Source organism: Polyodon spathula, chromosome 13 (assembly GCF_017654505.1).
Source record: "Polyodon spathula isolate WHYD16114869_AA chromosome 13, ASM1765450v1, whole genome shotgun sequence".
Lineage (NCBI taxonomy): Eukaryota > Metazoa > Chordata > Actinopteri > Acipenseriformes > Polyodontidae > Polyodon > Polyodon spathula.
Window position 1 is genome coordinate 31,515,004 of NC_054546.1, and position 205,870 is coordinate 31,720,873.

Genomic DNA, 205,870 nt, shown 5'->3' on the forward strand with positions numbered 1-205,870 from the left:
GACAGGGAAGACAAATGAGCAGAGATTATCCAGATACTAAATAAGCCGCAGATTTTTATTTTTATTTTTTATTAACATTTTCAATCAAATGTATTTACATTTCCATGTAGTTTTACATGATGTTTACAGTCATGATATACTTTTTACCATAGTGAATTTGTAGATTGCAAACACCAAGTTATGAAAACATTTGCTTGTAAAGTATAACAACGTATTTTTAATGAGCAGACAGCTCAGCTGAATGGAGAGTCCCCCCATTTGTTTGACACTGTGTCCTGTCAGAATGGTTGGCCTTGCTAAAGGTTTAGAAAACCTACACACCAGCCAGGTACACAGGTGTAACTTGTAGTGTTAGGCCAAGACCTAGCCATTTTGTTTTTACTGTAATATAGTTGTCTCTAACTGTCTATATTCAATTCTGATAATCACAACTACCCGTGGTCTTTCCTCTCCAGAAATGTATGCAGGACTGTGCCATTTTGTTCTGCTCAGCTCTGTTCCAGAGGAGAGCAGAGTAGCGTTTAGTAGAGTACATTATAGTGCAGAGAAGATGGAAAGCAGGAGGGTTAAAATACCACATCTTTATACTGTTTTCTGGAAAGCCATTCAAGACAACAAACAAATACCACTGCACAGCAGCATTTGAAAGTTTGACAGTTATAAAGGAAAATGAACACCACTTAAGAACAAGACTCACAACAATTGCAAACATCAGAAAATGTAAAGGGGGGATATAATAATTAAAGGGAATTTGAAGTTAATAACATATAAGTTTATACATTCATTTTAACACAATTTGATGTTTATCATTAGTTCTACAAATTTATTGTGCCAAAAGGGCGTCCCTCACAATTACAGTTCCGGTAGTATAGAATACGAGTCCTTTCAGGTTTTTTTTTTTTTTTTTTAAATCAAGCTGATCTGCTTACCTTGCTGCTGACTTAAACAATAATGATCTGACCTGGCATATTTTGTCTAATAAAAAAAAAGGTACAGTAAACAATAAAGAAGTCAGAAAGCGGCAGAAAAGTTGTTTCCAAGTCATAACTTTTTTTTTCATTTTTCCTTTGATGACTTGCAGGAAAGCAAGACAAGGAAATCACCTGTTTTTAATCACCAACAATAAGAAACTTTGTGGAAATAATAATGACATTACCTTTAATCACTTCATGCTTGCGAATGGCACACAGACGTTGTCAAAACGTGTTAATTGAAATACAGTAAATGCAAAAAAAAAAAAAAAAAAAAAAAAAAAAAAAGCCAAAAAAACACACACTTAACTTAATTCAAAGTGTGAAACTCACAAATTCAGAAATAGCTGGTAAAATACCACTGTAATATAATACCACTGGAATAGCATTATAATATTGGTAACCCAGCATGACCAGCACTGGTAATGTATTATATTTTTGTTCCTAATTGCTTATCAGATACGTTAACTATTGCTACTTTCACAAACAGTAAGAATCCAATACTGTTTTCAAACAAGTTACACACTTACAAACTCTACATTTTAAAAATGAAATGCAAGTACAACAATGCCAATTAAGATTATTTAAAATATGAATTACTAATGATAATTTTTTCTGGATTTCAAATATGCTCGCGCACACCATAAACATTAAAGCATTAATAATACAAGGGAAAGAGACTTACAAGAACAGTTTTTTATTTTATATATCTGAAGTCACGTACCGTTTTAAAAATTAACTTTCAATATTTTTGAAAAATCCTCACCTAGGACATGTTGCCTTGAATGACAAATCCCTCCATCACTGAAGTATATCCCATTGTGAAACCACAAGGGCTGACAGAATATACATAACACTCTCTTTAACTTTAATGATAGGGTTTATAACCTTGTCCTGGTAAGTGAGGCACACAGACTATTATAACAAAGCATGTGTTACAATGACATTGGTTATGTATGGTTTAATGCAGACGGGCCCCATGATAGGACCCTACACTCAGCTGATACCATAGGCATCTGCATAGCAGAACGCTTTGAAATGAGAGATGCCTATATATCATACAGGATTTACAAAAGGAAGGCTTTCAGACATCTGTCCCTGTTGCACAGCATATTCTCAGAACATCTGCCAGCCGTTACCATATTTAAAAGATTATCAAAACAGCCCTTGTTCCAGATGCAATAATGCAGGGGTTCATGCAAATGTAAAGACTGCATCTGCGAAAGACTTTGCCCCCCCACCCCACTCACGTCTAATAAGCCTAGAGTCTAATAATGCTGATAATAATAATAATAATAATAATAATAATAATAATAATAATAATAATAATAATAATAATCTCCTTTATATGACCCTCTCGTGCATTTTACTTTTTTTTTTTTACAAACATAAATGCACTAAAGATACTCGCATGCACTGTCAGATTTTTTTAATTTCCAGAACCTTAAAACACAAAGGACTTCTATTAGTAATCTGAACAGTATTTAGATTTGCCGCTACATAGATCGAATGACCAGACCCCAACATGCTTTAAGTGGGGTCCAATAGAAAGGACTGGGGAAATGGGGGAATAGGTGACGACCATAACGGAGAAGAGGGAGTGAGAAAGGGAACAGTGGGGATTTTAAACCCTCTAGGCAACTTACTACTTGTGTTTATATACACTCATTCAGTCTGTCAGAGCACTTTCATCATCTTGTTTCACCACTACCTTGATGATGAGGTGTGCATGAGTCCCTCTGGAGTTATTTCATTACCAGCGTAAGTGTCAATGAATGAAATGACGTGTTCAAGAAAGAATGTTATGCATCTGACAGGCAATACTATTCCAGATCTGGCTGCTACATATCTAGCACTGTATGAGTTTGTCATGTGTTTATGACTAAAAACTTTTTTTTTTCTGACATCCACTGAAACAGAAAATTATAATCACAATACATTGATTCCATTTGATAATATACATTTGTTGCTCATTGCACAGAAATCACTCTCACTGATGTCATGTACAAAGGATTCAGATTTGTTATCACAGATAAAACGCAAAAATGATGGAAAAACTTAGGGAACCAGGAAAGGATCACGTCCAAGACTATAAAACTTATCATATGCTGCTGAGCTGAGCCAAGGAGAAATCTTTGGAGCAGATGAGGCTGGAGGCGCTGCTGGTGTCTCATGTGAGGAAAGAGTTAGATTTTAACACAACAAAAACACATTTCAATTATCTCAAAAAGCGTCAGATCTTTAGGCCTCCACCCTAAAATGTATAAGCCTGCTTTTTCACATGGCTGTCATCCCATAGTGTTCTTTATTGTCCTTAGTAATATAATAAGGAGCTGAATACAGTTCATCACCATGGAGTGTCCCTAATATTGTTGGAGAGAATTGTATTATATTAATGGACTGCACCAAACCAAAGCCCAGAACCTTAAACATACCGAAATAGAGCTTTTTTTAGTGGCTATATGAAGATAACATAGCTTGCTTCATATTGCCATAACAACTTTGCGTTCATGTTTTCCTCTAGGAACCTGGGTCTGGGTGAAGGCTCAGTGGGCTAAAAAGATCAGCAGAAGCAAGCTCCCTACTGGCAGACACTGATGACAGTATAATATAATCCACAGTTAATCACTAATGATGTTTTAACTAAGAGGTTTGGTCTAGTGTTACTTGTAATTTGTACCCTTTTAATGGGATACAGTACTTCACATCATCTACATGTTCATGTCATTATATTTCTTACCTGTTTAATATCTTATTATTTGTGTTCGCAATTACTCTCCATTGTTGTTTCAGCTTAGATCATTATTGACCAGGCTTTCTACTAAAACAAAAAGCTTCATTTCACCCTGGGTAAAACAGCAAGACTTCTACTACTTGTGGCACTGCATTGCATCCAGGTAGAGAACAGCAATTACACAATGCCAGGATATTAAGCACAAGTTTTGCAGCCCCTTTAAACTTATTCGATGAATGCCGATTTTTCTAGAGACAGGTTCTTTTTTTGCATTGGTGAATCTTTAATTTAGTCTGGACAAACAAGCAATGTCATGCCAAATGTATTTGGTTGTAAAAGAAACTGCAGTTATCACACGAGAAATACTCCAACATGTAGATGTGTTATTATATAACTTTCCACATTACACAGGACCTGGATAAAGTTCAGGGTCTTTAATGAATTCATCATCTTCAGACAATGGGAAAGGAATTATGTGCAGCTCTCCAAGAGTGTTGAGTGACATTACTCTCAGGCTCTCATGATCACATTCCCCTAGAAAATGGAAAAGAGTACAATACTGGGTTGAAATAAGAAACCCTGGCTCGTTACAGACAATGTTATTCTATTTTGTAGTCAATGTCAGTTCATCAAAGTACATATATGATTTGCAAAATAACATTAAGTAATCACTATACAGTGCTGTGTAAAGGGATCAAAGTGGCCAAATTAATTAGATGCACACTATTAGCGCAGTCAGCAAACCCTTGCTTTTGATCTGCAAACTTCATCTTTGCTTAAACATGTGCACCCTGATAAGGCTTAAGAGGAGCAGATGAAAAGATTTCTTTCTGACCTCTGATTAGATCATATTTTCCTACGCTCATTATTTTAGGTTTATTTTTTTATAATCATTTTAAAGCTGCACTCTGCCACTACTGTGTTCAATTTTACACTACATCATAATTCCACAGTATCTGCTTATGACATATTTTCTTAATATGACCCACAATGTGCAGCCAATTATTTTCCAGCAAGCAGTTTCCAAGTCCAGCTTTTCCAAAAGCAGGAATATAAGATTCCTTCCTTGTTGTGAATGTCTTGATTTTATAAACAGAGGAGATGTGATACCTTTTCTTTTTTTTTTTATTTAGAATTTCCAATTATTTTTACCCCCGGTTTTCTTCCAAGTATTATAAATTATAATGAGGTAGAAAATCGGTATCCCTATTGAGTCCTTGGTTTTTTGGGTCCAGGAATTTTATAAACTTAAGTGCCCAAGTTCTCCTGTCTTGTGTGTTTTTGAAATTGCCCTTCAAAACAAGAACCATCCGATTGCAGAGAATGGTTAGGAATTTTGAAATGGTTGCCAATAGGAATGCCGGTAATTTTGCTGCCGATTGTGTTCTGCAGATTTATCCTTGTCCGAAGATGTTATTTGATTTCTCCTATGTAAGTCCCATCAGAGCATTTGCTACATTTCATCATGTAGATTACGTTTTTGGATCTTCAGGGAAATTATCATTTTACCTCCAGTTTCCCTTGTGCTGTGAGCATGGTATTCTGCATAAATATGGGATCTGTTGGTATTGCAGGGTTTAGTTCCATTCTGTGCATTGTTTAGGTTAGTTGGTAGTTTGCTCCGAGTGATAAGCTGGGACAGGTTAGTTGGTTGTCTGTAGGATAGGAGAGATGTTTCCAAAAAAATATTGGAGAGGGTGAAATCTTCAGCTAAAATCAGGTGTAATTCTCAGATGATTTTGCGGAGAGGTTGTTTTCTCTGGCAATCTGTTTTGGAGAATATCCTTGTTGAATGAAAGCATCACAAAGTCTGCAAAGAAGTTTTCTTCTGTCAGTATTTTCAGAGCAGTTCCACTGATAACAATTAGCTTGACTGTAAATCACAGATTTCTTTGTGTGATGTGGATGGAAACTAGAGATGTGTAGATACTTTTGGCTATCAGTGGGTTTTCTGCAGATGGATGAAATGATATTGCTGTTTTTGATGGTTATTGTCATATCTAAGAATTGTATCATAAGGAGATGTGATATATTTTATTGGACTAACTAAAAAATAATTAATTACAAGCTTTCAAGACCAAGAAGAAAAATTATATTTTATAATTTATTAACTCAGAAATCTCAACAGGAATAAAAAGATGAGTAAAGAATTCATGTTTAAATGAGTGCAAACGAAGGATTAAAAAATAAATAGCCTTATCTTTTATTAGCATCGACATATTTATCACTAGTTCCCATTTTCTTGTGTTAAAGATATTCTGGTTCTCGGTTTGATTTTTATATTTTAATGCCGGATATACAGATTGTTCAAGTACAAACAGAGCTACAGCAGACAGTGAAACTGAAGTAATGTCGTACCATGAAGTAACTGATTACTACTCCTACAGTGCTTTCTTTGAAATATCTGCATTTTCAAAATGAAGGTATAAAATACGATAGATCATAGATCTTCAATAGAAGAAAAGGAGAGCCAATGACAATTCTGAAAATGCAATCAGACAATTGATTTTAAAGCCTTGGTTATCTACGGTATTAGTTCAAGCACAAACCTTTATAACAACTATATGGTGCACAACTAAACCTGTCATATATTTTTACCTAACACCATACAAAGAAAACTCTTTAGCAAACCATGAATAATGGTAGAGGCTGATAAACAAATTAAAATAAATGCCTGTAAGCTTACTCCTGGTATGTCTCGGCTCCATTACTCATTGCTCTAAGAAGAATGCAATTAATGTAAGTATCACGAAGGCCCACACATGCAACTTTTGAAACATAGGTATGTAATAAATAAGGTCTAGTACACACAATCCACATTTTTTGACTGGGACTAACTGTTCTGCTTTCTTTGCTGTACTCATAACTCACCCCAAGCATCGCAATCTGACGTAATGTATTGTAACATACGTTATATACTTACTGAATGACCTCTTAATTTACATTAATGTCGAAATGTCCCTATTAATATAGTTTGTTCTAATATATTTGTTCGGATTCAGAAGCATGTTCATTATTTTGTCAGCTTTCTTTGCGCTTGTTTGTTTTACATCGTTTCAACTGATTGAGGCTGAGCACTTGAATAAGGCTTATGACCAAATAATTGACTTACACCAAGGTCAAACTCTTTGATGAATGCACTGGTTGTCAGCATTGTTATATCCACGAGGATCATTCTCAAGTAATTGCTCCAAGATTAAACCCGCTTTAGGAAAACAAACAATGTTGGTATTGTGCGTGGAGCAGGTGTGCTCACCTGAGTCCTCATTTTCATTTTACTGGGGATTAGGGTCAGTGTGCATTTTAATGGAGGCTCAACAGCCACACTGAAACGTACAACACATTACCAATCAGAATGATTGCAAATACAATAGCAAGTGGAATGTACACAAAGCAATTTAAATGTCGTTTGTTGCCAGTTGTGCATAGCCATGCTCTGCTTTGCAATTCCTTCCAAATGAAGAATTACACAGTATAGTAATAGTGCTACAACAGCAACCATTTCAGAGGTTACAAAGAGATGATATTGCATCTATTATTTACTTTATGGTTGACTAAAACTATGTTCATAGTTTTTCTAATTCATCGCTGCACTGCTGCTGTCAAACAAATTATTTAAAAATTAAATCAACGAATGAACAAAAACACTTGTGGCTTTATTGACTTGAAGGTGAATTCATTTTTCTGTTTGAAAAAAAAAAAGGCAGGGAGACACCGACCTACACATTCAAAATGCAGCGTCCAATGTTACTCAGCCAAAAGGGCTCCCAAAATATGTGCAATGTTTTGGAAATCCAATAAAATGTGTGTTATATTACTTTATTGTAAGCTTGCTGCAGAGGCACTGTACTGCACAGTGTCACAAGAATGCACATGGCCTGCCTCCCTGTGGCACATATAAACATTACAGGAGCTCAGAATGAAATGTAAGAGTCAGCACTAAATACAATAACTGCGTTTTTATTTATTCATTACTTTAATTTGATTTTGTGATGTATGCGTGATATATGGGTGATTTATCAGCCTTAAGGCCACATTTATGAATTAACCAATTTAACTGAGATATCAAAACTATTATAGCTGTGGCTATAGTCCCCTAGTTATTCAAAATTACATGTATAGACAAATCAAAACATACAAAGGGAAGCAAAACTGAAGGCATCCACACAATCTTTTCTTTTTTTTCACACATTATACATTTAAACAATGATTTCGGCAGGCTTTTAAAAAGGTATAGCAACACTGCACGTGCTGCACAGAAAACAGAACGTGTAATTGGTCAGCAGCAAATCTCTTAATTCTGCACATTTGTAAGCCCTCAAGCAAGCATCTTACCAATTCCACAGGGAAAAACGAACTCTTTACCGCTGTTGCTTTGCTAAGAGGTCACTTTTATTAAGTAAGTGTTATAAAGCACTGATGTCAATTAGCCATCTGAATGCAAATTTGAGAATGATGGAGAATAGTGAAGAGGAAACACCTTTAAAAATTCCAGCACACACCTGTAGTATGTTGATGTTGACAAAGACTGTCAAGAATAAAACCAGGTTAAGATTTGCACTGCGGTTTTACTTAGCAGTGATTGTGTAAGGAAACAAGAGTAATTAACATCAGTGTTATGTAACACTTAATAAAAGAGATCTCCTACCAGTAGCAGTTTTCTTCTATGCCCTTTCTCCAGGGAAAATCTTATGAGACTGCAGTCACTTTTCACCTAACGTCATGCAAATGAATGAGAAAGGTGGGGGTTGATATGTAAATGAGCTGTGCGTAAAGTACTCATGCTGTTTTTGAAGATTACTAGTGAACTTTTGTGAAAATGTGATTTCCATGCGCAGAGAACTGGTACACAAGTGAATCTAAGCTTCTGTAATAAAGCAAAATACCTCATGCCTGGCTGGTTAATAATATGTTTTACTACTCTTGCCCAAATTGTTTTTCAAATGTCATTAGTAGTAAGTACTGTTTAAACTAATGTATCTTACAACTCATTTATTAAAAATAAATTCGGAAGTATAAAATGAAACTGACCAACAGGTTTTGCAGATCACCATAGCTGAAAACCAGTAGAGACTCACTCTCTCTCTCTCTCTCTCTCTCTCTCTCTCTCTCTCTCTCTCTCTCTCTCTCTCTCTCTCTCTCTATATATATATATATATATATATATATATATATATATATATATAGCTCAAGAGCCAACGTTTCGATAAGTTGTACATATCTTTCTCAAGGGAGCCTGTGTTTGAATCAAAACATTGGAGGTATTTATAGGAGTTTGACGGCATGACAACTAATTGTTATTGTTTATATTCAAATCCATGATTTATTCTTACATGATGTAATGGTATTCAATATATTGTGACATAATTTTTACTTATATCTTTAAATCTATATTAATTCTAATTAACATTATTTTATATAAACTTATATTTATATTATCATGCAATGCTGGCTCTGAGGGCATCCCCAGCACATCAGCATGCACAACTTTTGAATTAATTTTGTTTATTTCATTATTTTTAACTTTTATATATTTATTGGAATTAATTAGTCCATTCTTTTCTGTTGAGTCCCACTGGCATAATCGTGTTCAGTCTATGTATCCATGTACTTTCTTTTATTCTTCTATATGTTGCATGGTGAAGTGCTGTACCATTTTTTGGCTCATGTTTTTTTTTTTTTTTTTATTTCTAATTAATGAAAGGTGGTTCTGAATTCTTTTAATAAAGTTGTTCCAGCCTCTCCAACATATTTTATTTCATTACATTTTTCACAGGCTATTCCATAAACAACATTGCTACTTTTACAGTAGATATTAGTCTTTAGTGGATATGTGTTGTTCTTATGTTTAATTATATTTTTGCTTGTGCCTATGTATTTACACACTTTACATGTACTAGTGCAAGTATTTGTAGAACCTATTCTGTCAATTATTCTTTTATGTTTACTGTGAACTAAAATATCACCTAAATTAGCTTCTCTTTTGAATGTCATTTCACGTGTAAATTAACCCACATGGAAACACTATGAATCATGGGGTTTCCATGCAGGTCAATTTACACGTGAAATGGCAATGCACATGCTCCTTTGGGAGAATCACTCTTGTGAATCAGGTTTGTGGCTGAAAAAAAAAAGCGGGGGATAGGGTAAATCTAATTTACTCATGTAAATCATGAAACACACAGGAAAATCTACACCCAGTTTCGCATGGAAACCTGCATTTTAAGTGTAAATGTTAATGAGCGTGTTTATCCTTAACTGTAAATATTGCAAGTGGATTCCAAGATGGCAGAAAGTAGTGGCTGGTTTTTGCTGTGTCTGGTCTGTCATGTTGTATATGTCTTGTGGGTTTACAGTTCTGTATAAAATCAATTACCAGTTATGCCCTTGTTACAGTATTAAAGAAGCTGTTTGTGAATACCTTTCATGTAAAAACTAAGCTAAAGTTAAACATGAAGAGCAAGTGAGCTGCTTAAATGTAACTGAATTAATTTCCAGCCTTTTTTTTTGATCCCAGCTATGTCCAAACACAACGCGTGTCTGCCCTCCATGTTAATAAATATAGTTGGTGAACTGGATGTCATCAGCCAGCTCGATTGCCCAAAACAGCGGGTTGTAATTTGCATAAACACCCACTCTAACATGGGCAGCGCTTGTCTTGTGCTTGTTCTGAAAGGCAGTGCCGTGTTCTTTTTCTCGTGAGACTTGGCAACGCTGGTAACCTTCCCCGTCTGTCTCGCACAGGCAGTCTGATTCCTGAACACCTCATCTTGTTCTTGACAAGAGTTTGCACAGGATACAGCAGGCAGTGGCAATTTAGGGAATGAACTAATGCTGCACTTTAGCATGTTTCATTACTATCTGCCACCTCCCTTTAAGTGCCCACTACCCGTATTTGCCCAAGCGTGGTGTTGAATACTTGCTGTCAGCCGTCCGAACAGGTAGGGTTTCTAAGCAAGGGTAGTATACATAGCATCACCTGATCCCCTATATGCTGTATTGCCTGAATGAAAGGAGAAAGAAAAAAAACATAGCTAATATATATATAGATATATATCCACCGGTTTTCAGCCATGGTGATCTGCAATACCTGTTGGTCACTTTCATTTTATACCTCAGAGTTAATTTTTAATTAATGAGTCGTAAGATAAATTAGTTGAAACAGTATTCACTGCTAATGACAAGACACCCCACTAATGACATTTGTAAAACTATTTGGGCAAGAGCAGTGAAACACATTATTAACCAGCCAGGCACAATGTATTTTGCTTTATTACAGAAGCTTAGATTCACTTGTGTACCAGTTCTCTGCGCATGGAAATCACATTTTCACAAAAGTTCACTAGTAATCTTCAAAAACAGCATGAGTACTTTACGCACAGCTCATTTACATATCAACCCCCACCTTTCCCATTAATTGGGTGAAAAGCCCGGTTTACTTGAGTAAACTAAACGGAGTGAACAGAAACACAAAAAAAGCATTTTACACAAGACATGTTTCTCATGTAAATGTCTCGAGTAAAAAAAAAGATCTCGCATGGAAACCCCATGAATGGCTCAGTCAAACGTTTGTGCCCTTTGTCTAAAAAAGATCCAGTCTGAGTTGCCAATGCTTTTATCAATGCTAAAAGCAGTTCAGCAAACAAGCCTTTTCATTGTCTAAATCACTGTTGGTTTGATAAGAGTGTTAAGTAGCTGCAAGGATGAGCAGCAGAAAGGAGTAAACCCATTAACTATTTTATTATAACATTGAATGCTTTGAATGCTTTCGTAAGCCACGAGAGTAAAATATAATCATCATAATTTTAAAAAAAAAACTTAGCATGATATGATTTGGAGCAGCTGCATGAAAAGTGTAAACTCTTTGTTCACTCATATTAACCTTGACATCAATTTATGAGAAACTATTTATTCATCTAACAGCTGCATACAGCACAGCACAGTCATATCCTACAATAAGCTACAGCTATGGCCAAAGGTTTTGCAGCACCTAGAATTTTTCATTTAAAAAAGAAAAACTAGAGTAAAATAATTTAGATCTTTTATTCAACATCATGTAAACTACAAAATGATATTGCAAAGGTCTGCCTGAAGCCACAATAGTAGTACAGCATTTCAAGTTTGATGTAAAATGCTTACACCCCTACTAAGTCCATTTTTGTCAGTTTTTTGTTAATTATGGAAAACTACAAAGCGGTACGGAATCCAATACGTTAACGTAACATCATTTAACAGGTTTCACTCGACTTTATGAAGCAGATTAATTCTATGGGGGATGCAAAACGTTTGGACAGAGCTGTACACTTCTTCAGGCTAACATTCCAAACAAACTCTCCGTTGTGTTTTTGTTCTGCTCTCTGTAGTGATACTTGTCATTTGTCTGGGTGTTGTATATACTTAAAGGTTGTTTTTATTTACATACGTGCATAATGCATGTGAAGATATTTATACACACAAAACGTATTTAAATGTTGACAAAGTCCATCTGTTACATGTTGGGAATAGCACTGCTGTTGGCACAGAAGTTCCAGCATTTGGACTACTTTGCTTTTAATGTATTCAAAGATGGCCATCTGGTCTATTTTAATGATGTAAACAGCTGCAGGTCTTACAGTCACCACCTTTTAAAAAAATGTACAGTATCCCAGGGGGAAACAAGCAGTTAAGAGTGATAAAACCACAGCCTAGCATGGTGAATCAGAGATACGTATGGGAATTCATTGCACCCAGCAATGAAAAGCTTACAGTTGTAAACGACCCTTTTTCTTAGCTTAATAAAAATTAATGAATATTTGTGCATTCACTATATCATTATTAATATTCCACCACTAGACACCTTAGAACTGCAGTATGTTGGTACCTGACAAGCAATGTTAAATAAAATAAAATAAAAAAAGAACTCTCATGGAAATTAATGTACAGTAGTAAACTACTTTAAATAGATTTTGCAGCGAAAGCTGGCAAAGCACAATTCTCACCCCTTTCAACGTGGTCTATATTACTGTGTCTTCCCCAGAGCAGAGGAAGATTGATCTCACAGGCTTGGTGTGTTAGTTGAGACTAGCAAACATTTCTTCAAGTTTACGTTACCTTTCCTGCAGCAAAATCCCCACGTTCTACTATCCCTGCCACATCCAAGGAGTTTTACAGGCTGCTGGGTCAGTGAAATAGGCTTTTCAATTATCTGAGGCATCCACTTGGTTTTGACACCTGCTTACCTAGTTGCATAGTTGCTATCAATGTTTCCACTATACTGTAAGTACATATAAACGCAGAAAGCCACAGACAACTGTTCTAGTCACTGCTGTGTACCTTGCTTGCATATTCAAAATGGCTTGCAATTCAGTGGTCCTATGATGTCAACACAATAGTTATTTACTAGAAGCTATAAGACCACCAGGGAAAATACAGTAGTAAGAATCATCAGTTGAATGTACAAGGTATGAACCAATACAGACTGGTAATCCAATGCAGTGCTATGGGAGACAGTGGCACAGGACCTGAATCAACACAGTGTTAAGAGCGCATGCAGTAATGCATCTGTTAGCACTGTTATATTTTAAAAGCAGGTGCTGAAGCAGATAAACCTCTCCATGAAACTCATTGTGTCTGAGCGTGACTCGTACCTGTTGATTGAATGATCATGCTCCATCAGCAAGCCGACAGAGGCTGCTCCTTATAGTCACAAAAAAGGATCACAGAAATTAAGTCTTGCAGATACTGTATATAAATCAAACAGGACGTGTTATGATAATAGCGAAGCAAGAACTAGCAGACTTTTGAAATCCACTATAAAAATTAAACTGGCCTTTAAGAAAAGTTCACACATTCAAAATCTGACCTCTGAGTTAAAAAAGAATGTTTCCTTTTTGGGCTTGTCAACTACATTGCACCCATTAACAAAATCCTATAAAAAGTAAAGTTGCACAGCAATTTTACAACTTGCCAAGCTTTTCCTATGCATTTATCATAGGCTTTGTGTTTACCATTCCTTTGCATACTTATTGCTACATTTTTGGCTAGATTCTCAAAGCTTGTTGCTCCAAAATCTTTAGCACGACTTTCTCAAAAAAGAAAAAAACAACCTCATAAAATATCCCAGAAATCAGAAACGTCAGTGTGAGTCTGGTGCTTTTTATCTTTACAGACTCGTATCAACTTTACAGCTCTGCCACTTCCCCTCCACCTATAGCTGTCAGTTTAGACGATTTGCTGTAAATGTCAGTAACAAGAGAAGGGCTTCATCAAGGTCATCCCGAGGAAGTGGACATCTCCTTTGCTTGTTTTAACTGTCTGACTCTAGCCCCCTCTTTTTTTTCCGCAAATCCTTTTTGCGATTCAATATAGATGTTGCGTTGGAAAAAATAGGTTTGCCAGTTGTTCTCTCGCAAGTGCTTTCCCCTCAAATTTCACTACCACAAGCTAATTTACTCACAAATCACTATGTACCATGGAAATCACTTCAGACTGGTTACACTCCTCTAATTAATTGCCTTATCTACTGAAGAAGTCCTTAGTCGATTAATACTTTGATTAATCATAACAACATTTTGGTTTATTTCTAACTCAAACATTTAATTTAATTGTGGTTTATTTTAAACTATACTAATTACCAGTGGTTAATTTGTAAGAAAGAGGTGCCGGACACAAGCAATGGCAATAATACCATTCTTAAGAAGCGCACATTCAAAATCATAACAAGTTTATTTGAAAGAGTATTGTACGTACTAGTGTTAGATTTTACAATCACGTATCCTTTAAACGGTTTAAAATTAAATAAAAAAGTGAAAAGGCATTCAGATGACTCCAGAAGGTCGACATTGATTAAAAATAAAATAAATACACACACCATGCACAAGCCTTGTCTGACCCATGGTCCGTGCTGTAGTAATCTAACATTATCAGCACAGTGAATGCAACAGAAGCCAGTTTTCGCTTTAGTGAAGTAGGCTACAATATTTGTTTTCATTACAAACTTGTTGTTTACTGAAATTAATGTTCAGCTTTTATATTGAAGCTTGTTGTGTGCTACTCATTGAATCAAACCAAGTAGTGTAGGAATTTGCTTGTATCGTTTGATTTTTCAAATCAAGTAAGCTTATTTCATTTGTGTATAAAAAAACAGCAATAGAGTCGCAGTCCTTCTTTCGCAGCCAACGTCATCTTTACGGCACATAAGTGGTAAAGTACTTAAATATCCCTGGCAGTGGACTGTCTCTGTTTAGCGCATGCAAGAATTTGCAGCATGGATAAAACTGTGATGAGAATTAAAAGAAAACACATTTGAAAGCAAAACTTTTAATGACATTTTTAACTTTCATAGCTGAAGAGGTGCTGGGGCTATGCCTTGTCAAGCCCAAATTTATATATATATATATATATATATATATATATATATATATATATATATATATATATATATATATATATATATATATATATATACACACACATATATATATATATATATTATATATATATATATATATATATATATATATGACACACATACACACACACTACTTACTTAACATTAAGTTAACATTCAGCTCCCACGCAATTCTTAATATAATTGGAAATAAGTTTTTATTTTCGCTAGCTACATTGCTGATACACTGAGACAGACTGCCTGCATTAAGCACACCATAATTAATCCTTGCAGAGAAGATCTGAACGCTGACATTACCTTAACCTCAGTTTCCAACTTGGAAAAGACATAAAATAGGAGAATCAATGCTATCTCTGCCAGGAATGTATACATACAGAACTGAATATACAAACTCAGAGGTGTTGAATAACAGCTCCCTAAAAGCCAATAATATAACACTGGCTTTGAAGGAATTATATGTCTTGCTACACATCTTTTTCACAAAAGCTGTTTCTGGATCAGGAATCTGGAGCTACACTTAACCAGGAACCATTAAATCAATAAAAGAATCATTTGAAATGCAATGATCAACTGCTTGCACCGAAGACATCTATTAATTGGATGCAGACAGGATGCTGTTTGCCAGACGGCAGAATGTCCATAAAATGGAGGATACTCCCCTCACCAGTGAACCCAGGGAGCTGAAAGATTAAGCCATGAGACCCTAAAGAATTTGAACAGTAGCCCTTATAAAAGGGGCTTTTGCACAACAAATGTTTATTTTACCACTTCTATCACTCACAGTGCCTTACCAATAATGTGATCACTATGCCTTGAGTTGCCAATCGTAAATCCCCTCTCGTATCTCTACCTGTCTGTCTGCTATCTCCTCCTGGATGCACTCGCATCACCTCAAACTCAACCTCTCTAAATCTGATTTCTTCCCCTCCTCATCTTCCCCCACCTCTGATCTCTCTCCTCTCCATTCCTCTGGAATCTATCATGCTCGATCCTCATCCTCCTCAGTCAAGAACCTCGGAGTAACCCTGGACCCCTGCCTCTCCTACTCCCAGCACATCTCCACTCTCGCACGCACCTGCCGTTTCTTCCTGAGCAACATACAAAGAATCCGACCCTTCCTCACCAACTACTCCATGCAACTCCTCGTCCAGGCCCTGGAACTCTCTCGTCTAGACAACTGCAACTGCATCCTGGCCGGCATCCCTGAGTACGCCCCTGTCCAGCTCATCCAGAGCTCACCTGTCGTCCTCTCTGCTTCTCTTCTCCCACACTACTCCACTGCTCCGCTCACTCCACTGGCTCGATCACCGCTCGCATCCAGTTCATAACTCTTGTACTCAACTACCAATGCCTTGACCAGACTGCACCAAGCTACATCCAGACCCTCATCTCTCTCTCCACCCCCACCCGACCTCTCAGCTCTGCCTGCACTAGAAGACTGGCTGTACCTCCTCTACGCTCTACTGCCTCCAGACCCCGCTCCTTCTTCACCCTCGCCCCGTAGTGGTGGAACAACCTTCCTACGGATGTCAGGACTGCCCAGTCCCTGACCACCTTCCGACACTTCCTCAAGACACACCTCTTCAGACAAAACCTGTAAAACTCAACTCTTCCCTTCTGGGCTATATAGCACTCTGCCTTTAAGGCACTTTAACTTACACTTATCTGCTCCCTATTGTACTGTATTTAATCCTGCACTTAACCCAATCTGTAGTATTTTGTATTTCACCTGCACTTGTATCTAACCCTGATGTAACTATCAACACTGTTATCTGTTCCTGAAGTTCCCCGATATCAAATCGTACTGTGTTTTGTATTTGCTCTTATTAGGACTCAAGCCAACGTATTGTGTATCTTGCTCTTAATTGTGCTGTAATTCTTGATATGTATTTTTTGTATACAACTGTAAGTCATCCTGAGCAAGGGCGACTGCTAATAATAATAATAATAATAATAATAATAATAATAATAATGTGTCAGTCAATCAGGTTCTGATTAGAGGTAGCAATTAACCATAGGTGCCCTCTAGAAGCTAACAGGATTTTAAAATCATGAAACTTTTTTATTATGTGTCTTTGCCTTTGGTTCGGGACACCAATCTGTCAGGTAACGAGTACTTACGTCACAATATGATAAGTATCACAATATGCAGGTGGTGAAACCATATGTATCACGATAATTGTGAAGGTCCTGATGGGCTACTTGTAGATACAGCAAATGGTAATTTAATGGTAATATAAAGATACAAAATAAATGGGATAGGGAGAGTATGTATTCATGCCAAAACCCAATTATTCTTCTATTAAGAACGTTTTGGTGAACAACAATGAGTTATGTTGTGCTTTTGGTCCTGTATCCCCCAGTCCCCAGTGCTTTTGTTTCAGCTACGCCTTCTGTTTATAGCAAGTGGACTATGGGGTGGGGAGAAGCCTTGGAGTTATTGTAACACCCATTTACTCATGTGTGGTCTCAGTAATCAGCAGCTGATAACCACACACTAACAAGCCTGCATTGTGTTCTTGTTAATACAAGTGCAGGGTATATCATACACAATGTTTTTGTTTGTTTTGTTTTTTAAAGTGTCCTGAAAAGTTTGAATAAATCTAATATTCCCAATGATATTTCACTCCACCTAAATACCATCCTTTGCACAGCATCTGTAAAGTAAATACAGACTTAGGAACCATTTTTAAGTACCAGGGTATTTATGATGCTTCAGAACAGCATTTGATGGAAATCTTTAGGTCAAAAACTGCTCAGTATAATATTGTTCCCAAGGGTCAGGAACTAGCTTGGGGTTGGACCAGAGCAGTGCTGGAAAAGGGGTTATAACATTTTATTTTGTTTCTGGCTAGACAGTATTTTGCAGTTTAACAAGCTTTTCCCATGCTATGAATTTACAATGTTTTATCATATCATTGCAATTTAACATGTAATTGTGTGTGATGTGCCTTTCTTTTAACTATGCTTTAATATTACAGTGTTATACCCCAGTGCCTTTTGTTTCTTTTATTGGCACAGTGTGCAAAAGAAAACTAAAATATTAAGCAAACATTTTCATGGGAAGTCTTTATCAATCTCTTCCTGTCTGGTGGGCTTTAGCCAAGTCGCTGTGAAAATAAAATTTTGAAAACAAAATGATCGACATCAAAAATAAATGGGAATTGTGACAATGTTATGCTAGGATTAGGGAGGAAATGTGTATCAAAAGCCTATAAAAAGTTTTGTAAATGTTTTTATTCCATGAAGTGGGAGTTAATGTATTGTACTGTTTTGTGAGAATGAAGACAGAAGGAGATAGGGATTGCAGTTCTCAAATTCAGTTTATTATTTACAGGTATTTAGTCACTGTCAGCCATGACCCACACCTCTTAAATAATAAAACTCGCTGGCTAATGATGCCCCTCTTAATTGTACTACTGGATTTCCTAGGTACCTTCTTTCCTTAAACTCTTTTGGCTCCTCTCTCTCTTTCTCTCCTCAACCAAACCCTTCCCGTTTTTTCCGTTGCCATCTTGAGCTCTCTTCTTTAACATTTAAGACTGGAGTGTTCGACTCCCCCGTGCTGCTCAAGACTCCTTCCGAACAGCAAAACAAGTCCTCTTAGTTAACTGAGAGACTGCCAGGTCATGAAAGTATTGTGAATATTGCTCACTAGAATAATAAGCATTAAAAACAGACTCCGTGTCCTCCTAATATATCACACTGTCACTAACCATGAAAGAACACTGACATTAGGAATCATGTGTTTGTATGCCAGACAGACGGCTAGGGTTGTGGAGAGTAAAAAAAAAAAAAACACGCACATACACAATAAAAACCCCAATGATACATAGCTCAGGAAATGATAATCTAAATGCCAAGCCTCAGATTTATTTGAAGAGCCTTATCCCCATGTATACACTTAAAAGTCTTTCAAAATAAAATGTAATTCCTGCAAAAGGTCACCATATGTGTTCCAAATCAACGGAGCTAACAGACAGAAGCTGCCCTAAGTATAAGGCTGAGCAATCTGTCCTACTATACAAGCGTCAACTCCTCAGCTGTATTGCCGGATGCTTACTGCTTATGCACTGTTAACGTGCAATTATATCCTTTTTTTTTTTAAATAGCACATTGGGCTAATTTGTTGTCATCACAATAGAAGTTCATATGATACAACCTAACACACAGGCGTCTATAACCATGTAAGAACAAGAAGGTATTGTTAATCTTCTATAGAATATAGAAGACATTTTTTACCTATGTGTGTAATGATTTGTGGAATCACTGCAGCCGTGTTCCTAAGCTTATGCATATAGGACACTGGTTTTGCAAAAGACTGCCCTTACAGTATTATTTTGTACAAAGTAAAAATTCTTCTGGATAGTAACCTCCCCTTTGATCATCAAATCTACTCTGTAGTCAAATCTTCCTTCTGCCATCTCCGAAACATCTCAAAGGTCCACCCCTAAATTTCCTTCCTGGATGCAGAGATACTCTGTCATGCATTCATCTCCTCTTGACTAGACTACTGCAACTCTCTTTATGGTGGACTTCCATCACGCACCTTAAACCAATTGCAGCTGGTTCAAAATGCCACTGCTAGGATCCTTCTAGATGTAAAGAACATGATCACATAACCCCCTGTCTTGCCCAGGTGCACTGGCTACCTGTAAAGTTCAGGACTACCTTTCAAAATTCTCCTGCTTGTTTACAAGGCCCTTCATCACGTAGGTCCAGGGTATCTCTTCAACCTGCCGACCCACTATATCCCTACACGCACTGAGGTCCTCTGACTCAGGCTTGCTTGTTATACCCACACCACACGCTGAGAGTGCTCTTTTAGCTTTATGGCTCCGACTCTCTGGAACTCACACCTAACCTTAGTGAGTGTAGCTCCCACAATCGCTCGCTTCAAATCAACTCTCAAGACCCACTTGTTCTCACTTGCTTTCAATGCTCTTTAAGCCTGATGCCTGTTATTAGGTGTTGTCTAAATAGCTATTTCAGGTTTTTCGCTTATCTTATTCGTATGATTCTGTATGACGCATGCATCCGCAAAGTTTAGATTTCGCATCCTAACCTTTTTATTTAATGTATTCTGCCTGTATGTAATGTATTTAATGGATTATGCATGGATTGATTGATTTGTTGTTACATTATGTACACGCTAACTACTTTTTTGTATTACTGTCCCCTTGCCTTTTTATGTTTGCAGTCATGTTGAGGGGTTCCTATTGCAATTACTTAAATATGTCCTGGGCTGCTCTGCTATTCTAGTTGCCTGCTACAGACATAACGTGTGCAATACAAAAATAATCTTTAACACTTTTTCACCAGATGGTTCTTATTCTTCAAATGGGATTCACATTTCAGAATTATAAGAGGTGTTTCAAAAACTTTCAGTATAAACTAATGGATTCAAAACGTGTGGTAGTGTGGCTTTTCTGTCAGTATCATGAAGCATAAAGCCTAAAATGTTTTAACACTTTAAGGTCAATGGTCACATGGTTTGGTGACCATACTGGATTTTTCGTGAATTTGGCCAATTAAAAAATAATCTTCTCTGTAACTGCTTATGGTAGAGATGTGAAACTTGGGGCACAGACTGCAATCATGCCCTAGATATCGATTTGTTCAAGAGCAGTTGATTGGTTACATGGTTCGATGGCCATTGGATTTGTTAAAAACATTAAAAAGTCTTTTTCTCTGAAACCGTTATGCTGATTTAAGTGAAGCTTTGAATACATAGATTTGGAAAGGTTGTCTATCAAGTTTGTTCTAAGCAAGTTTAATAAAAAAAAAAAAAAAATGGCTGCTGCGAGCCAATCAAATATGAGCTATAGCTAATTTCCCTTGCTAATTATATATGAGAGAGAGAGAATATATATTATATATATATGACACACACACACACTATTAAGTCAAATGCAAAACTAGCTTGTAACTCCTTACAGAGTGCAGATAGTGTAATGGTTACTAAGAAACACATACATAAACCCATATATACTCCTATGGTATAATATATTACAAACATTAGTAGAGGCTAATGGGCTACTATGCCACATGTGAAATACAGTCATAGGTCGCATGGTCTGGACCCCGGTCATTGCTGCTTGCTGCTCTATTTATTATTATTATTATTATTATTATTATTATTATTATTATTATTATTATTATTATTATTATTATTATTATTATTAATACTGTCTTAGTATGTTTTTTATAGATTTTTTTTTTTAAACAGTCTTCATGCATACAAAGCTTTGTCTATTCCATCAAAAGAGACTTTAAAGAGATGAACAGTTACAGTCAACAGAAGTTGTTCTTTTTGCAGTAGTAAAACAGCTTTTTTCACATGAAGAAAAACAGCACACCAACCCTTTACCTTGTTTTGTAAAGCACACATTCATATACTCTGCACATGCAAGACAGGTTTATAATAACACACTAAAACCAGCTGAGGACTAAACACAGCATAAATCCACAGGGTAAGTATGGGAAAGAGAGATCCCAAAAACAATAACATTATGGATATCATTGTCTCATTTGTCTCAACTGGACTCTCATTTTCTTTTCAACCTCTGTAATGGAGCTGGTTCCTGGCCTGTGTAATGAGCTTGGTGTTTATGCAATTGCACATGAAGGCACTGTCAGAGTTGAGCCATTTCCAGGAATGCTGTGTCTACTGTGCAGAGAGATCAAATGGACAGATGTGTTCCGTTAGGGCTTTACTTTCTAATAAGGATGATTTAATACTGACTCCGTACCAATAAGTATTGACATCCTGTGGTTTCAAATGCTTAAATCAATCATATAGCTGACTGAATGGATTCTTACCAGCTAATTACATACTTCATTAACTTTAATTGGCATCATTTCCCATAGCAAGACATAGTTTTGTTTGCAATTAGCCGACTATACAGTTAGTAAAAACTGTTTTGTTCAGAAGTATTGACACCCATTTTGCTGTGGCAAATTAAATCTAATGCGTCCATAGATGGGCCAAATCACTTAATCTTACCTGTAAATCATTAACAAAAATAGGCTTCCTGGGTTTACCACAGCTTCCATACAATCTTTCACAAGTCTGAGTGACAGTTTCACTTGGTCCATGCTATATTGTAATGCAGAAATGATTTCCCCATCATATCTTGTGAGAATATTAATTGTACACTGTGTGTTATAGATTATTCTGGCTCCTGTTCTTGTGTTTGTTTGTTTTTTGTATTTATATTTATTTAAAAACATTGTAGCTATAGCAGAAAAAACGCAGCATGTTCCCATTCACCAACCACAAACAACAGCCAAACTTTATCTTTTTTTTATATTTGATTTGGTTCCCAGACATAAAAGTAATTAAAAGGAAAACGCTAAAAAAAAACACCTATTTACAAATCCTGTGTGCATATACAAAACTTTGAATTGTTTACTTTGTTTAATTGCTAATTGGCTAGATCATTAAAATAACCTATTAACGTCTTTGTAAAGTGCTAAATGTGAGAATGGCTTGGTTTGAAAATGTTTGGAAACTGATTTTGTATTGCTTGTAGCTTATTTTGAGTTTTAGATTACATGAACTGTTGATTGACAAATTGTGTTTCGCTGATTACAGAGAATGAGAAATGCTTGTTTATCATGAGTTAATCATAAGTGTGTATGACGAGAGACATCTGTTTGTTACCTCTGATGAGGACAGTTTGACTGTCGAAACGTTAGGCTGTTTTTCAGTGTTTTCTTTTTAATTACTTTTAGGTCTGTGAACCAAATAAAATATTAAAAAAAAGATATATGAAGATATATGAAGTCTGGCCTTTGTTTGGGGATGATGATGGGAAAGTGCTGCATTTTCTCTGTTATATATGATGTTCTACATCTGCACCCCGCAGTTCGATGTTCGAGTGATGACTGGATGATGTGCACCTTACTCTTGTACGTCAGTCTTAATATATAAAATAAGAAAGTTAATCTGTCTATATCTTTCTTTATGCATTCAGACCCCACAGGAGCCAGTGCAACTAAACTTTGCATGGCCTCCTCTTTCAACCAGGGGAAGGTCGAGGGCTGTGTTTGGTTCCAGAATTTTGACCCCGAGCGCATTGTGAGACACCCAAGATCAGTAAGTTATAGGAAAGGCTACCGTTCCCCAATTTGTCATGCTTGAAATATTGAAATATTGAACCTCCCCGGGCAACGGCGGGTACTTCAGCTAGTTCACTATATATGTCTTAAAACATGTGGCATTATAGACAATCGCAAACCTGTATTTTTATTTTAAAACATGATATTTGACTGCACATCTAGTGAATGGGTGTGGATGACATGAAAAATCTATGGAATTATTTTATTAGCTACAGTGCAAATCACTTTAAGGTAAAAATAAAGGGTCTTTTTTGGGAAAGTGACGTCTCTGTGCAGTCTAGTGCGGTTACCATGCATTCCACAGCTGGGCCACATTTGAAAGACAAATACAGCCTGTTCCATATTTAAGTTCAAAGCCTCTTTGGTGGAACTCAGTTCTGAATGAAGACCCTTTATTTGGACATGTGCAGCACCTGACGAGAGACAATGTGTTTTTCAGCCAGCAGACTCCATTCACTCCATTGGTAATATTAATAATCATCTGGATAGCATCAGCTTATTACAACAGCTACACAATTTAATAAAAAAAAAAAAAAAAAAAAAAAAAAAAAAAAAACATAGCGCACTCCCATTTACTTTAAACAGACAGCAAAGCCTTCTTAAAATAAAAGTGACTAGACATGGAGAAGTGTGCATTCTAAACTAATGGATCCACTATAATCGCCCTAGACAACTTAAATCCTCCAAAAAGGTTAGCAATTCATTTTTAAAACCTTTTTTTTACAATATGGAAAGTGATAGCATTGTGATATTTTGTTTAAAGAATATTTTTATCTTTCACAGCTGCTGTACAAAGTATGACATTTTATGATCAGAAGCATTCAGCATACAGTACAGATATACTGTACATGTAGATTACATATACTGTACCGTACAGGGTTATTCATATACAACGCAGTATTTCATTTCTTTTCAGGTTGGCGGACAGGAACAAACGCAATGCTGTGGAGTTAGTGGTCATGCCAAGGACTAAGTGCCTGCAGGGCAGCAGAGGAATTCTATGAAAAGTACCCAGAAAGCCAAAGCCATGTCCACTGTCTAGTTGTAAACCTACACCAAGCAGGCTAAAACAAGAGTTTCCTCTATATCTTGGGTTTTTAAAAAGGACTCTTGTGCAACAGTGCTGTCATCTGGCAACTTGAATGAAGATGTTATTCTGTGACTAACATTTTCTGGCGTTAATAAAAAGAATCAGAAAAAAAGGATGAGGGTTCAAACTGGTGACCTTGTGGTTGCTCAGTGAGCACATCAACTATCAGGCAATAAGAAAATTAGCTTCTGATTTTCGGTCAGTTTGGAGAGTTTGTATCAGCGAGCATCTAGTCGTTTTAAATTCTTTTTACTTGAATTTGGTTTCTTTTATAACGTCATCCACCAGAGCTTTTAACAAAGGGCCCACTGAGAATTCACTTTGAAAAGAATCTGAAACGCATCCAGTCTAAAATGAAGTTCCCCCTAAGCTTTCTGGCTCTAGCCATTTCAAAATGAGTACGTCACAAAAAAATAATACGGGGGAGGTCTGTGTGAAAAAGTGAAATCTTCTAAACACACTGCGCATGGAACGAGGTCTGTGAGCAGGTTTAGAAGTTTTAAAGAATTGGGTTCTAGCTCATGAAACAATTGCATCTATCTCACTTGTGCCGTTCAATTCCAGTCGCTGTGTCGGTCTCTTTTGTATTTTCTTTAAATACTGTTAGCTGTTACCAGCACACCTTACGTTCAGGTAGTTTGTTATACTCGCACTTCCTCGATCACTTCTAATCAGCGATGTCAGACGAGGGAGTGACGTTATTGCCAAAGTAAAAAGACTGTACAAGTGTAACAGAAAACCAGAAACTAGGACATGCAAACTAGAGGCATTTTTAATACTGGTAAGGTAAATGATATACATTAAAATGTACCATGTGTTTGCTTTAAAACTGCACAACAAGTAATATTTAGGGAAGTATTGAGTTAGCTATAAACCTGTAATGTCGGCCACAATAAAACAGTGTAGTCTAGTAGACCTTGACCTGCTTTGTCTAACGGACCCGGATTTATCTGAGATAGTCTGTATAATGCTTTCGGTAACACCTTGTATATAGCCCTCTAGTGAAGTGAATCTTCTAATATATGAGGTATACATCAGTTACACTTTTTAAATATGCTATTCATATGATTTGATGTATTTGGTCATTCACATAGATATAAATATTTATCCTGGTTTATTTGCGCAGTAATTTTGCAGTTTTGCCAGGCATATACTATGCCTTTACTATAGCTTACCATACACTACTGCAGTATACAATGTTTTCACACCTTCTTTTCTTTCCTGTCAAGTTAAATTCAACAGTTCCAATTCAACAGTTCCAATGTGTTACCCTGTTTGTAAACCAGACCTTTGATTTAATATTTCTTTGTGAAAATATTGAGAAATTCTGTAAAATCATTTTGGGCTGTATAAACACAATCATAATTGGTCATAAAAGGGATCTGCCTTTTATATCAGTCAGTTACAATGTCTGAAACATTTTACTGAACAGCTTGACGTTTCTTGGATTTCCCAGTTGAGGAGCAATGGGTATAAGCAAGGCTTTTTCATGGATTTCCATTAATATTCTTTTGAAAAGGCATCTGTCCGATGCCACAAACATGCACGCACATATTTTGGGAACTGCCATTCAGATGTGGGAAGAGAAAGTTCAATGGTATCGTTGAACAATATGTATTGCAAATTGTTTTCTGAGTCCAATATAAACCATAGAAACCACAATAACGATATGACATACAGCATAGTAATAATTTGATTATCTTCAATGGGTACCAGCAGATACCATTATAGATCAACCGCCACACTAACCCAAGCCTCTTATTTAACACCAGTGTAATGTGCCAGTGCCGATACGCTTGGATTGACAATGATGTATTTGAAGAGCACAAAATAATACGTGATAGTGTACACAGCAATAGAGCTGATGCAGTTTTGCGCCCTACACAGAAGATACACATTTGTTGTAATCCTAACTTCTTGCATCTTGGTAGTATAATTTGCACTTAGTCTAAACTATAGTGTAACTCTGTACTGCCCTGTAACACCTGTAAATCACCTTGGCTAAAGGTGTCTGCCAAAGAAATCAATAAATAATAATAAAGGACTATGAGACAGTCTAGATTACGTGGTAGGGTCACATTTCACCTATAGAGGGCCTGAATGTGGCTCAGAGTTCAGTGGCCTCAATATCAGTGAACATCAGACCATATCGTAAAATCACCACATGATTCAACACAAAAAAGAAAGCCAGCTAGGAGTGGGACTGTTAGTATTCCAGCTCAGCAATAAACATCACAAGCATATTACCTTGCCCCCATCAAGCTAGAATAATTTCCCTGCTTTAAATACCTTCTAACTATGGTATGTTCCCTATGATAAGTGCGATCTTAGTCTTGTTAATTTATATTTGGAATGAATGTGAACTGCAACCTGTCTGTACCTACTGTACCTTATCCTGAACTAAAACAATTAAATCTTTAATAGATATTAAATACATTTTAAAAAGAGACATTATCTGTACTGTTGAATAATCATGTTTACAGTGAAAGCTGGGTGGCCCCATAACTGCATAACATGGAGTGTTACTAAATTCAGATCACAATGGAGATGTTCCTAACCCAGCTTTGTGTGAATCAGAAACAGAGCAATTCAATATCTTAAACTGCTGAAGAAGCAGATGTTCTGCTTGCCTCTCCATCTGGAACTCCATCGCCCTGCCAATCGTGAACAGAATTCACAGACCAGTATTGCTGAAGTGCAAACTAATTTACTGCATGTCCTCAGGGTATAACAGTTTAGCATACACAAAGAGCTTTGTACCTACAGCTATGGTCAGAAGATTAGCATCGCCTATAATTGTAGGATTGAGATTTAATGGGGGAATATATATATATCAGTATATATATATATATGGAAAACTACAAAGCGGTATGTAATATATGTTAATATATATATATATATATATATATATATATATATATATATATATATATATATATATATATATATATGAACATAAATTTATATATTTTATTTAACATCATGTAATAACTACAATATTGCAAAGGCCTACTGGAAGCTGTAATAGAAGTACAGGATTTCAGGTTGGATTTAGAAATGTCATATGCATTTCATATGCATGTCATATGCATTTCACCCATAACAAACCAGTAACCCATCTCCATTACAGCTCTGCCACTAGAGGCGAAAGAATAAACCAAATGCTATTTCACTTTCACTGTTGCAGGTAATACGGCCTCACCTGTACCTTACAACCGCATTACATGCTGCCTGTTGGACACTGCAACACAGAGCTGGGGTCCCATAATCTGTAACACAGGAAGTGAATGAAGACGAGAGGAAACCAGGTACTTGAGTGAGGGCTCAAGCATAAATCAACCATATATTTAGTTTATTTTCATGTGTATTTTAAGATTTAAAAGGCTGCAGTATTTCAATCCACCGCCATTTACATCAATGTAAAAGACAGCTACTGTACAAAGTAAAGGATTCAGTAACTCTGTACTGTAAAACTACGTCCATGCATTGTACTGCAGCGAACAAAAGTAAAACAGTAGTATATTTCTGCAGTGGTGCAACCATGTAATTACCACTTTAGTTGCTGTAATTCTGCTAAATATGCAACATGTACTCTGAATGCACTCTCTCTACAGCATTAACTGGGTACAACGCCTGCTGTGGATTATGTTGATCAATTACACTGCAAGATGTTCTGGCAGTGCCTGGAGCAAAACAAATAGAGAACCAAAATGTGTAATGTAATGCACATCACTCAAAGTGTATTACAGATGGTTGAAAATGCAAGTTTTTCGAAACTATATACTGCATATGAGTGGGCTTTCAAGTTTTCTCCTCAAAGAAAAGGAAATGACAGAATGGTGCTACAACTTCAGTTCAGCTTCAGTGTAACCTTTCCTTATGCAAAATTACTTCAGTACCAGCTGTTTCACACTATTATTCAACACCATTAAGAACCAGGATATAGATACAACATTTAACTCTTATATGATGTAAGGTACAATTTATGACCTGGGAAACATTTCTTCCTTTACATTCCTTTGAATACATCATACAAATATCATATCATACGATTGCCTGGCCACAGGGGAGGGAGCCTATTGCAAAGCTCCCGCGTAGATGTCACAAAAGGTCTCATCCCTGAGGGCCAAAGTGGTGTGCAGGACACCCAAGTACCGCGTACATAGAGTATGCCCATCCTCCTGGGGTATGTTCGCCCTGCAGGACGTGCAAGCATGGAACCCTGCCATGCTTGCCTTCACTCCTTTAATACCGCCTGGTATTTAGACCTCAGGCGCCACACAACACGTCTGCACGGAGCGCAAGGCAAAGGAGCGCTCAAGTACTGAGTGCGCCTAACTAACGTTGTCTTCTAATTGAAAGGGAACTGGAATCGATATCCCTGCGCACCAGAAGGAGAACAAGGACTTTTTAAAGAAATGACTGCACTTCTTCCCCAGCACTAGAATACAGAACATAAAATGCATCAAACACAGAAATAAAATGCATTATTACAACTCAAATAAGATAAACTTTAAAAGAAAAAAGGCTCAAGTAATACTCTCCCTGAATGATGACTGATGCAATTAATGTACATTTAAACTAGCATCAACAAACTAAACCCTTTTGTGCAGAATGCTCTGTGTACAGAAAAAGAAAAAAAAAAAAAAAAAGACTTAAATTTCCTCTTGCAAGTTCCTCTCGTGACGTTTGAAATGTTTTTAATGGAACATTCGTCTAGTTAATGCTTTAAAAAGTACCATGATGACAAGGCCAAGTGAAAATACATATTTTTGTTCATATTGAAAAAGAAGATTTGTTCATTTCAAACAGCTTTATATCCAGTATTTACATAAAGCAAAAACAAAAAACAATTGGTGTTATGCAGGAAGCGGGAGTGATCAGTTGAACAAAACTTCAACTTGAACTCCCTAATACATGACGTCTTCTTAAGTTACCAGCCATCTAAGTGGTGGCGGACAGCTTTTGCACTTTCTATACCTTGAATATAGTTTGTTGGGTGTGGGGGTGGAGGTGGGGGTGTGGACGACACACACTTTATTCGTTGCTCCTGTAATGCACTATAGATTTTTCAGATCCCCACAACTTTATTGACAGTATAGGGATAATAATAAAGAAGTGAAAAGGTAAGAAAGAGGTATCCACCACTAAATTTGATTTATTCAATTTTTTCAACGACATTCAACCGCTTTCAGCCTTTCTCATTAACAAACATAAATCAGCATTTATTGGATTAGGTTGTTTCCGAAATGTAAAAGGAATGCAATTTACACCTTATAAAATTTTTTAAAAAAAGCCAGGGCTTTGTGATGTCATTGCCAGTTAGGTTCATTAGGAGGTCAGCACTACCATTACTTATCGTACATCAGCGAAGACTTAAACATTACATCTAACCTAGGGGGGGAAAAGCCACCAGGAACCCTATAATTCTTTCAAGGACCAATTAATCACACATTTGTGACAGGCCCTTAGACACTGGTTTAACAACAGGCAAACAAGTCTGGGTGGTGTGTCTGAAGAAATATTAAAAGACATTCCCAGCAGGGCTTGGTGGCTCAGCTTGTGTTCAAGTTTTCTTCGGGTCACATGTGAAATGAGTTTGATGGTCTGGACCTTGCCCACAGTGGTAATTAGTCCTTTATCTAACATCCAATTTAGCAATGCTTTAGTGAAGACAGAATGGCCGAGGAGGTTCAGATAAGGAGCGCTCGGCTGCAGAGTTGTAAGGGGAAGTTCTCTTGACGCCAGTGCTATTGTTCCTCACTTATCATGAGAACTAAACTCGAGAAAGTAACACAATGCAACTGAAGGATCTGTTTTTCAATGTTTATTTATTCCCCTTTTCTGTGTTTATTTTTATACATTTTCTGGCTTTTTGCAGAAAGCCAAAAATCTGTGTGTGACAGGGTCTTCCTCGAGTCACGCGTGTGGGTCGCCGCTGTTCAAGCATACAGAGAGACTGAGGTGGTGTTGACACGCCGGCACAGGCGCGCAGGATTTATTAACAACAAAAAGAAAGTGAAAGTAAAATAAAGGCGGTCATGTGACGTTACCAGCGATGGTAACGCACAGAGGACAAATACAGTAAACCGTACAAAAAGTGCAAAATAAAACACAATACCCCAAACTATAACTCAAAAGGTGCCGTGAAAACGGCAGGCCTTGCAGCAGCCCCGAGCAATCTCCCGCAGATGTTTTTAAACTGACGGACACTCTGTCGAGACTCGTCCACCTGCTGATTGAGGACCAGCACAGCCAATCACTTGCTGCCCTTCCCTCAACCAAGCATAGCAGGCAGCAAGTCTCAATCGAGCGCCCGTCTGTAAACAATAATACAATCAAACTAATCAAGTACCAAAACGTCACAAAATAAACCCATTCCCACATATAAACCACACCAACACTAATTTACCACTGTGCAGGGCAATCGCACTGCCACACTGTGATATAGGGTTGTTGTTTTTTTTTTTATATACCGCTCGAATAATTAACTAGTTATTTCTAGTATTGTACTAAGAATTCTTCTGAAGTTTCCTGGGATCCTGGGAACTTTTCAAATCAAACAACACAGATGGATATCACTCTAACTTAAAATCAGACTGAAATCTAAAATAAGACTCCCTAAATGTAACACAATACATGTTCAATTTTAAACAGCAATACAATCTGCCCCTCACACTCTTGTGCACAGCAGGTCATTTCAGAAGTATCTTTAAAGCTTACGTAGCACTCTGCCACTTTATGAACTAAAGTATTTTTCCTTTACCATACTTAAATGTGCTTCACCATGCCAACCTAAGGTTATCCTGTTTTTTTGTTCCCTTTGCAATGTTTTTATTAAAAATGCTTCTTTTGGCATTCTTTAATATTCCTAGGATTTGTGCTTGTAACATTTTCCACTCAGTTGCATAACATGTTCCTTATAGTAATCTACCATAGAGTCAAAAATATGCAACTAGCGGTCCAAATGCCAGGGTATGAGTGAATTAGCTAGTATTTTTATTACCAGTGCATGCATATACACAGTGACAGAGAAAACATTATGTGAAGAGGTAGCTAAAAATCATACACAGAGCATATTAAATACTTAGGCAGTGGAAACACATGCAGGGTCAATATTAATAACTGGGCACTTACCATGTTTTGTTTTGTGACTACTAAGGTAATTGAAGACAGTCACAAAACATGTTGCTGTTTAAGGCTTATCTTGTGGGATTTGCTAAAATGGATGGTTTGATGGACAGGCTGTTAGCCCTAAGGTTGAGGATAGGGTTAATGTTAGGAACAATGTAAAGGTTAAAGTCAGAGTTAAGGTGCATTTGACCGGACACATACCATAGCCACAGCCTAATTTAAAAAGCATAGCTGTTTTTACAAACCCAGATAAGATTTGGTAATCTAAAGACTTATAAATACAGTATAATTGTAAATCTTGAAAAACTACTCACTTCTAAATCTTTTGTAGTCATCTTTGTATTACTTTAGTATAAATACATGTTAATTTGGATTCATATGTTGTTTTTTTCATTTGCCCATTTTCCCATTGGAAATAGTGATATTTTGAAATATCACTGTCCTGGTCACAAAAGCAAAGTTTGTGGGGAATAATAGACATTTTCTATACTTTTGAGGCATAAGCAATTAGGAAATAACACTTACTACCCAGGAACAAAAATTGTGTTACATACTGTAATTCAACTAATTTCTCGGTAAAGGAATTGTAAATAAGCATCTTATTATTGTACTTGCATCTCCTTTGCTTCAGCAGGGATTACAGAGTCTCAGTCTCTAGTCTTTTGGACTGTTATTAGCATATTCATCTCCATGGAAATTTACTGGGGAGGGTTTTTGGCCTGGCTGACTAGACAAGTAAAGCATGAAAGAAACAGGACTTGCCAGATATAACGTTGTAAAAGATTCCCAGAAGTGAGTTCACAGAACAAGGGGTCATAAAGAAAGCTGAGAGTGAAATATATCACGAATAGATGGTCAAGCCACACCATAAGTAATTAACTGTAAAATAAGTTAGTAGAACCGTATAACCAGCTTTTGTCTCAATGACCCAGTGTCAAACGTGAGCAACGGGGATACTGGTTACCTTAAACTAGGGATAGTGAAAAGCAGACCATGAAACTGACAGCAAATACTACCAAGGAAAGCCAGTATCCAGCATTACTACATAATGGAACGACTGTATAACATATAGCTGAATGTATAATATGTTTTGCAGCGTATACTGAAGAACAGAAACACCTCTTATCTAAGTAATCTTACCAGGGGTAGATTTTTTTGCAGGCTTGTGCAATCCAATGAAGAGACAGTCTTAACCTCAAAGAAAATGTTGTCAACTACACAAAAAATAATAATAATAATAATAACACCATGTAACATTTTTTTTTTTTTTTTGGTTCCTGGGTAGTAAGTGTTATTTCCTAATTGCTTATGCCTCAAAAGTATAGAAAATGGCTATTATTCCCCACAAACTTTGCTTTTGTGACCAGGACAGTGATATTTTGAAATTTACCTATTTTCCAGAACATTCCAGATAGATTCAGTGCTGAGTAAACTTGGAGTAACTTCTAGAACTTTCTAGTAATATAAATAGTAGTACAAATACAGGGGCCTTAAGCCCACCAGTTCAGTTTAGTTCCAGCTGCCTAAGTGGATACATATCTGCATTTTTCTGAGATGGCATCAAGAAGCTGCAATGGTGGCATTCCTAATGGGTCTCCAAGGCGGTTTTACCAAGTTTCCCTGCTATCTTTGCCTTTGGAACAGCAGGGAGACCAAGGCGCACTACCACAGGCAGGACTGGCCACAGCGGACCGAGTTCTCTGTGGGGAGGAACAACGTCAAGTGGGAGCCACTGGTGGGCCCCCAGAAGGTGCTGATGCCACCACTGCACATCAAATTGGGCCTTATGAAACAATTTGTCAGAGCTCTAGATAAGGAGTCGGCAGCCTTCAAGTACCTTCAAGACTTCTTCCCTAAGCCGTCTGACGCAAAGGTCAAAGCCGGTGTCTTCGTCCGACCACAGATAAAGAAGATCCTGGATTGCAATGAATTCCCCAAAAAGCTCACTAGTAAGGAGAAAGCGGCTTGGAACAGCTTTGTTGCAGTGGTTCGGGGCTTCCTGGGCAATCACAAGGCCGAAAACTATGTGGAGCTGGTTGAGACTCTGGTGAAGAACTACGGCACAATGGGCTGTAGGATGTCCCTCAAAGTCCAGATCCTTGATAAATTCAAGGAGAACATGGGAGCGTACTCGGAGGAGCAAGGCAAGCGCTTCCACCAGGATATACTGGACTTTGAACGCCGCTACCAAGGATAGTATAACAAGAACATGATGGGAGACTACATTTGGGGCCTGATTCGTGAAAGTGATTTACAATATAATCGTAAATCTCGAAAAACTACTCACTTCTAAATCATTTGTAGTCATTTTTGTATTACTTTAGTATAAATACATGTTAATTTGGATTCATATGTTGTTTTTTTCTGACTTTATGTGAACGAAAAGACACAAATTCGCCCGTTTTCTCATTGGAAATAGGTAAATTTCAAAATATCACTGTCCTGGTCACAAAAGCAAAGTTTGTGGGGAATAATAGCCATTTTCTATACTTTTGAGGCATAAGCAATTAGGAAATAACACTTATTACCCAGGAACAAAAATTATGTTACATAGTGTAATTAAATGTTGATCTTTATTGGCATAATAATAAATCTGACATAATGTTTTAGACCTTGCATTAGGAGGGGGATCGAGAGAAGGTTTTGTGGTTTGTGACCTGTATGAAAATCCTCATGCCACACTGCAGGAAAACAAAAAAAAAAACCTTTACAAGACATTTACAAGACAAGTATTTCTGAGAATCAGGGCTCATAAAACAAGTTCTTCCTGTTTGCTACAAAGGCCTTTCATTTTGATATCTCTCAGCTTTGTTTCATCAACCTCAATCACTTGAACATACCTGTCAGCTAGCTTATGTTGTTCTTCATCAGTGTCCGCCCTCCACCTCGGTCCAATTTACTAAAAACAGAAGACAACATTTATACATTTTAAATACAATTGAATCCATCTGTTCAGAGTAGAATTCACCCGCATGTATCCTGTGTTGAAAAATGTGATTTTTAATCTGTTTAACCTAAAAATGCACTGTTAAACACATAAGCAAGAAAGTTTGTAAAGTTTAACCACAAAATCTGTTACTAACCTGCAATAGCAGCAAGTAGCAATCCAGGTGTGTTAGAAAGTATAACCTGAGGTCCTTTAGGATAAATCCTTAGCCAAAACAAGTCTGACCACCTGGGAAGCTGACCAAAGCTGGATTAGATGGAGTCATGTAATTATGCACAGAGCTATCCTTAATTTAACTGTGTATTGGGAGCTGATTTTTTACTAATATCAAGTGATGGTCTGGGAGTTTATTAGGATGTATGGCCTCTGACAGCCTAGTTATTATAGCTTTACAGCAGAGTGGATTCTAAATTATAATAAATCAGCCTAACTTGTAACTAATCAATGTGGAACAAAGACACTCCTTTGAGGTTTAAATTAGTACTTTTTGATTTAAGTATACAATCAATTGCCAATTTTCAGTCTTTTTTACTTGGCTAATGACATTTTGATGTTATTTTTTTAACCAACTCTGTAAATACTGCAGTCTCCTGTTTCAAAGTCAACATACACACAATTAATAATGACAATCTCTGTAAAAAAAGCCTTTAAAGAAGGTTGATAGTTCTGTTGACATGTCAAAGCCATGTCACACCTACGGACTTGTATTCATGCTTGGTCCTTCCCTAAAGGAATCTTTGTAAGTTAATAAAACAGCATCGCCAGACCACAGTCACTTTAACAGTGGGTCCTAACCGGAAAATATTGGAGAACCCCTAGAATATGGAGCTCCAACCCTGCAGGTTTTATAGGTGTCTTTACATCATCAATGGCTAATGATCTGGAACACATGTTAATCTGGACTAATTAAACCAATAATTGGTTCAATTAATTAACGGAGACCTCGGCTGAAACGAAAACCATAAGACCCTGTAGCTCTCCAGAACTGGGGTTAGAGACCCCTACCTTAGAATCTACTGGATGTTATTTTCACATGATCATTCCAGTCGACTGAAAAAAGAGCTGCTTGCATTTGTGTTGATTGCTTCTCTCCACGGAGGCTAGAAAATGCTGTCAGCAGTGATCAGTGCAGATTCAAGCAGCTGATTCTTTAATTGTTTCAACTGGAATGATAAACTAGCCCAATCTGCACCACTGCCCCTCACCTGTGTGTCGAGCCTGCTTGCTATGAAGAGTTCAATCTGAACAATCTCTTTGTGCAGCTGTACTCACACAGCGCACTGCAATAACGCAGCAATGCAGACCTGTCTTTTTATTTTTTAAACTTTTTTTCCTGTCTGATAGTTGCATGGAGTTTAAACGTCAGTGTTCATCTGTACCATTCCGAAAAGCCATGATTGTGGGAAGCAGGTACTGTTTAGTGTTCCTTGCAATAAATGTACTTTGTATATAGGTAGATACATATTGTTGCCTCAAAGTTTAATAGGCCTCGCTGTAGATATGGAGTTCAGTTTGAGATTAGCTGTATCTTCTAAACTGTAGTTGTATGTTCTAAAACCTCCAACGCAAGATGACTATAAAGCAATCTTACCAAGATCGTACAGCTAATCAATCATCATCCGGTAAGGTGTATTAATTTGAATAAAAGCAGAACAAGAGTTAAGACGGTATTGTAGTATTTGTTCACAGATGCACCAGTACATTTTTCTAAGAAAAAAAAAAAAAAAAAAAAAAACTTTTTTACTGTACATAGTTTTAACAAACTGCTTTAGATCAAATTAGATTTGTAATGCTTTGTTTTTCAATACCTTGGATATCTATGGTTAATTTTATACTGTACTTTTACATTCAGAACAAGGAGCCAGGCATGTTATTTACCTATGTTGTGCTAAATGACTGACTTACAGTACAATGCTGTCAGAATGCAAGCTAAAATACACAGGCGGCATCTATTTTATTTTGTGAAATATTCATTTTTTTCTGTTAGAAAGGAAAGAAAAAAAATATGAATATTTGTTTTATGGATAAGAATTGATCAGTAATTGGAATAGGCCCCCCAAAAATATCCCCTGATTGGAATGGTTAAAGTCCCAAAGTAAGGTGGGATAGAAGCAGCTCAGCAAATGCACTCAGTTGTCATTGCCTGCCCAGCAGAGCCCACTCCGACTTTGGCCTTGGTAGCTGAGGCTCTGCTTTGGGTCTCTACAGGAAGGAACCATCACCGGGGCATGGGAGACAATACCTAGAGCCACCCCAGTCAAAGAGTCCATGCCAGGACACACTACTCACGACACCAGAGAGCTGAGTGGAAAGACTTCCAGGGATCGAAATTAATTTCTATGCCAACAACAAAGTAAAAACAACCTCTGAATAGAAGAAACAGTTACCATTCCCATCCTGGAAACCAATGTTTTGAGGAACACAAGAGTGAAACGCTGCATTGTGTATCCAGTCACTTCTCCCAAAGAGCATTACAAAGACACACAGTCATTCACAACCGGACCTATCCCATTTTTCAAACCCCATGGAAATGTCAACTAATGTACCAGTACTTCAGTTGTGTTTTATCAAGGCAAGAACAACGCTAAGCTTTATACTATATTAACGGTGCAATGAAATGTCACAGCCCATTACACATACGGGACAAGTGTATTTGAATGAGTCAGTTTTGTATAAATCAATGCAGGATGCTGTCCAGCTGACTGCCAATCACCAATGAAGTAAGGCAGCGAAAATGTCATTAAGTCAACGTGCATCCCAAGTGGCAAAGCCTGTTTTCTTTTTAGAAGGAAAGGAATTTGCATCAGGCTCTGGAAAAGACATTTCCTCAACCTGAAGTACCATTCATATTGTCAGTCCCTGACAACACAGCTAAAAACAAAATGGCAACCCAAGGGTCTGGCTTAACCATATTTTTCCTGTTGTGCTTCCTAGTAGCCTTAAGGGTAGTCCACGTTGCCTAATGGAATTGAAAAACACTGCTTGCTGTCATGGCCCCCAATACTGTATAGAAACAACTCTTGTATAATCATCTTTAAAAAGCTCATTCGACATGGTTAAATGAGTTGTGAGTCAAGTGGCATGCAAAAAAAATAGCATTGCTAATTTTAGTGAACAACAGTCATTACTAGTGGACAACTGTATGATTTTGCAGCTTCCGTAACAAGGGGCTAAGATCAGAAATAAGTTGATGCTCCCCATGGCCATTGGACCCTTTGCATTCCGAAATGGTAACTATGTCAGGAGATTTACCTGTCTGCTCTGGAAACTAAATGCTTGGCCTTTGTAGTTGAGATTTTGCACCCCTCACTGGGAATAAACTTGTTGAACCCACTGCCAGCTTCATCGGAAGAATTTATTCATTTCAGCATATTGCTGGCCAAAGAAGAGGTAGCAGACACTGACAAGACCACTGTGTTTAAAAGAAAAAAAAATAGGATTTCGACTTCATTCTTTAATGAGATATTCAGCCGACTGGTATAAATTAAAATGGAAACCTGCTAAACCTGTTAACGACAAAGCAAGATACACTGCCTGTTTATTTGTAGCTCAATGTGTGTTTTGCTCAAGCTGCATAGTTCAGTAAAAGGATTGTTTTAAAGCTGTTTCCAAGCACATTCAAGTAACACGTCCACAGATATTATCGAGGTGTAGGGTAGTTTCCAGGCAATCTAAGCTGGCTCCTCAAGTCCTGTACCGATATGGCGTTGCTTGAGTCAAAATAATAAAAAAATAAGATTTTAAAATGTCCAATGACAGTTTCCTTTGAAATACATGATGGCCTTTAATCAAAAGGAATGCTGGAGCCATTTAATTTTTACGGCAAAATGCATTCTTTCTTTACACTGGGGTTAAAGACTGTCTCCCATATGACCCAAGGGGGCACATACATGAAATACATGTTTTTCTTACAGTACAACAACATTTTGAGAAGTCACTTACACCATTAAATCAGTTCTGCAGATCAAACAACTGAATGAGGTAAATCACTAGTGAAATATTTGGGATATTAAATTATGATGTGCATTTGATACATGGTCCTGAACCGTGGTGAAAATGTATCTCTCATATCTTACTACTAGTAATTTATGAATACCTCTTCCTAAGAGTATTGCAAAATGGTCTCCTCTTTCACATGTTACAAAATATCTGTATCGTAACGATATCAAATGGAGAGCCCATCAATGCCAGGCGCTTTCTGCACAGATTATAGTGCCATGCCGGTTTAGCATCGGTTCCATTGTATGTGACTGGGGCTTTACCTGAACTAAACTATACAGTAGCTTCATTACTCTGTTTCTATCATTTTAGTGCCCAAACGTTTTCAAAATTGTGTATTTACGGTGGCCGTAAAACTAGCTAGTGTCACAGTCAATGAGCCGTTCAGGCTCCAGAATCTAGTGCTTGGAGACTGATCAGCATCGTTTGCAGTATATTCCACTACAAGAGACGTGACCAAGCCTTGACACAAGACAGCATTGAGGTTACAGATAAAAGATAAGCAAAACCCTTTTAACATGGAAAGGTAGAGAAAGAGCAAGCTATATAGTTGACAAATAATTCCACAATTATACATTAGATTATTTTTACTTCTTGTTACAAATCTCTCAACAGTCTCACTGTCCAAAATAATTACGAAAAGTAATGTTATTTGGCCGAGAAAATATTTGTTTTGCTCTCTTGCTGTAACCAGACCTCTATTTACTTTTACGCTAAATATGGCAAAGACCGTAGTTGTTCAAATAAACATAAAAACAGTTTTGTTTTTTTATTTTAAATTTTTTAACCCCATCAACATCTCTGGCTGAACGTTGGTTTAGACTTTCTTATTTCAAAAATATGCAACAGGACCTGGATACAAAATAAATCAATAGAAACTGTCTATAAACAGCCGATTCCTTCTGACTTTGAAACTCTAAATGACACATCAATCACAAGTAGATTAAAAGTAGACTGAAAAGGGTAACCTGAGACTTCAAGTCCAGTTAAATTGATGTATTTTCAGTTCTGGACTGCAGACTCCCTGAATGAATTTATATCTGTGAACCACCCACAGCATTTTCAAGCCAAGTGAAAAAGCGAAAAACCAAAGATAGTAAAGACAGCGCCCATGTAAATCAATCACTTTGAAAGATTTGGACCAAAACAACAGAGACCTACTGTAAACCAGGAGTGTTCAAGCTGTTAAAGCTGTTATTTATTGGCTCAACTAAATTGGTTTCAAAAGACATTGGGAGTTCATTGATTTGTGACTGCACATACTGTAAATAATTTTCAAAAGTCACAGCAGGATAATAAAATAAAAACACATTTGACTGCAGTACAAATCTTCACACAGTTTACGCCTTTCAGCCACAAAGCCAATTTGAAAAAGTTACAGTAGCTTGCTTTCTTAAGTAGGGCACAAATACTCTTAGTTACATATAATTATAAAGTTATTATAATAAGATACCCACTGGAGACAAAATGATCTGCACCATGCCAAGAAGACGGCAACGCATTTTACTACCCAATTTTAAAGAAGAAGAATGGATATTTAATAACGCAATAAAGCAAGCAAGCTACAGCAAATTTGTAATTCTGTAATGAAAAACAGTGATTCTTATTAAAAGTTTACCATTGCATTTTTTGGTTTTGGCATGTTTTTTATTCCCACAGAGCTTTTGCATTTGAAATATATTTCTTCAAACCAATAATGATAGACTTTAGGCCATCCTTAAAAAAACTGTTGGTTTGCTGTGACCCGACAAAATATAATGTAAAACTACAAAGCGTGACATACAGAGGATTTGGCCTAACCAAACAGAATTATCTGAACCCTGGATTAATGATTGGACAAGTATAGTATGCCCTCTCTGTGATCATGCAAAATTGGGGATTTGCCTGTTGTTTTTATTCCTATAATTTAAAAGGTACACTTGTCACTATTATGCTGTTCAGCTGGGCAAAAAACAAAAAACAAAACGTAAAACCTCACTCCTTTAGCAGAGAAAAGACCATGGTATGTCAACAACACCAGTTAGTTAAATAGTGGCCCTGTTTACATCTAGTTGTTTAGATAATTTTAACAGAGCCCAGGTGTTATTTATAAATATTAACATGTCACAGATACTCAGTAACTTGAACACTACATTATTAGTGTAAACTACAGTTTAAACTCACACTATCATTTACCAATTTGTATGAATACTGATTGTGGAGCTATATCAGTTCAAAACCCCACTCTAATGACTCCCTGATGCTGAATCCTGTATAGAAGTTACCTTTGCACTCTTTACTGTGGCTGTCCAACAGATTTCAGTATCACAAAACAAACTCATTACAATACCTTTCATAATCACTACAAGATGTAAAAATGAATATGAATGCCAGCAGATGTCCAAGATTATATGGTGTACTTCAACCAAATTTGACTAAGCTGTAACAAAAAATGCATAGCAACAAGATAAAGCTCCACAAGATTCTGATTTGTGTAAGATACTATATCATGAACGTGGCATACAAATACATAAGATGCCTACTTGCCAAGAAAGTCAAGCAGCACAATACCATACAGCATTCAAAACAAGTTTATTGTTGAATACAAAGAAAGTGACTTGAATTCCCTGGAGGTGTTGTGGTTGGAAGTACGTAAACGACATGAGATGGAGAAACTGGTTCCAGGGTTGGTGGTATGTGCACATCAAAAAAAAAACTGTCTAGCTCACACACCACACATGGTAAGGACGTGTCTGAAAGTGAGAAAAAGGTCATTCTGAAGCTTTGACGTTATTTCTTCTCCATGCAGTGGGGTGGCCTAGATGAATAGTTTGTTACATGGTGTTTCAAAGGACTTACAATAGATACTTGATGTAAGTGGTCTACTTGAGCTGGAATAACCCTACAAAAAAAAAAGGTTACCAGTAATTATGTTTAATGTAAACTGAAGCAATCAATAAATTGTACACTATATAGCTGCATTGGTTGTAAAACATTTAATAATGAAAGGACAGGCTGGAATTAGATCCAACACAGATGTATACAACCAATGAGTCACTAACCAATAAGCCACTATATCTCACCACTGGGTAAGATTAAGGAGCATGACAAAATGCTGTCTTGGTTTCAGTAGATCAAGCACCACCTTTCAATATGGTACACTATAACTGACACAAATAATTATTAAATTATACATTAGATTGTGTATACATAATATTTGTAAGCCTCCCTCTGCCCTGTGCTTGAAGAGGAAGGTTTGATGCATCAATTACATCCCTAAAGTAGATAAATCTAAATGTAAAACTAAATTGCCAAAATGGGTTAATAGATCAATAAAAAAAAAAAATATTCAGCGAAGAAAGGCACTTCATAGAGCATTAAAAAAGGACCAAAAAGAAAGTACGCAGAAAGAGTACACGGAACTGCAAACGCAAGTCAAAAAGGAAGTTAGAAAGGCCAAGAGAGAAATAGAAACGAACATTGCTAAGGGAGCTAAAACCAATTCCAAAATGTTTTTCCCAATATTACAACAGCAAGAGAACATTCAAAGAGGAGGTTAAATGTTTAAGAGATACAAATGGCAAAATCGTAGATGAAGAAAAAAAAATAGCAAATATATTAAATGACTGCTTTTCACAAGTTTTTACAAGGGAAGATACTGACAACATGCCCCACATGTCATCCAGTTCCTATCCAGTTTTAAATAACTTTAGCATAACTGAGGCAGAAGTGTTAAAGGGACTAGGAGCTCTTAAAATAAACAAATCCCCTGGGCCGGATGAGATCCTCCCAGTAGTACTCAAAGAAATGAAAGAAGTAATTTACAAACCGCTAACCAAGATCATGCTAGCAGTCTCTTGACACAGGGGTGGTACCGACAGACTGGAAAATTGCAAACGTAATACCGATCCACAAAAAGGGAAACAAAACTGAACCAGGTAACTACAGACCAGTAAGCCTGACTTCTATTATATGCAAACTTATGGAAACAATAATAAGATCCAAAATGGAAAATTACCTTTATGGTAACAGGGTCCTGGGAGACAGTCAACATGGTTTTAGGAAAGGAAGATCTTGTCTAACTAACTTGCTTGATTTTTTTGAGGATGCAACATCGATAATGGATAATTGCAAAGCATATGACATGGTTTATTTAGATTTCCAGAAAGCTTTTGACAAAGTCCCGCACAAAAGATTAATTCTCAAACTGAACGCAGTTGGAATTCAAGGAAACACATGTACATGGATTAGGGAGTGGTTAACATGTAGAAAACAGAAAGTACTGATTAGAGGAAAAACCTCAGAATGGAGTGTGGTAACCAGTGGTGTACCACAGAGATCAGTATTAGGTCCTCTGCTATTCCTAATCTACATTAATGATTTAGATTCTGGTATAGTAAGCAAACTTGTTAAATTTGCAGACGACACAATAGTAGGAGGAGTGGCAAACACTGTTGTAGCAGCAAAGGTCATTCAAAATGATCTAGACAAGATTCAGAACTGGGCAGACATATGGCAAATGACATTTAATAGAGAAAAGTGTAAGGTACTGCACGCAGGAAATAAAAATGTACATTATAAATATCATATGGGAGTGTGGCAAAGTGTAAGCCTTGCACAATGAAATATGTAGTTTATTGTATGTTTTTGTGTTAATTGTTAATATTGATTTAATTTATTGTTTGTTCCAGCAGGCAGGTGGGCGTGTCTCAGCGGAGCGTCAGTATAAAAGCATGGCGATCGCTGTGATCGGGGCTGCTGCAAGGCCTGCCGTTTTCACGGCACCTTTTGAGTTATAGTTTGGGGTATTGTGTTTTATTTTGCACTTTTTGTACAGTTTGCTGTATTTGTCCTCTGTGCGTTACCATCGCTGGTAACGTCACATGACCGCCTTTATTTTACTTTCGTTTTCTGTTTGTGTGAGAATAAAACCTGCGCACCTGTGCCGGCGTTTCAACACCACCTCTGTCTCTCTGTATGCTTGAACAGCGGCTACCCACACGTGTGACCCGAGGAAGACCCTGTCACAGGGAGATACTGAAATTGGAGAAGGAATCTATGAAAAAGACCTAGGAGTTTTTGTTGACTCAGAAATGTCTTCATCTAGACAAGGTGGGGAAGCTATAAAAAAGGCTAACAAGATGCTCGGATACATTGTGAAAAGTGTTGAATTTAAATCAAGGGAAGTAATGTTAAAACTGTACAATGCACTAGTAAGACCTCATCTTGAATATTGTGTGCAGTTCTGGTCACCTCGCTATAAAAAAGACTGTTGCTCTAGAAAGAGTGCAAAGAAGAGCGACCAGAATTATTCTGGGCTTAAAAGGCATGTCATATGCAGACAGGCTAAAAGAATTGAATCTGTTCAGTCTTGAACAAAGAAGACTACGTGGCGACCTAATTCAAGCATTCAAAATTCTAAAAGGTATTGACAGTGTCGACCCAAGGGACTTTTTCAGCCTGAAAAAAGAAACAAGGACCAGGGGTCACAAATGGAGATTAGACAAAGGGGCATTCAGAACAGAAAATAGGAGATACTTTTTTACACAGAGAATCGTGAGGGTCTGGAATCAACTCCCCAGTAATGTTGTTGAAGCTGACACCCTGGGATCCTTCAAGAAGCTGCTTGATGAGATTCTGGGATCAATAAACTACTAACAACCAAACGAGCAAGATGGGCCGAATGGCCTCTTCTCGTTTGTAAACTTTCTTATGTTCTTATGCCTCGCTCAACAGCAAACAGTCTCCCTGTTCAAAGTCTTTAAGAACAGTAATCTTATTTTTAGCCACACAAGATACATTTTTTTCTTATAAATGTAGACAGTGCTTTTTTCAGCACATAGCAGAGGGAGGAAAAAAAGACATTTTAAGTGTTGCTGCAGTAAAAAAAAAAAATCAGTAAGAGATAGATTTAATAAAAAAAAGGCTGTAGCACTGTTTGATCTGCATTCTTTCCCTGATTCCTGGCTCATTTATAAAGCATGTCTAAGAACTCAACCAATCAAAGTTACAGATGTGTTAAAATTCTAGTATATCTCAGCCAGTGCATGGTAGGGTTGGTCAAGGAACAAAAAGTTTTAATACTACATTTTTTTAATAGCAATTCCTGAACGAAATGGTGGGCCCTATTTTCCACTGTGCCAAGGTAAGGCGTGACTTATTTAATTTAGACAAAAAAATATACTATCATACGTCTTTCTGCAATTACACCTTTTTCATATTATCATTTTACTCTGAACCCTTTCATGCATGAAATATTGAAAATAGCTGAAAAATTCAATTTTTGACACGTAATATATTTTTCATTTAAATTTACTTAAATTGTTTTCCATTGCATTACATGGGGGGGGGAATGGCATCCTAATATGAGGTCATCCTGCATTTGTATCCCCATATAAAAAATAGAAAATTGTTTGTTTTCTCTGTCCCCATATGAGGTCGCCATGCAAGAAGGTTAATTTCCACTTGTTTTCATATTGCATGTCTCCTAAACTTGAATTTTCAACTGATATGTAGAAATGAAACTGGAAAATCAAGTCAAACATCTCTAATACAATAAAGGACACCCTACACACAACCTATTAAAGTTATACCTGCTAAATTAAAACATCAACTACTGTACTTTGCGTCAACAGATTTAACAGGCTGGTCATCCTGGTTAAGGGCTTACTAGTGGTCCTTTCACAGTAACAGAGACCTGCAGCTAAGCAGTCAAGTCTTGATCAGATGTCTTTGATTTTTCTCCTGGATAAAGAGCGTCATTAAAGTAAAGTAACAGAATTTCTTGTGGGCTTAGTGATATTTTTTATTTATTTATTTATGTATTTATTTGAAGTTGCTTGGCTCTGCCGTTTCTCTCATCCAGAACTTCACAGACTAGCGATTAAGAGAAAAAAGCTCACCAGAAAGGAAATGCGAAACATATGTTAAACTTTCTTCACTTATTGCATTTATATCAGTCTGCGTTGATTATGGGAGGCCTGTCAGCATGTTAGTGCATTTTTGACTCCGCCAGGAGGATGACTTACATCAGCTGGCAAAAATGTCACACTGGCAAACACAAGAAAAAGCATTATGCGCTAAAAAAAAATGTTGAAGCAAAACTTTAGCTGCATGTAAATTGATAAACCACAATGCAGACCTGAATGAACTCCAGAAATATTATGTGATGTTACACAGTTTTTTGCTTTTTTGTAAAAATCTAAACCATACATCAATATGGTCCTAACTAATTTTATCGATATTCTGAAGGAAAGATTGTTATGTTTTTTAAAAGTTAGTGTTTACACATTTTGCTGGAGCAAATGTTGCTTCAAAACTCAAGTAAATACATATCAGAATATTCTTTCACCTTGAAAGAACTGAAACACAGCATATAATACAGTATTTGACTCCTCATTTAAATTCATAAAGCGGTGAAGAGTCAATAAAGTGGTTGTCATTCTCTGGTTGATTCAATTATCAGGCACGTTCATTTCTCATACAAACTACCAACACCAAATAAGAAAGCAAAACTCAGCACTTTGGGTTAAGCACATTATTAAGAGCTAAACTGCAGTTTGGTATTGGTGAGAGAATGACATTCCTCCATGTTGACAGCTGCTTAACCCTTTGTTCAGATACAGTAGCTATGATTTACCATTCACTATCCTGCCTCCTTCCACAGCTTTCATTTTGTGGTTGTGTTATCTACGCTTTAAAGAATGAGTGAAATGTACTTCTAGTGCTGATAAGATCTATGTAGATTTAATAAGGCATGCTTTCTGACCACCATAGCATTTTTTGAGTTAAACAGATTACAGAGATTCTGTTACCCACTTTTCACTTCATAAGGAACGAACACAAACTAGCATTCTAAAACTAATTAGAAACATCTTACAAACTTCCAATCACTGGTTCACTAACTTAACTGGGGCAGATTTTTTTCTGAAAAAAAACATACCTAAAGAAGATTTGGAGAAAAAAGCCCTGGGAATCAGCTGTAGTCTATACTGTCTACAAAGCAGGCAGGTCCTCTAAATCAATGCATAGCACAGTCACTGGCATACAGAGCTGGGTGCTGGAAGATGCCAGGGTTCGCCCAAATAAAAAAAGGTGACCCAAGGGAAGCATGTAGATATTAAAGAGAAGGGGCCCAAGAACAAATCCTTAGAGGGACACCACAAATGACTAACACCACTGCGTCCAGCATAGAAAACAGACTGCATGCATTCGGATAGGTAAGAGGACATCCAGGAGAGACAGGTTCTAGAGATTCCAGCATACCTTTGAAGGTGGTCAAGAAGAATTCCATGATCTGGCTACAGACCTTTCGAGAGTTTTTGACAGAAAAGGGAAATTGGAGATGGTACGGAAATTAGGTAAGTCAGGTGGGTCAAGGGAGGGTTTTTTGAGTACAGGCGTAACTCAGGCAAGCTTGAGGGCAGCAGGAACTGAGCCAGAGTCCAGGGATAGGTTGAGAGTGTGCATAATGGAGGGAGAAAGATCAGAAGCACAGAGACAGACATGGTTAGTCGGCCAGGGGTCCAGGGGGCACGCGGCAGTAGTTGATTTCAACAGTAAGCCGGAAACATCAGCAATGGAGAGAGGAGAGAAGGAGGAGAGGGCAGGTGGGGCAACCAGAGGAGTGTCAAGGTGGTCAAGTAGTAAACTGAGTTTGTGGTGGGCAAGCTAGATGTTGTCGATTTTGTTCTGAAAGAAAGAGGATAAATCATTACAGGTAAAACAGGAGGATGAATGGGAGATGGATCTGTCGGTGACTGGATGCAGGACTTGTCGCATAGTTATGATTTCAGAGAAGTATTTCACCCAGCCGCGGCAAGCGCACACCTGGAGCTCGCGAGATGGTTGTTAAAGATCTCTCTGTGAACAGTTAGTCCAGATGACCTCCACTTGCGCTTGTTTGAGGGTGTGCCATGGACAGTTTAGATTTTTCTTGACGGTTCTGGCTGTAAGTGCGGCAACAGTGTCAATGATATGAGCAAGGGTGGTGTTGTAGAGGGTCACCGCATCATCAAATGAGGACGGGAGAGTACCAGTTAGAGGGGATGCAGAGACACATTCTGAGAGTTTCAGAGGATTCAGCAGATTCTTGGGACAGAAGGAGAGAACAGTATCAGTAGTGGAGGAAGGAGAGGGAGATTAAAGACTTTAAACAGCTATAATATAGTATAAGCACTATTAAAACTGTTTAGATTCAAGGATTAATCCTTTGGTATTTAAAGCTTTTAATGCAGTAGTATTAAGCTTCAGTTGTGTACAGTGTATTAAGATGATGTAAATTTTGACTGAAAAATAATCTACATAGACAGTGATGTTTATTATAGACTAAATATCAGCATGGTTGACATCACCTGCTTTAAAAAAATCCTACCCGAGGCGCGTCTCCGAATTCCATTCTACTGCAAAGACCATTCAAAACGTTGACATCACAAATGGCCACTTAATGGTATCTTCTACATCAACCTTTTCAATGGCATTGACAACGGACTAATCAAAGGGTGATGATTAGAACACAAATGTAGATGGATGTTTACCCAGTGGAATAATAACAAAGCAGTTTTAGGACATTGAACACCGGTGTGTGGGTTAAACCAACACACAAAGCTCTTAAAGAGTAACTAGCTCGGTTCTGAAAATATATAGCGTTATACATCCCCACATTTTGCTACAACTGTTTAAACAACGTACCTGAAATTGTTCTTTTCATTGTTAACAACCTGACAAATGTTTACATTTGTAAATTTAAAGTCTGTTTCAAAGCTTTTTTTTTCAAAAACGACTGCTCTAGTCCACTGGGGTTTGAGAACTGTCCTCTAAAACATTACATAAACAGTGCTCTTGATAATGTGGGCAATAATCCTTACACTATCACTGCACAATCAGGACATCTAGTCTGCTAAACATGCTTTCACTTCTCCAAATACCGTTTCTAGTAGTTTTTCTACTACAGACAACAACAACACAACAGCAACAAATGAAACCTGTCAGCTTCGACAGAAAACTCCTGGAAATTCATGAATCGGGCAAAGTACGATACTACAACCAGTGCTGTTGGATAGCTGCCGACTGCAAACGCGTTACTATTGTTAACTTTGTTTAATTTCAGTAAACACATTTATTTTTAAACAATGTTATTTACAATTACGGAGGATATAACCATTACTCACTGAATGTTTTGATTTATTTAGGCAATTTCAAGTTATTCATAAAACAACATTTAAAATTAGTATTATTCTTATTATTTAAACGGCAATGAAAAACATCAGTTCATGAGTAAAGAAAACTGTAAAGGAAAGTGATCATTGTAAATGCAGTAAGGTGAGTAATAAACTGACTCCACTGTAATTTAGCAGTTGGTTCAAACAATTTAACAACAATGCTGGATTGTAAACAAACATAAAACTATAAAGATAACAGGAAAACAGGGTTTTTATGCTGGGTTGTTTTTGAATAATAATAATAATAATAATAATAATAATAATAATAATAATAATAATAATAATGTCACATTTTTTGTGTCAGTTTTTCATTAAGTATACAGAAAACTGCAAAGCGGTATGTAATTCAATATGTTAACATTATTCAGCAAGTTTCATTCGACTTTAAGAAGCAAAATTAGTTTATTCTGTAGGGTGATGCAAAACTTTTAGCCATAGCTGTATGTGGCAACAAAGTGCAAAATATGGAATAAAGTAACATAGGTGCACTGCAGCATTTCTCGACGCTGGATTCTTTCTCATGTATGAACGATGGATAGCCCCTTGTGCAGACCACCAGTGTGCTGAGCTGCCCTTTAATCTGAAGTATGGTAGTAGCTTTGATTCGTGTTTTCTTTAAAGCAGCAGGCTGAAGATCACCAAAAAGCTCACAGCCTTTGTGCAAACAAACAGGCGCGCAGGATGAATATTATTTGTCACAGTTGCATTGCTATCCACCATCACCCTGTGGTTTGACTGTGCAAGCTCCTTTGAAGTGGACCAGCCACAGGCAAGAGTTTACTTCCACTGGGTTTTATTAGGGACCGCTCCAACACTGACTGATGTGGACGTTGTTTAACCAAACAGTAACTGACGTACTGTACTTATTGTGAATGAAATATAGCCCACTATTCAAGAAATGCAAGCAACTCTTGCTCCATCCCACACTCTGACACAAAGCAAGGATTAGTGATGTATGTATATCCCTGCTTGTAAAGCGTACATGTACACAGCATTAAGGTTGGGCAAAATGTTTAAATCATACTATAACATTCTCAACAAGATGCAGGGCACAATGGACAACCGATATTGCACTGGTATTATGTAGAAAGTCTGCACAGTGTTTAAATGCCTCAGGAAGATAATGACCATCACTCAATGACTACCACCCACAGTGTCATCCTTTTGAGACTGTTCTTGGAAGTCTTGCATAAGGAAGCACCAGCCAACCTAACCCATTCTATGCATCTGCTTACTGCTGTGGTTGAAATTAACTTGAACAGGTAGCTACAGGTCAAATAAGGTATTTGCATGCACGGGACAGCTATTTACACATGTTTTCTGTCCAACCTCTTCTCTCTCTAGATATATTTGAGAGTGAAACTGAACCTGTGATGTACCACAGTAAAAGGACAGTAAAGCACTGAACAAGTGTGGCAAAGAGAATTAGCATAGTTAAGATATTGTATAATATTTTAATACTGGATGTGAGAATAAATATTAAAAAAAAAATGACAATTACAAAATAAATATTTTAACAAATTAACAAAAGTTTGTTAATTATATACAATTTGTAGATATCACCAGTAAACGACCATTTACACAACAGGTTCCGCTGCCCAACGGGTCTAGCTGTTGCTGCATTCAACTCTAGAGCTTAATGGCAGTTTGACAAAGTGAACGAGGCAGCAATTGGCATGAAAGGAAAACAAACTTGAACAGACCCCAATCCAAAGGGCACTTTGTCCTGAGAAAATCTCAAGAGACGCAAGCATAAGACAGAGCCTTATCAAAGTTTACTGCGGTATATCAAGGTAAAATCACAGCAAAGCTAAGTAAAGCTAATCTTATTTGGAAAGCATTCCAACACCAATGTACTACTCTGAAGAAAGCCTGTCAGAACTATAAAAAGCACTGTTTGGAAAAATAATGATATGTACAGTTTCTCAGTGATCTTGATGCAGTAGAACAAAGTCTGCCACTGATATGACGCAATGGTACTTCAAAGACTACAAGCAGTCCTTGTTAAGCACTTACACATTGTCAAACCGTCGGTATGGTTCATCCCATTGCAATAAGAACTACTCTGGATCACATAAGCAAGGGAAGAATACAAAAAGAAAACTATGAAAAGCATGGAAAAATTACCTCTCATAAAGAATAACGCTACAGTAAATGCCTGGCAATAATCACTGGAAAATAATGGGTAAAATGGGGTGATAACAATCTGACAACTCAAAAAAGAGAGGGTGTTTCTTCAAAGGGAGGTCTTATAGTTACAGTGACGCAGGAGAACGCACAGTGATCAACACTATAAAAATAAGTGTTACAAAGAGGGCAGAAGGGCTTTCAGATAAAATCAAAGGGATGTCTCAGACAGATGTGATGTAGGAGAAGAACAAATTATTGTTTTCATTTTTTTAACTATCAAGTGGTGTGCTTATGTGGAAGCAAGCTGTCCATTGCATGGCCCCAAACTGTATCTGGCTTTATAGTATTTAAACAGAAGGGTCTATTTTAATGACAGAGTGCGAATGAATCCGAGTCAATCTCCCTCCCAACCTGTGAGGGTGCTGTATAACAGGAACAGTGGGCCCTGGACTTGATGGTTTGACAGTTCATTCCAGGTTCAGTCAGAAGTCGGACATTCAAAAAGGGCGCAAAGCCACAATACTAGAAGTCAGCTCCTTACTGCGGTAGCCGTTGTGTCAGTCATGGATTGGAGGAGGCGTGATTGCACTCGCTACCAAAGGGGGTGTGACTGACTGTTTTTCATGTTGTTTTGTCATTCTATTAATAATTGTATTTCTCATTGTTAGACAGCTAAACTATCCGGGAGCTGCCGCTCTTCAGCCAGCATCAAACCGGACTCAACAATGATCTAAACAGATCCAATCCTCAACCTTGATTTTTAGTTTTGATTAGTTCATTCGCTTTGTACCCGCAGGGCCAGCACAGGTACATCTCAGTAGTGCAGTACAAATACAAACAGAGACCTCTGGGTTTCAGAGATGAGGTCTTCCATCATTGGTACATTAAGAGGTACTATAAAATCATAAGGGCTATCTCCATTGACTATGAAAAGGGGGATCCCACCCAGGAACTAAAGTCCCACCGATGAGACGTGACAATACATTCCTCTGCTTACCCGCAAGCTTACACTGGAGCCTGTGCAGTGTGGACATCTGGGATAGGATGTGAGATCTGAGTATGAACATTGTTTGCCTTCTGCCCAGTGACAGGATTAAGTGATTCAATTCTGAACCTTATTTTTACTCAAGCAGCAGGTATACATGTTTTTTTTAAAGATGTGGGCCAGTGCTTTCAAAAATAAGATGAGCGGGGAATAATGCAGATATGAGTGGGGTTAGGAGGACTATCAATTGACAGTGTCACCAGTAATCCGCAGTCAAATTCATTTTTCCAGTTTAGATATAATTATTTGGTGCCTGTTTCCTACATTATTTCATAGTAAAAACTTCTGTTCACTTTTTCAGACAACAGACCAACTTTGTTTTTACAGTTTAAAAAGCATTGTCTTTTGAAATGTGCATGCCTACACTTATCCAACATTGCTGGTATCAACCGCTATTAAAGTTTACCACTGCAAAGAAGCTTCCATGTGTATGCATTTACATTGCCTTTGCTTGTACAGTACTTTGGCACTGCATTCTGTTGAGTTACTACTTTGCTACAGATGTACAATGTACAGCACTTAGCAGTCTGGACTATTTCTATAAGTACTAAACATGCTGAAATCAAGTAATATATTACTACTTGATTTATATATAAATAGATATATAATATATATTATTCATTTGCATTTGAGAAGAACAGTAGAACCTCAGAGTTACGAGCACCATGGGAATGAGGGTTGTTCTGTAACTCTGAAAACCAGTTTTCAATGGTTTTAATAAATGTTGACACCTGCTATATACACCTTAAACGGCACAGTAATGCAATACTCATATTGTTATAACATCCTTCAAATAGTGCTAGAAATGGAAAAAATGCTACCTTTGAAATTGTAACTCTAGAAAAACACAGATTTAAATGTCCAGGAAAATATGGGTTAACGTTGTGCTTGCTTTTATTTTATTTGAAACAAAATGCATTCACACAGCTTGCTCGGTCATTCAACCTCCCTTGGCTGAATGAGAAAGCATTCATGCATTTGTCTGGATGCATTTGTTGCTACAATAATTGTTCCCACTTCATGTCCAGCATGCCACTTATAAGAGTGCCTGTCTGGTTCAATTGTACGCTTGCTTGAGTGATTGCATACTTACGGCTGGAAGTGTTCAGTTGACCGGTCAGTACGGAAGTTTGGTGTTCATAACTCGGGGGTTCTACTGTAGACATCAATAGTGTTCATTCAACAATATACATAGTTTGAGTGCTATACTAGTTGTGAAAAAAACAGTAGTCTGTTATTACTACTGGGGATTGTACTGCGTTTTCTTGTTTTCTGCTATGTGGTATAACTTCAGTATTCATACAGAAATGTTTTTATCATCTTTATTTTAAAATATTTTGTATGCATGCATGACGGTGGCTTTTTCTGTAATTGGCAACATCCCACTTACAAGTGTCAAAATGCATCTAAAGTATCCTTACTCTAGCGCTTGTGGCAAACTGAATGAAACTTTACCCATGCTCAGTACTGTATACTGGAATTTGATAGAGGGTGAAAATCTGTAGATTTTGAAAATACTTAAAGTGTACAATTATTTATGCTTGAATGTTAGAGACATCACACTTCCTCAAATAATCCACACTTTCAGTCCTTTAGTTTATATACCATAAGCCGGTCAACAAAGTACAATATGCTTATGAGACAATGCAGCTTTAAAAAAAAGAATGATGTGACTGTGTGAGAGTATTGATATTTTAAAATTTGACCCAATTCCTTACTAGCAGCTTGTTTATAAAGAAGCAATAACAGATTAACGTTGCATAAAAACACTGTTCAAGCTACACACATAGCATGGTCTACCCAGATGCTAAGTAAAGTAACTAGTTAGATTCCTATATACATTGGGACATGAAGGAGGAGGGACCCCACATTGCCAGCTGCTGATATGATTCAGGGACCTTCAAGAAAACTAAGGCATCCTCTTTTCTCATGTTCCCTGCCAAATCTCACATACAGTACTTCGTCTTATATCAGGTTATAGACTTAATCTAACCATTCATTCTGTAAACTCCCTCTCTTTGCATGTACCTGGCTTCATAATGTTTAATAAAATGTACCAATGTGTTTTTTTTAGGATGAAAATACATTACATACCGTACTGAGGCACTGTGTGACAATGTAAATGATTTAGCAATTATAAATCGTCCCACAGCATCCAACTAAACACTAAAACCATTTCCTTGGTATCATTTATTTACATTCTCCCACAGTCAAGCATTCTTTGCACTCAGCTTTCAGCTGTAAAGGTTTAAGCCCAATTTATAGCAACATGAGTTTATAAATAATATATAAAAGAAGACAGTTAAAAAAAAAAAAAAAAAAAAAAAAAAAAAAACACCTTATTTTTTCAAATTATGTTTTTTTTACCGAAAATGCACAGGAAACAAGTACACGTACAAATAGTCTATGTAACCACCTTTTTGTAATATTAAAACAATAAAAAATGATACAGTGCTTCACCTTTAAATACAAAACTCCAAGTTTAAAACACTAAAAATCAGAATCTTTGTGAAAGGGATCCAACCCCATCCCATTAAAAACCACTCTCCAGTCTGTGACTTACTTGCCTCTACTGCAGCGTTACTTCTGCATTCCTGAAAAGCAGACATCGGATGCTCTCTATTATTTTACTTTACTTGAATAACATAATCGACAATACCGAATATTTGTGTATACTTCCATAGTTGTGCACAAAATGAGCATACAATATGGAAAGCGTTACGTGAGTTGTATAAAGTGATGCTGTAATAAGTGAAGGCTCCCTATCTACTCTAGTTTGTACATTTCTTGTGGCAACATGTTTTACAAGAACATTCCCTAAATAGGTGAATAGTATTCACTTTTGACATAATTCATGCATGTAAGTGCTAGTCAACTTAAATAGCTTTTCAACTATCTAAACATCTTGAAAATGTTTACTGGTACCGTACCATAAACTTAAAAGGATTATAATATCGCAATTTATACAATGCAGTTAAATTTTTTTTAAAGTTTTCTAATATTTTACATCTAAGTATTATAGTTTCTAGTTAAAGCATATATCGTATGCATGCATTATCGTCACCTTATAAGTTAAATTTAAAGACATGACCCCGTTCTTTAAGAAGAACGTTATTTGCGTTAGTTTTACAAAACATTCATTTTCACAGACTCACCCAGTCTAGCTTGATAATGGCAATAACAGATCCCGTGATGGCGTTTCGTGGTTTGCAAGTTCTGGAAACTAGACAGAAGTGTAGAAGGATTTCCTACGAAGGAGTATTTGAAGTTGTAGAGCCGTTTCCAGTCCCTTTTTGCGTCTCTCAGAACAGTCACACAGACTCGACTTTCCAGGAGTGGGGATTCCCTTTCAATTCGAAGACGACCACCAACGACATTATGTATGGCATATGCCTGCCTATTGGGCAGGTATTGCTTAGCTCTCTATACCAGAGCTGCTGATAGGCCCCTTTCCGGGATGACTTACTGTACTTCGGTACCTCGGTGAACCCATAGGCCTTGGTACTTTTGTATCTCGTGCGCACAGTGCTCAATGCACACAGCACACAGTGCCCAGCACTACAGCATCAGTGCACGGGCACAGTTCTGCATGGTACACGGTGCGCATGGTGCTCGGTATGCATGGAGCTCGGTGCCCACTGCTACAGCACTAGTGCATGAACACACGGTGCTTCACAGTACGTGGTGCGCACGGCGATAGGTACACACGGTGCACACCACACACTCGGCGCCAATTGCTGCAGCGCTAGTGCACGCACGATGCCACATCAGTGCACAGTGCCCCCCGCTACAGCGCTAGAGCATGAATGCACGGTGGTGCACTATACAATCGGTGTTTGAGCGCACATTGCAACCAGTGCAAGTGGTGTTCGGTGCACAGCCGATGCAGAACACCAAACTGATGTTGGGCAAGTTGGGGATCCACCCATGTACGGCCTGCAAGGAGGATAAGCATACCCTCTGTGCACGGAGCTTGGGCATCCAACATGCCACCTTGGTCCTCGAGAGAGAGGTGGCCTGAAGTATCTGTGCGGCTTTTTAGCCCCGGGTAAGGAAGAACAGGTTGGAAAGGGCCACAAGGGCGAGTTTCGCATCCTCGGTGGCCGGACTGTCAGGGGCTCTTGATGCCCCAAAGCCCTTCCTCCATGAACTGTCCCAGGATCCCCTGCTGGACATCCCAACATCTTCTAATTTTTTAGACTCAGAGCCTCAAAATATTCTATGGAGCACAGGTAATATGCTAGAAGCAATTGAACTTGATTCAATTATAGTAAGAAAAAAATATTTAAATAAATAAGAAACCTAATATAATAACATTAACTAAATGTATGAGCAGTTTTAGTTTTAATATTGCATTTGCTGCTAAGCTGGTGCCTAATTAAAAATTAACCTCTTGCGTTCTGTGTATACCAGTGAAGTAAAATACAGTTACAATTTATAAAAGAGGTTGCTACACTGAAGTAACTGAATTAGAAATACATGTTATACATTATCATTGTTGAAAGAACATATTACAGTTAAAAACAAAAGAGGTTCAGTACAAACATAACACTGTCAGAATATTGTAATAATTGTACTGTGTTTTAAAGAATATAAAACCAGCATAAATAATACTGCAGCAAATTATGAGCAGGTTACAATGATTTGAACTAAGAAAAGTGTTAATGTTAGAAAAATAAAAGCTTGTCTGTATATCTTTGTTATTAGAGTGTATACACTTTTGGAAGCTGCTCAGACTTAAAAATAGGGTCTTCCCTGAAGAGAAATAATATGTTTTAAGTATTTTGATCTAACAAGAAACATAATATTTAAACTAACAAAACAAAACAAAGTGTTTTTGCTTGTTTAAGGCTCTACTGTAATGCAAATAGACAGTAAAGCATTTAATTTAATCAATTTATGAATTAGTTCAGTTTCTCTAGAAACATTTTTTTAGACATTACAATATCCATTAAATTAAAGAATATACATTTTTAGTTTATATAAAGGTTTTACTTTAAATAAAAAACAGATGAACTGTTAAGTTTGAAGTAAGAGAATACAGTGCAGACTGTATTTAGTAAACTTTCATACACAGTACACTTGCTGAAAGAATATAACTAATTTTGTGACCTCGTCCTTTGCCTGCTTGTAATAGAAGCAGTGTTGGAAATGACAATTTGGTGTTGGCTCTTAAAAGCGGGATTTGCCAACCTTGAAGGATAGCCAGCAGAATGTGCTTTAAAAAAGACAGGTGTATGTATCTCATTATATCACAGTAAAATAATGACAGCTTAGTTATAAAACTTAGGATGTAAGTTTTATTTCTTTTTTTTTTAATAACTGAAAGGTACTGGTCCAGGTGTCTCTTGAATTGGCTAAAAAATGACTTCATGCGGTGAATTTGGAAAAGTGCTTACAGGCGAGTCTCATATTTATTAAAAACTAGCCTTGGCAAGCAAACATGGTGTCTGAATCAAGCTTGCCTAGGGGATTTTTAGAAACAGAGAAGTTCAAAACGCTGGTGAGCTCCTCCGACGCAGACTGTCACGAGGACAGTTCCAATCCCCACGCCTCCGCTGGGTGACCTTAGGCATCACCTACAGGGCATGCCAGCAGTGAACAATCGGCCCCTCCCAGCAGGTAGAGGGAACGGAGGATGTGGCCAGCCTATACACCAGCTGATGCCCAAAAAAGATGTCGGCTTTTGCCCCATCCTAGACCTGAGGCTTCTCAATGGGTTCTTAAAAGAAAGGAGGTTCCAGATGCAGACTCACTATCACATTCTCTAGTCAGTCCGGCCAAGCAGTGTCTCATATATGCTAGGCAGCCCTACGCTGGTGGAGGATGACCTCTCACCTGCGTGAGGGTGTACATATGGGAGTGGTTTTCAACCGCAAAGTTGTGACAACACATACCTCCAACTTGGGTTGGGGGGGGGGGGGTACACATGTGTTGGTCCAGACGTCAGAGTTGACACTCTGCCCCCTGTGGTACTCCCTCCACCGCTTAGGCGGTCCACTCCGTGTCAACGCCCTAGCACATGAATGGCCCAAAGCGTTTTTGTACGCTTCCCGCCTATACCGCTGCTCCCGGGCTTTCTCGTAAAGGTCTGGTTAGAGGAGACCTCAGTTCTCCTAGTGGCCCCCAGTGGCCCAGAACAATCTGGTTCTCGACCCTGTGCCAGTTGTTATACGGCCAGCCCTGGGAGATCCCACTTGACATGGATCTCCTCAGTCAGATGAGAGGCACTCTTTGGGCAGGTTCCGGCTATGGGTCTGGCCTCTGAAAGGGACTGCTGGTTATCCCTAGGACCATCAGATGTGGTTGTGGGTACCTTACAGAACGCTACGGCAGACTCCACTAGGTCGTTGTACATCTACAAGTGGAAGTATTTTAAAGCTTGGTGTCTGGCTAGAGGCCTTGACCCAATCTCTTGCCCTATGCCAGTTATCTTACAGTTTCTGCAAGAACAGTTTGATGCTGATAGGTCACCTTCCACTTTGAAGGCGTCTTTAGTGGCTATTTCTGCAAGTCATGCCTCTGTAGGTTCGGTATCTCCGGGTGCGCGTTTTTTCTGCATTTCTTAAAAGCGCTCGGTGATTATGCCCTCCCAGGACTGTTCTCCCCGAGTGAAGCCTTGATATTGTACTGAAGGCTGTCATAAAAGCCCTGTTTGAGATTGTGACGGTGCAGTGGGTGTGGGTGTGGAGCAGACGTCACAGAGTCACTTCTGAATTAGCAAATACCCTACCACAATGGTAGGGTGAACTTTATTAACAAAAAAGTCCCAACAGAGGAGTCCCTCTCAGCTCCTTGGGTGCACTCCTGGGGTGGTGAAAAGTGCAGGTGCTCAGGTGCTTAAGTGTCCAGTTCTGTTGTCCGGGGTGTGTGGTGTCCAAGGTGAAAAGTGCTGGCAGTGGTGCGGCAGCTCCTTGGCGTCAGGGATCACTCTGACAATAAACACAAACACATAGCACAAAAATAACCAAATAAACAAACACACAGCTCAGGAACCTAGCTCCAGTATTACCTCAACAAGCCTTACACTTACAAAATGACAGCCCTTATATACCAGGGGACTCCACCCCATGATCAACGCGACTCAGCACACCCGCCAGTTGTCTGATGCAACACAGCTGATCACAGTGATTTTGTCCCCTAATATGGTCATTCTGCCCTGCACCAAGATGGCCGACTTCCTTTTCCGCCCCTATCTCCAAGCCGGCCCATCTCTGAACAGGCATACAAGTACCTCTGCTTAGTGCCCTCTTGGGTCGGGAGGGAGATTTGCAGCTCAGATCCTCACGCTCCCTGTCACATATCCCTTTCCTCAGAGTGCAGCCGAAGGCACACTCGGCCAATACTACCTTCCCCAATTGGCCCCCCTCCCTAGAGAAAAAGTCTGCATTTGAGTGCTCCTTACCCGCACAATGTTTCACCCGAAAGTTGAAGGGTTGCAATGCCAGATACCACCGAGTTATCCGAGCATTGTTATCCTTCATCGTGTCTAACCACTTCAACGGAGCGTGATCTGTGACAAGGAGGAAACGACGCCCCAGGAGATAATACCGGAGAGAGTACACAGCCCATTTAATAGCCAAGCACTCCTTCTCGATAACGGAATAGTTACACTCCCGAGGGAGCATCTTCTTACTGATGTATAAGATGGGGTGTTCTACTCCGTCAATCTCCTGGGACATCACCGCTAAGCGGATCAGTGAGCTGCTGTCCGTGCACAGCTACTCCATGCGTATTTTGGAAGATGGCAGCAGGGTGTCCTGCGCACCAACCCTGCTTTCCTCCCAAAGGTGATCACAGACTTCCACATTAACCAGTCTGTGGAATCTGATCCTTCCATCCACCCCTGTTCACTTCACCAGAGGATGAGAGATTGAATTTCCTCTGCCCAGTGTGGGCATGCTATGTGGATAAGACAAGAGCTCTGCATCAGTCTGACCAGCTTGGTTCTGATGTGTCCCTCATATGCTGTCGTTCCTTCTCCCTTGCAACAGCTCTGGTATACATTATCCCATACATAATGTCATTGGTGGTAGTCTTTAAAATAAAAGGGAACGTTAGGTTACTTACCGTAACCCTGGTTCCCTGAAAGAGAAGATGACCATCAACTGCGGGATCGCATCGGTCACCCTCATGGGTTCGATTGAAAAAAAAAAAAAAAGGCTTCCTCAGGATGACAGTTTTAATCCCTTGGTGGACAGGACCGAGTGCGTCATCCCAAGTAGGGGCCTATTGGCAGTTCTGGTATAGAGAGCTCAGCGATACCTACCCAATGGGCAGGCATATCCCATACGTAATGTTGTAGTTGGTCGTCTTCTCTTTCAGGGAACCAGGGTTACGTTAAGTAACCTAATATTTCCTTTCCACCTGCTCATGTGCGGCCATAACATGAGGCGTCTCCTCTAGTCCATATTGGTATACTGTAGATCCATAACAAAATGAATACAATAAAATACAAAGTAAATGCAGCACAACTGCAGTCCAGATACATCCTGATTACAGGTAACTTTGTTTAAGTTCTCAATGTACATTGTACAGTATACCCATCTAATTCAATGAACACTACTCTATTGTACTATAATACAACAGTTATCAATATGAGAACACTGCAAACATAACAACATGTATTTCGATGAAGCAAAGTCTTGTTTAAATGTATTCACATGTTAATTTACTAACTCTCATTGATGGAAATCTGTGGTGTTGTGGCAAATTTATTTTATTATGGGGTGGCACTGCTGACTGCATAAACTGTTGTGGTCATTAGTCCATTGGGATGCAGGATCTAAGGTTATAATAATCTAACATATATCTCTGTGCATATCTCTGTCACAGGCTCCATGCAGGTTGCTGGTCTTCTGTAGTTCCCAAGTAGGCTTTAAATGGTAAGGATCAACTATAGGCGTAACTATTGGGAGCCCCAGCAAGTTAGTTTGATTACAAAATGTAAATAAATGTGTTCAAAAGTATTTTAGTTGGTCTACAATTCTGATCCTGTGCCAGTTTAATATAACCCTTGGCCTAGTGCTTTTTTGTTTGTTTTTTTTAAGTATTTGATAGCTTCATTTCTTATTCAGGAACTCTGTTTTTTTTTTTGTTTTTTTTTGTACAGTTCAAAAATGTTTTTACAAAACTACTTGTTTACATGTAATTTGGATGTGCCCTTACAACGTATATTGAGGAGGCATGTTGCATATAAAAATGAAGAGGCAGTTTAATTATATTACTTGTGTTATGACTTCTATACTGTACATGTTTGACAGGTATCATGATACAGTTAATTTTTACTTCTTGCTATTTTTTTGTTAAACATATATATATATATATATATATATATATATATATATATATATAATATATATATATATATATATATATACATGGTACATATCAATAAGTACTAACATAGTCCCATACCTTTACAAATCAATGAGTGAGCCACACCACCACTGATGCCTATAGCTGAGCTAAGAAATGTGACACCCCTTCTTCAGCAATATAGCTATGTCCAAAAGTTTTGCATCACCTAAAATGTTAAGATTGAGACATCATTAAAAAATAAAAACAATGTGAACATCACAAAATCCAATAAACTACTAAATTACATTGCAACAGCCTACCAGAAGCCATAATAGCAGTACAGTATTTCATGTTAAATCTTGAAATGTCATAATTTTCAATGTTTGTTCATTTTTTATTAGGTATAGGGAAAACTACAAAGCGTTATGTATTCAATATGTTAACGTTACATTATTCAGCAGTTTTCATTCAACATTATCAAACAAAATGAGTTAATTCCATAGGGTGATGCAAAACTTTTGGCCAGAGCTGTAGTAGTAGGTTTTGTGACTTACCCTTGGAATCATTCCAGCATTGCCATAGGCTCTGTAGGTCACTCACATTTAAGCTCTAGGGAAGCCTGGTCTTCACTGTCAGTGGCTTAAGGTATGTTTGGGATCATTCTCGTGCTGGAAAGGAAATCCTGGACCAATTAAGAACGTCTCCTGGGTTGAGAATGTTGGACCAGGCTATTGAATGCATTCAGTTATTTTACATGCCATTGACCAGCAGATCTCCAGTGAGGGACAGCCTTTTGTCTATGGCAATACAATCTATTCCTAGTCCACACTAACTTCTGCTTGTTTTTGTTGCACAGCAGTTTGTTTGACTGTCAAGTCTGTGTCATTCTCACAAACAAATCTTTACTCTTGTCATACGTGTTCTGAAATCAATACGGCGAACTTATCTCCTGGGTGTTTATTTACGCTCCAGTAAAGGGTTGTTTCGAAGTATAATTGAATAGACTATCATCCTTCATCCTAGGGGATTTTTGGGAGATGGCTGATACAGCTGGCACACAAAATCCATTACTGAAGTCATCAGTATCGCACCACTTCTAACTCAATCATTTGAAAAACCATGGGGGTGAAAAGTCCATAATTGTAATATTGCTGACAGTTTAGATCTGTTACAAATGGTCAATGTCGACAAACTGTACAGACACAGGCCATGCTGAACCTTGTTTCCTTATTTGGAATTGAATTACACTTGCACTATTGTTGCATGCAAAAATGATTTTCACCATAGAAGTGTCTTGTCAGATTTGATGGTGCGTTTCAAATTAGCCAAAAGATAGTTCTCCAACACTGACTTTCACAACGTAAACATGCCAGAGAATAGACTTGTTTTCAATGTACTGTAGTTGTAAAACTTTTATCCATCCTTGTTGTACTGAATGAAGTGCACTGCAAGAGAGCTGCTTGTGCATTACTGTTGTACATGCTTTGTTCTACCCTGTAGAAGTTCACAGCTCTCTGTACGTATGTTTAGTAGTAATTGCAAACACCATGTTTGCTATAAAATGTGTTTACTTCAGAACTGCAGAATCTCATCAAGCAGCTTCTTGAAGGATCCCAGGGTGTCAGTTTCAACAACATTACTGGGGAGTTGGTTCCAGACCCTCACAATTCTCTGGAGGAGAGGGAAGCTTTGTAGTGTGCAACTTAACTAAACAAGAAAACGTTAATCAGCAGTATTTCAAGTTACTTAATAATGTGCTGATTTGGAATGAATTGAATGAAGCTGGTACCAAAGCGAGCAAGGAGAATTGAAAGAATATCAGTAGAAAGATGACAAACCCAGAGCTAATGGAGCTTAAGATAATCATTTTGGTTTAGTGGGCTTGGAGACTGGATTGTTTTTAATTTGTGTGAAATAATTAACACGGTCTTTGCAATGTAAATTACATATTATTTAATAACATGGTAGAACCTATAAAGGCACTTGTTTTTTCTTTTAAATTCACTGAATACAGGCATGGTAAATATGTTCCCTCAGCAGTACCACATATAGACAGTCAAAGCCAAAAATTGCCAAAGTGAAGTTAGGCATACTAAATATCAATGGCAGCTATTCATCTGATCTAATTGGTGGCAAATGCAAATACTGCACAGGGATGGAAATAAAACCCACATTGCCGGGCAGTTTGAGTTGGATGTTAATTATCTGATATATACATGTCACAAGCTTGGTTGCATCTTAATCATCCCATAGTAAAAGCTTTGGTTTTACTGCTGCAATCAATAGCACAGGGGCTCTCCCTGCTACACAGGGAACTGTTTCAAAGATCTGGCACCCATTAGCACAGCCCTCAAAAGGCTAAGACTACCACTGTGGTTGATGAGATCAGTTCTCATTTTATTTGTTTTTCATACGATGGGTGAAACTGGGGTCCACACACAACAGTAAACATTTTTTTTGTTCCTCAAATAAAGCTACAGTAATATCAAATAACAAAAAGGTTTATGATCAGCCTCTCTTCAGATCAACTGAATAGACACCAGTTGTGCCAAAAAACAAGACTCCAGCTGTACAGCTCAAGTAAAAATGAGTGGAACTTTCCCCATTGTGTGTTCACTTTTCCTACATATAATACTTTTAAAGGACTTACTGGAGAGCAGATTAACCTTCTTGCTTTTTTTCTCGTAACTTCATAGCTGACTGGCAGTTTTTCTTTAGACTAATGATCCAGCTGCAATGTAAAATATGTTAAAAACGCCTGGACGACTGCACATTTTACAGAAAAGCAAAAATATTTACAGGGTTTTCAAGTGACAAGTATTGTATTATTAACATTGAAATTGCTGAGTGTTCCACTTCTGATGAAAATAAAACCCACACCAACAGCTTGTACTATACTGGGACAGAGCAAAAACGACTGTAGAATTGCATTTGCAGTAACAATCATACTGAAGGTATATTTCCCAACGAACAAAAACAATACAAAACCAGCAGTGTCACAACTGCAGCTAACAAAGGACTATGGTAAAGTTATAGAAACAAAAAAAAAAGTCTTTATTGTTGGAAGAAAAAAAAAAAACCTCTCTTGCAAACATTTAGTTACCGTATCTACTCACTGAAACACCAAAACAGATGCTTTATTATTTTATTAAACAATCTATACATATTCTTCTACTGGTTGTATTCTATGTGAAATAGCAAAGCTTGTCACCAAACTCTTTGAAAGACATGAAAAAATGACAAATCGCAGTAGCACCTTGTCCAACGCGTCATATAAAAAAAAAAAAAAAAAAAGGTATTTTTTTCCAGAAATTTTGTTTCAGATATACTTCTTCTCCCCAGGGTGTGGTGTGGCTGATGTCTCTTCATTCTTCAGCTGCCTGGCATCTGGATCTGTAGCACCTCCCCGTTCTCCCCCTGCTGGATCTGAATCGCCCCGTGCTTAATCTCCAAGTCAGACTGCAGTGTTGAAGTCAGAGCCTCTGTGCCCTACATAGCAGGGAACAAAGCAAACACAAACTTAGGGTTTGTCTTTATTTGAACTCTGCCCCCTACAACTGCTGCATCTAGCTTCCATTCCCTCATGACCCACAGGAATGGCAAGTGCACTGAATGCTGTTCATTTCTGGACACACTTTTCATATAAGCTTGTATCAGAGAGGAAGCGCAACTGGAACAAAAAAAAAGAAAAAATCATGTGCACAGGACCTTTTGGATACAAAAGTCCAGTAACAGACACAACATGATATAAAGGCAACTGAATTGAGAATACGAAGTGTATTTTCCTTTGCGTTTTGTTTAATGTGCAAATAAGTTGTCATTTATTAACAAAGCTCTGCTTTAATTCAAGTACAAACCTTCCCCTTTAAGGCACCTTTGTTTTCCTTTTAATAGTTTTTTTCTCTTTTAAGGGATTTAAATGTTTTGCACATAACTAGGGAGGGAAAAGCGGGAGGAAAGAAATGGAGTTCAGAGAGCAAGAGATATATTCCTGTAACAAATGACTGGGATTTCTTAATAAACCTAAGGTCATGTGTGTTGATTACATACTCTTCAGCATATTGGACCGAGGGGCTTAAAATGTATCTCTTCTCTTTGTTTTTAAGTTCAAAAGCTAATTAAAAGGTCTAGACTACATAGTGTCATACGAGAAAATGCCAGCATGTTATTAATCTAATATCTTCTATGTATGACAGTAAAAATAGAAACAGCACATAAATAAAACTTTGAAAGTAATTTTTCAAACTTGCACATAAGTGCTTCCACATGTTATTACCAGATGAAATCTATTTCAAATGAGATTAACAGATTTGAAGAAAAAATAACAAAAAAAATCGACCCAGTGAGATTTAAACATTTACAACTGTGACTAAAATATGTGTGATATTTAAACTTTTTGTGCAGAATCTTGTTGTTGTGTGAAGATGTTAAAAAGGGATACATTTCGCATCATCCTTCTCAATATTGAATTTCATCTCTGTTCAAAGACCTGTTTTTGTTTCTACGTGGCTCATTACTAACTATTAATGCAAACTTTCTGAAAAGGTCCTGATTTTCTGAAGTAATGTGGGTAAAAATATTACAGGTGTGTTATGCACTGATGACCTAATATGCTTCCCCACCTAACTTCATAACTAAAATCATATTTTTTTGCTGGCACAGTATTAGCACAAGCAGTGTGATCCATGTTCCCCCTTTTTCTATTAGTTCTACACTACAGGGTACCATGATGACAGACAGTTCCGCACAGGGCAAGGAATGAAGCCACACATTATTAATAAATGTCAGATCACTGCCTTCTTTGTTACCAGTGAAATAAACAATGTTCTTGTCTTTTGCTACTTTATTGCAGGGTCTACTGATATATGAAAGGTCTGCCTATGTGTATGTAATGGACAGTGTTGTGTGATAAACTGCCGTTACAAATTCTGTCCTGTCCTGTGGATGTGATGGGATCCCATTAAAATCTCTGAAGCCACGAATGCGGAGGAGCCCAACTTTTCTGCATTGTGGTTAAGACGCTTGCTTGTGTTGTGCAGGGTCGAAAGGGGCCAGCAATACAAGATTGGACAGGTGAAGTACCCTATACATTTAAAAAGGCATACCTTTTATACAAATGAACTGGTAAAGACAATATATAATTGTTACCAGTATAATTTGAATATATATATGTGTGTGTGTGTGTGTGTGTGTGTTTACATTTTTGTTTCGTTTCCCTGACAACAGCAGATTTGCAAGGGACACTTGTGTCTGTTTAGGTTATAGGCCCAATGGAGGGAAGCATGAGTGCTTGTTTTGAAACTAACCTTTAAAACATGGAAACAAAGTGGTACAAAGTGGTACAAGGCTAGTCTAAGATAAAGAAGAATGTGCAGAATTGTAAAATATGAACAAATACATTAAACACATGCCTAGGAATCATATTTCTTGACACTTCAGCTCTAATTCTCGATCTACCAGTTTCCAAATACCATGTGTTACCGCTTTTACTCTTCAGTTTTCAGAATCATATTACAGGCTTTTATATACAAACACTGGCTTTTTAAGAATTGACCTGTTTTGGGTGTAATGGAATTTTAAAAGAAACAGATGGGTGCCTATTAAATATGTACAAAACAGGGTCATAACAGTACACTTACACCTACAGAAGAGGATTTTTAGGTCTCAAAAAACAGTGTTTGTATATCAAAGTTAATCTAATAAACAGTATCAAATTCAAAACTGCCCTTCATATTCCGGAGAAGGCTTAATAAATAAACATAAAACAGAATACAGAAATTCTCTAATTAGATACCACAGTGGTTCGAGTTTGTTTTTAGGAATGCCAAAAACATTTTTATAGGCAACTCAATTTAAAAAATAAAACAGCAGTTGGTTCTCCAGACAAGAAAGAAAAGTAGTCTGATGATGTTGTGGTTTTCGCAAGCTTAACATTCTGAATTCTACTAGCGTCACTTGCACAGCCAGTCATGTATCTTGATATAATAACACAGGGCCGTGATGTTCATATTCTTGGCTACCAGGCAAATAGTTTGGTTTTGTTACATTATCCTGTCATACATCACTGTCGCACAAATCCAAAATCCTACTCCTGTAGAGTTAAATGAATGAAAAGGTATTACTTCACTCCTTCTACCCTGGCACATTTTAATAGCACAAGAAAGAGAACTAATGATGGATTTGGCATCCACACTACCAAAACAAGCGAGAATCCTGTCTGTTTACTTAAGGTACTTAATTCGGTCACGAAATATTTTCAAGTCGAAATCCAAAAAGCTGAGACTAATACTAAATGTGCTCAATGTTAACAATGTAAAGCCCATCTGCGACTTCAAACACTCACTCATAAATTCCATGATAAAACTAGAAGCCAGGTCAAGTAACTTTTCAGCTTATGCCTTTGTGGATACAGCTGATTAAAGCAAATTAAATGGAAAAAGGGAAAGATGGGTTCCTAAAGCAAAAGGTACAGTATGATGTTTGAACAAATTCTGAGTGGTTCTTATTGCAATTACTCAAATACTGTGTTTTCATACACTTCTTCAGGTAAGACAGTGTGACGGTACTTTCAGGAGCTGCTCTTCTGTTCTAGCTTCCTATCACAGATATGACATATGTAGCTTAGTGAAAATGTCTGTAGATGACGAGCCTGCGCTATCAAGTGATCTGGAACTTTGGATCAAGTTTCCTGTTGTTTTACACAGCAGTGCTCTAGATGGCGCTGGTGCCTACTAATATACAGACACTGATCTAGCCTACATTACGTACGTCTATGGCAGGCAACTAGCACTTAGTGTAAGAGCAGCTCCTGAACTAATAGTGAATGCACTTTAACAAATGGCGACATTCAAATTATGATGAGTGGTGAGTCCTGAACTGTTTCCTGTTGTCAAATGCTTAAACCCCACCAAGACAAACCAGTTGAGTGCATTACACTGATACCTTTGTCTACTTGACAGCTACCTGGATTTCTCACATCATTTTTCTCAAGCCTGTAGTCATCTGACTCCTACTGTTTGGGGTAAATAAACAGCAAGCATTTTCTCTTAATTAAAAACGATAGCCTAACATACAACCTAATTCAAACATACAACAGTGATTTAAATAAGGGTGCAGATATGGTATCAGTTTTGTAACATGACTGGCCTTCCGAGATTTTCCACAAAAACTGGGAGTGAGACTTTTTTTACACCTTATCAACCTGTACCCATTGGGATAGGGCACAGCTGAACCTTTTTAGAACATTTTGCAGCAGTAGGGAATCATCCTGCATTGCATCAACAACTTATTTTTGATGTAATCCCAGGATAACCAAGGAGAAGTGGTTGATGCAATCCAGGTTGATTCCAAAGTGCAGTAATCTTAATGAGGCTTATCCTGACAGGGGTATACTGCAGGTTGATCAAATCAACCCCTTGACTACTTGCTCACTTAATGTGTGACATATTTTAATAGTCAATATATACAGTGTGCCCAAACATCCATTTTCTACCAACATTTTGTTTTTTCTGTATTTGTGACTGAAAACTGGAATCGCACTAAATGTATTAAAAGTAACTGGGATATTGTTGACACAAACAGCCTATTACGCAAAATTTTAACCATCTCTAGCCTCCTATTTTTCCACCTTCCCTTTATCCCACTGAGAAGCTATTTTTTACAAAAAAGAAATATAAAAAATAACAGCTGGGATTGAATGTACTTCTTCAGAGATTGCTCATCTGTGGTGTTGAGAATCAGACCTGTTAATATTGTTCGTATTACACAGTTGTGATGCATGTCAGCAACAAGAGGATGGGCTAAGACCTGTAACAAATGACTTCAAATATTATGGTTGTTCAGTTTCTATCAAGGATTAGGTGGTAAAGGTTAATATTATTTATTAACAACTTCAGTTCAACCACAAGTTATTTTAAGTCGTTTCAAATATTTCCTCCCCGAAATACAAAGAACAAAATCTGTGAATTTCTGCAAATTTTAATTGAAGTGATTCTATGACAACTAAATAGCTAACTTACATATAATAATAAATACTTCCATAAATTGAACATGCCTTTGAAACACAAACAAAGTTCAGAAGGAAATAATTACAGAAATTAAAAAAAAACATTTTCAAAGACACACGATTGCTATTGAGAATTAACATAATAAGATCAGAAAGCACCCGCACACCATAATCAGCCATTACAAACACAGCCTTTAAATCCTTCTCTCAAGTTTTCCAATATAGCTGCCCCCAGCCATTGCTCGCATTGCTTACTATGCACTCCAAATGTCAGTGCTTAAGTGAAAAACTATGGACCCAAACATGTACTTTTATAATACAAGCCACTGTATCATTCTGTGAGGCCATTTGGCTCCAGTTCCACATTTGTATGCATTCACCTTTTACCTGTCATTTCTTTGAGATGCACAACTACAAGTACCAGAATGCAGTGCAGCATCACTTGCAGGGAATGTTCACACAGCTGAGAGAGGAAATTCTCATGATGCCGACCGGCACTGTGGCTGACTGTCCCTCACCTCTCATGGGCTACAAACCCAAAAGGATCCTGCTGTATATTTTTGCAAGGGTTTTTAATATCGCTAGTTGAGGGTTATCAGGAAGGCCTGTTGATTTATTTCAATAGCTTCCTGAGAAAAACAGGAATGTAGGTAACACAGATTGAGCAGACATAAGAGGACGGCTGGATAAGGACTCACTAGAGGGAACTGATGAGGTAACAGCACCAGAAAGATTCCCTTTTCTGGGGGGAGAAAAGTCATTCATTTTCATAAGTGAGGAAAGCTAGTCAGGCCTAAAAATAAAACTTGAAATGAAATTAAACAAACATCACCTGGGGAGCCTCTCCTGTCTGTAAGGGGCCGGAGAGTGGCAAATAAATCTCCTTGTTCCTCAGTGGAGGTGAAATGAAGCTGCCAAGGATGCTGTGATATATTACTGTGGGACACTAACAGACTGCTGGCTGAGGCGTCAATATTGTAATGCGTTTCATTTTTGGACGAACAAAACAGAAAGGGGGATATTCGCACACTTTCACATCTTTGGTCAGAACGCTAAACAGAGCTGGACCCAAGCCAAGGGAAATCACTTTTTTTTTTTTCTTTCTTTCATGGGAACCCCAAGAGATGTAACTTCAGATGCACTGGAGAGGGGTCTGTATAAATTAAACAAGGATCTCTTCCATATTGTCACAGAAATGAGATATGCTGTTTGCATCCTGAATGTTAGAACATATGAAGACTTTGATTTAAACAAATAAATAAATAAATAAATAATAACAATAAATCAATATATTTGTTTTCTTTTAATCCTAGTTAAGCATTAAGTGGACTGCATTACAAAGACCATCATTTTCTATCATATTACGGTCTTTTTTTCACAGCTTTTAGTGAAGACAACATATCAATGGCTCCTTACAGATACTTCAATGATACACATCCAGTTCACCACCCTCTCTTCAGGAGGTTGTACTGTATACACGAAGGCAGGAGACATTGAAAACACTTCAGTCAATGGAAAAAGCAGTGCCTGGGTGGAGATCTACAAAGTAATGGTAACTGATTTTACTGGCATTATAGTACTGGATTTTTCATAACATTGTAAAAGCCTGGGCTGCTTTGGAGTGTGTGGAGAAGCTGTCTTTTCAGTCTTGTTGCCTTTCTTGGAATGGTTTATATCAGTGCTCTGGAAAGGAAAGGCTCAGTTCACCTAACTGACTGATCAAAGAGGTGGTTTTGGAACAAGAGGCCATCATGTGTTTCACCCAAAAGTGTTAGATTATTACAGTAGGCAACTCATTAGCACAGGGTTTACAGAAAACATTGGCACAATGCTGTGCTACTGTGTAAAAGGAAATGATAGGGCAAACTAGATTTGCTTAACCCTGGTGGTGTCTCTCCACCTAACACACTTAATTGGACGATTTCTTAATTTGCAAACTCCGTAGGTTGCGAAGAAGCTGTGCTGTACGAAGGAAGCTCAGTTGGGGGATCAGCAGGCTCCCCCCTGAGTCTAGCTGTGCCCAGACGAGGTGTTATAACCTTGAATTGGAATTAGACATACTATTTTTGATTCTTTGGTAAAATGTTTCCTTACCTTGAATCCTGAGCAATGTAATGAGTGCATTCGTACATTTCCATGCATCAGTGAGAGAAAACCATAGCAAGAAGACACAACAGAAGCCTTGGTTTGTTTCTGTTGCAACAGTTACCCTTACTCCAGGGTACCTGATACAGGCACATCTTTGTAAAATTATTTTCCTTCCCTGGCAATGAGATGACCTGTTACAAGTTAAGTGGGATAACACACACTGGCCTGTGAGAGCTCTGGATCCCTCAGGAGAGGATTTCCTGAGCCATGCTGGAAACACTTACCTGAACTGCAGCAGAGTGGTCAGTTACTGGAGCCAACTGTACGTACTGGACTTGGATATCACTGGCTTGGAGGGGTGACCCGTCCACTCCTGTAGTGGAGGCGTCGGTAGATGCCACCGCAATGAGCTGAGCACCCCGGAGCACCTGAGGAGACAAGCGAGGGAAAGAGTCAGGACTCCCCGCTCACAAATCAGGAAATCAAGGCCACACATGGTCAGCATCTGCTTAACGGGATCAATACATTTGAAACTTAGAAACTCAAATAGGCCCAGCTGTTACCTTTGGCTAGCAGCAAAGTCATAAAGCCATTTTCCTGAACTTGTGTAATTGAAAGGGTTTTCCCTTGACTGTCAAAACTGGCAACATAAATAAATACCAGACTAACCAAAAATAAGAAAATGGGACGGTGCTATTAACCTTTAATTTCATGTATTTGTTTTCCATAGGCAAACTTCAATCTGGAATGGGGGCTTGTCAAGTTCATCAGAAAACTGTCTCCTGTCTTCAGAATCAGTTTCTTTAGGCCCCTGTCACATTCATACTGTATCGGCCTCAAACTGTGCACAAACGGTATCTCCTTTATTAAAACGACTTCACTTCTAAAAGCCTTGTCTTGCCTGGTTTGTTGTTTCTCACAGCTCACTTGACTTTCACAAGAGCAATCTGTGGAATTTGAATGCTGCACAGAACAAGGCCTAAGAAATGCATTTGATTGAGCGTCTTAAATTAGAGAAAGAATTTCGACACAAATCCTCATGTCTTCTGCGTGACCTGCCACCTAATCCCACAGGATGAAGTTTAACTTGATCCACATTTACGGAAGTCACCATCTCCCAGACCGGGATCACTCAGTTCAGCTTGGGTAGGCGCTGCCTTTTTTGTGTCCTCTCAGCTCATTCTCATGACCTTGTATTCCAATTTATTCCACATAGAGCAACTTGCAGAAAAAAATATTGCTCTGCAACTGGTGTTGTTCACATTTATAACACAAAGGTACACTGAATGAATTGGTTTCCTGATCTCCAGGAAATTAAAACTTGATTGCTCTGGAAGACTGTACATATAGCGTGGATCAAGTCAACCTAACAATGCTGCAACTGTACCCTGATAGCAATGGTAACTTTCAAGACAATACTACACCCATCTACCATGCCAGATTAGTCCGTGACTAGTTTGAGGAACATGAAAAAGACTTTAGGCATCTTCCATGGCCACCACAATCCTTGGATCTGAATTAAGTTGAGCATGTTTGGGATGAAATTGAACAAAGCATTCATCACCACGATCCTCTGCCTACCTGTCTACACCAATTGTGTGAAATATTCATGACTAAATGGATTAACATCCCTCAAGACATCTCAATCCAACTGCTTTCAGTCAAAAAAATAAACCATGCAGCAAAGGTTTACAATACACTGTTTGATAACCAATACATAGTCATATTTCTGTATAATAAATGAAAAAATAAATCCTGTAACACGTAGACAAACATGTCAACCTTACAGCTAACTTGGAAATTTAGTAAAGTAGTTTTTCCATCTGGGGGGGTTGCAGTTTCTTGGCAAAATAATTATTGAGTAGCAACCAAATGAAAAGGTGCTACGTGCTACCCTGACAGATAAAGCCTGTCAGTACACCTCCACTGACTTCTGAATGGCTCAAAGCATAGGAAGTAGGCGGTTTAATTGGCCAAGGTGGTTCTCATTAAACTATGCTTCAGGCACTGCTTGGGATACAACTGCATGTACTGCACTTACAAAATACAATAAGCAATTATTTGAAATGTTCAGTGTAACAATTTATAATACTGCTCCCTGAAACATGGCCAGGTTGTTTTGAATGTAGTTCAGTTTGGAAGTGCAGTATGTATAAAAAAAAAAAAAAACACAAGTTTAAAAACTCATCAGTTCAATTGGCTCACCTCAATGGTCCAGCTACAATCAGACCATCGGACCTATAGCAAAGGTACCAGGGTGCAGTAATTTGTTGATGTAAAATATTTTCACCACTAAAATGAAGATGAGTAATAATGCCAATAAGAAGTTAGAAAATACATTTCTAAGCTCTGATGCTGGCATTGCTTTAATTTGGTGGCAAACTCAGGCTAGACTTTACAGTTTGTTTTCAAACTAGAGTTAACCGGGAAACAAGTTTACCAAACTTCTGAAGGAACTAAACTGGGAAGCATGTTTACCAAACTTCTGAAGGAACTAAACTAGGAAGGAAGTTTACCAAACTTCTGAAGGAACTAAACTAGGAAGGAAGTTTACCAAAGTTCTGAAGGAACTAAACTGGGAAGCAAGTTTACCAAAGTTCTGAAGGAACTAAACTGGGAAGCAAGTTTACCAAAGTACTGAAGGAACTAGTCCTGCCCAGTAAGTAGTCTTGCTCAAAAAATAGTACAGCTAAAGACAGTGAAATAAAAGTACTGCAAGCCAATATCCACATTGTACGTGCTTGTTCATAAACATCCCGTCCATGCTGTTTGTATTAATAATCTGTCAAATATAGTAGTGTGTAAGCAAATTCCTAACGAGAGGAGGTCATTCGGCCCATCGGTGCTTGTCCAGTTTCTAACAGCTAATTGATCCCAGGACCGCATCCAGACAAGCTCTTGAAGGACCTTAATGAATCAGCACCAAGTACATGACTTGGCAACCTATTACATACACTCACCACTTTCTGTGTGAAAAAGTGCCTCCTACCCTCTGTCCCAAATCTGCCTCCACTCAACTTCCAGATGTGTTCTCAGGTCATTGTTTTTTTTTTTGTGTTGGTGACTAGGGTTGATGGTATGTGTGTATATATGTATATGTATATGTATGTATATATATATATATATATATATATATATATATATATATATATATATATATATATATATAATATATATATATATATATATATAATATTATATCCAATCAATATGTCTGTACATTAAATAGCCTAAATAGGTTCTGTACACCCTAACTTCATAATTCACACACTTTAGACCCAGGTCTAGTGCTTGATTATGAGGACCCACTGGTTTAGTAATTATAGACAAGCTGAGAGAAGTGTGTTTCATGCAGTTTGCACTCCTGAGGGTCCAGAGAAAGGCATACAAATTGTATGAGTTATTCCAATATAAACTAACTGCATCTGCTTAGACAGGTAAGCAGGGATTTCAATTATACTTTTGTTTATATAATCCAAAGGGCAGTACTATGTGGCACAAAAGAAAGTTGCATAATAGCAAGTTCAGGAAGGTTTAACATCAGCAATCAAATCAATGGCTTTGGTGCATCATCCCTGTAAAAAAAGTCACCAGAAGTTGTATGCCTGCAACTAAACTTTGTGCCCCTGGTATTGCATACCAAGTGAATATACTGCACTGCACTAAAGAATTATGTAACTTTGCTGAGAATATCCTAAATCGGTCAGATCTGCATCATCAAAGCACTACTGTTGACTACTTCAGTGGTGTCTCTCTTACCTTATCAAAAATGTGGTCTTAATGTGCATGCACTGTTTGTATTGATAGGGGTGCAAACTGATAGTGGTTTGACACAAAATTAGATCCATCTGTACGTTTTGTGTAAACACACTATCTTTCTAAAGAGATGCCTATATCCTGGAATATATCAAATCTTCCTTTTACAAGCCAGTTTCATTTGCGATGAGACAGCAGATCTGACCGACTTTGACAGAGGTCACAGTTGGCAGGTACATCTGTATCAGGCATTCTTTAGGTTAGACTTTGATTCTGGGAATTACTGGAGACTTGTCAGGTTTCCAGAACAATTGAAACACCTCCCAAGCAGGTCATGTTAAATCAGTGCTGGCCTGATTTTTTTTTTTGCTGTGCTGAAACGCCTGGCTTGTCCTAAAATCTGCTTCAACATATCTATCACGCCCTTGGACAGACCACTTAAAAAGTACTTAAGAACAGCTTGTGTGATGTAGCATCAGAACGGCATTGTAGGCATGTGCGGCAATAATTAGCAGTAAAGAGTAGAATCTTGATAAATATGTCCCAAATGGTTCTATTTCAATCCCATTACCTTCAGTGAATGAGCACTGATGTTTTACAGTCTAAACAATTCAATTACTTTTCAAATGCCCAAGTTCAAGTTAATATAATAAAGTAAACACTTTCATTAAACTCTTTAAAATCAGATTAATATTGATGGAGGAATTAGCTGAAGGTGTTGCCTAACATCACTGGTATCTTTATAGCACAATTTAGATTCTCAGATTATCTGATCCAACTATTACACAAACATTTTAACTAGGAGGGAATTTATCTGAAACAAACCTAAATATCAACTAAAATGCCTAACATAGCAAATCACACCAACTCATATATTGTCATATATATTATGCTCATAGATCTATTAATAGTCAACAGTTTAGTATAAAAGCCTGTAACTGTGTTTCATTCCTAGATGACTATAAAGCTGTACACAAATTTTCAGATCAAAGGCTTTCATAGAAACAAACTATAACACATACCATACAACAGATCAAACCGTAAACTAATAACTTCAACACTGAATTCCCATAATCCAATCAGATTTTTCCATGGCATTGTGTGGCAGCAGGGAATTTTAATCAAACCGGTACCGTCCTCAGGATCGTGTTTATATAAAAAGCAGTAAACCCAATGTGTAGCATGTCTCCATTTAAAATTTAGGCTTAAACCAGAACATTAAATCTAAACAGACTGGAAATAAGACCTAGCATAAATGTAAAACTAAACCCAGCTTTTAAAGAAAGATTTATGAGGAACATTACTTGTTATTGCATTATGAAAGTAATCAGACTGTTTTTCATCACATTTAGGGAAAAAGAAAACACACACACACAACAGCCATTCATCGTTTTTGCTTTTAAGTTGCCCCACAATCCAAATATTGCAGCATTAATCAGTAGAAACAAAATTGGAAAAATCACTGATGCGTGGAGGTATTGTAACATATCTTTCGAAGTAGTCATTTCACTTTCGTGCTTTGTGTAAGACTGTTTCTACAGCTAGTTGCCATTCTTTAAGAAGCACGCTTCACTTCAGGCAGTTCAAGTAAGGTGAAATGTTTTGATCTTTCCTCCATAGACATAGGTTAGAGGCAACACGCTCTGTCTAAGAATGTGAAAGTAAGGCGTTATGAACCGTTTGTTGGAATTCTGTAATTACAGTAGCTGACTCCTTTCCTCCGACACATAATGACACAGGAATACCTTCAAATCCTGGAAACAAGTACCTTTGTTTAAGCAAACCTTTAATTAAGATTTTAAAAAAAAATCTTTTCAGTGCATAAAACTGATAAGAAAGTCAAAAGGGAAAATGAGACTTGTAGTAAGCTCTGAAAAATACCCTGCTTAAAATTTAAAAAAAAAAAAATGTTGTTCCTAATTAATTTCTAACATGTTTAATATTATGTGTGCACTATTATTCTCTATTGTTGTAGAGAGAGAGAGAGAGAGAGAGAGAGAGAGAGAGAGCGAGAGGAGAGGGAGAGAGACTTTGACTTTTAAGATCCTTTATTTAAATATTCCAAATAAAATCCATTAAAATTCAAATAAAGGTAAAACACAACAAAAGTTAAGATTCCTACTGCCTGAGCAAAATTTAAAAAATCCTAAAATATATCGTGTTCTCCTTAAAAACAGATTTTAAACAAAATAAAAGGATCATTAAAAAATCAATATTAAACAGTGTTTTTTTCTTTGTTGAAAACAGATAAAAGCCAAAATAAAACACTGTAAAACAAAAATTAAATAAAATTAGAACAAAAACTGGAGCTCCCCCTCCTCACTCACAGCACACAAGGCGTCTCCCACACACCACCTCTCCTGAAAGTCCTCCAGGTTACTGACCAGTTTAAAATACTCAAACTCTACTCTGATCTGGCTGACCACGAGCACCCTGAACTGAACCACTAAACTGGTCAGTCCAGAACCAGAGAGTTGATTTTTCCTTGTCTTTAAAATAGCCAATTTTGCCTGTCCAATTAAAAAATTAATAAGAACACACCTGTTTTTCATTTTAAAACTGTATAGAACCCCAAAAATAAAAAGCTCCTTACTAAAAACGACCCCTAAATTATTCAGGATTCCCTGCAGTAAATTAAAAAGTGGCCGCAGCCTCTCACACTCACTGTAGGCATGAAAGAGAGTTTCCTCTGCTGAGCAAAAAGCGCACTGCTCACTGATGCTGGGGTCCACTCTATGGAGAAACCTGCCTGTGGACACAATGCAGTGTAGAATCTTCCACTGCAGGTCCCCCACTCTCTTGGCGAGAGGCGGCTTGTACAGCACCCTCCACACCGGCCTGTGCCCCTCCTCTACAGCCAAGTAAGCTCGCCACTTAGAGTCTACCAGACCCCTTAGCCTACTATACTCTGTGGCTTTAACACACAATTTGTATATCTGTTTTCCATTCATTGTGTGAAAGATAATTTCCTCCACATTCTGCAATTTAAGCAAAGTCCCTCCATTCTCTCCACCGCCCTCACCTTCCTCACCTACTGCTGGTGACACGATCATCCCTGGAAATAAGGAAAGCTGTCTCTGCTCTGTGCCTCTGGACAACTCCTCCCTCAGGACTGCCTTGAGCCGCGGGGAGAGGCAGCCCCTCAACTCACCCATCAGTCTTTCTGCAAGCCTCTCTGAGTGCCAGCCTAGCTGTGCAGTTAGCTGGGAGGCAGTTAGCCAGCAGGAGAGCTCAAGGTTTAACAGGTGGACCATCCTGGTTACACCTGCTTTTAAAAAACTGGCACAGAGCGTCATCGACTGGAGGAACTTAACTGGAAAGAGTGGATTAAAAAATAGGGGCTCCTCAAACAGGTCCTGCCCTGTCAAGGACTCCACATCCCTTTCCACCCTCACCAGCTGCCAGGCTTTTAAAATACTTTGATAAAAAGGAGGAAGTCCTGCTTTACTAAAACTGGTGTTCTCAATTAAAAACAGGTGTTTTCCTAACCCCAGCCCCCCAAATCTATTGAGAAGGAAACAGGCCAGCCTCTTCCAATGAGCCTCCTCCTCAGTGTACAGGAGTCTCTGAACCGCCTGCAGTCTGAAGGCTGCCACCCTGCTGGCAATGCTGACTAGCCCCTGCCCCCCCTCATCACTAGGGAGGTAGAGGACTGCCGGCCTCAAACTGTGTCTCCCGCTCCAAAAGAACTCCAGCAACACTCTCTGGATCTCCTTCACCAGGCCCTGGGGTGGGTCCAGGCATACCAGCTTGTGCCACAAGCTAGAGGCCACCAGATTATTAATAACAAGCACCCGGCCCTTGAAGGACAGTTGAGCCAGCAGTCCCTTCCACCTCTGCAGCCGCCCCCTCACCCTATCCAACAAACCCTCCCAGTTCTTTTTCATGTAGTTTTCTGTTCCGAGGTGCACCCCCAACACTTTAATACCTGTTCTGTTCCATTTCAGCCCCTCAGGCAGGAAAGGAGGGGTGCCCTCATCCCAGCCGCCTGACAGGAAGGTGTCACATTTTGCCCAGTTTACTCTGGCAGAAGATGCTCTCTGGAACTCATTTAGAGTCTGCTGCAGCGCTTGGACATCTGCATCCCCCCTCACAAACACAGTCACATCGTCTGCGTAGGCAGACACCTTCACTGTGGCAGAGGAGGGTGTGGAGGGCGAGGAGGGCACTGTCCATCCAGCTAGCCTGACCCTCAGCAGGTGCAGCAGGGGCTCTATAACCAGTGAATACAGCATACCAGACAGGGCACAGCCCTGCCTTATACCCCTGCACACTGGGAAGGGCTGACTCAGCCCATTGTTGATCTTTAAAATACTAAAAATGTTGGAATATAAAAGCCGAATATAAGAAATAAAACCAGGACCGAACCCGAAGGCTTCCAGTGTATGAAAGAGGTAGGTGTGGTCGACTCTGTCGAAAGCCTTCTCTTGATCCAGGGAGACCATTCCTACATTAAAATCACAAATATCACTTACAGTTAAAAAATCTCGAATAAAAAACAAGTTATCAAAAATAGAGCGACCCGGTATACAATATGTTTGATCCATATGTATTACAGTTCCAATAACACTTTTTAATCTATTAGCGATTGTTTTGGATAAAATCTTTAAATCAGAACATAAAATTGACACAGGTCTCCAATTTTTAAGCTGGCATAGGTCTCCCTTCTTGGGCAGCAGTGTAACCACTGCCCTACGGCAGCTAAGAGGCAGTTCCCTGTGGCTGAGGCTCTCTCTCAGAACCTGGAGCAAATCCTCCCCCATTATATCCCAGAAATTATTATAAAATTCTGCTGGCAGTCCATCGATCCCGGGAACCTTTCCGCTGGAGAGCTGCTTGACAGCGGCGGTCATCTCCTGGTGGGTCAGCGGTGCGTCCAGCTGAATCTGCTCCTTCTCACTGAGGCTGGGTAACCCCTGGAGCAGCCGCTCAGTGTCCTCTATGTTGCACAGTTCTTTATTATAAAGTTCCTTGTAAAAACGCACCGCCTCTCTGCTGATTTCCTCCCGGGTGTGCAGTTCTTTCCCACCAGGAGTCCTGATACAACACAGCTGTCTACTGTCCGCTCTCTTCCTCTCCAGGTTGAAGAAGAAACTAGTGGGGGCATCCATGTCTCTCAACTCCATGAATCTGGAACGCACAATCGCCCCCTTCACTCTTTCCTTCAGCAAGCTCCCCAGCGCGATTTTCTGCTCCTTTAGGTTCTCCAGGGTCTGTTCTTTAAATTCTGAATTTAACCTTTCCTCTAGGAGGAGGATTTTGGACTCCAGTTCTCTCACGGCTGTGTTCAGTGACCTGGTTGCATTTATAGTATATTGTTGACAAAAACATTTGATTTGTATTTTGCCAATGTCCCACCACTGTCTTAAATCTTTATATTGTGCTTTTTCTTTTTTCCAAATTATCCAAAAAAGTTTGAATTGTTGCTTAAATTTTACATCTTGTAATAATTTTACATTGAAATGCCAGTAAGATGCTCTGTGGGGTTCTGATTGAATTATTACTGTAATTAATAGACAGTGGTGGTCAGAGAGACTACTGGGGATGATTCTTGCTTTGATAAATTTATTTAAATCGTTTTTTGAAGTATAAAACCGGTCTAGTCTTGCTCTATATACACAGTCTGTGTGATACTGAGACCAGGTGTATTGTCTTGAACTGGGGTGCAGGCATCTCCATATGTCAACCAGGTCACTGGACTCTAACAATGCAGCCAACTCTCTGGAGGACTGAGGGTGTGGTTCATCATTATTTCTATCAATATTAAAATTAACAGTACAATTAAAATCTCCTCCTACTACCACCACATCATTATTATTAATATTAAAAAGAGCTTGCTTTAATTTCTTAAAAAATAAAATTCGTTCGCCCCCTCTATTGGGGGCATAAATATTAATAAAAACATACACTGTACTGCCCAGCCTAGCTCTTACTTTTAAAATCCTCCCTTTCTCGATTTCATCTATATCTAGTAAAACTGCCCCCAGGCTGGGTTTAAAAAGCACGGCTACTCCTGCACTAGTACTAGCGCCGTGACTCATCACGCACAGCCCCTTCCACTCCGCTCGCCACGCCTCCTCATTCTCCTGATCCGAGTGCGTTTCCTGCAGAAACACCACCCCCGCCTGCTTCTGCTCTAAAAACTCGACTAGCTGCGCCCTCTTAAAAGACTGTCTGCAGCCGTTTAGATTAAAAGAAATAAAAACGCACCTTTCCATCATAGCTAAAAAAACTAACACACTAAAACAAGTAATAAAAGAAGTTTCATAAAACACAGCCATTTTTAAACAAGAGATTTTGAACCACTTTTAAGATCCTTTTTAATTTTCTGAACAATTTTTTTTAATCTATAACGTTTTGGCTGATCAAATTCTTCTATTGTGGCTTTCCTTGTTATAACGTGAGCGGAGTGGAGAAATAACCTTAGATCAGGGAAAAAACTCTCTATTTCTACTCCCCTTTTCCCTTTTGTTTCTATCATAAAATCATTTACCTGCTCAAGTGTGTATAACTTTTTCTTACTGACGGGTTGGCTATCAGGGATGTCTGAGATAAGCGAGGAGTCAGAGAGCTCCCCCTCCATCTCATCCGCGCTGTCCTCTCGCTCGCCCCCGAGAATCCGTTCCTCCGCAGCTCCCTCCGACTCCTCGACACCGGTCTCTGCCACAGCCGTCACTATTTCAGGCGGCTGAGATTCAGCTAGCGGAGAGTCTTGCACCGCGCCCGGCTCACCCTGCGCTGTGCTCTCTTCCTCCGCGTTGGGAGGGACTGACGCCCCGCCTGGAGCCCGCAGTCTCCCTGTCTGCACGGGTTCGGAGTTCTGCACTGGCTGCGCTCTGCCATCCGGCAGCTCTGCAGCCTTCCGCTGAATTCGTGTCTTTTTCGCTACTACCTTGAATGATTCTTCACCATTCTCAGTAGTAGCGGTATTATCCTCCGAACCCGTCAGTGACAGGCTGCGGCTGGGTCTCTTTGTGCGAGGCCGTGGTGTTGGTGGTTCTGCTCCGGTTTCCTTCTGGATCGCCCCCTCCTCGGTCAGCACGGGCTCGCTCTGCGGCTGCGCTGGGGGAGCCGACTCTTCCTCCCGCTCACCCCCAACTTCCTCCCCGCCAGCATCGCCCTGATCCTGCCCTGTCTCCGCTCTAGCCTCCTTTCTCGGGCAGGCTTTCCTCTGGTGTCCCTGTTCTCCACAGTAAAAACACCTCATCGTTTCGGAACTGACAAACACCACACAATTCATCCCTTCCACGTTAAAATTCCAGGCAACATTAATGACTTGGTTAGGATCATTTAGTAAGACAAACGCCTCCCTTCTAAACGACATGACGTGCCTAACACTGTTATTTTTGCACCCCAGCGGGATTCCCTTAATCGGGGACACCAGTTTACCAAAACGAGCTAAATTCTTTTCTAATTGCTCATTTTTTAAAAACGGAGGCACATTAGAAATAATAACTTTCGTAACCGGGGTTACTAGAGGGGAAACCTGAACAAATTCACCTTTTACTGTAAATCCTTCCTCTACCTGCTTGTGTACCAGAGACACCTCCACTAAAAATATTACCAGCGCTTTATTCATTCTTGACGCCGACATAATATTTTCAAACCCCACCACCTCTCCTATTGCCAGCAGGCACTCCTCCACCGAAACCCCGGGGTCAGGCAGGCAACGGACCCCGTGTCGGCGGGTGAGAGCCCCCAGCCCTCCTGAACGAGACCCCATAACGGGATCTCCAAACACCCTACAAACAAACAAACAAACAAACAAACAAACACACACACACCACTAACCTACGAACAAACAAACACACAAAAAGAACAACTAAGTAACTATCAAACTAAATAAATAAATAAATAAATAGATAAATAAATAAAGTTTTAAATTTCCCGGTCCTACCGCACCGGCGTTCCACCTCTTTGCAAGCCCTTCCCACAATCCTCCACGAGAGAGAGAGAGAGAGAGAGAGAGAGAGAGAGAGAGAGAGAGAGGAGAGAGAGAGAGAGAGAGAGAGAGAGAGAGAGAGAGAGAGAGAGAGAGAGAGAGAGAGAGAGAGAGAGAGAGAGAGAGAGAGAGAGAGAGAGAGAGAGAGAGAGAGAGAGCGAGAGAGAGGAGAGGGGGGAGAGAGAGAGAGAGAGAGATTGGTGGCTTACCAGTTTGTTTCTATTACCATTAAGGGAGTTTTAGATGCAATACACAAGCTACAGTCACTCTGAACTAAACAGCCACCACACGCTGCTACTACCTACAGCAGGAGGAGGTAAACAAAAAATGCCATATGTAAGCTATATTTTACAACAAATGCATATAAAGCTAACATGTTCTACATGGGCTTCTGACTTCAAAGTCGCTTTATATGTAAAAATTTATATTTTGGGGCACTGCACCTTTAGATAAATAAAGAGATGTTAACAGGAGTACAAGACAGATATATCCTAAACCAGACTACTGTACATATGATACATGCTTAACTGTGAAGAACAGGTGGTGCAATAAAGCCATGTCTTGTGCAGCAAAGATATTTACTAGCTGCATCAAAGAAGTTAACAACACTATTAAAAAACTGATTTATGAGGCTGAGGACCATAAGTGTGATGCATTTTGTCAGAAAAGCCCAAGCTGAGAATTAGAATGAGCAGAATATATATCTTTTTAGGTTAAAAAAATAAACACGAAATGTCCAAAATGTTAAGTTAAATGGATAGGTCGCTCAAGCCCTGACAGCCATAGAGAATAAGAATCCAAAAGATTTAGAAATAGGCACTGCTGACACTGATAGCGTTTCTTTAAAGCAGCTGAGCTGGAAGTCAGGAGTGGTAAATACTTTATTAAACACAGGTAGAAATATACAATAACTACACTGTAAATGTACAGGCTGGCAGTGAGCATTGGCCACTGCAGCAGCCACTGTTGTGTAAGAAGGCCAGCCCAGGTATCAGGGACAGTGGCTGTGTGAGAACTACAGCGCATCACCTGTCACAAAGAATGCCTTCTTTGTTTAGCTGATGATGGCTTCCTGGGACCACCAGTTCAGCTTTGTAACTCTTACCTGTCTGTGACCTTATGAAACAGAAAGTACAGTCAAAACCCTGAACAATTCGGTCCTGAAAGTCAGTCAGTCAGTCTCTCTCTCTCTCTCTCTCTCTCTCTCTCTCTCTCTCTCTCTCTCTCTCTCTCTCTCTCTCTCTCTCAGATTACATGAACTTTGACAGTTCTTGATAGCATAGAGTAAATAACCACTGATAGCCCTTTAATTGGACCAGTCTTTCCGCATCAAAATCTTCAGTGTCTTGCAATCCTGTCAAAGTCCACATTGCCGTACAATCAAGGATAAGACGCATGAGATGTATTTTTCTTTGAAATTGCACTTACTTCTTTAGTTTCCTATACAAGCCCAGCCACCTGTGTGCAAGTATAAGATGAAGACAAGTGGAAATGCCAGTCATTGTGGGCTTAGATGTGTGTAAGTTAATAACCCATCAGGAATGGAGAGTGTTCAGTCTGAAATGCCTGTAAATCTGAAAAGTGTAACAGTAATTTCTCCAAGTTTCAATGATGAATGTATGGATACTGTATAAGTAAACAATGTACCCTCCATTAACATGACGATTAATAATAACAAAACAGAAATAACCAGGTTTATATTTAACTGGTAGCATTCCCAGCACCTGCTCTACATCTATGGCCAAAAGTTTAGCATCACTCTATAGAATTAACTAATTCTGCTTCATAAAGGTTGAATGAAACCTGCTTAATAATGTCACGTTAACATATTAAATGTAGTTTTGTACTTTTCCATATACTTAAAGAAAAACTGACAAAAATTGAAAAATATGACATTTCAAAATCTAACACGAAATACTGTACTGCTATCATGGCTTCCGGTACACTTTTGCAAAACCATTCTGTAGTTTCTTTGATTACATGATGCTAAATAACATAACAAAATGATGTCCTGTGAAAGGGTGGCTTGCAGTGGTGACGTCAGACCAGAAACACAGACTCCAAAACAAGGTATGGCGGGTGAAACTAAGGCACAGGGGCACTCTGTGTTTTATTAAATAATAATAGAAAATAAAAGATTTAAACAAACACAAAACACAAAGCTTTGTTGTGCTGAAACATCTTTTGAGCCCGAGCATGAAAATTTCACACTAAACTTTAGGCAACTGTCCTTTTGTTTATGCCACCGTGTTTACTTTCTGCAGAAAACACAACGGCACAAGTTTGTATACTTGACGAAGATGTTTCTTTAATTTTAATAAATTAAAATGTTCATTGTTATTTTTATGGTTATTTTTTTCTATCTGATAAAAATGTCACAAAATACACAGCAACTTTCAGAACTTTCTTTTCCTCAAATAAGACAGCAGTGGGGGCAGCTTTAGCTTTTCCCACTAAAGATGCCACCAGCCTCATTAATGCTGCCATGTAACACCAGAGAGACAGGGATCTGTAGCCCTGCCAGAATCACTCAGCTTAACCTGGATGACATCCTAATGGGCTGAACTGGTATTTAAAACCATGCCCTGCTTCAAGAGATCTATAAAAGCTTTGTTCCCATACAGTGTCAAAAGAAATTGGCTTGGTTTCTGTTTTTTGTTATCTTAAGTGGATTCATAAATCTTACCTGTCATGCATTTCCTTTTGTTACTTAAGTCTCACATATGGAGTTTTGAATAAAAACACATTATAAACACACATTTGCAATGCTACTCTGATTGCATGCTTTAATTTCAAGTAGCCTTGCATAAAATATGGAACGTGATTGTGTAACCAATTATTGAATCAACAGCACGAATGACAAAACCAAATGCCCAGCTCACTTTAAATACTGACATGTTCTCAGTAAATCAGTTACAATGTATACCGGGCCATAGGCAGCCATGAAAAATGACAGAGGCACTTGCCTGTGCTCCTCCCACTACAAAAGTTTTTCTAACTGAAGAAAAAGATATAAGGACATTATTATATGTTGTTTATTTAAATACAAAAGTTTAGTTAACAGTTTTTTTTTTTCTGAATAAAATCCTATTATAGAATTTTCAGTATAAAATAAAATAAGAAATGTAGCAATGCCAGAATATTTGTTGTAGACCCTATGCTTAAATCCTAATCTCTCATAACAAATCACATTTACAGTGATGCCATTATCCAAATACACAAAAGACAAGAGGGCATGCATACATAAAGTTTTATGAAATATTAATTATTAAATCCCATTCAACAATGGAATTAGCTTGTTGACAAGACGGAGAGAGTTTAGATGCATAAGCAATTCATAAGCAAAGAGGGTTGCAGCTCAAGCTTTTCGGCTGACCAGTCGATTTGATTGGCTGTTTGGCTGTGTTCTGATTTATACTCATGAATATGCATCTGACTTCTATTAATGTGATTGGCCAGCTGCGAGGCTCCTAGCAAACCGCAGCCATATGAACTCGACACAACCTTCAACTCAACAACCAGTGTCAATCACACACTGTCTGAAATAAACTTTCAAGTATCCCACTTCAAATGCAAAAAAAGGATAAATGCATTTTTATTTGCGGCAAAGCAATGTGTAAAATAAATAATTATTAGTATGATCTTAACCGAGGCACATGGCTCAGGTGCCTCATAGCTAGCTACGGCATTGGTATACAACTACATTATACAGATAATGAGACTATTCAATTCATCTAAGCAATGGATGACTCAAATACAGCCACCGTTTAAACATTAAAATAGGACCAAACCTTGCATTTTACTTACATTTTAAGATTGTACTTTTAATGGTTAAAACAATGGCAGTATTTTGATCCGCCACCTTTTAGATCATTTGAATAGACCCCATATGTTAAAAGCTCAAACTTATAGTTTTAACTTGTGTGAATTCTGAGCATCCCTATAAACAAACTGTGTGTCTAATACTCTCAAGTCATTTTAGAAGGGATGAAATCCAAAGGCATAGGAAAGGACGGTGTCACTAAGTCTCTTAAAGGGAGGTCCCACCCCCTGACTCAGAGTAACACCTAAGAACAATGTGTTTATGATCACTGTGAAACCCACTTGAGAGGCTGCAGTGATCAGATCAGAAGGAATTTTTTGTGTTTGGAGGACTCTATGGGAAAAAGCCGAAGGTGCTAAACATGACTCACAATAGGGGCTTTTACAAGAATAGATAAAAAAAAACAGAAAGAACAGCAAAACCTCAAGGTACGAAATGTTCCCGGTTTAGAACAGTGCTCCAGACAGATCACAGGATGGAGAGGGTAAACCCAGCTGTCTGAGGTTCTGTCTTACATGCCAGAGCAGTTAATGCATGCAGTATCTCTGACTCACATGCAAAGAGATCCCACAACCTTTAAAGGGGTAGTGCACAACACTGTACAAAAACTGTTTTTACACAACTCCCTTTAACAAGTCTCAGAAAGACTACTCTGGGAAAACTAAATAAAAAGTTTCAGTGCTGTAGGTAGTAGCATGCAAGTAAACCAACTGGATAGCCATCGAGGTCTGGTTTGGGATGAAGTAGAGTGCACAGAAGGGCAAACAACATAGAAAACAGTCAACAGAATAAACTGAATGTGATTACAGGTCACCAAAGCTGTAAGATACAGTAAAAATAAAACCAGCCATTTCAGATGTCAAAATCAATTCAAAATGTTTCAGAAGCAAATAGGGAGTTATTCTTCAATATTTTTTGGAAGTAAAATGTGCCTTGTATTTCAAAGTATCCAACAGGTTTTATGTTTACATCCTGTCTACTGATTTTGTCTGGGAATATTTTCTCTTTGCTACAAATCAACTTGTAACAACCTGGGCTTAAGTTTAACTGTCCACCAGTTACCTCAATAGTTCTCTTGGAAATGTACCAAGAAAGTTAATTATCCCTCTATAATGAAGGGCAGCTTATATATCATTTCATGGTATTTACAGAATTAGCCAATATTATGCCAATCTTTGATTACAGAAACGTCACTGGAAGCTGCTAGAGACTGGAAAATGCTGGCAGATGTTGGACAACGGCTTATTTTTCCACCTGAGATTGCCACCATTAACCTTCGACCAGACATTGTCTTGTGGTGTGGATCAGCATGCCTTGTTCATATTGTACAGTTAACAGTGCCATGGGAGGATGCTGTGGATGAGGAGTATGAGAGGAAGAAACTTCATTATGCTCAACTAGCTGCTGAAGCAGAAGAGCGAGGATGGACAGTCCAGGTTTACCCAGTGGAGGTGGGTTGTTGTGTGGAATTTGTGGCACACTCTACAACCCGGTTTCTCAGAGATGTCGGGCTCAGTGGCCAAGAGTTGCGTCGCACAGGGAAGAACTTATCTAGAGCAGCAAAAAGGAGCAGCAATTGGCTGTGGTTGAGACAGAAAGATTCTGGTTGGGGATCTCAAGCACAATAGGAAGAAAGCAACAATGATGTACAGGTAAGTAAGCTGGGCTGAGTTGAGTGGGGGACGGAGGGGGGTGATGCTGGGATGCCAGGCTAGTCGACAAAACACAGAGGATGGAAGGTGACCACTTGAAGACCTCAGAGATGTACCTTACTTAGCTCAATCTAGACAGTTGTCATGTTGATGCGCTGGGGAGACTGCACTGTGGTTAATTCCTGGAGCCAGATCGTAGCCATTGTGTGTGCTGATGCGCTGGGGAGGCAAAATAAGCTGATCCCTGGAGCCAGCATTACACTTCAGCCATCAACACTAGACAGAAGCATATCTACATCATCAGACAGAAAGAAACGCAAATGGAGATGCAGATGGATCACATTAGTTTACTGTAAAGCTACGTCTTAGTTGGTGCTTATCTTGGCGAGAGCCGAGTTCAAATCAGCATGAAGTTTTTAACATCTACTCTCACGTAATGGAAATCATTCAGTCATTTAGACTCAATGGGTTCTGACAGTTCTGACCTTCAAAATTCAATTAGCGCTTTCAAATTATTTTCTGTTTATTTTACAGGATTTTTCCAGATAACTGCAGTTAAAGATACAGTAGCACACAATAATTTACTTGTTATACAAATGGAATCTCTAACCTAAAGCTGCACTCCCTTGAGCAATTCAGTTTAGAGCAATATAACAGCTCTGACATTCTTTGACAGCGGGCTTCCTTATATACGAGACACCCAGGCTAGAGAACATATTTCCCTCAACGTAGCCCCCAAAAATGACCCGAAGCCATGCAGACTCTTCCTGAGGTAGCGCACAGTCAGTTGACAGAGTTTGGTAGATTTTGAGTTCCTAAAGCAAAAGATGATCATCTATCTGCATTCCTCAACATGCAAAACACCCTCTAAACTTCAAAAGCAACCCCTCACAACCATGTGTAGGGATAGATGAGAGATGAGTGGCTTCAGTCAGTGCTTGACACAGAGATAACACAAACAACTGTACAACCACGCCTAAGTTCCAGGAAACCCTTTCAGATGTCAGGGATTCTTTCTTGATCTCATTTCCCTGATAAGGAAAATTTGAAAGGCCTACTATAAAAATCTGAAAAGCCTACAAAAACGTATCAGGCAACTGGCTCAATGTGACAACATGTTTACATTTTTCTGGGGGATACAGGGCCACCTGTGATCCCTTCAGAGAGTGGAACTGGAAAAGCGAAGACAGTTCTTCAGAATGACCCACCTGCATTAAAGATACAACACCTGAGTGTCAGTGCAGACTTACTGTGTGAAAATTTTGTAATAGTTTTTCATATACACCTGGTTGACACCAATGGTGTCTATGGCAAGCCGTTTTAACATTTAAATCTCAATTGTTGATGTCAGCAATTTTAATAGCGTTAATTAATAATGTATTGCTGATATCAGCAATTCTATTTTTGATATCAACAATTCTCAATGTTATTTTTTTATATCAAAAATAGAATTATTGATATCGAAAATACAATTGTTGATATCAAAAACAGAATTGTTGATATAAAAATTGTATTTCCGATATCAAGAATGTATGGTCATAACACATTGTATAATCTATATATTAAAAAAAAAAAAAAAACTTTCTTTAATTCAGAATGCTTTAGCTGAACATTACTACTTCTGTCTTAATGATTTGAAACTATATAAGCCTTGCAAGTTCTTGCTCGTAAAACATGTCACGAGAATTCTCAGATGTTTTGCCAAACACAAAACAGACATACAGACCGGGTGTAATTCATCATCTAATTAGTATGCATTTCTGATATCAAGAGTTCAAACCGGATTGTCATTAGTATGCATTTCTGATATCAAGAACAGTGTTTTTTATATCAAGAATTGTATTTTTGATATAAAAAATGTGATTACAATACTGATATCAAAAATGCAATTCTTCATATGAAAAATGCCATTCGCGATATCAATAATGTCATTCTTTTTTTATTTTTTTTAATTTAGTCGTCTCCAATTTTTTACCCGGTTTTCTCCCCAATTTAGTGTGCCCAATTATTATGTGTATCCTCGGCTCACCGCTCACAACCCCCCCGCCGACTCGGGGAGCGGAGGCTGGAGCACACATCCTCCGAAACGTGCTCCTACCAATCCATCATTTTCGCACTGCGGATCCACAGCGAGGAACCAGACCTATAGCGCCGGAGGACAACACAGATCTGGCGGCTCCACTGCAAAACCACAGGCGCCCTATCGGCCACAGGGGTCACTGATGCGCGGTGGGCCGTGGATTCCCCTGCCGACATAAGCCCTCTCTATCCGGGCAGTGCTTAGATTGCCACACCCTATCCTGTGTTTGATTAAACTAGGTGCTTCCGGGATAAAGAGTAAGTAGTGGAGATCCAGAAAATATAGCGTTATCCGTCCCCACGTGTTGCTACAACTGTTTAAAAAATGTACCTGGAATTTTTCTTTTCATTGTAACATTCTGCCAACTTCTTACACTTATAACTTTTAAGTCTGTTTCAAAGGTTTTTTGTTTTTTTGATTTTTTTTAAAGCCGCTCTAGTGTAACAGGGTTTGAGATCTGTCCTCAAAATCACTGCAAAAAGAGCAATTAAAAAAATAAAAAAAAACATAGCAATGCTCTGGCTTTTCAGTTCTGTACCACATCATAGATTGTTATTGCTGTGTTACTATGTGCTGTGTGGTCAATAAACCTTGCACTATCAGTGCACTAGAGCGGCCATTTTGAAAAGAGCTTTGAAAGAGACTTTAAAGTTAGAAGTGTAGAAAGTTGTCAGGATGTTAACAATGAAAATGCTTTTTTTGTTTATTTTTTTTTTTTTTTTAATCAAATTTGCAACAAAAAAATGTGTAACACATGCTTTTCTGTGAAGTTTCTTTGGAGAGGAAAGGCTTGGTGGTGCGGTGGGCTTATTCACTAGCCTGTCATTCCTTTAAATTGGGTTCAGCTCAGATCACAAGTAAAATAGTTCTGCGGGTCTCAACCAGATATTAGTCTACAAAAATAACCACACAACTGACAGTCTCTACTTGAGAGAGGCCCAGGAGTGAATGCCAGGCAGAGGGCGTTCAGATCCAGACTGAGATGCTCTGGCAGAGTTGTAGAGACTAGAATGCAGCATGTGCTATTGTCCCTCGTCTGTCATAAGCTCTAAATTCATAATGTAATTAAAAAGGCAGCAACATTTTAAAACATGTTAAATAACGTGACAAATGTAAAATTGCCAAACAAAAGTTCACCTCAAGGTAAAAGTCAGCACACAATACAGTAAGATGTCTCTGCGTGTAGCTTTTGCAAACATATCAGCATGAATCAAACAAAAATGGCATTGTTCTTAAGTTTCCTATAGAAACCTGACGAGAAACCAGGTGTTGGGGAGTGTCTTCCATAAAGAACTCCATGAACGACCTAAAAAACATAGTTAACAATTGAAAAGATTTATGAGTGCAATGTCTTTATTTGGCTCTGCTGTCCATGTGCTTGCAGCCACAGCGTTTTTTTTTTTTGCTTTAAAATGTGCTCTCTGCTACAATATAAACCTTTCATAAATTGTAAGGTAAGCTCTTTTGGCCTTTCATGAAATATATCCAACACATTCACATCTATATGGAAAAGTGCTTTACACCTATCTGGGAGAAGAAAAATCAAACTGAAACTGATTTTAAGTAGGGACACCAGCTACCAGATATGGTATTAAAAGGGAGGTCTCATTCAGATGGTATTTATCTTGCCTGAATTCTTCCCAGGTTAAATACAGTACGCACTCTCTCTCTATCATGGTATCCCCTTCCTTTTTCAATTTGTGTACACATATGCCCAGTACATCCTCTAATGAGATCTTGTTCACTGCCTGAAGATGAGGGAATCTTACTGGAAAATGATGTTGTAGTGTGGTCAAGAATGTTGTGCTCTTAATACGAGCATACTATATACTCAGTATGCAAAACTACGACGACCACTGACCAATGTCAAGAGACAGGTGTGGTAAACTAGATTAAACAAATTTTAACTCTACTGCAGCATCAACACAGATTTGAGTATTAAAAGAAAGATCTCTCCACCAGCTTTCCAAACACCCTCCTGCTTTTTACCTCACTGCAACATGATTTTCCACATGTACGATATTAAAGCCTGATTAAACCTGGTTTTATAATTAAAAATGTAACCTGATTATTTTGTCTATAATAAAAAACACTATGTTGAACGCTATACAATCTAATCCATTTACAAAAAAATTTTAATGAATAAACGGAAAACAAATGATACACCTTTCCATAAACAGCAGGCAACAGATGAACTGTTGTTGAACCCTGAAAACCACTGCAATCAAGAGGGGGAATTCCCAGCTGTGACAAGGTTGAACCACTGCAATCAAGAGGGGGGAATTCCCAGCTGTGACAAGGTTGAACCACTGCAATCAAGAGGGGGGAATTCCCAGCTGTGACAAGGTTGAACAACTGCAATCAAGAGGGGGAATTCCCAGCTGTGACAAGGTTGAACCACTTCAATCAAGAGGGGGAATTCCCAGCTGTGACAAGGTTGAACTACTGCAATCAAGAGGCGGAATTCCCAGCTGTGACAAGGTTGAACCACTGCAATCAAGGGGGGGGGGGGTCATCATTTTAACCCCTATCCAAATACTCCCACACTGCAGTATTGTATTTTGGTTCTCTGGTCACATGTCTCACCACACTATTCTTGCATTGATACTAATTACAGCAATGCAATACAGTACAACGTCGCATATCCAACCCCCTGTGGACTGGGATATGTGAAAAAGACGGATTTGCGAACAGCTATAGAAAAAGCATTTACACATCCATAAATAGGGTAGTTAACAAAAACAACATGGAAACTGCTTTAAACATGGGGAATTTTTTTGCTTTAAATACAGTGTTGTTATGCGGTTTGCTATAAGCGATCTCCACGCAAAGCTTTTTTAAAAACAAACGGTAACTGTACAGTAACCTGCAACTGATGGCTTCTTTCTTAACTCTCGAAGTCCCTGCCTCCATGGTTCTGCTTTCTTAATATCTACTAAGAAAGCAGTAGTTTGCGATCTTTCTTGATACTGCCAACAGCCAATAAGCAGCTCGGTTTGAATATTGCTTCGGCTATTTTAAACAAACAGCCGGTAAGCGTTGCATTTAAAAGCTACAACAGGCTGCCAATATCTGCAAGCGTGCCCTCCATCACATAAACACATTGCACAAAAAAAAAAAAGCTTTCTCGACTGGTGTATTGAAACGTCACTGCTACGCACAGCTGACTGACACACCCACACAGCCCGCCTCTCAAAGAGGAATGCACCAAAAGGCTGATTGCTATAACACTTTCGTTCTATTTAACGAGGCGGTTAATTGATCAGAGCGGCTATGTGACAGTTGGATATGTGATGCTCTACTGTATAGTACTTATCATATTAGTATAGTAGCCCAATATCCAAACTCCTTTTTAGGAGTATAATATGTCATTAACAGTCGATTAAGCTCCCCTCCCCCCCCAATTTATGTTACAGTTATACCTATGACAGCAGAGATGAGGACAAAGAAGTGTGATGGAAGACATCTATTAGAGTTCCTTAGTCATCCAAGTTGTCTGGAAGTTACATGTCAAGATAACTTAGTAAGACTGGTCAGCTCATATTTTGTGCACGTTGCTTTGTAATGAACTCCACGTTTTCTATTCATTCCAGGAAATGTGTGCTTAACTCTGCGAAGTGCACTGGGGGCGGTGGTGATTGTGCTGAAATAAATAGCATGTCCCTGTTGTCCAATGTTAACAAACACAGTGCCAATCTGTCAAACTGAGCAAAACCTATTTCATATCCCTCTGCTTAAGAGGGAAATACTTTGAATTGTACATGCCACAGCTACCACCAAAAATCAGAGATCAATTGCAGATGGTTTCCAGTTCCTATACTTTTGTAAAGCACATTGAAATGTCTTACAATTTATCTCAAACTGGAACTAATAAGAAGTGCAGGTTGACCGCAAAACACTGCATTTTTTAGCGGACAGGGAAAACAAAGAGCATCAGTAGGAATAGCTCAATAGTCTAGCATGCAGGTAACTCCCCCAGCTGGGAGTACTTACAAAACATGAGAAAGGGATCAAATCTTCCCAGCAGATACAGTGGTACCCTGTAAGATGAGTGTTGTTTTTGTTGTTTTCCCAAAAGCTAGGGCTCTGCCGGCTGAGCTAAAGGAAGGGCTCACTCCTGGTAGAAGTTTATTATTAGCCTGGGTAATATATTTCCCCCACAGGTTGATACTTGCCCACACAAGCTCCTAACAGCAGCCGCTTATAGGGTTTCCAATTCTGGATATTCAATAATTACAGCTGCTTTCGAGGGCGGCCACTTTCCACTATCAAGGCAAGTCCAGGCCAGAAATTAGCAGTGTTTACTGTTTTTGTTTGGAGTGCATTTATCAACTGTGGTGCACAGGTTAACGACTATACAGCATCTGACCTTTTAAATATCAGAAAATTGTTATGTTGCAAGAATGCAAGGGGGGGGGGGGGTCACATACAGTCTGCTCCAAAACAACTATGACACTAACATTGAAATGGGAAAATAACAGACAGTATAATAAAGAATTCCAAGTGACGTAACGAGATATTACCTAACATGGAGCAAGTAAATTAGAGCTATTAGTATTATAAAATGTAGGCCACCATGACCTACATCTACTGTACTGTAAATTATGACACACATTGACAAACTAATTTTTTTAAAATGAAATGCAGATTAGACAATAGTCTACTTTCTCCATATGTCCCTCTCAATAATAATACAGTGCTATAAATTTACATCCTGCCTGACACAATGGGAACCCTCATAGTTTCCTAGAAAGTGGGGTCCTATTACCTGTAACACAGGAAGTGAACTGGAGCATTGTGGGAAGAAAAAAAAATACCTGAAGAAAAGTGGAACGAAGTCTGGAAAGCAAAACGTCCAACAGCAAAAGAAAGGGGCTTAAGAGAATGGTGTTTTTGGTCAAAACCAGAATGTATTATCAGTGGTAATAATTAAAGGGTAAATAGCTTCAAATGCCATTTTAATTGTATGGTGTTTGTTATCACTCTGAGCAGTTCTGTAGTCTGCTACTCCCATAACGAATTGGTACTATTGCTGCGCTTGTCTGGTGTATCTAGGACTTCCTTCCGTATTCCATTCAAATCATGGGACAATGAAGCACTCAGAATGAAACAGTAAGGGAAATGGAAACATGGGTTTTGTAGCTACTTGTTATATTATAAAAAAAAATACTAGAATGGAAGAAAATACTTTAAAGGAAAATGTTCTCTGCTTTGTATTTCGATGAAAGGATTTTAACCATTTTCTACAGTGCTCTTCTGTAGATGTGATATCACCTCGTCTGGTTCAACATCTTATCTCAGCAGTCTGCCCCTGTTCACTCAAGCAATCCTCACACGGTTTCCATGCACTCCACTGTTTGGGGAGAGCTGAGCACAACAATTACAAGAAACATCTGGTTCATTTTATATAGATATCGCCAAGTCCACATTTCTACATCTCCAAGGAGGCAGTAAACTAGAGCATCATTTAAATCACAGCTCTATGCAGAGAGCTGTGTTCTCATTACTCCAAATAAAATGACAGCAGCTACGCACACACTAGCTAATGGCATGTCTTGGAGCAGCTTTGCCTTGCCTTTCGGAGTGGAACTGAGATCAATTTAAATGTTGGCGCGATTAGCACTGGAACTCCCAGGAAGGCTAATTTTGTGTGTCACATGAGACGTTTACATGGCATTTTACTGGTGTTTGTTTATGGAAAACATAAACAAACAACAAAATTGTACATTAAACAATTTTCCGACACCTACTGTTAATAATCATTACTTAGATTTTGCAAATGCAATACATTATGGAGGACCGTAGGATTTTTAAACAACAGTCTAGAACAATTTCTTGTTTATTTTATTCCAAAAAACAGACTTAAAAAAAAAAAAAGTTAAAGTTGACATTTAGTTCATTTGGTTGTTTACAAAATACTTCATGTGGTAAAATGTTAAGGTCAAGTAACACTGATATATGAAGGACACAAGTTAAAGGTAAAAACACCACCATATACAAATCCAGTTAATGTTGGCATCAATCCTGCTTTTCAAGCCAACAGCCAAAGCATAAGGAAATCATTCCTTGTTTATAGTTTTGACTATTAAGTCAAATAAAAATCATATTTAAATTGAATGAATCTGTACATCCTTTTTAACTGCCCTGAAGAGTGGCTTCAAGTGTCATTATCATCATTTTTTTTGACATTTCGCTCATTGTTTTATGGGGTTTGCAATCATTCTGAGAGGTTCTGCGTTCTGGGTTCTGTTGCTCCAATACTGATATATCAAATTTTTCCCTCAATCAGTTTTTTAATTTTATTTAGTGTGTTCAATTATAATTTACTTTTTCTCCCAAATTTGGAATGCCCAATCGCTTTTGCAACAATTCCCCACATGGGTCAGGAGACCCAAAGATTCAGCGGGCTTCCCACGACCAAGCCAGCTTCCTTTTTCACCCAGGAACTCGAGAGCAAGCTACCGACCTCGGGAGGACAAAGGCCAGCCCTGCAGGTGTCCGCACTGAGCGCTTGGCCAGAAGGAATCGCTCATCGCTGTACAGAGATAAGGAGAAACAGTCCGGACTGTTTGTACCTCCCCAACCCACAGGAGTGCCTGAGCTAATGCAACGCTCCCTTCAGTCCCCAACGAAGAAGGGCCTACTTCGCACTGCCAGGACGCGAACCTGCGCTGTATGACTCACCCTGCGGCTGCGCTTCTACCAGGCGAGCCACTCGTGGGACCCCTCAATATGTTTTTGAACTTGCCTTGAGCTTGTCTGGAGAATCCTAAATGCAGGGGTTGAACAACCTCATTCATTCCATTCAAATCATGTGACGGTATGAATCCGCTCTCTATCTGTATAGAACAGAACAGGTAGGGATGACAGACTTGAAAACTTTGGAAGTATTTATGCTGCAACTTGCTTTTGCCTTTGATCAACACTTTAAAAAATATGCTACTAGCCAGTGTGCTAACCACCCAAGACGCACAGTACGCTGCACTAGTCCAGCCTCCAACATGCTGATTGCACGAAGGCAGTGCTCTCTTGACATACTGTTTTTTTTCCTGTGATTTTCTTTATTGCTTTTATCCAAGCTTGCAACTCAACAGCTGAAATCACTCCATCACCAGTGTCCAATCAACTATAACACTAATTACGTGATTAAGTACCTATGCTTCAGTTATAGTTACTCAAGCGTGTTGTGGTCAAGGATGAATGATCGAGTGATTAAAAAGAAACCAAAAACATTTTGTCAATGTCCATCATTTATATACCTTATTTTTTATCGAAAATAAATTTTCGTCACCACGACCGACAGTTTGTATATGTAACCCAGTTTATGATAAATGACTTAATTAGCGAGAAAAGACTTGGTACTCCATGGCTGGGTTGCAGCTTTATTAATATTTTGTTTCGTTATTTTGTTGTCTTCCTTTAAGACACTGGAAACAGCTAAAACATATTGTGTACATTGTGTACAAATTGGCTGTAGCTCACATGAATGGTTGATTCTATAACACTCAGGAAACAAGTACTAAAAACTGGTAAAAGACAAACTTTGAATTGATACCACAGACAAGCAGCATCTCCTTGTTTTAAGTCAGTGTCAGTCATGATGAGACAGCATGCAGATCTGACAAACAAGGATATAAGGGCAGACAGTAAGTGCTTGGTTGGCAAGTGCTTCTGTCTTCACATCTGCACAGACCGCTGCCGATTCACAAGGAACAGAATCATGAATCCAGAAAGCAAGTGAAATTCCAAATACGGTAGGCATTACCTCAAAACCAATCCATATATTGTACAATCTTTTTGGGTAATTATTTGTGCATTGTAGTGCACGGACAGTATATCTCTCTCTCTCTCTCTCTCTACACACCACCCACTCGATATACCGTGGGCGTCAGGGTCCAATTCAAATCCGCTATATATCAAGGGCCCCGATATAGGGAGAGACCCACAGAAAAAAAAGGCTACCATGTACTGTACAACCACTCCCTCGTTTTATCGGGTGCGTCAGGGTCCAGTATAAATCCTCTACGCAACCTGCTTGTTCTCATAGGGGGTAGATTAATAGTGACACTCTGGTGCAACAGATGTACTTCGAAGTTAGACATGATTCTGAGAGCTCTATCAAGACCACTGAGGTGCATATCAGTTTTTACAGGATGTGCGGACTGAAACAGAAATATACGTACAAAGTGAATCTAAACAAAAAGAAGAAAGTATTAGTTAAGATAAATCTTATATTTCATACATACCAAGTTGCGCTTTAAACCATTACATGTGTATACTGTGTGCATGGTTGCAAATCTCTTTTTAGACACAAATCACTATTTTGATTTGTTTATTATTACTCATCAATGACTCGCTACTGAAGTGCTTTAACCACCCACAACTCGCACCCTTCCATTCAGTTTGAATACCTGACGGCCCATTCACAAAGCTTTAACCACAGAGTTATTAAAGACTTGTTTTGATGACTGAACAAGTTTTAAAAAATAATTTAAATCAATAAAGATAGCGCTGTATGAAATGGTGAATAACATTAAACGTCACTGAAGCAAATCAAATTACATAAATTACTTTCTTCTGGATTGACGCTTTATAAAATAAAGAGTTTGTCCAGCAGACAGACCTTTTGATTAAACAAAATCGCCTTCAGCGGGGATATGCACCCCATTTCTTAGTTAGTTTGATGCTTATCGGACTACGTGGTAGTTTAAGTTTATCTCCAGCACTGATCTCTAGACACATAATCCTAATATAAGGTCATATAGTTTATACCAAACAGTACAGTTACCAAGAGATAAGATACAAACAATTTATTTTATTTCAAATACATAAAATTTGAAGCAAGCGCATAAGTCCTTAAGTGCAGGGCCAGGTGACTTGAAGAGGTGCGAGGGATGAACAAATACAGGTAAGTACAGGTCTGGTTTCCTTTTCTTTCAACACTCTCTGGAGAGAGTTGCTTCCAGCCCAATGTTGCATGCCACTCGCTGGTAACTTTTGTGATTCCATTTATTCTAAGACAACGGGACACTGTCTGGATTGAAGCCATCCTCAGTTATGATTTACAAACAATTGCAAATATTTTCCACCGGACACGCGTACAGACAGAGATAATGGAGATACAAATATAAGCCAGCCGGATTAAATACTGGCAGAATCCCACAGGACATCAGATGTAGTCGCATCAAGACAGAACCTATTTTATTGTTTAAAATTCAGGATTGGTTTCAAAGAGGTCTAAAAGTTCAGGGACAGCAGATCAGGATTCCTTTGATGTACAGGGACAGATTAATGATAGCAGAAGAACTGAAGGCGTTTTCGCACATCCAGACTGCTTCCTTATGAGAAATCCTCACCTCTCTTTCAATGTACTTTGCACACCATTTTGAGAACAAAGAAAATACAAAATACAAGTAAAATTAAGAATAAACATGACTTCCATGTATTTTGCAGTACAGTCATATTGGAACGTATTGTGAATGTGTGCGGTTGGAAAAATGTAAATTCCAGCAACTACAGATGCAAACATATAATCGATTATTGATCAGCGTTGTTTTTATTTTGCGAGCCTCAACTAAACATTAACTGAGTAATTGTCCTTCTGCCCTATTTTGAGCCATATATATATATATATATGGATCTACAGAGGACGATATTTCGTTTGTGCCAGAGCTCTGCCAGGGCGCAAGTGTGATGTCAGGGGTGTTATACACATTTATAATGGTTGAGTTGGTAAAATGGTGTTTCATCATTTGACATTACAATGGTATCAATGAACCAATACACAATGAACCAGTACAACCAATACCATGCAAGTACCAGGCAGTGTGCTGCTATGCCAGGACCACCATGCTGTGCAAAATCCATGGTTCTGCTTGGGTTTCTTCATGGTAATGGGATCTCAGGCTTTCCTGTAACCCAAAGAAACTTGATTTGCATGTGAGCAGCTCTGTTCGCTTTCTCTTAATATTGTCCAAATGAAAGCAATTTTGTATAGCTGTCTGCAAGTTGACATTTAATTTACATTCCTCTCTGTATAGCTAGCACATGCATGTTTCCAGTTTGATATTATAGCATTACAAACAGGTATACTAATATGTACATGCAAGCTTTCAGTTGTTTTGAATAATAAAGCATTCTCAGTGCATTATTGGTAATTAATACTCCAATTACTCTTTTAGGAAATTATTTGCTGATTGAGCTGTGTGAGAATGCAATGTCCATACAGTTCCAGAGCGATAGTACTGTGTAATGTAAGTGGATGAGTAGCAGATGCATTGCATTTAGATACGTTAAAAAACATTTTATTAACTTACAGTTAATTGTGAAATAGTTTAACTTGTACCACCTTACAGAAGTTTTAGAATATTACTGTGGACCAATTTCTCATCCTTGATCCAGGCAGCCTCCTTCACTTCGAATCACAAGCAGATTCCCTTCTGACCACACCACAACATGCTAGAAAACTCTCAGGCAATCTGTGGAGGGGACTTGCAGATAGTAAGAGGGGGTGATTTGTGTTTTTCAGCAGAAAGAAACTGTGTTAAGGTGACAGCTGGTGGCGGGCCTGACTCTGACTAGCTCTTTCAGATGTTGGGGGATTTAAAAAAAAAAAAAAAAAATTGCTTCTCTGTTTGTTGGTTTTTAATCTGGGATTTGTTAGAATAATGAATTAACACACAATGCCACAGCAGAGAGGAATGTAAATTAAATGTCAACTTGCAGACAGCTATACAAAATTGCTTTCATTTGGACAATATTAAGAGAAAGCGAACAGAGCTGCTCACATGCAAATCAAGTTTCTTTGGGTTACAGGAAAGCCTGGGATCCCATTACCATGAAGAAACCCAAGCAGAACCATGGATTTTGCACAGCATGGTGGTCCTGGCATAGCAGCACACTGCCTGGTACTTGCATGGTATTGGTTGTACTGGTTCATTGTGTATTGGTTCATTGATACCATTGTAATGTCAAATGATGAAACACCATTTTACCAACTCAACCATTAACAGTCACAGTCTAGCGCCACTGAATTGACAAGAATATAGCCAGAGCCCAGGACCATATCAGAAGGTACAACACCCCTGACATCACACTTGCGCCCCGGCAGAGCTCTGGCACAAATGAAATATTGTCCTCTGCAGAGCCATATCCATATATATATATATATATATACACACACACACACACACACACACACACACACACACATACATATACATATACACACACACTCACACACACATACATACAGTGGGTCTCAAAAGTATTCACCCCCCTCGGGCTTTTACACATTTTATTGTGTTATAACATGGAATCAAAATTGATTTAATTAGGAGTTTCTGCCACTGATCAACACAAAAAAAGTCCATAATGTCAAAGTGAAAAATAAAATCTATAAATTGTTCTAAATTAATTACAAATACAAAACAAAAAATAATTGATTGCTTAAGTATTCACCCCCTTGAGTCAATATTTGGTAGAGGCACCTTTGGCAGCAATTACAGCCATGAGTCTATTTGGATAAGTCTCTACCGGCCTTGCACATCTGGACACTGCAATTCTTGCCCATTCTTCTTTTCAAAATTGCTCAAGCTCTGTCAAGTTGGATGGGGACCTTTGGTGAACAGCAATTTTCAACTCTTTCCACATATTCTCAATTGGATTGAGGTCCAGGCTTTGACTGGGCCACTCCAGGACATTGACCTTTTTGTTTTTAAGCCACTCCAGTGTGGCTCGGGCTGTATGTTCAGGGTCATTGTCCTGCTGGAAGATTAATCTTTTCCCAAGTCCCAGGTCTCTTGCAGACTTCAGAAGGTTTTCCTCCAGGACTTCTCAGTACTTTGCTGCTTGCATTTTGCCCTCTATCTTCACGAGCTTTCCAGGCCCTGACCTGATGCTGTCACCACCATGCTTCACGATAGGGATGGTGTTCTCAGGATGATGTGCGGTGTTAGGGTTGCACCAAACATGCCGTTTTCTTTGTTATTGTTGGCTTGGATGTGGTCTGGCAGGGGCGATTGTTAGCAGTTTCTCCCTGCCAGGCATCTCAGGAAAATGCGTGGTCGGCAGTGGCTTAATTATAAACAGAGTTGCTGTCGACCACGCAAATATGTGCAGAAGGTCACTCCAGATTAAATAAGTGAAGAATTTATTGCTAGTCATGAGATGGTCACCAGTATATAAGCCTAGAGCTTTCCGTGGAAAGGGTGGATGTTCAAGAGGGACAACGCGTGTGTGAAGTAAAGCTAAAAACAAAAGCAAAAGCAAAGCAAACAACTGCTAGTGGTGCTGGAAGCACCAGCACCGTACTTGTTTGTCCTCGGCTCACCGCGCACAAGCGACCCCTCTAGTAACAACTTGGTTGTGGCTTTGCTTGTGAAAAAAAATTAGTATCATTTGTACACTTTCATTTAGCCACTTTCCTTTGAGACGTGGGATCTCTTTGGTTTCCATACACAGTTAAAAAAATACTGAAAATAAAAACCATCACGAAAAAATATAGAAATATACTGGGCCAGATAAAATTGTATCCGGGCGAGTAAAAACACTAGCTCAGTGGCCCAAAAGGCCAGTAGTTAAAATTCTCAAACGTACAGCCTTGATGAGCACTTATATAGCTAAATACACAATACTGTACACAAACTTACAATTAGGGGGTCTCCACTATAGCCCTGTCCTCCTGAGGGAGATAATAAACATCACTAGGAGTATAAAGAAGATATCTCATAAGTACAAACAACTGTGAGGCATATTCAATTGTTTTATTCAGGTTTGGATGTTATTACTGGCTTCACTGTATGAATTGGAAAATTACTTTTTTATGGCAGCTGAGCTTCCTTATTGTATTCTTTCGGTAAAAATATATAACACTTCATGGAGTATGTTTGTTACTGCTTGAATGGCGGTGGTACTCAGATCCATCACTGTTTACATCAATTGAATAGACCCCAGTGTACAGCATATGGTCCTTCTAGAGCACAAAGCCTTCACCAGAACAGTATGATCCTACACAGGATCTACAGCACATGTTTATGCAGTTCTAACTGCAGCGAATAACACAGACCTCGTCTATCAACTTACATATAATATAATTATTTTTTTTATACAAAACTTCAGAGCAACTAGAAAAATAAGAGGCACTTCTAGATTAGGGTCACGAAAAGTTTAGCAATCACTCTCAAAACAGTAACAGTTCAATATGGTTCCTATGGTGTGCTTTAGTGTACTAGCCGATGTTTGTTCACTTGTAGTAGATATTAGTGTGATAATTACAGTGTAGCTACAGCTAATCAACTTTTTTGATAATAGTTAACTGTAGTAACCTATTTTAAAACTAATGAAAAAGTTAAAACTGTTATATTATTAGACTGTATATTAAATACAGTACCTTTCAGACTATAGCCTGGTGTCTTGTGAAAAACCTTAAAGCAGAAACATCAGCTATTAAACATCACTCTGCCGCAGTAAAACGTACTGGAGCTAAGCCTTAAGTGCTGATATCAGCATTTTGCCCAATTATTAGAGGGCTTTACAAAAGGGGTCAGGAACTTTTAGACCCACGGTATGCACTGCTAAAAGTGGCACCAGGATGACCAGGCCTTGGTTAGGTTCTAGGCAGGTTCGGTCAAAGCTGTTGTGTGTCTGTACTGATCTTAAGGAGACTTCACTGCAATGTCTTGTAGTGCTGCCTTACAGGAATGCAGGAATAGCTCTGAACCATGAACCCCTGTTAACATTGGCTTTCTTTCCAAATAATAAAACAGTGGGAATTTTCAGCCTCTGGCAGAGAATGATCTGGGAAGTGAACTAGACACAAGAATTTATGGCTTTCTTGCATGAAAAGAAACAGGCAGATACGTTCTACACTTTGAATGTCAACAGTTACAATGCAGGCATGTAATGGGGCATCCCTAAGTCCTGCCACCTGGGTCCATATTTCAGCATTCTCCAACATGCATCATGCTTGGGCTGTCACCATACTATACAAGACAGCAGATTGTAGTCTGTGACAAAAGGGAGATTATAACCCCCATCTGAGATCCGCCCCCCACCCCCCCCACCCCAGCAGAGTACAAGCTCTACTGAGATCAGCAAGGAGCTAAGAACAGAGCATCTTATATGTGAAGCACTTATGCCAGGAGAATGACGTAAAGAAATGTAAACAGAAATTAATTGCAAAGCAGCTTGATGTCAGAGAAGTGCCATGTGGTGCTGGAGTATATAACTAAAAGTAAATCTGCAAAATATGACCCGAGCTGGAAAGGGTCAGTGCAATCCCAGATGTTGCTGTGCTGCTGAGCTCCCCCTGCTTATGAGACAGCACAAGCAGGGGATCCCTTTGACAGCTGCTTGCTGTAGCACAAGGTGAGCGGCATCGCCCGATGCGCCTTGAGCAGCAAGCACTTGAACATCATCTGAAACTGAACCTCTGAACACTGGGACATCCACCAAACCTTAAGGGACACTGTTCAAAATCTCTTTAGAAAACAGGTATTCCAGTAAATTAGAAGCATTACTGAAAATCAACTGATATTGTGGGTCTAATTCACAAAGCTTTAACTTATGAGATATTAAAATGAAGAACTCTAAAAGGGGCCTAGGAAGAAAATATATCCACTCAAAAACAGCTGGTGCAGGCAACAACAAAGATTTTGTATCACTGACTTACATACAAAACACAGGTGGCTAGTTTCACAGACCCCAATTTACTTTTTTAGAAGGGCGTTTTAATGATTTTTAAGATTATTTTATTTCCTTGTGTTTTTTTTTTTTAATGCATAATCTGTTTATTTATTGCAGTACTATTAATTGTGAAGAGCTCTGGGATGATTGCTTTTAAGGGCACTATACAAAATAAGTTTATTATTATTATTATTATTATTATTATTATTATTATTATTATTATTATTATTAAAGATGAGTTGGATAGGCCATAACCATAGCAAAGAAAAAAGTTTTTTGGGCTTTCCTGAAGGATGAAACTAATGTTTCTAACTAATGTTTAATGACTTTCAAATAATTGACCATGGGTGGTAAATGTGGTAATAGCCTGCCAGCAATGTAGATGCTCTCCATTAAAACTATTATAGGTATTGCTTTTTAAATAAATAGGTAACACTTTTTTAAATACCACAAACAAGGGTGCATATACAGTATAGGAAACACTTCTAAATAGCTGAGAAATTTGATTTATTTTAGTTATACCGAGAACTTGACAATAATGACCACAAATTCCCAGTGGATTCAAAGGATTGACAGCTTTCCAAAATCGAGTTTATATTTTTGCAAGCCAACCAAGTCTCATAAAATAGGCCTTACTGACATTCATTGTTTGCGGGCTTTATTTCACTGCTCTTTAGTCTCTTCTATTCTGCGAATAAAGTTTATTTGGAGAAAAAAAAATTAAAAGCCAAAATACATTCATAAGGGAATTCTACTTGTATAAACCAAATGTTTTATTTAAACTGCAGTAGATAATCAAATTTCTGTATGAAGCTAATTGCTCATTTATTCCTGTGAAACTCACAGAGGCACAAATAAAAATGGTTACCAGGGAAACTGAAAAAAAGCCTCCAGGTTCTAAACAGAGTAGATGCTTTCACTTATTTGTCAGGGTTATTCTAAGCATCAGATAGTGTCTGGAGAATTTTGGAAGTTTTTCAGTTCAAACTAACAGTCATAAGAGTTCAGGGTTTTCTTGTAGTCTGAGCGCACGACCTCCTTGGCAAATGAGTCGTTTCCCAATTAATCACAGTGCAGACCGACTGACTTCAGGACCTTTCACATAACGAGCTGCTGGCATTTAACAGCGAGGTAGACAAGTTGATGAAAAATTCAGAAACTTTCAGGCCTTCCTGAAATACGTACAGGCACAAGGAATAAACACTAGGCTGACAGTGCAGACAGTGGCTGACTCATGGGCTCGATTCACAAAGCAATGACTGAGGACTTATTTTAATTATTATGTTAAATGTTTTGATTTATTAAGAGCTTGTTAATTTTCTTGAAACTCTTCTAGCCTGTAGTTGTTTGTGATTTCTGCTCTGACTTCCTCACTTCCCTCATCAAATTCATGAATGCAAACACGTCCTGATATGGGTTCAATCAGAAAAGCCTGGTTTCCCTGTACTAGAAAGAGATACAATCACATTTTCCAGCATTCTAAAGCAGTTTTAGGCATTTTTTTTCCCCAATGCAATGGATTATTTGAGGAAATAGGTCTACGTTATTGTAAAATGACCGCAGTGCTAGGTGTGTTGATACACAAGGAAATGCCAAAAACTGTACACCAATGGATTGAATGTTGAATCCCACAAGCCATTTTATAGGCACAATGACACAGTTGGAAGCTTAGGTTGTATCAGGACAAACCACGCCTTCTCATGTATTATTGCTAAGATAACCAATCAAACTGGAGATTGGGAAAAGCATGATTAGTGTGACATCACAGGTCTTCTATCATGTAGGGTGAGGGGAGACTAGAATGCAATTGAAATCATGAATGGTGGGGCTCCTGAGTGGCGTGTCCAGCTCCATGTGGATGTTCGAGTCCAGGCTATGTCACAGCTGACCGTGACCAGGAGCTCCTAGAGGGTGGCGCACAATTGGCCGAGTGCTGCCTGGGGAGGGAGGGCTTAGGTCAGCAGGGGAATCCACGGCTCACCACGCATCAGCGACCCCTGTGGCCAATAGGGTACCTGTGGCTCTGCAGTGGAGCCGCCAGATCTGTGTTGTCCTCTGGCACTATAGGTCTGGTGGCCTCGCTGTGGATCCGCATTGCAAAAAATGATGGATTGGTAGGAGCATGTTTCGGAGGACGTGTGCTCCAGCCTCCGTTCCCCGAGTCGGCGGGGGGGTTGTGAGTGGTGAGCCGAGGATACACATAATAATTGGGCACACTAAATTGGGGAGAAAACCGGGGTAAAAAAATTGGAGATGACTAAATTTAAAAAAAAAAAAAAGAAAAAGAAATCAACGGTGTGTTGAGCCAGTACTGGGCAGCTCCTCTTGGAGCAGCCTAAATAAATCACTTGGGGTGCATAAAGCATAACCCGCGCTTCCAACTGTGTTATTGCACCTACAATACTCATAAAACAGACTTTTCGTTGTAAACGACAAATATAAATTAGCTGAGTTTGAAATTGTAGTATGGTTTCACAGATGGAATTTAATTCCATACGATATTCAGCCAGCATACATGAAGCGCTGGATAATGGAACCATCCAATAAATTCAATGAGTGTCTTGTATTATAAGAGCAACAGAAGGCCAACATAAAGAGTCTGGAGAGCTGGCCGGTCTGGCTGCAAGACTGCAGTTTGGGGTAAGCCCGTGCAGAATATTGCACTGCTTAAAGTAGTAACTAAATACGAGTTTTGGTGAACAATTACTGGACAGCACCCATAATGGAACTCTACTGAAAGAATCATTGAATACAGCAGTGTACCAACTGTAAAAACAATGTCTGAAAGCTTGTGGTCTGTATTATTAACGTGGACAAAGGTTAAAACAAGTAAATCTGGTATATCAAAGGGTAACTGTTAACCTCCACCCCCTGCAACACTTTGACCCTAGTACAGCAGGTATAAACAAACACATCACTAAGAAATACCACATATTTTACATCCCCTGGGGCAGTGTTGATGAGGGACAGGTTAATGGCTGACTCCGTTTTCCCTGATGGCCTTTCCTGGGGTTTCACAATTCATTTTATAGAGACACCAAGAGGCTTTCTTTGAAGACATTCAATAGCAAAACCGCAGTGGCACTACAATACTGTGCAGCTGATATTGATGGAACTACACCACTTTTCAGGTTTTGACTGCATCAGTACCACTGCATATGCACAATACTTGTTCCAAATCCATTTTGTTGTCACTACTGGCTACGCTGTGCTTTGTGAAGGGCCCTGCCCTGTCTACTTCAATGGTATTACTGTACCGTATAACTGTAGTTTTCAGTAAAGGGAATGTTACATTCATTATCTTGGCCAACAAACCATCAATACATGTTTCTCTTTTATTTATTTTCATTCATGGGAATGTTTTTCAGACACATTTTTTTTTTTTTTTTTTTTTTTTTTTTAGAAAATACTTTTACAAGAACACAAGGTTAGAGTGTAAGGGTGGTAATGCTTGTCTTGGCATTGGGTTCATACAGTTTTAAAAGATAAATAAATGTTTTATTTTTTGGGATTTTATTTGACCAAATAGGATAATGGAGACACAGATCATTTGACATGAAACATTTTGAAGTACAAATAAAGCAAGCTCATTAGTAAGAAGTTTGCTGTCGCAGACTAAAACCTTATGAATACAGTTCTCATTTAGTACCAGAATCACAGTAAATTAACGGTTTTAAAATTCCTATTGGGATACCTTTATAATCCCAGTGTCAACCTGAAGAAAACTTAGCAGAACCATTACCAGACCACAGCATTACCAGCAACAAAACTAATTCAGAACCAATATACTGTAGTACAGCACACTATCTGGTACTGCTATGCTGCCATGGTACTGCAATGCATTACTAGAATGAATAGGGATAGGTATGTTTCTACCGATGGCTTATACAGGGTGCTAATGTGACTGCACCTTCTCTTGTGGTACCATTACACCAAGAATAGCAGTCTAAGAAAAGGGAATTTAACTGAAGTTTATAAAATCCTTAATGGTACAGGTAAAATTAACTTGGGTCCCAACTTCAATCAGATGTGTAGGACGAGAGGGACCTAATGGGGACGATACAAAGCAACCACGTTCCACCCTATTAATACGTTTTCTACAAACGCTGTTCTGAACACAATGACTGCCCTGCACGCTGATCAATGATTGCCCTGCTCTCCGCTTGCAAGAAGATTCATTGAGGTGTCAGTGAGAATGGTTAGTAAAGTATTCTCAGGGCAGGTTGAGTGAGCACACAGCACGGCTCAAAACAAAAATCGCAGCATAGATGCTAAGAGTCAAAATCATTAACCTCCTCATGCAAAGCAGATATAAACAACAAATGTTTAATTATTTGTATTAATTAGATTTGCTTTTCAATATATTTATTTGTTCAATGTTCTCATCCCATTAGTTCTGCTCTTAGCACAGAACCTTTGTTTTGCAGCTCATCCCATAAAGGATGGTATATCACAGTACATTTGGGTTTGTAGAGGGAGCGTTATGGTCTTATTAATGTGAAAGATGATTTTAATTTCATTTAAAAAGTACTTTCTTCACAGCCCTGTGGGATCCAGCACTCAATCAATCAGATGCTAAGCAGTAGTTTTTTTCAAGCTTGCGCTTTTTAATTTCTGCGTGCTGGTTGTCAGCAGGTGCTATTAAAAGTCCCTTCTCAGTTTGTAATGGAACATTGGACAATTCAAAGCCTCGCCTTTTTAATATATAAAACTGTACATGTACACCACATTGTAATTGCTAAAAACATAAAGCTGTAAACTTTATTTCCCATATTGTGCTATCGCACTTTACATTCCCAACATCCATCCATCCATCCTTAATCTGTAACCATTTAATCCTATAGAGGGTTGCGGGGAGCCGGAGCCTAACCCAGCATACATAGGGCACAAGGCGGAAATACACCCTGGACGGGACAGCAGTCCATCGCAGGGCAACTAAGAGAGGCCAATCCACCTAGCCAGCATGTCTTTGGACTGTGGGAGGAAACCAGAGTGCCTGGAGAAAACCCACGCGAACATGGGGAGAACATGCAAACTCCACACAGACAGATCGAACCCAGGAACCTAGAGATGTGAGGCAGCAGCGGTACACTTCGCAATACCATACACATTTACTGTTATACAGTGCCCCCCCCGCCCCCCCCTTTATAAGGCGGTCCTTTATACTGAGGAACAAGGCAGTACGGTCATGGCTCCCGTTTCACATTTCACAACGTGGAGGACAACAGCACAAAGATCTAGCTCGGTTGATTTAAGACTACTTTTTCGGAACCTTACAATACTGAACAGCAATTTACTTGCATGTAAGCCTTCTACTATGATGCTTTTGTTATATAGAAATCTGTCATAAACTGCAAGTTACACTAACTGGAGCTTTTGTCCGGAATATTTGAATGTAGTGATAATAAGCAGAGGAAGACGTGATAGTAAGTGGGTTTTACTGTATAGAAAACATTCCCTGTTGCAAATCCATTTCAGTCACCATGGCCCAGCCAAACTGCCATGCTGGCACCCTACTCACTATTGACAGTGTCATGGCAGGTGTTTCTAGTTTTCTGTATATTATAATACAACCCAAACGCACTGGTGAATTTGCATTGATTACACAATTTACATTGCAAGAACTGCTTTCTAAAAAGGAAAACAGATCTGTGCCACATGGTACTGCCAGCTATGCTAATTACTGCACATAGCTGAGATCTTCACTTCTTTTCACAGGCCTGACTTTGTAAAATTTGAAAGAGAAACGACTGCTAGCACGATTGTGGTTTAACTTCATTTAAACCGCAACAAACCTGTTGACTGTGTCTACATTTTTTCAGTTTCTTTCTCAAGAAATTGTGGACAATGTAAGTGTGACATATAAACATTATACAGGCTACATCAGCCAAAGCATCTTTACAGAACAGCCAGCACCATCTACTGGAGTTTTCTAAGGCATTGATGGCAACAGATAACTGAGCAGAAGGCACACAGACCAATCAGTATTTCCAAACAAAGGTCCTTGTTTTCATGCTAACATGCTACTAGTTGACTGATCCACGTGTTTATACTGCACAGTCAATCAAAGGGAGCTACGTTGTTCAGATCCTTTGAACAACATGATCGCTCCACAAGGGGCACAATTTATTACTGTATACTAACACAATCTGCTCTTATATTCCTATATGTATATAAAATGATTATTTTAAGGGCCAATTTTTTGTTTATTAACTGTTGACAAACATTGTTCATTATGAGCTAAGGGTTATACATTAAGATCTTTATAAACTAATATAACGGGCAGTGTTGTGTGACACACTGCCAGATTCTGTTCTCTGTCGTGAGATGAGGTTAAACATTACTATAGTAACAATTTGAACTGATTTAAAATATATGATTGATTGATAATTGGTAATCCATAGGGCATAACATGTTTATTAGCTGGATGTTAATAGTTAATAGGCGGCCCTTGAAATAAAGCGTGACCAAAATCTGTAAGTACTGAACTAATAGGAACTAGTCTTTTAACCTGAAATGGGTCATGTTGTTTTAATCTGGAAAAACTCCGGTACTGCAGTCAAGGGCAGTTACAGCTTCAGGGAAAAAAAAAAGACCTGACAAGTGAAGTTAAACAGCCTACTGCTTTTTAAATGATATTACAGCTGAGTTGTATATATGTCTATGATGACACAAGTCTGATACAGTGTAAAAAATTGCAGGCAATTACTGTGCCAATCTCACCGTGACACAGAAATTAACCAGCTCTGGTTTAATGTAACTATATGGGAAATCAGGTTGTTTTTACAGCAGGTATTATTAAAGGTGTTGTCATATGATTTTAAAACTACTTTTTTTTTCATATTTAGTAAATTTCTAACACAAAAAAACAGGGATGTGATGACACTTGTATTTTCTGAGTAATTACCTTTAAGAAATTTGAAGTTGTTAGGTATTAAATCTCAACTATCAGTATCTCGATTAGGCAGCGCAGACTGTATTGAGTTTCAATCAGTAACAATTTGACAGTGTTTTTAATATTAAATATTAACTCTGGAGTTTATGTTGTCCAAAGAACATCCTTAAAAAAACCTTAAATCAATCAATCTCTCTCTCTCTCTCTCTCTCTCTCTCTCTCTCTCTCGTTTGACAAAAAGCAACGGAAACAAATGTCAAACAGCTTTTTGTTGTGAAAGAAAAAAAGGCACATGGGATGTATGCCGATAGGGGTCTAATAAGAGCAGGGGACAAGTCTAGTTGAAAAAGATGTTGCTTTGTTATTTATGAAGGCTAATGGTTCCAAATGGCCATGTTTGTTAACTGGAACTTTCCATACTGCCAGGCATCTGGCTTAGACAGCCTTAGCTGAATCTCTAACAGTACAGTACATTGTGATAACAGCTGGTAATAGTGATAAATGTTTGTTATATATCCAGTGGCGATGTGCAGGTATAATTCAGATTAATTGAGGCCCATGCTTTTTGGCCTGTATACGCATTCCAACATTCAAAGTACAGTGCTGATAAAAGCTGAACCGACCATCAGCCCAAAAGCAAAAACTGTTTGTAAATCAACTTGCTAGCAGCCTGGAGATACCAAAATACAAAGGCATGGTAAGGTGTTAAGACATACTGTACATAATATTGCATGTGCTACATACAGCAAGACCATTACCCTATTACTTGTTCTGCAATCCATCCTTTTTTCTTAATTCTGTACCACGCTGTGGAAGGAATAAAAGCAGTCTGGAGCTCTACATTATAATTTCTCAGTGGTATAAACAGATTGATACATGATGGTGCGACTGACAGAGCATTGTGTTTTGAGAAATCATATCGTCATAAAGAACCGTCGAAGCGCACCAGTGGCAAGCCTGTCGCATACCAGTAAAGGTACGCACACTATAGGTTGAAAACCACTGGTCTAGCCGGTCAAGTCAAGTGACTCCGCTACGACAGGTCACGTGGAAAACTGAGACATTCGATTTTAGCAAAAAGGGACTCGAAGAGGAATCGTATCCTGAAAATGGATTTGGGTAATAGAGAACCGGGTAACCCAGATACCCGAGTACCCTATGTGTCATCCCTAATATATATATATATATATATATATATATATATATATATATATTATATATATATATATATATATATATATATAGTATATATTGTGAGAGGGCAGGGAGGGGGTTAAAATCCTTCCCTGCTAAAAACATGTGAGAATGCACATTTGGGTGTTATTGGGCTAATTGTTTAATTGTTTTATAGTTTAGTAATCCCCTGCACCTGGTGGTAATTGTAAATTAGAGCCAGGTGCAGGGTATTTAAGAGAGGCAATCAGTTAGTTCGGGGCTGCTGAGAGTAAGGAACAGAAAGTGTGCTCTGGTTCCGAGCAGTTGTAGTAAGGTACCGTGTTCAACTGTGTGGTTTTTGTGTTTGGGTACCGGTAAACAGCTTAGCTGTCCGGGATAGTAGTTAGGGAATCCTGACTGTATAGTTAGTGCTCCAAGAAGGAGCTAGGTGTTTGTTTGTTTTGTTCAATTTTTGATTTAGTGTTTATTAAAAGTGCGCGCCAGCGCTAAAAAAAAAATCAATTTCTGTTTCCTGGGTCTATTCTTAAAGGGGCAACAAACCGTGAGAGTTGCAGGATCTTTCACTATATATATATATATATATATATATATATCTTTAAGTTATATATAAGTATTTTTCTTCTTACTATAATATGCAAACAATTTTTTGGGTGTTCTTTCGATTAAAAAATAAATAAATTCCGCTGACCTCCTTAATAATTTATTTCTCGCCATGGAGCTTCTAGACAGCACCCACTGGCCGTGAGCTGACTCAAAGGACTACAAAGAAAGCCTCAATAGCTATTGTTCCCCTCTCTTGTTTGAAATGGGAGGTACGTTTATCCCCTCCATACCCTTCCCCATGTGCCTGCCTCAGCTCTTGTGCACTGATTATAATCTCTCCTCACACAAAACTGACGATGCATATGGCAGTCTGGGTGTCCTCTGCATTGCAACACAAGAATAAAACATGTTTTTCCAATACAGCCCCTTTGAGCTGCTGTCGGTACTATAATTCATCAACTAAATGTCAATGCCTTGATTCTGACTGCACAGAATAAATGTGATTTTCTCATTGATTTGCAGCCTACCTTTGTCATCCTGTGATGTCTTTCCAAACCACCCATGATTTACACTCTCCGAGCTAGTGGTCTCTGCCTTGATCAGAAAGCAACTTTATAAGGTGGGCATTAACTAGCAATCAAGTTCGCTGCAATTTACAATGGCTGCAGTCACCCAGTGAAAGCCAACACGTTCGCTGCAGGAGCTCAGCGTCAGCCAGGATGCAGACTTGTTTATCCTTTTTTGAAATACTGTATGTTCTGATCTGCTCTGCGGTTAGGTTAGGGTTTAGATTCCAATTAATGAAAGGAAGAATGATTTCATCAAAGAATGACTTTCATTGTGGTGAAAGTCATTTCATCAGAGTTGGCTTCCTTTCCTGAACGGCAGAAAACATAAATAAATTACAGAAGCAGCCACACACGGGAGAGTTTGAGCAGCTACTGTACACAAGATGGCGGCTCCTGCTTTGCCATTAGCAGCCTTGCTCACCCTAGTGTTGAACAATTTTCCTTTTCATTGTATAATTTTATTTAGATTTTATTTTTTATTAATTTTTTCGATTATACAGCGAAACAGGTTAAGGTCTCCCAACTGCACCATAATTCCATTCCACTGGCGCTTGTATTCTCATTATAAATTGGAACACATATAGTGAAGTATCTTGTCTATGGCTGCAGAGAACAACTTTAAGAAAAGGGCGAGCACTGTAGTATATTCTTCTTGCTGGTAACTTTTTAAAACTCAGAAATACCACATTTAACCAAATTGTTATCTCCAACACCCTCTAGGGGCAGACTGTTGTAGGGAGGCTGGTTAGCGGTTACATTATGGTATACTGTACCAGATGCTGTTGGAAGTTAGACATGATTCTGAGAGCTTTATTGAGGATGCTTTAAACGTGTACATTTTAAAAATAACTGAAACAATTATTGATAGGTGAATTAAAAAAAAAAACATACATTAATTAAGGTAACTCACACCCATACCAAGTTCTGTACACTTTAGCCCAAGGAGGGATTAACAAGAAAAACATTCCAAAGTGTTGCTCTATTGGCTAATACAACACTGATCTATTGTTTAGATAAAACAAAAAGTAAACTTCTGTTTTCAATATCAACCATCTGGTTGGAGCTGACTTGCAGATACGCTTTATAAATTAAGAGAAGGAAACAAGCTTAAACAAAACCACATCTTAAAGTGACTCATGGCTGGAACCTGCAGCAGTTAGAATATTCCCTCTTGGTTTAGAGAGGACATGTCCCCCACTCTTTTTCAATGTTGGGGAAATTCCCCCTCACACTGCAGGAGTACTAAAACTTTTATGATTATAAACGTGATTATTTACTGGTATAATCACTAGTCAATTAGAAAAAACATGGGATCGGATCTGGTATCACTGGAGCCGGATCACAAGATGGTGCTTTAGCACAAGGATTTGGATCAGGCTCCACTGATCCGATCCTGGAGCTGCACACACCTTCACTAGGGAAACTGACCAATGAGAAGTGAACACACGAGGCATGTAGTTTAAAGACCCCCGCTGATAAATTTGTATACAGCCTGAGATAACAGTGATGCATGGCGAATGGATGGACAAAGACAGAGGAGGATGAACTATGCTGATGTATCCAAAACACAGGAAAATGGTTTAAGTTTGTAATTTACCAAAGCTTGTGTTATTTACTAATGTTATCACACTGAGGTGTCTGCTTACAGTTTAACTTTTAATTTTAAATTGAAACAGTAAACTTAAAATAGCAAAATGAACTTTGCGCAAATAAAAACTGAATACATTACCGAGAACTTTTTACACAATTACTATACCAAATTAATCACAATATTTACTGATTCTAAATTATTTTGCATTTTTAAATACACTGCACATACTCTGGCATTTTTATTTATCAATGTTTCAAAAACATACTCTCGGTCACATTTTACTAAACATTTTTTAATTAATAAATAAATAAATAACATAATGATCAATACGATACAGTAATTATTTTTATTCATCATAGCAAAGTTGAGTTCTTACTTGTAAACAGGAATAAGTTTAAAGTTGGAAACTCATTGTCTGGAGCTTGGTGTTATTTACATTACAGTTGATACACTGCAGTTTGACTTTCAAGCTACATCTGCATAGTTTAAGGAAGCTGAACATACTTTATAAAAACACAATTTTCTTATACCAATACAGCATGAGCATCATTTTAACAGCACAACTATTATTGTGCTATTAAAAACGTAATAACTTACATTTCTAGAAATATATTTCAAGGGCAATTCTCATTAAATCTGCATTATGCCACACTCGCTCTAGCACTCACAGCGTTGAGCAGGGGCCGGTTGTACTAAATCCTGGATCCAGGCTCTGATCTGAGCAGACCTTCAGTGCTCTGGCTTTGTAATTGCATGACTCAGAAGTGACTGAATAATATACAGCTATTTGCCACACTCATCACTCATGACAACATTGTGTCAACAATGTATTGTTTTGAATGATTGCCGCAGCAATGCCTTTGGATCTTTTTATTAGAAGAGATGCAATGTTTTGTTATACTTGTTTGTAACATATTTTATTATTTCAGATAGAATAATCTTCATGCATGCATCAGCTACAGAAACTGCCCCTCCCCTTTTGAAACCAAAGTTACGCCCACAGACCTGTGAATGGAATAGCAATAGCTCGCGGAATGCCTGATATTCCCTGCTGGTTCTCACCCACTGGGAAAGGCTGGGAATAGTTCAGGATTGTCTTTATAAATGGGAAGCGTCAGAGTTTGTGTTAATAGGCAATCCATTTGACTCCACTTCTCCCCATAGGAACAGTTTTGAGACAGCAAATTTGATATAAATCAATTAATCTGTGCATGTGTCCTATGACTTGATCAAAGGTCCTGTATTACATGGAACTGTAATAATTATATAATGTATATTATTATATAATAAACACTATAACAACATAATAAGAACTTTTGATGTCAAATTAAGCTAAAATCCTCAGACCAAATGACCTACCAGATTTATGCCGTTTATTGAAAGTGCAAAATGTTTTGTAATCGAGGCGTACTCGTTTGATTAAATTAACAAATCAGAACACAAACTGGAACACAATGCATGTGCTTCAACATCCAGTCCAATGAGCACAACAATAAATTACATGCAACAAATCAACCAATCACAATTACGGATTTGTCAACATTCCAGTACATCTTACATTGTGTACAGATGTCTTCATGTGCATGACACATATACCACAACTCAAGTTTAGGTTTAATAATAATTGCAGAGTAAAATCTTTTGTCATTTATAATAAATTAATATGTCATTTGGAAAGTGTCTTATTATAAACTACATCATTTTGCACCGTTTGAGCTGACAGAACCCAAACTAGACGAGATGACATCTCGAATTCAGTAAGAGGCACGCTAATGTATTTTTAAAACAGTCCAGCTCCTTTTAGTTGTAAAATATCCACTGTCAAAGAAGCATCAGGAATAATAGCTCTCATATTTTCTTAATCCTGCATCCTCGTATATGTATGATTGAAGGCTCTGAACTCACACAGAGTCCCAGATTGTGGAAGTGGTTCAGTCATGCCCAGCAGGTTTCTATTGGTATGCGTGCACACATGTCTTCAAAAAGAACACAGTGTTCTGTTACATAATCATATTTCTGCATAACAAGCAAGCTTGCATCCAACATACCCGCTGTTTACAAACAAACCGAATGCAATTCTGTTTCCCATATTGACAACAAAGGCAGAATGCTTGCATGCATGTCCTTATTTCATTTAGAATCTCAAAGAAAAAATATTTTGGGTTTAAATTGACTACAGAATGTATGTTCATTATTATTTCTATTTTTTTTATGCTGATGAAAATGTTTCCTAGTTGAATTAAGTTCAAGGTTTATACGATGTTCTCAGACAGGAGTGCTGCCACTGTTGCTGTGTTGGTAAGCTAGCAAATATAAATTCCTGAAACACCATCTTTTCTTCTCGTTCTCCTCGATGACCACCAACAAGAAAGTTTTTTGAACTGATTATTTCTTTCAAATGTTGATGCTTGTGAATTTAGTCCTGATGAAAAGTAATGGTAGACACTGATTGCAGTCATGAGAGCGTCCTTTCACAGCTCTGCACCATAATCTTCACCTGAACATCTCTATGCCTTTTATCAATGCTAGGCCTCTCTCAAGCAGAGACTAACCTGGTTTTGTGATGTGGGTTAATGTGAACTTTAGACCAAACCAAGCTTTTGTCTTGTGTCTAAGGCTGTGTTCACACTGGCTCCGTTTAGAGGATTTGGTGCGCACTTGGTACGGTTCAGTACCTTTGGTGTGAAGTGTGACCAGCAAAGTCCACTTAGGAAGTGAACCATATCAAATCCACCTAAAGAACGCATGGGAACTACAAAACTCAACCACCTCCTTTTTAATAGGTCTGTAAGCACTTGACACATAGCAGTCTTAGCATTTTAACAGAGCCGCAGAGTACCCAGCAGGGAAGGTCTGCAGTGCTTTATAAGGCAGAGCTGTGTAGCTATCATGGTCTTAAACATTTAACAGGTTCACGCATAATTCCCTTTGCTCATTTTCACAAATCACTATTTCATAGAAGGAAGCCGCCTGATGTAACGTCTGTCAACGATTAACTTTAAGTTATTTAAAATCAGGGCTACTGAATGTACCTTGCACCATTGTGATACCTGAATTGTGCATAGGTAGACAGAATGGCACCCTTTCTTATAGGCGCTACCCATTATATAGTAAACAGCAGGGTTGTTGGTTAGTAAAAATGTGTCACTTCCACTCTTCATTATGAAGTCAGACAATAGTAATACTAAAAGAAACATATACAATACAAACTTCAAATAGAAATCTCCTACAATGTCTAATAAGTTTAACACCATTGCTGAGTGTTTTATAGTTATGGCTGATATAAAGTCAGTCTGTTAAACTCATACCAATATTAAACTGCTGCCGGTTGCAGCAACAGTTAATAATCAAATCTGCAAAAGGTGGTACATCCAGGTCAAAGAGCAGCTGTATCAATTTTTTGCATAATTCCCATTTATAAATTTCTTTACCATTCTCCTATAGAATGCTCATTTGTAAATGTCCTGGATCAGAGAGAGATTCAGAGACTGATTTCTGCCCACGATCAGAAATCCTAACTAGAGCCAACAGAGTCCCAGTGAAAACCAATTTCATCTCATGCTGCTGCTAATGGAAATGAACTGGACTGATCTTTCAAACCGCTTTCAACATGGACCCAATGGCAGGTGGAAACGAACTAAGGATTACACAGTGAAGTGAAGCCAGTTTAACTAACCGTAGCTAAATTACTTTATGAGTGAGCACGCTGTCTGACATGCCAAGTATTTGCATAGGCAGCTACACTCTATTGTAATTTTGTACTGAGCCAAGGCATCAATGCAAGCTTCCCTCAGTTATAAAAACACAACTTTGTAAACGGCCCATTCAAATGAAACGCTCTACAGGCCACAAACGAAAGCAAACGCACGACATGCCTTTAAAAACAAACAAACTGTATCTGACAACAGGTAAGAGACACCTGATAATGTTTCACTAAAAAGGAAAAGCAAGCAAGGTAGCTGGTTTTAAATTTCAAGATCAGTGTTGTTTAGTCGTTCAAGGCTCTTTCATGTGTGCGTGTCTCTCTTATTCACCACAGCTGGAGGGAGAGGCAAAGGGCTTGAGAAGTAGGCCCTAGAGTTCCGGGCCATGCAGCTTGCAGACAGAGCAGTACTGAGATTCCTAGTGTTCCTGTGTGTGACAGGCAGCTCATACCGGTGGTGTTAAATATCAAGGGGATCATGGCCAGGAACTGATCTCTCTCTGCACATATATACATAGACCAGGGCTATAGTGTGTAATTGGTCCTGCTGTGTCGCTGCTGCCCTCTTTAGGACAAATAATCTTAAAGAATATTCTGTAGACAGACATGCTGGGAAAGTGGCTTTGAGCAATGACTTTGAGCAATGTATTATCTATATTTGCACAAGCTTAAAATTGTGAAGTTAAAACGAAAAACCCTCCACTAAGCTAATGTGTAAAATCAAATGAAAGACTTACGCTTTAACTAAGTTACAACTTATGCAAAGCTGGTGCAACCAGGCCCAGGTATTTGTCAAAGCTATGTTCCTAATTGTTTAATTGAACCACCTAAATCTCAGTCCTGGTGCCAGAGCTGTTAACTAATTCTACCTGTTAAAAATGGTGCAGAATGATCCTCCAGGACCAGAGTTGCCGAGCGCTGCTCTGTGGCTGTGTCCAAGGAAGGACCAGCTAAATCTTGGTAGTTTCTTTTTTAGGTTCACATGTGTGAAACAGGATTTATGTATTTGTGACCACAGTTCTGGAACTGGTTCCCCAAAACAGCATTCCACTGCTAAAAAACTAAAAATCCTTTTGTAAGTCAGAAAGGAAAGTAAGTCTTACCTGACCATCTTGACCAACATGCACTTGGTGTATCTGCAGGTTACCCTAAAAAAACAAAACCAGAAGAGTTACTTATACATGAAACAAACACATGCAAGACGATTTAATTCACTAGGGATGACCTTCACCAGCAACTTCACATATCAGAGGATATCTTAGCATAATATTGCATTTTTACATTATTTTGCTAAGACATTAGATGGGCCATGAAATGCTATGGTCAGAAAGCAGAATAAGATTTTGTCTGACCTTTTATGAGACACCATTTTAATTATGCACAGAATAGTTTTGGTAATCAAGAAAATATGTCTAAGCTAGCTGCTATTTGTTACATAGTTTGAGCTGTGGAGCAAACCATTCATAGTTTGAGTTGTGCAACAATTTGTCCATCAATCTTTTAGTAACACTGTTTACAGAAAGTAGGGTTGAAACCGCCGAGAACCCTTATCACTTTCCACCCAGGTAGCGCAGGTATAACTTCCGTGTAATTAGTGCCTGCTGCTGATAAGAGTTCCATAGGATTACAGCTTAAGTGAAAATCCTTTGCGCTGCTATTAATCCTCTTCTAATTCCTTCCTCCCTGCTGATCAATCCTCTTTATCAGTGAATTATTCCACACCCCTCTCGCAGTGCAGCATATCAAAGCTGCTGAACTAAAGCAATGAATTCCCAGACTTGAAAACACTCTCCTCGCGAGCCCAAGCCAAAACTAGGCACAGCATTCCCCTAGGAAGGAACTAGAAGCCCCTGGAACTGACAGTAGATAAAGTGATTAAACTCTATTTCACTCCCTTTTATTCCTTTAAACGGGATGGCAGGATTCTACTCCCAGATTTTTAGACAGGGTGGATCGCCTTATTACTGTAGAGCTATTGTCTATTTCTATCATCTTGCTTTACTCAAAGACAAGAAAAACATGCAGCTATGCTGCGTCATCATCACTTAAGCCTTTTCTAAAAAAAAAAAAAAAAAAATTCTGGCTAAACTGCAGAAACAAATAAGGGCATTCCAAACCTAGGCTGGGACCAAATCAAAAATTTGACAACCCACTAATCGCACTTAACAAAACTGTATTTAATAGCATTTTCTTTTTTTTTGTAAGTATCTTATTTCTTCTACTCATAAAAAAAAGCTATTAAATACAGTTTTGTTAAGTGCGATTAGCGGGTTGGACTGTGAGTCTGAAACTTTTCAGAAATAGAACGCGGCTGGAATAGCAAGTAACACCTGATTTTCACTGATCTCCACCACAACACGCTTAAAAAAAATTGTAATACCTTCTGGTAAGGATATAGTATCATCCTCACATTATATTTAGATTGAATTGACCTTTTCCTTAGTAAAACTGAAGCTTCAAATTACATTTTCAAAGTTATCTTTTTTTTTTTTTTTTTTTTTTTTTTACTGTCCCGTTACCTTTTCTGCAATCAATCTGAATGGCTTTTATTGCAATTATTCAAAAAAAAAAATGTCCCGAGTTGTGTGCTTTGAGTTAGGCGATGGTTTTCTGTTTTTGCCTTAGACACCTGTAATCCAAGCTAGATCAGCCAGTGTTTTTACAAAAGTAACAGCCCGCAGCAGTTAAACAGGTGACTCTGCCTCTTACTTTCAAGCCATAGTAATACAGTGCTCCCTTATCGTCAGGCATCCCTTTAAATGACCATGTGGGTCAATAAACCATCCACAGGAGAAAACATCAGCAGGATTAACAAACTCTCTTTCCAAATAAGCCATTTCTCACTTTAAAAAAAAAAAAAGCATCAGAAGAGCTTCTGTCACTCCCAATCGTCAGGTAGTCAACATAAAGGGATACACAACAATTGTTTTTTGGGTTTTTTGGCTCTTAAAAGTCTTTTTGCCTCCAATTTGGTTTCTGTTTAGATATCTGTAGACTGACGACTTGAATGTGTGTTTGACAAACAAATATCCAACTAGATTATGAGGTGATATATATATATATATATATATATATAATATATATATATATATATATATATATATATATATATATATATAGTACTGTGCAAAAGTTTTAGGCAGGTGTGAAAAAATGCTGTAAAGTAAGAATGCTTTCAAAAATAGACATGTTAATAGTTTATATTTATCAATTAACAAAATGCAAAGTGAGTGAACAGAAGAAAAATCTACATCAAATCAATATTTGGTGTGACCACCCTTTGCCTTCAAAACAGCATCAATTCTTCTAGGTACACTTGCACACAGTTTTTGAAGGAACTCGGCAGGTAGGTTGGCCCAAACATCTTGGAGAACTAACCACAGTTCTTCTGTGGATTTAGGCAGCCTCAGTTGCTTCTCTCTCTTCATATAATCCCAGACAGACTCGATGATGTTGAGATCAGGGCTCTATGGGGGCCATACCATCACTTCCAGGACTCCTTTTTCTTCTTTACACTGAAGATAGTTCTTAATGACTTTCGCTGTATGTTTGGGGTCGTTGTCATGCTGCAGAATAAATTTGGGGCCAAACAAATGGTATTGCATGATGGATAACTATCTGCATGTACTTCTCAGCATTGATGAGATCATTAATTCTGACCAAATCCCCAACTCCATTTGCAGAAATGCAGCCCCAAACTTGCAAGGAACCTCCACCATGCTTCACTGTTGCCTGCAGACACTCATTCGTGTACCACTCTCCAGCCCTTCAGCTAACAAACTGCCTTCTGCTACAGCCAAATATTTCAAATTTTGACTCATCAGTCCAGAGCACCTGCTGCCATTTTTCTGCACCCCAGTTCCTGTGTTTTCGTGCATAGTTGAGTCGCTTGGCCTTGTTTCCACATCGGAGGTATGGCTTTTTGGCTGCAAGTCTTCCATGAAGGCCACTTCCTGACCAGACTTCTCCGGACAGTAGATGGGTGTACCAGGGTCCCACTGTTTTCTGCCAATTCTGAGCTGATGGCACTGCTGGACATCTTCTGATTGCGAAGGGAAGTAAGCATGATGTGTCTTTCTTCTGCTGCAGTAAGTTTCCTTGGCCGACCACTGCGTCTACGGTCCTCAACGTTGCCCGTTTCTTTGTGCTTCTTCAAAAGAGCTTGGACAGCACATCTGGAAACCCATGTCTGCCTTGAAATTTCTGCCTGGGAGAGACCTTGCTGATGCAGTATAACTACCTTGTGTCTTGTTGCTGTGCTCAGTCTTGCCATGGTGTATGACTTTTGACAGCAAACTGTCTTCAGCAACCTCACCTTGTTAGCTGAGTTTGGCTGTTCCTCACCCAGTTTTATTCCTCCTACACAGCTGTTTCTGTTTCAGTTAATGATTGTGTTTCAACCTACATATTGAATTGATGATCATTAGCACATGTTTGGTATAATTGTTTAATCATACACCTGACTATATGCCTACAAAATCCCTGACTTTGTGCAAGCGTACCTAGAAGAATTGATGCTGTTTTGAAGGCAAAGCGTGGTCACACCAAATATTGATTTGATGTAAATTTTTCTTCTGTTCACTCACTTTGCATTTTGTTAATTGATAAATATAAACTATTAACATGTCTATTTTTGAAAGCATTCTTACTTTACAGCATTTTTTCACACCTGCCTAAAACTTTTGCACAGTACTGTGTGTGTGTATATATATATATATATATATGATATAAATTATCAGATATATAGATATATATTTAATATATTACTATGTATACATGGCACTGACAGTGACCGTGACTGCTGCTGAAGCAAATGAACCGTGAGCAGCTATAAATCGGTGTGTTTAAGACCTCAGCTCATTTATTCAGCACTCCATCGCTCATTATGTTAACACTCATACTCAATTAACCATGTTGTAGGGGTTTAATTTTTTCTTGTTTTATGCCAGGTCCCAAATTCAGCACTCTATACAAGCTAGATTTCGGAAGCTGGACTTCAAAAAGTACATTTCTCAGAAAGACACCACAGTTTCTGTGAAGTATAAAGGTTAACAGGAGTAGTGCAGCTTTCCTGGCAGCTTGCTTAAGTAGAGGGTGATCTGTGGTTTGACATAAATTGTCCTTCCAGGCCTCTCCACCTGCAGAAGGGGTTAAAGTTTAAATATGAGCTGTAAAATCCCACATTGATACTTCCCAGACAAAAAAAGTTTTTTTTTTTTTTTTTTTTTTTTATAACTTATCTTTTCATTCAATGTCAGTGCCAACTGCCCTAGAGCCAACAAAGATTGACTTCTCAGATGGGTTCATCACTTCAGAAAGCAGAAGGTTTATCTACTGGGATCAGAGCAGTGGAAAGACTTGCAAAGAGGAGTTTAAATGAGGTGTAAAGGTGTGCTTAGTCTTGAATTAAATATTTACAGAATAAATAAGCCAGACTAGACTAAATACATTTCTAAGCATAGATTTTACATGTAATGGTACTAATTCTAAGAACATTCACTGCAGTTAGGGATTACAAAATGACACATGTGATAGACCCAATGATGTGGAATAAGATAAAATGGTCATAAAAGGAGGAATATTTTGTTAAAAGGCAAAACTTCATTGAGACCGGTGGCCCATGTATTCATATCAACAATAAATCACATTTATTTAACATTCAAGAAGCATTTTGTGAACTACAGTAAAAGGAGCCAAACGAATTTAGGGCATTTGTTGATGTATTGCAATTACCTCTCTACCTAGTAAATCTAAAAGGAAGAATTCTATGACAAATTTAGACTAGAAGCCTTCTCTATTTAATTGAAGACACTGAAAAGACTAGTCAGAGTTTCTTGTAGTATTACTAAATACAATACACTACCATTGAGTTTTTTATAATTATGGATAATAAACTCTATATCACAGTAAGTACCATGTAAAGAAATATCTCAGACAATATATACTGTACTGAAAATATTTACACCTCCTGTCGCAGGTAGACATCTGAAAATGATTTGAAGCAAAATGTAGATAAAGCCTGCAACCGATAGACCCTATACCAGCAGCGTGACAGAATCTTGGAATCTAACAGTCTGACATTACATTACATTACTTTGTGGTTGTCTGATGGTCAATGTCTTTGAAGGGCACTTTGATGTGAAAACTTGGAAGTTGGTTAGGTATTTAAATAAAAAAAGCACTTGTATATAGTGAAGTTACTTCTCGGAGAGCCATTAACTAAAAAAAAAAAAATAATAGCCCTGTTATCTTCATTTTACCCTGAGGACTTTGACTTGACACATTGCCAAATAAAACTGGACAAGCATTTGTTACCTATTTAGAGGAACGCAAAACAAAACACCCTAATAATACTTCACATCCGCTTGAGATTTAACATAACTAATGAGTTTAATATCAGCGATTACGAGGCATTCATTTGTTCCACCAGCTGCTTTTCTTCCTTCAGACAAGAAAGCAGTTTCGAAACAATGACTAAATTTCATAAGGGAAACCTTCGAATGCTTTTCAAACTAGAATAATTGAAAAGAAAACAGTGTAATCAGCAACACTGCCCAAAATCCAAAAAGGTGAAATATTTCATTTTATTCACTTTAAATATTAAAGTTTTCATTTATAAACCAATCACTTAATAGCTGGATACTAGAACACCTATTTTAATGAGGCCGTTTTGAACTGTTGTTGAAAGATTCACACTCTGATGTTTTATATATTGTTCCTTACACACATTTTTCACCCAGAGATTTCCATGTGATGAAAAATAAAAACTGGCTTATCATTTGTTCAAAGAAACAATGTACTTGACTGGTAAGAAGCAATTCCATGGTATTTTTGCAATTTACTTAATCTATAATTGTATTTTTTTCCTCACAATTTCTCAAATATGGCTTACCTGTATTCCTTGTGTGACGATTATTATTATATTGCTGTGCAGATTACATTTTATAGAGGGCTGGTTCAAAGTTGCAGACTGATGGACATTTTTGGCATTGGGTTTGTGGGTTTTTGGCTTGGTGATTGCCAAAACACGCAAGTTACATTTGGTTTAAATTTTAGACTTAAATCCTTCCACTTTACAAACATTGAAAAGGACATAATCCACAGGTTTCCCGATAACACATTCTCTTTACCAATGTCCTTTCGGCTAACAAATTCACGATATTTTACGATATCTGTGTAAACAGGCTGGATGGACCCCGCTGTCCTCTCCTAGACTGAAGCACTTGTATATGTCTGTGTTCAAAGCCATTCTGGGAATCAGCTGATCTTAGTGACTGGTTAGCTCTCAGTAACAGTGCTTATAAACCTTAGCATCTTTGCACTATTGATTATTTTGTCACAGAAAGCTGTTCTTGTTTTCCATGATGTTTTAATGCTTTTTGTGAACTTGCCGATAATGGCTTTGATGATGTATCATTTTAAGTGGATGATGTTTGTGTGATATGTAATGTTCATTTTCCGTCTTCGTGGCCAGATTAGAAAGTCAGTAAAATGTTCTTAGAACATTCATCTGCAAGACACTGTGCAGCTTTCAATCTTAAAACAACAGCATCACTCTACCTGGCTATTTCTACCATGCTATCTGAAGAAGGCTGAAAGCAAAGTGTTGAAGCTAATTATTAAAATAGCGAGTTTTCAGTTACTCAATGACTTTTCTTCTTCTTCTTCTTCCTCTTCCTCTTCCTCTTATTATTATATATGTATGTATATATACACACACACACTGAACAAAAACATAAATGCAACATGCAACAATTTCAAAGATTTTACTGACTTACAGTTCATATAAGGAAATCGGTCAATTGAAATAAATTCATTAGGCCCTAATCTATGGATTTCACATGACTGGGAATACAGATATGCATCTGATGGTCACAGATACCTTAAAAAAAGGTAGGGGCATGGATCAGAAAACCAGTCAGTATCTGGTGTGACCACCATTTGCCTCATGCAGCGCGACGCATCTCCTTCGCTGTCGTACACGTCGATCCAGACCATCCCAAACATGCTCAATGGGTGACATGTCTGGTGAGTATGCAGGCCATGGAAGAACTGGGACATTTTCAGCTTCCAGGAATTGTGTACAGATCCTTGCGACATGGGGCCGTGCATTATCATGCTGAAACATCAGGTGATGGCGGCGGATGAATGGCACGACAATGGGCCTCAGGACCTCGTCACGGTATCTCAAATTACATTCAAATTGCCACTGATAAAAAATGCAATTGTGTTCATTGTCCGTAGCTTATCCCTGCCCATACCATAACCCCACCGCCACCATGGGGCACTCTGTTCACAACGTTGACATCAGCAAACCCCTCGTCCCCACACGACACCATACACGCTGTCTGCCATCTGCCCGGTACAGTTGAAACTAGGATTCATCCGTGAACAGCACACTTCTCCAGCGTGCCAGTGGCCATCGAAGGTGAGCATTTGCCCACTGAGGTCAGTTACGACGCAGAACTGCAGTCAGGTCAAGTTCCTGGTGGGGACGACAAGCACGCAGATGAGCTTCCCTGAGATGGTTTCTGACAATTTGTGCAGAAATTCTTCAGTTGTGCAAACCCACAGTTTCATCAGCTGTCCAAGTGGCTGGTCTCAGACAATCCTGCAGGTGAAGAAGCCGGACGTGGAGGTCCTGGGCTGGCGTAGTTACACGTGGTCTGAGGTTGTGAGGCCGGTTGGATGTACTGCAAAATTCTCTAAAACGACGCTGGAGGCGGCTTATGGTAGAGAAATGAACGTTCACTTCTCTGGCAACAGTCTGGTGGACATTCCTGCAGTTAGCATGCCAATTGCACGCTCCCTCAAAACTTGAGACATCTGTGGCATTGTGTTGTGTGACAAAACTGCACATTTTAGAGTGGCCTTTTATTGTCCCCAGCACAAGGCGTACCTGTGTAATGATCATGCTGTTATATCAGCTTCTTAATATGCCACACCTGTCAGGTGGATGGATTATCTTGGCAAAGGAGAAATGCTCACTAACAGGGATGTAAACAAATTTGTGCACAAAATTTTAGAGAAATAAGCTTTTTGTGCATATGGAAAATTTCTGGGATCTTTTATTTCAGCTCATGAAACATGGGACCAACACTTTACATGTTGCATTTATATTTTTGTTCAGTGTGTATGTATGTATGTATGTATGTATGTATGTATGTATATATATATATATATATATATATATATATATATATATATATATATATATATATATATATATATATATATATATATATATATTTATATATATGTGTGTGTGTGTGTGTGTGTGTGTGTGTGTGTTTTGTGTGTGTGCATACATGTGTGTAAAGTGCCCCCAGCTCACCTCACTGTCCTGTGTGATCTGGACTTGCTCCCCCTGTGGTACTTGGGCAATGTGTAGGTGTCCCTGGGGAATCTGCATAGAGAAAATGAGACAAAGAGAGCATTAGAAGATCAAAAAACTACTGTACTTACCATCCTAGACTTTGGTCACAATTCCTGAAACCCCTTTAAAAAGATGTGAAGAGCAGACTATGGTAACAGATTGATCCACAAGCCAGGGTGCTGACTCCACTCTATAAATTCTATAAACTGACCTTCCCATACAGCCTATCAAGGTTTGGAGTGTGACTCTGGGAGAACTGTTAAAGCAAAGAGTAGGACACTTTGAAAAAGTATTAGATTTTAAATCTTATAAGAGAAACCAACCAGAAGTAATTTGCCAAAATTCGACTTATCCTAATGGAATAGTTCTAAAGTTAAAAAACAACAACACTTTGTAATGTTTAATTGTATTATCTTTGTGATTTATAATCCTTGCCAGTAGGGTGTCTCTTATAATAACAGAATTAACATGGGATTATATCTCTTATAATAATCTACACCTTACACACAATTTATTTACTTAGAAAATATGAACAATAATTGTTAGCAAAGCAACATAAATGCATTGTCTCTGCATAGTATACGATAAATTGCAAAATGATCATCACTTTTAAAATGGGGTCACCAAACATGACCACATTAAAATGAAGATAATTTATGATAGTTTAAATATGAAAACATAAGTTTACAACCTTTACAGCTATGAAACAGTACTGTATGCCCCCCCCCCCCCCCCCCCCAATCAAACATGCTTACAATATTATATTTTACATCTCCCACCGTGCAGTAGTTTAGGAAACTGTTTCCATTTTATAAGCTTACTACATTTAATGAAAGCCTGGAAGCAATTTTTTACAATGCCATCTAAACTGGAAAGTCCTCATTGTTCCGTCCCACTGTAATCAAATATCTCCTTGCCATAAAGGCTGCCGAAGTAGGTGGCGTCAGAGCCAGGAAAGGAATACACACAGACAGGACAGATGAATCGAAATGATGAGGCGCTTGCATGCGCCGGTTTATTGTAAATAAAAAAGGTTTAAACAAACACGAAAAACACAGGACACGGCACATTCACCAAAATAAAAAGACAAACAAAAAACGGACTAACACTTTACAAATGGTGAGCAGATCGACAAACAAACACGGTGAGTTTTAAATAAACAAGTATCATGCTGGTCCCACCAGCACGCAATAATAATTGATATTATAACTCTTTCTCCTTCTCTCTCTCCCATTCCCTACTCACCGAACACCCAACCCCAAGTGGGTGAAAACATGCTGCTTTTATGCAGCTGTACCAAGACTCGATTGCTAATCAATCACTCAATTGGAGTCTCGGTACAACTGCACGTGAATTAATAAAGTGCAATTCCCCGTGCTCACATATTATTACTTTTTACTTGCACGTGAAGTGCTGTGCAATCCTCATGCCTACATACAAATATACATTTTAAACACTTGTGTTACACAGACCCATTTACATCCTGTGTACCAATGACTATATACCAACATTTTAACACACCACACGCAACATATAACAGATAATATACACAGGGGCGGGCACTTTGTCACACTCCTGTGCTGTGACAACTGGAGAATGTGGGAAATTCAAACTCTCTGGTGCCGCAATGTGTATTTCACTCAATAGCTTAAACCTTCCTGCCTGAGAAGTGGATTGTGGTTGAACACAGTTCACTTCGAGACACAGTTTGGATGTGTTTAGCCCAATAGTACATTAGCATCTCAAGCTTTTCACCTCTGAAGTCTTGTAGAATACGTTTATTTGCAAGAAATATAACAAAAGTTGTTCTGGTGATACCTTTTCAATTAATCAGCTGAATATGTATATATAATACACTGGCAAGGTCTTGAAGAGGACATTTACAAAAAAAAAAAAATTGTACCTCCAGTTTCCACTTCACACCTGAACACAGATTTCATTTATGACACAGCAACAGAACAAATCCAACTAGAACAATGGAAATATGCCCCCAACCATGCAGTTACACTGCAGCCTCCAGATGCAATTTGTGACATGGTTCAGTTTAAATAAAGCACATCTCAGCATTGTCTCTAACACTCTCCACCCACCGTCTCAGTGTTGTACTGGACCAGCCCCCACTGAACTCACATTATCTGCCCTTTCTAAAACGGCACAGACAGAAGGAACCATGAATTTTTACATCCAATGTGTTGCATGAATTACATAATCAAGCAGCATCACCTGGTAACCTCAGCAATGATACGCTGTCTCTGGCTTGCCGTGTGTAAATATTCCCTTAGGAAGAAACACCACTACTCTACTTGATTATTTCATATTCAGTTCACCCAAATAAAAAAACACACTAAAAAGGGTCTCAAATCTAGTTTGCAAGAAATTATTTGGTGGTCTCTACGTATCCCCCAGTGGCTATAAAACGAACATACAATTCAGCCTAGCACACAATGACTGTGAAGGGAGCTCTCATATCGTGTGTGTGTGTGTGTGTGTGTGTGTGTGTGTGTGTGTGTGTGTGTGTGTGTGAGCAGTGACTGGAGTCAGAGCCATTGTCCCTCACTGTTTACTTCACTAAATTCACCAATATTTTAAAAATAAAATAAAATAAATAAATGCATTCACACTATGAAAAAGGGCATCTGATCCCTCTGAAAAAAAAATGTCTATCAAGCCACAAGTCTGAGGTGCTTGTCTGTTTTATCAGCCTGAATGAAAGAGCAGTCATATTTAAAGATTTCCGATCTGGAAATCCATCAAGGTCCACTTTCGATTTAAAGAAAATAAATACATTCTGCAGCAACGTTTGTGAATTTCAAAGGAACAAAGCTCTGTATTTCAAACAGTTTCATTTCCTCTGGAAGGAAACAATCTATTTAAAGGAAGAGAAAACATACCGTATGCATCAAACTGACAATAAGGATCGCATCAGCGGTGTCAGAGGGCACCCGGAGTGCAAACCAAGACTTTGCATTGCTTTCCTCTCGTGCCAAGTTCGCAGCGGTAATGCAGGACCATCTGCTGCTAAACAATCAGCACAAGGCACAGATGTGTCGTGTCTAGTGCAGCTCATTTCAGACCCTTTTCCATTTGCTACAGGTTACAGCATTATTGTACAGCACTATTGTATCAACACTGCAGATACAATAAAAAAATGACATTAAAAAGGGCATAAAACTGTTTTTTTACTGCTGGTACAAAGTCTGTTAGCTTTCACAGATAATGCCAGGGGACATGATGTGCTGTAGTGCAATGAAACTTAACAGGGAGCAAAAGCAGAACACAAGGAAATGGATGGTAGAATGAGCGCACTGCATCACAGGGGTTGCCATTTGTTTCTAAAATGGCTTGCGTCCTTGCGATAAAAATACCCAGAGTGGAATGCCATAAAGTGCTTACCATTCCACCTAGTTCATCCCATAGATGCTCATCCCAGTGGACTGAGATCCGGGGATCGATGACTGAAGTCTGTCTCATGCTCCTTAAAGCAATCATGGACAACCTCAATGGATGGTGGTTTTCTCATTTTAAAAGGTCCGCAACGGTAGACGTTGTAGGGTAGAAATGTCCAGCAACAATGTCCGGGGCATTATTTGGTCTTCCAGTGAAATCAAAGGAGCCAGTTTAGTTTGCAATGCAAATGGGTGAGGGCTTATAATAAATAAGCAATGAGTTTTCTCAAAATATAGGATTTAATACCTCTTTTGTTATGGCTGTTTTTGCCAAAAAGACTGTAGAGCTCTAAAAGTAGAAATATCAGTTACCGCCGCAGTTTGAAGTATAAAGTGAGAGCCATCAGTATCATGAAAAGTAGACCTACAAGCATGTTAAAAAACAAATTAAAAAAAAACACTGACATACTCGTGTATCCCCAGATTCTCTCATGTATCACTACTTAGACGCAAGTAATAAAGCGGAACCTGCACGTACCACCTGCATCTGCCCATCCTCGCCGATGCGGTGGATCTGGACTTGCTGTGTGTTGGACAGGGTGTAATGTACGGTCTGCTGGCCATCTGTGGGAGACGCCTCAGTGCTCTGCAATCCATCTGCAAAAACCAAGAGCCTCTGTTAGCATCAAATCGTCCAGAACTTTAAATCACACATATCGAGGTTACACTGTAAGGAACTGATGAAAGCTGAAATCTTTATGCACAACCTTTCAACTTTTCAACCAGTATTAGGGTGACATTAAATTAAACAGATTGACCCATATGGGCTATTTCTTGTAACCCTGCTCAGACTGGCTTGATCAATAGATATCGTGGCATTCCTGAATAGATAATTGATCATTATAAATAAGTACAGTGGGACCCTAAAATCCATTCTGTAACGATGCATAGCAACCGATATTCATAACACATTTTTCCCCATTCCCCAATCAATGTCATTGGATTAATGTAAAAGGCATACCTGATATGTACTGTTTAAATACCCTGTCTCTATATTGTTAGTCAGTTTCAGTCAGCTTCTAAATCCGAGATGACACAAATTACTGGTGTTTTCTCAATAGTATTGATACTGCAGGCCACTCTGGGGAAAAGAATACAGATTTCCACTACCAACTTCCTGAAAGGAGGCAGTCATCATTTAGAAATGGTTCTGTATCACTTTAGAAAAATATAAACACCTTGCAGGCCATCATGGCGGCCCGTGGTGGTCACACACACACGACACTGACAGTGTTATGGCAGGTGCTTTTTTGTCCCTGTGTCCCTGAATAACGACGAGTGCTTACAGTATCTTGTGCTTGGTTTTTTCTTTTTCTTTTTTTTTTTTTTTTTTTTTTTTTTTTTTTTTTTAGAAGATCAAATCTTTAACCTCATGACTGAACTCCAAGGTAAGAGTGCTGGTTCATAAATAATGATTAAAGCATGTTTGGGTTAAGTTCATTAATTGGTAGGATCTAGATCCAGAGAAAACAGAGAAGGGAAACTTCTGTCAAGACAACCATCTTAATCATATTGATGCTGGCTCAAGAACAGGGTGCTTACCAGGCATCAGGGATTAACTCTATACTTGGTCAAACAAACAATGGCAGGCCTCAAAGTTACACCCACCCAATCAAGTCCACCTGATGATTGCTTGTGAACGACTGCGTTACATTATAATGGGAAAGCCTTCAGAATGGGTGAGCACAATAAGAGGAACCTTCCATTGTGGTATGATGAATTGCACTTTTCATGATCATCTGTGACCAAGATGACTGTAGTGGTGACGTCAGACCCGGAAGAACAACACACAGGACAGAGACGTGGAGTTTTGGTGAAGCTGAGCGCTTACTTGTGCTCAGCATTTAATAAATGAACAAACAGAACATATGAATATAAAGATGCTGATCAAAACAGAACACGGCACTTGAGCCAAAATAAACAGACAAACAAAACGTACCAACACTAAACAGACAGACAAACGAGTGGACACTAAACAAGTACCATGCTGGCCCTTCCAGCACGCTGTAGCAATTGTTATTATTTTTACTAAACTCTCCTCTCTCTCTCACCCATTCTCCACTCCTGAACACATAACCCCGAGTGAGTGAAAACATGCTACTTTTATGCAGCTGTACCGAGACTCGATAGCTAATCAATCATTCAATTGGAGTCTCGGTATAACTGCACATGAATTAATGAAGTGCAATTCCCTGTGCTCGCATATTATTACATTTTACCTGCACGTGAAGTGCTGTGCAATCCTTGTGCCTAAATACAAATAACACTTTATAACACTTGTGCTCATAACCCATATTTATATCACGTGTACTTTATACATACACACCAACACTAACACACTACATACAACATAAAACACTAATAAACGCAAAGGGGCGGAACAATCCGCCACATCATCTCACAGCTTTGTGTATAATGACAGTATACTTTCAAAACATTTTCTCCAGTATTGGAGGGCTTTCGATGATGCCAAATGTGTTTAAAGTTGAATTACTTGGGAAATTAACAACTCCCCTAGATTGAGAGTGCGTGCATACATACATACATACATACATACATACATATGTACGTACAGTACAGATACTCAAAGTTACCAAAATAGCTAGATAGAGTTGGATGTACTGGTGTGTTGAACTGGCAGACAGACACAGTTCATTCAGACACCACTGAACTAAAAGCTTCTCAAATAATGTGAGTTCAGCAGGGGGAAAGAAAATTAGCATGTGATCACTGAAAATGGACAATTCTTCCAAGTTGGGAACCTTATCTAATAAGTCATCTTATTGGCTGGCTTTGTTAACAAACACAAAACACAATGGACCCTGGTTTCCTTACAGAAAGGTCCTTCTTCCTCTGCTATTACTTTACATGAACTGCATTCCTGAACCACCATTCTTTGGCAAATTAAAATACCTGCCATTGCTCTGTTAACTGCTTCCCCAACTGGGTGCTGGAAGGTTGCTGTGCAGAGCTACCTTTGCCCTGCACAGCACAGTTAAGCCTATTGGAGAAACACTGGTGTATGGAGGTGATAACTTCTTAACTAACTACTTATTGCAAATCATGTTTGTTTGTTTTTTGGGGGGTTTTGGTAAAGTGCTCTCACTTCAGTTCCAGTTGCCTGCCATAGCTATACATAATGTAGGCTAGATCAGCAAAAGGGTCTTTAAGTTAGTATATTTTATTGCCATATATTATATTATCATACTTTCTGACATGTTCAATAAACACGAACTCCTGTTTTTATCAATCTACCCACTTTTATTCACGTTTAATTGTTTCCACATAAAAGTAATCCTTTTTGTTAGCCATAGCCGTTTATAAACCAAGTGGCAAATGTCAACTTTAAAATAAATAAGCTTGTATAATGAGTCTCCCGCTAGCATTTCCACCCCTAAACAGCAGCCCCTGCCTTCATGTCTAAAAGAAGGATCTGTTCCTTAACAGCACCCTGTCAGCAGGCTTGAAAACAGATTACTTTCTACCTCTGAGCAGTTAAGCTTTGATGGTGGCAGCAAGCTTTCAAACTCAGTTCAAGTGGGCTTTTTTGTTATAGCTCATTTGAAGTCAACCCAAGGCATAGGGTGTGCTACAATGTAAAAGCTCCAGTCGTGGGTTTTATTACACCTTAAAGTGCAAATCAGACTCATGTCAGAGGACAATAGTTATTTGCCACTGACTTCTACAATTACTATTTTTGATCATGTGACAGTGCATATGCCAATAGGCTAGTTGCAATCTTCTGGTTGCTGTGATTTGTTACACATATAACAAACTGAATTAATTATTTTGATTCCACGTTTAATGCATCACTCTTGCAAGGCATTTACAGACTGCTTGTGAAATGTGCAACAGCAGGTACATGATGCATCTACTGTGGGGCAGATAATCAGAAAGACCAAAGATGACCTTATATGGTTAAAAAGCCCGCATCTTGAGTTGCTTTGTTACAATCTAAGCGGGAACACACAATATTGGCAGTTCAAAACATTTGAAATTGTCATAGGGATTGCAAGGTAATGCTTTAGTCCAGACCTGATTCAATCCATTCAGCTTCTCCTCATGATTACCAGATCCAGTCTGATCCAGTCTCCCTGTCCAGTCTCATTAAGATCAAATATTGTGAGAACTTAAGCGAGATATCTGAAGTAAGACTAGATGCCTGCCTCTTAAGCTTTACTTTTCTGCAATCTGAGTGCTGACTGACAGTTCTGATCCTGTTACATTTAACTGACTGACTGCAAGATAAATCTAATTGTGTTTGAATAATACAAATAAAAAAGCTTGAAAAGTTATCTGGTACTGTTTAAGCCATATGCAATAAAGTGTATTTATTTGAATCAGGTGGGCTTTTTGGTTTTAAAGCAGCCAGAAACAAAATTTGAGATTGTTACAGGTCTTCATTTTTCTTTATTTATCTTAAATCAAGAGGACTGAAAATCAGTGGACAGACCTCACTTTTTCACATTTAAGCTAAAAGGCTCTTTTTAACCAACCAAACAAAACAGATTTGGTCAAACTACTGAACCCTGGTGGCAACAAAGACCCAGCCTGGATAACCTCCACCTGGCCTTGTCAGGCACTTGACCAGTACATGTTGCTGAAATATAAGGAGGTTTCAATTTTCCTCCATAAACCACAAGAGTGCAAATGCCAATGTAGTGCTCCCTGTGGGCCCCCAGCCAAACATCAAAAACTCTGCCATAGAACCAAATCAATGCTATGGCCATGGGTAATTTGCAGCACTACAGCAGTAGAACTGCATCCAAGCCGGTGTCAATAGGGTGTTGGGGTCATCATACCTTTTAATGATGTTTGTAATCATTCTGAGTGGTTCTAGTTGCAGTTCCACAAATACTGTGTTTTCATTCACTTTTTAAAATAACTCTTGAGTTTCCCTTTCACCACAGACACACTTGAGATACACTGCAATAAGCAGGTACATTAACTTCACTGTAGCTGCATGTCACATCCACATCTGTTAATGCACGTAACGGCAAGGACAACATATGCATAGTTAATATACACAGTTATAGCTTCACAACCAAGATGCTTACTGCATATAGTAAACATCAGTGAATGGGAACCATGCAACTATAGTTTACAGTAGCTATACTGAAGTTTATGCTACACATAACATAGGCTACCTCAGACAAAGGGTCTGCAAAACATTAAGAGCCAGTGCAGCTCAGTACGCAGTGACTATGTATTGCCAGCTGTAGTGTCTAGATGATGTCAGCTCTTACTACCATAAAGACAACTTGGCTTGTGAACACAGGCTACATCAAAGAGTGAATAATCAAAAATGTCAACGATAACCACTCGGAATGTAAATAGCATGAAAAGTTATTCATGATGGTAAATGAACTATGAAAATGTAATTTGAATATATTTGCTCTTATACAACTACCCTCTTCTAAGCCGTAGGAGATCTGGGTGAATTTCAATTTCCAGGAGATCAATCACAAGCCCTCACAACGACTGGGCCCCCTCCCAGACCTCCCCTCCCATCTAATTATGACACCCTCTCAAAGGATTCCAGATCATTAGCCAGGCTGGGATTCACCTCCCATTGATTTACATTATAGAGACTGTGGAAAATCAAGAGCTGTGCTGGGGCCTAATGTAATTAAAACACTAGATTAGACTGCAAATACCAAACAAGGGGTGCTTAATTGGAAGCTGAGTAAAAGCATGTTTAGAACAGAAGGCAGGAAGCGCTTTTTTTTTACACAGAGTTATATAAATGTATGGAATAGCCTACCAGGTGACGTTCAGCAGAACAACAATTTTGTCCAGCTGAAGTAGTACACATGCATGGTGTGCTACAGACTCTGATCCTTTCTTTAAAGCATTTTAAGAAGGGGTAGAAACTACTTAAAAGATCCACTTAGCTAGAATGAATATATATAGTGACTATAGAAAGTCTACACCCCCTTTCAAAATGTTCACCTTTTGTTGCCTTACAGCCTGGAATTAAAATAGTTTTTTTTTTTTCATTTATCTTTTTTTTCATTCCTATCCCACAACTTTCAAGTGAAAAAAAAAAATTCTAGAAATCTGTACAAAATGAATTAAAAACAAAAACTGAAATAGCTTGGTTGGATAAGTGTCCATCTCCCTTGTAATAGCAATCCTAAATTTGCTCAGGCGTAACCAATCACCATCAAAATCACACACCAAGTTAAGTGGACTCCAACTGTGTTAAATTGTAGTGATTCCCATGATTTCAGGATAAATTCACCAGTTCCTGTAGGTTCCCTCTTCTGGGTAGTGCATTTAAAAGCAAAGACTCAATTATGAGCACAAAGGCGCTTTCAAAAGAACTCTGGGACAAAGTTGTCGAAAGGCACAGATCAGGGGATGGGTATAAAAAAATATCAAAGGCCTTGAATATCCCTTGGAGCACGGTCAGGATGATTATTAAAAAGCGGAAAGTGTATGGCACCACAAAGACCCTGCCTAGAGCAGGCCGTCCCTCCAAACTGGATGACTGAGTAAGAAGGAGACAGAGAGGCAGACTCAGAGAGGCTACCAAGAGGCCAAAGACAACTTTGCAAGAGCTACAGGCTTTTATTGCCAAGACTGGTCAAAGTGTGCATGTGACAACAATATCCCAAGCACTCCACAAATCTGGCCTGTATGGTAGGGTGGCAGTAAGGAAGCCATTATTCAAGAAAGCCCACCTTGAATCCCGTTTGAAGTATGCAATAAAACACTCAGGAGATTCTGTAGCCATGTGGCAAAAAGTTTTGTGGTCTGACGAAACTAAAATGGAACTTTTTGGCCTAAATGCAAAGCGCTATGTTTGGTGCAATCCCAACACAGCGCAACACCCAAAGAACACCATCCCTACTGTGAAGCATGGTGGTGGCAGCATCATGTTATGGGGATGTTTCTCATCGGCAGGGACTGGGGCACAGAGAAGTCCTTGAGGAAAACCTACTGCCCTCTGCAAGAAAGCTGAAACTGGGATGGAAGTTCACCTTTCAGCATGACAACGACCCAAAGTACACAGCCAAAACTACACTGGAGTGGATAAGGAACAAAAAGGTAAATGTCCTTGAGTGGCCCAGTCAGAGCCCCGACCTAAATCCAATCGAAAATTTGTGGCATGACTTGAAGATTGCTGTCCATCAACGCTCCCCAAGGAAGCTTGAAAAGTTTTGTAAAAAAGAATGGTCAAATATTGCCAAATCTAGGTGTGCAAAGTTGATAGAGACCTATCCCAACAGACTCACAGCTGTAATTGCTGCCAAAGGTGCTTCCACCAAGTATTAACTCAGGGGGGTGGAGACTAATCCAATTATGATCTTTCAGTTTTGTATTTTTAATATATATATATATATATATATATATATATATATATATATATATATATATATATATATATATATATATATATATATATATATATATATATATAACTCTGAGGCACTGACACAATAAAATGTGCAAAAAAAGGTCAAGGGGGTGTAGACTTTCTATAGGCACTGTATATGTATCTGTTTATTAAATATATGCCTGTTCTTAATCATCAGTTACTGCTTGTGCTGCACACTGAAACTTCGGCATTGTTTTACTGCCCTCATGAAATAAAACATTTGTTAAAGATTTTACAAAGTGTTTTCTATTAAAAATGCTGTTTTTGTTCTTGTTTTTTTGTTTGTTTTTTTGTTTTGTTTTTTTTATGACCAGGGATGCTGGGAATTTTTTTATGTGGAAAAAGAGATTAAAACACAGATTTTTTTTTTTTCATCCTATTTGGTTTTTAAGTTTTCGGTAACAAAATCAATATAATCATCAAACCCTGTGAATTAATCTTTATGTTTACATAAACTGGCATATCAAATATAACGGTTAGCCCTTTTCCTCTTGGCTGGGTCAAAAGGACGAGCCATGATGGAATGACAGATTTTTATGTATTTATTTGTTTATTTTTAAATCACAGATTTGCAGAATACTTGCACTCCTGGTCATTGCCCCTGCTGGCTCCGTGTCACGTGGCTGACCTTACCTGTGGCGGCGGGGGTGCGTCTGGAGAAGCTTTTCACTGCCAGGCTCTGCCCGCGCTGTTTTCTGCGCCAGGCCGTCCGACACTTAGAGTCAATGCTTTGCTTGATCCGGTACCAGTCCGACTCTGAGATACCGAACTTGTAGAACAGGTGACCTGAAAACACATCCAAACCCGTAGTTGAAGTTAACAAGCTGTGTGTGTGTGTGTCTGTGTGTGTGCAAGCAAAGCTAATGAGAAGAGGCAGCGAACACAAACCACTGCATTACCAAAAGCGGCATTAGCTGTTGTGACTGAATGCAGCCAAGCAGGAAACAATGCAAGCACTGTGTCTTAAGATTGAGCCTATGTAAGCGACAGGGCCCAAATGAAAAATACTATTAAATTATAAATACAAAAAAAGGGTGCAGTGTGACCTGTGAAAGGTACTGGAATTTTGACAAACCTTAAGGGTTGATTTCATTTAGAAAAACTATTTGAACTTGCTAGAGGCTAACTTGATGCTGACTTAACAGGTAGTACCCCCCTCACTGCCAGCAGGTGTCAATATACTGTATTCTCATGGATAAAATAGAACAGAAGTGCCATAAACACTCACTAAGACCAAAGGGTCTTTATATTGAGTAAGAGGTTTCGTAGATGTGAATGATTTACTAATCCTATTGCCAAAGGCTCAAATGATTATGCAAGCCTATGCTGTTTTATAGTTGTACCACAGCAGAGTAGCATCATGTTCTTTCACAATAGGAAGAATGTGGTTTAATTGCCATGGTGTCTACCACAACATCTTGTTACAAGCAACATAACCAATAAATCTTAACAGTTACAGGAAAAGACAGGACATGTATGACTCAAGCATTGAAATAATTATACTGGTATGTCATTAAAACCCACACATTTTACAGTATAATGGCAAAATCCATTTACTTGTCAAGGATTTTAAATGTATATCTGCATACACACTAAAACAATGAGTCACATTGGGTGTATCACATTACTTTTAATTGAAAAGTTTAGTGAAATATATACTGAGCATCAAAAGAAACTTATCACTTATTGTGACCAAGATGACTCTAGTGGTGATGTCAGACCCTGAAGGATGCAGAAACCAAAACAGGTAATGGCGGTGAACCTGAGACGCTACGGCGCCCAGTGTTTTATTAAATAATAAACAAACAAAAGATTTAAACAAAACAGCACACGGCACTTGACACCAAATAAAATAGACAAATAAAACAACAAAACAGTAAACAAACAGTGGACAAACAGACAAACACAGTGAGTGAAATCAATTAATTACTTTAACTTCTCTTTGTTTTTAATTCTCCTCTCCACACCTGTTCTCCACTCACCGAACACACGACCCCGAGTGAGTGAAAACATGCTGTTTTTATGCAGCTGTACCAAGCCTTGATTGCTAATCAATCATTCAATTTGAGTCTCGGTACAACTGCACGTGAATTAATTAAGTGTAACTCTCCGTGCTCACATATTACATTTTACCTGCACGTGAAGTGTTGTGCAATCCTCGTGCCTAAATACAAATATACATTTTAAACACTTGTGCTTGTAACCCATATTTATATCCCATGTATTTTATACATAAACACCAACATTAACAAACTTAATAAAGGGGCAGGACACTCCGCCACACTTATATTTGAGCATCAAAAGAAACGTATCACTTATATCTGGATAAAATTCACTAGATGTGATTGAAAAATGACAAACTCTGTTTTAGAGTTGGTGCAGTGACTTTTAGTGTGCTGATTAATAACTGACATCATGAAGATGCTGCAAATGATCTATCAATCTTGGGCAGGTGTTGTGACACTTGGTCTCCCAGTTCGTGGCCTGTCATTGACAGAGTGTGTCCGGTTATACCATCTCGCCAGGTTTGAAATTGCTGGCTGTGAACATCTAAGACGGCGAGCCACAGTACTCTGCCCTAGTCCAGCCTCCAACATGCCGATTGCAGGAAGACGCTACTCTCTTGACAGACGTGGTATATTGGTTTTTTCTGTGATCTCCTTTATTGCTTTTATTCAAGCTTGCAATTCAACAGCTGAAATCACCCCATTTCCAGTGTCCAATCAACTGTCTCACTAATTAGGTGATTAGGTGCATATGCTTCAGTCATAGTCACTCAAGCATGTCATGGTCAAGCATGAAATGAGTGATTAAAAAAAAAACAAAAAACATTTTGTCATATATATATAATATATATATATATATATATATATATATATATATATATATATATATATATATATATGTTATAATCGTGATTATAATTGTTATTTTGATGCTCAGTAGTTGTGGTTGTGAAAAATATGGTACACTTTGACAATATGAATCTCTCTGCCATTCACTTTCATTAAAATTCCAAATGTTTTTTTCCTGTTACAGTTTAGATAAACTAATGCCATAAAGAGTCTGTTGACTGCATAGAATCAGTAGCCTGTCGCTGATTTGAATGACTGATTTGGTTGTGGTCAAACTCACAGCAGAAATGGCTTTAAAACAAGGTAAGACTAAACTTGTCATAATATAGTTATAACTAGAGGATGCATTGAGTGCTAATTAGAGGTAATAAAGTGGTTTTAAAATTATTGGTTACCACTCATGTAAAGGGGGAGAAGAGGGTTAACAAGATACTGTTAAAGCTGATTTACATGAAAGTCTCCAATGAACTTCTGATAGTCATCAGACTGGAGCATTCAGATATAAACAATGCTAACACATTTCTTAAATTGTTTGGTAATGTTACCCATATGCTGTTCTAGTTAAATGAGTAGAGTTTAAATACTGATTTAATTCAATTAAGCTTGTATATAAATCAAGAAGCAGAAAAAAGCTAGAATATCAACTGAACTGCATGGTGGCAATTTAAAGCCGAAATTATTCCTGCAAAAAAAAAAAAAAAAAAGAAAAAAGAAAGAAATACTCCCAAGATAAAACCCTGAGCAGCTTTTTTCTCAAATTTGTCCTTTAATGAAGAGATTTTGGTCCATTTTAATGTAAATCTAAAGTCCATAAGGTCGCTAACAAAATAATTGCTTACATTTTACCCGCACGTCCATGTGCAGTTTTGTATTTTTATTTTTAAATGAGGATATCTGGTACTATACCAGGTTAAAGCTCAAAGTTTGCTTACTTTCAGGAACTGTAGTCAGTTACAGTTTCACTTCCTAGGTCACTTCCTAAGCAAGTCACTAGCTATAAAGCACGTCAGTCATTAACTGATTGGTTAATGACAGGCAAAAAAAGATGCTGAAGGGGTGAGAACAATGTAATTCTCCAGGTGGAATGACCAAGGAAGTCCAAGACTACCTAAAAGTAAAGTTTGTAATTCTAGACTAGGACCAGATATTTAAAACTGCATGTTTCAGACTATATAGTAAATTGAAGTGGCTTTAGATATTTTCTCAGTACTTAGTTGAGTTATGCAAACTGTATGAGAAAAAATAAGTATTTTTAATAGGGGGCACACTACAAAATTATTAAAAACTTTTTTTTTTTTTTTTTTTTTTTTTACTAATGCAAATTGATTAATTCAGCATTATTATAACCTTGCAGTGAGTTCTGTTCCTTAAAATACAAATTACTATAAACATTTATTTTCTTTTGATCACAAACTCCATGCCAAGTCTTGCATATTAACAAAACATGGCAGTTTTTAAGAAACAAAAAAAAAGCATGTACTTATCAAACCTCCATCCAACCTGTTTACTTTGGCCTGTTTTAGGGTTTGCTTTAGGACCACACAGCTCACTTGTGTGTCAGTCAGATGGAATTAAGAGTTCAGACTGTAACAGTGGCTTCTGAGAACCAGCAGCCATGGGCTGAGGTAATTTGTGTTTGACAATAAAGTAAAACCATTCTGATAAAGTGTGTCAAGGGATCAACTACTGTATGTCAAGGAAACAGTTATCAAATAATTTGAACTATTCCAATGTACTGCTTTATTTTCTAATAAATACAATATATATGTATTATACAAAGAGATAATGTTACTGCATGCAAGTTTTATTAGTGGTTTGTTTTCAGCATGTTGGTCTTACTGGGGAGGTAATTTAACACCAGTTTGATAGATTTGCAGCCTTAACACGGGAATAGCCTTATTACCGAAGGAGCAAATCTGTTCCTTAAACTGGCTTTACTTGTGAGGTTGTCTTTATACTGAGAATTAATTAAGGCTCCTTGAAAAGCAATTTTATTGACGCTATTCACAACCACAGAACCTACTAGTAACTAGTATTTTATTTTTAATTTTTTTTTTTTGGTTTTTTTTAACCGTATTAAATATACAATTATGATAACTAAAAAACATAACAAAGCAGTTATATACCAACAGCCGCAAAGTTTATTAAACAGCTTTAAATAATTATTATTATTTAAAGCTGTTTAATATTTTAAATCCAAATCTCATGGGTTCATACATTTTTAAATTAAATAAACAAATCAAAAACTGTTGTTTCCTGGCACCTTATTTCTTCCTGTGCTGTAGGTCACATAGTTTTATTGCAGCTTGAGCTCTGTAATGCAGCACAGAAGGTTAGGCGTGATACTGAGGGCTCTGTTGAGGCTTCTATTGTCACCAGGATGTGACTTTCATACCAAGCAAACAATGCATTTGTTGTATGTAACTCTGAGATTTCACAGCCACACCAAGTAGTTCTCAAACACCCTCCTTGAATATGTTTAAAACTGCAGGGGCCTCTCACAATGCCACTGTCTGTTTAAATGATACAGAATTTCATTACAGATGCAGGAGTCACACAACCCTGTCTGTGAGTCTGGATGGCAATATCCAGTGCATCACTCGCCAAAACAAACAAACGTATGAATTAGCAACGAGGGTTCAGACCTTGCGATGGAGCTTGTGGGTTTGCAGCAGACTGCTGTGGCCAATGTCTGGACAGAGCATGAATTTATTTACATGTTTGGTTATTTCAGGCAACCCCAGCTTTTCTCCGCCTCTAACGACACATTCAACAGAATTGTAAAATATAAGGAAAATATTTTAACGCTGATTTGAAATCTCATTAATGAGATTGTGCAACTCTTCTCTAAGGTTCCTTTTACAGGACTATCTACAGTACCTGAATGTATGGGTGTGTAATGTATGTACTGTACAATACATATTGTATAAATAACCTTACACTCTACACATACAACTGTTTAATCACCACAGCTGGTATCAATATCTAACATGCGTATTTTTTACAGTGGTTAACTCTTTAGGAAAAAATTGTAAATGTTTAAAACTTTTAACTGTGAACTATTACTATTCCTATCACAAAGGAGGGGCCTTTGAACTTGCCAGCCCTTACTCACATCGAATGCCGTAGATCATGAGGGGGTCCAGCTGCTTCTTGCCATGCTTGCCCTGGCCAGAGAGATTGGAGACGGCCTGGATCTCTCGGTGGAAGAGGTAGTCCAAAAGAGTCAGAGCCATCTTCTCCGCTGTGCGGCAGTTCGTGCTGATGTGCAGCATGTCCGCGGCCGAGATGGGGCAGCGAACCCGCATCTCTGCGTTGCTCTCGTCTCCCAGCCACGTGCCGCTAGGGTAGTCCTCTGCAAGACAACCAGAAGAAAACTGTTGGACGAGAAAAACTGTGGATGCCCCTGTATTTGTATGGAGGTTGTAGGGGAATAATTGCATAGAACCATTCCTGTACCTGTTTGTTGCTGCTCTGTACTACCATTATTCACCGAGTTATATGCTTTAAAGCAATTTGAGTTTATGAAATGTATTAAACTGCAGGTACATGTCACTGAAAACCAAACTGTGGATGGTGTGACAACTGAGCTGGCTCCAGCTTATCTGTTGATCTTTATTGTGTTACCTCGTAAATACCTGTCCCCCCTGTTGTTAATTACCCCAAATGAGCTGGCTCCAGCTTATTGGTTGAAAGGGATACTACCCTGTCTCTCTATAAAGGTATAACAACTGTATGCTAACTCTGTATGGCAGAACACTGCTCGGGTCTTCCTAGCACTGATGTGTTGAGCTGTTCTCGTTTGCACAAACTAATAAAGCTTTATATCTCTGAACACCTGGTGCAGTTGGCTCTTTTAGTTGCGGACCTGAAAAGTCCCACAACAGGGTACATTTGCTGTTTTTTTTTAAATTATTATTTAAAAAGAGGACAGTTATTTTACCCATGTTTTTGGCCTTGATTTAAATGTCCAATTATGTTCCCTCACAGTAGCAACTCCCCTCAATAGCTCAGAAGAACTGAAGGTCAATGGATGTCCGCCGATCCCACCAGCAAGCCACTTTACACAAAGGAGCTGCACAGTATGACATGGAAACTAACTATTTCTCTTAAGAAACCACTAGAAAGGGAAAGGGTTAAAGAGGGTTAAAGGCTCAGAAAGGCTCCATTTGCAAGCCATTTTTGAATTTGGCTCAAGCCACAAGGGATTAGTATGGTGGTTCAGCCTAACCTCTTGTCATACTCATCGCAAACACACGCAACCACCAAAGTATAGCCAAGTTCTCTCTCTCCATTTGAATGGCCAGGGGTGTTCAGGATTGCAGTGTGCGCTCTCTCTCTCTCTCTCTCTCTCTCTCTCTCTCTCTCTCTCTCTCTCTCTCTCTCTCTCTCTCTCTCTCTCTCTCTCTCTCTCTCTCTCTCTCTCTCTCTCTCTCTCTCTCTCTCTCTCTCTCTCTCTCTCTCTCTCTCTCTCTCTCTCTCTCTCTCTCTCTCTCTCTCTCTCTCTCTCTCTCTCTCTCTCAGAACTGCGAGGGGAAGCTCTCAAGACGCCTGCTTTCTGGCCCCATGCCTGACTACCCAGTGTCATTGTCCCTCACCTTCCATCAGCACCAAATAACACATAAACAAAGCCAAGTAAATGCTGCTGCCTTTGGTTATTCTTTTGATTTTTGTAGACCTTTCAATTGATGTGAAATGCGTTACCATCATGAGAAGTCATTTCATTTCGGCCCTTCAGGCCAGCGCTGCTTTTCACAGCTTGAAAGCAAGTGTACATATCAGGGACAAATTCATTTTTCTGTGACGTGATAACCCTTTTGTCAAAAACAATATCTTTATTAACTTTCATGGCAAAATGGGTCATGCATTTATATAAATGATAGGATCTCAGGAATAAATGTATTTCAAATGAATCCAACGATATACTCTGTAAGAATTAAATAATAGTTATCAGAGCAGCCTGCGGCAAACTAATTAAAAGGGTTTATGAAAATGAATTACGACTTTTAGGAAAATAAAATTCTGTCGATAACAAACGTCAATTAAGGAAGGAACAAAGTGGTACATTTACTGTGGTACTACAGGAATGTTCTATTTGAGTAGCAGTCAAAAAGTAAATGTTTCTAAAGTGTGACCTACACTGAGTACAATATGTATCCCCTGGATAAAAATGCACTAGACCTCTAATCGACTGGCCATCAGAAAATGTGCTTTAGGATGTGGAGTTAGCTAATGTGAATCCGTATCAGAAGTTTTCAGTATAATCAATCCACTTAAAAGATCAAAGAATGGTGTCATAGAAACATTTAAATTATTTTAAATTTCTAAGAACAGTGATATCCACAGGACTAATATCCTTCCCCCGCCGAACTCGATAACTTTCATACTAAAATGGTTAAGGCCTTTATACCAATCTGAGGATCACCGAGTACAAATGTATTTCAATTAACTCGGCTATACAGTGTATCATTTTAATAATAGTTCTCAAAGCACCCTAAAGCTATGTGCTGCCATCTCGAATTTAGGAAAATCTATTTAAAAAGTAAAGAAAATGTCAATGATGTACAACAAGTTTATCAAGAAAGCCATGCGTTGGTGGGGCTTGGTTTTTGTACCTTAAATTGAGACAGTTTTGTCAATTGGAACCATTCACACTTAAAGAGTGCTTGTGATCATTTTTTCCAAGGTTTGAGACAGTTTTTTTTTTTTTTTTTTAACACAATAAAATTATCTTTTGATGTTTCTGAGAAAGGTTCGTCAAACGTTTTTTTTTTTTTTTAAAAGGGAGGTGTCATTCAAATCGTATTTATCTTACCTGAGTTCAGCCTCTGATTAACAATGCACTTTTTTCTTGGAATGCACCTATTGTCTTCAGTTTATGTAAATGTATGTACAGCCCCTAATGAGCCAACATACTTCCTATTTCTTTTTTATTACAGTACTGCATCCTATGATTGAGTGTTTGGATGACATCTTTATCATGTAAAACACATTTCATACAGCCAGTGGCAAATTTAAGAACTTAGTGCAGAAAGGGGTCTCTTTGTTCTCTATGTGTGTTCCAAGAAGAAATGTAACATGTTACGTGTGCTATCAATGTAACCCATGTATTCGGTCTTAATGATCAGACTGGATGTTGATGTTGACATAACAACCAAACCTATTTCAATAATTAAAGCAAAGAGCTGCCATGCTCGGCAGAGTGACTCAGTTTAGCTTGTGTGTAACCTGGCAAAACGATAACAAACAAGAATAGCGTGTACTGTATGTTTTCATCTGAGTGTCAACAGGCCAACAATAACTGGGCGATTAATTTGGCCCAGCCATTTTAGCAGCAGGAAATGTGGCAATTAACTCTGTCGGAGGGCTTTACTTGGGTTACTTGTCTGTGACTGGAAACTAAGCAGCTGCTTGCATTAGCTGGAGGATTACCCCTGTTTCTGCATGAGAATTTTATTTGGCACCAATTCGTTTATTGAAATTTTACAAAATCCCTACCGACTTTCACGGCTGGCCAATTTCTCTCTGTCTCTCTAAAGGCAACACATTACCAACTTACTTCCGTCTCAGGAAGAACCACAGGTGCTTATGGAACGGTCCATCATTATATGAGAGTAGGTGGGGCTGGCAGTTGAAAGGCCACAATGTCACATAATTTGAGTGGATTGGGGAAGGCTGTTCAGTCTTGGCAAATAGGATTCTCCAGACAACAAAACAAGCTCAAAGAAGGAGTAAAGGCAACAGCACCTTGAACCACTCACTGGTCATGAAAGAAACCCCATTTGAGGGGTAAAATGATCCACATTTGTTCTAAATTAAAATAGACAATATTTGTGATATCACTCCTGGGACAAATTGCTAACTACCCCTGTCACACTCCACATGGTGATCATAATATTTACCTTGATTTTGCACCAAACCTTTGGACAATTTGAATTAATACAAAAGGAGGTTATGAGGACCCTTTGAACTTGCCAGCACTGGTTTTTGAAACTAACCTTGCTGAAATGTGTTACTGCAATTATCAGGACAGGACTGTGCCAGCAACCAGGCCCATGCTAAACCTGGATCATTTCCTGCAGTGAGTAATCAATTGAAGACCTACAGACTCTGGAGACAGTTGTTAAGAGCTGAATAACTCTGTTTAGAGCAGACTTAGATGACCGTTTGACATCATTTCAAACCCTGACACATCATATATAAACCAGAGAATATTATACTGATTGATGCAATCAAGGGGCTTAAATCCAGACATAAACACTAGTAGCACAAAGCCCTTTACTGCACACAGATTAATATTAACCAAACACACACACATTCCTCATCTTTTCCAAATAAACGGTTTCTAAAAAGGACAATGAAATAATCAGTTAAAACTTCCAAGAACTTGCTGAAGGAGAGATTGAAATTTATTGTTTTAAAAAAAAAAAATCTTTGAACAATATTGTTTATAATATCCACACATACAACACTTTTGTCGCTTTGCCAGCATTCAGCTGTGATTTCCCACAGAAGCATCGTTGCACATGGAAAGACAAAAAAGTGATTATTTTGTCTAACTGGGATGCCATGCAGCCGTGGAATTAATAATGAGACAAACTGCTTTTGCTAGCCGGTTATATCTTAAACATCTGGGAGAACTCCGGAGTAAATAAGTCACCAGAACTCTCAAGACCAAAAAATAAATAAATTAACTTGCAAAGACATCAGCAGATTTGCACATTGATAGGGAAATCTCTTCCATATATTTACATTCAGGCTACTGTAAATTCACGTTTATTTATTCACAATGCTTTTCATTAGTTGATGGTTTGCCTCTAATGCCCCATCTGATGTTTCTTATGTTGAAACTTCAGCTACCTTTCCACTCCTAGTTACTTCAATTTAAACTGTGTACAAGACAACAAAGCATGGAACAAGACACTGACTTTCTCAGAAAAACAGGAGGAACGGATAACTCACTAACCTAACGGGAGTCGATCATTTGAAATGAAACATCCCTCCATCTATGTGCAAATTAAATTAAACCAAACATTAAAGTCACTGTGAGATTGCTAAACTGCTTTCCAGTCCACCAGCAGGACGACTGAAATAATGCTCTATAAAAGCGATGCTATTAAAACTGAATAAGCAGTGGGGGGGGAGTCGAGAAAAACAAGCACAAACCTTAAATGACCTGCTATTCCTGACATTCTTATATATTAGTATTAGTTATTTCAGGTGGAAGCTAACCTCGCAGCAAGCCAAAGAGTAGAAATGTAACCAGCACAGACATTACCAACAAAACTAGCAGCCTGCCAAAAGACCTTTCAGCAAGCTCGGTCATAAATTCAATGCTTTACGGAGTTACAAATGGTCAAAAACAGCATTTTAACACATCAGGGCTTGGTATTAGCTCTTGCACAGTTCATGTCTAGTCCTTACAGCCACTCAAGGACAGTCCGGACAAAACTTCAGGCAATAAATTCATCCAGAATAATAATAAAGCTATAACTTATTCTTGGTAACAGTTTAGACAACAGCTGCAATGCAACTACTCCACTCCGTGTTTCCATTCATCTTTTAGGGGATAAATGATCATTAGCGGGGATCTAGAATTGCGCCACATCAACCATAGTAAACTGAAGTGACACAGAGATGCAACAACTAGTCAATCAGAAATCATCATGGCTTTTAATCTGCAAATCTCAATCAGACATTCATTGATCAAGCTTATTTTGAGCCTCAGGTATATATTACTGCATACACTTTTTTTTTTGGAAACCTATTAGGTAATTTTCAAAGTAACAAAACAACCCAAAATCCCAGCTGTGGCTCATAGATTGCAGACCCAATTCAAATCAGTTCTGCTGCCAATGGAAATAAGCAGGACAGATTTCAAATCACTTTCAACCCCAGTGACAGATGGGCAAAACAAGGTACAGAATTCTACCTGTAAAAATGTTTAGTGTTGAACTCATATGTAAATAACACTCACTATCAAGGCCACAAAGGTCTCTTCTTCACGTGAGATGTGGACACGTGGGAAGCGTGTAAAAGAATTAGCACACATGGTGTTGTGTATAAAATCCACTAATTCACAGGTTCCTTATTCTAGAGAGAATGAGACATCTGCTAATACATGAAGCATATGCCTAGTTATGTTTTTAAATGTAAGAATGCAAATGTGAAAGACCTTCAGCTCCATCTAGTGTCTAGAAATCACAAATCTAAAGAACTGATAGGAACATTGATGTGCTTCCTTTTTTTTTTTGGCAAGCCTCCTTGTATTTCAGTCTCTGGGGACTCAAGATTTCAAAGCCAAAGGCCAGTGTCATTTATCAATTATATTGTATTAGCAGCAGTACTCCCAAGAGGCTCAGACCACCATTTTAAACTTCCCTGATTAGATTTGATCTATTTAGACTAGACACCAATTGGTAAGATACTTTGCTGTTGTGTTTAAAGCAATCAGCCCACATGGTGTGGTAAAAGAACTGCATTCCATGTTAGTTACCGTGCAAAGGGAACCTGATCTACAAACGCAATCCAGCACTACTTACTCTTAAATTTAGTTTATTTGAAGAAGAGAGCTAACAAAATAATTTCAGTTAACCGTACCTAATGTGTTACATTGGCATCACATTCTCCTATATAAAAGACAAACACATCTGGCTAAATATGTACTTATATTTTCCAGTGGTATTTTGTTTAACTGCAAACTAATTCAATGAAAACTAAGGATGAAAACAAGCCAATCATTAGAAAAGCAAAGATTGGTTACTGAGAGCACAGCAATTATGGTAAACAGGTAAACATTTACCATGATGTGTCTTTTATATCCCTTGCAGTCACTGTGTGCACAGCTGTATCAGTTTTCTTTCCATGTATCGATTTTATAATGCATATATGTCCCCCCCCCCCCAAAGTTATCGCAGGGCAAATTCTCAAATTCACACAAACATTTAAAATTTCTAAAAATCTAATAAAAAATGTGTGACAGAAGGGGATATAAAAAATTATAGTAATTCATATAGATCTATCAGAATTATTTTCAAATAAAAAAAGAACTGACATCGATTAGATATTAAAAAGTCAACTTATTAGATGAACAATATGTCGCTTAAGAAATGGCTGTAAATACAAAATGTCATGATCTGTTGTGGGGGGGGGGGGGGGGAGAGTCCTGGATCCACTGTACTCACAGAAAGTGTAACATACAGGCAGACAGACACCCCAGATTCTGAACACAAGCCAAATGATGTCTTCAGAAAGTGTCATCATAATTGGAAAAACCGTTCTTAATACATATGCAAAAATGGAAAATTGACAGACAGACAAGATTCTCATACTCTTGATTACTGCTAAGTGTCACTACAGACGTGCTTACCCAGAAGCATTTTCACTGTATTCCTTTATTCAGTTTAACAAAATCATTTTAATGCATATTGATGGAGTACAAAACTGTCCTTGAAATTGCATGAATGATCTAGATTTTTTTTTTTTCCAGCAATTCACGGTATTTAATTTGGATAAGGATTTGATACATGAGATGTGTACTTTGATTACGAGTAACTGAGTGGCAGCTAAATAACACACATACAGTATATGCTATTTCTCCAGAATGACACTGTAATCTAAGGGAACTGGGACCCCCCAATACCATGAATCTTTAATTGCAGCAGGGTAATGAGAAACACGATTTAAGAAGCAGGGAGATACACAAACCAGAGGCCAGGCAGTTATAATATCAAGACTTTGGGTGTCTGAGAAATTGTTAACCACTGAAACACATTTCCAAGTAGAAGTATATTACAAACACATAAAGGGGCAGCCCAGAGGAAACCCTGTGATTTGTTCTTGTTTTAATTTTAGTTTTTCACAGCTTAATATGAAACTGTGTGCTAATACTGTAGGGCCCAATTAAGGAAAATCTCCTTGGATCTCCTTAGGGGTGATCACAGAACCAGAGCTGTAAAAAATAAATAAAACCCCAACAAAATGCAGCTGTGGCTTATCCCATTAGGGTATAATTTTATCACCTTTAAGTCAATAATGCATTGTTGAATATTGGAACAAACATTCCTGGATCATAAAGGACAATATTAAGGAGAAGGTGTTCTGCTCAGTAATCCCTGCAGAATGATGTTATTATAAGTATTAACTGAAATAAATAAAGCACATTATATTGTATATTGTAAGTTTCCTTGGTCTTGTCAGGTATTTTAGGTAGAGGAAGTGTGGATTTAAAGCTGTTTTGGGAAACCTGCATTGGAAAGCAGATTGTGTTGAAACAAGGTATTTTAGGAAAGGAAAAATCCTAGGGCCAATATAGTAGAGGAGAACTGAAATATTTCATCAGATATAAATTTACAAAATAAAACTGAAGTTTCTTTCCTGGTTGTAGGAGGAATTTTACTCGTGGATATATTTCTCTGCTATACAACAGATTAATCTAAAATGCTGAAAGAAACAATAACTCATTTAAAATCCATATTTTGATTTGAGAGCAGTCATACTGAACAGCCCCTGCTTGAAAACATCAAGATAAACACTGTGATGGTACAGAATGCAAAATGTTTCATATCTTCATAAAACAGATCATGTGTGTTTTCCGCCAAGTGCTGATTTCTCGTTTCTGTCAAGGACTGAAAGAGATGTATAGTTTTTGCTGCATTTCCGCCAGCTGAACATGGTCCCCTTCCACAGAAGAAATTGCCGGCTGATCCCCCCAGGGACCTCTATTTGACAGATTCTAAACAGATGAGATTGCTGGAGGTCCAAACAAGCAATCCAGCCCCCATAAATTATTCACCTGGCAGAAGTGACAGAGCGCTGCAACAAGACAACACAAACACATATGTGCTTGCCACATGAACTGACATTTAAAAACAAAAAAAGCCTGGAATTTCATTTTTTTTTTTCTTCTTCATTTTAACCGTTTCATTACCAGTATAAACATCTTGTTCCGCAGATAATGACAATCCTATCACATAAACAACTTGTCTAGACTAAGACGTTTCTGTAGTTTTGCATTTTTCAAACTATTACCACATCACTTTAAAAGCCCACACGTGGTTAGTTTAGAGTCTGGATAACCATATATAGTAAAAATGAAAAGCAAATCTTATGGCAAGGCTCAATTTGTTTTTTCACCCCAAAACTAATCCAGTAAGGGTAACTAATCCAGTAAGGGTAACTAATCCAGTAAGGGTTTCCTTTGAAATCTTGCATCAATTGAAGTTGTTTTTTAATATTAAAAGAGAGGCTAATTGGCTACCAATACAATAAAAAAATAACTTTTATTTCCAACATACAATAAAAAAAAAAAAAAAAGCTTTAACACAGCAAATTTCAAGTCTTAATGTTTATAAGGTATTCTAACACTCTGACGACTGCCTTTTTCTAACCCAGTACTTCATACATAGAACAACTTTTAAAATACAGTTCATTTTAGTGGGACCCCCACAAGACTGAAGGTGACAAAGGGTTCTATAAAACTGCAGCTACCAAAAGCAATGTCTTCCACTATGCTGCAAAAAGGGCTCCTTGTCTTTTTAAAGGGATACTGTATATCATCTATCTTTTATAATACTTTTTTCTTACCAGTGTAATATCCTATTAAATGCCTTCTGTAGCATTCACTGTGGTTATTTTTTTTTTCCTAATTTGCTGTGCTTAAAAACAAACTTACTACTCCAGAAAGAAAAATAAAACGCTTCTTAAAACTCATCCAGGCCGCCTGTTGGCAAGTGAGGTTGAGAAGCATTGTTGCACAGGCTTCAGTGCACAGTGCAACACCAATATGCTTACCTCACATCAGAACACCAGCAGCAATTTGTGATGGAATAGTTATGGCAAATAATTGAAAAGCAACTATAGAGAATCACACTACAGGACACATATAATAGGGTATGGCACAGAATATTAGGAAAATATACTGCAGATGATATAAAGTATGCTTTAGGCCACATGAGCAACATCAGACAAATACTCCCGTAACATTTCCTTAGGTCTATTGCTAACTCCGCTCTCTGTCAGCTAACCTCTTCTCTTCAGTCAGACTGCGTCAGCTGCCACTGGACCCCAACAGAGCGTACAGACATCTTTCGCTATCTATAGGGAACAGAAAGATGACATGTAGGGCGCCCATCCAATCACATCCCTTAAAGGGGAAGAGATCAACCTGAGTTCTACCAACAGATCCTATTTTCTACAAACAAATGTATATATTTAAAAAAAAAAAAAACATAAAAACCCCCACTAATATTGATCTGAACAGGTCATAATACCCAAACTAAACAGCAATCCTTTGATGGCACCACTAAAAAAGGAAACAAAAAAAAAAACTTTCTGTTTTGTATCTTTCTGTCTAAAGAGGTCATTACAGAAACACAGAAGCTGAAACATTTGAGACACTGAAAGATATATTCTTACTGCATTCCTAGCGAATATATTTTATCACATCACAGCTCTGTACCATGTATTGCACTGTGACTAAAATACTTACCTTATCGGATGCTATAGTATCAGGAGATAATCAGTTACTAAAAAGAATGGCAATTATAGTCAATTACCATACCAACCCCTGTAGGTTTCTCTTTCAATTTGAGAACTGAACACTTCACCTCCGTGCATTTCTCTTCTACTTGCAGACATGTTTATTCAAACTGGCAGTTGCAGTGCGTTTCTATATCTGACAGTCCAAACAGCTGCAACATAGCTTACAACACTTCATTACTACATGGACTAGTAAAAGGCACTGTGGACAGTTACACCTGATTGAGAGTGGCACTTCCAATGCCACTCCATTTCAAAAATGGCATTCACATTCCTAAATCATCTCTGCGTACTTCTAACAAAGCATTAACCCTGCCAAAAACAACTGCAGATATTTATACACACCTTTTTATTTGACAGTTCCTAAAGGATCTGATGCATTCTGTAGCAAGTGCAGCTTTCAACAATCACAGCCTGCTGGGAGTAGCTGGAGCCGCAAAGAGTGCCGTCATCGTCTGTCTGTCTGTCGGCCCTGTGCTGCTACGTCTGCTGTTGATTTTACAGCTAGTCTACGCTCCAGTTCAAAGAGTCTAGGGCATCCAAAAAATAAGAGCCCAGAGATGTATGTTATTTAACATAAACTTCAGAGGAGAAATATTCCCTGCAGACACATGACCTGCTTATAAATCCACTTACTATTTTACAGGAAACATTGCTTTGGACAGTAAATATCACACACTATTTCAACCAAGCACATTAAAACCAACTTCTGTGCCTGCTTACTGTAGTACTATGTGGTCTATCTCAGGGATCGGCAACCCCCGGCACGTGTGCCAGAGTGTGGCACGCCGAGACATTTTGCTTGGCATGTCAGCCCTTTTCAGAAACGTTGACACCATCAACCTTTTTTTTGTGTGTGTGGCGGGGGGGGGGGGGGGGGGGTTTGATGAGTCATGTTGTGTTCTCTCACATACATTTCACAAAGGTGATTAAGAAATAAAATTGCACACACCTGCATTAAATAAATAAATAAATAAATATATAAAAAGTTTCAGGCCAAAATCAAATCCTTGATCTGCAAGCTACTGTGTATTTCATGGAGAAAAAAAAAGTCAGAACGGCATGCATTGCATCAAATCATTTCACGGTACTTAAACATGAACTTCAGGAAATGTTTTTTAAAAATGTGTAATGATAAATAGTTATAACACAAGATGTTCAGTAATTCAAACTTTTGAGTGTATGTAATATTAAAAGAAAATAAGAAATAAATAAAAATATCCAAAAACAGCTCTGACGCATATCATTAAAATAAATAAACAAATAAATAAATGTTTGTAGCGTGTGCATGTGCATCTCGTACCTCAAGAGTCCAGCGCCATTTCACATCCAAGCACCAAGCCAAATTTTCTGGAGTCGATGAAGCAGTCAAGCGTGAGTGCACTAGAAAAGCTGGTGATTCTTTTGAAAAACAGACAGCCAGCTTTTCTAAGTTTGCAACTAAAAATTATCTTCCTACACAGGCAAGTTACATTGCAGCTCTAGCTATAGCTCAGAAAGGCAAGTGTTTCACGGACGAAGGCTATGTCGCAAATAACGCTGAATCAGCTAGGCTGGTCAGTAAAACATTGAATCCTTTTGTATGGAGAATCTCAGTAGCTAAGGCTCATGGTTCATCAACTGATTCAGATTCAGTTGTATTGAGTTTCCCCACTAATGACGATAAAAAAAACTACAAGTTAGGTGCCTGCTGATATGAAAAACAGTAAGTTTTGGCCCCCTACTGTATTCTGGATGAATGGCATCCCTTCTAAAGTGTCTCCATGTGAGCAGAAAGAAGTGTATAGTAACAATGTGTACAGATCCAGAACTATTGTACATGGTGCAGAAGTAACCCTGACACATAAATTAAAACATAATCCTCTTGTTAAATGTGCATGTAATATATGCCAAAGCAAGTCATCATTGACTGGGCTCAGACTTTGTCCGGCATGCAGTCATTTGGCTAAACACTGTAGAATCTTGTTTGAATGCAATGATTCTGTAGGTGTTTCTTTCTCTCATTTAAATGTAAACCCAAAAAGATATTAAGAGGATGCATGAATGAAAGGGTCACTTAGTAAAATGGGCGCATCTGGGAAAATTAGAATGTGAGGAAGGTGTCCCTACTAAGCGTGTACAAGTGTCTTGTAGGTACGAAGTCAAGGCCATGGCGACTCACACCTGTGATGCGAGACGATGGATTCGAGAGCCTATTGTCGTGTTCACTGAGCCTACCCGAGCGGAACCTGAGACCGAAGTGGAGTCTTGCTGGGAGTGAGCTGAAACCCCAGACATGGATTGGAGAATTTAAAATGAAATGTATTAATGCAATAATATGTGTTATAATCCTTTGTATTGTTTGTATAATCTTTAGTTTGGAAAATTGTGTAAGTGTGTAATCAAAAGTAACGCGTAATGCTGTTTTAATTCTTAATTGTGAAACTTATGTATTTTCTTTATATAAAATCATGCAGTAGAAGCTGGTATAGTTTGATACAAGTGGCCAGTTTTTAGGCAGTTTCTTATCAAGATGGGCTTGATTCCCAAATGCGAGTTTCTGCAGCACCCTTTTTAGCCTAAGAAAATGTTGTTAAATGTTGAAATAAGGTTTGATATGCTTGCTTTTTACTATAAACTATTTGTGCATGTAAGACCATATGCTTAACACTGCCTGTCATAATAATATACATGAAATTGTTTCTCATCAAGATAGGTTCGCATTTAAAATAGTTAGTAATCGTGTTCTATAGGGAGTAAACTGTCTAGTTTGACTGAGTTAAAAGATGATGCAACATAAAGGGATATTGTTTGAAAAATAAAATAAGAAGCTTAAAAAGAAATTTTAAGAAAAAGAATAGAAGATGGGTTTTAAGAAAGTAAAAACTTTATAACTTGCTGTGAGCCTGTCTTGAAGTCGTGCCAGAAAGTGAAGGGATAGTTGGCATGAAGAGCGGAATTCTCTTATCAAACAGCGTCAAGGTTAGAGAGTGTCTTCTCACCATAGAAAAATTGGAAAAAACTTTGATTATCGCTGGAAATTGGAAAACGAAGCGCACAACTAGAAAACTGGTTTTAGCTGGTTTTTGTGCAGCTGAAAAAAATAGGAGGTCGTCCGCAGTTCAGCTGAATTCGTGCTGTTAGGAAACTCATAGGACAGAGACATTACAATCTTACACTTAAATAAAAAACAAATAGATTATCCATGAAGAGAAACTCTATATTGGGAAAAACATAAGCTGGAAGCTCCCTATAATATCTGTTAAGCACATGCCTGTAAAGAGAGAAGGAAAACTAATTTGAAGAATAGAATGGCATGGGGGAATATATTATTAGACATTAATACATATAATCAATATAATCATAACTAATAGTGTTGTATATATTTCAGACAACATTCATATATTCAAAATAATATTATTTTCTTTGTTTCACCTAGCTTTTTAGATAGAGGAGGGGTCGAGAAATGAGCGGGTGAGATCATGATTGGATGTGTAGACCAGGTGTTATATTTTTATTAATTGCTGGCACAAGGCTCTAAATTTTTAGGCTGTTGTATGCCAAAGAGATAAGAATTGGACTTGATAAAGATTCTCCATGTATTCCTATGGAGACGAATCCTATAAAAACTCACACTTTTCGCAAAAGGGTACCACATTCAAGACCTTTGCTTGACAGGGTGAAGTGGTCCATCACTTGCAGATCTCCACCAGACTGATTCCTTTGTTCACGCTACTTTTCCTTATAATAGGAGGTAAGCACATTACTAACATTATTATGTCTTACATGTATTGGTTGCATTGCTATAAGGTTTGGAAACTATGTTTTGGTTTTAAGAGAGTGTTATATTGAATGAAACTGAAATATAGAAGTGGGTGCTTGTAGACACGCATGTGTTGGAATTTGGAGGTCTGATCAACCTACCTTTTTCCAAATATTAAAAGCATTTTAATAAACCGAAGGAGCATTGCTCTGATTTGTAAAACTTAAAATGAATGAGTCTTGAGTGTCTTTCTTTCCAATTAAATAAAGGTTATATGGACTTACTAACAGCTCGTCCAGTGCTCGAACATAAACCACTAGGAGTTTGTAACATCTCTGTCCTCCTAACGTCTCCCCTGAGTTAAGAGTGTGTGCAGAGCAAACAGAAAATAAATAAGACCGAATAAAGAGAGTACGTGAAAATCTGCGAAACGCAGCAGACATGACACTACATAAAGGAAGCCTTCGTAAACTGTGCTGAGGAACTATTTCACGACTTTGCGAACAAGAAAGAAATAATTGCTCCTATTGGAGAAATGTAATTGTCAGCCAAGACTGTTCAAAGGCGAATAGGTGAAATGTCACCTGATGTTAGGAAACAAAGACCTACAAACATGTGATGTGATGAGCCTTGCACGGGACGAAAGCACAGACATAAATGACACCCCTGACTGGCTAGAATTGTTTGCTACTGTATCAATGGGAAGGTAAAGGAAGAACTTTTCTTTGTGCTATGCATGGTACAATGTAGGCTACAGGCATACTTAATGTTGTCAAAGACTTTTTCACACAACAACCAATCGACCTGCATAAAGTGTTTTCTGCTACCACTGATGGCGCACCTGCTATGGTGGGTAAAACAGCTGGCTTTATAAAACTTATGGAAACTGAGATCAGACAGTCTCTGAGTTTCCATTGCATCTCGTCTTCTGATTTAATCAAAGTAATGACATAAGTTGTGATAATTGTCACCTTTGTGATTGCCCGCTCTTCTTTGACACACAGAAGATTTGGAGAACAGAATGATATGTATTCTGCTATAGATTTAGTGCTGCACAGTAATGTACGCTGGTTGAGTCAAGGTAACATGCTCAAGCGATTTGTTGCTTGTCTTGAACCCATCAAGCTCTTTCTTGAAGAAAGTAGTCAACAATATGCAGACCTTACTGATTGCAAGTGGCTAACAAAACTTATGTTTCTGACAGGCATCACATGACACTTAAACAACCTGAATACTAAGCTACAAGGAACAGAGAAAACCATACTTCAGCTGTATGAAGACTAGAAAGGTTTCTGTGCTAAGTTATCCGTTTTTGGACAAGACATCGAAACATCTACCTTTCATTACTTCCCCATTCAGAGGAGCATCGAGTGAACACTGGGGATATATGTAACTATATGGGACAGCTTGAAAACGAGTTCACAAGACGATTCTAAGACTTTTGTGACAAAGGACCCGTTTTCATTTCTTGTGAACCCTGACAATACAAAGGAAAGCGACATACAACTTCTACATTTTGAGCGGATTAACACTGACAGATTTAAATTGGAACCCATAGACTTCCAAAGCTCAGGCAGCTGGGTATCAAAGTTCAAATCACTGCAAGGTGAGCTTGAAAAGGAAAGTGCCTGGCAACTCAAGATTGTTGGTATTCCCTTCCTTGGAAGTACGCCTGCATGAAAAAAGTAGCTTTTGCCTTGATGTCGGCCTTTGGTTCTACTTACCGCTGTGAACAGGTGTTTTCACAATTGAAAACTATACTAAGTCCAGTTAGAAGCCGTCTGACCACTGACCATTCTGATGCGTATCCAACCTCAGCAGTCAGAAACAGGGCCAAGGAAGCTTTAAAAAGGTTACAGGTAAGGATGAGAGCTACTTTATTTTTTTTACGTGTTTATGTCGGTGCTAAACAGAGTTTGCATTGCAGTATTCAACGTTATGGATATTAATTGTCTCTATAAGTTTAAGTTTTGTTTATGGTGTAGTTTTGTAGCTGTGAATACTGGTGATTTGGTGAGCATTTAGCTCAGTCCCTGCATATATGTGTTTCTCTTTGTAGTGTTTATTTGTTGTCACTGGTTGTTAGTTTTGGTATTGTTTAAATTTGGTATTAACCAAGAAAAAATAATATAGATGGGAACCTTAATAATTATGCAGGCCTTAATAATTAAATAATTAAAGGCCGCAGAATTTCCTTTTCATACTACGTAAGTTGCAACAGGATCAGGCATACTATATGTAGTCGATATTAGAATATATGTTAAATAACAATAATAATAACAATTTTTCCAAAATAATCATGTTTGGTCACTGCTATATATATTGTACTCATAGATGGCTCAAAAAAAAAAAAACACTGCATCACCTGACTTGGAGAAATACTTTACTTGTAGACTTTCAACCTGCGGGAGCAACTTGAAAAATGAACTTTTCCCGCGCTAAGTTGCTGTTATTCAAGACTTTAAGTTCCCCTAATATATATATATATATATATATATATATATATATATATATATATATATATATATATATATATATATATATATATATATATCACTCATCCTAGACCATGACAGGCTTCAGTAACTATGACTTAAGCACATGCACTTACTTAATCACCTAATTAGTGAGACAGTTGATTGGACACTGGATATGGAGTGATTTCAGCTGTTGAATTGCAAGCTTGAATAAAAGCAATAAAGAAAATCACAGAAAAAAAAAAAACAATATGCCACGTCTGTCAAGAGAACAGCGCCTTCATGCAATCGTCTGCATGTTGGAGGCTGGACTAGGGCAGCATATTGTGACTCACCGTCTTGTCTTGGGTGCTCACAGCCAGCAATTTAAAACATGGGGAGACGGTATAACCAGACATACTGTCAATGACAGGCCACGAATTGGGAGACCAAGAGTCACAACACCTGGTCAAGATCAACGGATCATTTTGCAGCACCTTCGTGATGTCAATTGTTAATCAGCACAATAAAAAGTCACTGCACCTGCTCTAAAACAGAGTTTGTCATTTTTCGATCACATCTAGTGAATTTTATCCAAATATAAGTGATATGTTTCTTTTGATGCTCAGTATACATGGATGAAGGCTATATTTGCATCCTGAGCCATTCTATAAAAAAAAGGCATAATACCACACTAGTGTAGGGCTGGGACAGTGTTTTTTTTTTTTTTTTTTACTATCGATGCATCGTTTTCTCAGAACTCAAAAGAAACATATAACTAGTAAGCACATACATATTTTCATCAAGTCTAATCACGAAAAGTAAACGTTTCTCCAATTGAACTTAAAACTACACATTTCTAATTATTTATGTCTAGTCACACTGTCGACGAGGTTACCCACAAAAAAGTTAATAAAACATTAAAAATATTACTGTCTTACTTTAAGATGTCTTGACAGCAACCGGAAAAAAACTCCAACGGGGAACACAAGGATAACTATTGACAAGTCCAACATAACAAAGTCTGTGCTCGCTCCAGAGCTTATTTTCCGTTTATAAATCAGAAATATTATGGCATCCACATTCTCCAGTTTCAAAGAAGAATGGAGTTTGTTCACAAGCACCCCTGCTTTGCTGAGCACACGCTCACTCGGGATCGATGTTGCAGGGATACTTAACAATGCTCTTTACCAGGGCTGCTGGGTTGAGAAAGCGTGTCTGGTTATTTTTCCAACCAAATCAGGGGATCTTCGCTGATGTTTAATGGAGTTTCAGCAGCATAAATCGTCACCTCTTGTTGGTTTCCTTGGAAGTAGTGTGTGTTTGTTGCCATGGGGTCAATAAATGACACAAAAAGCAGTGGCATAACCTCATTAGGGTCATTCAGCTGATGTAAACAAAATCGGCAAGACAAATTAGGCACTAGCTTATCTCTCAAACTCTGTGTAACTGGAATTAGCAAATCAGTTGAATTTGAAGAAGACGGTGTCTCCTCTTCATCAGGAACTTCAGTCAGTCTGTGTTTTATGTGGGTACAAAGAACAAGCCATAATGTTTTTCTCTGCACTCAATAGTACTGTAGCCAGTTCGAATGGCTGTAGTAGACGCAGTATCTCAGCCATTAGCTTCCACTGCTCACTCGTGATATCTAAACTAGCTGCGTCAGACTTCTTGGTCAAATCTGGGTTTGACAAACAAGCAATAACTGTCCATTTTAATTCAATAAGGCGTTCAAACATATAATAAACCATGTTCCACCTTGTTTGTACGTCCTGTATGACTTGGGTGGTGCTTTTTCTGTGTTCAACATTTCTGTTTGTTTCCTATTTAAAGCACTTGTTGCCATCTCACTCTTTTTAAAATGTGCAACCAGTCTCCTTGCTGCTGCCACAAACATATGGACTTCTTGTACATCCTCCAAGCTTTACTGAATGCAGAGATTTATATTGTGCCCTGCACAGCTCACACTTGCCACACTACCTAAAAGTAACACGGCATGCTCGCTTGCAGAAAACAAAGACATTGCTCTGCACATGTTTGCCGCTTTGTCACGAACACAAGCTATAACTTTGTAGCCACCTCAAACTCTGTGTTTCTTTGATTGCTCGCTTCTGCTAAATTCACAGCTGTGTCTCTCGTGTCATTTTTGTATCGCTAATACTTTTGACTCCAGTTCTCAGTTTTGCTTAATGTAATGGCAGGTGACTGTTAAAAACGCTTCTTGTGCCATGCTTGTCCATACGTCGGTAGTGATGGACATCTAATTATACTCCTGACTTAAATCCCGTCAAAGCTTTTCCTTTGCACATTCGTGATCCAGAGTAATGAATTTGGAGATTGTCTTTCAACAGGGCATTTCATAGCCCGGAGCAAGATTCAATCAGATTTTTAAACGCAGCTCCCTCTACTATACTAACAGGTCTGATATCTCGTGTGACAACATCCACTGTCAGGCCTGTTATTTCTAGTGCTCTGACACTTGTTGGATCAACTTTCTTTCCAAAATAAGCTGTAACTGAAGGTGTTGCTTCCTTTTGTTTTTTTACTTGTATTGCTGCTGTCGTATTATTATTTAAAGGAACCAACAGAAAACCTTATCTATGTGTTTTTGTTTTTCTTTTTGTGCTGGCATTATACAAAATAAAATACAAGCTACTGTACAGACATAATCAGATAGTACACACGCACACGGTACAGCGTTGCATATCCGACCCCGTGGACTGATACAGGCAGATATGGGAAAGTTGGATTTGTAAACATCTATAGAAAATTACATTTACACATGGTTTTACATAGATTAGTGAAAAAAAACAACACTCAAACTGCTTTAAACACGGGGAAATTCTTTGCTTTAAAAGTAAGTAAACGTAAACGACATTAATTAGGCTACAATACACAGTGTTGCTATGCAGATTACTATAAGCCATCGCCACGCAAAAACAATACAAAACGAAACAGTAAATGTACAGTAACCTGCAACTGATGGCTTTTTTCTTAACTCGAAGTCCCTGCCTCCCTGGTTCTGCTTTCTTAATATCTCTGTCACGGTACTTTGCGTGGTTTGAATATTGCTTCGGCTGTTTTAAACAAACGGCCGGTAAGCATTGTGTTTTATGAAGCTTGCTTGTTTAATTCAAATGCATTTAAAAGCTACAACAACACGCTGCCAATATCAGCAAGCGTGCGCTCCATCATATAAACACATTGCACAAAAACACACTGACTAAAACACAAAGCTTTCTCAACTGGTGTATTGAAACGTCACTGCTGCACACAGCTGCCTGGCACGCACCAAAAGGCTGATTGCTATAACGCTGCCTATACCATTACTCTTGTAGCCTACTTTTAATATTTATTTATTTATTTATTTAGCGAGATTACAATTTTCCGACATTACAATTTTCCCTTTCCAATCCGATGTCGGACCATGTCCGACATCAAAAAGACGTCAAGCACAGGTCTATAGTCATTTTTTCTCTGGAAAAAGCCGAGAAAAACAAGATAGTTGCTTCCGCATCCAGCACCCAAAGAATATCAGAGCTTTCTGAGATGTTATAGTAATAAAATAATGACTTGGATTGCCTTATTGAGGAGTTTGGTGATAAAATGAGTGATCAGGAGAGGATTTTTCAGTATGCACAACTATGAAGAGGTATGTGAAATACAGCGAACAAGGGGTGGGGCTTGGCTGGAGATGCAGTACTGAGTGTCCTTTGATATGCAGTGCCTTTTAAACCTGTTTTACTGTGAAGCAAAATACTTTTAAACAGTGCATGTAAATATAAATTGGACCTGACAGGTGCGACAGGTGCTGAATAAATGGACCGCCAAGGGTTAATTGATCAGGGTGGTTATGTGACGGTCGGATATGCGACGTTCCACTGTGTGTGTGTATGTGTTTGTGTATATATATATACGTACACACACACGAAAACAAACAATTTGTCAGGTTGCATGCCTTACTTTCAGGAAATCTGTTACACTTCCTTGATTATTTGGCTGGAAAGCATGTCAGTTAATGACAGGAAAGAAAGCATTGAAGTGAAGAAGAGAATTTCCCTAGAATGACCATGAAAATGCAAGTATATGAGGAATAACGTACATACATCTGTACACAATAAAGCTGTAATGTTTTTGGTGGCAAAAATAAGCCTGTAAATGAAGCTATAAACACCTGAGGTTTATACAGGACATAAATCTTCTTTAAGTAGCATACAAGTAAATGTTGTGATTTCTGGTCAAAATAAATCTTTGGTACTAATGAGCGTAAAAGTAAAAATAAACTTTGAAAAGTTGTTTTCATATTATTATATTTCCTGCCCTGCCCAACATTCACCATCACACAGCCATATGAGACCCTAAACAAAAGTGACTCCACTCTGTGTCTGTTAAACCCTTGCCTTAGTCCAGCATAACACTCAGTGACGAATTCGAAAAGCTGGTTCAGAGACTACTGAGCTTTTAACTGGGTCTGCGGTTTCTTGGTCGACTTCGCTGAGAACGATCAGTTTCATTCATCTTAAAGCTTGTGAGGACTCCGTAAAAAAAAAAAAAAACCTACAAAAACAGACGTGCAGTTGCAGAACCCCAGATGGTCTCTGCGGCATGCTGCCATCACAGGCATGTTTGCAGACACATTCAGTTGTGCTTTCCCATTTATTATAATTAAGGGAAAAAATTATTATCTTTTACACAATGCAGGAATGGAATGGCCACCCAAGACTCTCTGATCAAAGATCTGATAAATGCCTGCACTTATTTTCAGTTTACAACCTCTCACAAGCTTAAAGAGTACATAGTTTCACCAGTCGCAATCTCACAATTCAGGCAAACAACATATACATTAGAATTTAAGAAATGTGAGAAAGAACGTTCAGTCCCTTGACCCTTGCTTGTGAATTTTCTCCATGGCAGCATCTCACTGTTAATTGAAAACATTCTGAGGATTTAGATCTTATTACTTCATCTGGTATATTATATTACACATTAATTGCTGTGAAATGTGCTTCCTAGTTACAGCTCAAAACTTGCCTTTGCTTTAAGAAATATTAGTTTGTAGACTACATTATGTCGATATGCCTGCTAGATCAAGGTTGTTCTTACCTTGCTGTGTTACTTTCCAGCTTGCGAGCTGACAGCTACAATGGGGTCTACTGATGTTTGATGCATGCAACTTAGAAAACAGACGCTGCAGTTTTCCAGATTCTTCATTGCCTCAACTCAAAGTCACACTTAAACCAATGCTTCATTGCAACGTCAAGTTTACCAATTAAAGCTTTATTCATGCAAGACTGTAGCATTTGTTCCCTTTTATACCACGATTGTTCAATATGCCCACCACTTAACATTTTAGGGTGCAATTGCACTTGGATGGGATGATTATATCTGCAGGGATGCTAAGGTAAAGAGGGGTGGGTAACAGGCAACAAATCTCCAGTCATGTGCCCCAGTAATTATTGTGTGGTGACACTTTAATGAATGTATGCGATCAAGCTCACTGGATGCCCTTACCTTCCGAGTTGAGGGTGATGAGAGTGACATTGTTCCCCACGGCACCCCCTCCTCCCTGGCCGCTGTTGGAGATTGAGTCACTGGCCTCGGATCCGCTCTCAGCGTCCTCGTTGTGGCTATCGTCCGCCGCTGGGACCTTCACCAGGATTGTGTTCTGCCTGCGTCCCGGAAGAGCACTGGACAAGAAGGGAAACACGAACCAACATATCAGCTACACTCTGCTGTACGGAGCACTGCTGGAGGTTCAAACACAATTTCAATCGCCTGTCACTTCAATCAGTCAATCCAGCAAACACTACGTAGCGTAAAGGCTATTTATGCTCTTGAAGAATGCTCATGCCCTTCCAGTATGCTAAGGATCTTAGAAACAACGTACAATAATAGGAAAACAATCATAGTATATAATATATCATACAGGTAAGAAATATTAGGGAAATGTAGATATAAGTAGCTTAGCCTTTTAATGTAGTCCAACTTGGCTACCTTTACTGCAAAGTATAAATTAGGATACCACGAGAAACCCTAGCAGAACCACATGCAAATTATATCATCACCAGGGGTGGCAGCACAGAGGATTTGGAACACCTAAGTAGTTTGATGTGTTAATTATACACTTCAATGGATATCATGTTCATACCACTGGTATGTCAAAATATACAAATGCCATACATTTCCACCAATGGTGATGTCATAATATTGAAACTGCTGTTTTGTTGCTATAGTCTAAAATCTACAGCACTGCAATTCTACAGTACTGCATTGTCATTATAGATCATTAAGTGGAGGTGGAGACAGGAGGAATGTTTTCTGACTATAAAAAAGATAGACAGAACTAGGGCAGTTCCCATGGCAGAGTCCAATAGGCTCAGTTAGCCAAAGTCTACAGTGTAATGTGTTGTCTGCCACAAGGGTAAATTGTTTGGGTTTTGCAGAGCCAATCCATCTCCAAGAAGCAGATACCAGGCTACTGCCAAGCTGCTGTCCCTTGTTGGTCATACATTGCAATGTGTTGTTTCAAATGGCAGCACAGAGAAACATGCCATCCCTGACATTGCACTCAAAAAATACAATTTATCTGAAATTCTTTAATAGTTATTATTAAGATAAAAGTGTTTTTTCAGCAGCCATTTGCTCTGGGACTGCAGATTGCACTATATATTTTATCTAGAGAGGGAGCTATAAATTTTTTTTACAACGTGCCCTGGAAGTCACTTTTTTAAAAATAAATAAATAATATATATATATGTATGTTTATATATATACACACACACATATATACACATACATATATAAATACACATATATATATATATATATATATATATATATATATATATATATATATATATATATAGTGGGATTTTTATAACAGTGAAGACAACTCCAGACTGGGTGTGTGCTTGACTGAGTTCCTTAATAGTTTAGAATTGTGATTTAGCATTTTGAAGTTATGGGTGAAGTTCACGGCCACTGCCACATTTTGCCTGCAGTATTTATTTAGTAACAAATAAAGAGATATTGCTGGAATTTACCATTCATGATTAATAGAAGACAGCTACATACCAAACATGAAGTCCAAGTATGTGGTAATTGGTATGGCCAGGATGTTAAAACAACGTGGCACAAAAACTAGTAACTTTTCTTGTATGCTACCCAAGATCAAACATGATTTAAAGAATCATACAATACAGTTGTGTACAGTATATGAAACCATCTCCGATGTCACAATCTGAAATCATTTTTGGCTTCAGATATTTAAGGGGGTGGGGGAATTGGCTACTAACTTGCTAAGAAGATTCTCCAGTGATTCTGTTGCTCTGGTGACTGTTTCCTCCGGTCCGGAAACCTTTTGCCGGTCGCTACTTACAATGACGTTAGTCTGTGGAACCACACTGTGACAGGGAGAAACAAGAAGGATAAAGGTTAAATATACAAAAACATTCTTAGACAAATTTTACCAAATGCCCATCTTTTAAAGGAAAAGTTTTTTTTTTTTTTTTTTTTTTTCTCAATTGTATGACAATATTCTGACAATAAGTCCCTTTTCCTTTTTCAAACTATCTTGGCCTGAATTAATCAAAGTTTCTGCCACTGCTGTAGCTATACTTTATAATTGCGGTGATGTCATAACTTTATCCAAGCCTCTGACTCAGATAAAGCCAGACTATAAAGAGTTAAGTTCCTTTCCAGTGTTACGTGAATTATGACCCCACCTGAACCCACATAATTTCCAATGTGCCGTGTTCAGACGGGGTCCAATAATTTGTAAACGCAGAAAGGGATCAATGCTATGGTAAGGAAAACTGGCTTCACTCAGTCAAATTGAATCTAAAGTTTAAACAAATGTGGAATATGTATTCAGGATTATCTTATTTCAAAAGGACCTTATTTAAAAAACAAAAACATCCATTTATTTAAGTGTGTTCGTGGACCAGTTCCTGGGAACACATGGATAGTATACAGATTAGTGATTCAGTTTTAATGTTTTTTGTTGTTTTTTTTGTTTTTTTTTAATGGTACTGTTTTAAAGACTATCTTCACCTTGTTTTGACAAAAACACACTTTATGACTTTTTGCACTTCAGACCTGCTTAGACAAAACTGAGAAATCCGGCAAAGAAATTACGTGGCGCTAGACAGTAGGCCTTGCCAATGTCTTCGCTGTCAGGGCCAAGGGTTAAATATTTATTTTGGTTTATTTTTCTTAGCCGGGCGAGAGAACAAGAGCTCCCAGTGGAATTGCAAATACTGAGCTACTCAGCCACATATCAGCAAAGGTTAGAAAAATACAGAGCTTAGTACTGCAGGTAATTACACTTTTCATTTTAATTGAAAGAAAACTGACAGACACCAGTGTTACTCGTGCTTGTCATACAACAAATGTCAAAGCAGAAAGCGAAGCAGACTACAGAACAAGCCAGTGCAGGTTACGTATGTCACCTTGTGTGTTAACAGTGAAGAGTAATTGGGTTTAAGAGGGCAAAGCAATTTACATGGTGCAGTGAAATAGTGGTCACAGTTCACAGCACGTGCCTCATTTTCATTGTGTGAAAACTCAACTGTAGTTTGAAACAACACCAGTGCTTAATTAAAAAAACTACCCTACCTATCTGATGAAATATATGCAGCTCAAGCTCAAGTATAAATAATGGGTTTACCATGAACTATTTGAGTTGCAATTATTGAAAACTGGGAAGACAACATAAGCAATGCAAGTCATAATGCAATCATATTTAATGCAAGTATATTCAACGACCACCACAGGCACATTAAAGGAGTACTAGTGCTAAAATCTATGGTCTTACTCAGCAGCAGGAGCAGCATTATCACTTGCTCCCTTTTTCTTGTGGAGATGGTTGGTTGATTGTTTGCTTGTTTTTCTATACTTTATCTCAGAATCATGTAGGAATGAAATAACACTTTGCAGGTGAATTTTGGACAACCGAGTCTTACAGCTGACCCTATAGTCCTCATAAGAAACATCCAGTGAAACAGGCGTCACCCTAAAATGAAAATGGCCCACAGCCCGTTAAAAAGCAATTGCTCCGAAAAGCAGTCAACGTTTTTCATTTTTCTATTAATCAAACACTCTTCCTAAACTAATTCTATGATCTGAACCCTTTGTACTGCAGCGGCGACTGAGTGTGATTATCGTACTTTCACACATTCCTTTTCCCTGCCTATCTACACTTTAAAATTCTAATTTTATACTTGGCTGACCTCAGAACTTTTTCTTAATGTTTCTGTAACCTCAATTTCACATGACAAGGATATTTGTGTTTTACTCCAGCTTATGTCCAAAATCCTTATCAAAGGCACCATCTAATGTGGGAGAACCGTTGAAGACTCTTAGCCAACACTTCATGGAAATATGCAGAACTGGTAACAGATGCTTACAGCCACACTATCCATATCCAAGGTTCAGCAATACAGTGAAGTCACAATGCAGTATGTACTGTATCATGACACTGTACATATAAACTGTTCAGTAGGGGGCACTGCAGTGGTGATGTCAGTTTCTTATTTACTTCGACCGAGTGGCGCATCCAGTAAAAGCGCACCACGTGGAGTGCAGGATGTGACCTATAGTCTGGGACTCGCAGGTTCGAGTCCAGGATATGTCACCGTTGACCATGACCGGGAGTTCCTAGGGGGTGGCGCACAATTGGCCGAGCGCTGCCCGGATAGGGAGGGCTTAGGTCGGCAGGGGAATCCACGGCTCACCGTGCATTAGCGACCCCTGTGGCCAATAGGGCGCCTGTGGTTCTACAGTGGAGCCGCCAGATCTGTATTGTCCTCCGGCGCTATAGGTCTGGTGGCCTCACTGTGGATCTGCAGTGCGAAAAATGATGGTTTGGCAGGAGCACGTCTCAGAGGACGCGTATTCCAGCCTACCTTTGCTGTAGGTCACCTGGTCTGATTGCAGCTAGACCATTGGAGCGAGTCTGAACTACAAAACACGATGCGATTTGGTACCAGGAAGCAGGAGCAGATTGTCATCTATACCATTGTCTTTGAAATATCTGCACAAGCAAAGAACCAAGCGATAATCAACAGAAAAAAAAACAATGATAACACTGCTAACCAGAAGTGAATCACCACGTCAGTAAAAATTTTACTTTTTGTGAAACAGTATTGGTCTGCTTTGTCCTAAAGTACCTAATTATGTTAAACACTGAGAGAAACAGCCCAGTGATTTTAAAAATTGAACCCACATGTTTCGCATAAGGACACAAACGGCAATACAGGTGGTGCCTACTAAATGGGCAAACCAGTGCCAAGAATGTGCTCCATCCACGATTTCCATTACACGAGAGTAGATGTTAAACTTCATGCTGATTTGAACTCGGCTCTCGCCAAGATAAGCACCAACTAAGACGCAGCTTTACAGTAAACTAATGTGATCCATATGTGTCTCCATCCATTTGCATTTCCTTCCATATAATGATATAGATATCCTGCTGTCTGGTGTTAATGGCTGAAGTGTAATGCTGGCTCCAGGGATCAGCTTATTTGCCTCCCTGGTGCATCAGCACACGCAACGGCTGCGATGCTGGTTCCGGGGATCAACCACAGTGCGGCCTCCCCAGCGCATCAGCATGACAACCGTCTGGATTGAGCTAAGTAGGGTACATCTCTGGGGTCTTCAAGTGGGCACCTTCCATCCTCAGTGTTTCGTCGACTAGCCCACGACACCTCAAGAGGGCTCAACGGTGATTCTGGCGTCCCAGCATCACCCCCCTCCGTCCCCCACTCAACTCAGCCCAGCTTACTTACCTGTACATCAGCGTTTCTTTCTTTCTATTGTGCTTGAGATCCCCAGCCAGAATCTTTCCGTCTCAACCACAGCCAGTTGCTGCTCCTCTCTGCTGCTTCAGATAAGTTCTTCACTGTGCGACGCAACTCTTGGCCACTGAATCCGACGTCTCTGAGAAACCGTGTTGTAGAGTGTGCCACAAATCCTCGACAACCCACTTCCACTGGGTAAACCCGGACTCTCCATCCTCGCTATTCCGCTTCAGTGGCTAGTTGAGCATACCGAAGTTTCTTCCTCTCGTACGCCTCATCTACAGCATCCTCCCATGGCACTGTTAACTCTACCAGGTGAACAAGGCGTGCTGATCCAGACCACAAGACAATATCTGGTCGAAGGTTAGTGGTGGCAATCTCAGGTGAAAAAATAAGCTGTTGACCAACATCTGCCAGCATTTTCCAGTCTCTAGCAGCTTCCAGTTGTCCTGGGCGAGGACTGGTTTTAACACCTTTTCTTGGTGGTTGCTCTCCTGGGTGGAGGAATGTTGTCTTTTGTGTGTAATGTTTTGATGGAACAGGTGGAAACTTATTGGTCAGGTTACGCTTGTCTTCCATTGCTAAGGCCAAACATCGCAGCACCTCGTCATGGCGCCAAGTAAACCGACCTTGGCTAAGAGCCACCTTACATTCTGTCAAAATGTGCCTTAATGTTGCAGGTGATGAACACAAAGGACATAAGGGATCCTCTCCTACCCAGAGGTTTAGGTTCTGTGGTGATGGGAGAACATCATATGTTGACCTGATGAGGAAACTAATCCTGCTCTGTTCCACTGACCATAGGTCTTGCCAGCCAATCTTGCGTTGTTCCACACTCTCCCATCTCATCCATTCTCCCTGCTTGGCCTGGGAAATGGCCTTTATACACCTCATCCTCTCCTCCTGCTTTTGCACCGCGTTGACTACCAGCTTCCTCCTTTGAGCTGGGGCTGCCTTGTGCCATGTAGGAGGAGCTGAACTGAGACCAAGACCCCCTCTTCCAATTCGAAGGGCAGCCTTTGCATCTTCCACAGCTTTCTTTGCCACCCACTTTCTTCCAGTTTTCAACACAGGTGCTGCCTCCCTTACGCATTTGTCGCGTGACTCTACTAATGTCATTTCCAGTCTGACCTTGGCACACTTAAATTCCTCGGTTAGAGAGGAGACTGGTAGCTGCAGTATTCCTTTACCATAAAGTCCCACTCTGCTGAGGCAGCGTGGAACTCCCAACCATTTCCTGATGTATGAACTGATTAAAGCTTCCAGCTTCTCTACTGTTGTCAAAGAAACCTCGTACACAGTCAGTGGCCACAGCAACCTCATCAGTAGACCACACTGAAAGCAACAGAGTTTTATTTTGCCTGGTAGAGCGCAGCTGTCTATGCTCTTCAACCCTTCCACAATGTCATAATGAACATAAAGTGGAAAAAAAAATGTATGTAGCAATAATTACTAAGAAAGACTTGGACAACACTGGGAGTCTGTCACTCCGGTTCTGGTAAAGCCAAATCATTCCTGGCTATTACAAGCTAAAAATCAAACCCAAGTATTCATTTTCGCATCATGAACATCAGCCAATGAAATGTCTCCATCCTATCCTAACTGGCCGCAAGAAAAATCTATTGTGAAAGAGGCAGCGTTTGTCTAGATTCTGTTAAAACTGCATCAGTTAAATTGATTACAGACAACAAAATAATTACACGCCATGCCTGCATGCCTCTCAAAGTGTTGTTTTCACAGGCGTTTTGTAAGCATGCACTTTCATTTTAAAACATGTTATCTGGTACTACACAATGTTAAATAAATATTTGTTATCAGGCCTTGCTTTCAGATTACACTTTCTTGGTAATTTTACCTGAGAAGTGAAATTGTCCTCACCCTTCACTAACCAACCCGCTGCTTCCCCCAGTGACAGATATGCTTTGCAGCAGGCAAGATACTTGACAGCCTTAACCATGACTTACATCCAAAATAGGTGAATGTGAATGTGAATGTGACATATACATATGGACAGGTACCCAATGCAGGACATGCCCAGATTCTGATTCCTGAAATACCTTTATGAAGAGGATGTCCTTACCAAGTTTCATCACAAGTGCATAAGTGGTTTTCATGATGAAACATGTGTAAAAATGTAAGTGTGGCCAGGAAGAACACCACCTGCACATAGCGTTTCTGTTGAGGGTAGACATGGCTGCTTTTTGGTGCAAAGAATAAATGTGTGACTGCATTTCTGTAGGCTCTGGCACCCCTCCAGTGCCACCTGTCTTCTGAAAAACCCTGGTGCTTTAATCAAACCTGAACACGAGTTAATTAGAAATAAATCAGCAACTGGAACAAATTTAAAAAAACAAAAAAATTTAAAAAACAGGGAAGCTGACAAATATAATCCATCCTCTCACTGCGAGACCTTCAGCCAACTAAAACTGTAGCGTTGCCAGGATTTTACGTTATCACATATGTATTTATTTTTTTTACCTGAAGACATAGTTTAGAAAATAAAGAGAAGTGTATACTCTTTGTAAGGCAATTATACTTGTTATAAGGCAGAACACAAATAGCATGGTCTTGTAACTATGGCTCCCCACTCTAGTGTTATAAAGGGTGAGCACTGTATTTTGTCTTAGTAAAAAGCATGCATTATGTAACTATGCCTCCGAAACAAAAATCATTTTATGTTGTTGTAACAGGGAGAGATCTGTGCTGACTCTGCTGGCGTGTTCACGGGCTGCAGGAAGAGGACGGCAGTCATCCAACAACCGCCTGCGAGTCATGGCAGTGACACGGGGAGGTGGGAAAGTGGGTGTGTGGACTTTCCCCCTCTCTGAATGGCTGAGAGGCGCGTCTTGGAAGATTGTTAGCCCTATAAATTAACGCTCTGTTGTTTCCTCAGATCTGCCCTTTTAAATGCGTAGAGTGCGCGGAAACGCTGGTCCACGACCGAACGGAACGGAACATAGGTTCAAAGCAAGACAGTGAGGGAGGGGAACCCTTGGGCAGATCCCTGAATAAGGATAGCCGAGCAGGCTAGGTAGCCGGCAGCGTAGGACGGTGATCCGGGTCGCACGGGCAGCGGCGACCGGGATATTGCTGCGGAGTGCAGCACCTTTTCTTTGTAGTTGTGTTACTGTTTTATTTTTCCTGTTTCTTTGTGCCTTCGATTTTTGTAGTATTGTTTTGCAGCACCTGCGAGTGCGCCTGAACTGTTTACCCTTGCTTGGTATTCCCGTGGTTCTCTTTACCATAGTTGGTAAGCAGACCACGGACCAACAGCGCCCTCTGCGGGCTAAAGAAACCCAACGCGCCCCTGAAATAAAACTGGGCACCCGTGTGGTGTTTTCAATTACACCTGTCTGTCTCCTAGTCAGTGAATTACCCACACCCCTTCCACAGTTGTACAGAGCTGGAAACTATAGTGATCATTTGAAATAAATAATTAAGTAACGCATATCTCTCTCGTGAATATAGATTGTCCAAAAGCATGCTGTTTTTTGGCTTGTTCAGCAACCATGCAGCAAAGCAAAATCGATTAAACAAAAAACAAAAAACTTGAGGATCTGATGAACTTTTCATGTCAAACTATTGACGTCGGGTTATTTTGGAATAAAAGATCAGTTTGGGGTTATTGCATGTTAGATTAGGATTTGGGGCACTTTGAAACGACTCATGACAGATTTTGAATAAAAGTTCAGCTTCAATTTGGGATTTTTGCTTTTTGTACTGAACGGAACGGAGTTCAAATTCTTTAACGAATAGGATAAAGCAAAGGCAGAATATTACATACATGAGACGAACAGGTGCATGTAATTTTTCACAGTCTCATCTCATTAACTTACTACAATAGTTTATCATTCATTTTGATTGTCCCTTCGCTATAATGAACCCCTCGATATAACGAACCAAAGGCTTGGACCCCAACAGGGTCGTTATAGCGAGGGTTTACTGTACGTTTTTCTTTTCAATTTCAAACTTTTTCAACCAAATTTGAAATTCCCAAATTCGCAAGCTATTGAAACCCTAGAGATGAGGGCCATGTCCCCCAGGCTCATTAAGCATCTGAACAGTAGGGGCCACTGAAGAGAGTGAGAAGAGATCCACAGGGAATCCTGTACATACTGTACTTTCTAATTTACCTGAAGTGGAAAGCAGTTCAAATCTGATTAAAACATGGATTTGAGAATCCCAGATCCCGCCCTTACCATCGCACTTTGTTCCAGGTCTGTGTAGCTCCCAGCGGAGATCCTGCCACCATGGGTACCTGGATGGGGCCCTGGTTCTTGTTCATCACCATGTCCAGCTTCTCCTCCAGGGACTTGTAGGTGGCCTCCAGGGCCTGCAGCTTGCCTTCAATGTTATCCAGCCGCAGGCAGATCGTCTGGTTGATGGAGTACAGCAGGGACTGCAAAGCAGGTCAACATGTGAATCCCGGGGGTCAGTATGAACAACTTCACCCATGGCAGTGATTCTAACTGCATAAAGAAGTAACTGGATATCATAGAGCCCATTTTCAAAGTTGTTTCCACCAGTTTTTGGCAGATATTTGAAATACAATGCAACATAATAAAAGTTGCTGGTCCCTTAATCTTCCTGTGTTGTAGGTAGTTGCAATCGGATCATGTAACCTACAGAAAAGGAAGGAAGCCGGTACCACACAGATGCATTTTTACTTTGTAGCGGAAAATCTTTCACAAATTTTTTAAACATAAATAAAATACAAGGAAGCGATGAAATTGCTTAAACTACTAAAAGTGAAGCATTCAGATCTCAAGTTCTTGAAACAATGCTAATTGTACGAATCATATTGACCCTATTCTGCAGGTGCAGTGGCGGCAGATATCCACCAGGTGGCCAAGTAAAGAAAAAAAGTAACAGGGTCTCAGAACCACATTTACAGCTTCACAAACACTAAAACTGCACATGTATGTTGTTCTTTTTAGTAAAAGACTCAAATAAGAAACTATAATTAAAGCGTTGGTTAATGCTTCTGCAAAAATCATCTTTAATTACTAGTCACCACTAGAAAGTGCACTATTTCTAGAAATAGTCATTTTGACCAGGGGTCCAAGTTTAGAACCGTCTTTCAGAGGGCGAGAGATGGGAGGTACTGGGAGTGACATTGAGAGGGTTGGAGAAAGTAAATGCTGCACTGGGACAGGAGGAGTGGAAAGAGAAGATTTGACAATACAAAAAGTGGGAAGGAATCAGACTTCCCCTGCTGATTTATAATTCAAAGCGGAAAATAAATTAGCACACATTTCTCACATCTTGAAAAGAGCTGTTTTATTATCCTATGGTTACTGCAGAGGGGCAGAAATATTTTTGAAATAAAGAAAAAGGCTGCACAACTGTTTTGCATATCAAAGGTCTATTGGGCAGCAAATCGCTGCCAATGTAAGCACATTACTTTACAGCTCAGTCTTTGATCAAACACTGGGGTATTATTCATACTACAATGAATAAAATATCTCCCACAGTCCAATAGAGTGGAACTGTAATGGACTTTAAAATGTGAACTGGACTTCACTCATGTAAAGTTAAACCTCAGTAATGGAAAGCACTAACAACTGTGTTTCAGTGAAAAAAAAAAATGAACAGCAGTACACTTGCAGGGGCCTGTTCCAACTGCTTAAGACTGAAAGACTTTTCACACTTATTCAGTCTGGCTCTGGTCTAATCAAGCCCAAGTATTACATATACACAGTCCCAGGACTAATATAGTGAATATATTTATTAGACTTCAACTACAGTTTCTGAAAAACTGAAATATTTAGCAGGTTATCCAGGTTTTTCAACATATCTCCAGACTGCAATAAAAAAAAAAAAAAAAAAAAAAAAAAAAAAAAACTAAATTTCAAAAAGGAAAAGAAGAAAAAATAAAGAAGACAGTGGGGAGGTACTTGAAGTTCCACATGATTTATATAAAGACGATAGGAAGCAACTTACACACAAGACCACTCCCTGCTTACAATTATAAGCCAGCGTCATATTCAATAATATGGGCAACACAGCACTGTATAATATATTTTTTACAGGTATGGACAACTGGTGATAAAATAAACTAGCACATGCTTTTTTTGAACATTTAGTGCTGTATATGCATCACCACTACAAAAGATGTAACATTTACACTGCAATGCTGCCACCTAGTGGTACAGAAATAGGTTTTTTTACGCAACACCTGATTTTAGGCATGCTTACCCCAGTCTTTCTAGTGAAAGGAGAAAAATCTTACAAAACCAGACAACTAAATAAAATCTATTTACTTCTCATTTTGTATTTTTCTCTTTTCATAAAATAGGGGTTTTAATACAGACTGGAGTGAATGTTTGGAAATGCCCCTTCAATTTCAGTTTTTAACAAATAAAATCACACCTCAACATTAACTCTTTGCGGTCCTATGTCGGACCAGGAGACATTAAAATGTTCCCTTTCCAGTCAGACATCATCAAAAAGACGTAAAGCACAGGTCTCTAGTCGTTTTTTCTCCAGAAAAAGCAGAGAAAATCTTTCAATGGCCGAGTGTGACCGATAGGAGCCGAAAAAAAAAGGGGGCTTATCTAATAGCCCCCTGCACCACAGAGACAACATGGACACAAACAAAGGAGCTAGGTGCTTGTGCATCCAGTGCTAAGAGAAGATCGCTGAGATTTGCAGAGCTTTTTGAGATGTTATAGTAATAAAATAATGACTTGGATCGCATTATTGATTAGTTTGGTGATAAAACAAGTGATCAGGAGAGGATTTATCAGTATGCACATCTGTAAAGAAGTATGTGAAAAATACATGGCTGGAGATGCAGTACTGAATGTCATTTTTCGATTCAGTGCCTTTTACACCTGTTTTACTCTGAAAAAAAAAAAATGTAAACAGCGCATGTAAAATAAATAGCATGTGAGAAAATACCTGACGTGCCTGACAAGCGCTGAATAAATGGACCGCTAAGGGTTAATTTGGACCACCTGCAGGAGTTGCTAATATCTGAAATGAAAAAGAATCCTCACCTTGATCGTATCCTGACAGTTCATGTCTGTCCGCTGTCGTTTTCTGTCCGGTTTGTCGCAGTCTTCAGTCTCTTCATGGTTTTCCAAAACCACTGACAGAAACACAAACAGAGAAAGATTTGAAATGCATGTTTTGAACAACCCTTCCAGAAAAACAGCATAGTTTCTAACTTTTTCTTTTCCCCAAAAATAGTTTTACAAACGCAATCTTGCACACGATTTAGTGGAAATGGTCTCTCCTTAACATGACTGATCCATTTGCCTTGTACTCCCTGCTTTGGAACAACCACATGAATATTGATCAATATATATCGATATTGGTGCCCATCCCTAAAAAACACTGTATTTCAATGCATATCATGTAAGGAATTCTTCATCAGTTCACAACAGGGATGGAAATAAGTCTCCTGTTTTAATACAAGCTTAATTAGCGACAGTGTATAGGTAACAAGCTCAGGCGTGTCTTATTAAACTCATAGTAAAAGAAGGAATGGGTGAAACTGAAATGCAATGGGAGTCCTAACGGAAAGCCTCCCTTACCTGGGTGGTCTTGATTCAAGTCCTCCACCGCTATCTGCACCATCTCCGCCAGGTCCTGTTCAGACATCATTCAGAGAGCTGTCGAGAAACCCACCAACCAGAGAAGCACCTCAGGAATTAACCAATCAGCAACAGGCTGGGGAAGGCACCTCCCGTTCGGACGAGGGATCCCACCAATCAGTGTGCTCCAGCAGCACTTTACTTGAGAAGAGAACAGGGCAGAGAAAAGAACCAGCATCCTGTCAAGAAAAACAAGGAAATGAAAAAAAAAAAAAAACAAGTTTAATTTAATGGATTAATTAGCATGCCCCATAATTAGTTTCTGACTCTTCTAGTAAGGTGCTGCTATAGAAGCGTTAAACTAATGTTTGAGGCATAGTTTAGTAAAATGTGCTACATCACTGACCTGCATGCTGAAAGTGAGTCACACTACAATCATGTAAACTTCAGGCTTTAGAATTTTGTTTAACATTATGTGATGTGATAAACATTAAAATATGGCATTGTTTAAAGGCAGCACTCACCTTTTTAAAAAAATGGTCACAAAGTACAAAAAAGATTACCTTAAAATGAGCCTACATAGGATTCAGTACACATGGGGAAAGCAAGAATATGGCAATATTTTCTGCAAACATAGCCTATGGTAATTTTATTAAAGGTGAAACAACTTTTTTTGGTAGATTTAAGCACTTTTATTTATTTTTTTAATAAACCTGGGCAAGTTGCTCAAATAAATCCTACAATCCTACAGGAAGCTAGGGGTCTATAACACAAGTTTGGACAGGCACAATCAGTACCTAAGGACTCTAAAACACAAGCTAATCCATGACTACTATATACAGGTGTTACATATTGTTACACAACCCTCCAACAAATATTAGTAGTCCCTGCTTTTAAATACTTCTCCCAAAAAATACACCTTTATCATACATTTTTATTTATTTATTTACTTTAGATGTGTACCATATAGAGTGGCTCTCGAAGTATTCACCCCCCTCTTGGACTTTTCCACATTTTATTGTGCTACGACATGGAATCAAAATTGATTTAATTAGGAGTTTCTGCCACTGATCAACACAAAAAAAGTCCATAAATTCAAAGTGAAAAATAAAATCTACAAATTGTTCTAAACTAATTACAAATATAAAACAGAAAATAATTGATTGCGTAAGTGTTCACCCCCTTGAGTCAATATTTGGTAGAGGCACGTTTGGCAGCAATTACAGCCATGAGTCTATTTAGATAAGTCTCTACCAGCTTTGCACATCTGGACACTGCAATTTTTGCCCATTCTTCTTTGCAAAATTGCTCAAGCTCCGTCAAGTTGGATGGGGACCTTTGGTGAACAGAAATTTTCAACTCTTACCCCATATTCTCAACTGGATTGAGGTCCACGCTTTTACTGGGCCACTCCAGGACATTGACCTTTTTGCTTTTAAGCCACTCCAGTGTGGCTTTGGTTGTATCTTTGGGGTCATTGTCTTGCTGGAAGATTAATCTTCTCCCAAGTCCCAGGTCTTTTGCAGACTTCAGCAGGTTTTCTGTACTTTGCTGCATCCATTTTGCCCTATACCTTCACAAGCTTTCCAGGCCATGACACAGAGCATCCCCATAGCATGATGCTGTCACGACCATGCTTCATGGTAGGGATGGTGTTCTCAGGATGATGTGTGGTGTTAGGCTTGCACCAAACACAGCGCTTAGCGTTGAGGCCAAAAAGCTCAATTTTGGTCTCATCAGACCATAGAATCTTCTTCCACTTGTCTCAGAGTCCTCCTCATGCTTTCTGGCAAACTAGCTGAGATTTGATGCAAGTTTTTTTCAACAGTGTCTTTTTGCCACTCTCCCATAAAAGCCAGTTTTGTGAAGCACCTGGGCTGTTGCCGTATGCAGTGTCTCCCAGCTCAGCCATGAAAGACTGCAACTCCTTTAGAGTTGCCGTAGGCCTCTTGGTGGCCTCCCTGACTAGTGCCCTTCTCGCCCAGATTAAGGATGACCTGTCTAGACAGATTCACAGTTATGCCAAATTCTCTCCATTTCTTAATAATGGACTTTACTGTGCTCCGGGGGATATTCATTGTCTTGGAAATGTTCTTATATCCTACCCGATTGGTACTTTTGAAGAACCTTATTCCGGACTTGCTTTGAATGTTCCTTCATCTTCATGATGGTAGTTTTTGTTAGGAAATGTACTAACCAACTGTCGGACCTCCCAGAGACAGGTGTATTTAACTTGAAATCATGTGAAACACCTTAACTGCACAAAGGTGGACTCCATTCAACTAATTATGTGACTTCTAAAGACAACTGGTTGCATCAGAACGTATTTAGGTGTGTTATAGCAAAGGGGGTGAATATTTATGCAATCAATTATTTTCAGTTTTATATTTCTAATTAATTTAGAACAATTTGTAGATTTTATTTTTCACTTTGACATTATGGACTTTTTTGTGTTGATCAGTGGCAAAAACTCCTAATTAAATCCATTCTGATTCAATGTTGTAACACAATAAAATATGGATAAGTCCAAAGTGGGTGAATACGAGTCACTGTATAATGGACTATATGGCACCCAATTGTATCAGTACTTGCATCATCTTGTACTTGCACTTAACTGCTCCACACTTTTCTGTATTCTACTACTGCTCTCAATCACAATTATATTTTCTGTATCTTGTACTTGAGTTTACTCTTAAAAGGTAACCATTCACATTTTTTTTTTGTAATTGCTTATTTGAAATCGTTTTTATCAATTTGTTGTACTTACTACTTGCTCTTTATGGAATTTACTCTTATAACCAAATATTTTTAAGTTTAACTGCTTAGTCAAAATCGCTTTCAAACACAATTATTTACTGTATTTTTTTTGCTGTTATTTACTACTGATTTTATTATATTTTATAACTGCTCTTATCTGTAATGTAATATTTTGTAATGGGATTCTTTGTAACAACTATAAGTCACCCTGGATAACTGTATCTGCTAATAAATAAATAATAATAATAATAATAATAATAATAATAATAATAATAATAATAATAATAATAATAATAATAATGCAACAATTTTCATCATTAGTGTTGTCTTTGAAATGTCTGCATATTCTAACTTGGAAATACAAGCAAACAACCACAAAATCGTCAAAAGATGAAAACGTGGGGTAGTAGTAGCTAGTCAAGTTCTAAAAAGGGGTAAGAAATGTAATTTTAAAACCTTGGTTAACATTCCAAAGCCTTAACCAGTTTGCAATTAGCTTGTTTTCAAATGTAGTCAATTTTCACTTATTTTCTGTGTAACAGGAAAATCTGTGTGTGTGTGTGTGTGTGTGTATATATTTATAACTATGTGGCATTAGATGGGGTCATATTAAATGTAACACAGGAAGGAACATTTAACAACCCCTGGAAAATATTTTTTTTTTAACATGGTGGCTATGCAATCTATTGCTACAAGAGGAAAATGTGAAGGGTAACAATTCAATACATAGAGGATGTGGAGACTCCTGACAGCATACAGTAGCAACTGCTTTTTTAAAATCCTTGGTTATTTCTTTGTCAAACATGTGATGTATTTTCTGTTAAACTGTTCTGTTCTGTTTTGTTTCTGTTTTTAATGGTTATACAAGAGACCAAATGTTTTCTGAAAAATACTGCCTTTTGCTATGGGTTAAACAAAACAGTCAATAGAAGTTTAATCAATGAATGATGGTCTCGAACTTATAACACCACAAACTGAAGCGTATTGGTTTAGTTTGTAAATCTCCTGTTTTCAAAAGTGTACAATATTTGCAGATTGCAGAGAACTCAAATGGCTCCAAAAACAGAAGCTGCTTGCCAAACTGTACCCTAACTATTTCTAGTGAAAGAGACACTGTCCAGCACAAAGAGCGTTGAAGGACTCTCAAGACACCCGTATGAATATGGATATAACAGCTGCTCCATAACCGAGGGAAGATTACATCTGGGGGCATTCCATTTTTTTGGGGCCAAGCTGAATGTTCAGAAAGAAGCAAGTACAGCAAAATGTCAATCACACAAAGGGTTCGTTCAAAATGATTTCTGCCAAAGCACTACCATAAGAACCTTGGTTAAACTAGCTCACCAATTATCCCATTGTCAGTTATGATCATCACTGAGTTGAAAATAATTATTTGTTTTGTACTTTTGCAGCAGCTGAATACCACTGCAGGAAAAAGACTCCCATATCCTGGGAATCTGGTTCAGGGTCACACATGGAGTCTATGGCTGAGCTTGGATTTGAATTGGGGACCTACTGGTTTGCCCATTTCTTTAACCACTGGACAACATAGCTTCCTGTAATATAATTATATATATATACACACACACACACACACACAAACAAAATAAAGTCTGTTTGGGTTGACAATCTGGTGAACTTGACAAAAACCTATTTGTTTGTTTGCTCGGTTTAGTAAAAAACATGTTTTAACTAATAAAATGAAGAAAATCTTTTTTAGAAGACTGCAATAAATGTTGTCCTGATTTTTGAGTGTGCGGCCAATTGGTCTTTTGGACTTCAATCTATAAACTAAGGTTGGTGGATCGATTTGAGAAATGAGCGTAAGCCCAAACAGACTTTCTTTTGTTTTAGTATATGTGCCTTATATGGTCGGCACCTCATTGGGGTTAAGCATTGCAGTGGACAGATGCTTGTGTGTATTATATATATATATATATATATATATATATATATATATATATATATATATATATATATATATATATATAATCTCAGAAGCGCTCTGCTTGCCAAACTGTACCCTAAATATATACACACACACACACATATATATATATATATATATATATATATATATATATATATATATATATATATATACATATATACACACACACACACATACATATACATATATACACACAACAAATGTTTTTATTGTATTATGTTTTTTAAATCAAAACTTAACTTGTTCTTAAAGAACCATGCCTTTCCTAAGCAATATAAATACATGTCTTTAATTGACCAAACAAACTATGGCAAAAAACCTAGTTTCATTCATTCAATGAGAAGAAAGATGTTGTCCCCTATATTGACTGATGCTGAACTTGTAGTTTTACACCTAGTTCTCTAAAACAGTTAAGTGACTCTTAGGACAAATTTCCATAGCCTGGTAGTCACTATAGGTTTAGTTATTATAATACAACAACACATTTTTTTTAGAAAATACAGTTTATGCACGTAATGACGAGTTGAAAGGTACGTCATATTAACTGTAAAATAGAACCGACAAAATAACTACACTTCAAACAAACTTGTAACCGATAATAAAATAACAATAAGGAGCTCCATTCTTCTGCATTAGTAGTTTCAACAATAAACTCGAAATGTTTAAACAATATAGTTTATAATGACATATTAGTATTGCATAAATGTATTCTTAATGGTTGTTATTTAAAGCGTTGCTGAATTTAGGCCTCGCTTCACGCAAATAAAACAGCGTAAAACAAGCAACTTCTATTAATCAAACAAGCCGAAAGTGTAGTTTAGTATTTAAAAAAATAAAAGAAAAAGAAAACGCAACCGTTAGCAAAAATAAAAAAGACGTTTGGATTTTTTTTTTTTTTTTCAGTTTATTTTTTTTGAGTAAATCTTCATGGATACAAAAATGTACAATCGGTTGAAAACTAGAACTTGTTCGGGCCTTGCTGCTTTAGCACTACAATGAGCACAGGCGCTGAATTAACTTCTTAAGGTCATTAATAAAACAATTATTTTTTGGTTGTTATTTCTGAAAATATAATTCAATCCCTTGCCCTCGAACTCCCCTAGGCTCCCGGTGTGCAGGTTTGACCGCGTCAGTTTGGTTTATATTACCGTGTGAATGATGAATTCTCGTGTTGTTTGTTTGAATTCCGATAATGGCGTCCTTCCTCGCGAGAAAATCCCCCGTTTATTTCTCCGGCTGTGTGTGTCTGTGTTCTTCGCTGCGCGGCAGTCGGAAGCCTGGCGCTTTGCGGAGGAGGTGCGGTCAGTGGCGGTGGTGCAATGGGCAGACCAGACCAGACTAGACGAGAAAAGTCGAGACCAGACAGAGGGCGGTAGCCAAGCGAAAGGATCGAATGAGAGGGGGGTTGTAATAACAGAAGGGAAAATGTAGTTTCATTAATTTATGTATGAGTGACCTAGTTCAAGAGCGAGTTGGGAGTCAAGACGACCTGCATTTTTTTTTCTTCTATTCAGCTGTTATTTCTTAAGCTTTGCAGTTTTTTTTTTTGTTTGTTTTAGTAGTACTAGTACAGTATTTAAACCTGCGTACTACATATTAGACTCGGGTGTCTTGTACCGTTTTCATTTTAGAATTCACCATTTATGTGAACAATGACATTGTAACTGCGACGTGGACTGCTCGACATTAACATAGGCCTACAGTACAGTAATGTGAATTGTTCTTCTGGTATCTTAAAGTGCACGCATTGTACAGCGTATACACTTACAGTTAGTAATATGCTATATTGTTTCCACTAATGCTGTTGGTGTTGTATTGCCACACACTGACATTATTCATTCTACAGTATTGAAGTTGGACCTCAGAAGTTTGTCTGGGAAGCTTTTTCACTTCACTCGGAAATCCATCACTCGCATACCTGTAGAATAGGGACATAATTTTTGCTAATTGCCAACCCCCGTGTTTCACGATATGAATCTTATTATCGTGCAGGCCAAAGTTCTGACTGTAAGATACAGTATTAAACCTGTATTTTTTTCATATTGAAATTTTACAACTTTTCCTAAGTTACGTGGTGGTCACATATATACAGAAAAACACATTATTAACATAATTTCCTGCGTCATTGTGACGCGTGGCCAAACTATCAGAGTTGATAGGAGTCTAAAAGAGCTTCACATATCGACCTCTTTTTACGACGTTTGCATTATTCATTTTGTTTTGCTAGAAATCTGTGTACTGGTGCTCACCACTATAAAGACACTGGGTGAACTAGCCTCTGCCTATAGCAGGAAAACTATATTTGAAGTAACAGCACGTGAACAAAAGCTTATCAAAAAATACAATAATTGAGGTAGCAATAAAACACAGATATACTGCAAACATCAAAATCATTGCAAAAACATAAAATAATAAATAAATCTGATTGACCTCAAGCATCATAAAAGTATGTGAACAAACACAAAGAAGATGCAATTTGAAGCTACTTACTCTTAAAACAGTATTGTTGTCTGTAGTCTTGTTTTTCCAGAATACAGATATTATACAATACCATTAATATAATTATTTATACAATATTTCTGCTATTTATGTACAATATCGCTTGGTTATCAAAAGTAATAATGTACGCTGAAAACTTACTAGATGAATAATGCTCTTCTAAAGCGATTTAAACAGAAACATTTCTCTTGAAGATTACATGTTTGTTGTTTTTTTATTTTGTTTTTTTTTATACCTTACATACAGTAACATACAACCCCCCCCCCCCCCCCCCCCCACGAAGATGTAAGCATAACATTACAGAAGCAAGTTCTATGAAAAAGAATGTCTCCATGATCTCCATTTAAAGTAGAGTTATACCTCATAATAACAAATAGCTAACACAATTAACAAGGGTATCCAAGATGTAGCCTTCAATATCTCAACCAATCTGATGTAACAAAACTTTAAAAAGTAGGTCACCTCGCTCTACATTCACAGCGTGTGAAATAACTTCTAGAAATTAAATCCTTCGTCGGTCTAACCAATCAAGGCATTAACTGCAACATTCACTCAGAAAGCTAGCATGTGATTTACTGCATGAGCATTTCCTCATTCCTCATTGAAGTTTTGACAGACGTGGATTTTAAAACTCAATCATATGACGTGCTGTTCTGGCAGAAGGCACCCTGTGAATCCACTAGGCTAGTACTTTTTTTTTTTAATCATTATTTTTGTATTGTGCATCTAAGTAATGACAAAATGCTTGTAATGAGTAAAAATGACATTGCATTCAGCAATGCCCTAAAGTGTAATATTGTTACCCATTAAACAAAACATTATTTATAATTTTAATTTAGATCCTATATAGACCTTAGGCATGTACCTGATCATTTCCTGTGCTATAGTTCCTGTGCTTCCAGTTGCAATTAAACCGTTGGTGTATATCTGACCTATAACAGAAGATTTATGTAAATGTTACAAATCACTTATATTATTATATTTCTGTTTACTACATTATGCGTCCTTTACCATAAACACCAGTTAGATTACATCCCCCAAATGTAAGCTCAGCTATATTGGAAATTAACTCTCCCAATTTGAAACCTCATATTGTACTGTATCTTTGTAGTTTTTGTGATTTCTTCCAGCTGCTGGATGACAGTTCAAAGCAAACCTTAAATGAAAAAGTTTTATGACAAAGTAGAAGTAGAAGTAACTGGCTGAGGAAGTGGTCATGCCTACTTTTACTGCAGTTGTCTTGGCAAGTCCAGAGTGCTGTAACTGTTTCATTTGAAACCTGAAACAGAAATAACAGTAAGTTAAATTTACCGTGTTTTGTATCAATGTACGTAACTATCGACATACTTTTTATAATGCACTAAGTTATACTATGGTGATTTAAAAAAAAAAAAAAAAAAACAGTTTCAGGTGTTCGCTTGCTATTTATTTTATAGGCTAAAGTAATTGCTATGATATCCATCGACGTGTACAGCAATAAAACCTTGAAAGAACAGGAGTTTATCATTTACTGTGTATACGTGAGAAAATCAGATGTTGACACTGATCCTTTGGGTACATCTTTCATCATTTGTTTCGCAATAATGAAATTACCGTATTACGACGATAAAACCTGTATTAAGTTCGGAATGTACTATTGAGTAAGGACCACCTTTCATGTTTTTATTTTTATATTGATATGAATTATATTCTAATTCAACTAATTTTATTATATAATTTAGTCACTGGAAACAACTCATTCAGCATCAAACCTTGCCGAATATCAGATGTAAATTATAAAGTAATAAATGTTTAACTCTGACTAGAGGACTGATAAATTACTGCTAACCATAAATTTTAATATTTTCTTACATATTATAAGCACTAATAGGGCTGCAACGAAGGGTACATTTTGACCTTCGAAGTTTCAGAACAGATAACTGAAGGAAGGTTCGAACCTTCGATGGTACTAATTTGATAATTTACTGGTGACGTCACCATAGCTACTTGTTTATTTGATTGAAAATCCTATTATTTTACAGGTAAGCCATATAAATTGAATAAAACATTCATATGTAGTTTAAAAATACATTATAAGGAACAGTAATCGTGTTTTTATAATTTAAATAAGAATAATACAAATACACGTTGCTTATGTACACGTAAGTGATGTTGCTCGCGAGTAAGCAGCAGCACGAACGGCAGCGGACTACTACTAAGAAGAAGAAGAAGAAGAATTATGAGATAAAGATACCATCTGTGCCTTCTGTCTATTCTGGTTCACCTTGTACTTTCAAGTTTGTTATCATTTTCAAACAGTATACCGGTGTAGTGTTAGAAAGTGGTACATTGTCAGAATGTGGTATGTGTACCAAAAACTTGACCTGTGTAATGTCACAAAGCTGTCCGCTGTCACGTTGAAAGTGGTATGCTGTAAGATTTTGGTACAGGTGCAATCAATTGCGCTCTGATGGGTGTTTTCCGACTGTCAAGCAGAGGTACATTTACCATAAATTATACATATTTTTTTTGCAAACTTAAATTGGAAACAGACAATTTCTCTAAAAAGAAAAAAAAAACAATTCACGACGAACAAGACAAAATGAGAAGTCCACCGCAAAGTTGCACAAGTAAAAAAAAAAAAAAAAAAAAAAAAAGTACAAGACATAATGTATCGCTATGATGAATATGTGCATAGTATTTTCTTAACGATGGAAAAATATGATATATTAATACATTAACAACTATATGTAAAAGATTGGAAAATATGATAAATTCAATTTAAAAAGATTTAAAAGACCGAAAACAGCATAATGTATCAAATTTGAATGTGCGCTTCCCTGCTTTCTTAGCGGAAGTTGTTTAAGAATGTTAAGGCACAAGTAAGCTCAGTGCGCTGAGTACCATTTTTTTTTACTGTACCTGTATAACACTACTCCGGCTGTCTTAGCTGCCTGGAGTACAATAACTGCCTTCTTGCACATTAAGCTTATGTCATGTGTGAACTAAACAGACATAGATTCTGCTGGATATCGTTTGAAAACTGCTATGCATCTTGAAAGCAACACAAAAATGTAAATACATAAAAAAGGATAATGCATTAGGTAACAACAACATTCTTAAATACGTTATAGTTTGTACAATTATGTTTACATTTTTTAAACTGAAAGGGATTTCAAGCGTATAAAGTAATTTCCGTTCATACGGTTCACGTTAATCTAATAACAGGCCAGCCTTGGGGAAAGTAGTTAAAACAACGCCCCTATAAAAGCACAGAGCTGATTGGTTGGTGTTGGTTGCAACACAACACAACTACACGTTTTTGGTGTGTCAAAGACGAAACCCGTTCTTTCCGATCACTTGCATACACGACATGAAACGATACAGACGTGCAAGTATAAAGCGCACATTAAAAACAAAAATGACAACATCATGAACAAAATCATGAACCCATTCTTCGAAAAAACAACCCTCACTGGACCCCCACCCATAGGCTTCGCCTGCCTGCTGTTGTCAACGTGTTCTGTTGGTGTTCTTACCGAGAGGCCCGCCTAGTTTGGCCCCGATAGCCAATAACATTAAACAGAGTCATAGGTGATTCGGTGTGGGATGGACTTATTTTACGACACCAGCCATTTATTTTCTGGAACTGGCCTTGGCTGTGTGTTTGTTTTGTTTATGTTGCGAGCTCATACATATCGGTGTGTGGACTGATGTCTGGCATTATTTATGCCCAGTGCCATCGCTTGCTTCTGTGACTGTACGACAACTTCACAAAGGAGAAACGAACAACCCGTTTTTGTTTTTAACTATGGTTGCTCTTCGGTTGATTATGGCTCCCTTAGCCATGCACCTGAGGAGAAGCGTAACAGTTCATCGCTGGACCCCCGTGAGGAAGTGTAGTTTGGCTGGATGTTCCTACAAACTCAGGCATCAACGTAAGACTTTCCTTTTCAAAACGCATTGAAAACCTACACAGTATCGTAGCAGTTTGTGGGTTGTGAAACGAAGCGTAACTATTAAGCAGCATTTGTGTGCATTAATATATGTCTTTTTTTGTTTTGCTACGTTTCATTGTATCTTTGTGTATGGAGTTGGGAGCTGCATGTTGATATTTGTTAACTGTTATACTTTGAAACGCGTTACAGTGTATACTTGTGTCAATGCTACCAGGATCTATAGTGCGCAAGTATGTAATCTGATGCTTTGAGGGAACCGTGGAGTTGAATCAATCGATGCGTTTTTAGATGTATCAAACATCTTACAATTGTTACCTTTTATTGTTGCAGAAGATGCAATTTACCGTTTAAGTCTCTAACAAATATTATATTGCCATGTCGTTTTTTTCAAACCTTTTTTTATTGTGTATACAGGCAGTGGATATTCTGTTTACCTTTTCACAGATCATCAGACTTAGACGAGTTTTATGAGATCATTTGGGTCAGTTAAACATTAGGAATATTTTTATAGAAACTAGGCGTGTCTGTTTACTGTAAAGCGGTATATGGGTAACCTACTGAGTAACGCTGATGGTCCCAGCCCCAACTAGACTTTAATAATGAGATCTTAGTGCATCCATTTTAAGATGGTGGTTTCCAGAACAGAGTTCAGTGTTGTAGATGCAGCTAATGTTGCGAATCTCACAAAGACTAACCTGTACGTAAGTAAGGTTTCGCAGGGCTGCTTACAAAAAGTGAGATGAGGAATACTGGCTTGCAAACATTAAGAGATGTAAGAGAAGCACACTGGACAAGAAATGATACTTTCTTTTCATGTTAAAAATGCATGAGTTCTTCCAAGTCTGGAAATTGAAGTGGCCCATTCTGTACTGCTTAGTAACAGCAAATGATACAATCGGCAATGTCTTACAAGAAGAAAAAAAAGGAAAATAAAGAAACTTCAAAATCTCTGCTTGCAGTGCAAACCTAAATTAAGTGTATCCTTCAAAATTCACAATATTATGTAGTCATGGGACATAATTATTGCTACCACCATGTGTGCAATTACAGTAAAGGGTTAGGTGTACTTGCCCGCAGTGTTCCTCTCATAAAAACGGATTCATGTCAGCAGGTTCACAGAGATATGTAAGGGGATGCAGTGATGTGTTGATAACATTTCAACAGTTACACAGGTCTGGTTCAGTCTGTAATTTTTCACCTGCATCTATATCCTTTATACACTGTTTCCCTGTCTATAGTAGAATGCCTTCTTTGGACATGTTTGATCATATTGTGAAGCAAGTGCAGAGGTAGATTTCTAATAGTAATAAAGAAGTGTACCAGTATGAAACTAGCAAGAAATAACTAGGTTTTGGAAGTAAAATGTAACCAGTTCTGTGTGTCTTAATACAGTTAACTTCTATTTCTGATACCACCTCTAGCCAAATCGACTTCAATTGACATGCAGTCAACTGGACATAAGGGGCCCTATTCCCAATCCTTAATGTGGGGTTTTCCATGTATGTATTGCAGTGCACCCTGTGTGGCAGTCCCCCCTCTCAATTCCTGGCGGAAGGCGTCAGTCTCCCATCAACATCACCCTGCGGGATAGCGTGCACGATCCCCACCTCAAGCCGCTGAAGATCCGCTACGACCCCAGCACCTGCACACAGATCTGGAACAATGGTTACTCCTTCCTGGTGGAGTTTGATGACTCCACAGGCAAATCAAGTAAGCAGCACTTCCTTATTGGTGCATTCTGAGTAATCTGTGGGGTAGGCCCAGGGTGTACTCTCACTTGTCCAGCTACTTGCAGTACTAAACTAGTACTCCCTCGCTATAACGATTGATTACAACGTGCCTTGGATATAACTCTCCCACAGTAAGTGACCCAATTCTCTACACTAGTTATTCATACAATATTTCTACAGTAAATACAGTACAGGTGCTGCTCAAACTGTGAACAACTTCTCAGTCTTCTGTTTCTGAACTGAAGAAAAGCTGCGCTGGCACTTTATAACACAGACATCTTTATTCAGCATTTTTTGTATGAATCTTTTTTGTAAATAAATGTTAGGCCTGTTACGTGGTTATCTTTTCTAATGTATTTAATTTTTTGCTGCAAGAGGAGCTGCAGCTTTCTCCGGGAGTTGAGACACTTCAGCTTCGGTTCAGTCTGCTTCTCTGTCACTTTGATCTGAACTCCTGACCACCGTTTAGCCAGGACAGTTTAAAAACTGCTAATTAAAATGAGCCACGAGTGGGAATGTTAAATGGGAATTTAAGTTTAAATGGGATTGAAGTTGATTTTGAAGTAATTTCTATACTTGTTTTCAAATGTGTTATTTAATAGAAATCCTAACTTTTTTTCACATAAAAATGTATGGTAGTATTTCATAATACAGTAGTACCATAGCCTACATAGATTAATACATTTTGTTTCTTTATTTTTTGTTTCAGGACCTTCTAGTATAGAGCTTTCTGTGGCAGATGAATGACAATTAGTATTGCTTTAGATAACTTTAACTCAAATGATTCTGATGCTGAATTATTTGATGCTGATGGTCTTCTGATCCAGAGGGCAGTGATGACTGTTGTGACTCCAGAGGAGAGCGCATTTCCTACCACTTGTGATGTGTGGAGGAAGTAGGATAACTTCATTTAATAGAACCATTCCACCCACAAGTGTTCACTTCAGCTGCAGTTAAGTTCAAAGAGAATTGAGCATTTTGGAAAATACTTTCCTTCAGAAATGTATGAAACTTTGGCTGAAAAGACAAACATTGTCTTCTTTGAAAAACTTCCAATGCTCAGCAGTTGAAATGAGAAAACGACAGTCTCCTGAAGTTTTCTTTTTGAATAAGCAGAGAATGCTGCTTTAAGTGTTTCCACACAAGGCTTTATTTCCTTTGTTGTAAGGCTGGACTTATTTAAGTCTTCGATTTGATATTTTTCAAAAACAAACAAAAAAAAACAACTAATTTTTCTGTCCAACATGCAGAATTCCCAAAGTTAATATTACACCAGAAAAAATAGCCTCGGGTCTCAAGAGGATAACAGGTTTAGTTTACAATTGTTATGAAATATATCAAGTTTAAGTTTCTCTTACAAGTGGTGCAGATGGTTTAAACGGTAAAGAGTTGCTTGGTTGTAGGTGTAAAAGTTGTCAAATTTTGAAAATGAATCATAAAAAAGGGTTAAATGTATAACCACGGAATTGCTGCACTGTTTTATATTTGTAACACAGCTAGCAATGGATAGTTCTAATGTATTTCCTCACTGATCACGTTTCATTGTTGCCTTGCAGATGTGTTTAAACAGGTTCATGTTTTGTTAGTCTGTTTCTGCTGAGTTAGTGCTTTTCCAGCACTTTGACAATAATGGGCTGTATCTGCCTGTCTGCCAGATTCCCACAAGCTTGTGGTGTTCCCCAGCTGACAATAAATCCTCAAATAAAGGGTCTTTTAGTGTGCCCTATCTGATGTGGTATTTGTAGTCACACCACTTTTTAGTTTCCTTGGCACAGTTTATTTAGGATGAACTATGCAAAGGAAAAAAAAAAAAAAAATTCTGCAAAGGAAAGGCATTTCTGAGATAATGCACCGTAATCAGAATTTTAAAGGACTCCTTTATCTTTTGTTATTTGTATTAACAGCACTACGGTACATGCAAAGAACATTATTCTAATTACAAGGTGAAATTCTTAGTCTGGAATGTGCTCTCTGTGCACAAAGGCAACTTTATCTGTGGGGCTTATAGTTGTCTTCTCAAAAGTACAGGTACGTTATTTCTGTAAGCCAAATTGTGCAAGCTGTTTATTTGGTATTCTTCATATCTGTACAGATACCCAGCATTTGTATTTCTTGTCTTTTTGCAAAATCATAACCCTTGCATAACATCCCATTTTGAAGTGAAAGGAGAAGTTGTTGCAAAAAGTGGAGGTGGGTAGGTACATCCCTAAAAATAATACAACGCCTCAAATTATATTTGTAATGTTGCTTTTGGGATTCCATGCAGTCAATCAAGGACAAAGGGTCATAAATGTTGGTGTGGGTTGTAGTAGAGTACTAAATTCTTAACAATTATTTCATTTGTGTAGGGGTGTAAACTTGCACAACGTGCTCTGGTAGTTTACTGCTCGACCTGTGACTGCACTGTTGCCTGTTAAACTGGCTGATCTGATGACTAGTTTTTAAAAACCACACAATTTTGCCGACTGCTGTACATTTCTATGTTGCATATCAAGAAGTCTTCAAAGCTCTATAAAAACCTACTTTTTCCAGACGTTTCTTAAGGTGCTGTGGAGTCTATTAAAATGTGCTAAGCAGGGTCTTGGAAATCTAATCTCTTTCATTTCTTTGATTAAAAGTATGTCTTGCAAATAGTCATGTACATATCTATGAGCTCTACATTTTGCCAACAACCCTGAGGACAAATAGAACTTGTGCAATTAAGGTTTCAAAAGCAGGCTTATCTTGCAATTGTTTGCGCCCTTCAGCTTTCGACGGAATGTCCAGTTTTAAAATGTGTTGATTTAAGCTTCAGTGTAGTACAAATGTTTCATGTCTTGGTATCTCTTTACTACATTCTTCCATGTTTTAGTCTTATGTGCAGTTTTTATTAGAAACCTTGGGCAAATTTAGTTTTAGTTGGAAACAAACAAACTAGCCACACCCACACCCAGCTGTTAAAACCTACTTTTCAACATATTTACTCTGGTTTATTACTGAGAATATTTTGCACAATAACTGGTCTGTTTTAAATCCAAAGGTAAAATGTTGTAATTTCTGTATATAGCCAATGTACTTGCAGAAATATATTTCAGCTTTAGTTTCGGTAATGTGTACTGTACGCTAAAGGGGTTAACATGGGGATGTTTTAGTTCATATTATCCTTTTGGCTGTAAACTGAAAAAATTTTAATTATTTAGGTGTTGGGGCAGGTATATACTTGTTTAGTTAAGGAACAAATGAAAAAGGATGTGTAGGCGTGGGTGATTTAAAATTAAATTGCTAAAAAAAAAAAAAGCAAAATCATTTGCGTATATAAATCCTGCTTCTGAAGCAAGTTCACCACCAGTGTATTTATATATGTTGTCAATCTAGATATTTCAGTTTGCTGTCTTTTCAACCTGGACGTTCAATCTGAGGACAAATACAACTCTTGTGCAATTTGATCTGAAAAGCCGACTCATCTTGGAATTGTTTGCGGTCTTCAGCTTTGGGCACATCCTTTAAAATGCATTTTGTTTAAAGTTGCACGGTCCCACTTTTATTTTTCCTTTCACTCTTTCGTGTACTTAGGTAATACTTTTGTATTGCATGACTTGTGTAGTAGTACCCATGTACCATGCTTTTTTAAAATCCCACGATTTATGTTCAGTAAACAAGGAATTGGGGGAATTCCTTTTCTTAATACATGTACAGTTGATTTGCTGTTATATAAACTTTCTGACTGGTTTAAACTCTGTTGTAACCTTATTGGTTGAGCTGTTTATTAATGGAAGGCTATCTCAGGAACCATCTGTCTTTTTTTTTTTTTTAATGGTACTTTTGTTTCATTGTGTTTGTTATTTTTTTAAACCTTTGCAGGAGATATTCCAGCAAAACACTGTATGGGCTAGCAGGGATATGATCGCATTTGGTAAATGCATGTTCCTGTTTCTGATTTCAGCTTTGAGTGGCGGTCCTCTGCTGAATGAGTACAGACTGTGCCAGTTCCATTTCCACTGGGGGGAGAGCAATGCTGTGGGCTCCGAACACACTATCGATGGCACACTCTTCCCTGCTGAGGTGTGTGGTGGCGTCTCTGCATATCACCATAAATCTAAAGGCAGTGGGAGCCTTTTAATACATTTTTAATAAATGGTATAGACTACATCTCATCAGAATGTGCTTCAGGTGTCCATTGTCTAGTTATGTTGCTGTTCCGGATTTGAGTTTAAACTCAAACCCATGTGGTTTTGAACTGTGTTCTGACAAAGCATCCTCTTGGTTAATCGATATGTACTCTGATTGGCTAATGATGAACTAATCTAGATCATAATATAAACAGGACTTTATATTCTATATTTCAGCTACATTTAGTACACTGGAATTCAAGCAAATACAAAAGCTTTGAAGAAGCTGTAATGGAGGGTGATGGGCTAGCAGTGGTAGCAGTGTTTTTAAAGGTAAGTTGATTAACTGTCAGTTTTTATTATAGATTTCATAACACTTGTGATTGATACATTAATACATACATTTCCTTAAAATGGATTTTAAAAGCAAGCTCACAGATTCCTTGTTCAAAAGAAGATGTGTAGCAGGGCCGTAGGAAAGCCCTGCTGTTTAAACGTATTGTTTTTTTTTTAGAATGGGGTCTCCCGCTCCGCCCCTGTGTTTTATTTGATTTATTTATTTATGTATGTATTTGTATGTATTATGGCAAACCGCCGTGTGTTTTGTTATTATTTATGTATGTGTAAATATGATGGGATAGCCGTGCATTTTGTTTTGTTTTTGTGTTTTGTAGCGTGGATGGGAAGTCCCATCCACAATTAAAAACCTTGTGCAGAAGGTGGCCATCTCCCTATGAATTAATTATTTAATTTATTGCTAATCGGGAGATGGTCATCTGCATAAAAGCCTGCAGCTCTCTGCAGTAGGGTGGGTGTTCTCGAGGCAGAACGAGAGCGAGCAAGGAGAGAGAAATTTAAAACTGGAACATATAGATCAGTGAAGGCGATTGATTGCCCAGCCTGACTTTGGCTTTGTTGTGTTTTTGTGGTCGATTTTGTTTTATTTAAAACTTTTATTTTCGTTCTGTGAGCAGAGTTTTCTGTTTAAACATTTTATTTATTTTTGTTTTAATAAATGGCGCCGCAAGCATCTTTTGCCTGCAGTACTGCCTTTTGTTTTTTCTGTTCCTGCATCTGGCCTGATGTCACCACTTGCCAGTCTGTCACAAGATGTAATATTGAATTCACTTTGAAAATGGATGGCAACTGTTTACAGTTATATGAACGTAAAGCAATTAATAGAATGTTCCACTAGTAGATTTTATCTTTGTTGAGGGAGCTTGGGAAAGGCTAATCGTATTTGTTAAATGGCACTTTCGTTCTTCGGTGATATTGCCTGTGAGAGGGGACACAGTGAATACCGTGTCTAACTGTGACAGCCACATCTAGACAAGCATCCAGTTGTACATAGATCTGTGTTAATCATCCATTGGTTAATTACAATCCATGTTTGTCTGTGCTTACAGATTGGAAAAAGACATGAAGGACTGCAAAAGCTGGTGGATGCCCTGCCTGCTGTGAGACACAAGGTAGGAAGAGAATGAATGAATGAATTAATTAATGTACATACTACCTGGACAATAATGCTTGGGGATGGCCCTGTCAAGACAACAAACCATTACCCTGCAGTATGCCACAGTAAAAACAAATCAGCACTAATCGTGAACTGCCTAATATTTCGGGATATTAATAGTTTACAACAGTTCAAACTATACTGTGCTGAGTCATTTATTTGTTCCATGTACACATCTGTGTTGTAGTCTTAATGAAGTCCTTTATTTATAACTCTTATGGGAGTGCTTGTTAATGTGGGTTATTCTGAGTGGTTACCAATTTAACTGTGTTTAATCTTAGATTGTGAAATGTAAACTAACACTGCTACAAATATTACCTTGGGTAAGGTAGTCCAAGATGTGTGCTAATCCAGGGGCTCCAAAGTAGGACAAACTACAAACACTGCTCTTTCAGGATAGCGTTGTCGAGTTTACCGGCTTTAACCCCAGCTGTTTGCTGCCCACTTGTCTGGATTACTGGACCTACTCCGGCTCTCTGACCACCCCGCCTCTGACAGAGTCTGTTGCCTGGATCATCAAGAAGAAGCCAATAGAAGTCAGCCATGGTCAGGTGAGCACTGGGATGATCCTGTATTTTGCTGAGTTGGAATGTTCCACTTTGCTATAGGCATTTCACAACTGAAATAAATAAGACGACCAGTATTAACAAGTATGCTTATGATGCCTGACCTTGGAACGCTCTATTGATTCCTTTTCCCTTTTGCTCTACTCTGCCCTCTGCTGTGGAATAGAACATATTACATGCTCTGCGGCAGAATCATATTCGTTAATACTCTGAACTGCGATTTAGACTTGCTTTAAAAAAATAAATAAAAATAATAATACCCTGCAGTGCAATTCAGTATTTCTTTCAATGCAGGCCCGATTTATTACTCTTTATTATTCTGTAATAAAGATGTCAAAACCTGCATGTGTGTGAAGTATATGGTTAGAAATTCCTGTGCAGCCTTGTAAAATCAGTATCTGCTGAATAAAATGACATTGCCTGAACTCTTGATATAAGTTTTTTTTTCTCTCTCTAGTTGGCTGTATTCCGCAGCCTGCTCTTCACATCTGCTGACGAGGAGGAGCAGAAGAGCATGGTGAACAACTTCCGCTTGCAGCAGCCACTCATGAATCGCACTGTGCGCTCCTCCTTCTCCCCCTTCCTGGGCAGCATGGAGCCCCAGCTCCAGACAGGGCAGTGACCACAGAGCCCATTTAGGTCTGCTCTGGCTGGGCTGAGGAATTCTGCTCTGGTCTTTCTTTTTAACCCTTTAAGGACCAATAACACAGGAGAGTTAAGGTGGTGGAAGCTTGATATGCCACAGTATTTTTTTCAAAGAGAAACGGTAGTTGGTTCAGATTTTGTGAATGGCATTTTCTTTTTGTTTTTGTGGGATATCAAGTTTATTAGTCCGTTCCCCCCCCCCCCCCCCCCCCCCCCCCCCCCCCCCCCCCCCCCCCCCCTCATTTTGGTGGATTGGGTTTTCCTTTTTTGCCAAAGTCTAAAGATGTATACTATACAATGTTTTTCTGCAGTGTTGTAATAATTTCTCCTGGACACTGATCAAAGCTTTACAAATATATTATTGTATATACACTATGGCTAAATGGTAACTGAAGTTGCTGGGCTGTATTTTTATAGTCCCCAAGAAAGTATGGATCAAGTGGTTACATAAATATTAAGATGGCAACTCTTAACACTTACCATGATTTGTATTCTGGGTAAAGCAATACAGCTAAAATATTCAGTTAAGTTATTGGTTAAGAAATTATCTTAATTAACAGACATAGTTGTTTTTTTTTTGGGGGGGGGTTTTTGTTTTTTTTGTAATCAGCAAGTATGAATTCAAGCATTCCCTGGTCATATGTCATACAGGGAACTTTTTATATGTAAGAAACAAAGATGCACCAATACTGGGCTGTTACAGCACAGACTTGGTTCTTTGCTTCTTAATAGTGCAATAGTGGGTTAATAAAAATCTTCAACATGGAGCCTTGTTTAATAAAGTTAAACCTAACAAAGTCACAAAAGCAAACATTTTCAGTATCTTCAATGGTTAACTGAAATGCTTGTCTGATTGACATAGTTTTAACTGTTTTTTTTTTTAAAAGGTCAATTTAAATTTGTCCATCAATAACTTTAACCTTAGTACCTTCACCGTGTTTTTAAAAGATCCCCTTACATTTTGGGGTTCTTAAACAGTGTCTTTGTGTATCTTTATCTGTAAAAATTAGGCAAATATCCATTGGGGAACTTTATTTAATTGATTTTGAATTGGGTTATTATGGGTCATTCCAGAACCACGAATTAAAACTGCCTTATCATTTTCACACATGTCAAGAGATCAAGTAGCTGAGTTTTAAGGTGCTGCAGTGCAGTGCTGGATCCCTGCTTTTTGATGACAAAGGGAAGCACTTGCATCACGATCCCCAGCATCAGAGATGTAAGGTTTTAAAACCACAGCATCGCTCAAACCCGTTAGATATATTGTAAACTTGCTTGGTTGAAGAATGCCTTTGTTGGTAACATAGTGTACTGTACTTTAAGTAGGGCAAGAAGAGATTTTCTGTTACGTAGTGCCTAAGTAGTTTTTAATTAAACGAACATTTAATGCATTCATTCACGATTAAGTGTTTTTAATTGGTGGCAAGGAAATGTCATTTAGTTCCCCTTTGAGTGGAATCAGAATGCTGTGTTTTGAATATGCGAACTTCTGAAGTCTGGATTCAGTAATTCACATTGTACTCTAACTTGTTATTAACATGCTTTGGTTTGATGATCACAAAATGAGTCCTTTTTTTTTTATTATTCTAGGATCATTTTATCTATCAAAAAAAACTAACTGGCTGAATTTTCATGTAAGGAGGATTGTACAAAGTATAAAATAATGATCCATGACCTTCCTCTCAAATTGCCAACTTAGTGTTCCTGGAATTCAAATGAAGACAGTGTGTTAGAGCTGATAATTCTCTTTCCAGAAGGCCTAATGTTCATTTAATTTTTACTGACTATAGCTTTCAGTCCACATGCATATTATTATTTGTTTTTGTTTTTCTAATAGACCCCTTAACAAACATGCCTTTCATGGGGTGGTTTAATTTAAGGTAAGCATGGGATATTTTAATGTGTTGCCATATCCCTTCTGAGAACTCTTGAGGTGTCTAGGCAAATGGAGAATAAGTTTTTGTCCGTAGCAGCAGCAATGAAGAGACATGTTTTGAAGTACAATGGATACCTGTTGGCTGCGGCTTTAATTAATAACAACTTTCTGTTACAATACAGCATTTCTACTGACAGTGGCAGAATATTCAAGTTTGCAGAAGATCTGTCGTTATTTTAATAATGCTTACAAGATGTGAATGTGGACTGTAGACTGTTCTGGGGGAATATTGCCATCTTGCTAGATACATTTCACCTATTGTTCTTTCTTTTGATGGCAGTTGTAAGCAGGTTAACTAACATAAATGGGCACCACTCTGAGCACACTGCAAGCCAGAGGTCAAATTATTAGAAGTCTACCATATCTTGGGTAGATTAATGGTTGGCTAGTCCAAGACTAGTTCTAATGTGGGTCTGAAACTAGCCATATGAGTTTGCAAAGTATTTTAGATTCTAGTCTGTGCAGGATTAATTTTAGATATATTGCTGTTTTTATTGAAAGTAATCAAATTAAATAGAAAGGCACATTGTTAAATCGGTTTTAATGAGATACGGCAAGGGCTCGTGTGAGGATTTGGGCACATACAACTGGTTTCCATAATGCCAAACGTTGATAAAGTAAGAATACAGGAATTGTACTTTAAAGAAGAAGAGATACATGGCTACACATGAACCATACAATTATAGGCTTATGTACTTGGATTACAAAGCACTCTCTCATGTGCTTAAAGTGTAAAGCTTTAACACACAAAACATGTTGTGTGAGCTTTAGGGTTTGTCTGTAATTGTACATTTTAGGAATGTACCTCAAGCACAGACCTGTAAATAAATAAATACATACCATGATTTTATACATTAACATTTTTTTTTCTTTTTTTGAGCACTGTTTTAAGCACATTTTAGTTTGCTAGTTTGCTATTTTGGGATGTGGTAGGTGTTCAGTTTTATCTAGAGGGTCATTTTACAAAAGTGCTGTTGATTAGATCTATAAATTAGAAGTGAAAATCTTTTGTTTCATTGGAATACTTCTATAATGCAATTTAATCATAGTAAGCTGTCTATTTGTAGTGCACTTTCAGGGTCTCCGACAGAAACAGAGTTTTACTATTTTGTTTTGGGGGTTTTCTGTTTTGTTTTTTGTAATGTTTTGCTGTTGATGGTTTAATATGCAAAAGTTACTAGCCTTTTCGTTTCTGTGGGACTACATCGTATTGTTTGGTGGAAATACAGTTTTTCATTGCACATTATTAGTCAAAGTGGAACCCTTTTACAGGCACCTATTTCACAAAGCTGTCTTACTGTTTCTGATAAGATTTGTTACCTTTTATTCCTGTCACAAACAAAAACGCATGCAGGGGTAGAAAGCCTTCAACAGGGTCCACTGGACTGCATTTACTTTTTTTTTTTTTTAAACTTTTTTTTCAAAAGGGGTAAATTTCATACTAAGGGCCAAATATATATAATTTTCCTCCAAAGCTTGGTAACTCCTGTTGAGGAAATGTGATAATGGTAGAACTGTCTAAAGTTGGAACTAAGTAAGCTAATCATATTTTTGTTTTAAGATTTACATTCACTAAACACAATAGAACTTTAAAGGCTATTTTTACTTTTTAGATAAAACCCACTGATAAAAGTTTGGCCTGACCTGATTTTAATGATCAGGTTTTAAACTAGTTGCCCCTTTTGGAAAACCACACTAAATGCCTTGAAGCAGTCTTATCCCTTTTTCAGTGACTAAAGAAAACTTTTTAAAGGCATGGAACTATATTCATCTGATCTGAACAGTTTTGGTTTAAAATACTGTTTCAAGCTCAGTTGGTTTGTTCTTAATGGATAATACTACTGTTGCTGCATCAAGATCATATCTGATGTAGCTGTTCAGTTTAGGTGTCAGGTAGTCAGGAAAGTGTTTGTTTGCTTTTGTAAAGCATGGTACCAACTAATTTTATGTAACTGTATGATAACCATGTGTACAAAATGTAAACCAGATGGGCTGAAAATGCAACTTAGGAACTTCTCACTTGCTTTATATCTGTTGTCTGACTTTAGTACTTTTTTTTTTTTTTTTTTTTTGTATTCACTTTAAATGTCACTTGGGTTTGGGAGATGGGTTATCAAATTTACGAGCTTGTAAAGGGCTTTATAAATCATTGTAGCTTTGCATTCCCTGACTTTCAAACATGTAAACAAGAGGATGATGAACATGATTCTGGTGCTCGTAGACGCTCAAAGTCGTATCCCCAATGAAAAGGCTTAAGGCACATTAATGTGATTTTGAAATATGCAATAGGTAATATTCCTTCAAACCACAATGAAATTTGTCTCTGGATACTTTATTGAAGTTTTGTATTTATTTTTTTTTGGGGGGGAAGGGGAAGCATGTATAAATAAACACGGGCTAGATTTAATCAATTGTCTTTTTTGTTCTTTTGTCAGTATTTACTCAGATATGAAAAAAATAAATCTTATTTATTTGATATTGGAATGTAGTTTTGATTGTGTTGCCAGGAATTGTAGTGTAACAGGGACAGAGGCTGGATGTGAATGGGAGACCACACACACACTACAAAGTGAGCGTTTTCACCACTGTGTGAAAGAGCCGAGCTTGTAGGTGTGGTTCTGGAGCTTTCTGACGGAGGTCAGAATCTGTAGCGACAGTGCATCACACACCACGGCCAGTTGCACTACCCTGAAATGTTGCTTGAAAGATGTGGCAACTCCTGTCAATACAATCAGAAAGTCGTTATCTACATTGTAAAGAAAAAAAAATGTTACAACTGGGGGTGCAGAAGATTTCACGTTTTCATTGACGGCGTACCTGATACGTTCATTAGTTTAAATCTAAAATGTGTTTATTCAGACACTTGGTCATCTTTTTGAAAAGATGACTGCAGGTTGTGATGTCCTTTTAATAGAAATGCTTGCATTTAACCACAAGGGGGCACCATAAGCTCAAGTCTTATACATCTGGTATGTACAGACATTGAGAAAGGAAAGCAAGCTGCTTACACATGCATGAACTGAGCTTACGTAATTAATATACATTCTGACATTCTTTCTTAAGGCTGAGCTTTGTAAACGGATGCATGTATAAGAAGACCCAATTAAATAAACCTGGCCTGTTTTATTTATGTATTTATTCTAGTTCAGTTCATGTGATCACGGTCTCCGGTGAACTTTATGTAGAGCTTTGCACTTTGTCAGTCTCCGAACCAATTCCCCTTTCAAGTGTTTTTTTTTTTTCACCTTGACTTATTTTATCATAGCTTACATTGTTTCAAGATCCATAGGACTCAGACATATTCAAATAAGTAACCAGTGCGTATTCTTAAACGTACGTGTGTGTGTGTGTATGAGATATATGTGCTTTTATTTAACTTTATTAAGCGATCGTCTGTGTAACGCGGCCAGCGACCACAATTCTCGTACCCAGCAACGGACTCAAACCTGCATTAAGCGGCCTTACACCAGGCTATTGTTATAAGAAAAATCTGTTTTTAAATGGCACGTCAATAAAACAACAGCGCTCTTTTGTAAAGG

At 38.3% G+C, this 205,870-nt stretch overlaps 2 protein-coding genes across 4 annotated transcripts; one reads left to right on the plus strand and one right to left on the minus strand.

Moving 5' to 3' along the window:
- Positions 1–63,000: 63,000 nt before the first annotated feature.
- On the minus strand, positions 63,001–189,217 carry LOC121326271 (protein BANP-like). Of its 2 annotated transcripts, none has more exons than XM_041269509.1 (13): positions 189,140–189,217; positions 180,709–180,947; positions 180,169–180,260; positions 177,367–177,566; positions 169,664–169,771; positions 167,880–168,055; positions 145,747–145,986; positions 140,410–140,562; positions 132,871–132,989; positions 128,905–128,976; positions 120,674–120,718; positions 71,440–71,583; positions 63,001–64,551 (listed from the first exon to the last, which is right to left on the minus strand). In XM_041269509.1, exons 2-13 carry the CDS (start codon positions 180,776–180,778, stop codon positions 64,435–64,437), a joined length of 1,536 nt encoding a protein of 511 aa, XP_041125443.1. In that variant the 5' UTR covers positions 180,779–180,947; positions 189,140–189,217; the 3' UTR covers positions 63,001–64,434. The 2 variants fall into 2 exon arrangements, with proteins under 2 accessions (XP_041125443.1, XP_041125442.1); XM_041269508.1 differs by lacking the exon at positions 189,140–189,217 and adding an exon at positions 186,565–187,733.
- Positions 189,125–200,494, plus strand: LOC121326272 (carbonic anhydrase 5B, mitochondrial-like). Of its 2 annotated transcripts, none has more exons than XM_041269512.1 (7): positions 189,125–189,211; positions 193,366–193,563; positions 197,506–197,624; positions 197,909–198,004; positions 199,078–199,140; positions 199,580–199,735; positions 200,208–200,494. In XM_041269512.1, coding segments are annotated over exons 1-7 (798 nt in total). In that variant the 5' UTR covers positions 189,125–189,210; the 3' UTR covers positions 200,373–200,494. The 2 variants fall into 2 exon arrangements, with proteins under 2 accessions (XP_041125446.1, XP_041125444.1); XM_041269510.1 differs by lacking the exon at positions 189,125–189,211 and adding an exon at positions 191,538–191,832.
- Positions 200,495–205,870: the final 5,376 nt, after the last annotated feature.

Excerpts from the sequence above, each read along its gene's own strand:
- LOC121326271 (XM_041269509.1), bottom strand. The coding sequence starts at position 180,778 with ATGATGTCTGAACAGGACCTGGCGGAGATGGTGCAGATAGCGGTGGAG. Across the intron at positions 177,567-180,168 it reads ACTGTCAGGATACGATCAAG|TCCCTGCTGTACTCCATCAA; the intron begins GTGAGGATTCTT and ends CCTGCTTTGCAG. Across the intron at positions 145,987-167,879 it reads CATCACCCTCAACTCGGAAG|AGGACTACCCTAGCGGCACG; the intron begins GTAAGGGCATCC and ends GTTGTCTTGCAG.
- LOC121326272 (XM_041269510.1), top strand. The coding sequence starts at position 191,706 with ATGGTTGCTCTTCGGTTGATTATGGCTCCCTTAGCCATGCACCTGAGG. Across the intron at positions 198,005-199,077 it reads TGGTAGCAGTGTTTTTAAAG|ATTGGAAAAAGACATGAAGG; the intron begins GTAAGTTGATTA and ends CTGTGCTTACAG. Across the intron at positions 199,141-199,579 it reads TGCCTGCTGTGAGACACAAG|GATAGCGTTGTCGAGTTTAC; the intron begins GTAGGAAGAGAA and ends CTGCTCTTTCAG.